This window comes from Castor canadensis, chromosome 7 (assembly GCF_047511655.1).
Source record: "Castor canadensis chromosome 7, mCasCan1.hap1v2, whole genome shotgun sequence".
Lineage (NCBI taxonomy): Eukaryota > Metazoa > Chordata > Mammalia > Rodentia > Castoridae > Castor > Castor canadensis.
This window is the reverse complement of record NC_133392.1, coordinates 27,700,001-27,942,380: the sequence shown is the minus strand read 5'-3', so window position 1 is coordinate 27,942,380 and position 242,380 is coordinate 27,700,001. Positions and strand designations below refer to the sequence as shown.

Genomic DNA, 242,380 nt, shown 5'->3' with positions numbered 1-242,380 from the left:
GTACACCTCTGCCCTTCTACTTCCAGCTCCATGGTTCTGTGACTACCTCTCCATGGGGCCTGTCACGCCTAGGGTGGGTCCTCAGCTTCCCCTTTTCCCTAGTGACCCTCTGCTCCCTGGAGGGATACCCCCTCCCCGGGGCAGCTGGGAGGCCCAAGCTGGAAGGATGAGCTGTACCTAGCGGTAAGTATGTGCAACATTACATATGTATATTGGAGAGTAAATAACCCCAAAAAGCGCCTTGTAAATAGATTCCGAGTTTATCCTTTATTAATGAGGCACCGAGTGCCCCGCTGTTTTAGAGCAGCGAGACTTTCATAATATCAAAACCTAAATTACACTTGCGTCTCTCATCCCAGGGACGAGCATCTTTCGGCTCTGTTTGCAGAGTGAGTAAGCAGGAATCCCGCCTGCCCGCCTGGGATGTGTTGACACCTTTCTTCTGGCTGTGGTGAGAGTAAGAGTGCGTGCCTGGCACACTCACACAGCCCTGTCCCCAGAGGGCTCCAGGTCTAAGGCCTCAGGGTCCAGAGCACTTGGTGAGAGGTGGTGGGCTGTCAGCCTTCATGCCTTGTACAGAGTTTGCAGGATCGAAGGTCACCTCCAGGGCTCAGGGAGTATGGGATGAGGTCGTGTGAGTGACCACATCACTCCCTGTCTCTCAGCTTGAGTTTCCTCATGTGTAAAGTACAAGTGACAGCCTCCTGCAGGCTGCTTGTGAGGACTTGGAAGATGGTAATGGCTAGAGGTTGGTGCATAGTAGGTGCTTGGTAAATGATGATGATAGCGACAATGGCTAATTCCTCTCTCTGGAACAGGACACTAGTGTCTTCTGTTCCCAGAACACCACCTGTGGGGCCACGGTGCCCCATCTCCTCCTGGCATCCAGGTCCAGCCTGAGCAGCGGGCTCCCGCCCTTCTCACCCCAGCACGTGCAGGACATGTTTCCAGCACCCCAGTCCTGAGCACAGCGCAGCAAGGAGCTTGAGTCATCTTAGTCGCTAGGATTCCCCAGGTCCACGGCCGTTTCAGGTCCTTGGGGACTGTGTCTGCCCTGCCCTGGGGATGGCTAGCTAGGCAGGCAGGTGGGCAGGTGGGTGCAGCATAGACAGAATTTACAGCCTGGTCGGCCAGCTACTGGTGCTTCGGTGGGCGTCATCGTGTCGAATCTGTCCCATTATATGGACAGTTGAGTTTAATAGTCATTGTGTGCTTGCTCAGAGCCCAGCAAACATCGCGGGGCGACACCCCCTCCATGTGAGCCGCCCGCTCCCCAGCCACACGGCCCATCCGTACAGTAAATTAAAAATATGAATCACTTCTCCCCATTGCCTCCCCAAACGCTCATCTTGTCAGCCTCTATGTTGCCTTCATTTGTATTACCTTAATTTAATGTTAATTATGGTCTTCATTTACAAGGAACAAGCAAGCCCTGCTCTGCCAGGGGACCTTCCCTCTACCCCTCCTCCTCTGCCCAAGAGGGAGAGGCTAGGGGGAAAAGGGAATTTGGGGGGCTGCAGAAGGAATGAGGAGGAGAGTCAAGGGGAAGGTATGAGATGAGATCTGGGCCATCACTAGCTGGTGGCCATTCTGGTACAGATGAGGAAGACCCTCCCCTGCTCCCATATACACCCTGTGTTCATTTATTCATTTAATAGCTACTTATTGAACACCTAATATGTGCCAAGCAACCAGGGGGTGCAGTTCTGCCTAATAATGATTAATGGAATACCCTATGCCACCTTGAGGTGATTGTGCTACAAAGCAGCATTGTGAAGACATAGCCATGCCCCAGGTGGGTTCACACCTGTCCCACCCAGAGGGCACAGGACATAGACAAGGGGTCGTCTTTCCTTACAAGCTCCTCTCTTAGATACCGGTAGCATCCTTGTCCCAGTCTGCCTTGCAGCCCTTCCAGATAAGAAGTTCTTTCTGGAGTCTTTCCTGAGTCCCTCTTGCTGCAGATCAGCCTAGGCTCAGAGCCTGAGAAGAGTGACTACTGAGTTACACTGCCCCTGGAGGGAGCCAAGGAAGTTTTTTTCTAAGACCCATCATCAACTACCTGGCCATTCTTTCCTGTGAACTCTCCCAAAGTCCTTGCATCTGAGTCCTGAATGTGACCTTTTGGCTTTCTCTGTGCTACCACTAAGACACACAGTCACACACAAGCCTGTAGAGCCTGTGGTGGCTCAATAAATGCTGGTAGCGGATGTCACACGTGTGCACATAAGAAGCTGGCAGAGGGCCACCTACACTCGAGCTGCCATTAACCCCCGCCCCACAGCCTCCTCAGCTGGGGAGCAGGACCTGCAGCTGGGAATATCTGCTTGACCGATGAGTCTGTTCTGAGCACAGCTGTATGTGTGTCCATCTCCAAGGAGCTCTGATTCACGCACAGGGACATGAGCCCTCCAGGACCAGTGTGTCCCCTCAGGTTCCGTGTGCACGTGTGTATGTATGTGCACGAACGCGTGTCCAGCAGGCCCATGTGCATGTGCGCACCCCCCGCCCCGCCGCTGTCAGTGGCGCTGATGACATTGGCGCAGAGGAAAGTGATGACAAATGCCCGTTATCAGCGAACGAGGCCGATGACAAATGGGCGGGCGCCCGAGCAGCCCCATTACGCTGTAATAACAGAAGATGGATGGCCTGGCGCCCCCCCGCCCCCACACACTCACACCCCCCACCCCTACCCACCCCGCGCCGGTAACGGGAGTTGATCCGGCTCCGCCCGCTCGGGAGGGAGCCGAGTTCGCTGCTGCCCGGCCGCCAATCGCAGCGGGGCCAGAGACACCCAGGCCAGGCAGCGTCCAGCCGCCGCCGCGGCGGAGGAACAAAGCGATGCGCCCAACGGCCGCAGGGGGCGCACTAGCTGTCTGGCCTGCCTAAGGCCAGGACACGCAGCTGTGCACACACATGGCCTGCACACACTAGCCTCCTGTGTCCTTGCACCATACACCTGCAGCTCTTGTCCAGGGACAACCCCAGCCTCACAGGACCATGCACACAAACGTCCTTTTGTGCCATGCATAAGTATACTTCTACCACCCAGATCTGGGTGCATGCATAGCCACATATACCCAGGCATCCCATTCCTGCCGCACGCCTACAGAAATCACTTAGAAGCTGGGTGTACTGGTGCACACCTATAATCCTAGCACTTAGGAGGCTGAGGGAGGAGGATTCCAAGTTTGAGGCCAGCTTGGGCTACCTAGTGAGTTTTAGGTCAGCCTGGGCTACATAGCAAGACCCTATCTCATAAAAAATAAGCTGGGCACCAGTGGCTCATCCCTGTAGTCCTGGCTACTTGGAAACTTGAGATTGGGGGATCATGCCTCAAGGCCAGCCCCTGCAAATAGTTCAGGAGATCCCATCTCCAAAATAACCAGAGCAAAATGGACTGAAGGTGTGGCTCAAGCAGTAGAGCGCCTGCTTTGTAAGCACCTGCTTTGCAAGTGGGAAGCCTTGGATTCAAACCCCACTCCTACAATGAATAAATATGTGGAAACCACATACATCCCTGCACATGTGGCTGCACATGCACCAGGATAGAAATAGTATACCCACAAGCAGAGGATGCTTGTGCGTGAACACTGGCCCTGCACACTGCTCTGTGCACAAGACCCATGGTGTCCAAACACACCCCCATGCACAGTGCCCTATCATGCAGGTGTCAGCGAGGTTCTGGAGGAATTCTGATGATGACTTTGACACCATCTCTCTCTTCTAGAATGTCAGGTTTACCAGAGGGGCCAAATGGCTATGTGTAAAGGTGATTTGTACCTTGGCCCAAATACATAGTTTGTGATGTGAAGATCAAGAGTCTTCCTGGAGGAGACGACCAAAGAAGAGTGAAGTTTCTAGAGGAATTGAATTCTAAGCAAAAAATATGGAAAGAGGAAAGTGTAGGGAATGTTTGGGGCCAAACAGTCCAAGTGAACGGCGTGGGGTGAGTGGTAGCAATGAGACCTCCCAGACTGACCAAGAGGCTGGCAGCTGGAGGCCAGCACAGAGATAGTGACAGACCCATGAGAACTGAACTAGCTTAGCAGGAAGTTACTGGATGGGAATGAAGCTTGAAGGAGGTAACTGCCAGGGCTGACTTCAGTGTCATGTGACCTGTGCAGTTCCACCGGGCCTTGCATTTCCAAGAGCCCCATGCTTGGTTTAATATGCTGCTGTCTCTCTCTTGAAACTTTTTTTTTTTTAAAGGAGCTCTGTATTTTTCTTTTGTACAGGAACCTGAAAATAATGCAGCCAGGATCTCTCAGGTTTCTTGGATGAGCTAGCAAGATGGTAGAAGATGGTGAATTTGGTTTGGAACTGGGGAATGTGAGAGGCTGGAGTGAGGCATTATGGTGATGGGTAGAGATTTAAGGTCTCCACCCCCACCCTAAATTGCTGCTTTGCACACACACACATCTCTGCCCATATAGAGGGTGTCAAAAATAGAGAGGGGGGGTGGGGAGGAATTGACAGATCCAAGAGGAGGAGGTTTTGGTCCACTCCCAATAGCAGTTAAGAGACTGGTCCTTCTTTCCACATCCCACATGCAAGCAAAGCCCTGGGGCAAATGAAGGACCAAAGGAAACACTCTGGGGTGTGGGGGACTTGGAATAGGGGGGAACAGAGGACACCAGACAGATAGCCAGGGAGGGAGACAAGTGGAGGGGAGCAAAAAGAAGTGAAGGGCACAGGGCTCCAACCCCAAAGGGGCCCTGCCTTGTGCCCACTTTCCCTTTCCAGTGACTTTCTCGTGTTTACAGAATGGAAGGGTGGCATATTCCCAGTGTCCCCCACCAATCTCCCTCACCCTCAGGTAACCCACCTCTGGGTCTCTCTAATATGTTCTGGCCTCTGCCCCTTTCCCATTTCAGTTGTGTTAACCAACACCTCTCAAACCTGTCAAGAGGCCTTGGGGAGTCCCTGGCAAGGGGACTGCAATGAAAGGCACGGAGATTAGAGGGGAGATACCTGGAGTTATGGTTCCTCCTCCCCTCACCACTTCACTTTTTCTGTAGCGTTATTGACCCGTCATTAGTTATCCGTCCAAGGTCGCCAGGCCTGGCCCAGCCATAAATCATGGCGGCTGGAGAGGGGCCAAGGGGAAAGCAATGGATCCCAGGATATGGTGCAGAGCACAGTCCGGGAGGAGGCGCAGATGAATCCGGTCTCGGGAGGGCTCCCTCCAGGAGGCTGGGCTCCTGTTCCTGCCTACCGTCCTCTGTGCTCTCCGCCCTGGCCTCCCCACGCTGCCTCTTCCTCCATCACTCACTCTTTTCTCCTCACCCATCTCTTTCTTCTCCTCGTCAAGCTCTGCAGACAAGGTGGTAATGAAGGGGGCGAGACACTGGTTCCCACTCACTAGGTCATCTCCGGTCTCCCAGTTTAGGTGCTCCCAGGAGCATGGACACTAGTCCCCCAGGGGGTAACTGAGGCACAGAGTCCTGACTAGAGGTGAGCCTGGGGAAGAGGTCCCACCGGATTCTGCACCAAGGCCACAAGTCTGGGATCCGCAGTCCCTGCTCCCCTGCGGGATGATGGGGAGGGTCTACTCGCCCTCGGAAGGCCCCGCGAGGCCAAGTCCCCACCCAGCCGCCTCCTTCAAAAGAAGCGTGGACCGCTCGGCAGCGGCGAGGTCCCGGCCCTTCTACCCCCGCCCCCAGCTCCTAGGGGAGCAGGTCTCGCCGGCCTCCTCGCGCGCCCACCGCACCCCCGGCTCAGCCGCACCCCCACCTGCCTCCCGGAGCGGCGCGGCCTCTTCGCCGGTCGTCGGGCGCCCTCTGCTGGCTGCTCCTAGGAAACGCGCCCGTCGGCCTCGGTGCCTACTGCACACACCTGGTGGCCGCTGCCCAGCCCTGCCCTGAGGCCCCCGTCCCCGTCCCCGAGGTGCGCCACGGAGCACTGCCCCGTCCAGGCATCCTCCTGCTTCCATCCAGAGCCCAGAAGGTTCATTTGTTCCTCGAGGGTGAAAAAAATAAGGATCAGAAAGCCGGCGGGACTTGAAGCTCACAGTGGAGAAGGCTCACCTCTTGCCAACAGAGCCAGCCTCTGGAGGGGATCCGCACTCCAAATGACTCTTCGCCCGGCAGCAGGGGGACAGCGCCCAGGAGTCCGCCTACCCACCTCCCCCCACTTGCAGAACCTGGGGTTGCCCAGCGCTCCAGAATTGCTGCTTGGCAGGGCACTGCCTCTGGGTTCTCTCCCCTGGGGCGGGACTCTAAGGGTCCTGCATAGCTTGAGAAGGGGAATCAGGAAGGGCTGATTCCTTTCCATTGTAGTATCTGCCTGATAGGCAAAGAAGGGCTTGGTACCTGGTAAAATTAACCCCAAAGTGCTCCCACACAGCGCTGAGTCCAAGGTCAAGAGGATGAGAGAGGACATCACAGAGCCAGGGGAGACTTCCATCAGGCCCTGTGATGAATTCACTTGGGATACTCCCAAAGCAGAGCCAGAAAAAACAACTGGGCTTGCTGAGACACAGAGAGCTCTGATCCTCCTCATGTGCTGTGTGACTTAGGACACGTGACTGGACCTCTCTGGACCTCACATTCCTCATGGGCAAAACAGGAATAGTAGAACCACCTGGAGGTTACATGATCAAATCCATGTGTAGGGCTGGGTTGAGCACTGCCTGGCCAGCTCAGCTTTCAGCCAGCAAATGCTGTTGAAGCTTTGTTGAAGTAAACCAGACAAATGGTGGAACTAACATGGGGCTTCATACTGGAGGCTCCTTCCATAACCTGCAAAATGTTCACGGATCTTCCCCCACCTTCAAACAAAACGATCCCTCCAGTGGGAATCAAAATCTCTTTTACCAGAATCCATTCAGGCCCCATGAATAAGTATTTTTGAAAACTCTGGTTTGAGAGGGGGAGGTGAATTCAGGTTTGAAAGGGTGCCAAAATATCAGCCTTCTCTGCTTGTGGGCCCCCCATGCTAGAAGGCTCTGCCTGAGTCCATAGGGTCTCCTCCTGGCCAGGCCCCATTCCTGGGAAAGGTAAGCTCGCTGCACCTTATATCCTGCTCCACACTCTACCTGGACACAAATTAAGATGCTTGCAAGGACTTGATCCCAGGGAAAGAAATAGGGAGCGCTAAGGATTTTGTATGGGGAAAAGGGGTGGCATCAGGACAGAGCCCTAGACTTTCATACAGCCCCCATGACAGGAGTGCCTGAGACCCCCCCTTCCCTTAGGCTTTGTGTATCTGTTCCCTACTGCTGAATTACACATTTTTCACAAACTTAGCCCCTTCAAACAATGCCCACTCGTGCCGGGCAGAGGCCTAGGCAAGCTCAGCTGAACTCACTGCTTAGGGGCCCAGAGATTGAAGTCAAGGTATTGGCCACCCTGGGCTCTTCTCTGAGGAGGAATTGCTTCCATGCTCATTCCTGGATTTTTTCTTTTTTTAAATAAAACACATTGCATATCTTCCTTCCTTCCTTCCTTCCTCCCTTATTTGGTGATTGAACCCAGGAGCCATGACCCCAGCCCTCTAAGCTTATTCTTGTTGCTGGCAGAATTAAATTCTTTGTGGTTGTAAGATTGAAGTCTCTGCTTTCTGGCTGGCTGTCAGCCAGAGACTGCTCCTTGGTGATCCTCTCTGACTGCCCCTTCTGCTACCAGCTAGCTGAAACTCTTTTTTTAAAGGCGCATGTGGGTAGACTCAGCCTGCACAGATAATGTTCCTTTTGCTACATATGTAACAAAACCATGGGAGTCCCATCTCATCACAGTGGAAGGTTCTACTCACTCAAAAGGGAGGAGAAGAAGATAAGGACAAGGGTCTCTGGGGGCCCTGCTTAGACTCCTACCCACCAAACCCAGCCTCCCACACCTAGTACCTGCCCTCTTGAGGCCTGCTCTCTTGAGGCCTGGGCCAGTCACTTGGCCATCTCTGGCCCTCAGTTTTCCCATTTGTAAATAGGGAAAGGAGCTGGATGAAATTGAAATACCCTCTCAGGACTCACATAATTGTGACACAAGAGTTTGGACTGTGAGGGCCCCACTGCCCAGAGAATCAGGAAGATGGTCTCTCCCAGCACCACTTCCATATTGACCTCTAGAAGGGCCACAGAGGATGAGCAGTAGTTGAGTCAGTCATTCAGCACAGCATAGATGTCTGGCATAAAGGGTCCAGCACCAGCTGGCTGTGCAGGGGAAGAGCAGAGGGGCCATTTCAGTCAGTTGGAGAACATGGATGCCTGTGGGGCCCACTGACTGTGGGGGCCCAACCTGGAATCTACACAGGGCAAGTGGCCTGATCTAGCTGGGGGTGGAGTGGGGCAAAGGGCAGGTCAGTGAGCCATCAATCCTTTGCCTCACTTCTCAATTCCAGCTGGCCTCCAGTCCCTTCTCCCAAACTTATGCTGTCTGCCCTATCGTGGCCTCTTGGCCTTCTTGGCTCTTCTTGGCTCTCCCACCCAGCCCTGGGTGGTCAGGGGTACTTGATCTCAGCTTCCTGGACCCTCTGAGAATTCCTAGCAATCCCTGAGACCCCACATCCCACAAAGGAGCAGAACTCCATCTTTCTCCCAGGCCCCTTCTTGCCCTCCCCAAGGGCCACTTTCACTTCTGCACACACGCTGTATTTGGAGGGTCCCCAACCCCTTGTCCCCGCCAGGCTCCCATCAAGGCCCAGCAGAGGGACTGGAAGGAGACTCTCCCCAACTATCTAAGCGCGGGAGCTGGGTAAGAGGTGGGGAAATGAATATTAATTTATCATGATTAGGCAAATCCGGCAGGGAGAGCCGATTCAGGCGGAGGAGGCTAAAAAGATGAATTTCAGCAATAAAATTAAATAAGGACGGACGAGCAGCCCCTCCTCCCTCCTGCTTTGCTGATCTCTCTCTTTCTTACAATTTATGAGGCCAATTATGAAGATGAGGTTGGAAGTTCCTGGAACTTCACTAAATGCAAACGGCGGTCCCTGCTGTTCCCATCAAATTAATTAACCGCACGCTATTGATGGCCGCTCAAGGCTGACGCAGGCGGCCCGCCCTGCGGCCTCCTCCATGGACAGGACCCAGAGTCGGGGGCCCAGCTAGGGCTCAGCAACCTCCTGCAGTCCCTGTCCAGCACCATCAGGGACCCCATCCAGCCATGGGTCTGCTTGAGCCCTTGATGACACAGGGGCTTGCACCCACAGGCCTAGACCCACAGGGAAACTCACACTCAGATACAGAATCATGAGCATGCAGCACACAAACACAAGGCCCAGGAATCTACATTAGGTGCATAGACAAATGACCACACTGTCAAACACAGGCACTTACCCAGGGGCACCTACACATGCACAGTGCTGGCCAAGCTGAGGGGTCTGGAGAGGGTGCAGTGAGGCTGAGCCAGCTGGCTACAGGAGGTGCACTGTGTCTGGGGCTGAGGGCCTGCTCAGTCAAGGCTAGGCCCAAGTCCCACAGGCAAAGGTGCCACCACGGGTTCCACAGTCACCTAAGCAGCAGAAGTGGTCCTCCTTGGCTAGTTTTGGTTCATCCCCCAGAGGCATTCTCACAGACCTCCTCTAGCCCTTCAACCCTCATCTTTGGGTCCACTAGCTTATGGGTTCTGGAGAACTAGCTGGCTGGTGTTCAGACTGAAGGGCAGTGGGTACAGGAACAAAGGTCTTAAGCCTAGGAGCCCAGCCTGGGCTGGGGCAACTCCCACACACATCTGCAGTCTGGCCAACACAGGTTTGCCCACAGCTGCAGCTTCCATATGAGGTACAGCTCTGCAATGATGGAAACCCCTCCACCCCTGCTAGGGCAGTGATGCAGCCCTTAGCCCTATCCAGAGGACTCCCATTCCATTTAAAGGGGCAGGAATTCCATGAGTTAGGAGAAACAGTACAAAGGGCCTAGGTTTTCCATTTCCAGTCCTTGGAACTGTGGGGCTGGATATGGGTGGGTCTGCCCACCTTCCCATGCACACTCCAGGTACCTAGCCCTGCACCTGTACCTGTTCCCCATGAGTGGCCAGGATCTTTGGCAAGTTTGGTCAAACTTGTTCTCCTTTCATTGCAAGGCCATGGCCAAGATCCATGTCATTCACCCAGGCCCTAGGTAAAAATGAGGCCACCAGTTTGGCAGAGCTGAGGCAGAGCAGCCCAGAGAGTATTTGAGTCTTGGGCACAAAGTATCAATAGCAACTGAAATTAAGGGAAGCATCTGCAGTAGCCCATGCAAGAAGGCTGGGACCCAGGGTTTGTCAGCCACCTGGCCCTCCCCTTCCCTGGCATGAGCTTCCCCAACCCACACCACAGCTGCTCTTCAGAGGATTTCTGCCTCTGACAGGCTGCACGCACCCACCATGCCTTTGCTCACTTCATACCCACACAGGCTATCAAAGCTCCACATTGCAGGAAAAAACTGACCATGAGCATAGTGCCTTAAGACAATGTAAGTAGTTATATCACAGTTCTACCATTAGAAATCTGACACAGGTTTTGCAGATCTGGGAGCCAGTATCAGCACGGCTGCATACCTGGTGGAGGCTCTAGAGTGGAATGTGGAGGGTTTCTGGTGAAACCTTCTTCAGGCCGCCCACATCCTGCATTGGTGGCCCCTGTTTTCCACCACTGAAGTTGGAAACATTGTATCTCTCTGACCCTTCTACTGTATGGCTGTATCTGAGAAAGTGTCCCCTTTTTACAAGGGGTCCGGAGAATAATCTGAGAATTACCCATGTTAAAATCCTAAATTTTTTTTTCAGCACTGGGGTTTGAACTCGGGGCCTTGTGTTTGCTGGCAGGTGCTCTACCACTTGACCCATGCCCCCAGCCCTTTTTTCTTTTAGTTATTTTTAAAATAGAGTCTTGCTTTATTCCTCGGCCAGCCCAGATGGCAATTTTCCTAGTTACGCATCCTATGTAGCTGGGATAACAGGTACATGCTACCATGACCAGCTTTTTATTGACTGAGATGGGGTCTTGGGGACTTTTTGTCCAGGTTGGCCTTGAAGCTCGATCCTTCCAATCTCTGCCTCTTGAGCAGATGGGATTACAGGCATGAACTACTGTACCCCACAAAATGCTTACCCTTAATCACATCTGCTGACTCTTTAGCCAAGTAAGAAAACATCCACAGGCTCCAGGAACATGGATATGGACATCTTCAGGGATGGTTTCTCTGTGGTCTGACCAGGAACAGCCCTGGCTCAGGGACAGACTAAGGGCTGAAGCAGGCTCATAAGCTTCCTCTCATTGGGATCAGTGGTGACTGGGAGGTAGGTTTGTGGGGTGCTGGGCAGGACCCCAGTTCCTTCCAGGACTCTGTAGTTCAATCTCCCTTTCTGGCAGGTTGAAGGCTGTTCTGACAGGAGCCAGGCTCAAGCTCTCAGGTGGCTGGAGAACCCTGAACTCATTTTTTTTTTTTTGGCAGTCTGGGATTTGAACTCAGAGCTTGCTAAGCAGATGCTCTACCACTTAAGCCACTCAACGAGCTCTGTTTTATGATGGGCTTTTTCAAGACAGAGTCTTGTGAACTATTTGCCCTGGCTGGCTTTGAACCACAATCCTCCTGATCTCTGCCTCCTGAGTAGCTAGGATTATAGGCATAAGCACCAGCACCCGGCCTGAACTCACTTCTTACTTAGTTTGAACTCCAAAAACTACCCCTTCTTTCAAACTGAAGCCTTTTCTAAGACACTGAGCTTCCCTGACTCAGTTGTTCTCCTGGTTCCTTCTGTTACACCGAGCAGCTAGGTTATCATGCCATATGGGTTCCTGGAGGATGTGGGCACTCTCCCTCTTCAACCCAGGATTTCCCATTGCCATTGTCAGGAGGTGGGACCAGAAGTCTGTATAGTTTGAAGGCACACCTGAATTCTGAGTCTCATAGGGAAAAGGGTAAAGGCAAATGGGAAGGGTGTCAGAAATGGGAGTGAAACCCCTTATTTCAAACAAGACAGCTCTATCCCTTCTAGTGATTTTTGAGAAATTCCTGTGTGTAGAAAGTTACCCGTGACTCAGTGCCCATCAGCCCGTCTTGCTCCCAGCTATGACAGCCCAAGGATAGCCTTAAAAGCTGTGGGGCCCTGGGAATCACCAGCTCCTCTTCTGTTCTACCCAGGGCACTATGGCCTCCCTGAGAATAGGAGGTCTACAGAGAGGCCCACTGCTCACAAGGGCTTTGGGACCTTGGATATGGCCACCGCTCAGGTTGGTAATGAACTCCAAAGAGACCCTCCAGACACCACAGGCAGGCATCTAGGCTTGAGTTGGAGGCTGTTTCTTAGGTTGCTAGGATCCCAGGAATCTTTGGGATGTTGTTTTCTGAGACAGTCTTGCTATATAGTCCAAGTTGGCCTCAAAATCATGACCTTCCTGTCTTAGCCTCCTGAGTAGCTGGGATTTACAGGCATGTACTACCATACCCAGCTGGGTCTCAGGATTTGACACCAGGGAGGGAAAGGTCAGCTCTGGGACTCTCTGAAGGTTACTGACAGAGATGCAAGGACTCCACACATACATACACCACCTCACACTTAGCACACTAAAGGTTGGAGCCCACCACTGGGCCTAAGCTCCCTCGCCTTCACCTCAAAATCCCCCATGTTACGGAGCCTTTCCAGGTTTCTCTAAGACAGCTTTCTCCTATCTCTGGGCCTATCACTCTTCATATTTCTTTCCAGACACACCCCCTCCTCCCAGTCCCTCCGGTCTTCTGACCTGCAAGGCCCAGCCTCAGAAACCCTGCTAAATGCACCTGCAGACTTGCTCATATTCCTGCCTGCTCTGCCAAACCTAACCCTATAGATTCATTTTCAAGTCTCTGCCTGCTTGGCCTCCTCCTGACTTCCAGCATCCTCTCTAAAGCTGGATCTTAATTGTCCCCAAACAGAGCTGCTGACCCCTTTAAAACAGGCAATTTCCCTTCCCTCTTCCAGGCAGCCTTCCCTGATCACCCCATCCCAGTCAATGGTACACAGACCACCATGTTGTTTGTAATTATTTCCTGTAAGCCTTGTCACCTTTGTTTCTCACAATAGCCTTGTCTTGGGCAGGGTCCATAGGAGATTCTGATGGGTGGATAGAGAGAAACCCCTAGTGCCTGACTCCCTCTTAACATTCACCTAAAACACCATTTTGGGTTCAGGAGCTGCCTCAGCCAGGCCTGGCTAGAGGGCAGTCAGTGCAGCTTTTCTGGGCTCTACCATTCAGCTCCCATCTCTTTCCTGCTTGAGTGGAAAAAGGGGGCTGCAGCAGCTTAAAGACACCAGGCAGGTTGAATGTCAAATGCACTTTACTGGGCCCTTGGGTCTCCAGATGTTGTCATCATGGAGCCTGTGGTACCCTTTCCCAGCAGCTCCAGATGCACAGGAAGTGGGATGGGTGAGGAAATCCATGTGGAATGGCTCTCATTCTCCTACTCGGAAGGGTCTTGGATGATGCTGGGCCTGCAGCTGCTTCCCTCTCCCCATGAAGCCTTTCTTCCACCCCCAGCAGCTAGCTCTTTCTCAGGGTGGGAAGAGGGGATCCTGTGCCAGCCACCTGTTCCTGCTTAAATGGAGCAAGGGGCCATGTGGAAAACTCTACCAGGGGCAGTGGTGAGGTTGAAGGGACAGCAGCTTGATCTTGTCTGGGAGAAGAGTAGGCAGGCCCTGGGAGCCAGGCCCAGAGAGCCCAGGCTCAGGCTAACTGAGGACAGCTGGTGGTTGCAGTAGTAGAGTTCAGCCAGTAGATGCTGGAGGGGTACTGGATGGCCAGGCCAGGTGGCCAGTCCAGTGGGCTTCCCTTTCCTCCAGCCTTGGGTTACCAATCCCGCTCAGCTGGTTCTCGGTAGGGTAGGCCTAAGATCCTAAAGACATCCTTTTCAGTAGGGGTGGGCAGCACTTGGCCATGCCCCACCTTGAAGCCTTGGGTATTCCGTACCACAGCTGCACTGAGGGCATGTTCTGTCAGGCTCATGCCCTTGGTCTTGGCCAGAGCCCGCATGGACCGGTTGAAGTAGGCAGAGCCAGTAAAGTAGAGCAGGGCACAAGCAAACTCACTGTAGGGCACAACAATGATGTCCAGTCGTCGGTGCTGCCGTCCTGGTCCTGGGAGCTGGCACACACCCAAGTACTTCTGTTGTTGGCCATTATCCTCCTGGCTCACCAAATCATCTGTGAGAAACCCTGGCAGAAAACAGGGGATAGCTGGGAGGGCAAGCAGTCAGGCTCTGGACTGCCCGTCCTCTCACATCTCCTAGTCCCCTGCATTCTCTTTTCCCATTTCTATACTGAGAGACCCTGCTCACTCTGGGCGCATCTAATCTGTGAAATCCCATCTCTGCCATGGGATAAGACCTTCAGCCTGTGGGTACTGCTAGGCACCTGTGTAACCTCCTCGAGAAGACCCCTTCTATGGCTGCCCACTGTCAACCTACCCTCTCAGAGATGGAGCATATACCTTGCTGCCGGAGGCTGTTAAGGAGGTGGCTGAAGATGCCCTGGTGAGATCGGCCATCTGGGTGAGTGATGAGCACGTCCACATCACCACAGGTTGTCTTTCCCCGTCGATACGAGCCACAGGCTATACACAGCAGCCCCGGGTTGAAGGTCAGGGCTGACACCCGGACCTAGGAAAGAATAAGGAGATGTGAAAGGCTGTTGGCTTCAAGCCCTCTAGAGAGTTCCTCCCCATGGCAGCAAAGGGCCTTTCCTGACCCAGTGGTCCACATTACATTCCAAGCCAATTCCATGCCTGCTGCCAGACTGAGGAGATCCATCCCAAGGTACTACTGTTTCCCAGCTGCATGGGGCCAGAGGAGAACTCTGGTGCTGCAAGGGCAAGCTTCTAAGGAGAGCCTGAAGATGGAGCTCTGCCTCTGCAGGAGGGTACCCTTCTCTGCCCCAGGACCTCTTTAAAAGCAGAGGACATTTTCTCTCAACCCAGGCTCCAACCCACAGCCACGTGCTCAGGTTTATGAAACTCCACTTAGGACAAGGGGCCAGGTGCAGGAAGCCCACAGCCAGGTACTGGTAGCTCCAGTTGTCTATGGATTTGTAGCTGAAGACAGAGCATGTGAGATGGGGCTTGAGGCCTAAGCATGTGGCTGGCAGCAAGCCCCAGCCCAGGCCTGAGAGGAAATGGAGCACAGAAATTTAACTGCACCTGTGGGAGAAGAAAGAAAGGAAGAGGGGCCACCATCTGAGCCCATGCTCACATCCCTCCTGGAAGGGACTCCAGAGAAGGGGACTGTCAGCTAAAGGATCATCCCTCATTGAGGAGAAATAAGCCCATTAGCCTCCACCCAGACACTGAGGCCTTTTATATTCAGATGCATCCCCGCCTCCACCCCAGGAGAGCAAAGATTTCTGGGGCCCTGCATACTCACACAACCAGGACACCTCAATTCCCCTGACAGGCAACTCTGTTAATCCCTTCAAGCCCTTCTTGGGCCTCTAAGGAGAATGGGAGGAGGAGGCCCAGATGAGTAATCCCATTAAAACCCCTAAATCTGGAGCCCTACATGGGGGAAAGGATGGGGGTGGCAGGTGGGAAGCCTCTTCTGTTTAGATGAGCTGAGGGCCAGGGGCTGGCCAGGCATTCTCTGTGCCTGGACACCATGGCTGAGTGATGGTGTCATCACTAGCACCATGGCCTGGTGATGGGTGGACAAAGAGGTCTATCCATTTATCCAGTGCTGGCCTCATAGTCCCATGGCCTAGAGGGAGCTGGAGGCTGATTCAAGGAAGACAGACCAGTCTTCCTAGAGTCCTTCCATTACACCCTTCCTTGGCCAAAGTGAACAAACCTTGCCCACACCCCAGACCGATTCTGATGCAAGCTGAATAAACAGCACAAGTAGTCCTAAATGTAACCTGCTTATCTCTACTCTAGATTTTATATAAACTTAGTCTCTAACCAAGCTCTAAAGCAAACCTTTATCTTGGTCAAACCTTATTTCTTGGACAACTACAAATCCTTTTTTTTTTTTTTTTGCAGTGTTCGGAATCAAATCCAGGGCCTTGGGCATGCTAGGCAAGTGTTCTACTGTTGAGTTACATCCTCAGTCAGTAACAACTACAAATATTAACTCAATAGCAATCTGTACTAAGGAAGCACAGAACTCCTAACCAAGGCTTAACCTTAACTAAATCTTGATAGCACTTTCTTCGGATCCCACACCTAAACTTACAGGCACTATGCTTCTAGACCAGCCCCAACCTAACCCCGACCAGTCTTGGGTGGGTTTCACAGGGTCCATACATCTGAAGAGAGATATAGAACTTGGCACGTTTGTGCACTGTGGAGAAGAGTCCATAGTTTTTAATCAGGTTCTCAAAGACATCTGTGAATCAATAGCATTAAAAAACTATGCCCTGATTCACCCTAACCTAGACCTATTCAAACTCCCAAATCCCCCAGTACTTAGGACCCTGTCCTGTCTCCACTCTAGGCCAACAATGCTGAGTGCTCACACTGTCTGACACTGGGAATTCCCATCCAGAGGGTTGGTGTTGTAGCTCTCTCCTCAGCTACCCACCCTTCTCTAGGCCTGCAGCTTCTGTCCCAACTTGCTCTTTCACCAACCTCTGGTGCCCCCCAGCTTCCTTTACCTACAGGGCTTCCCAGCTGAGGGATCAGGGGTTCTTGGCTTTAAGCCAGAACCCTGTAGCAGGGCCTGGCTCTCCTCACTGCTCTGGGATACCTGCTTACCATCTGCTCAATCTCTGCAGCCTCTTCCCTGGGCATGCGCTGTAGGAAGTCATCGTAATGCTTCAGGCCAATAGCCTGCTGGGTAGTCAGGGAGGCCAGGCTTCGGATGTCTTCCAGGGTCCGGAAGCCCTAAAAAAAAGTAGCCAGAGGGAAGGCTATGAGGATCTACAACCAATGAAGTGGCATAAACAGGCAGACACAGAAGGTGTCTGTCAACACACTCTACATAAGGCCTGAGGCAGAACCAATCCCAGATCAGGCAGGTCTTTACTCAGTAGGGCTTGGGAACAGCAGGGCATGGAGGCAAGCTGTAATTCTGGAACACTGTTTCTTGACTCCTTAGTTTGGAGTGGGCCTGGCCTTCTTCATTGTCACCAAGCTTCCCAGGTGATTCTGGGCCAGGTTTGGGAGCCACTGCTCTGGATGGACATGAAGCTCCTTGGAAGGCACTTGGTTAGTCTTATGGACAGCAACTTGTTTCTGCCTACATCTCAAGGATACCAAGCCTCAGGGCTGTTCTAGGAGACAGGAGAGGGGCCTATATGGACCCTGGTGCTCTTGAAAAGTGGTCTCCCTGTAGTCTGGGTTCATTCCCATCAGAGCACAGGGTAAAATGGCACCCAGGTCACCCCAGATCCCGGGGTGAGGGGGAGAGCTCTGGGGGTAGAGGCTCTGAGATACAGCAATACTGAAGTGGCAGCTGGGCTATGGTATGACCTGATGGTACCACATCTGAGCAGTCTTGGTCCCAGCTCCCCAGATGTTGGAGAAGAGCTCCAAGACAGGCACACTCTCGCTAATATGATCCAGCTTCCGCAGGTGCCCACTGTCCAGGATCTCCATGATCTTCTCAGCCATCCGCTTGCCAACCCCAGGGATGCTGCAGGCCTCCTAGGGGAGGAGGTGGCAGAGGTGAGGAAGAGAGTGAGAAGGTGGGAGAGCCAGGGGAACTCCTTCAGCAAATGTCTGCCCAAAAACCAGCCTGGCAACTGTGTGCCTGTGTAGAGCTCAACCACAGGTGAAGAGAAGTTTAGATGAAATACGAAAACTTGTCTTATGGTTCATGGAGGGACCAGCAATAAGAAGTAGGGAATACTACTTATTGCCAGCACTGCCATCATTATCATTGCACCTGTGAGAGCCAACACTTACTGACAAGCTTACTGTATGTCAGTTCTGTGCTATAGGGACCATCTCTTTTCATCCTCACTATAGAACTATGAATGGACTACTACGGTTAATTCCTTTTTATTGATAGGAAAACTGATGCACAGAGAGTTTAAGTAACTTGCCAAGAGTCACAGTTAGTGACCCTGGTCTGTTGGGCTCCAGAGTCCAAACTTTTGTTTTAAACTGTTTTGTTTTTTGCAGTGCTGTGGAACAAACCCAGGGCCTTGTAGGTAAGGTACTAAGTGCTCTACCACTGAGCTACATCCCCACCCCTTATTTTTTTGAGACAGGATCTCGTTATGTAGCTTAGGTTGGCCTTGAGATCCCTGTGTAGCCCAGGTTAGCCTGCAATTTGTGATCCTCCTGCATCATCCTCCTGAGTACGAGGATTACAGGTAGCACCATGCCAGGCTTTAAACTTTTCATTTCTCTTTTTTATTAGCACATATTAATTGTTCAAAGGGGTTTCATTGTGGTATTTTCATACATGCACACAATGTATCTGATCAAAATTCACTCCTCTATTACTCATTCTAAACTTTTTTGTAGTGTTGGGACTTGAACTGAGGGCCTACATCTTGAGCCACTCCACCAGCCCTTTTTTGTGTTGAGTTTTTTCGAGATAGGGTCTCGAGAACTATTTGCCCAGTCTGGCTTCAAACTGTGATCCTCCTGATCTCAGTTAGGATTATAGGCGTGAGCCACCAGTGCCTGGCATTCTAAACATTTTATAATGTAAAAAACTCAACTAGAGAGAACAGTATAATGAACCCCCAAGCACCCATCACTCATCATCAATTATCTAGATTTTGCCATTCCGCTTTAATCAATCTCCCATTTTGTTTCTTTTTTTTTTTTTATTTGGGAGGGGGCAGTACTAGGGTTTTGAACTCAGGGCCTCAGCTCTACCATTTGAGTTACATCCCCCAGTCCTTTTTGCTTCCATTATCTTGTAATAGGATCTTGCATTTTTCTTCTGGGCAGCCCTAACCACTATCCTCCTGCATGGCTGGGATGACAGGCATATGCCACCATGCTTAGCTTTTTATTAGTTGAGATGTGAGCTCTCTGACTTCTTCCCTGGGGGGCCTTGAACTGAGATTCTCTGGATCTTTGCCTTCTAAGTAGCTGTGATTACAGTGGTTTGAGCCACTACACCTGCCCCACTTTGCCTCTTTTGTGTAAATCCTAGCTATCACAAAATATTAACCACTAAATCTGATGTCCACTGATGACTGGTGCCTCTAACTCCTAGATGGTACAGACAAGACACCCCCAGCCCCCAAGTACCTGATAGGAGCTGACAGGCTTGTGGAAGCTCTTGAGGGCTTTGATGGCCTTGGTGTAACCCAGGGCCCTCCACTTGTCTCCCTGGACCCTGTAGGCTTTGGCCAGCACTTCCAGCTTCTCTGTGATGTGCAAGTTGTGGTTGGTTGCCTTCTGGCTCGAGGGCTGTGCACAGACCCACTTATCCAGGGCCTCCGGGGCTGGGTCAGGCCCAGCATCTTCCACGGGGGTGGTGGGGTAGTGGCCACTTCTTAGGGCTTCCAGATCAGCAGCAGTAACCTGGGGCCCTTCCCCATCACTTATTTCATCATCTGAACTGGGCTTGAGGTAGAAAGGGAGAAAAGACAATAAATTCTTACTCTCTATCAGGAGGGCTCCTCAGAAGTGGGGAATGTGCTAGGATCTTCAGTAGTATGTGGTAGATATGGCTTAAGTGAATACAGGAGTGATGGGTGTTAGAAAGGGCTAAATAGTTTCATAATCAAGAGAGCCCTCCGATGCAGGGCATGAGACTTTCTCAATGACCAACAGGACCTCCTTGTATTTGTGATCAGGTTCCTAGGTTGGGAGGGTTCTTACCTGGACTTGAGTGCTTGGTGCCTCTTCTGCCTTTCTGGAAGGAGATACATCTCCAGTGGGAGGAGAAACAGCTCCAGTAGGAAGAGAGGCAAGAGAGAGGGCTGTCCTAGGCAAAATGTCGTTGGTCCCAAGAAGGGCAGAAGAGTCTTGTTCTGCTTTGCTGGACTGTGGTTGGTCTAAGAACCTGGGGAAAGGAGGTTAATAAGAGGTTAAGACACCAAAAATTTTACCCTATCTCTGTCCCCATTCTTCTCTACTCTGAAACCTTGGTTTCCTAATGTGTCCAATTTAAAAAGAGAATTTTTTTTAATAACATGAGACTGAAGATGCTACTAGAAAACATTTGAGAAAAAGACTGGGATCAGCCCACCTGTGGGGGATGAAAATGCTGAATCCAGCTGTGTCCACCAGTCTTCTCTCCTGCAGGCACAAACTTAGCCAGGCTGATTTCACCAGTTGAACACCTGGGGGCAGCCGGGACAGTCTGAGGAGGCGGAGGGCCCGCTCACAGTCCATGTCTTCATCCACCACAATGTGAGTAATCCCTGGAGCCTGGGCAGGGCATATCTGGCCACCATGCTGGACAATGTGCTTTTCAAAGAGTTCTGCCCGAGCTCGTCCAATGCCAGTGGGCACTATGTGGGCCTGCAGGGAGCTCAGCCACTCTGTGGAAGGGACATCCAGATGCCTATTATCATAACTTAGATACAGCCAAAATGAACTATTTGTAGTTCCCTTCTGCCCAAATAATAACTTTTCTGCTATCCAGACAGCATGCCTTCTGGGGATTTTACCACAGCATTCAGCAAGTTTCCTCATGGGCCATCACTTGAATGTAAGGGGTGAGGTCTTTTTTAAGTCCTGTACAGACTAAAACAGTATCTGACATATTGTAAGTAACCTATAAATATTTGTTGAATGACTAAATGAATGCCTCTTCCCTCCTTGCTTTGAACTATAGTCCAGAATTACTGTTTTATTATTTATTATTTCAGCAAAGCACATATTTCTTGCCCAAATTGTCTAGCAGCCCTGATCCCCTCTCCTACCCCCCCACAAAGCCTCTGCCATCTATTTATCAATTTGGCTGCAAAACAACTTACAACAAGGCTGGGGACATCTGTCTGCCCTTGGGGCAGCCTCCAGAAGAGCAAAGAATTTTATTGGTCATTTCCTGATCAGGTGTGGGGCCAGGGAGTATTTTCTAATTGAGGAGATCTTGGGGTGGCGAAGAAGATGGACTGTCAAAGACAGGGGACCAAGGCTAGTACACGGCAGATACAAAGAGATCTGCAGGCCTTGGACAGGTAGCACCAGTTCCATTATCTGATTCAGGAACAATGTAGGGCTGACCAACAAGGTCAATAACAGGTATATAGCAATTCTGAGGGTATACCAGCTCACCTCCAGCTTCTTCTCCCTCTTCCCTCTTGGGAATCTTTGCAAGTGCTTTTGACGATGGATGGGCATGAATTTTCTTTCGCTTGGGAAATGCCTTCAAGATGCCTCTGGGGTCCATTGACGTATGGCTGGATCCTGGCTTTTCTATTTGTTGGTTAGGGCAGATACCATGCAGAAATCCAACTGAGGCCCCAGGAACCTTTTTCCTATGGAGATGGGGTCTCTACTGATCAAACCGTGGGGGCAGCAGCCCAGGTCTCAGGAGTCTCTGAAATCCAATTAAACTTTGGTGGTGGGCTGGTGGAGTGGCTCAAGTAGTACGGTGCCTGCCTAGCAAGCGCGAGGCCCTGCGTTCAAACCCCCCCCACCAAAAAAAAAAAAAAAAAAAAAACCCAAAACTTTGGTGGTTTAAACCTAGCTCTACACTGACCAATCTTTCAAAGTTAGAGTATTGGGGGATGTGAGGAAAGGGTAGGACTACTGGAGGTACCTCTAAGGAGTTAAAACAAAATCAATTCCTCAGAGGAGTTATTCTGAAGATTCCGCTAGGCTTCTGCCCTGCTGCATCCCACTTCCAAGGTGCTTTAACAAAAAAAAAAAATGGCAGGCTAGGAAAAGGAACTGCATCTTTAAGATCTTCAACTCTCCAAAGAAGTGGAGACTGGAGGACACCTGCATATAAACCCCACATTGTCTTTCTCTAGCCACAAAGTACAATCGCAGAGGAAACCTGGGGAGGGGGAACTTAAGGGAGGATAGTGAGTACGCTCTGCACCTGCCCTGATCGCGGGCTTCCCAGCATGGGGGTGCTGATCCTGCAGCTGCGGGGGGATGCGGGTGTGGCCGCAGCAGGTGTGAAGTGCCCTGGAGGAATGGGAGAGTCTCAGTCTCCCAGCTGGGAGTGAAGACACGGGCAGGTGTGGTCTTCGCTTGCGCAGATGGCGCAAGCCAGGGACTCCCAGCTGGGGGCCAAAGGAGAGCTGGAGTTCGAACTGGCCCTAAAAGCCCCTTCCCACCACCAGATTTAATAACATTGGGCTCAGTAATCAACGTTGGGCTGGGACCCAGGATGAGCAGTCAACTACTTACCAGGAGAGCCAATGACAACAGAGGAAAGTGGTGGAGGGAAGGGCAAATGCCCAGAACACCTTCCGGGTCATCCGGAAGTGACCTTCGACTGAAGAGTTGCCATGGCAACGGCCAGTGGCGCTGCACGTCAGAGGAAAGATGGCGGTAACTGGTTGGCTGGAGAGTCTGCTGGCGGCCGAGAAGACTGCGCTGCTGCAGGACGGTAACTCGAAGTCCCCGTTAACTCCCTCGTCCTTTCCCTCCAGGATCCGACCCTTTGGCCCCAGGAAGGGCCTCAGAGCCTCGGTTGGCAGAGCTGGAAGGGCCGCGGCTGTCAGCTCCTGTATTTGCATATGAGGAAACTGAGGCCCAAAGAGATGCCAGGATGGAACCCAAGTCTGTGAACACACCCTAGTTTTCCCTACACCATCTCGCTCCGCTCTCGTTTTTTGTTTTTGTTTTTTTTGTCTGGTGGGACTGGGGTTTGAACTCAGGGCTTTGCCCTTACAAAGAAAGCACTCTAGCTGGAGGAGTGGCTTAAGCGGTGAAGCGCCTGCCTACCAAGTGTGAGGCCCTGAGTTCAAACCCCAGTACCACCAAAGAAGGCACTCTACCGCTTGAGCCACACCGCCAGTCCGTTTTTTGCTCTGGTTATTTTGGAGATGGAGTCTCGCGAACTATTTGCCTTGGGCTGGCCTGGATCCTCCCAAAGTAGCTAGGATGGTAGGTGTGAGCCATCGATGCCCCAGCTCGCTCTGAGTTTTGTTGCTAATAAATAATGGTTATTTTCGCATTCATTATCTCATTTTCCCCTCACTGCTGTCCTAAGAGGTGATAACATCCCACCTCATTTTACTGAGTAGGAAAGTGAAACTCAGAAGGCTTCAGACCATCCCCAGCTCTTCCCCAGTCCGTTCTCATTGACTCCCCTCTAAGTAGTTTATTCCTTATCGACAGTCAGTGTTACAATTGGCTTTTGACCTGGGGCCTCATGAACCTCAGTCTAGGGATTCTATGACTGATGGCAGCTAGATATCATGGAGGGGCAGGACACCTGGGTTCTAGTTCCACTTTGCTGCTAATTCACCATGGACTCTCCAGTCTGCCCCATTACTTGTTTGGACCTCACTTTCCTCATCTGTAACATGAGATGTGTGGGCTACCACTGTTATCTCTGAGGTCCTTTCTAGCTGTGTGTTTGTAAAGTGAATCTTTACGTGTTCCCTGGGCTTTTAGGGAGCTAGAACAGGGGCCACAAGCTGGGTCTGGAAGAGTGGGCACAGGGGTATGGAATCCTAGCTTCTTCCCACACTAGACTTGGCAAGTGTAGGCACCCCGGTGCTTCAAGGTTCTTTTCTGGACCCACTTGGCAGCCAGGGTGAATTAAGTCTGAATTCCTGAGGCCTTAAAGCTAACAGCTAGGAACTCACATCCATAGGTAGAAGTCAATCAGGGAAGCCTGGAATTTATGGAAATTAAAATCAGCTGCTCATTTGTTGATAAACATTTACAGAGGCTTTTATTGTGTGCCAAGATCTGCACTAGACCAGTTAGAAAAAGACATGTTCTCCCAGGAGTTTACAAAGTGGTCAGGAAAAAAGCATGTAAAGAAATAACAGCATGTGTTAAATGGAGGTGGACTCTTGTATAAAATCTTTGGAGAGTGTTTGGTTCTGGTGTGTCATACCCATAATCCTAGCTACTTGGGAGGCTGACATTGGGAGGATCACAGTTTGAGGTCAGTCTAGACAAATAGTTCTTGAGACCCCCCCCCCATCTCCAAAATTCACCAGAGCAAAATGGACTGGAGGTATGGCTTAAGCGGTAGAGTACCTGCTTTGCAAGAGCGAAGCCCTGAGTTCAAATCCCAGTCCCACCAAAAAAAAAAAGCTTGTGAGAGCTTGAAGGTAGTAGTCATTATCTCTTTGGAGAAAGACCTAACAGAAGAGGTGATATTAATGTGTTTTCTAAGTTTGAGGAAGAATGACTCACATGTAAAGGCATGGAGGTGTGAAAGTATATGGTTGGTTACTTGAGGAGTAACAAAACATTTAGTAGTGTGGAATCATTCACTCAGTCATAACAAACCACTTACACTGTGTTGGTACACTATACTAGGAGCTAATACAAGTGTGAGTAAGAGTCCCTTTCTCACGGAGCAGTGAGGGGAAATGGTGGGAAATGAAGAGAAATTGTAGATAAAGTTGGGCATATTGTGATCTCTTATGTAGATTTTGGATATTATCTCATAAAACAGTTGTTTTTGTTGTGGTAAAAATACATACCATTGACTAGAGGCATGACTCAAGTGGTAAGAGCACCTGCTTTGCAAGTGTGAAGCCCTGAGTTCAAACCCCAGACCCAAAAATGGCAAAAAAGCATACCATAAAATTTACCATTTTAACCACTTTTAATTGTACATTTCAGTAGGATTAAGTATATTCACATTATTTTGCAACCATCACTACCATTCATCTCCGAAACCTTTCATCTTCCTCAGTTGAAGTTCTAGGCCACTAAACACTGCCACTTCATTTCCTCCTCTCCTTAGCTCCTGGTAACCAGCATTCTGCTGTTCTGTCTCTGAATTTGACTACTCTAGAAACCCATATAAGTGGAATCATTCTATATTTGCCATTTTATGACTGGCTTATTTCACATAGCATAATGTCTAAAAGGTTCATGTGTTGTAGTAGTATTTCCTTCCTTTTTAAAGCTGAATATACCCCACATTTTACCTATTCATCTGCTGAGGGACACAATCAGATGGAGCTGCTTCCACTTGTGACTATTGTGCACACTGATGCTTTGAACATTTGTATATAAGTACTTGAAGTCCCAGCTTTCATTGTCTTTGATCACAGGACAATATTTAAACATATTTTATCAAGATTATGTTAAGCTTTTTTGTTAGCAGCATTAAAAAGATGTTGTTAGGGTTTTTTCCAAACTAACAAATAGTACAATATTAGTCATGTGGCTATGCCTTGTCAAACTCCCTACAGATTTTCCTCCTGGAGGGTATGGAGGCATAAAAAGGTAATTCACTAGAAAAATGCCCTGTAAACCCTTGGAACAATGTTCAACCTCTCAAATATTTAAAGTTATACAAATTGTCCTACTTTAGTTATTAGAGCCTGCACTTTGGCTCCAGAATGGACTTTGGCCTCAAGTGAGTTCAAGCTTGGGCCTGTCATTTCCTAGCTTTACAATCTTGGACAAGTTACATGAACTTTAATCCTAATTTCCTCATCTGTGAAATAAAGGTAATGGAGACACATAGGATTATTCTGATAATTCAATTTGATAAAACACGTAAAGTGCCTGGTCATTAGTAAGTACTGCATTCTGCCTGGACTCAAGGCTAGATGATAAGAGAAGATAGTCAGGGCAGATATCCACAGCTACTCACAAGCAGCACCTTGTACCCCTCTCCTGACAGGAAAACCTTTCCAGCTCATGTGAACCCACCCAAATGATTAAAAGTGGTGTAACCTAGGGCCTGCCGAGAGGCCTTACCAACTTTGGGATGAGTTTCTCTGAAATACAAATTAGGAATGACTAAAGGGAACTGTGTCCCAGAGGAGTGAATTAGACAGGAAAAAGCCATCTTAGACTCTTATCCTTGAAGCTTATGTAGTGTATATGTGTCTACTGGTCATAAGTGCTCATTTATTAGGAGCCTGCCTCTATCTACTTTGTAAAGAGAAAGAAGAAATTACATGACCATCTTTAAGCAAATGCTCATGGTTATGCCTTGTGGGTAGAGGGGTTGCCTAGGAACTAGAACCTTGAGGAACTAGGAACTCCCTTGAGTTCTATTTTTTTCAGTGGTTGGTGTACCATTATTTATTCATTCTTTTAGTCAATATTTGGTTGAGCTCCTATTATATTGCACATACTGTGCTTGGTCTCAGGGAAGCCATAGGCACAGGAATAAAACTCCTATCCAATAGAAGAGACAAGCAGTAGCAGAGAATTGTGCAAGGAAGTATAAAGTCACAACCAAAGCGCATGTCTGGGGACTGCATGGCAGTATCACCCTGGGGCTCTTGATAGGAGCGGCCCAAGATGGGTGGAAGAGGGCAAAGCAGCAGTATGACTAGAGGGAAGTGCCGGGTGGGAAACCCTGCATGCACAGCTGCATATTGACGTAATGACGTATTGACGGACCTTTAGGAACTAGGGAGAGGAGGACGCGTGATGTCATTTGTGTCACATGCTTTCAAGTGTTATGGTGTGTCAGAACTGCTCCGCTGTGGATGTGAACAAAGCACTAGGGAGGCACAGGTGAGGAAGTGATTAATTCTGCCAAGGTGGCTGGATGTGATAGTTAAGAAAGACTTCCCAGTGGAAGTGACATTCTAGCTGGAATTTGGAGGGTGAGGAAGAATTCCACAGTTGAGAAGAAATATGGCACTATTGCTGCTGGAGGAAACAGCAGAACAAAGACATGCTCAGAGAAAGGAAGTGAGCCCCAGGACATGTCTTAAAGTAATGGTGGGCAATAATTAGCAAGGAGTTCAATGGAGGTTGACAGGGTTTCTCAGAGTTCCCAAGGCTGCTCCTATTTTCAGGGGCCTGGAATTTCAAGGGGCAAGCCAAGGGGAGACTTTAAAGTAAGACGCTCTCTGCTTTGTGTGTAGGGAGAAGGAAGGTACACTATTTATTCCTAGACGGGAAGGAAATGGCTGAAGAATACGACGAGAAGACGGGTGAACTACTTGGTAAGTGACAGGCTCCCCTGTTCCCGTGGGCCCTTAGGAACACGTGGGACTGATCAGGTACAGGTGAATGCTCCTATTCTTAGGGTAGAGGGAGGAGCCCAGCACCAATGTGGAAGCAGGAGAGATTGAGGCTCTTGAGTCAAGATTGTTCCTGAGAATAGTCCAGACACTGGCAGTTGAGTAGGAGTCCTTTTGACTAGTAAAGCACATCCCTAACCCCAGATAAGTGATTCTTGTAAACTAGGACTGGGGATGTAGAGAAACAGTCAGAAAAATCTTTCACAGATGAGGTGGTATTGAAGTGGGCCTTATAGCTGAGTGGTAAGGGCAGGCTTTCACTGCACACTTTTTGCTTGTTTCGCTTTCTGAAGCCATACCAGGAGTAAGCAAGTACCAAGGCAGCAGTTTCTGACCTTGCCTCCAAGGCAACACTATTAAATATGACTCTTATCTTGAAGAATGAAGCAAAGAGGTGGAAATGGTGATTTTTGCAGCATTGTCATTTTTTTCCCACAGGTTTTTCCTCTTAAGAATAGGCTCCATGAGTAGGGGTTCCAGCTCAGATTTCTGAGAATTATTTGATTTGTCCATTCTCTGTTCCCAGGTATGCACATCAGCTTTAACTGACTTCCCAGAGCTAGGTGACTGGCTCTGTGACCCAGGGCCTAATGCTGTCAACAGTGGGAGTTGGTCTCTTTATTAAGTTCCACCTGAAATGCTAAGGCCAATGATGGAATTATGGACTGGGTTATTTTCTTGTCATTATTCTTGACTTTAATTTCTTCCTGGACCTGATCGACAGGTAGAATTGGTGAGGGAATTTCTTTTTCCCTTTTCCTGACAGCTCATAAATGTCTAGAACCGACAACATGGATTATACTGGTTTGCATTCTCCTAGTCTCCAGTCTCAAAATGTGTGTCCTGCGCATGTTCAGTTGAAGAGTGAAGTGTTGATCCCTTCTTATTATGAGCTGCTTGGGCTCTAGTCCCAATTGGTTTAGTCTGGTGCTATTAAAAAATCTTGATGTGTTTAGCATATGACACTGATTTGGTGGAAACCAATACAGTAGTAATATCCTCACAATGCATTGTAATTTATAGTGCTCCCAGGGGGTGACAGCCTTAGAATGCCTAACAGGGGAGAACTTATGAAAGCAGAGGTCACATGAGCTAACCACCATCATAACCCGCAGCTCCCTGCCCTAGCCTCTAGTGTCACCTTTTTTCTCTCTGCACAGAACAAATAAAGCAGCTATAGCTGCTGAGTCTGTAAAAACAAACAAATACAACCTAGGCCTCTTTGTTGTGCTTGGACATGAAATTAAAAATAAAAACAAGTCCAGGTTCCTTCATTTGTAGCACTCCATGCCCCAGTATCCCACATTAACCTGTCACTTTTCCCAGTGGCAGGTGGAGATAAACCACAGCCTCTGAATTCCTTTTTCTTAACAGAAGCAGAGGAGGACACTGTGCATGGGAGAGCACCATTTGGCTAAAGTTTACCTAACAATGACATTAACACCCAGCTTTTAATTGGACACCATACCAAGTGCTTGACATGAGTTATTTCATGTAGTTGTCTTCATTAAAGCACTAGGCCATAGGCACTGCTGTCCTGTTATACAGTTGAAAAACAAGCTCAGAAAAGTTAAGCACCTTGTTAGACTCACATAGTTGGTTGGTGCCTGAGCCAGGACTCAAGCTGAGTTCTGTCCTACTAAGAGCCTTGCTTTCATGTACAACAACATAGTGTTGGGAGTTGAGAATACTTAATCCAACTTTCTCATTTTTCTTTCTCCAGAAAGGCCTTAGTGGGGACTAATGGGCAGTGAGGAACACCTGACTCCCGCCACTAAGCCCTAGCCTGAGAATAGCAGATCCCTTTCTTACTCGTTTTCTCCTCCAACCCCCACCTAACTGTCCTTGAAAACTACTGCACATTATTCTTTTTTGAGATGGGGTCTCACTATGTTGTTCAGGCTAGCCTTGTATTCCTGGGCTCAAGCAGCTTTCCTGCCTTAGTTTCTCAAGCAGCTGGGATTACAGGTGCATGCCACTGTGCTGGACTATTAACTTTTTATTATAAATAATCCCAGCATCTGTGCTGAGCTGACTTTTGCTTGTACATCCTATGAAATAAAGAATGAACATGGTTCATGTGGCAGTAAGTAGAAATAGTTTCCATTTTTCCAACTAATTATACAAATTTGATAATTGGTCAAACTGGTTTTCTGTTAGAAAGCTCAGAAAGTAATTTACAGAGAAAGAATTACCAATAGGTATGCATCTGTCTGGGACAAAGTTCCCCCAGCCGGTGTTAATAAGCATGTTAGTGTCATCTTTTTTTCTACCCTCTCAGGGCTATTCATTCTCACCCCCCACAATGAATGTTGTATGTATTCATAGAGGAAAAAACTGAAGGGCCTGTAACAATGATCGGAACATCAAACCGGCCCCAGAAGAACACAGCATGTCCAGGGGGGCAGAGGCTGAAGGGCAGGCCATCCCCCAGCGATTACATTCGGATTACCGCTTAATCTGCTTTGGTATTTGACCGCCAGCCTAACCACCGGCAGACTGCATTTGGAGGATATTGAGCACTTTCATCCCCGGGCACTTCAGCGGCTTTATAAATGACCCACTCGATTCCCTTCAGCCTCCTCAGGGATGGGCCGTGGCAGCTGTTTAATAGCCACATAGCAATGTTGCAGTGTTTTAGGACAGAAAAGAAGAATCCTGCATCCAGTTTAAGCTGCAGGGAGTATTTAGGAAAGGGGAATGTAATTATCCACATTGGAAATGGGCCAGGCCTTGGAGCTTTGGGGAAAGAGGCCTTTAGGACCTCTACTTTCCAGCCCACCTGAAAGATGGGGCCTCTTTCAGCAGCCTGGGACATCAGCCTGCTTCCTGCTGACTTAGGAAAAAGCCCCCAGGCGCTGCTTCCTTCATATATTCCCTGTCAGACCCTTTATAGGATCATTGAAAGTCTCCTTTCCAAGGACTGGCCCTGGCTCAGCCGGGAAGATATGACAGCGTCCTGGGGAGCTGCCTTACACACACCAGTTTGGGTTTAACATATAATCAAATCAGAGTGACAGCAGGTGGAAACAGTCTTCTGTTGCTGCAGGAGCTGTCCTTGAGTACGGAACAAAGACAGGGACAAGAAAGACAAGACAGTGTGTATTTGCACGTGTATATTCATGCCCACAAACATGGGAAAAGTAAGACTTTCCCCAATACTAATGTATTGGATCTTACCTCCTGAAGGATCCGAAAGGGAGCTTTCATTTGCATTATCTTCTAACAAAGAATAGAATTCCCAAGGTGTTTAAAAAAAATTAAAAGTGAGGCAGCTAAGAGGGCCAAGCTCCTTTGACCTGAGTGGCTTTTATCATAAGAAGTAAAGAAGCTAGTAGCGACTTTTCCTTCTTAGGAAGGCTTCTGTGGGAAACCCAGCATTCCTTGTAACAGAAGAGTGGACAGGAAATCCTGGGGTAGTTATTTTGCCTCAGGACCACACTGGTAATGTACCCTGGCACAACCAGTTTAACATACCTCATGGTTACAGTGGCATCTCACTTCTCCAACCCCAGCTAGCTACTCCTCAGTTGCTTTCTCAGATAGCTGAAGCTTAGTCTTCAAAGACCAAAATATAAAAAAGAAGCAGAGCTACTGAATGAATCTTTCTAAACATTATATATGCTTCCTGAACATTTACAGAATATAGGTTAGACTTTTATTGATTCAATTTCTGGACTTGGGGTTAGGACACCTGAGTTGTTTTGTTCTGTTTTTGTTTTTTTGAGATCTTGCCTTTTTGGGGTCTTGCTGTGTAGTCCAGGCTGACCTCGAGCTCATCGATCCTCTTGCCTCTGCCTCCTGAGTGCCAGCCATGTCTCACCCTGCCTGGCAGGAGACCTAAATTTTACATTTTAACTGTGGCTCTTGCAAATTGATCTCTCTGTTCTTCAGTAATTCTTCATACTTTGTTGAGGCTGGGCATGGTGGCTCATGCCTATAATTCCATCTTTTTGGGAGACAGAGATTGGAAGGATCTTGGTTTGAGGCCAGCCTGGGCAAAAAGTTAGTGAAACCCTATCCCAGTCAATAAAAAGCTGGGCATGGTGGTGCATACCTGTCATCCCAACTATGTAGGAGGCTGTGGGTAAGAGAAGTGCAATCCAAGGCCTGCCCCAGGCAAAAACATGAGCCCCTACCTGGAAAAAACTAAAGCAAAAAAAGGGCTAGAGGTGCAGCTCAAATGGTAGAGTGCCAACCTAGCAAAAAATTAAAAAAAAAAAATCTGTGAGAGGATTACATTCTGTCATATAGACCATGGGGACTAGGGATGCTTGTTTGCCCTAACACTAAGTGGTCCCAAGCGCTTGTGTAGTTCTGCCTTCCCATGTGAACTGTCTCCTAATACTGTTCTCAATATTCCTGGAGAACAAAGTACCTTCCAGGGGCTGGTGGAATGGCTAAGTGGTAGAGTGCCTGCCTAGCAATTTTGATACCCTGAGTTCAAACCCCAGTACCTCAAAAAAAAAAAAAAAGTAACTCCCTGCCTTATACACAGCTGCTGATGCTTTTTTGTTTGTTTTTCTTTTGTTGTTTTTTTTCAGTGCCAGGATCATACTCAGGGCCTCACACTTGCTAACATGGGCTCTACCACTGATCTACATCCCCAGTATACATAGCATTTCATACATAGTTTGAGGGCTAGAGAGTGATTTTAGTGATATGGAGCAGTAAGCTGCTGCTTGGCGGTATCTGTCACTTGTCACCTTTTTTTTTGGCAGTATTGGGGTTTGAACTCAGGGCCTGTGCTTGCTAGACAAGCACTTGAGCCACACCTCCAACCAGGTATTTGTCACCTCTCAGTTTGCAACTGTGACAAGGCCCCCAGCAGGCTGGCTTCCAGTTAAGTGAGGTATTATAGTGAATAGATTTGAATATACTTCTAGTCACAGTCCATTCACTTAAGAAAGTATTTGTGAGGAAAAGTTGCCTGTAAAGCATATTTCCAAGTTTTACTCTTCCTTATTAATTTTCATTATAAACTTGGAAATGTGTTTCTCAGGAGAATTTTTGGCTCTAAGATGTAATAAAATCACACTGCAGAATGCAGTAGACCTTATAAAAGCACATATTCAAGGGAGAATTCTAATTTTACAGCACACTTTTACAGCTCATGTGACTTCCTTACAGCGATGAGGGCGTGGGAGGTTGGTACAGCTACTCAGGTCTAAAGGCAAACTGTCCAAGTGGCCTGACGCTGAGGATCAGACTGGAGCTACCACCCCCCATCACACCCCTCTTCTGGGAAAAAGACACCCATGGGAACAGCCTAGCAGCATACCAGGCACTTTTTGAGCCGGTCAGCAGCTTATGGCTGCTGCAGAAAGCTGCTGATCTTTAGCTGGTGCTGCACTGGCTGGAGGACACCCCAAGGTGTCAGCCCCAGGGGAAAAGAGGTGTGCCTTACAAATGTCCTCCACCCTAATGGTCTGGATGGCAGCTGTCACTAGGATAGGGCTGAGTGGGGTTTATGAAAATCCTAGCAGAGGTTTCCTGTCCACTAAACTAATTTTTAGATTTATAATTTCCATATTATATGTGCCTTAGTTATAAAAAAGATATATGCAAACATCTGGATTATAAAACAAGGAGAAATAGAGATGGTTATTTGCATTATAAAGTTAATTGCATTTTACAAAACAAATCATGTTAGATTTTCTATAAACTGCATTTAAAATGCAATGTGTGCCTAAGATTTTGTTTATTTTTTGCAGTGCTGGAGATTGATCCCAGGACTTGGTGTATGGGAGGCAAGAGCTCTACCAGTGAGCTGTAGTCTCCATCCCAAGATTTTGTTTAAATATAGCTTTTGGAATTTTTTGTTTTTTAAAGGCAAGTATACCTAAAATGTTTGCATTTAGACTTTCTGAATCATGAGACAAACCCGCCTAACAACTTTCACTCTCTTATTTCATTTTTTCCTTTGCACATTTTTTAGAGGGGAAAAATGCATCAAAACTTCCTTTTTGTTATCCACATTTTCCCATTACCAGAAATCACCCTTCCAATCCCTTCATCTTTTCCTACTTGATGCCACAGCTGAGGTGTTTTTTTTTTTTTCGTAGTACTGAGGTTTGAACTCAGGGCCTACACCTTGAGCCACTCCTCCAGCCCTTTTTTCTGTGAAAGTTTTTTTTTGAGGTAGGGTCTTACAGACTATTTGCCCAGCTATCTTTGAACTGCAGTCCTCCTGATTTCTGCCTCCTGAGTAGGATTACAGGTGTGAGCCACCAGCACCCAGCTGTGATTTTTTTTTTTTTTTTTTTTTTTGAGATAGGATCCCACTATTTACCCAGGCTGGCTTCAAACCATGATCCTCCTGATCTCTGCCTCCTGAGTGGCTAGGATTACTGGAATGAACCACCAGCTCCCAGCAAGCTAAGGGTTTCTTGACTCAGTTTGGCTCCTCTGAGAGCTTTTTTCCAGGCCCTTTTGTGTTGCAATGGGCTTTGTGGGTTGTCTGCTGCTGAAATACTTTAGTAAGATTTCACAGGTTCCTGTGCAGATGAACATGGCTCAGTGTAAAGACCAAAGCTCCTACTTTTATCTTATTTCAGCGATCTAATGTTGGAGAGTCAGCAGGAAACAGCAGAGATCCTTTCTTCCCTCTAATCTCATTGCTTGCTTCTCTCCCCAGTGAGAAAGTGGCGTGTGAAAAGTGCCCTGGGAGCCTTGGGCCAGTGGCAGCTTGAAGTAGGAGAACCAGTGCTCCCAGGAGCAGGGAACCTGGGGCCTGAGCTCATCAAGGAAAGCAATGCCAATGTATGTCTGTCTGTCCAGGTGTCTTGTGGGGGCTGGGGAGATTTCTGGTCTCTCAAAGCAGCTATAGTGACTTGTTCATCTCCTCTTCTCCAGTACGCCCACCTGGCCACACTATATTTGTTTGTGTGAATGCCGAAGGGTTTGACTTGGTCATCCAGGGCAAGGCCTCCAGGCCTACCTAGAGTGTCACAGCAATAGCAGCCTCAGAGGGGAGCTGTGGAGAAGAGCTGAGGGCCTTTTGTCTGGCTCTGGGTGGAGCTTTGGGAGGGTGGGATCCCCCCCTCCCTTCCCCAGAAATAGTCCTTGAGTTGGAGTTGCCTTCTGCAGCCCATCTTCATGCGCAAGGATACGAAGACAAGTTTCCAATGGCGAATTCGAAACCTCCCTTACCCAAAGGATGTATATAGTGTCTGTGTGGCCCAGAAGGAGCGCTGCATCATTGTCAGAACAACCAACAAAAAGTGAGTAGCACGGTGGCCACCTGTCTGCTTGTATATAAGCAAGGGTGGTGATGGGAGTCAGGTCCCAATCTGTTCCTTATCTGAGAAGGCAGAGCATCCTCCTTCCTCCAGTGTGAGGGAGCAAGGTGGGCTGAACTAAAACCCCAGGCACTATGCAGCAGCAGCAGCGGCAGCTTGAATAATGTAATTAGCTCCATCATGGTAGGGGAGCTTGAGTGAGTGTCAAGTGTGGTACTTGGCACATACTGACTATTGATTGAATGAATAAGGGAATCACGTGGCCTTAACTTGTGATCTCAGGTAATTCTGCTCTAAAGTTGTTATGACCTTGACCTCTTGGCTGTATCCAGTCCATGGTGAACTTGGCCTAGAGACACCACTGTCAAGAGCTTGCAGAGAGCCATAGCCTGGGAGGCAGACCTGTCTAAGGTGGCAGGTATAGGACTTTAAAGCACTGGACTGGGCAGCAGTAGCTCTTGTCTCCCTCTGTACTAAAGGAAAATAGACAGATGCTTTGACCTCTTGGAAATCTCTAGCATTCTGCTTCCCTCTGTGGTCTGCTGGGCGAGGAGGCAGATTAGTGGTTGGGAAGTTTTTAAAGGACAGAGGTGATTGAGGTACACTTCCAAAATAATCATGTTTGGGTTTCTGGCACTCAGGAAAAGAACCTGGCTATGAATCAATTTCAGCCTGGGCCAGAGAGATTACAGTATGGGACCAACTCCATATTTGGGCATTGAGATGGGAGGTTTTTTAAGTTTACCTGTTCTCACGTATGAAGCTACCCAGCCTGCCTCATGAGATGCTAAGCCTAACCCTGAGGTGGCTCTGTCCATACACTACTTTATAGTCAGGAGGACCCAGCTCCTTATCTCTCTCCTTAGGCAGTGTAGTCCAGTCTTCCTTTTCCTCTCCCTCAGGTCCATGAAACCTACAGGAAGCAGGGCAGCTCCCAGCCTCCCCAGGGCAGCGCTGGGTTCTGCCCTCCCCATACCCCATCACTTTGGCAGGGTTAAGGGGACAGGGGAAGGGGTGGAGATGAATGAATGAATTTCAGTATTATTGCTGTACATGCAGCCAGCAGCTCCTGCAGTGGGCCTTGTCTATAAATATAAAGTCACAATAATAAGGGTTTGAGTTTATAAAGCACATTGAAGCTCTCAAATAAAAGGCAGTTTATTCCCGTTATTGTTCTCATCATTAACAGGAGTCAGTGCCTAAAGTAGAATTTAGCAATTTCAGACAAATTGCCTGTAAGAAAACAAACTGTGCTTCAGCAAGCATTCCCTGGTGCAAGAGGCCCTGGGTCCAAACTGGGAACAAAAGTGCTTCTGATAGCACTTGAATCTGCAGCTTAGCACTTTGTGGAGCTGGCTGCTGCCTCCTTTTTGTCCCCCAGAGGTCACTGTTGAATACAGATATCAGACAGAAATGTGATTACCAGGGAGTGAGAAAAGAGAGGCTAGCTAACTCACCAAAAAATTCATCTGTGGGCAAATCCTCTGAGCCCCATCTCCTGCATGTTTCCAGCCATAGGTGGCGCTGTTGGCCAGGGGCTCCAGGGATAGAGGCCCATTCCCGTACCCAAGGGCAGGAGTTGGGGCATTTCTGAAAAGCTGGGGAAGGCAAGGTAGGAGTAGTGCCTACAGAGGGTGGGTTCTCACAAATGAGAGAGAAATATTTTGATGCCCACTTTGGAACCCACACTGAGCCTGTGGTCCAGGTCCCAGACTGGCTCAGCCCTGCCCCCTGTAGGACCCTCTGTTGAGAGGAAGGCTGGAGAGGCCATCAGACCCTTAATCAGCTCTTTCCTGAGCCTGGTGGCATTTTCACTTCTGTGTTCTATACCTGGATGAGCAACGCTTAACTTTTTCAGGATACTTTTAAAATCTGTTTTCTGATCATTGCACAATTCAGACGTGGGCAAGATCAATATTATTATTATTCTCATGTTATATATTAGAGATTATACAAATGCATGTAGAAGTCAACATAATAAACTGGCCTGCCCACAGGAGACAGTGAGCTTCTCCCTCAACACCCAGGCATTAACAGTGTCCACCACAACGTGGCATTTTTCTCTGATTCAGCTTTTCTTTGCCTAGAAATTTCATTCCTGCCCCAATTCTTGTATTCTAGAATGTGGTTCCTAAACAAAGGTATGCTTTTTGCTTACCTGCCTTATGTCTGAAGAAGTGAGTAGGCCACTTTGCTTGAAGAACTGATTCTAGTGTATTGTGTCCTTGGCCTCAGGTGTTAGTTAAAAATGAATCAGGGAAGGAAGAAAGTGTTTTCCAGGATCCCAATGTGGCACCATCTGGTCCTGACAAGAATGTTTATGTAGAAAGAAGGTTCAGCCTAAAGGCTGACATCTGTAAGTAGAGTGAGAAGATCTTGGCTTAAATCTGACCTCTGCCACATATCAATTGTAGTATTTGGGGCAAGATTTTCTCATCTATGATAGAAGCATGCTTATACCTACCTCACAGATTGGGGAATTTGATGACATCATATACATACAAGCACTTCACATAATGGTCAGTCCAAAGCAGGTCCTTAATAGTTCTTTGGAAATTGGAATCTGAAGGCAGCTTGGCTGATTTAATATCAGTGATGCTGTCACTAGGGGAGGTATTAATAGGCATCACGAGAAGGAAGGATTCTGTGGTCAGTTAACTTTAAGACAGTCTGAACTCAACAGGGTTCCCTTTGGTAAGACTCTGAAAGCCCTGAGTGTGTACATGTACATTGTGACTCTCTAACAAGGGCTATTGAGGATAGGGGTGACTGGTTTGCCCAGAGCTTGAGCTTTCAGATTTGCCTACTACTGTCCTCAGGGCTGGACTGGCAGGAGACTTCTGGACACGAGCCAAGCCAATGTACAGGGTAGAGCAGTATAGGGCAGGGCCTGTACAGCTGTTCATGGCAGCTGTACTCCTGCCCTCAGTCCTCTTCCAGGGGCCCTCTCTCTGAGGGCCAGACTCTGTGCCCTTTCCTACTTGCTGCAAAGGGAGAAATGGAGTGAGGAATGGTTAGGAATTGGGCAGGGGATATAGTAGAGATGGGAGGCAACAAGCCATTTCTGAAATAGCCATTGAAAGAATTACCCATTTGGCACAAGGGGAAAGAAACTTTCAGAGCTAGCCTGTTGTGGGCCCTTGGACAATAACTTAAGGTTGATCTAGTGCAGCTTCTTGATTTGAGGAAGAAATCTGGAGGAAGGAACTATCATCTCAGGACTGGGATGTCCACTTGAGCCTTCAGCCTAGATATATCATCTTTCATGTCTGGCTGCAGCTGAGAACAGTAAAGGGAGATGGGGATGGGTAGTCAGGCATCTGCAGAAAGCTGGGGAACTGCCCTACTGCAAGGTTTAGCTTTTAGCAGAAACAAAATGTCTGTGTAGCCAAGGATACTGCCTTGCTTCTTCTTCATCTTTAAATTGCCAGCTCACAGAGCCAGGCATGGTGTCACATGCCTGTAATACCAGCTAAGGCTACAGGATCAAGAGTTCAAGACTAGTCCAGGCTACGTAGCAAGACCCTGTCTCAAAAGACCAAAACAACAACAAAAACAACCAACTCACAGCTCAAGTCCTAGGACACAGCAGATGCCCAATAAATGTTTGCTGCCTACCTATAGTTGCCTTAGGCTTAGCATTCTGACTTTCCCAGAAGCACAGAGGTTCCTCTGTTGTCCAGGTGCTGAGAAAGTGTAGTTAAAGTTGTGGCAAACCCCAAGGCTGGGAGAGTAAAGATGAGAAGGGGGTAGGCTGTCCCATTGAGGGTAGATAGCAGCTGTCCCTTTTTTTTTTTTTTTGCCATACTAGGGTTTGTACTCAGGGCCTCCACCTTGAGCACTGCCAGCCCTTTTTTTGTGATGGATTTTTTTCAAGATAGGGTCTCATGAATTATTTGCCCGGGCTGGGTTCAAACCTCAATCCTCCTGATCTCTACCTTTTGAGTTACAGGCGTGAGCCACCAGCTCCCAGCAAGCTATCCCTTACTTCTTTTAGCACTGATTGTCAGAGCCTCTAAAGAGTTATTTAACCTTACCCAATAAACTAAATCCATCACAATAGACTTAAAACAAAGCTTTAGGCCTGCACTGTTGTGGTCTCTATGTGGTAGCAGTAGTGTGAGGAGGAGGCACAAGCCATGCACCTCAAGTGCCTCTGATCCTGGTGTTGCTATTGAGGCCAAGTCCTGGAATTCTGGGGAGTGGGTGGGGGTGCTTCTCTCTTCGTTCTGTTTTTTGTGTACATTTGCAGAGAAGATATTAACACTTCCTAACAAGCCTTTGTGTTCACCTAATCTCTGCTGTTTAACCTTTGACTTCCCCCTATTATCAGTGTCTGCCACCTTTCTGGCCAGACCGAGGGCCCCAGGAAGAGCCCTCAGCGGCTGGCTAGGAAGAGGATGCGCCAGGCATTCCACCAGGTTGCAGGCAGATGGATCGCCTTTCCCTGGGGCAGAGCTTTGGAAAAGAAAGCAACTTGCGGTGCCATTAGGATACCCCAGCCCCCACTCCTTTTGAACTGTCAGCTTTAAGTAAACATTCTTTTCCTGCCATGGGTCCCAGCACCTTGGTGGGGAGTGGGGAACCTGGGAGGAGAGGGGCCCCAGAGCCTCTGCTGAACTGAGGGATTTGGGCAGGGAGGATGGAGCAGAAGTGCTGCATTGATGTCAACTCTCTGAGTCCCCAGGGCATCGGGGCTTTTGAAGTGGACTTGGGGTAGCTGTCACCACAAGGACTTGGCCCCTCTGAAGTATTAAAAGCCCATCCTCCCCAGACCCCTCACTTGAGTTTGTTTGTACCTGCCTGAGGCATTTCCCTTCGGCCCACACAACTTCTGGAGCAGAAAGTGATGCCTTGCTGGGTGACAGATCTGGCAGCCCCTGGCCAGGGCCCAGGCCACACTTCAACCAAGGAAAATGCCAAATGGGCCTATTGTTAGAGATGAGCAGGCCTTTTCTTTGCCCTGGTGTCCTTTGACCCTGACTCACACTGTACTGACAACTGCTGGGAAAAGCAGGCAGGACAGTTCGTCCCTTTGAGTTGGTCAGATTCCCTGCCAAGTCCAGTTGCACACATTATGGGCTTGGTGTTCTGTTGTTTCTGGCTTTTTAGGTTTTGTTGTGTTTTTTTACTAAAAGGGATCACTAATCTCCAGTTTCAGTACCTCAGATGATCGGAATCACATTCAGTATGTGAAAATGGGTGGGTAGGGGAGATCTTGAGGCCAATGAAGGGATCCAGAGCCTATGGTCCATCCTCTTTGTTGTCATGTGGTTTATCTTCCCAGGGAGATTTGTCCATGTGGGCATACTTTTCTCTGCCTTGAAAGTAGAGTCAGGCTAACAAGCCATGAAATACCCGCAAAGAGGAAAAGTTAGCTAGCTGACGTGTTCAGTGGAGGCCCCATGTAAATGGCAACTGCAGGGCCCCAGCTTTGGGGCATGGCCCTAGATATCTTTATCCCATCCCTTGTTAGAATATGTGTCCTGCTTTCTGGTGTCCTCATGAAGCTTGGGGTTTAGAGGAAGTATGCAGCTCTTTGTGCATTCCAGGAGACTTTGGGAGTTCAGCCCTGCAGCATGAGTCACTCAGACCCCTGATCTAATCACAGATTTATGACTGGCTCTGCTGTCCTTCCACTGGACTGGCTGTAAGGCTGGCATCCTTTTCTTTCTAGGGCCACTGAGCGAGAAAATACTGCCATTCTAACTGGTTTTCCTTCTTCTCTCTGGCTGTGTGGAAGGTGGGGGAGATTTGTGAAGGAGCATTGTAGCAAAGGGCCTGGTGCCCAGCTTTTAGGGTCATCTTGCTGGGTTCCCCAGTGGCCTCTTGGTATCTCCACAGGTACTACAAGAAATTCTCCATTCCTGACCTAGACAGATACCAACTACCTCTGGAGGATTCCTCGCTGAGCTTCACTTATGCCAACTGCACCCTGATTATCTCTGTAAGATTTGCCCAGACTTCTTGGCCTCTGCACTGGAAAGAGATTTCTCTTTCCCTGCCTATTTCCCATCTTCTAGGAGTCCCCAGCCCCTGGTGTGCTTGCTGGAGAACAGCCTCCCAATCAACTAGGGGAGAGTAGGGTAGGGGTCAGGGAGGGGCCAATCACACAATTCACAGCTAGAAGAGGCAGAGGATTGGGGGAGTAGTAGAAATCATAGGACTTGGGTTCTGGTCTGGGGTCTGATCCTACACAGTTAACATCACCTGAGCAAATCATTCAACTCTGTATGTCTCCATGTGTAATTAAAGGGATCAGAAGGAGCCTGCATGCGAAGGGAGGGGGATAGTAATTGAACTGTGTCTTCTTCCTGGTTTCTTTTACAGTATCAGAAGCCGAAGGAGATCATGGTGGCTGAGTCAGAGCTGCAGAAGGAGCTAAAGAAGGTAAAGACTGCTCACAGCAGCGATGGGGACTGTAAGACTCAGTAGCTGGCCCCAAGCCGTGCACCTCTAGTATGGAAGGTGCTATGAGACTTCCACACTTGTGCCTTTCTGACATGAGGCAGTCTTCTCTCTTCTAGGAGTTATGCAGAGTCTACCAGAACTGGTCCATGGAGCAGTGCTAGCCCCTGCTCATAGTCTTGTTTCCTGAGTAAAGTCATTCTGAGTTACTGCAGATAGATTACCCTTTTGTCCACCTCTGTATGCTGTCTGCCTCTGGGCCCACTGGCTTCCCTAGGGTGGGCTGGCATAACAATCCCTTCTCTATCCTGGGTACCTTCAACATAAAGCTTTCTTCCTAAAGGGAGAATAGGGTGGGAGCACCCATGACCCCAGCAGGGGAGGGAATCTCCCCCAAACTGTCTATATAACCTCAGAGGGAGTCTAAGCTGGAGGGGCCACTGTGCTAGCTTGTATTGCAAAAGTAGCTGAGAAGAAATTCCCTAAGGTATGTGTGTGTATGGGGAAAGTTTAAAAAATTCAAATTGAGCACAGCATGTTAAGATGTGAGTAAAAAACCAGAATAAGAGTCACAGTGTTGCAAAGGGTGTGTGTTGAAGAAAGATCACCCAAGTGATAGCAACTTAGCACCCAAGCAGCCTGGAGTCCTTCCACAATCCCCAGTCTGTACCCCAAAGGTGACATACCTCCCCTCTGCTAAAGAGAAAGGTGTGGATAGTCAATGAAGAGGAATTCCTAAAGAAAAAAGACCTTTGTTTTTTGGGACACAAAAGTTGTGAGTCTGGTCTTGTCGTGTCTGCAGCATGCACATCTTCCCAGGGCCTTCTAGAATTGCCTAGACATTGAAGAAACAGATCTGTGAACAATTAAACTTTATTTTTACAAAAGTGAAAATAATAGCACATCTCCACAGCCGGCCTGAGATAGGGCTAGCTTAGAACCACCCAAACTACGAGGTTCCCTTTGTCCTTTCTTGGAGTCAAAGTGAAACCAGGCCAATGCAATGCCCCAGGAATGACCCCCAATCCCAAGAGGATGGTCAAAGGTAGGGTCTGACCAAGGAGGTGGCCAGTGCCAGCAGAGTACTAGCATCCTCAACTTTCCTTCCAGGGAAGGAAAGAAAGTGCCACCTGGGAAGGTGGGAGTGCCCCACCTCACTATAATCTAACATGGCTGTATGAGGGGTGGGAGCAGGGTTAGCCTTTCCAGGCCAAGCCCTTGCTCTGGCCAAATGGGTGCAAGGCCTGGGTTCAGCTATATTCTTCGGTCCCATCTCTTTACAGGTCCTGGGAGGGCCTGCATTGCTGGGTGAGCCCCAATGCCCCAGAAGTAGGGGCCTCTAGCTTTAGGTACCCAAGCACTATGGCCACAGGTCTAGGTATAAAGCAGGGGTGGTGAAGGAGGTGTCACTGTATCCTCCAGGCAAGAGAGGTCCCTGAGTAGCTAGCTTCCCTGGCCCATAGGCAGGGGTAGCTTGTCATGGGTTTTGAAAGTCCAGGACATGGAGATTATAAGACAGCGCAGCATAGAGATGGTTGGTGGTGAACCGCAGGCAGTACACAGGACTGCTGAGTGGTGTTGAAGTCAAAGGGAAGGCCTGGAAGGGAGGACACAAGTGGTGAGAGATTTTCCAAGTGGGAAAACCCAGGGTCCCCAGGCCCAGTAAAACATGGACATGCCATTGTCAGCTTCCTCCAGCCTGCTCCAGGCACATCCTTGGCCATGTCACCCACCCTCAGATACAGTTCATAGGAAAAGTCCTGATATCCCAGAGGTGTGAGGTGGGCAGACACTTACATGCAGGCAGGCCCTCTGGCGCCGGTCCCACAGCCGAACGACACCATAGTAGGAGGAACCTGTGACCAGCAAATGGTTGCCATCGGTCTGCAGGCAATACAGGGTGCTGTCATGGGGCTCCTCCCACTCCATGACACATTTCCTGTCCAGGAAGAGAGAGGCAGGGGGATGTCCAGTGCTTTCTACCTCCAGCTAAGCTTCCTCCACAGGAGCATGGATGAGCTGGGGATGAGAGTTAGGGAGCTGTTCCAGGCTGGGGGAGAGAAGCGTGAATCACCATATTCTTTAACAACCAAACATAATGGGAGAAGGTATATCTGTAAAAGATTCTCCCCAAGCCCTGCACCTTGGGAGATGTGCCCTTATTTGTGCTTTCACATGATAGGCTACTTGTCATAGGACCCATCAGGAAAATAAAAGCCTCAACAAAGGCTGGGACAGAGTGCTGAGGGATAATGGCCCTGATATCTACAGAGGCTTTTATCAGGGCCTGTTGACACAAAGTTGCTAGCCCCTTCCTTGTCAGCCTGACACCAAGTTTCTGTGCCCTAGCTCATAGGCCAACCCAGGACTGAAGGGCGGACCAGGATGCACCAGACTCCCACCATGTGTACTTCCCCACCCAGCACACTTACCGGACACTGGTGCGGAGGTCCCAGTAGCGAACATAGGTATCATAACCACAGGACAACAGTGTAGAAGGGGACTCATACATGACATCCAGGACCCCAGCCCCTGGGGGAAAGTCACTGCCCAAGTGTGTCATCAGCTGCCCACTGGAGAGGAAGGGCAGAGGGTGAAAGGCTGCCCACCTTGGCCATGTACACTTTCACCCTTCAGATGGCATCAGGCCTCCTTCCTTAGCTGGGAGACTCTCTGAGGAAGGGGAGGGTCAAAGGAAGCAATGCCCAGACTCATACCCTTCTCACCAGTGCCTACCCCTCCCCCAACATCCCAGCCCCCAGCTGAAGCTTCAGTGAGGCGAACACAGCAGCCCCTGCTCACACCTGCACTCCAGCCTCCTGTTCCTTCTCTGGGCAATGAATGGGTCTTACTGAAGGGGTTGGCCCCCCTCACATGCACATACTTGGTTACTTTATACTCCTTGATCCTGCAGGTCATGCAGTTCTGAGCTGCCTGAGTCCAATGCCTTAATTCCTGCCTGTAATCTGGGGCTCAAACCTCATTGGGGATAAAGACCACACAAAGGGAGAAGGGGAGTCCCAGGCGATGTTAAAACAAGTAAACACCTTTGTGTCCAGGGACAGAAATTGCTGAGAAAGCAGCTTAGCAGGCTGGTCCCTGGTGTTCTCGGTCTCTGGCCCCCAGCCCAGGGCTAGCACGCCTCTGTGATCACAGCCCCCAACCTGCTGTGCTCCAGCCTGTGCCCCCACCCGCACCCCACCCGGTGGCCAAGAGCAGATTACTGACAAGAACAATTTCTTTGTGACTGTGTAATTCCCTCCGTGACCGCGGCAGTGGACAGACCCTTCGCCCCATGCCAGGCCCCTAGCAACCATGTAGGAGGGCCTCCTGGCCCTAGCAACTGCCCCTCAACATCAAGTGCACCTGCTAATCCCTGTGGCTAGGGGATGGGTAGACATATTAAGTTTCTGCAGAATATTTGGGGAGAATGAAGAGAAGGGGCCCTCTCTGAGCCCAATGCCTCAGTTGCCTTCACTATGAGATGTTGGCCCTTCCCATGGCCTGACAAGAGAAACAAGGCCATAGACACCTCACAGGGGTACTCAGGTAAGAGGCCTTGGCATAGGTTTAGAAGACTCCCTGACCCAAGAGCACAGCTTTGGCCCAAGCAGTGCTCAGCAAAAGGATGAGGCAGCCCTACCTATGTGAATGCAGACTTAGCTCTAGGCCTCCCTTTCACTCAGACTTGTTCTCAACCTCCCTCTCCCCCAAGAAGCTGCCATCTTCCCTAAAGGCATCAAAGGCTGAGGCTTCCTTTCTGCGGACTCAGCCCTTACCTGGGAGCCCTGCCACCCCACGTTGGCCTCCCCCCGGAAGGTTCTCGGTGATGGGCTGGGGAGAAGAGGTCAAGTCGTGGGCAGGGGCTCCTGAGGGAGCAGAGAGGTGGCCTCCCCAGATCAGCATCCCCTAGATGTCACTGACCTCACTCCCAGAGGAGCCACCAGCCATGACTAGAGCTCCACAAGCAGGACAGAGCCCTGGGGTGGGGGGGTGGGGGGTCTCCTGTCTCACAGGTACACCAGTACTTTTGTGAACTCTGGGTGGGAACTAATGAACACAATTCTCCCTCTCTTTCCAGATTTGGGGGCCTCCATTAGTGAGGCCTTAAGGAATGATTGAGGAGTTCTCCTCTTTAATCTATAGAAGTAATTTCATGTTTGTTTGAAATAGAAGATGAAAGGCATGGGGGCGGGGGGAGGTATGGAACCCAGCTTGGCCCTACCTACCCATCCTGGTCCAGTTCTGAGGAAAAAAAGCCAGGCATCCACAGGGCTGGCAGGGTCAGTAGTGTGAAGAGGCACAGCATACCTAGACTGAGCTGCCATCCTGGGCCCTGCCCAGCATCCCAGCCACCACTGATAAGAAAACAGAACAGCCCAAGGATCCCTCTGACTTCTAGGAGACCAAATGGTCCAGTGAGCATTGGCCCCTGGTACTGAGCAAGACCAGTCCTGAGAGCCCCTGTCTGCCAGCCGGGCCTGGCCAGGGGCTGAGAAGTTTCTTTCTGCCATGCCTTCTCTAGTTTTTTCAAGTGGCCACACATGCTTTAAAGGGGCCAATAGAAAGATACAATTTCTTTTTCCTCTGGGCCACAGACCCTCAAGGCTCTGTTGTACAGCTCCAGCGAGGTTAAGTTCAGAGGATAAACTGACACACCAGGCTCTGGGAAATGGCCTGTCTCTTCTAATAGTGGCCCAGCAGTGCCATAGGAGTCCTGCTGGGGCTTTGATTTGGGAAAACAAACAGAAATGGCACCGTAGGCCCTTCAAGGCCCCTACCCCAGGCCCAATTTAACTAGAAAACTCTAGTTCAACTGCTCTGGTGGAGGGAGAGACTGGCCCACAATAGCCCCAAACTTTGGGGGAAAGAGGACAAAAAAAGCTGTCTGTCTCCTCATCCCCTCCTCCTGGGCTGCTTTTCTTATTACAAGTGTGTTCTTGTAAAAACGATTAGATTGCAATTTGTATAACATGGTGACCCCCAAATTCAGATGTTTCACCCCTTTTCTCTAGAAAGAATGTTAAGAATGCTTATCGGCCTCTCACTGTGGGGGGTGCAGAGCCTTGACTGTTGCACAACTTGTGTGGGAACAGGGCTGCCGCTCAGAGCCCCAGCCCAGACAGGAGCAAGTGCTGGGTCTGTCACTATAGAGGCCCAGACAAAAATTCCCTTCCCTTCCAATTCTTGTGGACAAAGCCTGGGCCTCCAGGAGCTGCTGAGGGCTGAGGCCTCCATACCCCAGCCTCCTGAACCTGACTCCAGCAATTCCCTCCACCCAGGGGAAGATAGACAGATGGGGCCACCTGCCCATGTAAGCCTGATGAATGAGACAGGCAGGGGTGTGTGGGGTGGGGGGGAGGTTGGGCTGTGGGGGTGGAGGAACAGCCTGAAGGAGACCAGTTCCTTGGCCCAGGCCATGGGCAGCTTTTCCTAGAAGTCCTAGTACTTCAACAAGAAAAACGTAGGCAGAGTGCAGCTCCATCCCTATGGTGTCCTGATCTCCCTGGCCTAACTCATCCTGCTATCCAGGTGATGCTACTGAAACTAGAGGGAAGAGGGAAGCTGAAATGAAACACAGACACTGCATCACCATCTTTATAGGAACAGGCAACTACAGGTAGTGCTGGCCCATCTGGGAGAGGACCTAAATGCCAATTAGAGTCAGACACACAGGCAACCCACCTTTGCCCCTCCAGTCTGGGCCCTGAAAGCCAGAATGCCAATACCCTGCTTCATTCCTACCCCAGCACCCACCACAGGCCTCCCACACTAGCATGCTCCTGAGGCCCCCCTGGCTCACATCCACAGATGCTTCTGGCTCCCACCCTTTTTTCAGCCACTTTTAACATACTGGGTTCCTGATGCTGCTCCCTGGAGTCCCTATGGATGCCTATTCCTGCTTGTGTTTGGGTATAAGACTGCTTCATCTGGCAAGTGCTACCATGCAACAATGGCTTTTGGAGAGAGAGGCTGAAAGGTTGACAGTTGACTTACAGCTCTTCTCAGGGGACAAGTGTCCTGAAAGTAAAAGCTGAGCCAAACATGATCTCTAAGAAAATAGGAAGCTTTTCTTGACTTCCATCCTCTTCTTCCCTCCCTCCTTCTATCAACAACCATTAACTGAGCACTTTCTGTGAACAAGATAGGAGCTGACTATGAAGGAAACATTGTCCTTGCCCTCAAGGAGTTTTCAGTCCGTTGAGGGAAAGAAGTCTGAGCTATGTATCTAACAATATAAGGTGTGACTTAGTAGATACCACAGAGAGAACATTTCTGGCTAAGAGGAATAATAGCTAGGGACACAACTGTGACAGGCAATGATGGGGATGGCCCAAGTAGAAGGACTAGCAAAGACAAAGGTGCAGTACTAGGGCAACATGGCCGTTTTGGCAGAAGCTGGCAGTTGAGGGGACATGTCACAGGACCTGGCTTTCAGATCACTGGTCTTGGGACACACCTCCACCTGGCAGAGAGGCCGCCATGTGGCTTTTGAGTAGAGTGGTTGTCCCAGTCCAGCCCCCTGACTGCAGATAAGGAAACCAAGGGCCACAGAGGAAATGCCTTCAAATCATCCAGTAAGAAGCAGCAGAACTGAATCTATAATATGAGCTGAGCTGGAAAACCAGACCAGCAAAGGCATGACAGGAATGGGGAAGGCTGAAAACTTGTTCTCATGGCTCTGGTGGGGGCTGCATGGTCCTTAATCAGCCCCATCAGGTATCCTAACCCCATTTTACAGACATACAAACTAAGGATCAGAGACAACACCTAGTAAGCAGTTAATTCAGGCCTGTGTGAGCCAAAATATATGCTCTTGGCAGCAATACTCCCCACCTTCGCAGACAGCACAGCCACTTAGTCACAGTCTCCTTGTTATCATCTGGCCAGTTGCACAATTGGACTTGTTCCCACAGACACCCAGGGTACCTGCTGGCCCTCGCCTGTGCTTTGCAGGTTTCTCCATTTCCCAGATTCCTAGAGGCTGGCCCTCTAGTGGGGTGAGAGGATCACAGAAACAGATCCCAGAGGTAAATGGAGATAAGTCCCTGGAAGCTTCACTGGCCCCAGCTCCATCAGGTGAGAGGAAGCACACAGCCTCTCACATAAACGTGTCCATGCACCCCCAGTGCGTATGTGCGCGCGCGCACACGTGTTCAGACACAATGGCTCAAAGGCCAAGCAGCCGGGAAGCCTACTTTGTACTGCTAACAAGGGGACTGTAATTACAGGAAGGGGCAGCCGGGCAGATAAAAGGATACAAAATTTCAACATCTGTTGCCATAAAGGGATAAGGAGAAGTGAAACGCAAAGTATCAGTTTGGTGTCAGCAGGCAAAGAGCCAATTTCAAAGAGATTGGGGACAGGGGGCAAGAAAGAAAGAAGGGGGAGAAAGAAAGAAATTACAGGGTTCCTTAAAGAGGTAAAGAAAAAAAGAGAATGAAAAAAGCTGTCAGTAATACTTTCAAAGGAGAAGGCAGATACTTTAAAGAGGGGCAATTCCTGTAATCACCCTGACTGAAGGCCAGACCCCTGCACAGGGTGTGGGCGGAGGGCTAGGGGCAGAGACAAAGCCACACCTGGGCAGGACGGGTATGAATGGTGCCCTCAGAGCAGCTTGCCTGTACCCAGGCCAGTTTTCATCTCCAGCCACATGCCCCTTGCCATTTCTAATGCCACTGGATGTCCTATATTCATATCCTGTGCCTAGTGCAAGGAGACCAAGATGGGTTCCCAGCTTAGAGGGAGAGCTAAACCAGGCCACACCTGAATAGGTGGCCCTTACCAGTGCACCAACACTGCTCAGTGGACAAGGCCACCAACTCCAGCCATGGGGTACAATCAAGGAGGGTTTTGTGAGGGCTTTATGCTGACTTAAGATTTCCTTAAACAGAAACGGTTTCCAGGCTTGGGGCTGTCTTAAGAAAAGCCTTAGAGGAGAAATACAGGGCACCGGTCAGAATGGAGGGGAAGCATATCTTGCCCCTGTCCTTGTTGAGGAAGAAGAGATTGAGTATATGGAAATGAAGGCATAATAGGGACCAGGGATGACATGGTCTTAAGTGGAGGGGAGATAAGGAGATGTGTGTAGGGGCATGCACACAGTCTCACACATGCAGGGTGGCATTGCCCAGGCAAAGACTCAATGCCTTAGGAGCAACCATGTCACCAAAGATCCCCTACTCCCATACCCTACGCCACAGTTCCAGGATGGCTTAAGGATATGGCTGGACCCACAATGACCCCTTCGGGTCTGGGATCATGGGCTTCTTTAGCCTGAAAGCCCACCTTGAGCCCAGTTGTGCCCTGCTCTTGAGGCATCAATGCTAGATCCAGTGCAAATGCCCCTTGGCAGAGAAGGCAAAACCCATAGCAAGAACAAGCCCACAGGGTTGAGGGGGTGTGATGTCAGGCCAAGCAGACCTGCCTGGGCCTTCTAGCAGCACAGCGGTATGCCCATGGTCAACACCTGGCATCTCTCTGGGGCTTAGGCAAGGGCCCACTGAAATGTACACAGAGGGCATAAAAACAGGTCTTCCCTGCCACCACCACGTCTCCCCATTCACAATACAGACTAGACACAGGGCCTGGGCTGAGGTATATATGGGGGAGGTTTACTTTGCCTCCTCTCTGAATACAGTCAGTGTAAGAACAGTCTGTGGTAAACACCAAGAGGCCACAGACTTTTTTCCCCTCTTTGGGAGCACTGGGGTTTGAACTCAGGGCCTCACACTTGCTAGACAAGCACTCTTACTGCTTAAGCCACTCTACCACCCCTCTTTTTGTGATGGGTTTTTTCAAGATAAGGTGTCTCAAACTGTTTGTCTGGGGCTGGCTTCAAACTGTGATCCTCCTGATCTCTGCCTCCTGAGTAGCAGTACTGGCACTGAGCTCACAAAACAAAATGGATCTTGATTCCTCCATCCCCCAAGCTCAGGAATAGGATGGCTTTGACACAGTTCCTCATTGCCTGACAGGACAACAGGACCTAGTTAGGGCTACCTCAGTGGTTGGCTGTTACCAGGGACTGTTCAAGATGGAGGTACAGGAGTTCTGGCACTTGAAGATTGAGGACTGTGCCTGAAGACCATCAAGAATCAGAAGCAGGAACCCTCTGGCACCCTGAAGTTGGGTAAGGACTCCGTCTTTCTCATCTCAACAGGTTAGAAATCCCTGATTCTTGGTCCCAACCCCATGGTGTCCAATTCCAATAGAAAGGAAGGCAGAAAGGGAGGTAGAAAGATGGGGACAGTGAAGCTCCTAGCCACCAAGACAATGGCTGAGCTCCCAAGGCTGCTTCTATCCTGTGTGCTCCAGCCAGGGGACCCCCTTCCCAACACGCTTACCTGCCCTGCTTAGTCCCTAGGGAAAGAAGGCTTTGACAGAGTGATGGGAGGTTGGAGCCAAGGGTGCCCTGAATGGGGTCTCTAGGCATTCTGAAAATAGCACTGGCTGAGGGCACCTGAGACACACAGACATGGCCTGTGACTCCAGAGATGGAAGTGCTGGTACCCAGTAGCTGCACCTTGGAGGGTGTCCCAGCCCCCAACCATCACCTGAGGGCAGCCCAGATGCTCAAAGCACAACTGCCCCTTCAATATTCCCCACACCCAAATCATAGCACACACATAAAAGAGAAAATCCAGGTACTGCTCAGGTTTCAGCAGTGACAGGTTAAAAGCAAAGAATCCATCAGGCACTGCACACCAAGTCCTGCCCAGCCCAAGTCCTGCCGGCAATGCTGCTCCACCTTGCAAACTGCCTGTCAGTCAGGCTTTGGTGTTACTCAAAGATCAAACTCGGTCCTGCCTGTTCATTACCTTAATCCTGTTTTCTACATGACTTTATTATCTGCTTGGGCTTCTCTGGGAAAAATTGTCCCAAGGAGTCGTCCATCCATTTCCTCCCACCAAAAGCAGGAGTCTCCACTAAGGCATCTCTCCTCACTCCCTGCCCCACTAAGTCCTCTGAGCTGTGTACAGAACCTCCCAGGAGTGAGGAGAGAGTCTGGGGGCTAGAGAGGAGGCAATGACAAGTGATGCTTGGCACAGGCTGGCCAGCAGATAAAGTGGCTATGTCTCATCTGGTCTTGTGTCCATTCTCATTTGGGTTCATTCTGAGTTCAGTAAAGACTCAGGGTTTGAGGTCAGTGAGGTCTCATATTTCCTAAGAGAACAACATCCAAAGAATTGGTGCCTTAGGATTCCATCTTGACCATATTTCCCCTCAAAGACAACCACAGGCAGCTCAAAGATCACCCAACTTTTGAGATGATACTGTGTTATGGTGGTATACCCAGACCACCCTCCAGCTATATGCCATCCTAAGCCAGGCAGCAGATGTGCCAAGCACAAGACCCAGCTACATGACTAACTGAAACTCTGATTTTCAGCAGAAATGCCCACCTGTGATCCACAGCCTTACTAGCAAGAGCCTTCTCTGTGCTACGAGGCACCAGCTTCCTCTCCCCTCCACTGGTCAGTGACCACAAGCACTTTGAGGGTTGAAAGGCTAGGCCTCCACAAACTCCCAGGGACTAGTGTAGAAACAACTTTGGTATGGACCAGGAAGGAGCAAGAGAAAACAGCTTGCATCAGCTGAATACCCAAGGTGACAGGCAGTGTGCACGGCACTTTTTCACAATAATTCCATTCTTAATGGATCTGTGAGGTAGGAATAATGAATTTCCATTTTCAGTTCCCACTGTAGAAACTGAAGCCCAGAGAGGTCCCAGATCACAGGACTAGTGTGTAGCAGAATAGTTCTGGAAGCAGCTTCCTAGCACACATTTTACATGCTTCTTCCCCACCAGGGAGGGCTTCTCCTGCCTCAGCCCCACTGGTGAAAGGAGTTTGGCAGGATGACCTCATGGGAACAAGTTTCAAAACCTGCGGGATGTCAGTATCCCAGAAGCTTGAGACCGAAGGAGCCTTGGAAGTTTTAAGCTGGCAACAGTGTGAGGTGGCCACTGGTTGTATTAACAAAAATAGGAAAGCCAAAGTGAGGGAGGTGATAATATCTGCCACACATCATACCTCACCTGATCTGTTCAGTACTTGGAGGGATAAAACCAGATAAGTTAGGAAAACTCTCAGGTAAGAATGATTCTGAAACCAGTGTGAGATCAGTACTGTAGGGCACTTACCCAGCCATTGCTCACATTCTTTCTTGGCCTCCTCTCTGCCGCTGCCAGTGTGTCTGGGGAAAGCTGGCTCTTCCCAGGTCAAGGAAGCAAATCTCAACGGGTCCTCCCATTCCTCTTGGCAGGGTTTGGTTTAGAGTGAGCATTGTAACACAGTTTGGGCACTTTTCCTTCCTTCCCTTTGAGTATTGCCCTATGAGTCAATGAACCTACTCTAAACAAGCTTGAAAGTAGGCAAAAGCCATGGCAAAGCAGAAAATAATGAATATTGGCCCTCGTGGTCTTCAGGTACTAAATATTGACTGTGGAATCACTCAGCCACCCAACTTGCGGGCTCCTTATAATTGAAGATCCCAAAAATCCTATTATTGTTTGAATCATTTTGAATTAGGTCTTTCTTCATTACTTATAGCCAAAAGCTATGGCTAACTCATCTGCTCTATTTCTGAAGAACAACTGAACAGGTTAGGGGTGTCACTCAGGTGTCTTCCTAGCAAACACAAGGCCCTGAGTTCAACCCCCAGTACTGAAAGGGGAAAAAAAATCCCTAGAACTTTGGACCTGTAAAAGAAAGCCCAGGAGGAGCAGAAACAAAATTTTCAGATATGTAAGGGCCTGTCCTGCAGGTGAGAGGTTGAACTTGCTTCCTGTCCAGGATCACAGCTCTGGGAAGTAAACTGACCTAGATAACAGGTCCGCATTCTAACATTCAAAGCCTGCAGGGATGCAATGTGTTGTCTGTGGAAGTACTGAATGTCCTGTCTCTGTTCTTAGATGACTATTAGAAGAGAATATTGTAGGAAAAAAAAATGTTTAAAGAACCTGTCTTGTGTTATGAATAAATCCTTTGGAAAGACAACTCTAGAATGAACTTTTCAGAAAGAAGATATTATGAATACTTCCCTGGGGAGAAAGAGAGCAAAGAGATAAAGCTAGAGAACTGAGGAAGGAAGCAGGCAAGAAATATACCTTCACTGCTACTGCAAATGGTAGCATTTATAGCTCAGGGCTTGCTGAAGAGTTCTTAGACTTAGCACCAAAAGCACAACTGATAAGAAAAAAGTTGATAATTTAGATAGTATCAAAATCTAAAACTGATTATGCAGAAGATGTTATTAAGTTAAAAGAACAAAAGACAAAGTTAGGAGAAGATGTTTGCAAACCACGTATCTGCAAAGGACTAATGTCTAGTATATATATAATGATCAAAGCTCGGCATTAAAAAAAGAAAGCAGCCCAATGGACAAAGATATGAATAGATATTTTGCTACACAGGATATATAAATGGCAAATGAGGACATGAAAACACACTCAACATCAGTAGCCATCAGGGAAATTCAAGCTAGAACCATGATGAGGTGTCACACTATTAGAACAGCAAAACAGAAAAAATAGGCCCAGCACTGGTGGCTTATTCCTGTAATCCTAGCTACTTGGGAGGCTAAAATCAGGAGGATCATAGTTCAAGGCCAACCCAGGCAAATAGTCTGTGAAATCCTATCTCCAAAATAACCAGAGCAAAATGGACTGGAGGTCTGGCTCAAGTAATAGAGTACATGCTTTATAAGTGCAAAGCCTTTTTTTTTTTTTCCTTTTTCTTTAAATCTTTCTTCCTTTCTTTTTTTGCAGTACTGGGACTTGAATTCAGGGCCTACATCTTGAGCCATTCCACCAGCTCTTTTTTGTGAAGGATTTTTTTGAGATAGGGTCTCTCAAACTATTTGCATGGGCTGGCTTCGAACTGTGATCCTCCTGATCTCTGCCTCCTAAGTAGCTAGAATTACAGGCATGAGCCACCAGCAGCTGGCTAGTGCAAAGCCTTTACAAGTGCAAAGCCCTGAGTTCAAACCCCAGTTACACTAAAAAAAAAAGAAAAAATAGTGACAGCACCAAATGCTAGTCAGGGTGTAAAGTGTAAAGAAACTAGATCTCTCATGCATTGCAGGTAAGAATTTAAAATGGTAAAGATAATCTAAAAAATAGTTTGGCAGGTAAAAAATTAAACTTATACTTATCAAACAACCTTGGCATTTATCCCAGAGAAATGAAAATGTGTGTCCACATAAAACCTATATACTAATGTTCGCAGAAACTTTTATTTGTAATAGTCGAAGAACTGGAAACAACCCAGCCATTCTTCAGTGGGGAAAGAAACTGGTACATCCATGCCATGGAATACTACTGGGCAATAAAAGGGGACAAGCCATTGATACATACGATGTGTCTATGGGTCTCAAATGTATATGCCGAGTTTTCAAAAACCCAATCTCAAAAGGTGACATACTGGAGCCAAGAGTAGTGACACCTGCCTGTCATCCGGAGACAGGAGGACCTGGGTTTGAGGTCAACCCCAGGCAAAAACACAAGACCCTATCCTAATGCAAAAAGGGCCGGGTGTGTGGCTCAAGTGGCAGAGTGTTGCTTAGCAAGCAGTAGGCACTGAGTTCAAACCCCATTACCACGACCACCACCAAAAATAATAATAATAATAAAAAAGTGCCATACTATATGATTCCACTTCCACTTATATAAAATCTTCAAAGCGACAAAAAGTCAGAGACAAGAGGGAGTGGAGGAGGGAAGAAGAGCGGGTGTGACTATGAAGGCATGTGAGGGATCGTTGTGCTAATGGAACCAGTAATTCTGTTATCTTGGGCTGGGGCGTGGCTCAGGTGGTAGAGCACCTGCCTAGCAAGCACAAGGCCCTGACTTCAAGTCTAGTACCACCACCACCACCAAAAGTTCTGTATCTTGACTGTGGTAGTAGGTATGTGTATCTAAACACGTGATACAATTGCACAGAATTACACACACACTCACAGTGAGCACAATCGGAAGAAAGGTCTGTGGGTTGTACTCATGTCAATTTCCTGGTTTTGACATTATTTTATATAAAATATTACACAAGTACCCCTCTATCCTATTTTGCAATCTCCTATGAATTTTTAATTATTTCAAAATAAAAGGTTTTTTCTAAAAAAAAAAAAAAACCAACAGAATGGCAGGTATCAGATGGGTCAAGCCTGCCAAGTCAGAGAATCATGAATAAAACCTGGATGTATTTTAGTTCTATATAATTACTTTTATAGGTTCTATAGGCCACCTTCACAATTCTTTATTTTATAAAAAATCATCTCTGAGGATGAATGGGATTTTACATAGCCACATAGCTAAGGCACTCCTCAGAGAAAGGGTATCCTCAATCCAAAGCTATCATAAATTCTACATGAAATTATTCAGCTATTATTAATTGTTCCAACAGTCTTCTCAAGCTAACCCCAAATGACTCCAACATGAAAAGGCACCACAACTATCAGTAGCACGTGGGGTAGGTCTCCCCAACCTCTGTACCTCTGGGCCAACTGAGGCAAGAGCTGGTCAACTAGTTCCTTCCTCCCCAGCTGCCCCAGCCCCACCCCACTGCACACCATGGTGGGCTCAGGAATCTCTTACCTGTTGAGGTCCCAGATTCTCAGAGGTGAGAAGTGCCCACAACAAGCTGTCCCTGTCACAAAAGAGCTGCCAAACAAAAGAGAGCAGAGTTAGATCTGGCTTGTCAGAACTTGTGGCGGAAATGGCTACAGGATTAGAAATGCAAGGCTCTTTCGCCTGGGATCATGAGGTTAAGCCAGAATGAGACGCAGCATGAAGGAGAAGAAGCCGAGTGAGTGATCTAGCATGGAGCAGTTGTGGGAAGACAAGTTGGTGTGTGCTGTGTGGGCTGTGGCTTCCCACGGCTGCCTGGCCAGAGACCCACATGGTCAATGATAGCTGAGCTTGCTGCTCAGCCTGGGTTGGAAGGCGTCTGGTCACTGTAAAAACAAACATCTGGATGGGCACCTCTGAGCCCAAAGGAGCAAGCCTGTCAGGCTGCAGCTACAGGAGCCCAGAGAATGGATGCCACAGGCCAGGAGAGGCCTCCTTGGAGCATGCAGTTGGGGCTGACAGGTGAACTCTCATTAGTAGCAGGGGTGGCTGGGGGCATTCCTGAGGGCCTTTAGAGCTGGAGGAGTCTGGCAATGTAGTACAGGTGCAGGGCAGGTATAAATGTACCAAAATGAGAAAGAGACAAACAGGAAGGGTGAGTAAATGCCTCAGAATACAGGGTGGGGGATGAGAGGGGCGAGACAGCCCAGGCTGCTGGGGAGTGGTGTGGGAGTTAGGAATACTCTTCAAAGACACTGCCAAATGCTGACAAGAGGGGTGGCACAGTGGCTTAAGTGGTAGAAGCCTGCCTAGCAAGCGTGAGGCCAAGTTCAAACCCCAGTGTCACACACACACAAAAAAAGAGGTGGGTGAGAAGGCACATGCTGACTGTATTTCCCAGAATCTTTGTAAACCCCCGAAACATTCAACATAGACATTCTGCAGCGTTTCACGTTAAGTGGAGGCATGAGCCTATGGGAAGGAGCAGTGTAAAGGGAGGTTGGCCACAGTACTAGGACTAGAACTTGAACCTACAAGCCAGACCAGTCCTTTGTTAAAAAGTCTGGCAGGGGTGGGAGGGAAGCCCTAATGGCAAGCAGGAAAGTTGAAAGTAGTTGTGTCATTCAGGACACAACTGGGACAGGGATGGGTCATGTCCCTGCATGTCTTGCCTGGGGAAAGGGAGACTGGACATACTAATGATATGTTAGCAATGTGGGTAGCAGCCTGTTTGCCTGTTCTGCCCAGCACCTGTGCTTTGCTCCCAGAGTGTCAGGAAGAGATGGACTCCCACAGGGTAGGCTCTGAAGAAGCCAGTGGCCTGAGAGGGTGAGGAACTAGCTGCCAGGTACAGATGATGTTAAGGCAGGCATGGGTCAAGCTGTTGGTTTACCATCAAAATTGCAAGGCTAGTATCTGCCTGTCACCCCAAGGTCATATGAGATACCCTCAGGCTCCAATGCCTCAAGCCAAGACTTCCTCCAGGGACATGCCCCATCATTCCATCCTCCTCCTTCCTCACAGGATTGCCAGCAGCCATTCTACTATAAAGTGTCAGTGCAAAAACCATCACTCCTGTCATGCCCCCACTCATTCTCAGCCTGGGTAGCAGTCACTGGACATGAAGAACCAAACTACAAAGCCAGGAGGTATTGCCCTCACCTCCCCCCTCCCAACATTTTCTTTTTAGGATAATCCATTAATAACTGGTAAAGCCAATTACCTTATATTGGAAACATACCAGCCACTTGGAAATCATTGGGGTGGGCAGTTGGGCTCTCCAGACTTTTAAGGAGTGGGGACCAGGTTAAGGGTGCCAGTAGGACACAAACATCTCTTAAAGAGGCCTATGGCAGGCCTCTGACTGGCCAACAGGCCTAAATTAGAGTCAAAGTAAGTCAAAAGAGAGAGGTAGGGGAGGAACCTGGAACTTGAATCCCTGACACTCCCAACACTCTGACCTCCCATCACAAAAGGTGATGGGAATGAAGTTGGGGTTGTAAACACCCTTCCCAGGGACTCATTCCTGTTGTCCTCTACTTGGCCCACTCATCCCTGGATCCCTTCACCTTCATACCCTATGAAGGGCTTTTTAATTTCCTGGACAGGACACCCATGAATGTCCTGGGTGTTCTTTTTTAGCTGCCCTTTCCCCTAGCTTAAGCACTGTGAAGCAGGGAGGCAGAGGGAGAGAAAGTAGACTGCCTTTCTGGCACAAGGACCTAGGAGTTTAGTGAAACAAACTCAGTAAGAAACCATCTGAGTAACACTTAAGCAGACTTTGAGCTAGCCAGGGGGACTGTTCAGAGCATGACGGTGGGGGAGGGGGGTTGGCAGCAAACCCAGTCTTGCACACCTTGAACTTGAACTTTTCTCCACTGTTTGTGGCCATGCTTTCCCCCTGCCTCACTCCACAATTCCCATGGTTATTAGGAAGAATGAGGCAAAAGCTACACACCAGCCACATTCAAAGTCAGATGCTAAAAAAGGGAGTGCAGATGTGCAGAGCAGAGGAAGAGAGGGATCCACTACTCTGGCACACCCAAAGGACATTTCATATCACAGTGAGTCTATGACATAGAAATTACTATTGCTATCATGTAGAAAGGAACAAGCAGCATCCTAGCCTCAGGGAACTAAGGTGCTGGGGCTGCACACAGAGCTTGCTATTCACTTTTGGCACCCCCCCTGTGACTGTCAGAGCACATTGAAAGGCCAAAAGGGGTGTGATTTGGGCATCCCAGGAGGCTTCTCTCCCAATTCTCTAAGCTCCATGGCTCTTGCATCCAATTGTAAAATGTACTCTGATGTCCTGCTCCCTTGGCATCAGCCTGACATCTGCTCCACATCTCTCGCTGCTCTGGGGCCGATGCAAAGTCAGTCAGAGTCTCAAGAAATACCCAGAGACCAATGAAATGGAAACACATGTTGTTCCTCATGTGTCTCCTCCTGTGTCTGCTTGCCTCCCAGTGCCCAGCACAGTGCCTGGCCCATAAGGGGCACTCAATACAGATCTGTGAAACTGATCTGAAAGAGCCTTCCAGAGCCCAGAGCCAACACAGCTGGGGAAGACACTCATGTAGGCTATCAAAGTGGTACTTCTGCTTCTTAAAGGAATAATCCCCAAATCAGCAAAGACTCAAACCTGAATGATACAAGTCATACATGGCTGGAGAATATGCAGTCCTCATCAGCACAATAGAAGTAATAATAGTACCTAAAAATTAATTTCAACACAAACCTACACAACTACATGCTCCCCGCATCTCTCTCTAAAAGTCATTCTGAGTCCACAAACTATTCTTTTTGAACCAGACAGCTCTTACCAAAAGCCATCCTTCTATAATTCCTCATCCTTGTGCCAGACCTTGCTCAGATCCTCACCTTACCTTACTTGCCCCCTGGCCCCGGCTCAGGCAAGCCTGGCAGCACAGAGACATCTTTAGGCCTAAGAAGTGAATACAGAAGCCCTCGAATAAGGAAAGACACTAGGAGAGTTAGGGCTTCTGTATGCAAGTCGGGAAGTAGAAGGTAACAAGACACAGAAAAGAGAAAAGGAAAGTGAAAAGGGAAATTAAAATTTGTCAGGCACAGACAGGCTAAAAGGAGGTAGATTCTCACTACATCTGCATTAGTTTAGGTCCTATTAATAACACTAGTAATCTGTGGTTCCACATCCGTGATTCCACTAATCATGGGTTGAAAACTTTTGGAAAAACCTACCGGGTGCCAGTGGCTCATCCCTGTAATCCTAGCTACTCAGGAGGCAGAAATCAGGAGGATCGAAGCCAACCTCAGCAAACAGTTCACAAGATCCCATATCCAAAATAACCAGAGAAAAATGGACAGGAAGTGTAGCTCAAGTGGTAGAGTGCCTGCACAAGAGTGAAGCCTGGAGTTCAAACCCCAGTTCCACCAAAAAAGAAAAAAAAAAAGCTGAATATGACTTTCCTTTCCATAATAATACAGAACAACGATTTACTTACACTACACTGGATTAGGATGTGCTTGTAAGTTATAGGTAAACACTATGCCATTTTTATAAGGTACCTGAGTATCTACAGATTTTGATATTGATTGGGGGGAAAGGTCCTAGAACAAATTCCTAGCTACTGAGGGATAACTTCACTTATTTAGTCTCCCTAAGTAGCTCAGGCTGGCCTCGGACTCTCGATCCTCCTGCCTCGACCTCCCGAGTGTGCCACCACACCCAAGAACAGTCATTTATTGAACACCTGCTATGTGTTAGGTACAAGTGTTTCAACAGCATTACCTCAACTAGTCCTCACAATCCTAAGCAGTAGGTAATGCTCTCCTATTTTACAAGTAAGGAAACAGGCTGAGAGACTACCATAAAGACTCAAGCTCATGCGTAGCAACTAGTAGAACTGGAATTGGACACTAGTTAGTTTTGATTCCAGAGCCCAAGTGATTCCGAAAATTCTTATCTGGGCTACCTTTGGATAGCCCAAAAGTTTGAGTCCCCAGCTTCTAATGTAATACCTGGCCAGAGTGAAAACTCAAATGCTTCCTGAATGAATGAACAAAAGAATGAATGAATGAATGAACGAACAAATGAACGAACATGCGAGCAAGTAACTCCACCTGGAAGAAGGAAGAAGAGCCTGGCTCTGAGGCAGGCAGCAGAAGTGGTGTACGCAGCAGCTGTGCCCCGTGGCTGGCCTGGAGCCGCCCAGCTGGCCTGGGCCCCAGCAGCCTCTGAGCCTGGGCTGACACACTTTGGCAAGGGAGGCCACCAGAGCTGTCACATCATTCACCAACATGCCCATCAAGTGTATTCAGTTCTCTTCAACCCGCATTGGCATTTTAATTACTGTTGGGTAAACTAATTTGTACAAATGAAGGCCAGGCTGCCTAATAGAATATGCAAGCTCTCTGACCTCTGACAGGCACTGACACAAGATACAAAGGCGGCTGAGGAAGGCTTTTTATCTGAGCCTTATTACTCTCTATTACTCCAATTAGTCAGGCTCCAGTGCTCCTAATTGGAGGAAAAATTGCAATTAAATCAATTTTTGATGGGCTGCAAGTGGGCTCCCAAACCGCCCTGCTTGTGAAACACTGATATTATAGCAGCAAAGGTCACAGGCCTCATCGGCACCTGGGGGCCCCCCGATTTCCCTTGTCCCCCTCCTTAAATACCTTAAGGAAACCCCTGCCCCTCCATCAGCTTGGCCTGCAAGGGTGGGAAGGAGGGAGTCATTAGAACATGTCAGGTCTCATTGCTGTTGCTGCCATCTGCTAACCTCTGCCACTGACATCATTACAGCGGGTAAGTCCCAAAGCATGAATACAGTGCGAAGGTCACAAAAACTCACTCGGTGTGGGGAAGCCAGGAGCAGTAGCTGCAGTGACAGCACTGCAAGGGAGGGAGGGATCAGTGGAGTGGGCACAGGAGGTCAACAGAAGTCAAGAAGGGGAAAGACAGGCAGAGGGCAGGTGAAAGTGTGAGGCAGCCAATGTCTCAGATCCAACTAACAGGGCACCCTGGTCAGAGAGAGGTGGGGAAACAGGTATGTTTGGAAAGGGAAAAAAAACAGAGATAAAGAAGTCTTGTTCTCTCTCCAGCAAACCCTGCTGCAGCTGGAGAGACATCCACCCAAATGCTGTACAGAGCTAGAAGTCTGTGTGTCATGTCCATGAAACGGGGACATGATTAGGAAGAAAGAGAAAGTTCAAGAACTAAGATCTAAATACAACTTTGCTTATCAAACGAAAGGATAATAAGACCAAGAGACCTTTCTGAGGCTTGAATGAATAAAGTTTAAGACAAACAGAAGTTCCATTTCACATAGCAACTGGCACACCACTACCTCAAAGAGAGGATGTAGACAGAAAATATAAATTCAGAAGTTCGGTCAACTTCATGGATTGCTGGATCAGAATGGGTTAATTGGGAAGGAGGCTATGACTTGCTTTCAAGAGGTCAAGACCAAAAACATGTGAGACAATCAATGGTTTGTTACTCAATGGAGTATTACATGGTCAGTCAAAACGATGTTCTCAAAGAATGTAGGCAAGATGCTTATGATATACTATCATAAGAGAAAAAAGTAGGGAATAAATAGCATTATTATAACTGTTTTTTGTTATTGTTTTGGTGACACTGAAATTCGAACTCAGAGCCTTGTGCTTACTAGACAAGTGCTCTACCATTTGAGAAACACCTCCAGCCCTTTTTGTTTTAGATTATTTTTCAGATAGGGTCTTGTGTTTTTGAATAGGCCAGTGTTAGACCACAATCCTCTTACCTATGCCTCCAGCATAGCTGGGACTGAAGATGTATTCTACCACATCTAGCTTACTTGTTGAGATGGGGTCTCATTAACTTTTTCCCTGGGCTGGCCTTGAACCTAGCCCCTCCTAATCTCTGCCTCCCGAGTAACTGGGATTCCAGGTGTGTGCCTGGCCACAACTGGTTTTTGTTTGTTTGCTTGCTGTTTGGTAACTCAGAATCTCACGCTTGCTAGGCAAGCAGGTGCTCTACCACTAGAACCAAGCTCCCAGTTCACAATTTTTTTGAAATAGCCTGTGCATAAAAAAGGAAAGAGTGAAGACATACTAAAATGCTAAAAGTGATTGTGTTTGGTCAATAGACTAATAAGCAATTTTTTTCTTTTAAGTTTTCTTTATTTTCAAAATCTCCTTTAATGAGCATGTGCTACTTTTTAAAAAGAAAAACATTATTTATATTTTGTAAGCGAAAACACAACTCTAGACTCATAACTAGTCACTCCTATCCATGACTCATGGCCAAGAGCAGGTGGACCAGATAGCTAGCTGCCTGCTGGGTCCAGAGTCAGCAATGGCAGCCTGGCACCCCTGGGCTGAATCATCAGGAATGAACAGTTCTCAAGGTCAGGACAGGATATCTCAGACTGGAAGGAAGATGCTCCACTGGCCTCTTCTCCCAACTTGGCACTGGCTAGTAGGGGTCAGACTGACTCCTGACTCCCACAGCTACAGAGGTCTGGAACTCCTGTCCCAATTACCCAGCCCCACACCACACCTGGACCTCTCTCGAGCCATGCACATCAAGACAGGATGGTGCAAGTAAGGGCCTAGAAGGTACTGTAGAGTGGCTAGAGGCTGGAGCTCTTGCTGCTTACCCTTCACCCCACTACAGCTCCACCAACCAAGGGCCAACAAGGCAGGCCCAACAAAGAGCCCAACAGAGTACAATCCTAGAGCTTGGAATTGCCTACAACTAAACACAAAACGGTTATTTTCCACTTTAACCAATGATAAAAGGTTAAGCAATAGTAAAAGGATATAAGATCCTGGCCCAGGTTAGACAAGAGGCAGCTTCTGGGTAGAGCCTGCTGTTCCCAAACGTACCCACTCCACTCAAGAATGAGAAACTTCAGCAATGGAAGAGCAGACTTAATGGTAAGGGAAAAACATTAAGGAAACCAAAAACAAATACAGTAATGACATGTGCTCATTCAATCAATTTGTGTGTCTGTGGGATGGGGGGACTAGAGTTTTGAACTCAGAGCTTAAAAAGCAGGAACTCTACTGCTTGAGTCACACCTCCAGTCTATTTTGCTTGGGTTATTTTGGAGATGGGGTCTCACAGACTATTTGCCTGGTCTGGCCTCAAACCACAATCCTTCTAATTTTAGTCTTCCAAGTAGTTAGGATTACAGACATGAGCCACTAGCACCCAATTCAACCTATTAAATTTAACAAAATGTGCTGAAACCTACATGGAGGAGTTTCTACACTGTATTTTCTTTTCTTTTTTTTTCCATTTTTATTAGCTTATATTCATTGTGCAGGGGGATTCTTTGTGCCAATTCCCAATAGCCTTACATCGTACATTGGTTAGGTTCCCCTTCTATCCCCACCTCCCACAATCCTCTCCCCACTCCACTTAAAGCAATTGCAAAAGGTTTCATCATTCTATTTCATATGTGTATGAAATCCATCCATCTTACTCCCTCACCTTCATCTCCTCCATTCACTCTCTCCCTTCTAAAAGCACCCCCCCACACTGTCCCTAATTTACGATCCTATCTTTCATTTTTAATTCCAAAGTCAGTGTTCAAAGAGGTTGATCAAAGTATCCCTGCTGTTGAGTATGCTTTACTTTGGTCAGTTCCACCCCTTCCATTACTCTCCCTGACCCTTCCCACCCACTCCCATTATTCAACAGCTTTCAGTACATATCGTTGTGTCCTTTACTTGCACAAATGTAATGCATTTTGATATCGTTGACCAGCATTCTCTTTTCCTTTCCCTCCTCCCCCAAGTGCCACAGAGTAGTATCACTGTTACAAACATGTTCTACATATGAGTTTGTGTATGATATTTTCGTGTATATGTTTATCTTTGGATCTATCTTCCACATATGAGAGAAAACATGTGGCCTCTGTCTTTCTAAACCTGACTTACTTCACTTAACATGATGTCCTCCAAATGCATCCATTTGCCACATAGTTTCATTCTTCCTTATGGCTGAATAAAGCTTCATTTTGTGTGTGTGTGTGTGTGTGTGTGTGTGTGTGTGTGTGTGTGTTTCACATTTTCTTAATCCATTCATCAGTTGTAGGGTTATCTGGGTTATTTTCATAACTTGGCTGTTGTGAACAGTGCTGCAATAAACATCGGTGTGCAAGTGTCTCTAGTGTATCCTGATTTATATTTCTTTGGTTATGTGTTCAGGAATGGTATCACTGGATCATATCACTGGATAACAGTTCTATTTTTAGGTTGTTTGGGTTTTTGTTTTTTTTTTTTTTTGCAGTACTACAGTTTGAACTCAGGACCTCCACCTTGAGCCACTCCACCAGCCCTTTTTTGTGTTATGATGGGGTTTTTCGAGACAGAGTCTCACGAAATATTTGCCCAGGGTGGCTTTGAACTGTGATTCTCCTGATCTCTGCCTCCTGAATAGCTAGGATTCCAGGCATGAGCCATCAGCACTGGCTTATTTTTAGTTTTTAAGGACTCTATTCTGCTTCCCATAACGGTTATACTAATTCACATTCCCACCAGCAGTGTGTAAGCGTTCCTGTTGCGCATTGTCGTCAGCGTTTGTTGTTGTCTGAACTATATTACCCACTTGCACGGCTCTGACACACAGGCAGATGCTCTGTGTGCTGCTAAAAGAAAGAAATGGCAATCTATTCCAGAGCCAAAGGAAACACTGACCAGCACAGACTCCTGAGAAATGAAAACACAATAGTCACAATGCCAAGTACTCCAAAAGAGGCATGGGAAAAGTCGAGGTATACATGGTCATTAGTTGCAGACACTGTAGCTGTCTACTTAAAAATTCAAAAGACTCAACTTAAACTAGGCATCGGTGCTCACGCCTGTAATCCTAGCTACTCAAGAGGCTGAAATCAAGAGGATCTTGGTTCAAAGTCAACCCAGGCAAATAGTTCTCCAGACCCTATCTTGAAAAAACCCTTCACAAAAAAAAGGGCTGGTAGAGTGGCTCAAGGTGAAGGCCCTGAGTTCAACCCCCAGTACTGCACACACACACGCGCACACACAAAAAGACTCAATTTAAAATAGACAACTTTACTCCTAGGGTTGGAAGAGGCTGGCATGCTGCATGTCGTGGCGGAAAGGACTGCAGGTGCACATTCCTGGCTCTGCCACCTAAGTTCTGAGTGATCTTGGGCAAGTTATTTAACCTCTTGGAAGCCTAGTACTTTGGATATGGTTGGGTATGGTTTGAAAGTCCCACAAAGGTTCATGTGTTGACATTTAAATTCCCACTGTGAAGTATTAAGAAGGTAGAAACTTAATCCAAGTATGGTGTTCAAAGGTGGCCTTTGGGAAGTGACTAGGATTAGAGAGGGTCATTAGTGTGGAACTTCATGATTGAATCCCGGAGGGTTACTAAGGGAAAGCACGAGCAGAGGAGGCGCAAAGACATACCCACATGTTCCTTGTATCTTGCCATGTGACACCTGCACCACCTCGGGATTCTGCCAGCAAGAAGGCCGTCATCAGATGTGGCACTTCAATTTTGGAACTCTAAAGTCTTGAGCCAAAATAAACCTTTTTTGTTTGTGAAGTTACCCAGCCTCAGATATTTCATTATAGTAGTGAAAGATGAACAAATACACTGTTTCTTTGTTTATAAAATAGAAATAATAATAGTACCTATGCATAGGCTTGCAAAAATTCTTTGGTATAAGATGCTTAGAACAGTGTGCAGCACATTGGAAACACCCATGAGTGTTAGTTATAGTTATATACCAATGTAGCCAATTGAAAATTGATTAAATGTACATTTAAGAAAAGAATTTTAAAACTGTAAAAATCTAAGAGTAAGTTTAACAAAATATCAAGAGAAAATGAACAAAAAAATCCTCAGAAGAGAGCCATATGCAAAACACAAAAAGCTTTACTAAAGGACGGGGAAGAATTAAGTGGAGACATGTATTGTGTTCCTGTATAGAAAGTCTCAATATTATAAAGCTGCCAGTTTACCTCTAATTAATCTATAAATTCATTACAGTTCCATCTGACACAGATTTTTTTGTTTAATCAATTGATTCTAAAATTCATCTGGAAGAGAAAATAACCCAGAAATACATGAAAAAAAATGAGAAAGTTTCTCTGCCAGATCAAAACACAGGGAGAAGACTAATTCAAGTCAGAACAAATGCATAATGTGAGCCTAAATAAAGCAAAACCATGTATGTATATGTGCAATAAAATTACATGCTGTCTGCTGTTTGCTCCAAATGGAACAATATGAAGTGACATAACAGACCTTCTACAAAAAAAATGGGGGGAGTGGGAAGGAGGGAGCTTTTATATTTTATAATTTATATATTTTAAATTGTTTGGATTTTCTATAATTAGAAAAACTTTACACATTACTTATGTAAAAATTGAGAATTATGAGGAAAATTATAATAAAATAACATTTTGAAGTTGCCTGAAAGATGGGTTACATTATCTGTAGCATGGTAATTAAATGAAATTCTGAGTATCATGCAAACCATACAACTTTTGGCTCTGGTTGAACCTGACAAGAGATTCTTCCCATGGCTGGCTTTGGAATGACAGGGGTCTGGTCATGGTTGCCTTTGAGAACCCCAGGCTCCTCATCATTTTCACAGTGCTTTCCCCAACCTTCTTCATAACTGCACTCTCCCTCTGTCAGCAAGAAGCTTCATCAAACAAGTGATCTCAGACTCCCTGGTGAGACTGGCTTATCCCATAATAATGTCTCATGCTCAGCAATGCTACTCAAATGGTTAGCTAAGCCTAGAGCACAAAACAGATCTCAACTTCAGAACGAAACAATTTTCCTTTTGGGCAGGTCCACTTTGCGTCATGGTAGTGGTCAGCCCAAACCTGGGCAACAGGCTACTAACATCACCTGGCACGGTTGGCCCAGACAAACTCTGGTCTTTTCTTAGGTTTGCACATGAACCTAAGTGACTGGCATCTGAATGGGGAACATGATACTAAGGATGTCACTTGAGGGCTGGAAGCATAATTTCCAAGGGACAAAGACCTGATCAGAGAGTTGGCCCCTTCCTTGGACCCCTTTTTATAGATTGATAAGTACGAATGTTCTTTTGAAAACCACAAGGCTTTCTGATGAGACAGTTTTGTTCTACCCCCAGGCCCTTCCATTCTCACCATCCGCAGGGCCAGGTATCTAAGAAATAGATACTTTAAAGGTACTTCCCAGGTATTCATCTGAGTTGAATAAAAGTCATGCACAAAAAAGATGGTAACAGAAAGCATGGATGTTAATTTTACTATTTTCTCTTTGCACATTTGAAAAACTTCAGAATTACAAGTTTAAAAATACATGTACACAACTGAAGCCAACTGACTATAATTTTTTTTGTTACCCCAAGCAACTCTCTTGTTATAAATTCTTTTTATCTCTTCTTCCCCTTCCTGACCTAGTACTAAAGATCCCAAACCAAGGGAAAAGTAAATCTGACTAAATCAGCAAACTCAAATACTCAATTTCTGAATCCCTGAGTCTCTGTTTGTTTCTCTGTTTCTCTGTCTCTGTTTCTCTCTGTCTCTGTCTTTCTCTGTCTTTCTCTGTCTCTCTCTCTCTCTCACACACACACACACACACACACACACACACACACACACACACAGCAAGAGGTAGAAAACATACAACACACTTTCAATTTTTGTTAAAAAAACAAAAGTAAGGGGCTGAGGAATGGCTCAATACCACAATACCACCCCCCACCAAGTAAAACACACATACCTAAAGTAGTGCCCCCAAATTCTCTCCTGTTTTTTTGTTTGTTTTTGGTGGTACTGGGGTTGGAACTCAGGGCCTTGTGCTTGCTAGGCAGGCACTCTACCACTTAAGCCAGTCTGTCAATTCTTTTTTTTTTTTTTAAATGAACTTGGTGCCAGATCAGAAAGGCATTTGATTGAAGCAAGCCCAGGCAAATAATTCGTGAGACCCCCATCTCAAAAATACCCATCACAAAAAAAAAGGGCTGGTTGAGTGGCTCAAGGTGTAGGCCCTGAGTTCAAATACCAATACCACAAAAAAAAAAAAAATAGATATGAGGAAACCAAACCTCATTCATAGAAAATCACATTCTGGAATATAAAAATAACAATCTCATATATTATATAAAACTCTATAAATATATCCCTATATAGTATATACAAGTGGTCACACATGTTTTTAGATGTATGTGTCTACATGCATAGATATTCTAAAAAATTAAAAGTCAACCATGACAAGTATTTAGCTTCAAGTTGATCTGAAGATCCATCTCCTCATAGGTGACCACTGTGTGGAAACTATCACAGTGAGCTGCCCCTTCCTGCTCCTCTCCAGGGAAAGCCACCCCTCCAAGACCTCCAAATACCCGTCAGTTCTTGCTCTCCATAAAGTCTTGCCTTCACATTTCTGCTCAGGACTTTGTCAACAGCCCTCCCTTCCCATTGCCAACCTGTAGGCACCAAATCCTACCTCCTACGTCTCTTAGTAGGTAAATAACTTGGCAGATTTAATTTCTGGGAAAGGTCTATCCCTTGATGTTTAATTTGGAACACTGGAATGGGGGCCAAACACATCATGAACTCCAGGGAAGCACTGGGGCCAGCGCAGGGCCTGTCTCGATATCATGCTCACCATCCGTGCCACCAGCCCTCCCTGAAAGTGCCAAGAGGTAGGGCAAGGTAGGGTGCGGGGCCCTTGACACCTGTAATCTGCGGTACACACATACATACATATCAGGAAACTATATTCTGGTGATGCACAAGTCTATCTCCCTCACTGCTATTCTTCCCAGGGGGAGATAAAGATCCCCTCATCTCCCCAATCTTTGCTTCTCCCAGAAATTAAGGAGGGCAAGATTTTTACAAACCAGTCTTCCATATGCCATCTTAGCCAAGCTACATACCAAGAAATCATGCCAGCCCCAGGCCTCTGATTTCTTTTCTACTGAGTCTCCATACCTCACTCCCACCTAGGCAACACAGGGAACAACACTGTGGAGATGAGCAAACCATTCCTAGTCCAGGGTGAGTAGATGGCTGCTGAGTGTCTGAGGCAGAAAGCTATGCTGCAGCTCAACCCCCAGACACTGGTATTTGGTGCCTGGGAGGAGAGAGAACATGGGCCCAGTCGCAGCCTTGGGAAGACCTGCAAGGCCACGCTGGGTTGTCTTGGCTTTGCCATCCTCTGCAGAGAAGGCACTTGTAAATGCATACACACGCACAGAGTTTGGTATGGCAGAGAAGGCACTTGTAAATGCATACACACGCACAGAGTCTGGTGTATACTCCCTCGGTAAAGGGGTACCCACACTGCTGCACATATACACATGTGCTGCTTAGTGTCCACTTGTGGTGAGGAGCAGACAGCACTCTGAAGGCGTGGAATGCCCACAGGACTCTCTTTACCTAACTTCACTCAGCAGTTGTGATCTTGTACCAGCCCAGGTGTTAAGTCCCTGTTCCTTCTTCCCCTTTGGCCTGTCTCTGTACCTCCCTCTGCCCTCCCACAGTAAGTGCTTTCAGGCCACACAATGAGTGGAAGGAGGAGAAACACTTCTATTGAGGAAGGTGTTTTGTTGTTTCATCCCTAAGGGGGCCTCCTTAAGAAGAGGAGGGGGGCCCACAAAATTTCTAATAAGCAGTTTCTGTCCTCAAAGCTAAAATGATTTTCTTTAATTGCTTGGTGGGAACAGTTTATTGTGGGGGACTCTGCTCTGTCGTCCTCCCCCCGCCCAAGCCTAATTGACTTACTGAAGTTTAACAGGGGCTTTCACCTGGAAAGATGGCAATTATTCCCCCCATCCCACATTCGTACCTGGGCTCTCCCCACAGGGGGCCTTTGTTCCCCCTAAATACAGCAGTCACACAAATGTCCTCAGCAGCAGGGGAACGCAGGGAAGTGGTAATTTTCAGCCCAACGCAATTAGCCCAGTGCTTTTCAGCCTTCCCGGTGAATGGTAGGGAGACTGCGGCATGTGGGAACAGTGAGCTGGGGCTGCTCTGTGCAGGCCAAACAAAAGAGGTCTCTGAATTGGGCCCTGGGGTGAGCCAGACCAGGGCTGGTGGGGGCAGCTAGGGCTGGGGCCTAGATGAGGGAGGAAAGGTACTGTAATCCACTACCTCCATGGTCACCCATGCACTGTCTTCAGTCAGGGTTAGAACCCCAAATGGCTTTCTGGCCAGTGGCTTATACTTAGCACCACAGCCCTATATCATAAAACAAATAGGAAAAGGATAACTACTGAGCCTGGACCAAACTGAGAAGAGGGGCTGTATGGTAGGGTGGCCACAGTACTTTATCTGCTAGGCTCTTTCCAGAGGGCCTGGGGCTGGAGTTCATGCCATGATTGGGTCTTCATAAGCACCCAGAATCAGGAAGCTTCAGGAACAGATTCCTAGGAGTACAATGCCAGGGAGCCTTGGGAGACCTATGACACTGAACTTTACTGCTCTCACCCTGCAATGAGGAGAGGAAACTGAGCCCTCTGGAGTTTGTGTGTGTTGGGGGGTGGGTAGCCGAGGAGGGTCAAAGAGTGGAACTGGGGCTTATCTGGGGCAGAGCTATGGAGTACAAAAGCTGGAATGCAGCCTCCAGTGGCAGAAGCTCCCACAAACCACAGCAAACAGACAGCTGAGCCCTCACACCCAGCTCTGGGAAGCACTGGCCCAGACCTAGGGAAAAAAAGCAGTTCTCTTACAAAAGTGCAAAGTTGTAAGACAGAAACAGAAGGGCTGGGTGACAAATAAGCTGAGAGACAGAGAGAGAGAGAGAGAGAGAGAGAGAGAGAGAGAGAGAGAGAACTAGGAGACTCTAATTAATAGCCAAGGCAGCCCAAGGCAAGCAGGATCATGACACACTAGCAAGGCTCAGAGCTGGGCTCAGCGCCGGCCTTTAGTGCCAGCTCAACAGCCCCCAAGCTGTCCAACCTTAAGCAAGCCTAAAACCTCATGGGGCCTCACATTCCTTATCTGTAGAACGGAATCAGTTATACTAAAACAATGTTTTTCAACTTAAAAAAAAAAAAAACAACAAAACATTCTTATGATAGGAGCTGCTGCAGCTTAGCAGTGGTTGGGGGTGACTGGAACAAGCTTTAGCCCAGTGATCCCAGCCCTCCTGCCTCGGACAGTCTGGGAACCCCACAACCAGAAGCTGTTTTTTGTTTGAGACAGGGTCTCACTGCTACCTTTACCTGGACTGGCCTTAAACTCATTATCCTCCTGCCTCTACCTCCCAAGTAGCTGGGATTATAGACATGTACCACCACACCCAGCTAGAACCAGACATTCTCTAAGGCTATTCTAATAATAACATTATGATCCAGTGGCACTCAGGGCTGATGAGAGAACACAGTTGGGCTGCACAGTTGAGCCCTGCCTCCCAAAGTGCCCTCAGTCATACTAATGGATTAGAGTAGCCTCCACTTGCCATCAAAACATCACCACATACTGTGGAGTTTCTGAGCACCTAGATGAGTAGATTCTATTCAGGGGCAGCTATGGCTATATGCAGTTGAAGCAGTTTGGTACATGGTTCATAGGTGGTGGTCAGGCCAAACTTTTTGCCTGGTTGTTGTTTTCTTGGGTTGTTTATTTGTTTGAGAGAGGGTCTCTATTAAGCCTGCAAGTTGTGATCTAGCACAGGTTGGCATCAAAATAATGCTTCTTCTGCCTCAGCCTCCCAAGTGCTAGGATTACAGGGAAGATGGTGTACATTTATCCAACATAAAAAAAACCTAGCCATGAAAACAACTGCACCATGAAGTGTCACTCCTACCCTGCTGGGGAAGCTGGGCTGGCTGCTAGGAAATACAGTTCCCACCCTCACCCCACCTTAAGCCCTGCCAAATGGGCTTCACTATAGAAGAATCTACAAAGTGAAGAGTGGCTAGTCCCAGCACCTACAGTGCAGAGATGTGAAAGCAGAGCTTGTGCTCATATCCCTGCCACTCCTCCCTCCCAGGCAGCCCAGGCCAACAACCTACAGGAGAAGCAGGCCAGCAGGCACGTAATGTTCATGAAGTGGATTGCTCAGAACAACTGGCTGGGCTCAGATCTGCCTGGATTCTGCCTTCCATTCTTCCTGCTGCCTCTGCATCGGCCTTGTATCCTGCCCATACAGGGCCTCCTTTCCTACTCAGTCACATGCAGGCACTGCCGTGGACAATAGAAGATCCTGCTTTGGAACTGCCTACTCCTCTCCTAGAACAAGGCCTGTGTAATTCCTAAGCTGAAGGCAGACAGACAGGGACTTCATTCATTCAGCAAGTACCTAAAAGCTCTCAATACCAGCCCTGTGCAAGTGCTGGGGTGTTTGAGATAAACAAAATTTACATAGGCTTGCTCTTAAAGCAATGTAATGCCCAGCAAGAGAAGCAAGTCTTGAATTCATTTTTTTTCAATTGGAAACAATTCAACACAACAAGTTCTAATTCCAAAGGAGAGTTCAGCATGACACAGCAAAGCAAACTCTGAAGTCAGATGCCAGGACTCAAACTCTGGGTATTCCAGCCTCAAAAGATTTGACTGGGGCACATTAATTAACTTCTCGCATCTGTTTCCTTACTTTGTAAACTGAGGATGATAACCGTACCTATCTGGAAGGATTAAAAGAGATGAGTGTTCAGCATAGTGCTTGGCACTTAGGTGGCACTCCATAAGTATGATCTCTGTCACCATTACCATCATCACTGGCTAGGCAATAGACTGTCTCTTAGGATTCCTGATCAAGAAAGTGGCTTAGTAAAGAGAACCAGCATTGTTCTCCTCTTGAAGCACCAATAACTTGGGTAAGAAGTGAGACCCTGGGTTCCCCGTCCCTACCCCATGAACGACTTCAGAAAACTACTGTCAATACTGATGACAGACAGGACAAATTTAACCTGGCCAGGGCCTCAGGAGATCCTGAGCCAAACAGGGACCTTAAGGAGTAGGCTGGAATTTAAGCCCCCTCAAACTGACCACAGCCCCCTCAGCTGTCTCCCGCCCCACATTCACTACCACCAGACTACTGGCTGGAATGCAGAGACCCTGTGCCAGAATGACCTGGCCAGGCAGGAGGCTGGGAGGCACAGGTGGTTCTCAGAGGAGAACCCTGGGCTCCAGAAAGCATCGCCCCCACAGGCACAACAAAGCTGGGGCTTGTTGCTGGTCAAGGCACCTTTGCTTGCTTAGGCTGCAGCCCAGACTGTGTGGCGGCTGGGGCAAGCTAGGGGACGCAGAGCGGGGAGGGGCCATGGCCAACCCTTTTGGCATCAGCCTTCTTCTTCCCTGGGTTTCTCACTTTGTTCAGCACACAACCCAAGGAGGCTTGGGAAAGCACTTTTCACTACCCAGCAAATAAAGCCACAGGGAAAGGGAGATAGATGAAAGATTCGGGGGTTTTAAATTTTGGTTTTGGGGTATTTAGTTGGTTTGAAAAAATAATAAAAGGAAGTTGTTCCTGTAATCCAATTAATTTCAAACCTGGGATTTAGATCATAAACAGCCAACAGTGATCCCACAGCACCTAATATCTGTTATCCCTCTTTAGAGATTCAGAGTGCCAGTGGTGCCGGAGTTGGTGCTGGAGTTGGTGCCAAGGGGCCTGGAGAGAAGGTCTTTCTCCCGGCAAGGAAAGGAGTAGTGCTTAGGGAGGCTCAAGCATGGCTTCAGTCTACCCCACACAAAACTCTGGGACCTCAAGCTCCCCGAGTCCACCCATAGCCATGCAGTACCACTAGGCATGTGTATGCATTGCTTTCCACATGGAGATTTAGCTCTCTCACCCCTGTGCTGCCAGACTCTTGTTCCCAGAATCTTATTCTCCTGGCCCCCTACCTGGGCAGGGACTCCTACAGTATAAGGAGGAGATTCCAATGGGGACCTTAACTTATCTGTTACCTTCATTACTTCGGCCTTTCTCAGATCCTTTCACCAGGCCCCAAAGTGCTGACAGTACACGCTCCCTGAGTAACTCTCATCTCTGGGAGGATGAGGGAAGGACTACCTTTACTGGGTCTTTGAAGGAAGAGAGGTTCTCACATGGCAGTTTCAGGAGTTCCTGGGCCTAGGAACCAAGCAGCTGCCAGTTCCAGTTTAGTTCAATCTACTCACACCACACCAACACTTGCCTTTGAACAGATTTTTTTTCTAGTGGCATGTTTTCATTCATTTCTGAAATCACAAATAATAAAACTACAGGTTTTTCTTTCTCTTTGGAAAAATGGCAGGACATCAAAAAGGTCATTTGATTGGAAGCTTCCTCTTTCCCACTAAGTCACTTGGGACAGGATACCAAACTTTTAGAAGAATAAAAGAAATGACACAAATTTGCAAACACAATTGGCAGTGGTGAGGGTTCCTGATTTAGTGGTTGGATGACTCACCTCACTTCAGGCTTTCATTTCTACACAGCATATGGACGCTGCTGGCTGCTGTCTTGAGGTGTCCCCAAGTCTACAGTTTCCAAAGAAAGCTAACTTCCCATTCCTGTCCAGTATTCAGCTAGTCTTTTGTGGAAAAGCCTAAGAGTTTAGACCCTGCTTGAATTCTGCAGATCAGCTGCCTCCAACACAGGCCTGGGCCTTCTACCAGCTTCATAGAGCCTGCCCTCTTCTACACTCAGGCTCTGCATTCTCCTCGTCAACCATACTCGCCCAGTGTGACTGACTTCCCGAAAGCCACGATGCCATGTACTCTATCACCAACAGGATGAGAACTCACAAGGAAGGGGCACAAGGAAAGAATGAGTAAAAGATAACCTAGAGGTGAATAAAAGAACTTCTGGCAATGCAGTAATTACCCAAAATTCAGTAGGTAGGTTCCTAGTTTTTCCTGCATTCTCCAGAGAAAAGGAAATCCAAATACAGGCACAACTCACTAACCTCAAGGTATCGCCTAGAGGTGACTAAAAAAGCAGTACCACCAGCACAGTGATGAAGGTGAAAGGAGAGGATGGCATGGGACTCATTTGAGGAGAGGCTGTTCCAGCTTGGTGGGAGGCACCAGAGATAGGGACTATTGGCCACCCTGACACACTTACAAGTGCATGGGCTCGGAGGTGGACAACAGATGCACATACACAGAACCAAGAGGAAAGGAGTATTGGACCTGCACCTACAAATGAAATGGAAGCACTGGCTACCTAGTGCTCGGCTAAGTTTCGTGAGATGCTAACTACTTCCTCTGACTGTCTCCTTCCTTTTGCTGAGAGTAAACAGAAGCTATACAGGGAATATCTTTCCCTCTCCATGGAAGGAAGGAGAAAAAGGGAGACAGAAATGAACTGCTGCCTGCAAGAGCTCAGTGAGCTCTTAAATCCCAGGTTCACCCAGTCACTGGGAGGCTCCTATCCGCTGAAGAAAGGGATTGGGCCTCCCTTAGGGATGAAGTCCACGACCTACCAGCAGACATCCTCCATTTTTAAAACCCTGATATCTCAAGGAAACTGAACCAAGTATAGACTTGTGGTAAAATCAAAGGACAATCTGGGTTGGGAAGAACAAAACTGTGGGCCTTTGAAGAACAACAAATACTGAGGTGAAATGATTGAGATTTTGTCTTCCTACTCATGAGAACAAACTCTTCCTTGACAATATCTTTTCTCAGCTTTCCTGAGAATAATGAACACCAAATAATCTGACTGACTAGTCAGAACCTCTCCCAGTCATTCCTTTGAGCAAGTACCCTGGGTCAGGATTTTCTGGAGGACTGAGTGTACTTAGAACAGGAGTCTGGCATCAGTAGCAGGAAAAGGGGTCAGTACTATAGAGAGCCAAGCTTATTATCTGAGTCAGATAATCTTCCATTGACAGACTAGGCTGCCCCTATCTGGACAGAAGTTAACATGCACCCATGTAGGCCCAGGGAAAAGCCACTCCATCCTAGCCCTTTCCTGGCCCACGAGCAGAAAGTCCTATATATGTTGAGAAAAAACAGCTTTGTCAGACCACTGCACTGCATTGGATGCCACCATTTTGTCCTATTAAATACAGAAGTTAAAATAGTCAAATACATGCTGGAGGTATAGTTCACCAGTGCAAGGCCTTGGGTTCAATGCCTAGCATCACACACACAAATAAATCAAATATAACATCTCCCAAGAAGTCAGGTTTTCTGATTAACATTGCTTCTGTAATTCCAAATTCCTCAATCCTGGTTTCGGAAGGGAGGGTCCCACCCCATCAAAGCCTTTCCCACCTCTTTTTGTTGTCCTAGAGTGAGGCCTCTAAGCATCTTCTTGCCAGTCTACCTCTCCTTCTCCCCTACCTTGCTCCAAACTCTGCTCTAAACTTCTGGCTGCTTTGAAGAGTTACCAAGAGGAATTCCTGCTTCTTCCCACACCCTAAATACAATTATACTTTTAAAAGGAAAAAAACAGTCAAGGGAATCTCCAAAGAGGCCTGCTGCACTCTTCCTCTTGTAATGAAGCATAATAATGAAATGCCTTGCTCTCCAATTAGTAAGAAAGTTCATTTTCTCCAGTTGAACACTCCCCATAGATATATCTAATTTGCTTTCAAGTGTGCATCTTTCTCCTCCACCAAGTTTGCACTTAAAGGTTGGGATATGTTGGTGCCCTCCCAGCCAGGCCCTGGCAGGACAGCCTGGTGGAGGGAGAGGGTGAGTAACAGTGCTGCCTCCAATCTTGGAGTTCTAGGTTGACCATTTCTGCCACCCACTTATCACAACATACATGCACACCAGTTCTGTCCCTCCGAGGCTTTCTGCAAAATGGAAGAGAAGGAAAGGGAGGAATCACACTTGGAAAGATTAAAGAAAAAAAAAACAGTAGGAAGAGAAAGTGAGGAGGTAGTTATTGCTGGAAGACCTATTTGTCGGTGAAAGAAATGTCATCTGAAACAGTGACCCAAAGCAGGAGCTGCCTCTTCCCTTTCAGGACTTGGCCCTCTCAAAGCCCTTGGAGCTCCAGCTTCTTTTGCCTCAACTGGCTGGGCAGTGCAATGGGCACCAATACCTGAGGCAATCTAAAAGCTGCCAACAGCAGCACAGAAGAGCTGCTCTGCTCAGTGAACCCTGGAGGGATGCTTCTCTAGAACCACCTCATCTCTGCCTTCTGGTCCCAAAGAAAACTGAAGAAACAGCCCAGTTCTGAAAATCTGATGCTTCAGAGGAAGGCCCCTAGCCTCAGGGCCACAACAGATGCCAGAAGTATGGCCTCATACCCTAAGGCCAGTCCTTGGAGAGTTCACTCTCCCCAGAGGCAGACCAGGCCTTACTGGGCTGAGGCCTCAAGTCATGCATCATGTGACTTCTATCTGTGCCTGCAGCCACTTCTCCTCAGTGGGGAAAATGTCTCCCACTCCCATATTCCAAGGACAGCCCTCAACTGGGAAAGATAAGCACTTGTGATTTCCTGAAGCTATTCTGCCTCTTTTCTGCCCAGGCTTACTGGCTCGTGCCCTTTACCACTGCTATAGTCCCTGCAGCTGCCTTGTGCTCTCTCAACACCCCTCCTGCCTGCCTCCACCTCCCCAAACCCCTGCAAACAAGGCCCTGCCCTGGTTCTCTGAGGCTCACAATCTCTGCTCCTGCCAGACTCAGTCACGAGGCGGGTTTAACTCAGTTCAAGCTGGCAGCCTACAGGGTAGAACTAACCGCCTCCCTCAAGGGGTGCCAGACAAGCGTGTTCTGGAGCATCCCTAGGTGCTCTTGTTTTCTAGGCACCCTGCAGTGGTCTGTGACAGACGCATAGATGGGGGAATTCTTTGCCAGCCAAAGTTGGCATCTTACCCTACCCCTCAAATCTGCCACTGGCCTCTAGGGCTGAAGACCCTCCAAGAAGAAGAGGCCCTGCAAGACAAAGACCTGAGGGCCCCCCCAGTCTGGCCTCCAAGACCAACACAGACCCGCATTAAAATCAACACTCCGTGAACACACAAAACTGACAGGGCAGGGGGGAGCACACATCAGATACAAAGATTGGGCTCTCGGGAGACGCGGCCTGCTGGTCTCCCATGTTAGCTCCAAGTGACTAAGCGCAGGGTGGGAAATAATGCCACTGTAGTGGCGAGAGCTCCTGCCTGGGCTCTAGGTTCGGCAGCCTTTCACAGAAGATGCCTCTGCCTGGAAAAAAAAATGCAAGCATTGTGTGAGGACCATTAATGCATGCGCCTTTGCACATTCCTTCAAGAAGCACCAGTGTCTGCGCCTTCCTCCCTACTCTGTCCCCCAGCAACTGCACAGGCCTGCAACATGCTGCACATGCCACCTGGTCCTACTCCCCAGGCTCCCAGCTCTATAAGCGGTGGGAAGGAGCCTGCCAAACACCCTGGCTTCATTGTGCCCCAGAAAGAGGGGACTAATTACTTGCCTACACTCTGGAGTGCCCAGGGAAAAAACAGAAGCCAGTGGGTAGAGAGGGTGGGAAATGGTGGGGGGGGGGGTGCAAGAAGGGAGAGAAAGCCACAGGATACATTTCAAAGTTTCTCTAGCAATTTGGAGGTGGGACAAGAAAGCTCGGTCCTGATGTGAAATCATACAGAGGTCAGCACTGGGTCTCCCACCCTTGTGAGAAAGTGGTGAATCGGGACGGTTTATCAAACAATCATTTTTTTTCTTTTGAAACTGGGAGGCAGCAGCTTGGACAATTCTGCAGATGTGCTTGATGAGTTAGGGACAAAAATGGCCCTTCTCTGTCCCCCGCCTCTTCTCTCTCTGTAAGGGCTCCCATCGGGGGTTGCTTCTCCCTCCACTGCCTCCTGGGCCCTCCCCTCCCTTCTTCAGTGGTCAGCTGAGACCCCCACCCACTGCTTGCTTTTGTACTCTTGGCCTTTGGACATACTGACAGGGGCCTTTATGAGACCCCAATCAAGACCCCCATGTCACAGGTACCTAGTAGAGACACCAGACCTTTTCAAACAAGGGACAACAAGGAAAATCGGCTGGTCCATTGTCTCTCCTCAGTGCTAAGTGAGATGAAAGGGGCCCGCGGCCCCCTCCCCACAGCTTGCCTGCCAATCACCTCTAGTTATTAAGGTCACAATGTGTAAATTCTTTTGACCTGCACCTAATCAAAGATTCACCGGCCCTTTCAAATCCGAATGGGGAGGAGGGGAGAGATGCCCTCCCATAAACCCAGCAAACTCCCTCAATAAAATTTCTCTCTCTGATTCCTTCTTTGCTTCCCATCTCCACCCCCTCGCTTCTCCTCACTCCGCCCTCCTCACCACTAGCTTCAAACGCAAATGACAAGCCCTGTGGAATTACTACCCCCAAAGAATCCTAGGAGATTGGAAAAGTTTTTATTCCATTCTCTTTAAAGAAAAGGTTTTCAGACAGGCATAGTTGCCCAAGCAAGCCCAAAATATGGGCAGCCCTGTGGCTCCAATGCCAAATCTCTCCAAATGGCAATGTGGTCAATGGTTCTTTCCTAGCTCCTAAACAAGCCTCTCTTGCTTGCCCTGGATACATGGAAGAAATGAGTGGGACTCATTTCATTCCTTCACTTTGTTACTGAGCATCTCCAGCTCCAGCTCTAACCCCCTGATGAGACTGACTGAGGGACTTTGTGGGTTGAGGTCTCAAGGTGGACAACCCTTGAGGAAATAAATAAATAAATAAATAACCATAGCAGAACAGAACAAGAGCCAGAGGAAAGAAATTGAGAAAAAAGCAAACCTATTAGCTTGGAAACCATAGGCTGAAATCATGTATGGGAAATAAAATTCTTGCAAATGTCTCTGCCTTTCTACATATCTATGGTATTATTACATAACAAGCAAGGTAGTGGTCAATTGATTTATGTAAATTGCCCAGAAAATACGAATTTGCTCACCATCTCCTCCAGCCAGGTACTCTACTCCCTAACTCCTCGTTTTCCTCCTGCTCTCTGGTTATACCTTTTGCCTCTGATTCTCCTTGCTCCACTGTCTGTATTTCTTTGGGCACTAATCCCTCACATTATTTCCACTATTGTCTCCCCACTGAGGCCTTCCACATCCCAACTCCATGTCTGAGCCCTAGGCCACCATTCCTGGCTGTCTCTGGCCATTGCCACCTGAGTGTCCCTTACATCAGAACTGGGTCTGCTCAAGTCAGAGCCCCATCCATCCCCAGACTCAGACAAGTCTTCTCTGTCCCTTCCCTCCCTCTTTCCATGCAATAATTCTCCTGAACTTTATTCTCCTGAACCCAATGCTGTACCCTCCTTGTCCCTAGGGTCAAGCCCCTCACTGGCTAGCAAAGTATATACCTAGAAAAGTATCCAAACAGCTTGATCTCTCCCCTTCAAATAATCCCATACACTGTGCACCACATTAATCATTTAACTGCTTCAATTGTCAGAAACCATTCATGGCTCCCTATTTTTCTCAGGCTAAATTCAATCTCGGCTCTTCAAAACCTTTTAAAACCAGGCCCCAAACTTCCCCTTTAGTCAGCCAAACTTGTCTACTCTGAACCCACAAAACTACCTAGAGTTTCCTCATACCTTTGTATGTCTCTGCTTATGCCAATCCCCTTGCCTGAAGTTCCCTTCTCTAATGTAAACAGGGTATTGTACTACTCCCACTTCAAACTCCACATCACCTATAAAGAGCCCCTAATTCCCTCTGATTTCCTGCCAATTGTCCCAAGAGTTGGTGACACTCACACTGTATATACACTGGAACTCGCTGTTGAGTATAGGCATTACCCCAATTGTGCTATAAGCTCCATGCTTCTTGGGCATCATACTTGCCATGTCACCTAGAGCACAGAAGCATTCAGTGCATCTGTAAGATAAGTTCTCAGACAGACACTACAAAGAAAAATATTTCTGAGTTTATACTGACTTTTTTCTTTCAATTCCAGTTTTTTAACTTATTTCTTTCCCCAAAAAAGGTCCCAAGCACAAAATCATGGTAAAGAATTAAAGTAAGGAAGGGTCTTTTGGGAGTGATGAAAATGTTCTAAATCTGAAATGAGGTGCAATACTATTAATTTGCTAAAAGTTAGGGAACCCTGCACTTAAATTGTACATTTTAAAGGGTAATTTTTATGTTACATAAGTTATACTTCAATAAAGCTGTTTAAATAAAAAAGTAAATGTAGGTCCATGTATCCTTAATTTAAATAATTATATAATAAAAGAAAGTCCTTCCATAGTTGCCTGATATTGAAATAGATATTTAAATGTAATTTGTGTTCTTTCTAGTTATAAAACAGGTTCATTATTAAAAAATTTAAATACAAAAAACTAAAACAGAAAGTAAATGTCAACAGAAATCCATCACAAAATAAATAACCCTGAGGAGATATTTAAATAAACTGTCATACTATTTTGTGACTTTTTTTTCACTCCACAATGTTATAACATCTTTTGGAATCAATAAATACATATCTGTGTCATTCTTTTAGAGGCTACATAGTATTTTATTGAATGAATGTACCATAAAATATTTACCCACACTCTTACTAATGGATACTTACATGTTCCTGACATAAGCCTCTATGCATACAACTTGCACAATTATCTGGTTATTGACTTAGGATAAATTCCTAGATGTAGAATTTACATATCAAAAGATTTTCACCTCACTATTCTTATCCTCACTGCCAACCTCATACAATTTTAAAACTTTGATTTTTCCTCTCATTATTCTTGGACCTACCCTTACTAGCCTGCAGAGAAGAATTTTTCTGGCCATAGATTTCTAACAAGTAGAAGAATCCTTTGAACAATCTATTTTTGAATTAAGGTTTTGAATTCTCAACCACAGCTCACTCTGGGCACTAATACTTCAGACCCATTAACCTGACTGTTTCTCTTTCTTTGCCAAATGTTATAAATCTCACCCTCCTGCACAGATGATCCTCCCCTTGGGACACCACCCACTCAACTCACTAGTCCCCTCTCATTCAGGCAGAAGGAACTAGGCTTGACCAGCATGGGTAATGCTACAACTGCAACAAGGCAGAAAAATAACAGAAGACAGAGAAAAACATCTTAAGAGCAGAATCCTCAGGAGGAGAGACAGGGCCAAGTGCTCTGTGCGGGCCCAGAGGCCACAGTACAGCAAGTCTGGATGAGGAACCTATGCCAGCTATGGCAGATTAAACCTGGACAGCAGGCTATGGAGGGCGGGGGAATTGTGCTCCAGAGACTCCAGAGATTTGACATGGCACCTAGGTCTGACTTGACAAGGAAAGACTTTAAGCTAGTTTCCTCTTTAAAATTCCTTAATCAGGCCTCCTGACTGTACAGAAAGAGGAGGCAAAATAAACCTACCCCGTAAATACCTCAGCCCAGGCCCTGTGCTTGGTCTGTATTGTGAATGGGGAGACATGGCATCAGGGAAAAAATTCCTTAATCAGGCTGAAGATATGGCTTAGTGGTTGGGGATATAGCTCAGTGGTAGAGCACTATCTCAGCATGCTTGAAACTCTCAGTTATATTCTCAGCATTGGGGGCTGGGAGGTGGATCATTAATCTATGAAGAAGGGAGGGAGGGACACTCACAGTGGCCACAAGCAGAAAAGAGCACATCTCAGCCTTTTCTTCACCCAATGCAGGTTGGGTATACAATGAAGCACACCCCCACACACACCCCTACCAGCACACACATTGCCCCCCCCACACAAACCTCCAACCGCCCCCAAATCACTCACTAAGCAGTGGTCCCTATGCTAGTGCACATTTATACTCAAAAAGGTCTCCCTTCACACTGCCTTCTCACCTCTCCTCATGTCTTTCCATCTAGCTGAACAGCTAGAAATAAGCCAGTCTGAAACTTCTCACCTGATCTCTTGCTGTGCCAGCACAAAAAGTGGTTGCCATCCCTGCCCATTCTCACAGCATCACCAAAACTTCCTGAGACTGTACAGACATAAGCAACTCCAGCCTGGAAGCAGAAAGCCACAGAGGGGACAGAGGAAGCATGGAAAGCCAAGGGAGGGGAAAAGGGCCTGGTGGTTTCACATCTGGTTATCAAGCTATTTGCATAATATAAAGAGTACTGGTTTTAAAATCTTCTCAAAGCAGGCAAGCTCCTGTCTTCAAGAAGCATGCTCTCAATCAGGTGTCAGTGGCTCACACTTGTAATCTTAGCTACTCAGGAGGCAGAGATCAGGAGAATTGCGGTTCGAAACTAGCCCAGGCAAACAGTTCACAAGACCCTATCTCGAAAAAACTCATCACGAAAAAGGTCTGGTGGAGTGGCTCAAGGTGTAGGCCCTGAGCTCAAACTCAATACCGAAAAAAAAAACATGCTCTCCAGCTAAAATAGCATACCATGGCAACCACAGCCATGTTCTAAAGGCTAGATTATGGCCTTCCTGCAGGAAGGCAAGGAGGACAAGACAGCAGGGCGAGTGGAGCAGGGCCAGAGACAAATCTGAACACAAGCACATGAAAAACAAGGAGGAAAATCACATATTTTTAAATTATCTTAGTCTCTTAAAAGGTTCTCTCTCTCTCTCTCTCTCTCTCTCTCTCTCTCTCTCTCTCTCTTTTTGGTAGTACTGGGTTTGAACTCAGGGTCTATACCTTGAGCCATTCCATCAATCCCTTTTTGTGACAGGTTTTTTCGAAATAGGGTCTCATAGACTATTTGCCTGGGGCTGGCTTCAAAAAGACATCTTCCTGACAGGCTAAGGTTCTCTCTCTTACTTGAAATTTTCTCCTGTGAATTAAGACACTGCTGTTGATTCTGGATGTTAGCACATCCCAACTGGCACCCCACCTGTCCCTCCTATACTTTTAGGTGCCCATTCATGTTTTTAATTTGCATCGCAAACTATGTAAAAGGAAAGCTTCTGCAGAAACCAATTTCCTGGGCCAGCAGCTCCTGAACTAATTAATATTCCCTTTGCAATTACCATAGCTTTTACTTGCACATACTCACCTCCCTCCTCCCTCTACTCTTCCTGCTCTTGTCAGCATCTCAGATAGGCCTGAGCCAAGTCTCTCTGACAGGTTGCCACAAACCACATTACAAACTACCCCCTATGAAAATGTCCTGGCCAAAGACAGGAACAAGAACAAATTTAGAAAAGATGCAAGGACCATGGGTAATCAGTCTTAATAGGGTATCCTAAAGCATACAGCTGCATCTGCAGCACATAGCATGTAATTCTCACACAGATGGGAAAGAAAACCTGGCTTCCAAAAGCTTAGAATCTGAAACTTCTAGAAAGTCCTGTTCAAGAAATTGCTAGAGAATTACAGTAATTAGCAGATGTCTAATCCATACAGCCAGAGATCCTATAGTATGGGCCTGAAGGGAGAGCCAAATACACTCATTGGTTTTTCTGATGTATAAATGCATCCTTTTTTGTTACCTTGCATACAAATTCTAAACAGCAAGCAAAACTCAGAATCGAAACACAACTTCTGTGAGTTGTGGCATGATTATGGCTGACTCCCATATCAATGGTCCAACATATTTCACTCCTGGTGGTACACATGTATGTCCCTTCTTGATAGTGTAAGGAAAATGTCCCACTCTTGGGTCCTAAGCCCCAAGTATCAAATGGAACTTCATGATTATGAAACTAACTGAGGCACACAGAGGGAAACTGTCATGGGTAGAAGAATTCCTATTCTTGGGTGGGCCTATGACCAGTCATATCTGTCTGATCTGAACTCACAGAAGGGAAGAAATACAACTAGCACCATGGACGACCACATGGAGGTACCAGGGACCAGAACTCTGAGGATGAAAAGGTGGTAGTGGTAGTGGGAGGTCCCTTTTTAAAAAGATAATTGGTTTGAAATGAAAAAGAAAACAGGGAACCTAACACTTGACTCCAAATTGGAATGCTGGAATCTACCCAAAATAGCCCAAGAACCAATGAACTATAGAAGGATGGGATGATCCTTCTGCCTCTAACATGACCCTTTGCAAAACATACATTCTCTTCTGATCTAGTGATAACCCTATTACTGCCTTTTTCACTCATTCCCACTACAAACCCAATCCCAGACTCTAGTCTGTTTCCAAGAGTAAGCTCCATTGGCTCAAAAAACTAAAAGCACAGATCTTTCATGGAGATTCCTCTTTTTACTGGTCCAAGTACTACAGCTAACAGGTGGGAAATCTTCTTAAATATATGAGTATTATCATGGCAAGGCCACTGGTACGGATCAGTGCCATAAGTCAGGCAGGGCTAGAAGCTTCCGCTCCACCATCAGGTTCCTCTTTAGCCTTGACAGATCAAACCCAAAGCCGAAGCAAGCTACAGAGTTCAGTTCAGTCTCCGAGCCAAAGGTCTTCACAGTGAGGGACCAAAGCTGCCCTGGCTGGGCCTCTGCAGACCTATGTCCCAAATTAATCACTACCAGGCGGGGCCTGAACACCAGCCTGCAATCTGAGCCTGAGCAGCACCTGCAGAGGGGTTACCCCAGCACCTCCCTCACTCCCCTTGGGCAGGATCCAGAGCATGAGGGTGTCCAGCTATTGACAAGGTTACCTGGGACAGGAGGGCAAGACACTCAGCCATCTTTAATCCAACAAATAAGTCATGGATGGTTTAAGTGCCTTAGCTGAGAGAAAAAAGAATATGTAGTGACTCAGGCAGTGAAGTCAAGCCCCAAAAGAAAGATAATTGTCAGCATCTCAAGAGAAAAAGAAAAAGGTTCCAATGTCCCTCTCGTTGCTGTTCAGAAAAGCAATCTACCTAAAGACCAGCAATGGGAGACCAAACTCATGAGATACCTCATATGTGTGGTGCACATCCTCATCATCTATAGATCAGCAGAATGCTGATAGAAAGAAGAGAGACCAAAGCAGGAATGTCTTCAGAATAACCCCAAATGCTGACAGGTATTCGTGTGAAAGGAAGTTTGGAAATAAATCCTAGGAGAGCATGCTGTAAATGCCAAGATCTGAGGGAAGTAGTTTCCTCAAATGATCTACATCAGTAAGCTGTTTCCAGCACTAGTGGACTAGTGACTAAGTGTGCTAGGTAGATGTTAATCTGGCTATGGAAAAAGGCACTTTTTAGGACCAAAGGATCCTACTGTATTATAAATTCTTTGTAGATAGTAATCCCTTTTATTTTGCTACCTCTCAAAGAGTAAGTAGAGCAGAAATACTGAGGCAAAAAAAAAAAAAGAAAGAAAGAAGATAAGCATGGAAACCTTTATCTTAGAATGACCATCTCAGGCCCTGACTCTGCTACCAGGAGAAACCACTTTGATGGAGTGCACCCTTCCCCACCTGCCCATGGCCCAAGGGAAGGAAAGGTGGGAGGAGTCAGAATCAGATTGAAGTGTGTCCCTTGAGGAGCAGAGAAAAGTATAAGTCAGAGAAGAGGAGAAAGAGCTCTGGGTGCACCTTCATCTGAGGAGTGACACCCCCATCCTGACTGTCACAGCTTGTACCTCCATCCCCAAGAACTCCCTTTGAACCTCCGGCTCCAACCCAGAGTTAGGACAGAGCACTGGCTACAATTACACACTTGCTTGGGGAAGGGGGTGGGTACTGCATGTGACAGGCCATGAAAGGTCCCTGCCTATAAAACAGACTGGAAAACAAACCCTTAATTTAAATGTTAATGAAAGTGCTGAGGCAACATCAGAGCCTTCCCGGCTGCTCAGAGAACAGCTACACCAGCCCCAGAATTTATTGCTCCCCTCACCCTCCTGCCCCCCTCTCTGCCTCATCACCCACTGATGTTTAAAGAGGAAAAAAAAAGAAAAGAAAAGAAAAAGAAAAAGGAAAAAAACCCTAATTTTAACATTAACTCCATGCTTCCACCTTGAGATGTGACTGCTAAATTATCTGTCGGCAGAACAGTGATCAAAGGTAGGAAAACATAGGCACACTGCACACACGACCTAGTAAAGTCTGCAGCAGCCAGGGCAGGGAAATCCCCTCCCAGTGAGATGAGCAGAGAGCAGAGACATTGGTGCAGGTGGGGACTGCAGCCAGTACTGGGAGGGAGGAGAATGATCCCTCTACAGCTTTTTAGTTTTTAGTTGACATATCACAGTTGTTCATATCTATTGAGTACGGTACAGTAATTTGATGCATGTACTCAATGTGTAGTGATAAGACCTGGGCAATTAGCTTTTCTGCCTCCCCAAACATTTATCATTTCTATGTGTTAGAAACCTTCAGACTCTTCTAGTTATTTTGAAATGTATCATAAATCACTGCAGACTACAGTTCCTCTATTATGCTATAGAACACCAGAACAGATTCCTCCTATCTCTCTGTGTTCCTCTACCTCTCAAGCCCCCATCTGAGAACGTTCCACACTTTACTATGCACTTTACTTATCAGATTCTCCCATCAGGCTATGCCATGTAGTTCATGGTGGTTTACCTAATGACAATAGGGCAACAGCAATGCTTAAGAGGTAGCTGAAGAGAGAATGAGATGGTGGAGGAAAGAGGGAGGAAGGAGTAGAGGAAAAAGAGAAAAAGAGACAAGAGTCAGAGATGGAGAAAGAATCCCAATGCTGAGACTAAAGGATAGAAATGGATCCCTACTAGCAGAGCCAGAATCTCAATACATCAACTCTGCATCCACAGGATCCAGCCCTTTGCAGTAGCGTTTCTATTTGTAGCATTTTATTTAAGTCAGCTCTTAACAAGTGAGCCAACTGTGCTGGCCAGGGAATGAACTGCTCCCACAAGTGGGTTCTGGGCCAGCGAGAGCTGAGAGGGTTCTGGTCTCAGGCCAACAGCTCAGCATATGAGCCTCCCTATGCCCATTCCGCCCTGGGTAATGGCTGATGTTCAGGGTCTTAAAGAACTGAAACCCCTGCTGTGGTAGGTATTTGACCCTTGCTACACATGGATTTGAACACCTGAGAGGCTTATGTTTGCACAGGCAATGAACATTAGGGTGCAGGCCACTGCCCTGAGATTTAGCCAGGCACCCCACACTGATGCTTCCCAGCATTAACACATTTTAGGTTGGATCAGTGGGCCCACCTAGCATTTCTCAGAGCTTCCATCTTTCTCCAGGTATCATGATGCCTATTCCAGCTATGCAAGTCCCTGGCTCCTCTATAGTGCCTTTGTGCCTCTGACTCTTTCAGCAGACATCACATGCAGAATACTCCCTCCCATGCTCAGCTGGCTAACTTTTTTTTTTTTTTTTTTTTTTTTTTTTTTAGGTGGCACTGGAGTTTGAGCTCAGGGCCTCACACTTGCCAGGCAGGTGCTTTACCACTTTAGCTACTCTGCCAGCCATGCTCTGCTGTCCAGCAAGCCACTCCTTGCCCAGCTCTTCAGTCTCCTTTCCCCGGAGAAGCCCCAGAGGAGGTTTCCCCTCTGCCCAACTCTGAAAAGGGAGAACAGAGAGATCCCTAAGACACCCATGGTCCATATGAGACACCAGCAGGACCAGCTACAAGTCACCCATCCAAATCCTTCTTCAGTTTATCAAGGCTGGAGATCCGCTTCACATCCAACTGTCCATTGTCAACAAGGAAAAGAAAAACTCAGAGACAAGCTGTTTACTTTTGATTATTCTTTCACTTAAAGCACTGAGTGAGTTATGAAGCCCAGGCCCAGAAAACTGCAGCATCACTGGGAACCAATAGAACCCATATTGAAAGTTGGCTCCCTCATTTTCCAACCCTTCAAATCTCTCTGTGACAGCACACTCCACATGCAATTACCTTTCAGTAAAAAAAAGATGCATTTCAACAAGCTGGTAGATGGTGTCCACAAACAGCACACAGTAAACCCTGTAGCTGCTGGAACAAACACCCTGCTTTCCCAGCACCCCCTGCCCTGCCAAACAGTACACAGTGGTGGCTTTCCTTCCAGACTCACCCTCACCTCTGGGAGAAATGAAGCAAGAAGGGGCAGCTCCTCCATTGAAACCCCCAAGAGGCCACAACTCACTTTACAAATTTGAATCGGTACATTTCACACAGACTTGGACTAATCCCCCCCAAAACAAACAGGTCACCACAGTGAGCAAAGTTACACAAAATTATATTGCGTATTTAATAACAGAGTTAAGTCAAATTTCTACACCTATACCACTCATATATTTCTCTGATGACAGAAGCAGGGGAGAAGGGATTAAAGCACAAGAGTCTGGGAAGCCTTCCTGACCACACTCACCCACATGACAGCAGTGCTGTTCAGAGATTGGGAAGGGTTCTGTTAAGCACTTTCTTTTTCTTGCAGGGTAAGAGATATGGTGTCTGCAGAAGAAGGAAGAACTCCATGCTCATCTACTTCTCCTTCCCAAGCAAACAGGGCAGGAAGGTCTACAGATTTATTTCACCACCAATACTCACTGTTGGTGGAGGAATCCAGAAAACTGCAGACCATGCTCCAAGAATGGTATAAGATTCACAGCTACCTGAGTTGAGTCCAAACTTCTACATGCTGCCTTTTCATACCCTTCCAAGAAGAGAAAATGTTCCCAGGTTCCTACAGAGTCTTCCAAGGGCCACCGCTATCATGCAAGATGCTGGTGAGTGCTAAATAGTAAAGACCCAGGACATGGCAATTGGCTAGAGACAAGCACAGACTGCAGCCCTTTCTGTCCCAGCCCACATGTAGCCCTGCACTGATCTTTCCTCGGCCTCAATTTCTCCCTTTGCCAAAAGAGAATGACACTCTCCTTTTCCCCCAACCAGAGACAGCCTATTTTAAAGCATTTAATTTAGTCTGGCAAGCACCACAGTTATGTAGCCACCTTATCCCCATGACTGAGTAAACTCCTAAGGAAGCTGCCATACATCAAGTGCTCAGAAAACACATAGAGATGTGAAATGAAAAGGAATGAGAAACGAAGAGATGAGAAGTAGAAGGAAATAAAGTTAAGTTTTCAATCATTCTGCGTTTTCTTGCTCCTTAGTATTTACTAATTTTATTCATCTGGATATAAGTTTTAAATTATACATCTTTAAAAATCTGCTTTTCTGTGTTACTCATGGGAAAGTGCTCAGTATGCCCTCAGGAAGTTGTATCTGAAACATTTAGGCTGGCGATATTCCTGCCCCACAACTGGCACTAGACACGGACCCTTCCACCCCAGGCATGCCCCATGTCTTCTCAACCTGTCCTCTCACTCGTTCAACAGCAATAGGTGGGACCTCTTCTATGGAACAGGGCCTTACTGGCAAGTCATGAATTTTCAAAACAGGATTATTGATGTCAGGATAAAATGGGTAGGCGACATGAAAGAAGCAGAGGAAAAGGTCCTTGCCTGACACTTTCCTATGGAGCCTTCTGTTTTCCTTCAGTATTTTCTGAATATCTAAACACAGTTCTGAAAACATAAGTGTTATTAAATATCATCTTCCACAATTGTTTATAAATCAAGAACTCAAGGACACAGAAGGAAGAAAAGTAGATATTTGGATGTAGGACAGAATCCTTGTTTCTCCTAGACAAAGAGTACCTCAAAGTAAGCCCAGGGCTTGAGCATCTATGTTTCATGCTACGAGTGCCTGAGTACACACACACACACACACACACACACACAAGAAAATAAGGCAGGAAAAATCCAATATCAAAGAAAAAAAGATGCAGGCTGGGCGCCAATGGCTCACATCTGTAATCCTAGCTACTCAGAAGGCAGAGATCAGGAGGTGCACAATTCGAAGCCAGCCTGTGCCAATAGTTCGAAAGACCCTATCTCAAAAAAACCTATCATGACAAAGGGCTGGTGGAGTGGCTCAAGGTGTAGGCCCTGAGTTCAAACCCCAGTACTGTGCCAAAAAAAAAAAAAAAAAAGAAAGAAAGAAGGTGCATAGCTTAATAAATAATTTTAAGCAGAAGAAAGAGATTAATTCAGAAAAGAGCTGTGCTAGGTCTTCTAGTTGTCCAGGTTCCTTTCAACTATACAAGAGAGCAACAAGGGGCTGAAAAATTATCAGGCAAACTGGGAACACCTGTCCTAGAGGACAGCTGCTACTCATATCTCCTCATGCTCTTCATGAGGTGTCCAGGGTAACATCCTATTAGTGATATACTAACTACATTCAATAGGCATGGTAACAGGGAAGGGAACAGAAGGCAGCAGTCAAGGGCAAGGTCACTACAGGGGAAAAAGAAAAGAGAGACTCCTACTGAGTCTCCACCTTAGGACAACTGCAAAAGAGCAGTGTAACTCCTTGGGAATGGGAGAAGCCCAAGGAGGCCCAGGCAAAAGGCTTCAATACCACTCAAGCCACTAAGCAAACACTACACCTGGTAACAGGATTCTGGTCGACATAATATTATAGCCCTTTCAGCTTCTTCATATACATTCTTTTGGGTCATCCTCACTGTAATCTAGTAAGTTCTATAAAGAAAAGAGTAATCGTATGTGACATATGAGGGAGCTGGGGCTAGGAGAAGAGAATGATTCACTTGCTGCCACCCTGGCAACAGAGGGCAAAGCAAAGCTCCTCTCCCAGACTGCTTTGAAGAATAGATCCTAAGGGCGAGAGTTAGTGCCTCCCAGGGTTGAGAAAATGGATGAGTTTGTTTATTTTTTTTTTTCTTGGTGGCACGGGGTTTTGAACTCAGGGCCTCACCCCTGCTAGGCAGGCACTCTTACAACTTCAGTCACTCCGCCTGCCCTTTTTTGTGATGAGTTTTTTTGGGTCTCTCAAACTATTTGCCAGGGGCTGGCTTCAAACCTCAATCCTCCTGATCTCTGCCTCCTGAGTAGCTAAGATTACAGGCGTGAGCCTCTGGTAGCTATCCTGGATGAGTTTACTGAAAGGTTCAAAATCATGGACAGAGTGAAAATAAATAGATCTAATAATAAAGTATTAAGATTCTAGCCCAGTATATTCTTCAGATAAGAGAAAAAGGAACAGTGATAATACTAGCACATACCCTAGTCATCTAGAGTAAAGTCAGAAACCCAGATGCAAACTATTTCAAAAAAGAGTCCAAGACATCATCTGAGGATTTGGGGGAAGAACCATCTTAAACAAATGCAGGACAGAAGCTGAGCAACCAGTCAACTACAAGCAAGAAACTCTGAAGAAGAATATGAAGAAAGAAAAAAAAAGAAAGAATATGAAGAAAATACAAAGCCCAGGTCTTCACCAAAGGTGAGATGTAGAAAGGACTTAGCAGGGAGTCTGCACACAGAGAGCAGCTGGCTAGTAACTGCCAGTTGCTATGAGGGTGGCAGTCATACAGCAGCAGTAGTAACATTAGAAAGCCAGGTCCTTTCCCAAAACCAGTTTCCAAGTTGTGGCCAAAAAACCCAAAGTCAGTTTACTGTGATCTCAAATGCTTCTTAATGAAGAGGGCAGACTCTGTCCTCAACCTCTCTTATTGACACCATCTGCAAGAAGTGCTGTAGTCTCTTCTGTTAAGCCTAATATGTTTTTCAGGTGACTAGAAGACTTTGAAGGTAGAGAGTCAGTGGACAGCCAGTCTGTATAATTTGGTCTCAATCCACATACTTACATGTGGATTGAGACCATCCCCAACTAAGAGTGGTCTCTATCACCAACCCCACCTGAGTTTCCTGAAGCCAGCAGAAGTCCATAGGCAACCACTAAGACAAAGTTACGAGGACACCTGTCACCTCCCACACACTGTTCAGCCTTCCTTCAGTCCTTACACATATCAAGCCTGGCTAATGAGCTTTAAGGAGAACAACATTACCAGGCACTGGTGGCTCATGCCTGTAATCCTGGCTATTCAGGAGGCAGAGATCAGGAAGATCAAGGTTCGAGCAGTTCTCAAGACCCCATCCCGAGAAAACCGTTCACAATAAAAGGGCTGGTGGAGTGGCTCAAGGTGTAGGCCCTGAGTTCAGACCCCAGTACCATACAAAAAAACGAAAAAGAGCAGCAGCATCAGGGAGAAGACAAAACTCGACAGCTCCATTTTCCACCCTCCGCTCCCACACATTTAGTCTCTCTACTCCCCACTGATCTTTCCTTTCCTCTTTCCTAGGATTGCTAGAATGATTTGTTCTGAGCAGCGACAGGTTTATAGGTTAGCCGACACCTCTGCTCTGTGGAATTTTAATTGACTTCTCCCATCGTCAATATGCTAAGGAAAGGGGTCTCCATTTTCTGGGGTCAGCAATGTGTTTCAGGTCCTGCTATATCAGCCGTCAAATTGAAGAATTAATGACGTGGCTAATCGGCTCTAATTCTTAGGAAGAAAAAAATCTGAAAGGGAAGAGAGCAGGAGGAGGTATGCAGGTTCCATGGGGGTGAGGAGGAAGAGGCTAAAGGGGGTTGAGCAAAGGGGACACCAACTCACTCATAAAACAAGTGACTGACTTAACCCAGGAGGTTGGAGGGTGGCAGCCCTATAGCTTTTCTAATTCCATTTAGGTAGGAAGTAAGAAGTAAAGGAAGTGGGGAAAGCCCCTAGTAACTATTGTGATGGTATAGGAAACAGTGGCCATGAACCCTGCTGGGTAGGAGAGAGGCCTGGCTTTGGGTCAAGAGAGCCTAGAAAGCAGAAATTAGGATGCAAAGATCACTTGTTCATACTTCTCTAGTTAAAGATTAAAAAAAAAAAATTAGGCCAAAGGATAAAGCAACCAATCATTAAAAATGTTGTACTTCTAGTTGGGTGCGGTGGCACATGCCTGTAATCCCAGCACTCAGGAGGCTGAGGTAGGAGGATGATGAATTTGAGGCCAATTTGGACTATGTAGCAAGACCCTACCTCAAAAAAAAAAAGTGATTTTGCTATAATTGTCAATGTTTCTCCTGCTCTGCAGACATGTCTTTGGATGAGGGACCAAATGAACATAGGCCTCAAGTCTCTCTTGATAACTGGTACCTGTAAGAGACACTCCAGAGGACAATTTTCAGGGGAACAAAGCAGAGATGTGAGTCCTGCACAACCTGCTAACCTGCTGTCACTTCCCAGGGATATGATGAGGCTTCTGCTTTTGCACAACCCCAGAGGGCATCCACTCCAGAAAGAATACCCCTGTTAACAGCTGGACTCTTAGTTACATTACAGTATGGTATCTTTTTTGAGACTAGATACTTTGGAAATTAGGTTCTAGAAGGTTATCTCAACCCCACGAATATAAGAAAAGACCTAAAGGCCTCAAGTCTCTAGAGAGACTTGAAAAAACTCCAAGGGATTGGCTCAAAGCAACTTAAAATATACACATAGAAGATTCCTAGGTCATCTGACCTAATAAAACAAAAGCATTATTATAAGAGACAAAATAACTGCCAAAAATGTCTCCCTTACCTGAGTAATGGGCTGATAGCAATGGACCAGACCCGGTCTTCAGTCTGGATGGTGTGTAAGCACTGCCCCAGCCGACCTGAGGCCAAAGGCCATACCTGGAAATAGGAGAGGAGATGCTCTCATTGGCATTGCTTCTGATTAGGAAAGAGGAAAGGTGCAAAAGGAGGAATGACTATGACTACAGGTAGGAAAATAGAGAATCTTCTGTCCCACTTAGGATATCAACAGAGAAGCCTCTCCAACTTCTGATTTGCCTGCCACAGAAACAGACTTTTTTGAGGGACTGGGGTTTTGAACTCAGGGATTGGAGCTTGCAAAACAGGTGCTCTACCACTTGAGCTACACCTCCAGTCCCACAAAGATAGCTTCTTGCTTCTGGTCCTAACCACCCTCTTTTACTTCCACCTAAGAGCCTTTACTTACCAGCCAATTTTACTCCAGGGAATCAGAAGTTCCACATTCCCTACCTGAAAGTTGACTAAGAAGGAGTGGATAGATGAGGCTTGTGCCTCTCTCAGCAGCTTCCCCATGTTTGTGGATCTTCCTTTCTCCTATCTCTCGCCAAGAGTTTACTTTGGGTCATTAGAGATGGGTAGGAAGATGAAGGTACAGTATAGGAGGTAGATAAGAGTTATAGAGAAGAGTAAAAAGAAAGCTGTAAGGGAAGGAGAGACTGGAAGAAGAGAGTTCAAAGCAGGGAGGTAGTGTGGTGGTGTTTGTTCATAATGATCAGATCCAAAGCTATTCATGACAGCAGGGAATTTAGCACCTAGTGTCACCAAAAGTAGCAGAAAAGCTTAACTCTTTTAAGCTTCCATATCTCCACAGGTTAAAAATATTGCTTGGAGCACACTATCTGGTCCCTATCAGTCAGGAATGTACATTAGCAGCCACTCTAGGCTTAACTCTAATCAACGCTCCTAGAGCCCTCTCAGCAGTCAGTGCATTTAGGAATCTCCCATTAAGCACAGGGCTCCCCTCACCTCACCCAACCTCAGATGACACACACAGGGACATAAGCCTCTAACCAAACAGAAAGGAAACCTCAAATGTACAAGGCTGTCCCTAGACAGCAGCCACAGAGGGATCCCAAGGCAGCCAGATGGATCAATGACCTCTCAAGGTCCCTGCAGTGCTATAAGAGGAACACATCAGATGCAGGCAGGTCCTTAGATGGAAGAACTTTAAGGAAACATTCCTTCGATGTAAGGGATAGGTGATGGAATGGGGGTGGTCCTGCCTTCTTAGGGTCACATGGTATCTCTTCCCTATAAAAGGAGAAAGTGTTTTTTAGAGTTTGAGTGTATGGTGGGGGTGGGAAATGGGGTGATTGTGTGAGTAACTTTTCCCAACACTGAGAAAAGAAAATAAATTCAACAAGGAGATCCTAAGTGAGGCAAGGCAGAAAACAAAGGTAAATACCTGGAATACCAGGATTACAGCTTATCCTTTGGGCTTGATAGTCAATCCTTTTGGTAGGCACTAGATGCACTTCTGATTTTCTCCTTTAAACTGCCTCAGATTGGAAGAGAGCTTTTTAGTTCCCTAGATCTGAACTCCCTGGGAGGCAGGTTCTTGATTTCAGGGGAGGGAGACACAAGACTCTGATTTACAAAGTCCCTGGAAGACAACATAGGCCTGAATTCACTAGTGGCCTCCATGGAGAAGGCTGGTGGATCCTTAGATTCTGCAAACCACAGAACAAAGTCCCTGGTCTCCAGAACTGGTGCCATACCAATTCTGAGCATGACTGGGAAAGTGTGCCTCCCAATCCCCCTCAGCAGCCCAGCATCCTCCAGCAATATGAGTATCCTGGCACCAGAGGGACAGGAGTTGACACAGTATACTGATCATAGATTTTACTCTCTGTGGCCAAATTCAAAACAGACCTATCCTGGAAAAGACTCAGTGGGAATGGACATTCATATAGCCCTTTTACAAAGCAGATTGTGGGTAGCAAGACCTTTAAAATGATCAAAGTCTTTGACTCATGAACTCTAATGCTGAGAGTCTATCCTAAGAAAATAATCCTAAAATGAAGAAAAACCTAAATGGTAAAATATTCCCTGCAGCTTATGTGTGCGCAAAAAGCATGAACAAGCTTTGGAATCTGATTCAAATCTGGATTTGAATCCTAGTTGTTACTTATTATCTTTGGCCTTAGGGATGTTTCGTAACAACTAAGCCTCAGTTTCTTCATGTGAAATGGGAAATAATGCCTGTATCTCAGGATTGTAGTGTAGAAAAGTGAAGGTAAGTATAAAGCACTTATTAACACAATAGCACAGTATTTGCCAGATACCAGGAATTCAGTAAAGGTGTTTTTTTTTTTTTTTTTTCAGTACTGGGGCTTGAACTCAGGGCCTTCACCTTGAGCCACTCCACCAGCCCTATTTTTGTGAGGGGTTTTTTGAGATAGGGTCTCGCAGACACTTGCCCGGGCTGGCTTCGAATCACAATCCTCCTGGATCTCTCTCTGTCTCCTAAGCAGCTAGGATTACAGGTGTAAACCCGGCAAAGTGATTCTTATTACCAGGAAAGAAAAGGATTCTCTAGGCGATGCCTACCTCAGAAGTCTTGCAAAGAAAATGTTTTAGTCCCCTTTACCCCATATATCACAACTCTTTCCTAAAAGTACATATTTAGGGAACCCCAAAAAAACAGGCTATAGATGTTTATAGGCAAACATCACCTATAAATTCTTAGGTAGGTTTAGGCATATTAAAAACCTCCAGAAGCAGTTGTAGAAGTACAACTTCTACATCAGTGGCATCTGCCACTGAAAAAAAATAGTTATAAAAGAAAAATTGTATGGAAATAACCCAGATGCCCTACAATTGATGAATTGATTAAGAAAATGTGACACACACACACACACACACACACACAGACACACACACACACAAAGGGAGTTTTATTCAATCATAAGAAAGAATGAAACTATGTGGTTTGAAGGTAAATGGAAGCAGCTGGAAGACATCGTGTTAAGTGATGTAAGCTAGGTTCAGAAAAAGACCACATGTTTTCTCTCATATGTGGAAGTCAGATCCAAAAGGTAATCACACACACAAAAACAAACATGATTATATACACATTTATATATAGAACCTGTTTGTAATAGTGGAATTACTATATAGTACTCAGTAGAGGAAAAGAGAATCATAGTCACAATATCGAAATATATAATATTTGTGCAGATAGAGGACATAACAATATGAACTGAAAACTGTTGAATAATAGGAGTAGGAAAGAAGTGGTGAGAGTAACAAAGAGGACTGAACTGACCAAAATAAAGCATATTCACAGCTTTCAGCTGGGATACATTGAGATATCCCTTTGAACATTGACGTTGGAATTAAAAATGAGAAACAGGGACTGGCGGAGTAGCCCAAGTGGTAAAGTCCCTGCCTAGTAAGCATGAGGCCCAGAATTCATAACCCCAGTACAGCCAAAAAATAAAATGAAAATGAAACACAGAACTGTAAAAGAGGTACAGTGTTGGGAGGGTACTTGTGGAAGGGGGAGGGGGAATAGAGGAGATGAAGGTATGGGAATATGGTTGATGGGTTTCATACACATATATGAAATAGCAATTGCTTTAAGTGGGGCAAGAAGCAGGTCAATGGGGGTGGATGGTGGGGGCGATCTAACCAATGTACAGTGTAAGGCTATTCAGAATTGGCACAATGAATCCCCCCTGTACAACGAATATTGTGCTAATAAAAATGAAAAAACAATTTTAAATAAATAATAGTCAAATTGTGAGTAATGTGGAAATGGGTCAGGAAAAGGAAGGTGGCTAGAAGAAAAGACATCAACAGAAAGGAAAGAAAACTAAGAAGCCTCCAGAAAACTAGAAAAGATGAATTGGCTGGTAGGTCATTGGGGAGCCCCAAAACAACTACCTTTAAGAAGGTAAGGAGGAATCAAAGAAGAGAATTCTGCTGGTGGGACTGGGGTTTGAACTCAGGACTTCAGGTTTGCAATGCAAATGCTTGAGCCACTCTGCCAGTCTATTTTGCTCTGGTTATTTTGGAGATGGGATCTCACGAAGTATTTGCCTAGGCTGGCCTTGAATCTCAATCCTCCTGATCTCAGCCTCTCTGGTAGCTAGGATTACAGATGTGAACCACCTGTGCTGAATTTTAATAAATAAATAAATAAATATTTAAATAAATAAATAAATAAAGCTGGTCCCTGGTGGCTTACACCTATAATCCTAGCTACTTGTGAGGTTGAGATTGGGAGAATTGGGGTTCAAGGTCAGCCCAGGCAAAAAGTTTGTGAGACCTCATCTCAATGGAAAAAAGCTGGGCATGGTAGTACAGGCCTATCATCCCAGTGATGATGGGAAGCCTAAAATAGGAGGCTAGCAATCCAGGATGGCCTGGGCAAAAAACAACCCTATCTCCAAAATAACTAGAACAAAAAGGGCTAGAGGTGTGCCTAAGCAGTAGTGTGCCTCCCTAGCAAGCACTAAGCACGAAAATCTGAGTTCAAATTCTAGTACTACAAAACAAAAAAAAAAAGCTAAGCCACTGAATCAGTATTTATGTCTGAGATGAACCTCATATTCCACATAAAGTTGTTGTCATTCTTCAACCGTAAGAAGTTCACACCCTCAGATTGCTGCATGTGATGGCAAAGCCTAGTTTTTTTTACTGCTTTGGGTGTCAGACCATGGAAAATAGGATAGAAGAAAGACATGTCAATAAAAAGGAAGATCCAGGGAAAACCTGAAGCAATGACAGTAAGATGCCAAAATAATATGAGAATACCTAGATTACATATGGTATAAAAGGTTCCTGTACAAATTTATTTTTGAGTAGTATGGCAAGTTAAAACCAGTATCTTTGTCAGGAATGCTACAAAGGCAGTGACCAATCAGAAAACGGAAGTGTGGGATATGAACACGAGAAGAAACAGATAATAAGAAATTCAGGTTCTGCATTGGTTCAAAACATTTGCTGGATTTTTCTCAGGTTTCCTTGTGCTGGTATACATTTTCTCTGACTAAATACAAAATGCAAGGCAGAAAACAGCAAAGGGAAGAGAAACATCTATAAATAGAAGGGACCATATTTAGCCCTTCTCTTTATATAAATCAGCAACATGAAGGAGTAATCACTAGAGGGTACATGGAGTCAAGAAAGTTACTCAGTAAAGAAGGCAACTTCCATCTTCTAAGCCCTCTCCCTATGTGGCTTAAAAGCCCACTTGCTGACACCAACATACATTTTGCTCCTGTTAGCACTACAGAGCCACTAAATGCTGGGAAAGAGACAAGCAAGACACTGCTGGATCTCCCGTACTACTAACTGAATTGTCAGCAATGTTCCCACAGCAGCCCCAAAGGATCAGGTCTGTGTCCTAGGTAGGGCTTCTGGACACAGGCCTGGAGAAAGAATTTCTTCTTTTTCAGGACCCAAATGTGGATGAGCTGGGTCTACAAAGCAAGGATCACACTGTTTATCAGCCTCATTCTTTTATGCCTTGGAAGGTATCTGTGGGTCAGGCAATTTGGCAATGATGCAACAAATAATGCTGTTCTCTCACAGTCTGTACTGCTTACTGACCACACTGTTCTCCAGAGAAGCAGTAAAAACATATTTTAATTATCAGCCTGATTGCTTATAAACAAGGTGGTGAAAAATTAACCTCCCCAAACAGAGAGCAAGTAAAAGGACGGAGATTTTAAAATAAAATATTGGGGTCAGATCTCAGCCCACAAACTTGAGGAAACTCAGCTCAAGGAGGAAAAGCTGGCCAGGTCCTCTGTTTTTGAGTTCACACCACATTTCAAGTGAGTGGCAAGCTTCCCAGCCACTGTCCACTCCTTTCCCAGTCCAGCTGGCAGGGACACAGCCTAGCATGGCAAACTGCATGCCAGAACCACATAAGTGAGTCCTTTATTGTGTTGTTTCTCCCCTGCCCCTACCCAATGCTTTCATCCAATACTGGGACTCAAGGCCCTATCTACCCTCTCCCACCCCAGTCCCTACAGACATAAGGAAATAACAGTATGTAAGGATGAGACCACCTCACCTTGGCTGTCCTGTCCCTGGAGCCGCTCACAATGATGCCCCCTTTGCAGTCCACACAGTTCACTTCCTGTTCATGAGCCGAGTACTTGACAGTGAAGGTGCTATGAATCTCATGAACACCAATCTTCCCATCTCTAGAAGAGAAACAAGGAGGCCACCCACAAGAAACAATTATTCTCTCTGTAGGATGAGAACAAGTCTACTGAAACAGCCCATCTCCACTGACATCCAAATTTGTTAAGTGTTAGGCAGTTCTGCACAAAAGACGCCAAGCTTCTAGATCCCTTTACTTCTTCAGCACTCTTGGGGCTGAACAGAGCTGAGAAAGAAAACAAATTTTCCTTTGGAGAGTATCAAAACCAGCTTCATTTTGCATTAAAAGCTCTTCCTGTATTTCTTCTCCAGCTAACTATATTAACAACTTTTGTAAATCTCTGCATTAAATGGAAAAAAACTACCACCCCTTCTTCTAGTCTCCCTCCTCATCCCTTTGGAGTTGAGACAGGAAAGTCAGAGTCAGGCACAGGTCCCTGAAGAACACTAAGGAAAAAGCAGAAGGAGAAACCTGCAGCACTTACGCTCCTGCACTGACAATATGTGAGTTGGCCAACACAAAGTGACAAACGTCCTCATCATGCCCAGCAAAGACTCCCAGGGGCCGACGGTTCAAGCTGGCACCATCTGGGCGGAACTGGTAGGCTAGGATGAAATTAGCCTGGGATATGTACAGAGAATCATCCTCTAGCTGCATCCAGGGCATCTGACTGCAAAGATGGAAAAGACAATGTAAGGCTCATCAAGATACAGGGCAAGGGACTGGGGATGTGACTCAGTGTTACAACTTGCCTAGCACAGGGCCCTAAGTTTGCTCCCCAGCAATACCAAAAAAAAAAGATATAGCACAAAAGATATACTCTTAAGCCGGGTGCCAGTGGCTCACACCTATAATCCTAGTTACTTGGGAGCTAGAGATCAGGAAGATTGAGGTTCAAAGACAAATAGCTCAAAAAATAACCAACATAGGGCTGGCAGAATAACTCAAATGGTAGAGGACCTATTTAGGTAACTGTGAGGCCCAGAGTTCAAATCCCAATACTGAAAATACACACACACAAAAGTGTTGGCAGAGTGCCTCAAACTGTAGAGTGCCTGCCTAGCAAGTGTGAGGCCTTGGGTTCAAACCCCAGTACTGCCACAAAAAAAAAAAAAAAAAAAAAAAAACTAACTCTAATCTTTGAAGAGGTTGGCCAGTCTCCAACCTAGCCAAGATAACCTGCAAGGCTAACAGGCTGCACCTTAATCTTGGCCTTCAAAATTGCCTACTCCTTAGCTACCCTCAGATACATAAGTGATTAAGCTTTAATCACTTTTAAGAGAGTCCAAATTACAAACTGAGTTAAATCTCTCTCTCTCTCTTTTTCTCTCTCTTTGTCTTTGTGACACAGTCTCACTGTATAGCCCAGGCAGCCCTCAAACTTGCTATCTTCCTTCTGCTTATGCTGGGATCATAAGCATATACCACCATGGCCAGCTAAATATCCCTTTTAATTGAAAAATGCTTATTATTTCAATTACTGGCTGCCTGGAGTTCTAGGGGAATAGGCAGCGCTTACAAAATTAAACGGCTGAAGAGTAGGGAGGGTCAAAAGAAAATCTTCCAGCCATGTGAAGTAATTTTCTTTCATTCTGTACGCTCATTGAGTGTAACTGGTAAGTTTCAAGGTTCTAAGGCTCCCACATATATACCTTGTCCACAGATCTATTAAACTGGCATGGAGAAAGTGAGCCATGGGAAGTCCATTCTCTTGTTATTAATGCAAAGGAGTCGTTTATAAATAAAAAAGAATAAAGCACTTAGGAAAGTCTGCTAATGTAATGATTAGATATCTAGATCCTTCCAGGGATATCTATATTTCTCTACTAGAGGCAATATGGCAATGGAAAAATAGCTTCAAAGCAGTCTGCTGCAATTCAGGGGCTATAGAGAACTCAGCTCTCAAAGCAACTGATAAGAGAAATCCACAAATAGTTAAAGATTCCCTCTCCAATCTGCAGAAGGAAGAAAGGTTAGAAGATACAGGCCAGTCTCATAGCACAGCGTCTTAAGAAAAAAAAGGACTCTCAAAAACTAGCCTCTCTGATGGGAACCAAGGCAGACATCCCACCTGTCCTACCCTATCTAGGACTCCTGGAGCTACAGCTAACTCATCCCCATGTACAGACACCATCTCCCACTGCCAAGTCTGTCTGAGCAAACTGGGCTGTTTCTTCCCCAGGCTCCTTAAAACAAGCGTCATGGGAATGTGGAAAAGTTCAGCAAATTGGCTTGACGGGCCATTAAGTGCAGCTTGGACTTTGTAGTAACTGAGTTTCTGCTCATGAGATTTTTATAAGTGTGTGCATATATTATATGGAATCTGTGTAGAGTATATACAGAAGCTCAAATTCTCACTCATTATGCATAGTCCTTTTCAACATCCTCTGCATGAGTATATGGCACACTCAAACAGGTAGCAAACATAGGGGGTTGGAATTCATGTGTTTAGAGCCATTTGGTAAGCAGCCATTTGCCTAGGACAAGAAACCAGGTTCATGCCAGGTGAACAGTGGAGAATCCTGGGGCAGCCTGGTAACTCTTCTATGTGTTTATTTGCCAAACTGCTTGAATGTGGGTCCAGTGACCAAAAAGACAACATCAAGACAACAACATAAAATCTTGATAGAGAAATAACTCTACCCTCTAGTGTTTAAAAAGCACAAGTGGCTGGGTATGGTGGTTTATACCTGTAATCCCAGCACCCAAGAGGCTGAAGCAGGAGGATGACAAATTCAAAGCCAGCTTGGGTTACACAGCCACATCCTATTTTAAAATAAATAAATAAACAAACAACAATAAAAACCAACAACATAGGCACAAATGGAAAGCAAAAGAAAGTTCTTCATCATAAATATCTCTCTTTCTCTGCCATATATAATCTTGCTTCTTTGCCACCATATAATTTTTTACCACCACCATATAGTTAACTGCAACTGATATCAATCAAACCATGGAAACTGGACATAAGCAAGAAAGAAAGGGTCACCAGAAGCAGAATCCTGCTAGACTATATCTATCAGCATAGAGACAGGTCAGCCTGAATGAGTCATGAAGCTCCTACCCATTGGAACAATCAACAAGAATTACTTTTTTGGTAGGAAGTCAAATAATAACTATGAAATAATTTGGCATTAATGAAGCACTGTGATATTAACAGTGCCACAGCTATCATCTAAATTCTGTAGCATTTTTTCTAAGTTCTACCTCCTGTAACATGTATATCCAAATATTTAGACCCTATTTTACCTTTTAATAAGATAATGAAGGTGGAGGTATAGCTCAATGATAGAATGTTTGCCCAGCACGTGCAAGGCCCCTAATTCGATCCCTAGTACTACAAATAAAAGTAGAGAACAGATCTGAAGAAAGATAAGAGGAAGAAATAACTCTCTAGAATAGAAGAGTTAAAGAAAAATAATTGTAAAACAAATACATTAGAACACTGGCTTCAATTATGCTCCTTGATGAAGTAAGTTAAAAGAGTTACTATCTCTGGGTGGTAGAATTATTGGTAGGTTTTATTTTCTTCTTTATGTTTTTCTAATTCTTTTAAAAATTTGTATAACATCATTTTTTTGTAATCATAAAAATAATGGGATTTCTTAAAACAAAGTACATTTTTTATAATCCTTTTTAAAAATGTGAATACAAGGTGTCCCTCTAATGCACCTTTGTAGTGTTTGAAGGATCACCAATGCCAGCCACCCAAGACAGCCCCTATTACACTAGGACCCAGTTTCTCACTTTCCATTATATTCTTTTGTCCCAGGAAGCTTTAAAAGAGTCAAGACTTACCTGCATCTCCACTTTAGCAGAATCCCCTCTCGACAGCGTCCCAGCCTCCAGTTCTGAGACACTTTCACCCGTTCCTTCACTGGGATGCTGGTCATCCTATGTCCAAACAGAACAGATAATTCAGTCACTGCAACTCATTGCCAACAAGAGAAAATTACATGGGTTGCTGAGTCAGGACTCAGAAATATCCAAAAAAAACAAATAAATATATATATGCTAAAGGGATTAGGAAACCAGGAAGGAATAACTCTCCTCTCATAATACCTGGATAACCAAGAAAGCCAAGGAGAAAAGCATGCCCATTAAACTACTAGAAGTGTCTACAGTGATGCCAAGGCCATCGAATGGAGAACAGACGACAAACAATGCTGGAACCCCTGGATATCACATGGAAAAAAGAAATCAACCCTGACCCCACCTCACATCAAACAGAAAAAGTAATTCAAAATAGATCACAGACCTAAATGTAAAATCTAAAACTACAAAGCTATTACACATCAAAACATCCCTCTGGCTGGTGGAGTGGCTTAAGTAGTAAGTAGAGTGCCTGCCTAGTGAGGCCCTGAGTTCAAACCCCAGTACCACAAAAAAAAAAAAAAAAAAAAAGTTAAAACATCTGTCTAGGGGAGTTAGGCAAAGTTTAGGACACAGAAAGCGATAACATAACAGAAAAATTCAATTAGACTATTGAAGTTAAAAACTTATACTCAACCAAAATGAATGTATAAGCTACACCTGGAGGAAATGTATATCAGACATAGGGCTTGTATCAAAATGAAGAAATCTTCTGTGTGTGTGTGTGTGTGTGTAAACTGTACATATACATACACACACATACTACATACATATATATTTTTTTTAAGACAGGGTCTCATTATATAGCCCAGGCTGACCTTGAATTCAATATCCTCTTGCCTCAGTCTCTCAAATGCTGGGATTACAGATGTGTGCCACCACTCCCAGACTCTGTTGATAGATAGATAGATAGATATAGAAATATATATATTATATGTATATATAGAGAGATCTATATCTATATCTATCTATCTATCTATATATATATATATATATATATATATATTTTTTTTTTTTTTTTGGTGATACTAGGAGTTGAACTCAGGGCCTCCACTTCAGCTGGGTCCCTGGCCCTTTTGTTTTTTTAAGTTTTTGAAATAGGGTCTCACTAACTTTGCTGGGGTAGCCTTGAACTAGATCTTCCTACCTCTGTCTCCTGAGTAGCTGGGATTATAGGCATGTGCCACCACACACAGCTCTGTTAATACATTTTAATTTATTTTTTAGAAGAAGAAAAAAAAGCAATTTTATTACTAAGCATTCAAACCAGAATATTATACATATCACAGGCAACCTGCTAAAGAAACTGCAGGGACAGAAATCTCATCCTTTTATATATCTGTTCATATATTTTTAAAGATCAATAAGGAATTTCCTACATTGGTGGCAGGAAAGCAAAATGGTACAACCACTGTGGGGTGAGATCTGGCAATTTATTATAAATCTAAACATACACCTACCCTATGGCCTAACAAGTACCCAAGACAAGAGCATATGTACACAAAGATACAAGAACGCTCATAGGGAACTTTAGTTATAATGGCTAAAAGCTGTAAAGAGCCCAGACATCCATTAACAGGAGAATGAATAAAAACACTGTGGTATGTTCATATATACCACTCAGCAATTAAAAGAAGTACTGATATACACAGTAATGCGGACAAACCACAAAACATTAAGCTGCAGGAAGGAAACCTTACATTAAATTTCATTTACATGAACTTGAGAAAAGGGTTAACTAACCTCTGATGAAAAAAAAAATCCGAACAGTGACTAATGCCAGGGTGGGGACAGGGACTGACTGAGAGGAACATGTGGAAACTTAGTGGGGTAATTGTCTGTATCTAAATCTTGAAGGACTTCGGTTTCTACAGACTTGCATGCATCTGTCAAAAATGCATCAAACAAGCCAGGCACAGTGATGCAGGTCTGGAATTCCAGCACTTGGAAGGCTGAGGAAGGGGGCCTGTGAGTTTGAGGCCAGTTGAGGCTACATAAAGAGTTACAGGCCATCCTGAACTACACAGCAAGACCCAAGGGCAAATAGTTCAAAAGACTGCATCCTCATCTCCAAAATAATCAGAGCAAACTGGACTATAGGTATGGTTCAAGTGGTACAGCACCTGCTTTGTCAGCATAAAGTCCTGAGTTTAAAACCCAGTTCCACAAAAAAAAAAAAAAAAAGGTTTTTTTATTCAAATATAAATTTTACCTAAATATAAATTTACTGTTTAAATTTTTCTTTTTAAAAAATTCACAAAAACAAAAAAAAATAAAAATAAAAAATTCACAAACTAAAGTGTAGGCATTGCTAAATGGTAGAACACCTGCCTAGCAAGCATGGGGCCCTGAATTCAAACCCCAGTACCACCAAAAGAAACCCCCAAAAATCCACAAAGACACTGTAGACTGGCAAGGGGATCAGGGGAAAGACAATAGAGGCAATGTAAATAATGTACAATATAAGTCTAATTGGAATTGTCACTATGACTCTCTCCCGTATAATGAATATACCCTAATAAAAAATTTATTTAAAAAAAAATGTACTGTAGTCAATGAAATGCATGCACACTCAAGCGTTTAGGGGTAAAGTATACTGGTATCTGTAACTTACTTTGAAATGCACAATTAAGCAAATATAGCCAAATAATTATAGAATCTAGGTGGTAAATATACAAATGTTTATTGTACAATTCATTGAACTTTTCTATATGTTTAAAATTTTTCATCAAAAAAATATTGACTAGGGAGTGTAAATGGTAAGTTTCTTGGAGAAAGGTTACAGCAGCAAGAGTTAAGGATGCACACCAGAAGGAAGAATGGCATAGTTTAGGGTGGGTGGATAGGGAGACCACTCAAAGCTCTTTGACAGTCCAACTTTAGGCAGAATTCTGAAACCATTGGCAAGAATTTGAAAATTCTGTTAGCCACTGTCTCCCCTGTCTCCAAGGCATACTCCATTTGACAATACAAGGTACACTGCTTGGGACACACAGTGATAACTACCATGTCTGCCTAAAGAGACACTGGCCAAGGGAAGAGACACATTTCTCCTTGCCTCTAATTATACCTTCATATCTACCACCCTTTACTAAAAGCCAACAAGCAAGTCTCATTTCCAAGCCTCTAATGGACAACTTACCAAGGATGATTTAGGCAGGCAGAAAGATATCTAATTGCTAGATAAACAATATTTTGCTTTCTGGCCTTACTTATTTGCATGGAATAATTATTTTTGGTTAATAAAGTAATGAATGTACAAGGTTTTTTAAAAACAGATTTATAATATGAAAGATTAACAATGCAAAAGTGAGTTAAGTCGTTCTCCTACACCTGTGTCAACTCTCCCTCCTCCCACACACACTCCACTCAGCTTTCCCCTAATGTTAAGATCTTACATAACCATGGTACATTTGTCAAAACTAAGAGCTTAACACTGATACGTTATTAACAAACTCCAGGTTTTGGTCAGTCTTTTTCTGCCCCAGGATCCAGTCTAAGACTGCATGCTGTATTCAGTCATCACGTTCCTTAGTCTCCTCTGGCCCATAGCAGTTTTCAGTCTTTCTTGTTTTTCATGATCTTAACACTTATTAAATTTTCCTTTTATCTCTGTAATTCTAAGAAGTGAAAAATTCTTCCTCCCTGCTGTTTAAACATGGTTTTGTTAGTTTGGGGTTTTTGGTTTGTTTGTTTGTCTGTTTGTCTTGTTTATTTGTTTGGCAGCACTAGGATTTAAACTCAGAGACTGGCAACAGCTCTACCACTTGAGCCATACTTCCAGTCCTTTTTGCCTTCAAGTTACTTTTCAGATAGGATCTCACTTTTTGCCCAGGGTTGGCCTTGAACCTCTGCCTTTCAAGTAGCTGGGATTACAGGCATGAGTTATAGTGCCTACCTTGGTTGATCTTTTTTTTGAAATAGGATGTTGCTATGTAACCCAGGCTGGCCTCAAACTCATAACCCTCCTGCCTCAGCACGTTAGTGCTAGAATTACAGATGTGTACCACCATACCCAGTTCATGTATTTTTTTGAATTATGAAAAAGATTGTGTTTAGAAGTCATTAGCATTTCTTCTTAGAAATAGATTAACTTGTTTACAACCTTTGTCTAAACTTCCAATTAGATTCATGATATCTATTTTGTTAGTTTAGAAAGATTTTTTATATATTCAGCTGTAAACTTTTTTCCAATTTATCATTTTCTTTTCAACTTATAGTGTTTTACTCATATATACAGTTAAAATTTTTTATATCTATGATTTCATGTCAATCTTTTGAAATACTTCAAATAATGTGAAATGTTTAAGGAAGGTTTTTCTGGCTAAAAGAAGGTTAACTTGAAATATATTTTATTTCAACCTCTACTACTAAAAATTTTTTCAACATAGTAAATAGGGTTTAGCTAATATAGTTGAATACTACATAAAAATAATTTAGAGCCGGACACCAGTGGCACATGATTCCAAATGTAATTTACTTGACCAACAGTTAACATGGTACTTAAAATGTGAAGGCACTGTTACACTTACCAATGCCTCACGCCCATCAACAAGTGTTTGTTGGTAAAGCAATTATACTTCCTGTATTCCTAGTTCTGTTCAACAACAAGATATCTGAAATAGGCAATAAACAACTGTCTCTACTTTTTTTTTTTTTGTTTGATGAGACATGTTCTTACCATGTACCCCAGGATTACCTGGAACTTGCTATCTAGCCCAGGCTGGCCTCAAACTTGAGATGCTCCTGTTTTAGCCCCCTGAGGACTACAATTACAGGCATGCACCACCATGTCCAGTTCATATCAGAAATGACTCGAACTGATACGAATTTAATATATAATTAACAAAATAAAATTTAATTTTAAACTAAGTAAAGAAGTCACTACTTAATTAGTGCTGTTGGGTTTCTATAACATATTCCTAACTTTATTAGAAAGAAGGGAGAAAGGGAAATAGAATAAACATGCTTGAAAAGAACATTGGGAGGGTATACTCTAAATTAGTAATGGTTAACTCTGGAAAGCCAATGTTAGTTGTCTTTATTTTCTTCGTAGTTTATGTACTTCCTACTTATGTATTTCCTAATTTTTTTACAACATAATATTTAGTAAAGAGAGAAATATTCCTTAAAATATTAGGGGTTGACTCAGAAGTAGAGCACAATGCCATCAGTTCAATCCCAGCACCAATAATAATAATAATAATAATAACAATAAATGCTGTTAGCAGGGAGCCAGTGGCTCACGCCTGTAATCCTAGCTATTCAGGAGGATCACAGTTCAAAGCCAGCCTGGACAAATAGTTCTTGAAACCCTACCTCGAAAAAACCCATCTCTCTCACTCACACACACACACACACACACACACACACACACACAAAGGACTGATGTAGTGGCTCAAGGTATAGGCTCTGAGTTCAAACCCCAGTACCATAAAAAAAATAATAGTAATAATAACAAATGCTGTTGATAAAACTGGACATCAATAAAGAAAAAAAACTGATTTAGATTGCCATCTAATACTACAATGATTTTTCTAAAGAAAGTCAATTTAAAATAGTTTAACTAGAAGAAAATTAAATATATATATTCCAATGAAGACTGCAGATCCATTCCTGATTATTATACAAGCAATACAAATATATCAGTTATAAATCACTCAAGTTTAATCTTATTAAATTTGAAATACTGCACAGAGGAAAAAAAGAGATTAAAATGAAAGCAATACCCGGGCACCAGTAGCTCATACCTGCAATCCTAGCTTCTCAGGAGGCAGAGATCAGGAGTGGTTCAAAGCCAGCCAGGGCAAATAGTTTGAGAGACCCTATCTCAAAAAAACCTTTACAAAAAAGGGCTGGTGGAGTGGCTCAAGGTGTAGGCCCTGAGTTCAAACCCCAGAAGCACAATAAATAAAAAAATAAATAAATAAAATACAAATGAAAGCAGAATAACATTATAGACACAAGTTTCATCTCAAAAACTTTTAGGAAGCTGATAAAAATCTTTTAAGATAATACCTTGCCATCTACGTCCAGCAGAGGCTAAGAACAGTTACGGGATATTCACACAATTAAACATGGGGAAAAAAATCCCCCAACACTAGTTTACAGACAGGCACATTAAAACAAATCTTAAAGTGTCACCTCTAGTTTTATAAAGTGTTTGGGTTTGGTTACATATTGCTAGTAACATGTTCAACTGGTATGGTCTTTGAGAAAGAAATTCTAATACAAAATCATTAAATGATAGCTTCTGATCTAGCATTCCTATTTAAGCATTATATCACAAAGAAATACTTCAAAATATATATAAAAAATATATTTTATATTTTATAGCTTCAAGTATATACTAGAGCTAAAATCTGAAAAAAGCCCAATGGTCTGTCTATGGGGAGAACGTTATATTAATGCAATGGAATATATTGCCACTGGAAGCGACAAATGTGAAGACTGCAAACTATTTTGGAAATTACTGTGTAGCAAGAGGCAATAATTTTAAAACTAAGATAAATTATCATAAAGGTAGAGGTAGGGGACACTATATAAAACTGTTTCCATAAATAAATGCTGGTGCTTTAGAAAGTGAACAATTTTTTTAGTATATCACAGAATTGTTGATATTTATGTCTTTTTATTCACCTTCAACTAAACAGATTAAAATTATAGAAAAGAAACTGGAATCTGTAACCCAGTTATACAGTATGCAATTTCAAGTAACTAACTTCTTTAACTGTCCATTTTTCTTCACTTATGAATTAAGGACAATATGCCACACAACTGTAGTGTTTTAAAGATGACACCTAAAATACTGTATAAATTATAAACCACTACAAAAAGGTGAATTATTTTTGCATAAACACAAAATATGTAGTAGTTAATATCCATCAATGATGTTATCACTAAAGCTTAAGCTAATAATCATGCTTCTCTAATTAATTTAGTCTTAACTCTTAGAAATTTTTCCTCTGATATCAAACATTTCATCTTTCAGGCTGAATGGGTAGGAGTGGACACAGGTATGTTAAGGCCAAAACCTTTTACTGAATTCTCCCATTAGGTGAATGTGGCCCCTGGTTTCACATTACTAGAGAGCAACCTACACCACTAGGTGGAGAGAGAACGGAGGACAGAAAAAGACAGTTAACAGGATGGACCAAAAGAATTAACCTTAAACTGAAAAAGCAGGTGCTGCCCTGCCAGCTTTTATCTGCATATCCCTCCCAGATGTAAAAGAAATGGTTTGTAGTTACACACTCCTCTTGATTAACAGGTGGAGGTGAAACTAAAAATGGAATATTCTAGATCACAGCAGGAAGAAACCAAGTAGAAAAGAATTGACCTATTTCCTGAATTAGAATTAAGACATTTCTCTCATCTCTCTGGTCACTTAACTGCCATTTGGCAACACTTTACTAAGGGTCAAGACACTCCCCTGAGGGCTTGATCACAGAAACAAAACTTTCAAAGTTGAACTTTAGAAGCTGCTACCAAACAGCAAGAGCAGGCATCCTCTCCCAAGGTGAACCCATAATCAACTACTTGGCTGTGGTCCCTCAAATCAAATTTTGACTTTAAAAAAAAAAAAATTGTTCCATTTGGCTTTGGCTTGAGAAAGTACCACTTTGTTAAAAGCACCTTAACTTTTTCATCCCTTTTGTCCAATTCTCTTTGATGGTTAGTTTACTTGACTCATATATTTTTTTTTTATTAGCTTCAGCCCCTAAAAAAATCAAGAATTATTTAAATATCTTCTTTCTCTGAAAACAGGTTATCTCCCCTCCTGTAGCCATCTATCTCTGTGCAGTCAAGGGGAGTCAGCAGAACCAGGGGGCAAAAGAAAAGTGCACTAGAGGACAGGAGCAGATGCCCCTTGGAATTCAATAAGGACCTTGCCCCCATCCTTAAAATGGCCTCTGGCTGGCCAGTTCTCTCATATAGTTACTGATGTAAAGTGAGGGTGCTCCCCCAAAAAAATGATTAGTGCCCTGTAATTAAACTTTCCTATGGCTGTTAATGCACAGAGGAATCTCTAATCTGGACCACTGGCTTGGCTGAACTGCCATTTTCCCAGCCCTCCTCCTCTTGCCTCAGGCTCATTTTTCCACTTGGCCCCCTCCCTCTCAGCTTTCCGGCACTTAGTCACCATTAGAGTTTGACTGCATTCCCGGGTGCATGACCTATTTTAAACAAAAACAATACAACACGCACCCGCAGTTAGCTATCTGGCCCCTTAAAATCTTGGCAAGTGAGTCCAGAGGGACAGAAATCAATCCAGGCAGTTATCTAGAATGCCCTTTCATTTCCCCTCTCCTTGCTCACACCCCAAAACCAAAAGCAAATAAATAAACCTAGTCTGAAGAATAATGGCTAGGGGGAAGGGAGGAGAACTGTGAGTATATCAGAGAGATCTTAAATCTACATAATCTCTAAGATCAGAAAACTCGTAGAACATGGGTCAATTTCCCTCCCTGCCTCATCTTGAAGCCCCATTCCCCCTTGATGCCACCGCCACTGCCTAACTGCATGACTGGCATGACTGTTATAAACCGAACTGCCTGCTGACTTGGAACTCAAGGAAGGAGAGTGCAAATGTAGATCAGGAAGGAGGCACGGTGCCAGGGAGGGGGCAAAGACTATGAAAAATGATTATTTGGGGGCTTGAGATTGTAACATCATTTCTTTATTTCTTTAAAACTTCTTCTCATGGAAGCAGATTTTCCCTCTATTACCAGTACCTACCAGTTCTATCAATACTAAGAATTGGGTTATATAAGTATTTAAGCAGTCATTTATATTTCTACTACATTAAATCTGCCAACAGCCTCAGCAGCAGAGGTCTACAATTAAGGTTCTAAAAATATCAACGAAAAAATCATTCAATCAGATACTAACCATTCTTCCAAGGAGCAGCCCCAACCCTAAGGTGAAGTGAAACTGTAGGAAACATGCCAGCATGAGAACAGGACCATGCAGAGTATGGCATGGAGCTGACGGGGTTGACCCACACCTCCCCTCAAAGGGCCCCACTTTATCCATCAAACTCACACGCAATGCCCCACACTATGCAACTGGACTACAGCCAAGCCTCTCTTCCACATTCATTCCTTACCCAAACCCTCCCCTACACTGCCAACACCAACCTACTCAGTCCCTGACAAAGCTTGCGTCCCTTCAGGGACTAGTCAAATTCACCCACTCTTTAAAACCCATCTGAAGCCTCTACTTCTCTGACTCCTGCAAACATTCCTCTCCATGTTGTCTGAACTCAGATTGGGCCCACCATAAACCCAGGCATCACTAACCTTCACAGCTATGTGTCTTATTTTTTTAATTCAGTCATGAGTTCCACCTGATCAAGTCTTAAACCGTTTCTAAAAGGAGCTCTCAACCAGCATTCTGCAGAGCAATGGTACATGAGGAAAACCAGACTCTGTGTGCCATCAGATTTTAAACACTTTATAGAATATATTTTTTCATTCAACAATCCAAACTTTTAGGAGAATTTCTAGAAGACACAGTGTGACCCATGATACAATTTGTTACAAATAAGATGATCACAGGTTTGTAGGAATACTATGAACTTTACCTCAAAAAGATGTAAGGGAACAATGGCAATAAATAGTTCTATTCAAACAATAAATATCCAGAGGAACAACTGAGGAGCGTAAGTTTTTGTGGTTTTGTTTTTTTTTTTTTTTGCAGTACTGGGGCTTGAACTCTGGGCCTACACCTTGAGCCACTCCACCAGCCCCCTTTGTGTGGATAGGGTCTTGTGAACTATTTGCCCAGTTTGGCTTCAAATCATGATCCTCTGGATCTCTGCCTCCTGAGTAGCTAGGACTACATGCGTGGTCCACCAGTACCCAGCTGAGTGTAAATAATGTTGGACAGGGTTTTCAGTTTTCTAAAACTTGCTTTTTTTAAAAAGAAAGGAGAGCCAGGTGTGGTGGTGGTGCTTAGTAACTCCTTAAGCAAGAGTCTATGATTCTCCCTTCAGCAAGTCACGCTTCCAACACCTGTAGCTCCAAAGACTTATCCTAAAAAGGAATACTGTCAACATATCACATCTTCATCACCAGTGGCTCATGTCTGTACTCCTAACTACTCAGGAGGCAGAGATAAGAAGGATCAAGGTTCAAAGTCAGCCTAGGCAAATAGTTCGTGAGAACCTATCTCGAAAATACCTAACACAAAAAGGGCTGGTAGAGTGGCTTAAGGTGTAGGCCCTGAGTTCAAGCCCCCAATACCACAAAAAAAAAAAAAAATTCAATCTAAGCAAGCCACAGTAGCTCATGCCTATAACCCCAACTACTTAAGGTGGCAGAGATTAGGAGATCAAGGTTCAAGGCTAGCTCAGGTAAAAAGTTACTGAGACCCCCCCCCCATCTCAATCAATAAGCTAAAGCATGGTGATGGGAGGCCACAGGTAGGAGGATATTGTCTGAGACCAGCTCTGGGCAAAAAAAACATGAGACCTTACCTGAAAAATAACTAAATCAAAAAAGGGCTGGGGGCTGGGCATTGGTGACTCAAGCCTGTAACCTAGCTACTTGGGAGGCTGAGATCAGCCAGCCCAGACAATTAGTCTACAAGACTCCATCTCTAAAATAACCAGACCAAAATGGATTGGAGTGTGGCTCAAGTGGCAAAGTACTTGCCTAACAAGCACAAGGCCCTGAGTTCAAACCCCAGTTCACCATCCTCCCCCCAAAAAAAGAGAAAAAAAATCAACTTAAGCCTCCAAATTCTTATGCTACAGAGGCTCAAGGGAAGGAATCCAAGCATTTTTAGTAAATTTTTTTTTTTGTGGGACTGGGGTTTGAACTCAGGACTCTGTGCTTGCAAAGCAGGCACTCTATCACTTGAGCCACATCGCCAGTGCCTAACAAGAGTGTTTAGTAAATTTTATTTTTGTAAGCATTTTTTTTTGTTTTCTTTCTTTTTTTTTTTTTCAGTACTGGGGATTGAACCCAGAACCCAGGGCTTCACTCTACCACTTGAGTCATGTACTCAGCCTTTTTTGTTTTTTGTTTTTTCAGATAGTGTGTTTGCCTAGGCTGACCTGAAACTGGCAATCCTCCTGCTTCCCAAGTAACTGGGATTTCAGAAGTGTGCCACCATACCCGGCCAGATAAAATATCTTAATAAGGCAGACAAATATCAAAGCTGTCCAAAGTAGTTTCAGAAGCATAACCTAGGTCCTTAGGTGTGGGAGCTTAGGATTTACAGTTGAGCCATGTTCACCTTCATTTCTTCCTACCATTGGTCAGGTTCTATAATTTGCAAGGTACTGTGTGTTCTGCAAAATATTAAGCAAGAGGAAAAATTTATGGTCAAAACAGTTTGGACAAAGCTGGTTGAAACAAAATTAAATAGGTCCCTGTATTATGGGACTTCTCAGTGCCCTGAATTTGCCAATGGGCACTGTGGTCCCCAAGAGAGGGGATACAGTCACACAGCATTTACTGCTAAGACAGCACTTTCTGAGAATAAACAACAGCAAGAAAGAAGCCACTATTTTGTGAGTGTGTGTGTGTGTGTGTGTGTGTGTGTGTGTGTGAGAACAGGCCTCCCTCCAAGTCATGAATTAGGTACAATTCAACTCAGAGGGAGACTTTCTTCTCTTACCTTCAGAATGACTTTTCCCTGGATTCCACATCTGAAATGTGAGGAATAATTACACTACTCTGCTTCCTAGGGTTTGTTTTTTATTGTTTTTAATCTTAAAGCTGTATTCCATATTAATCACCCAAACAGGGTCTGAACCCAAATGGCAGACTTCAAAATCCCTGGTGTTCTCCCAGCCTAGATGAAGGGATGGAAAGAACATAAGCCAGATGCCACCAACCAGTATTCGCATCTCCAGTTTCTAGGCCACTACAATGAAGTCAAACTGGGTTTTCCCCAGAACACACTTCTGGAGGGGGCCCCCTCCTTGAGCACATACTATCCAAGTCTGAATCTTAATTCACCTTTTCAATATGGACATTCTAAAGGAAATTCAAAGAAATTGGAGGTCAAAGCTGGGACAACAGGGAAGAAAGAAAAAGAAGCACTAAGATTATTTCCCTTTTACTAAAGAGAGGAACTCATTACAGTTAGTAAGTAGGGGAAATGCCATTCCTTTCAGTGAACTAGCTTTCCAGGAAAAGTATCTCAATATATTTACTCTAAAACAATTTAATTTCCCTGTCCCATCACCTGCCACCCCATTCCCATCCCCCTCAAAACCCCACAGATTGTGGATTTCCTCTCATTCTTGGCAGAGTTACCAGAAGAAATATAATACCCCCTTCGCACTGCTCCCAACAGCTGCTGGAACAAGAGGAGGGAGTTTGGGGTATCCCTCCAAAGCTGCCTCTAAAAATGACCATTCCCCCTTCCAAACCACATAGCCAGTGAGCATAAGACTTCTCTTTCTCTACTTTCAGGGGGACCACAAAGACAACAGTGTCCCCAGCCCAAAATACCTGTCTCCAACTCATCTGTTTTCCTCAGTTTAGTCAAAGTTGAAGCCACCACTCTATTTCTTCCCTGGCATGGACTTCTAGAAACAGTTCTCTACTACTTCGTAAGATTAGTTTTTTTTTTTAATTTCTTTGTTTAATCCACCAATTTGAGGCTTCCTATCAAACTCCTACTCAATGTAATTCTGTTGCCTCTGCCCACCTGTTCCCATGCTGCACACACAAACCTCCTTCAAACTGAGACTTGAAAACAAAAGTCTAGAAATAAATTCAGGTGTGGCTCCCCTAAACCCCGAGCCTTTACCCCTTGCCTGGTGTCATCATACACTAATGCTCTTCAACTTTGTCAAAAAAAAGCTCCATCCCCAGGCAACAGAAAGACATCCAGCGAGCCTTTCCAGCCTCTCAGCTGAGACCACCAACAAAGAAGTTCACGAATGTCAACTGGGGCACAGGCAATCTCTCCTTGCTGAGGAGAAACTGGAAGAACGTCCAGCATCATTCCCCAAAGGTGACGGCTGGAGTTGAGTGAAGACCGTGAAAACTGTACAAGAGTCAGGGGAGAAAATATAATGTAAGGAATGGTTTGGAATCAGGGGTAGGAGAAGGCGGAGGGATGAACTGGCTGACCCCAAATGTCTTTTCCATCTCTAACTCCTATGATTCTTTGACCTCCAATTTTGTGCTGCGGACAAGGAATGGAAAGTCAACAGACATGGTGATGTTTTGAAAGAGCCTGGCAGTCTGCTCTTGTCATTTAGTGGCCTTTGTATGTATTTTTTAAGGTGTCTCCAAGCCCTGTCTTCATTTCACAGTTGTCACCTTTCTCAGCAATTTGAGCTCATGTCAAATACCAAAAAAGAAAGAATGTGCTGGCAATTAATTGCGGACTAAAGAGGGGTTTGCACAGGGCCCATTGGGTGGCCCAGACTTCCAGGGAAGGCAATGTGGACAGTCTGGAGAAAATGAAGAACTGACTCAAAGGTTGAGACAAGGCAGCCAACCCACTAACAAGAGGTCAATTCTTTCTCCAGATAGTCTCACACTCAGTTTTAGACAAAGTTTGAGTATTCATGAGTCAGGATTCATACACATATTCTTATTAGGCACAACTATCTTGCTTCCATTGATTACAATTGAGATCCATTCAAATCTGACCAAGACTGCAGAATAGAAAGGACTTTGTCTGATGGTTGATACACCTGAGAAAAATTCTGAAAAATCAGTATCTATAGATATGGAGCAGGTGATGGAGGAATATGTCAATTTTCACTAAAAACTCAAAACCCAATTTTCTCTTTTTTCTTCCTCATCTTAATTTTCAAAATCTACCAGAACCTGGCCTCAAGAAGAGTTTACCTAAGTTTCTCCCAGTTCTATAGTTAAGAGTTAGGATCAAAAATAATCCAATTCCAGGGTTAAACCAGAGTTAAGGTTAAGTTGTTACATAAAGGTAATTCTTTTCTATGTCAAACACTCAAAAATAATTAAAAAAAAAAAAAAAACCTGTATGTTTCCTCAGTAACCTGTCAGTTGAATTTCAGCAGCTCACAAAAACTTTACCATGATGAAGCTTCTAGACACAGAAACCTAAAAGTATGGAGTACTGAAATGCTTTCAGAGATCTCTTTCACCTTGCAGAAAGACTTTGGGTTTCTCCGTGTTTCTGCCTAGAAAGCAAGAAATCCAACCCCTATCATTCAAATGTTAGGAGACTGGAAAGTACACTGGCAGCTTCTTCATTCCTGCAGCCTACAAGGAGAAGGCACTTCCGCTCTTCCAGTCTGCATTTGAAGGTGGTGACTGCACTAGACCATTTCCTGCTTCCACAGATGTATTGTTTTATTTATTGTGAACATAAAAACTGGACCCTACTTTTATTAACTCACAAAGCCATTAAAAATAAGGTCTTTTCAAAAGGGCTGAAGACAATATATCTATCTGAAACCTTTCTGTGAACTAGGAACAAGTGACTTTCCTCCCTAGGTGAAGCAGAAAAGGGAAGGAGAAAGCCTAAGCTACTTTCAGTTGCTACTTGTTTTCTGAAATCACAGTTTAGGACTTAAATATGACCAGTCAGCAATGCCCTCTCCATTCAGAGTTAGGACAGGAAACTGTATGCTTTTTTTTTTTTTTGGGGGGGGGGGTCTTAGGTGCAAACATTTTAAAACAAACAAACACACTCTACTTATCTGTATCTATCTCACCACTCTGAACGTTAATCATCACTGAAATAGATACCCCCATCCCTCAGCCTCAAAGAGCTCCAAGGATCTGCCAAAGGAATGAGCATGCATGCCAGGGCAAACACCTCAGAAGTCCCAATCCCAAAACCCTATTGTTAATCCCAGGCAAATCTACTACAAGCAAATGCAAAAGCACCCAGGTACTACTCTCAGGATATTTAAAATAAAATTCCTGTTTGAAATATGTAGCACTTAAATAGGGAGAAAAAGGATCAAATAAGCTTTCTTTAACATAGAAATGGCAAAGGTATTTTTGCAATTTTTTTGCACTGGGATTGAACTCAGGGCCTCTTGCTTGCTAGGAAGGGCTCTACCACTTGAGCCACACCCCTGTAGGCAAAGATATTTTGGGCACAATATGTTTGGGCCCGGATATGGTTTTTTCTTTCCTTTCTTTTCTCTTGTTAATTTTCATATGAGTACCTCTGTTCTTCCCTTCATACTGCCTACTTCTAACGTCCAGCCTGCATCATACACTGACAAAACTGAATTCCACTGTTTGGTTACTGTACACTGAACTAGGTTAGTTTTTTCCCCCAACTCTTTAGGGAAAAACAAGACTGCTATATGAAACACTGCCTTGATTTTTTATTATAATATTCAAGATATTTCTATTCCCCCAGGCATCATAAAGCCTTCAAACAAAACCAATTTGCAAACTTTGTGCTCCCTTAAAAAAAAAAAAACAACTCAGGATACCTATTACTGTTGACTGTTTGGGCAAGAGGGCTAAAGGGAAGCAAATTATTTGTTTGTAGTTTTTAAGTGACTCAAATGCCTTCAAGCACAAGTATAAGACCATTAACAAATCACAAGGAATCAAAGCAGTTCATCTTATTCAACAAAGCTATGATCAGTTAGGAAGAGACAAAACTGAACAGGGCTTGCCCTGGGCCGGAAGGTCAGTAAACCTTAGCAGTTTGTATTCCTGAGAATCAGGAGGCTCTTAAGCAGCAAGTGCAAGGTTCTGCTGTCATGTTTGTGAAAACATTCAGAACAGGTGAGAGAAACTAAATTGTGTGTGCATGTGTGTATTTTCTCCCTCCTCCTATCTTTAGGCCACACTTCCATGTCAAACCACGCTCAATTTTGCCCCATATAGACTGACTAAAAGTCAAAAAATTAAAAAGTTCTGTTTTACAACAATTTACCTAGTGCCTACTAGTCCTAGGTAGTCACTGTCCTAGCTAGCACTCCACATTTAGACCTCATTTTACTGGGCAATATTATTCTCACTTTTTTTTTTTTTTTTTTTTTGGTGGTACTGGGGTTTGAACTCAGGGCCTGCACCTTAAGCCACTCCATCAGCCCTTTTTTTGTGATGGTTTTTTTCGAAATAGGATCTTGCAAACCATTTGCCCAGGCTGGCTTTGAACCTCGGTCCTTCTGATCTCTGCCTCCTGAGTAGCTAGGATTATAGGCAGGAGCCACCAGCACCCAGCTCTCACTCTTTATAGATACTAATACTCAGAGCCAGTAAGGTTATATGGCTTCTGACAAAATCAAATTCTGTGCCGTGCTTATAAAAACATATCCCAGGGATAGAGGTGCAGCTCAAGAGGTAGAGCACCTGTCTAGCAAGCACGAAATCCTGAGTTCAAACCCCAGTACCACCAAAAAACAAAACTAAATTAAAAACAAACAAAAAGCATCCCACTGACCTAGTCTGCAGTGAATTTGCCCATAGCATGGGCAACAGTCACATGCTATCCAAACTGCACTTTGGCCCAGGTTCCCTGATGCCCTAAGAAAACTGGAGTGCAAGTTTCCTCCCCCCAGGAATGACAACCACCTCTCTTTGTGGCTTATTAAGTCCCTGCAGCTGTCCAGAAGTAGACCACACTGGAAAACACTCTCTGCCAGCTGTAACATACAGAACTTCTTCCCTCAACCCAGAAAACCGAGCAGTGACTCTGCTCTTTATCAAATGCTATGGCAAAACAACTCGCCGGGAAGACGAGTGACACCTCACACTAGGACACACGCAAGGAATCAAAACACACATGTCTATTAATAGTAAAGCCATAATATCATTTGGCAGTCTCAAAACACTTTACACTATAAACTTGTTTTCATTTTGTTGTTATCATTTCCACTATCTCTCTTTCAAGGGATTTGAAAGGGAAAGAAAAATAAACATCAATTCTTTCATTCATTCATTCATTCAATCACTGCAAAGAGTGAGAGATCAAAGCCAGACTCTGCCTTGGTAGGCTGAGATTACAGTCATTTTTGCTAACTTCTCTTATAGGTCAACTGATAATATTCTGTGAAAGAGTTCCTCTGATAAGAGGAGGAAAAAATACTATTTTTACAGTTAACAAGACTGTCTACTCCCCAAAAATCTCAAGGAATCAAAAAAGAAAAATCCCAATGAATCATTATCATCAACAAAATCATACTAGAATAGAGTTAAGCAAAATGAAGAGGTTCAAAAACGTGCAAAAGAATTATAGTAATTTTGTACATCGATCATTCCCTACTGGAAAATACACTGAAAAAGAGGTTGCATTTGCAATAGAAACAAAATACATCAGATGCTTAGCAACACATAAGGATAAGTTTAACAAAAGACATGTAAGAACTTTATAGCAAAAACCACAGTCCTTAAAAAGGCACAGAAGTTTTCTGGTGGAAAATTGAGAAGTAGAAACATGACACACACACATATAAATCAAATAGGTATAATCTAACCCTAACAGACATAAGACTATCAAAAAGCAAAAGCAAGGGGTTGGAGATTTAGCTCAGTGGAAGAGCGCTTGCCTGGCAAGTGTAAGGCCCTGAGTTCGGTCCCCAGCACCGGAAAAAAAAGGAAAAAAAAAAAAAAAAGCAAGCTAGGGGCATGGCTCAAGGGATCAGGCACCTATAAGCATGTGGCCTTAAATTCAAACTCCAGCGCTGCCCCCTCCCAAGCACCAATATTTAAAATAGTATGCAAATGAAAAGATCTATCAGTACAATAAAATTCAGAGTTTAAATATAGATTGAACATACATATATACATATGTGTGTACATATGTCTAACCTTAATACATAGAAAACCAAGCAGTCCAAAACAAAGGGAAAGAGAAGAATTTTTTAACAAAATATGTAATAACTAAGCAACTATTTAGGGGAAAAACAAGTAAATTCATCTCTTTGCATAAAAAAAAAAAGGTTATGTTGATGAAAATGTTAACTATTTAAAAAACAAATTCTAGGTCAGGCACTGGTGGCTCACGCCTGTAATCCTAGCTTCCAGGAAGGTAGGGATCGGGAGGCTCGAAGTTCAAGGCCAGCCCGGGCAAATAGTTCAGGAGACCCTATCTCAAAAAAACTCATCACAAAAAATGGCTGGTGGAGTGGCTTAAGGTGTAGGCCCTAAGTTCAAACCCCAGTACTGCAAAAAAGCAAAAAAAAATGAATAATGTTATAAGAAAATTAGTTGTAATCAAAGAGAGAATTTATCAGGTCTGTGAAAGAATTATAAATTTCTCAGCTTCGAGGGCTGGAGGAGTGGCTCAAGTGGCAAAGCCCTGAGTTCAAAGCACAGTACCATTCTCAGCTTTGGGGGGAAAAAGAGGGAATGCTGGGTGCTGGTGGCTCATGCTTGTATTCCTAGCTACTCAGACGGCACAGATCAGGAGGATGGAGGTGGAAGCCACCCTGGGCAAGTAGTTCACAAGACACTATCTTGAAAATACTCAACACAAAAAAGGGCTGATGGAGTGGCTCAAGCTGTAGAGCACCTGCCTAGCAAGTGTGAGGCCCTGAGTTCAAACCCCATTATTGTCAAAAAAAAATGGGGGAAAAAAATCACAAGACTGGCTTCTAACAGTAAAAACAACTGCCTGAGAAAAAATATTTACATCAAAGATGACAGACTGGAGTATAAAACTTAAGACCCACTAAGATTCCAAATATAAGAAAAACATCAAGACCCCAGTGAAAAATGGATAGAGTAGGAAGAGATAATGTGACAGGTGAAACAAGCATGGGAAAATATTTCTTCTAGTCAGAGGTAAAGGAGATGCAAAATAACACAACTCTGACATACCATTATATACCCACTAAAACACCAAAGATTTTTTAAAATTCTCACATGAAATTGCTTCATTCTTTACTGTTGTACTGCAACTTGGCCCAACACCTTTGCAACCATAACCTTTGATCCAATAATGCCTATCTCGAGGCACTAATTTAAAAAAAAAAAAGTATAGTATGGTTTGTGACGTCGTAAAGCTGTTACCCAAAACGTGTTGCACTGCTCGTTATGCACCTATTCTGTTAGGATCAGTAAGATTGCGACTGGTAGAGGGGACGTACTCGAAGAAAAGTCTTAATGGAAATACTTAAGAAGAGGTGATGGCACAGATATTTATGTTTTAAAAAAAAAAAGTTTCTTTGATGTTATTCCACTGTATTACAATCAGGTAGAATAGGGTGCGATCTGAAAGCTTTTATTTCCCCAATTCATACTTTTCCTTCCTTCCCATTTAACTGCTTAAATGATTGGGGAAAGGTTTTCATTCACAGGTCTCAGCACTACCAAAAACAGACCAAACTACAATACCCTGGGCATGGCCTGGACCTAAAGCAGACTCCTGCCTCAAGCAGGTACCTTTTCTGAGTCCTTTGCCTGTATCAAGTCATAAACTAGAACTAAGGGCTTTCTCTTTTAGGATCTGAGCCCTGAAGCCTAACAGCCTTTAGAAAAGAGTAGGGAGGCCAAAAGTCCACAAAAGCACTGACAGTCCTCTTCGTGGACCTGAGCTGGAGGAGTGGTCCAAAGCACGTCGACCACAGACCGCAGCGTGGCTGCTCTGGGCTCAGGAACAGGGCAAACCTCTGCGAAGGGAGCTAAGATGGTTACAGACTGAGGGGCCGCCCACAGGGAGGGATGCTTTTGGAGGCTTCCTCAAACCCGGGTCTTGGAGAGTCGAGCACTGGGATCCCCGAGGGTGCTCGGGGAGGGGTTTCGGCGGAGGCCGGTGTGGGCCTTGGAATTCGGGGTGTGACAGTGCCCTGGGCCGACCAGGCCGCGGCGCCCCGCCCTTTCCCGGGACGCTGGCCGGCCCGGGGCGGGGGGCGGGCGGCGAGCGGGCGCTTACAGGTCGGTGCCGAGCCGCGTGAAGCCGGAGTTGAGCGAGGCCCGGGCTATCCGGCGCCACAGCAGGTCACAGCTGGTGAAGCGCCGCAGCCAGCGGCACACCTGGGCCAGGCGGCCGAGGGCCCGCACGTCCAGGTAGGAGCAGATGAGCAGCAGCAGCTCCTCCGGCAGGCGCCACAGAGCCGGCCCCGCCGCGGGGCGAGCGGCCGCCTCCCCCTCGGCCGCCGCCGCCGCCATGGCCGCTCCGGTCCCCGCGAGGCCGCCCCACGCTTGAGCCCCTCGTCCCTGCGCTCTCCCCGGCCTGCCATCGTCCCGCCGACCAGTCCGGACCCTCCGTTCCTCCTCCTGGCCATCGTCGCTCCCTTGGGCCGCCCTCCCGGCCCCTACGCTACCCTCATCTCGCTTCACGGTGCTTGTCGCTCCATCTTCCGCGCTCCCTCCTCCGCCTCCTTCCCGCCCCGGGCCTGCCCTAGCTCCTTCCTCAGCTCCCGGCCCCGCCGCCGGCTTCGCCCGCTGCGGCCCTGGCTTCCCTTCCGCCCCGCTTCCTCTTCCGCCTTGCCCTGCGTCCGCTTTCCCCTTCCCCTTCCTTCGCTTCCCCCGCACGACCCTAGCGTCCTGCAGTTTCCTCGCCTCCCCGCCCTCGCCCTCGCCCTCGCCCGGCCCACGGTTCCCGGGGGGACCCGGGCGGCCCTGGCTGCCCATGAGCGGCCGCGGGGCCGGCCCGACGCGTAGCCGAGCCACCGCCCCGGGAGGAGGCGACACCATGTCGGACCGGGTCACATGGGGCGGCGCGGGCCGAGGCCTGGGCCCGCCCCTCACACCTGCGGCTGTGGAGCCACTTCGGGGCGCTGGCACCCCCATCCCTTGGGCCGTCAGGAGCTGCTGGTGGAAGCACATGCCTTCTTCATTCAACAACCTTGATGCAACGCTTGCCCGAAGGCCCCTCCTAAGGCCACAAGAAGAGCCTCCACCTTCAGGAAGCCTCAAGTCACAGTCCCTGCCCTCAAGAAGCATGTCGTTGGGTGGCTTTCTCACCCAGGGAATTTTCCTCTTCCCCAGATGTTGCTCCTGTCCACAGGCCACATACCAGAGTACTAGGAAACTGCAAGCCCTGGAAGTTTGCAGGTCCTTTTGTCTGAGTTCTAACACAGGATATGAACCTGACTACTTAGATACACGTGAGAGGTTGCAATCTACTGGATCGATAACTCCCAATACTTCACGTGTCAGGAAATGGTTGAGCTAGGGCTTCTTATTAGTCACCACCCAATTGCAAGTTGATTCTCTAAGATCACCCTAAATCCATTGGAGTCACAGGACACCATTCTCAATGGAGAGCTACTGAGGTTGATATAACCCATCTTAACACCCGTTTACAGGGAGCAAAAATGAGTGAGAAATCAATCCTGAAAATTACTCAACACCTAGCAGAGCCAAGGAGAGAGAAGGGAAGCCACCATGATGTATTACATACACATTACAATATGCAGAAGCATCCTGTAACAAGGTCAGACCGGAATCTGGCTTTGCCCTAGATTCTTTTTGATCTTAACAAAACAACAACAAAAAAACCCACCTATCTTGGCCTTTTAGTGTTCTCAGTCTATAGTGGAGATAATGCCTCTGCCTTACTTTCGAAGGATAAATGAGATGATCCCTATAAAATGCTTTGAACTTCTCTGAGAAAATTCTCAATAATAGTTACAGGTCAAATCCTGTTAGAAACACAGGCACATACAAACTCCCAAAAATACAACAAAGGCTTTGTGCAGAAAATTTCACGTTGCAAGCCACGGTTTATTAAAAAGAATATTTGGTATATTTCAGTACAGCTAAAGAATTTAAACAATCCCTTGGAGATCATTATAAAGAAATGTATTCCCAGGTATTATACTGTTATTGAAGTAGGAATACTGAAAATTGAGGTAACTATCATCAATTTGACATTTACATATTTTCTTAGGTTTGTGTACTGTGAGCCACTGGAGGAGGACAGATATTAATATAGTATATGATTCCTGCATTCCGTGTTCAAACTTATGTAGACACATTGAACTATTTTTTTTAGCCCTTTGTTTACACAAAGTAATGTTGAGTAGTTCATCCTTGTTGATTGTACATAGTGTTTAGTGAAGGCCTTGAAGGCACAAAAAAATAGTGAACTCAATAAATAATCAGGATTAAAATCTGCAAACAAATACAATTTATCCTTTTTCCATATTGTTTTTATTGATGGAGAAATTAAACCATCATTAGAAATAACAAATTGTAGACCAGTGATGGCACACACCCATAATCCTAGCATTCAGGAGACTGAAGCAGATCAATTGCCAGTTCAAGGCCAACCTGGGCTACATAGGGAGAACATGTCTCAAAAATAAAAATTAAGTTGGGCACCAGTGGCTCACACCTGTAATCCTAGCTACTCAGGAGGCAGAGATAGGAGGATCGCAGATTGAAGCGAACCCAGTCAAATAGTTCATGAGCCCCTATCTCAAAAAGAACCCATCACAAAAATGGGCTTGTGGAGTGGCTCTAGGTATAGGCTTTGACCACACACACAAAAAAAAGTCACCAAGATCTGCTCTATATTTATATGAATCCACCGTCTTTGCCATATTCAAAAATAAAACATTTTTATTTCATATGAAACTATTTCAAGCAAGCGCTGATTAAAAATAGTTACTTTATGCAGAACAGACTGGAAGGAAATAAAAAATGCTAGAAATGGTTGCCTATGAGAGGTGAAATTATGGGTAGTTCTAGTTGCTGCTGCTTTATACTTTTCTGCATTTTCTAAGTTTTCTGCAGTGACTATGTATTACATTGATAATCTTTTTTGGGTTTGTTCTTTTTTTTTTTTTTTTTTTTAATTGGGGTTTGAACTCAGGGCCTACACCTTGAGCCACTCCACCAGCCTCTTTTTTTGTGTGATTGATGTTTTTGAGATAGGGTCTCATAGACTATTTGCCTGGGCTGGCTTCGAACCTCAATCCTCCTGATCTCTGCCTCCTGAGTAGCTAAGATTGCAGGCATGACCAATAATAATTTTTTAAAGGAAAAAAAAAAAGATATTTACAGCCCGAATGTAAAAAAAAAAAAAATTCAATTAAGCTGTTGTGGTTTTTGTTTTGTTTCTATTTATTTGTGGTAATGGGCTTTAAACTCAGGACTTTGCTCTTGCTAGGCAGACACTCTACGACTTGAGCACACCTGCAGCCCAGTTAAGCTGTTTTGTTGTTTTGGTGCTGAGAATGAACTCAGGGTTTTGCACAATGCTAAACACGTGCTCTACCACTGATCTACACCCCCTCATTTTAATATTTTAAAAGTTCATTTTGCAGATCTCCCATGCAGAAGAATTCGAAATAATTTATGTAGATACTTCACTCTCAAGGAGGTGGAGCTTAACTCCCTAGTAGGTAAAGGATGCACTTAGTGACTTCCTTCCAAAGAGTACAATATGGAAGGGAGAGGGGTAATTTTACAGTGGAGAAGTCTGAAAAGCACTACTTCAGTCAGGTGATCAAGGTCAACAATGATAAGTCAAGTTGATAGTAAGTACCCTTGAGGCTGGGGAAGTAGCTCAATGATGGAGCATTTGCTTAACATACTCAAGGCCCTGGATTTGATTCACCCCAGCACTGCAAAAGAATAAGATAAGTACTATTGGTATGGAGTAATGGAAATGATGCTTTAGCTCTATTGTCTTCCTCCCCAGAACCCCTAATGGCAGTTTAGTGATGAGAAAAAACATCACAAAAATCCCAATTGGGAGACATTCTACAAAACAATTGACCAGAAATCCCAAAAAATCTTAAGATTATCAAAAACAAGGAAAGTCTGAAAAACTATCACTGGCAAGAAGAGCCAAAGGAGACATAATGGACTAAATGTAATGTGGTATCTTAGACAGGATTCTGGAGCAGAAAAGAACAGAATATTAAAGTTTTTATAAAGTTAATTTTAGCCTTTTGTTTTCTTCACAGAAAAGTCTTTGCAAAAACTGACTGTCATAGCTGGGTGCTGGTGACTCACACTTGTAATCCTAGCTATTCAGGAAGGAGAGATTAGAAGATCATCATTCTAAGCCAGCCCGGGCAAATAGTTCGAGAGACCCTATTTCAAAAAAATCCATCACAAAAAATGGGGCTGGTGGAGTGGCTCAAGGTGTAGGCCCTGAGTTCAAACCCCAGTACTGAAGAAAAAAAAAATTGTACTAGAAAGACTCATTTTCCAAAAGTTATAAAATCATTCCAAGACACTGTCCTGACTTTGTAACTGAGAAAACAGACATTACTAATTGCTAATTTTTATGTGTATGCATTTAAATACATATTATGTAAATACACATGTATATAGAAGTTAAGGACACTCTATAATGAACAGAAGAGCAAGTAAGGCAGAGGGCAGGAAATATAAAATGTAACTTTGTAAGAAAAAAGTGCAGATTTCCAGCAGAATTGCCAGGTAAGTAATACTCTCCCTAATCAGCCAGTCAGCATAGCCTCCTTTGTGTGAATAGGTGATGTCCAAAGAAGTTTGAAACAAAATACAGAACCTAACAATTGGGCTCTAAGATAAATTACTGGATTGCCATCTGACAACAAATGGTGTGATTTTTCTGATCTCTACCAATCAGAAGACTGAGTCATTGGGCAGCAATGATGGAAAATATAAAACCTGAAGAAAACAAGGCTCTGATTCTTTTTTAAAGGATCAATAAATAAAACCAGCCAATCACTACTAAGATAGAATATGTACAAATATGATCTCACTAGTTCTTTTCCAAGAAATGAGTAAAAATTGAGTTCCAGGAAAAGCTTGCTCCCAAGGCATCGTTAGTTCTTCCAGAAGAAAGTGCCAGGTTAAATATAAAATTCTTATTTCTAGTTTCATTATTATTATTAATGTTATTTAATTATGTCTAACTTCATGTAATTTTTTTTTCATTTAAGACATTTATTAACACTGAATGAAACCAAAGGTTATCATTTACTTACCTTGTCTTAGGTTTCAGATCCCATTAAAAATGTGAAAAAACACAAAAGACAACTTTCCTGAAGTATCATTCAGTTACATTATCTTCAATAGATGATGTAGACAGTGTTCAGTTATTAAATATGAACACAAGATTGGATATTGAAGGAATAAGATAGTTCTTTTTTTTTTGCTTATGACTAGCAAAAAAATGTATGTACATACACATATATACACATAAAGCCAGGTGGCCTGTAATCCCAGCACTCGAGAGGCTGAGGCAGGAGGATCTCAGGTTTGAGCTAGCATAACAAGACCCTGTCTCAAAAACTTAAAATAGGCTGGTGGAATGGCTCAAGTGGTAGAGCACCTGCCTAGCAAGTGCAAGGCCCTGAGTTCAAACCCAAGTACCAGATGCAAAAAAAAAAATTACCCATTTTAGCCGGGCATTGGCAGCTCACACCTGTAATCCTAGCTATTCAAGAGGCAGAGATCAGGGTTGTTGTCAGAAGCCAGCCTGGGCAAATAGTTTGGGAGACCCGATTTTGAAAAAAAAAATCACAATAAAGGGCTGGTGGAGTGGCTCAAGGTGTAGGCCCTGAATTCAAGCCCCAGTAGCACTAAATAAATAAATAAATAATAAAACATATACACAAATGAACATACTAAGTAAAGAGCAGTTGTGCTCATCAGACCAAAGTTTCATGTTATACTTTGAGAAACTGCAACTGCTTCTAGAGTATATATATTCTCTGTAATGTGCATTTCCCCCTTTCCTATAGCAGCTGTTTCAAACAGAGGGATGAATGAAAAAAATCTCCACAATAGAGAGAAAAACAGGAAAAAGTCCAAGTTAGCCCCCAGGGATTTTCACAGCTTCAGTGGATTGGCCTAGAAAGAAGTGCAGCTTGAGCTTCTTCCTTTAGAGTGCAAGTGCTGGTTAGAGAAGTTCCCAAACACATGAAGCTTAGCAAGACCACCTACTCCTCACACAAGACAATGGCCACTGGATCACCAAACTCTGTTGCTTACAGGCAACTCCAGCTCTCCTTCCAACAGATGACAGGCTTTCTACTAGAAGAGCCTTCCAGCAAGAGTGAGAAAACAAATGTTGAACTTCACATCTGCATTAGGAGCTCATAAATTAGGAGCAAAATGGGCAAAATAAAAAGCTGAAATGGAAGTCCATCTGATAATAAAATCAAGCAATGGTCACCTTGAGACCCGCCCTCATGAAATAGTTAAGGGTTCAAACCCTCATTTGGCAATGGCATGGCCTCCACCTGTGAAAGAGCCACCAAAAGTAGAGGGACTTTGGCCCAGACGCTGGATTCCTTACACATAACCAAGCATGGTGGATGTGTGGCATCACTCAGGAGATTTCCTCTGTAATATGTCAAGATTTTCATTGCTTATGCTACCCAGCAATGGGAAAGGACCCAAAGAGTCAGGCTCCATAACTCACCTAACTCTTCCAGAATAATTAAGGTCAACCAGATGTTCCAATTTCCCTGATTTGAGTCTTTAACTCATGTATGAGATAGCATGTTGAATCAGAATTTAAGTAAAGTAGTGTAAAGCAGTAATATTTAAGAGTATCTTGTAGGCTAAGAAAATTAAAGCTTATGTCAACTATTAAAAGGATCTTCTCAATACGGTGTCTTACGTTAGTCCGAATAGGAGATCAATGAACAACAGAATTTAAATGTGTAAGCCATGTACATCATGGAATCTGTACAGAGACTGAGAGGAAGTCATTGAAAGTCTTGGCATCATACAACTTGCACAATTCTGATTAAAAAAAAGAACTGCCAATTTTGATAAGTTTTTAAAGTTTTAAAACTTCTAGAAAATAAAATTTCAAATTTTTCAAGAGCTTTCCGTGTTATATTTAAAATCATTTGTTGAAAGTGCCCATGACAAGCTGGGTACTGTTGATTCACACCTGTAATCCTGGCTACTTGGGAGGCTGAGATCAAGAAGATCATGGCTGGAGGCCAGCCCAGGCAAATAGTTCATGAGACCCTATCTCCAAAATAACCAGGACAGAATGGACTGGAGATGTCACTTGAGCTGTACAATACCTGCTTTGCAAGTACAAAGCCCTGAGTTCAAACCCCAGTCTCATTTCACCCCCACCCTGCAAAAAAAGAAAGTACTCATAAAGGAGTCACAGAAACAACCCAAGAAGAAACAAAACACTGACAAAGTATAAAAGTGTTGGGAACAGGCCAGGCACAGTGGCACACATCTGCTATTCCATAGGCCGAAGATTCTGGTTCAAGGAAAACCAGTTCAAAAACTTGACAAGCCAGCGCCGGTGGCTCACTCCTGTAATCTCAGGAGGCAGAAATCAGGAGGATAGAGGTTTGAAGCCAGCCCTGCAAGCGTGAGGCCCTGAGTATAAAACCCAGCATCAAAAAAAAAAAAAAAAGTTGGTAAGATCCCACTAGGTTTACCCCTAGTAAAAGGTAGGTGGCACATGGCTGTCATCCCAGCTCTTCAGGAAGCAAACCAGGATGGTCATCCAGGCTGGCCTAGGCAAAAATGAAAAATATCTAAAGAAAAAAAGGGCTGGAGATGTGGCTCAAGTGGGCCTTGAGTCCAAACCCTAACTGCAATATATATATATATATATATTTTTTTTTCTTCAGTACTGGGGCTTGAACTCAGGGCCTTCACCTTGAGCCACTCCACCAGCCCTATTTTTGTGAAGGGCTTTTGGAGAGAGGGTCTTTCAGACTATTTGCCTGGGATGGCTTCAAACTGTGATCCTCCTGATCTCTGCCTCCCAAGTAGCTAGGATTACGGTCATGAGCCACCTGTGTCTAGCTAACAGTGTGTATATTTGTGAGGGGATAAAAAGTACATTTGTGGGCTTTAGCTGTATATACCAAATATCTCTGTTAGCCTTTATAGAGGGGAATTGGGTGGATGGGGGGTCAGTTTCTTCCATGCCATTATATACCTTTTGAATTTTTAGTTATTAACTATTATTTATCAAAAAACTAAGTTTTATCTTTGTGTGTGTGTGTGTGTGTGTGTGTGTGTTTTACTGAGGATTGAACTAGGGCCTCACAAATTCTAGGGAAGGGCTCTACCACTTGACCTATGTCCCACCCCAATAAGTTTTATTTCTAAGAGGTGACTCTAAATCATGAAAGGTGACCCAAGTAGCATGTTTTAGTGAATAGAAGAAGCTATAATGAAAGAAATTGCTGCCAGGCACCTGTGGCTCACGCCTGTAATCTTAGCTACTTGGGAGGCTGAGTTGTGGATCAAGTGGTAGAGCTCCTGCTTTGCAAGCACAGAGCCCTGAGTTTTTAAAAAAAGAGAAAGAAATTGTTATTACTTTGCAGTTGGTGAGCTCCAGTGGAGGGAGGGATTGCAGTGTGTTAACTGACATGTCCAAAGGTAATTCAAAATTAATACTCAGATTCTGAAAATACAGTGATTACTGACAGAAAGAAAAAGAATAAAGTCCATTCCACTACATTTAAGTAAGTAATCATATGTAAGGAAAAGCAACTAAACTGGGAGAAAATACAAGAACTCACCTAAAAACTATAAAAAATAAAAAGAGAAAGAAAATTGTTTGTGGAATAAAAAGACTTCAGAATGTTTAATATCACAGTAAAACATACAAATTTCCAAATGAAGTGCACCATATCTAGAAATCAGTTAAACAATTTCCATTTTTAAGCCTTGACTCATACACACCCCCTCAAGACATTCCCCCATAAGAAGCCTAGGAGACAATAAAGATAATTCTGAACTTTTATGACTATTTCTTTGTTTTTAGGGGTCACTCTTTGCATTTTTACTGCCCTAAATTTACCTTTTCAAGTCACAGCAATGCTGATTGGGCTTCTTTTTCTTTTTTAGTTTGGTTTCCAACCAAATCTTTTGTACATTTCTGGAATTTAAGCCACCTCAGTTTCTGCTACTTATCTATAACACCATTGCTTTGAAGGATTTAAGTGGGTTTTTTTTTTGTAATACACTTAGATTAAGAGTTATCTGAGTTGAGAATAACCTGTTTGAGTTGAAGATGGACAATTTTTTAAATTTTTTTATATTTTTAATTTAATTTTTTTTAAATCTTGAGTTGTTTTGATTTCCCCTAAGAGCAGTAATCTTCAGCAAGTGATATTTTTAAAATGCTCCAAACACACCACAAAACATTCCAAGTGATTTTAACTCCTGAATGAGGTTGGGCTACCTGAGTGATTCTCTCTCTTCTCTTCTTTGGCAGAAAGGATTAGAAACGTCCACAGAACTTGCTCTCTATTAAAGTGGAGTGCTGTGCATTCATTGGCAAGAGGTGAATTGTTTTCAGATTACATGCGAAAGAGTGTGTGTGTGTTTCTTTCCCACATCAAAGACTTGGATGGAAGCAGTTCTGAGTATTGCCAGGGATGCAAGAATTGGTGCTAAAGTGATTAACAAAATTGCTTTTCTGTAAAAGAAGCACAAAACATTACCTAGGGATTAGAGGAGGAGAGGGCAAGATTAAAGGTGATGTTGAATTTTGGGTAGAATATCTTATCCATCTTTTTCAAATCATGCTTCAAGGATTCTGTGGCCCCTCCTTAAGGAAACCTGAACAAATCAAAGCCCTGCTTTTGCAAGTTTTGTACACAAGGCACTGACAAGGTAAAATTAACACTATTAACATAAGCCACTCTCACTCAGTCAGTGACTTTCATATCTTTATCTTACACTACAGATACATTCTGAATGCATTTTATTCCCCCCACGCACCCACACTACTAATCAAAGTCTCTTTCGTTTGCCTCATTGTTTTGTTTGGTTTGTGTGCCCATCTGTTGGGCTTAAATGATAGTTTTATAGAATTTCTGGGGTGGTTGTTCTGTTTTGGTAATTTTTGACTCCATTAGCTAGCATCTTTTTTTTTTAAAATAATATTCCTTTTTAAATGTATCTTTCACAGTCAAAACCTTGGAATAGCTCAAATGTTGAAAAAGTCTTAGAGGGCTAGGGATAGAACACAGTGGGAGAGCGCTTGCCTACCAAGTATGAGGCCCTAGGTTCAACTCCAGCACTGCCAAAACCACACATTCTAAATAGTGAAGGAAAGATCATACAGCAAACCTCACAATTCCTAGGTTAAGAAATTATTTTAAGGGGTATCTCTTAAATGCCCTAACATTCTCTGTCACTTTCAGTCAATTTCAAGAACCAAACTTGGTTTCTTGTTTCTTCCATGCAGTCCTAACCTCATTCTGTCAATCAGACAGGCAGAAACATTTAAGAACATATAGCTGTTCTCTTTGGAGAAACTTCTTTCTCCTTGGTTTCTTCTTTTAAAACACTGTCCAAAAAAGAAATAAAACATGTATTGGTAGATGTCAAAAACAAAGTTAAGTGAAATAAGCAAAATAGAGTGATTACATATATGATATCATTTATGAAAAAAGTTAACACAAAACAATATCATAATTCCTTAAGGGTCATATATGCATATAAAAATAAGAAAATCGAACAGAATTACACGTCAGACTCATGGTAGTGGCTGCCTTTGGGATGTGTTTGGTGGCAGCAGTGAAAGGGAATTTTAGTTCCATGTCTAATGTTTCTTTCTTTTAAAGGGGGGAAGAAAAGCCATTAAGCTAAGATGATGTACTTAGGCATAGTTGAAGGACATGAAGTATCATTGAAATTCTCGCCTAAAATACAACAAAGTTTGAGATCTCATCTTTATTCTCCTTAATAATTCTTTATTGTTCTTCCACTTAACATACAGACACAAATTTGGACAGACACAAAATTCATTTTCGTTAAAGAACAGTAAAATCTGTTTCAAATTGATTAAATAATTCAAAGTAGTCAGTACCTCCTTTTCCCACACTACACTTTTCCTTCAGAATTAATGGACTGTGGGGAACTTTCTCTGTGTTCTTGTTTTTTTTCTCTATGAGTTCTATTAAAGAATGAGATGCAGTATCCCAGTTTACCGTGTTGAGTTAGCGCTGTACAGAAATTAATAGCCATATTGGTCTAGAAACACTAAACTTAATTTTTTTTCCATTTGTACAAGGGTAACATACTATAGTAAATATATAAGGTCTTTACATGGGTTTGAATACAGAAACTAATAAAGTATTCTCTAAATAAAAAAAAAAGAGAGAGAGAAAATTAAAAGAATGAGATGCCCTGTGAGTCCTCTGTAAAAAGAATAAATAGATCAATAAATAAATAAGCACTGTTTGCCCGACGCCCGGCGCGCACCTCCCGCAACAGTGCGTGGAGTTTGCATTTTGCAACGTTGTTTCTCCAGGTTTGCCTATTTGACTTCTTTGCTTTCGGGAACTTGTTGAGAACAATCATTTTTTATCTGCCTTTCCCTTGGGGTCCCGTAAGGTCATTGGACATAAGATAGCTGTGAAATTTGACATTGTTCCAATTTAAATGCTTTCCTCCAGCAAGTGCAAGACGGTGGCCGCTTGGGTGTGGGGCTCGCGCGGCCGGGCGGGCTCTGAGACTCGCCAGCCCTCCAGGCTTCAAAGCCTGCATCCTTGATCTCACTAAAGAATGTTTTTGAATTCTATGTCCATCTAGTGGTTGCCTGCAAAGATCTCTACTTGGCTTTTCCTTTCTTCCTTTTCTTTCACACTTGATCAGTGAGATTCTGTTTGTGATGGGGGTTTTGCCCCCCTCGGTCTTTAATTCGTTCACAGGTGGTTTCAAAGTGTCTGTCCTCAGCCACGGCTTTCTACAAACAAGCAGGAATTCGCGGGCTGCAGGCACCGATGGCGATGGCGCGCCTTCCTCTCCTCTCCTGGCTTTCTGCTCTCACTTTGAAAATAGGCCGTTTTGTGGACAGTAAAGTACAGTTCCTTTTCACAGATGAGATTAGTGGGTTGAGGGGAAGGCTGAAGGGAGGGGAGTGTTTTCTTTTTCTTTCTTTCTTCCTTTTTTTTTTTTTTCTTTTCCTAACTGGAGAGCCTTTGTGTTGTGAACTCATTTTAGCAAAGGCAATAACTTTACTTATTTTACACTCAGTTGCACCTTTGTAAGGAGGACATGGCACCCAGCAGAAGGTGCTGGGAATTTGCAGATTTGCTCCTTAAATCCGTCCCGAGCATCCCAAGGACATTCAGGGGTAAGAGTGGAAGATCAGGTGGAGACAGGGGCTCATGTGGCCCCATATCCGAGGGATGGAGTTCCATAAATTCCGGGAAGGGGTTCCGATGTGCCTCGGGTCGATTTATCTATCTATCTTACCTCCTCCTACCTCTCTGTGGGTTGAAAAACTTCTCTTCAAGTCTTAGTTCCTTTATTTGAGGCTGTACAGGAAGCGAGATTCAATCCCATGTCTATAGTAGCCGTTGACCTTTTTTTGTTTGTCTGTTTGTGGTGCTGGGGTTTGAACTCAGGGCCTACACATTGAGCCACTTCACCAATCCTTTTTTGTGAAAAGTTTTTTGAGATAGGGTCTCAAGAACTATTTGCCTGGGCTGGCTTCAAACCACAATCCTCCTGATCTCTGCCTCCTGAGTGGCTCGGATTACAGGCAAGAGCCACCATGCTTGGCTACAAATATTTTTAATATATAGAAAAATACTTTTTCTCAACTGGGGATGTAGCTCAGTGGTAGGTGCAGGGCCCTGAGTTTGATCCCCAGCACCATGAAAAAACATGTATAATTACCTTTTTATAAATGTAACATACTTTATCATAATCATTGTAAGAAACATAAAGATTGATGTTAATGCAGCAATATACCATTATTTATAATAGCCAAAACCTGCAAACAATGTAAATGTCCATAAGTGGAGAACTGGCTAAATAAATGATAATGAATTCATCTATGGAATATGTAATAATTTAAAAGAATGCAGGACTGGAAGCATGGCTCAAGTGGTAGAGCACCTGCCTAGCAAGTGAAAGCTCCTGAGTTCAAACCCCAGCTCCACCAAAAAAAAAATAGCTGGGGACTGGTATGTATCACTTCACATACTTATTTTTGTGTGTGTTGAGAGCTCTTCAAATCTACTCTCTTAGAAATGTTCAGTACATAATATGTGAGCAAATTGTCTAACCGAAATTTTGTGTCCTTTGGCCAATATTGCCCCAATCTCCAGACACCTCTCATAGCCGCCATTTTACTCTTGATTTCCTAGTTCAGCTCATTTAGATTCCACATGTAGTATTTGTCTCTTTTTGCCTGGCTTATTTCACGTAATATAATGTCTTCCAGGTTCATCCATGTCGTCACAAATGATGGGATTTCCTTCTTTTATGGCCGAATAATATTCCACTGTGTACATATACCACATTTTCTTTATCCATTCATCCATTGATGGACACTTCCATTTGGCTATTGTAATGTTGCAATGAATGTAGGGATGCAGGTGTCTCTTAAACATGCTGATTTCAAATCTTGGCTATATACCCCAGTAGTTAGATTTCTGGGTCATGTGACAGTTCTATTTTTAATTTCTTTTTCAGTACTGGGGCTTGAAAAATAGAGGCCCCTCCTCTTTTTTAATTTTTTGAGGAGCCTCCACAGTGTTTTCCATAGCAGATTTACTAATTTATATTCCTACCAACAGTGTACAAGGGTTCCCTTATCCAAATCCTCACCAAGGTTTATCTTTCATCTTTTTGATAATGGCCTTTCTGACAAGTATGAGGTGACATTCTCATTGTGGCTTTAATATTCACTTCTCTGATGATTAATGAAGTTAAGCTTTTTTTCTTTTTTTTTTTCATATGCCTATTAGCCAATTTGAGAAATGTCTGTTCAGGTTCTTTTTCCCATTTTTTAATCAGGTTATTTGTTTTCTCACTACTGAGTTATTTGAGTTCCTTATATGTTTTGGATATTAGCCCTTTTGTGACTTACAAATATGTTCTCCCAGTCTGTAGTTGTCTTGTCACTCCATTGATTGTTTCCTTTGCAGTGCAGAAGCTTTTTTACTTTGATGTGACCCTATTTTCTATTTGTCTCTTCTTGCCTGTGTTTTTTGAATCATATCCAAAAAAATATTGCCCAAACCAATGTAATGTAGATTTTGCCCTGTATTTTTTTTCTAGTAGTTTTATAGTTCCTGGTCTTACATTTATTACTTTAATCCATTTTGAGTTGATTTTTTTACATTGTGTGAAATGAGAGTATAATTTCATTCTTCTGTATACGGATATCTACTTTTCTCAGCACTATTTACTGAAGAAACTATCCCTCCCCATTGTGTGCTCTTAGCATCTTTGTCAAAAATCAATTGACTGTAAATGTGATGATTTGTTTCTGGGCCCTCTGTTCCCTTGGTCTGTGTGTCTGCACTTACACTGATACCATACTGTTTTGACTGCCAGAACTGTGTAGTAGATTTTGAAATCATGGGGCATGATGCCTCCATCTTTATTCTTTTTGCTCAAGATTGCTTTGACTGTTCAGGGTCTTTTGCAGTTCCATATGAATTTTGGGATTTATTTTCTATTCCTGTGAAAAATTTCACTGGAATTTTGGGCTGGCGGAGTAGCTCAAGTGGTAGAGCATCTGCCTCACAAGTCACAAGTGTGAGGCCCTGGGTTTAATCCCAGGGCCACACACACACACACACACACACACAAAAAAAAACCTGAAAATTTAAACCCATTAAACAATAACACCCTATTCTTCCTGTCCCCCTCCCCAGCTCCTGGTAACCTCTACTCACCTTTCTGTATCTATGTATATGATTATTCCAGGTACTACATTTGAGTAGAATCATAAAATATTTGTCCTTTATGTATGGCTTATTTTACTTAGCAAAATGTCTTCAAGTTTTATCCATGTTGTAGTATGCATTTGAATTTCATCCTTTTAAATGCTGATCAATACTCCATTATGTATACACACATACATATGTATTACATATATGATATATACCACATTTTGTTCATCTATTCCTCTCTCGATGGACATTTGAGTTGCTTTCTTCTTTTGGCTTGTGAATAAATGCTAATGAACATTGGTGTACAAATAGCTATTCAAGTTCTTGCTTTCAGTTATTTGGGGTATATACCCAGAATCTGCTGGATCTGCTGGGTCACATATCAATAATCTTTAACTTTCCAAAACCACCATTTTGTTTCTATAGCATTTTATACTCCTGCCAGCAATAGACAAGGGTCACAGTTTCTCCATATCCAGGCTAATACTTGCTTTCTGTTGGTCATATTACACACATATATACGCACGTACATAAATATGTACGTGCGTATATATACAGAAAACATCATAATGGTTTTGAAGTGTTTATATACTTTTTAAAATTAAAAGAATTGTCACTCAGGAGCAAGTGTGAGGCCCTGAGCTGGCTTTGAACCATGATCTTCCTGATCTCTTCTTCCTGAGTAGCTAGTATTACTGGAATGAGCCACTGGTTCCCAGCTCCATCTTGAATTCTTAACCCTTTGCTTAAAACTTGGACTGTGTAGTGTTGTCAAGCTGGCTCTTCATACCTTTATTTAAAAGATATCCACAGGGCTGGCTGAGCAGCTCAGGTGGCAGAATGCCTGCCTAGCAAGTGTGAGGCCCTGAGTTCAAGCCCCAGTATTGCCAAAAAAAAAAAAGTATCCAAGAATAACATAATTACTGAGAAACTGAAAAAGAAATTTGGGGGGTGAGGGGCTTGGGGTATAGCTCAAGTGATAGAGCGCCTGCCTAGCAGGCATGAGGCACTGAGTTTAAACCCCAGTACCATAAAAAATAAAAGAAATTAAAAATTCAAGAGGAGGAAACATCCAAGATTAAATGGCATGCTGCTACTTTCTCTCTCCTGAGCTGCCTAGTTCTCTGTTGGCATGCTTAGTTATCAGCTGCTATAGTCTGTGCTCTCACAGAACTTTAGACTTGGGAATTCTGGACAAATTAGCTGTATCTCTCTGTTACTCACAGATGTTTAGCCCACACACACACACAAGGCTTCCTGGTCAGCCCCCACCATGGGCTCTGCCTACCTTCCAACATTCTGATTTCCCCTCACCTCTCTCCATTCTTACTGCCCTAATAAATTTTTCATTCCATCCAACTGGCTTATTTTCCTCTATCCCAAACAAACAGCATATGTTGTGGAAAGGTCTTGCAACTTGGAGTCAGACAATCTGGATTTGAACCCTGGGTCTGCCATTGCTTTATTAGGTGCTCTTAGGCAAAGTATTTAATCTTGTTGAGCCTCAGTTTCCTCATCTGCAAAATAGGGATAGCAAAGCTTAGTTCACTCTTCTATGCATATATCAAAACAGACAACAGGATGTAAAAGAAGTTAGCACAAAGCAGAGCCTACAGTGAGTGTTTGACAGGTAACGGGAAGTTTTTGTTTGTCCCAGGCTCAGAGACTTTGCTCCCACCTGTTCTCTTTCTGGAAAAGTCTTCATCTGAATCCTGCCCATCCATCAAAGCAAACTCATGTTTTACCCTGCCTAAAAGCCTTCCCACACAAATCCTAAGCACTCCCACTAGACTGTTAGCTTGGTATTTGTCTACACTACCTGGTATTGTTTGTGCTTCTTACTGTGTACTTTGCTTCTCCAAGTAGCCTGTCAAAGGGCAGATGCCGCTTCTATTGCTTCTTCCTCCCACTTCACATTTCCCCCACAGCATCAAGAATGTTTTACTCACAGAAGATGCTAAATAAAGATTTGTGATTAACGCTTTTCACTCCCCCACACCTCAGGTCCCTGACAGTCCTTCCAGATGGACTCTCTTGGGACAGTCCTCAGGGAGCCCCAAAATCAGTTTTGTACAAACAACAATTATAACTAGAATTTCCTAGATTACAGTAGCCTATAAGGTAAACAGAATTTTATTTTATTTTACTTTTTGCAGTACTGGGCTTTGAACTCAGAGCCTACACCTTAAGCCACTCCACCAGGCCTTTTTTGTGATAGGTTTTTTTTTCAAGGTAGGGTCTCATGCACTATTTGCCTAGGCTGGCTTTGAACCTCGATTTTCCTGATCTCTGCTTCCTGAGTAGTTAGGACTACAGGCGCCCAACTGATATGTCAATTCTTGAGGAAATGTTCCAGGTGAGACTTTGTGTAAATTATTTCCTTGGGACCAGGAATGAAACCAGGGCCTTTAGCAGGATGATGTCATTTCCTTCTTCCTTAATTATTGTCACCCAGAGCAACCCTCTTAGAAATGGTTCCCCATTGCACAATTACCTGTTTTTGGTAACCTACTGCCCTTGTGCTTCAAGGCTTAGGGGCTTTTGCTCCATGGCCTTGGTTTTGGCTTCCCAGGAAGTGTTTTGCAGTCACCTTCAGGTACCAGAGTCCCTCCAGCAAAGGGCACAATGCTTACCATAGCTCAAGGGCACCTTGGAGTGATCAGTACAAAAGAATTGTGTGTGATTCTGATTAGAAGAGACTTCAGGGCATCCTACCCTTCTCTAGCACACCCACTTGTCTCCTGACTATGGATTTCATCTATGGCTCAGTAGCCATCCCTCAGACTTAGGGTCTGTGTGCCCCACAGAGTTCACCTGCAACAAGAATGGAGCCATGTCTCTCAGCTTCCCTGGTCACTGAGTAAGCAACAGCTTTCTTTCCAGAGTGTGGGTCCGTCCTTTGTCCCAGGAAAACTTCTAGAGGTCAAGTGAATCTTGACTTAACTGTGACCCTGCATTCTTCTTTCTTTTTGGTGGACTGGGGTTTGAACTCAGGGCTTCCTGCTTGCAAAGCAGATGCTCTACCACTTGAGCCACACCTCCAGTCCATTTTGCTCTGGTTATTTTGGAAGTGGAATCTCTTGAAATAGTTGCCAGGGCTGACCTCAAACTATGATCCTCTTAATCTCAGCCTCCCAATCCCAAATAGTTAGGCTTACAGACATGAACCACTGTGCCCAGCTGACCCTAGATTCTATTAACAACATTGATTATACTCACCTCTGTCTAGCACCCTCATTCCTGGCTTGGGCGCCACAGGTCAACCTTGTTGAGTTGCTTCAGATTCACTCAATATACTGTATGAAGGTTGAGAACTACTTCCCGTGCAGTTTCCCAGGCTCTGACACTGGGTAGTAAAGGGTTGTATACAGAATCTTCTTTTTTTTTTTTCCTGAACCAGTTTCCACAGAAAGCTCTGCTTTCTCACAACCAACAGCCTCATGTCAGCAACAAACCCCAACTTGCACAGCTGACCACATTTGCAATCGTGTTGTTTGTCTGACACAAACATTAACATAAACATGGAGATAGCAATGATTTAATTTTACTTGCATTATTCTGGGCCAAAAATGGGAGTTTAATCTCGATCATACACTAGTTTGGTAGATTGTGACCTGTAACCCCAGGCACAATATGCATTTATCTTCACAGGTTTCTAATTTACCCGCCTCATCTGGAGAAGCCCTCTCTTCCCTTCTGCTAATTTTCCCACGCCAGCCATTCTGTCTCAAATACCAAGAGTTCAAACATCTCTCCTGCAAAGATCTTAACCTTGGGTCTTGGACATTTTTCCTCACTCCACGGTACCCCCTTCTCCCTGGCTTTTCTTTAGCATAACATCAACTCAGTCAAATGAAATAAACAAATATTTACAGAGTGAGGAAGGAGGGAAAGATGGGGTGGGGGACAGCTGTGATTACTGACCCATTCTGCCCCAGCTTTTCCTCACCAAGGGTGGATGGGGACCAGCTTGTAATGGCAGTCTTATTTCTTATGCTTTCCTAAAGAAGCAATGAACAATTGGAATTTAATTTTTTTTAATATATAATTTATAACAATACCAAGCAAGAAAAAGAAGAAGGAAAAAGGAAAGAAGGAAGGAAGAAAGAAAGAAATTTTGGGTTAAATCTAACAAAATATATAAATGATCCCTATGCAAAAAGACATAAGCCATATAAAGAAAAGAAGTCTCAATAATGCAGGCTTGGTGATGCACACCTGTAATCCCAGCTCTCAAGAGGCTGAGACAGGAGGATTGGGAGTTTGAGGCTAGCCTAGGCTACATTGTAAGACCCTGTCTCAAACAAAGAAAGTCTAAATAAATGGCGAGGGAGTCCACGTTATAAGGTCAGCACACAAAAGAGAATTGCTTTCCTATACAAACGCTTGGAATTTAGAATTTCAAAAAAGATACCATTTCTAAATCTTGTTCTTAGAAGTCATGTGGTTTGAATGAACACATTAGTCTGCTGATAAGCATTTTCAATTTGACTATGTTCTTTAGCCAGAAATCCAGGGTGTGAGAGTTTTTTTCCATGTAGTAGGCCAAATCCCATCCACAATTATGAGTCAGGGTGATGCTTTGAGTATCTCTCATTGTCTCTGGATTCCTCTTAGGTATTGTTTGTCAAGTCTTTTTTTTTTTCTGTAAGACTCTTTCATCCTGGCAACCAAAATTTCCATTTCTTCTTTTTAACCTTCCTGCCTCCCTTGCTTCTGGTTAGTTACTAAAGTTTCTACAGCATCTCCAGCCCTATACCAAGTCCTCCTGCCTCTGCAGCCTGGGTGACCTGTTTCCTGGTCATTATTTGGCTCCTCTGTTCTTCCTTTCCCTTGCCCTCCACTCCTTGCTCCTCCCAGCACACAGGTCAGGCCCACAAGAGTTACTTACCATGAACAATTCCTGTTTAAATTGTTTTCTCTGAAACAAATATTTGCATATGTGAACCTCACATTGGCCATATGGCTTTCCCTACATCACAGTCAGAGGAACTCTCAAATTCATATATATTTTGTGAAATGAACTTTTCCCCAGATGGTCTCTCCAAAGCACCACAGCAAGGTCAGGGCTGTGTGCTCCTTCAAAGGTTGTGGGCAGAGGTTAGAGCTGCTCGTGTTTTCTTGCTCCCATCCGCGGTCATTTCATCAGTGCACCTGATAATAGGACATAACCTGACTCTTAGCTAAAAACGCACCAGAGTTTGGGGGAGATGTTGAGTCGTAAGCTGGTATCCCCAGGGATAGGAGAGAAGCCCGCCCAGTTGCTTAAATAATGCGAATCAAAGCCCCTGCAAGCACTTCCACAGGGAGAAAGAGCAGTATGGATATTGGATCATGAGCCTGGTGTGCCTAAAAGTTTTCTTAAACATTCTCAGCTCTAGAAGGGGAAGGGGCAACGCCATATCTCTACTGGGAAACATATTTCCCCTTTTAAATCAAGAAAGAAAGAAAAAAAAAAACCCAACAACATAGCCCCAAATAGAGAATGTTTTCTTTTGTAACTGGAAGCAAACATCACTGATGGCTTTAACAGCTGCCTGCCAACATGGCCTGAGGAGCAGGCAAGCTCAAACATTTTTCGAAATCAACACATGTACAGACGTACAGTATATTAGGTCAAATTATAAATCCAGGAATAAAAGAACAAATAAACAAGGTTCAGCTTTTTCTAGGCTTCTGTGTCCAACATCAGCTAAATTAAACTCTGAAGCAGAGAAATCTGGATTCCAAGAAGGCAGGTCTCCTAGGAGTTCAAGTCAAAACCTCCCTCTGGTAGGAAAAGAAGGTGTCGTTGTAGATTAACTGGCTGATGGCTGACCAGGTCCAGGCTGCTGAGCCTGGCCTAGCCAAGGCTTCTGGCGTGGTAACAGCAGACTTGGAGGATGTGTGGCAGGTTCATGTTAGGCCTGCCATTGACTTGATCTTTGACCCCAGTAAATCATTTAATATGCCATGTGCCTTTGTCCATATGTTAAGGTTTGGTGTCATTCGGATGAGAATTCCAGCAAGTCTGGGTGTGTCACCCATGAGGGGTAAATCTTTCCCTTTGGAGCTTCTAGGAGGAACCTTCTGGATTGCTGCGTTGCACAGAGCTGAGGGGTCTGGGCAAACCAAACGGAAATGCCTGCAAATGGTGGGAGCAGCTGTGACTTGACTGGGACTGGGAAGGAGAAGAATGTATTTGTTTTCAGTTATGAAGATAGGTGGTGATAGTTTTGCTTGTGGGCAAGGAATCCCCCCATTCCCCAGAGAACAGTAGGCGGGAGAATGCTGGGCTCCACCACTATACTGGCTATGTGACCAGGAGTAAGTCACACAGGCTACGCTCGTTCAGATATGAAAAGAAAGAAATGGATTGGAACTAAAACAATTTTAGTAAAGAAAGTTGAACAGAATAGAAAATGTCAGTGCTTAGTCCATAATAAGTATTATGTACGTACGTGAATATGTAGGTTTCCCAAGGTCACAATGAACTATAGTTTTGTTTTTGTTTTTTTTTTTTATGATAGTGTGGGGTTTGAACTCAGGGTCTTGCACTTGCTAGGCAGGTTCTATACTACTTGAGCCACACCCCCAGTCCTACAATAGTGTTCTTACTGTGGGTAAAAAATAAATACGCTTTCAAGTCAGAAACTCAGAGCATAAGGTTCGATTTTCTCAGCTATTGAGTGGAAATAATTCACTGTCTACATATATGTAGACAGAGGGTGTGTGACATGGTTCCTAGCCTAGAAGACAAGGTCAGTGCCAGCCTTCCTAAGGAAGGGACATAAAAGGGGGCATAGAGTGAGGTTGGCAAAGAACTTGGGGGCTCCCTCTAGATAGAAGGACAGCAAAAAGTGTTTGAGCTTGCCTGTTCCTCAGACCTAGAACTACCTCAAAAATTTCTGTGAGGCTCTTGGGGATATACCCAAAAGACTGTTACTCCAGAGGCACCTGCACATCCATGTTTATTGCGGCACTATTCACAATAGCCAAGTTATGGAAACAGCCAAGATGTCCCAGCACTGACGAATGGATTAAGAAAATGTGGTATCTATACACAATGGAATTTTATGCAGCCATGAAGAAGAACGAAATGTTATCATTCGCTGGTAAATGGATGGAATTGGAGAACATCATTCTGAGTGAGGTTAGCCTGGCTCAAAAGACCAAAAATCGTATGTTCTCCCTCATATGTGGACATTAGATCAAGGGCAAACACAACAAGGGGATTGGACTATGAGCACATGATAAAAGCGAGAGCACACAAGGGAGGGGTGAGGATAGGTAAGACACCTAAAAAACTAGCTAGCATTTGTTGCCCTTAACGCAGAGAAACTAAAGCAGATACCTTAAAGCAACTGAGGCCAATAGGAAAAGGGGACCAGGAACTAGAGAAAAGGTTAGATCAAAAAGAATTAACCTAGAAGGTAACACCCACGCACAGGAAATCAATGTGAGTCAATGCCCTGTATAGCTATCCTTATCTCAACCAGCAAAACCCCTTGTTCCTTCCTATTATTGCTTATACTCTCTCTACAACAAAATTAGAGATAAGGGCAAAATAGTTTCTGCTGGGTATTGAGGGGGGGAGCGGGAGGGGGTGGAGTGGGTGGTAAGGGAGGGGGTGGGGGGCAGGGGGGAGAAATGAACCAAGCCTTGTATGCACATATGAATAATAAAAGAAAAATGAAAAAAAAAAAAAAAAATTTCTGTGAGGACCACATGAAAGGACAGTGAAACACTTTGTTAAAAAGTTACTCAAATGTGATCTATATCTATATCTATCTATCTATATATATATGTTAGGTTTTTTTTAAATAATGAATATAAACATACTTCTGCCAGGCATGGTGTCACATGGTGTGAGCCCAGCACTCAGGAGTCTGAGGCAGGAGGATGGAGTTCTAGGCCAACCTAGGCTACATTGTAAGACCCTGTCGCAAACAAAACAAAAACAAACAAACAACATGCCTCGAAGATGAGTTGAGTTTCCTTTGAGCATCCATTTAATGACTACTCGCCAGACATTTTTCTAGGTCATGGGGACATAGCAGTCAATATAACAGGACTGCTGCTTTCAAATCATTCCCTTTCAGAAAGGGAGATGTCAAAGACAAATACAACTAACTTCACAGAGCAATAAATGCTGTGAGAAAAAAATAAAACAGGGCAGAGGAAGTGAGTACAATGGAGATGTTCTAGACAGGAGAGCAGGGCTGTGAGAGGGGGCAGCAACCAGATCTAAATAAAATATCTACCACTCTCTAATGAGGTGACCCTAGATACATCACCTGCATTTCAAGATTCTGTTCCTCTTGTTAAATAAGGCTGCCTATACCCATCCCACAGGAATGTGAGGGATATGAGGCTTATAGTACAGTGCTAGCCTGAATTGTGTTAGAGAGTGAATATTGAACAATTACTAAATAACTGAGTGTCCACTGCTGTTATTCAAGAGAATAAGAACTGATGTAAAAAGACATAGAATCACAAGGAGAAAGTAGGCCTTTTATTTTCAGACAGGCTGGCCAACCCTTCCATAGAGTCTTTATTTTATTTTATCTAATTTATTTATTTATGTATTTTGTGGTAGTGGGGTTTTAACTCAGGGTTTGCACCTTGAGCCACCCCAGCAGCCCTTCTTTGGTGATAGGTTTTTTTGAGAAAGCATCTCTCGAACTTTGTCCATGCTGATTTTGAACCATGATCCTCCTGATCTCTGCTGCCTGAGTAGCTAGGATTACAGGCGTGAGCCACTGGCACTGCACAATATACCACTTTTATTTATCCACTCATTCTTTGATGGACATCTGGGTAAATTTCTCCTATTGGCTACTGTGAATAATGCTGTTGTGAACAAATAGTTGTTTGAAACCCTCCTTTCAACTCACTTAGATATATACTCAGGGGTAGAATTGCTGGGTTATATGGTAGTTCTATTTTTAATATAGATATATGTATATAAATAAATAAATAAATATATATATATATATATATATATATATATATATATATACATTTTTTTTTTTTGGCAGCACTGGGGTTTGAACTCAGGGCCTCATGCTTGCCAGGCAGGCACTCTTGCCACTTAAGCCACTGTGCCTGTCCTATTTTTAATTTTTTGAGGAACTGTTTTTCATAGTAGCTGTGCCATTTTACCCTCTTATCAACAATGACAAGGGTTCCAAGTTTTCCACATTCTCACTAACACTTGTTATTTTCTGGGTTTGTTGTTTTGGGGGCAGAGGACCTTTTATAGTATCTTAGTGGGTGTAAAAGCACTATCCCATCATGACTTTCATTTGCAGTTCCCTAATGATTGTCAGCCTTGAGCATTTTTTCATGTGTTAATTGGCCATTGTCTCCTTAGGAGAAATGTTCAAGTCCTTTGCTCAGTTTTTAATTTTTTTTTTTTTTTTAGTTATAAGAGTTCCTTGTACATTCTGGATATTAACTCCTTATCAAACATATGATTTGCAAGTATTGTGACTTTTTTTTAAGACAGGGTCTCAATATATGTAGCCCAGGCTGCCCTTGAATTTGAAATTCTCCTGTCTCAGCCTGCTTAGTGCTGGGATTACAGGAATATATCATCACATCCAGCCCATATGTGAATTTTTTTTTTTTGTAATGTTGGTGTTTGAACTCAGGGCCTATATATATACATTGAGCCACTCCACCAGCCCTATTTTTGTGATGGTTTTTTTGAGACAGGGTCTTGCCTGGGCTGGCTTCAAACCTCAATCATTCTGAGCTCTGCCTCCTGAATAGCTAGGATTATAGGTATAAGCCACTAGTGCCTGGCTAATACGTAACTTTTTTTAAAAGGTTGATGTGCCATGGGGCACATGGAGCGTACTGTTTGGCTTCGATCCCAGCTCTGCCACTTGCTAGTCTGGAGGAAAAGAAGGCCAATCACACAAAATCCAGGATCTGCCAACCAGGAAGAGGGGCCATGGCAGTGAAGCAGACACTGGTACATCTGTGATACAGTGCTAGATGTCAGAGGCAGGTGGGTAGAGGAGTGCAGTCGGGGCTTATTGCAGTTATCTAGTCAGGAAGCACCACTGTCAGGTCACAGGAAGAGATGACATTTCAATGAGTGCCGACTGAGCCCCAGCCACACCAAGAACTCTATGTGCATTATCTCATTTCATTAATTTATTTGACAAGAGTTTCATGAAAGCTTAGCATGACCAGTCACTAGTGAGCTACAACAAAGCAAACAAAAAATCAGACATCACGCTCATGCTTCAGGAGTTTCAGACTTCAGTCAAACAAATGACAATGATGCCAGTCGCTGGAATGAGCCAGGAGGTGGTGGCTCACGCCTGTAATCTTAGCTACTCAGGAGACAGAGATCAGGAGGATTGTGTTTTGAAGCCAGCCCTGGCAAATAGTTCACAAGACCTTATCTTGAAAACACTCATTACAAAAAAAGAGCTGACAGAGTAGTTCAAAAAAAAAAGGATGAATCTGTGGTCCTATGCAAACTGACAGATTATTGGAGACTTCCCTGAGGGAACTGAATGTCAGCTGAAGTGTGAGAAAAGGTAGGAGGGAAGAATTGGAGGAGAACGTTCCAGACATATCAGCCCCATGACATAAGTACAATTATTCTCCCCACTGGGACTGTGTCTGTGTTGGTTACCAATTGATCTCTGCTGCCTAGAACAGTGCCTGGCACAAAATAGCTCTCAGTAAATGTTTGTTGGATGAATGATGTATCCTCATTTTGTAAATGAGGAACTTGAATCTCAGAGAGAGTAAAAACTTGACCATCATTATAGAGCTACCAAGTGGCAAGCTTTGATGTCATACCATAACCTCCAGTTTGAGTTTTAACCTTTTAAAAAGTCACATATTTTTCTTTCATTCTTTTCAAGACTGGGGTTTGAACTTGGGGCCGTTTACTTGCTAGGCAAGGGCTCTACCATTTAGGCCATACTTTCTCCTCAACTCCACTCAAAAGTCACATATTTTGCAAAAGTAACAGACTTGCTGGGTGCCATGGCTCAGAGCTGTAATCCCAGTTACTCAGGAGGTGGAGATTGGGAGGTCTGAGGTTCAAGACCAGCCCAGGGAAAACTAGCAAGATCCAACGAGCCAGACATTGTGGTGAGTGCCTGTCATCTCAGCTATTAAGGAGGCATGGGTAGGAAGATGGAAGCCCAAGACCAGCCTGGAGAAAAATGGGAAACACAATCTGAAATATAACTAAAGCAAGAAAGGGCTGGGGCGTGGTTCAAGTAGTAGAGCGCCTGCCTAGCAAGCACAAGCCCTGAATTCAAACCCCAGCACCACCAAAAAAAAAGAAAAAGACCTCCTTACTCCACCATTCCAGGCCTCTAGAAACAATATCATTCTCTTCTTAGGTCTTTATTTCAAGTATTTTATTTTTGCCCATACTGCCTTTGAACTCTTGGGCTCTATTGCTTCTCCTGAGCTAGCAGAATGGCTCGAGTGGTAGAGCATGGGTGCTTGCAAGTGCAAAGCCCTGAGTTCAAACTCCATTACTGCCCTCCTCCCCCCAAAAAGAGAGAGATCCTCCTGTCTCATCCTCCCAAGTATCTGGGAAGACAAGTCATGCACCACTGTACCTGCACCTGGATCTTCAAGCATCTATTTTAACTTGCCAGTGTGGCCATAGATGCTGCACTGTGGTCACTTCCTTACATGGCTGTCATTTTTGGGGGGAGGCTATACTGGGGTTTGAACTCGGGGCCTCCCGCTTGTGAGGCAGGTGAGTTACTGCTTGAGCCACTCCATCAGCCCTTACACAGTTGTCCATCTCCCTTCTCCCCAGAGCCAACCCTCCTACCCCCAAGTAACAGTATCTTCTAAGCTATTTAAGAGACTGTATTTCAGTATGTGCAAAGTAAAGCACGTAGAAGCACCTGTTCCATCAGCAGACAGCGGGGGACAAAGCCTATACTACAAGGTATAGGACCTTGAGTTCTTAATGTTTTTTTGTTGTTCATTTGTTTTTGAGACAGGGTCTTACCATGTAGCCCAGACTGATCTTGAACTCAAGATCCTCCTTCCTCAGCCCTGAGACCACAGGCCTTCATCATCACGCCCCTGACTATCTTACATAACCTTCCTAAGTCTCTGTTCTTTATCTATAAAATGGGAATAAAAATAGAATGAACCCACCACAAGCTCAGTATAAGGATTAACTGAGGTAGCACGTGTAAAGCACTTAGGACAGTGCTTGACACAAAGTAGAAAAAAAATAAATAAATAAAACTCAAGGAACGTTGGCTGGTGGAGTGGCACCAGTGGTAGAATGCCTGTCTAGAAAGCATGAGGTCCTGAATTCAAAGCCCAGTATCACTGGAAAAGAAAAAGTTGGTAAATACTCTGTGCTGGAAAAATTAAAACTAGTATCAACTCCCGATCACCCTACTGTAAGAAAAATTATGTGGTGCTTTTTTTTCCTAGGGTAGGCTGGACAGATTTTTATCAATTGGTTTTTCTTCCTTCAAAATGTTCTCCTGAGCACCACTGGCTCAAGCCTACAGTCCTAGCTACTTGGGAGGTACAGATCAGGAGGACTGAGATTCAAAGGCAGCCCCAGACCCTATCTGGAAAATACCCAACACAAAAAAGGGATAGCAGAGTGCTCAAGTGCTAAAGTTCCTGTCTGGCATGTGTGAGGCCCTGAGTTCAAACCCCAAGAAAGGTTTTTTGTGGGTTTTTTTGCAATACTGGGGCTTGAACTCAAGGCCTTCACCTTGAGCCACTCTACCAGCGCTATTTTTTATGAAGAGTTTTTCGAAATAGAGTCTCAGGAACTATTTGCCAGGGTTGCCTTTGAACCGCAATCCTCCTCATCTCTGCCTCCTGAGTAGCTAGGATTACAGATGTGAGCCCCTGGCACCTGGCTCCCAGTACTATTAAAAAAAAAATTGTATTGCCAGGCAGAGTGGCATGAACCTGTCATCCCATCTGCTTGGGAGGCTGAGGCAGGAGAATGGCTTGAGCCCAGGAGTTCGGGGCCAGCCTAGGCATCACAATGAGACCTATCTCTTCCATAATCTCTTTAATTAATTATTAATTAATTGATAACCTATCTCTTTAATTAATTAATTAATTAAGCACTATTGGCAGCAGTCTCTTGTAGAAGGAAGGGGTTGGCCAGTAAAGGGATGACCCAAGGCAAGTCCCAGAATCATCAAGTGACTTCCCCTTCCCTAACTCCAAAGGTTCCGTGCTGCTTCTACTCTAGCTGTGCCAAACCTCCTCCTCTTCCTTTCTTCTTCTTTTTTTTTTTTCCCATCCCTCCCTCCCCACTTCAAACCCTGGGAAAAAAATGAAGAGAAGCACACCAACCAAGAAGCCTTTTCACTGCATTGTGTTTTCCAGCTAGACCTGAACAGACGGCGATCAATTCAAGCCTCCCTCACCCTCCCTCCTCTCTTCTTCTCTCATGTCCTCTTTGTATTTTTTTTTTTTTCTCTCAGGCTGTGTCTTCAGGCTGAGGAAAAAGCAGTTACTGCCTAGCAGCATGAGGACACAAGACGTTTGCCAGTAGCAAAGACAACATGATTGTAGCAGATCCCCTTGGCACCTGGAAATTCTGAAAAGCAGGGGATCATGTTGGGATTCTCTGAGAAACTTCTCAGCTTGACCAGGACCATCCCAATGAGTCACACTCTTGACTTCCTCTGGCCAGAGACCTGGAATCCTCCACATCCCCAGGCCAGGGGTTTTCATTCCAATTTTGAGTATAAACAGGCCAGCTGGACTAGAAATCATCAAGGATGAAGGAGGAATACACCTTTTCCATCTTCAAAGAAGCCTAGTGGGACTTTGTTTTTTTTTCAACAGAGTAACTCCAAATTGGCAGGGCTTGCAAAGCTACAAGTTTCCACATCCCTCACTGAAGAAAAATTTCCTGGCTAGGCTGGCATGTATAGAGACTTAAGGTGCACAAGTGAGAAATGTGGAATGAACAGTTAAACACGATCTATGAATCAAATTAGTGTAAACACAAGTCTCCCCTATCCACATAACATGTTAATTGTCCTCCTCCATTCCTACCCTAAACATAAATTCAAAAATAACTTCTGTTTATCAAGTGCCCGGTAAGTACCAGGAACTGAGTTATGCATTTTATTTACTTACATTGACTCATTTTTATCTTCACAACTCTGCAAGGTAGGCATTATTTATTGTTTTCTCTCTGAGGCATGGATAAGTAAAGCGATTTTCCCAAAGATTCCCAGTTCATGGATGGCAGAACTGGGGTTCCAATCTTTCTCTCAACATAGTAAAATGCATGAATCTCAGTATCGCCGTGCAGAGTGAAAGAAACTAGGCCAGAAAAGGGTACTTACTGTGTTCCACATGTATAAAATTACAGGAAGTACAAACTAGTCTATAGTGATGGAAAGCAGTCAGTGATGCATGGGATGGAATGAAGGGAAGGATAAATTACAAAAGGCAGCAAAGAAAGTTTCAACTGATTAAATTGTACATTTGAAATATGTGCAAGTTAGTGCACCTCAAAAAGATATCAATATCCAGGCACCAGTGTGGCTCACACCTGCAGTCCTAGCTACGTGGGAGGCAGAGACCAAGAGAATCTCGGTCCAAAGTCAGCAAATGGTTCATGAGACCCTATCTTGAAAATACCCATCACAAAAAAGGGGCTGGCAGAGAGGCTCAAGTGGTAGAGCTCCTGCCTAGCAAGTGTGAGCCCCTGCATTCAAACCCCAGTACACCCAAAAGAAAAAAAAGCATCAATAAAATTGAGGTAAAAGAAAGTAGAAAAAAAATCTATCCTTAATTTTTTCCACAAATGCATGTGCTCTGTTACATTGATGCAGTAAGGCCTATCAGGTCTCTGGTTCACACTTTTGAATGTTGCCTGGTTCTGTGGTCCTGCTGGGTAAGAGGAGCTAGTGTTACAGGCTCTTCTCCCTGGAAACTCCATTAGTCAGGACTGTGGTTCTAGAGATTCTTTTGTACCACTCACAGTTAGGCCTGATTCAATGTCAATGATCTAAAGCAGGAATTCTTTTTTTTTTTTTTTCAGTGCTGGGGTTTGAACCCAGGACCTTGTGAATGCTAAACATCTGCTCTATGTACTGAAAACTGAGAACTTTTTTTGAGAGGGGTGGTACTGGGGTTTGAACTCAGGGCTTCACACTTGCAAGGCAGGTACTCTACCACTTGAGCCATTCTGCCAGCCCTGTTTTGTGTTGGGTATTTTCTTTTTAATTTATTTATTTATTTTGTGGTGCTGGGCTTTGAACTCAGGGCCTCACACTTGCTAGGTGGGTGCTCTACCACTTGAACCACTCCATCAGCCCTGTATTGGGTATTTTCAAAATAGGGTCTCCTGAACAATTTGCCCAAGTTGGTCTTGAACCTCCATCCTTCTGATCTCTGACTCCTGAGTAGCTAGGATTACAGGTGTGAGCCACCTATGCACTGCAAACTGAGAACTTTTAACAATTATTAATTTGAGCTGGAGGCATGGCTCAAGTAATAGAGTGTCTATCTAGCAAGCACTGAAGCCCTGAGTTCAAACCTTTGTACCACAAAAAGAAAAAATTAAAGATAGTTAATTCATTTTCAAAATAACAAATCCATTACATATGACATAAATAAATTTTCATCAAACATAAAATATCCCCCCCAAAAAGAGAGAAGCGTTGGTTTGCATTTCTGGAAATCTATTTAATTTCTGACTTCATAGAAGATACGATTCTCATATTTGCTACTTCAGTGTGTTACAATCTCACATATTCTGTAGTTTCTGGGAAAATCTACCATATACTTATGAGAGTATAATTAACATCTTAATATTATTGTGAAGATGGTTTGACCTTGTAGACCCCTGAAAGAATCTTGGCTACTCACAGGGGTTCCCAGACCACATGTTGAGAACTGCTGATCTAAAGTGATCAGAACCATAAGCTGTTTATTCCACACCCCGAGCCCTTTTTAGCATTGGTTTATGCCCAGACCAGCCAAAACTGATCCTCCTAATCTCTGCCTCCTGAGTAGCTAGGATTACAGGTGTGAGGGGTGACTGGCTCCCCTCTGCTTCTTATAGGCTATGTAGTCTTGGTTAGTTACTGAACTGTTCTGAGCCTCAGCTTCTTCATCTGTAAAAGGGAACTCATAATATCCTTCAGAAAGGATGACTGCCCAGACAGAAGGAGATAAAAGTACATGCAATAATCCCAGCAACACACCTGGCATATAACAAGATGGAAATGCCACAGCTTCCAGCATTAGACAGACTGAGTTTGAACTTAACAGCTCTGGCTTTGGGCAAATCACATCACCCACCTTGTAGAGTTATTGTGAATAATGTCTATATAAATTACCCTGCATCTGGCCCTTGCCCTCAGAAAGTCACTGTCATTAATATTGAGCATTGGTGACTGGGGCTGGAGGATCACTAATTCCAGGAGGATCCCCTTTGCCCCAGGGACAGCCTCTTGGTGGTCTAGCTGTTGAATATCCCTGGAGACAGGGTACGATGACTCAGTCAAGCCTGTTAGAGCCTTTCCACAGGCGTTAACCCAGTCCCCACCTGGAATTTCCTGTCTCCTAACTGTCCACAAGCAGAGGCGTGTGTGTAAAGGCCACAAATGAAAGGAGAGTCCATGTCTAAGGAAGCCATTCCTAGGGCAGAGGGAACCTGTGTGTAAAAACCACTCCAGGCAGGGAAGAGGCTGCTTGGGGGGGGTCTATAGTCAGAGTCAAATTCTGGCTCATTTACTAACTGCAAGACCTAAGGCAAATTATTTCGTTTTTGTAAACTTGTTTTCTTTTTCTTTTTTTGGATATAATACCACATAAATATTTTATTTTCACACATTAAGTCTTTATTTGTGTCCATTTCTTTAAATATATATATATATTGCTTGCTTATTGAATTATAAAAGTTTTCATACATACTAATACATTACATATATATATAATATATATACATTAGGAACATTTTCTTCTACAATGTATCATATATCTTATTTTTTAGGATGCATCTTAAAGACAATTCTGTTTTATACTATTTATCACTTTTTTTCCCTTTATTGTTGTTCTGGGTGGGGGTGCATTGTGGCATTTACAGAGGTTCCTACAATATGTCAAATATATCATACATGAATTCACCTCTTCCACCGTCTCCTTTATCTCCCACTCCCCTGATTCATGGAATAGTTACAATAGGTATCATTATTTCATTTACATGCACATGTACACATTTTTGCACTGTATTCACCCTAACTATAGTGCTGCAATAAACATGGGTGTGCAGGTGTCTTTGTTGTAAGCTGACTCACTTCTTCAGGTAGATCCCTAGGAGTGGTACTGCTGGGTTGTATGAAAAATCCATTTTTAAGGAGCCTCCATACTGTTTTCCACAGTGGTTGTACTAGCCGTAAACTTGTTTTCTGATTTGTAACTAAGAATGATGAAAGCACCAGTGCTAACTGTGCCTGGCACAAAGAAAATATTAATAAATTTTACCTGTTATTATCATTATTTTTGTTATTGTTACATTGGAACCCCTGCAGTTTATGTTTCGGGTGGAATGGGGTTTGAACTCAGGACTTTGTGCTTGCTAAGTAGGCACTCTGCAGCTTGGGCCACACCTCCATTTCATTTTGCTCTGGTTATTTTGGAGATGTGTCTCCCAGACTATTTGCCTAGGCTGGCTTTAAACTGCGGTTCTCCTGATCTCAGCCTCCCAAGTAGCTAGCATTTCAGGCGAGAGCCACTAGCGCCCAGCGTTTTGACAATACTTACAGAGCTCACATTCCCACCTGGATATTAGGTTCAGGGAAGGGCAGCGGCTTTAGAAGAGATGGTCACTTTCCATTTTTATGTACTTTCAAAGGTTTTTCCAGGGCTGGTGCAGTGCCTCAAGTGGTAGAACACCCGCTTAGCAAGTGCATAAGCCTTGAGTTCAAGCCCCAGTACCGCAAAAAAAAAAAAGTTTCTCCAGCACTAGGATAATATAGAAAACTTAAAAAACAGGAGGAGGTGCAGGGGAAGGAAGAGGAGGAGGAGGAAAAACAGAAGAAGGAAAAGACCAAGGAGGAAAATTTTAAACTCAAGCTGAACTCGGCCCCTTCAGAAAGCACTGGTCCTGAACTTCTGCGCCCTGCTGTTAGAGCGCATGTGCAGTAGGAGGCTGCGGTGCTAAGAAACCCCAGCTGAGAGAACCAACCAATCAAAAGGCACTCAGGTGAGCCAGGTCTCTGTTGCTAGGGCAACCGTGGATCATGAGATACCATTTGACTTAAGACTTTTGGAGTGCAGGTGACTCACACTTGTAATCTTAGCTACTCAGGAGGCACAGATCAGGAGAAGCCCGGTTTGAAGTCAGCCCTGGGCAAATAGTTCGCGAGACCCTATCTCGAAAAAAACCCATCACAAAAAAGGGCAGGGGGAGTGGCTCAAAGTGTAGGCCCTGGGTTCAAATCCCAGTACGGGGCAGAGGGGAGACTTTTGGACTGAGTACCACTGGTTGCAGTTTAGTTGGCTCTTGGTTGGGGAGGGGCCCCCCAAAAGAGTTGGGAAAGTGGAAGAAGGGGAGAATAGCAGAGCTGTGGGAAAGAAGCAAAGCTGGGGAGCCAATGTACGGTGGCCTCCAGAAGCTGACAGAAGTTATGCGTGTGGGGTGGCGAGAGACTGAGACAGGACAGAGTGCGCGGGAAAGACTGGCAGTTCGAGCCCGGGCAAGGGGCTCCAGGTCTCTTCTTGCAGAAGTTGAGGCTCAGTGTGTGCTCACTGTGTGCTGCTCTGCATCACTGAATCCTACCAGAGATGTTGGGTAATTTGCTCATATTTCTGCAGCTGTCAAGTTGATGTGAAGCTGTCGATTTTCAGCCTCGGTCTGACTCCTATATCCGTGTCTGTCCACTGTGAGCCTAAAAACCTCCCCGATTCCACGGAGCACATGGAACATTCTGAGAAAAAAGAGAAGGATGGAGAAAGAGTGATGGTAATAGAGAAAAGAAGGAAGAAACCAAGATACAGAATAGAAGGGCAGAGTTTGACAATGAGGAGGAAGATAGGAAAAGAAGAGACCAGTCACAGTAGCTCATGCCTGTACTCCCAGTTACTCAGTAGGCGATGGAAAGAATTGTGGTTCAAGGCCAGCCCAGGCAAAAAAAATTATTGCGATTCCACCCCCTCCTCCTCCAATCTCAACCAATAAACCACACCTGGTGGTATGTGCGTGTCATCCTAGCTATGCAGGGAGGCATAAACAGAAAGATCAAAGTCCAGGCCAGCCTGAGCAAAAATTAGAGATGCTATCCAAAAGATAACTAAAGCGAAAAAGGACTAGGGGTGTGGCTTAAGTGGTAGAATGTCTATGTAGAGAGTATAAAGCCGAGTTCAAACCCCAGTACTGAAAAAGAAAGGAAGGAAGGGAGGGAGGGAGAGATGAAAGAGTGTGGGGACTTATCTATGGAGGTGTGAACTCAGCAAGAGTGTCTGATGGAGGATAGTTGGAACTGAGCTCAGACTCCTCACATCCTCACAGGCCTGCCATGAGTGTCTCCACTTCTTGCTAGGCTAAGCTGCCATGTTCAGGTTATGGACACACAATGAGATCTGCCAAGACACAATTGCAGTCATCAATGATTTGATCTGAAGTTCCTTTCCCTTCGGATCATGTGATAGTTTTTAGGATTTTGGATTTTTTTTTTTCAATGTATTTTGTTACTAATGTAGTAATTTCAAAAAGGTTTTATCTTCTTTTTCCTCTAAAAATCTGAAAAGGTCCCATTTTGATCTTAGATATTTTGGACTAGGAAGAACAGATTTTTCTTTTCCTTCTTGGGTTTTGGAAGAGAACATACCAGAAAGGAAAGACCAATGGAATATTACTCAACAATGAAAAGGACTGAAGACCTGATACATACTACAACACTAATGAATCTTGAAAACATTATTCCAAGTAAAAGAAGGCATCACAAAAGACCATATATTGTTCTCTTCCATGTATTTGAATGAATATGAATGTCCACAATAAGCAGAATCATAGAAAAAGAAACAGATTAGTGGTTGCTTAGGGCTTGGGGAAATTGGAGGGAATGAAAAAGACTGTCAAAAGGTCTAGGTTTTTGGGGGGAATAATAAAAATATTCCAAAATTAATTGTATGATTCTACAACTCTGCATATACTGAGAAATTTAAATGGATGAATTGTATAGAAGGTGAATTATATCTGAGTAAAGCTTTTACTTGAAGGAGAGCAGTGGAGGGGTGAATTCAAATCTGATATAGTTGACACATTGTAAGAACCTCTGTAAATGCCACAATGTACCCCCACCCAGTACAACAATAAAGGGAAAAAAAAGAAAGGAAGGGAGGGAGGGAGGGAGAGAGGGAGAAACGGAGAGAAAGAGAGAGAGAAAAAGAAACGGAGCAAAGAAGTAGAAGCGGAGATTGTATCCTTTTTTCTTTTGGCAGTACTGGGGCCTCTACCACTTGAGCCACACCTCTAGCTCTTTTTCTTTAGTTATCTTTTAAAAATAGAGTTTCACATTTTTGCCCCCACCAGGTGGCTCACGATCCTGCTATTTACACCTCCTGCATAGCTAAGATGACAAATATGTACAACCATGCCCAGCTTATCGGTTGAGATGGGTCCTCCATAACTTTTTCTTCTTGGCTGTCCTCAAACCAAGATCCTCCCATATAGCTGGAATTACAGACGTGAGCCACATGCCTGTCCAGAAAGGATTATATCTAATTTAGGATACATAGAATGGATCAGTCTGACTGGTTGGCATTTAAGCAAGCAGTTAGGAATGAAACAAAGGGCCTGCAATTTCACATCAAAGAGGTTTTGTTTCATTTTGGTTTGGTGACACTGGGGTTTGAACTCAGGGCCTTATGCTTTCCAGGTAGGCATTCTACCATTTGAGCCACAAACCCAGCCCTAATGGCAAAGAGTTTGGACTTGATCTTAGAGCTCTGAGCTGTCAGATACAGTAGCCGCTAGCCACGTATGACTACTGAGTACTTAAAATGTAGCTAGCCCAAGCTGGGCGCCAGTAGCTGATGCCTGTAATCCTAGCTACTCAGGAGGCAGAGCTCAGGAAGATTGAGGTTCGAAGGGAGCCTAGGCAAATAGTTCCAAGACCCTATCTCAAAAAATCCCTTCACAAAAGAGGGCTGTTGGAGTGGATCAAGGTGTGTAAGCCCTCAGTTCAAATCCCAAATACTGAAAAAAAAAAAAAATGTGGCTAGCACAAATTGTGGTGTGTGATAGGTATAAAATAGACACCAGATTTCCAAGACTTAGTTAAAAAAAAAGAAAAATGCTCATTAATTTTTGTATCAATGATCTGTGGACATGATAGTATTTTGAATATGTTAGGTTAAGTAAACTATATTATTAGTCATACTTTTAAAACTTGCAAGCCTAGGCTCAAGAGGTAGAGCACTCGCCTAGAACACAAGCTGGCCATGTGCGACACAACTGTAATCCCAGCATTCGGGAGGCTGAGACAGAAGGAGCAAGAGTTTGAGGCCATACTTGACTATATACTGATATCCTGTCTCCAAAAGTAAAAATAAAAATAAAAAATAGGAGCCAGGCTCCAGTGGTTCATGCCTGTTATCCTAGCTACTTGATAGGCTGATCTTAGGACAATCATGGTTCAAGGACACCTCAGGCAAATAGTTCTCGAGACCCCATCTCCAAAATAATCAGAGCAAGCTGGCGGAGTGGCTCAAGTGGTAGAGCACCTGCCTAGCAAGTGTGAGGCCCTGAGTTCAACCACAGTACCACATTAAGAAAAGAAAAAAGATACAAAATAACCAGAGCAAAATGGACTGGAAGTGTGGCTCAAGCAGTAGAATTCTTGCTTTGTAAGTGTGAAGTACTAAGTTCAAACCCAGTCCCACCAAAAATAAAATTTTAAATTTTAAAAATAAAAGTAAGTAAAATAGAGCCAGACATAAGTGGGGCCCAGCTCTAATCTCAGCTACACAGGAGGTAAAGGTAGGAGGACTGTGGTCAGATGCCAGTCAGGGCAAAAGCAGGAGACGCTAACTGAAAAACAAGCAGAAAGTGAAAAGACTGGGGGTGCAGCTCAAATGGTAGAGTGTTTGCCTAGAACCCCAGAGTTTAATCCCTAGTACTGCCAAAAGAAAAGAAAAAAACGGAAAAGGAAAAGGAAAGGAAAGAAAAGTGGAAAAATAAGTGGTCCTGGGCGTGAACTCAGGGCCTACACCTTGAGTCACTCCATCAGCCCTTTTTGATGGGTTTTTTTCAAGATAGGATCTCTCAAACTATTTGCCAAGGCTGGCTTCAAACCTCGATCCTCTGATCTCTGCCTCCTGAGTTCCCTTTTTAACATGACGACTAGAAAATTTTAAATTACATATGTGGTCCACATTAATTCTATTCGATTAGTGCTGTTATAGACAGTGGGAAGCCATTGAGGGTTTGTGAGTCAGAACAGGGTTTGGCCAGTGTTTTCTACTAAGGGCCCAATGGTACGCACGTTAGAGTTGAGGAGCACAGGGTCTCTATTGCGGCTACACTACTCCACTGTTGTTGTGCACAAGCCGCTATAGACAGCACACACACAGCACAGCTGTGTGCAATACACTTCACATATGGACGATGAAGTTTGAACCTCCTGTAACTTTCACATGTCATGAAACATTCTTTTTTTGATTTTTCTCCTAACCATTTAAACTGTAAATGCCATTCCTAGCTTGTTGGCTATCCAAAAACAGGCAGCAGGTGGAATTGAGCCCTTAGGCCACAGTTTCCCAACCTCAAAGTTAGAGAGTTAAATTGCAGTGTCTGAGATCTTCCAACACCAACACCATTGTGTGCTCCCCACATAGCACACAGGGCTTGGAAAATTCCTTCGCCTTCACAGACAGCGTGCATCCCCTAACATTTGATCCGGAAGGGATCATGTACTCCTACCTTCTCAGATGACATGTGAGGAAACTGAGTCTCAGAGTGGTAACTGCACAAAAGAAGGTCACATTGCAGTGAAGAGGTTCCAAAAAAAATGACAAAAAAGGAAGGGCCTGAGACTGAACTGAGTACGAAGAGCCTCATCCAGGGGCTCTGACTTCTAGCTCATCCATCCAGTCATTAATTCTTTCATCACGTATTTGTTGATACTGCCAGGGTGCCAGGCCCTATGGGAGGCTCTGGAGACCAGACATTAATTACATTTGGTCACTGACAAAAGGAACTCGAAGTATAGGGAAAAAAATTTTTTTTTTCTGAGTACCAGTGGCATGTCTGTAATCCTAGCTATGTGGGAGGATCAAGGTTTGAGGCCAGCCTAGGCAAACAGTTGCGAGATGTCATTTCCAAAATAACCAGAGCAAAATGGACTGGAGGCTCAACAACAAAAGATACGTAAAAACAGATATGGGGGCCAGGAGAGCAGATACCTTAGAAGGGTGAGGAAAAGTATCTCTGAGGAGCTATGGCCCCTGCTCTAATCACAAGGACAGGCAGGAATTGGTCAAGTGGAGTTGGGAAGAAGGTTCTAGGCAAAGGACTGGAACTGAGACTGCCCCAAATGTGTAGGAAACTAGAAGTAGCTCAGGGGTGTGGAGGACTACATAGGAGGCAAAGGTGGGAGAGGTGAGCTACAAAGTCTGCAGAACCTGGAGCACGGAAACCTTCAGTTTGAAGTTAAGAAACATAGTCCTCCAGGCACTGGTGGCTCACGCCCATAATCCTAGATACTCTGGAGGCAGAGATCAGGAGGATCGTGGTTCAAAGCCAGCCTGGGCAAATAGTTCTGCGAGACCTTATCTCTAAAAACCTTTCATAAAAATAGGTCTGGTGGAGTGGCTCAAGATGTAGGTCCTGAGTTCAAGCACCAGTACTGCAAAAAAAAAAAAAAAAAAAAAAAAAGGAGAGAAAAGAAACAAAAGAAACTTGGTCCTAGTAGTCAGTACTATGAATAATGGAATATTGGAATAATCCCAGTATTCAGGAGCTGAGGTAGGAGGATCCCAAGTTCAAGGCCAACCTGGGCTACATAGAAAGACCCTGTCTCAAAACAAAAGTAAAAAGAAAGTTGGTCTTTCTCACATTAGGTGGGGAGGAAACACAGAGAGATTTCAACAGAGAAGTAACACAGTCAGACTGAGTTTGGGGAAAAATCACATTGGCAACTTGCCAGACAGAGGGGAGCAAGATTCCTTGGGGAGGGAACAGCCCCTGCAAAGACCTGAAGAATGCAAGGACCAGTGACAGCAAGAGCTCTGGTGAGCCTCAAGCATGCACTGCATGGCAAGCAGCAAGCAGGGTGAAACCTGGGAAGAAAATGTGTGCAGATGGCTGAAGGCCTTAAACTCCAGGCTGAGCAGGACAGATCTGATCTGACTCTTCAGGTACCAAACGGAGGGACTCGGAAAGTAAGTGTGAAGGAAGAACCCCGAGCCAGGGTCAAGAGCTCCTCGCTCTGCCATTTATTACTTAAGCCTCTATCTCCATAGAGCTACAATGAGTAACAGTGACAGGAGTAAGGGAAATGCTATATGAAAAGTGTCTATCACATTTTTGAGAGCCTAATACACAAGCCCTCAAAATGTTAGCTCTGAAACTTACATGGGACAAATATCATCCAAGGGCTCTTCGGCAGGCCCCACATGAAGGTGACAGGACATTATGATCTTACCAAGGGACAAGATTCTGCTCTGGGATATCCCAACCTCTTTTATGAACTCTGATTCCATTTTTCCCCTTTTTTCTTTTTGTTTCTCTTTCTCCCTCCCTCCATTTTTTTTTTTTTTTTTTGCCATCCACCTGCCTCAGCATCCAGAGTGTTGAGATTACAAGCATATGCCATCACATCTAGACTCCTAGTTATTTATTTTGGTAGTACTGGGGTTTGAACTCCATGCTTCATGCTTGCTAGGAAGGTGATCTACTGCTTGAGCCATGCTTCTAGGCCCAGCCTTCAATATTTTTATGCAGAAAAGTAACCATGAGCCTATGACCACACTCTCATTTAGAGATCATTCTCTGCACCATGTCCCTGGCATTATGCATTGCTTTGTTCAAAGCAGAGCATAGAAAGTCAGCGGCTCAGCGGGGCACTGGTGGCTCACGCCTGTAATCCTAGCTACTCAAGAGGCAGAGATCAGGAGGATCACCGTTCAAAGGCAGCCCAGCCAAACAGTTCTCTTGACCCTATCTCGAAAAATCCCTTCACAAAAGAGGGCTGTTGGAGTAATTCAAAGTGTAGGCCCTGAGTTCAAACCCCAGTACCACAAAAAAAAGTCAGCAGCTCAGTTAGAGGGACCTACAGCCGATCTTTAACTTCTTATACCTCTCCCACCTCTGAGTTTCTGTTCATCTCATATCCATCTTTAAAAATGCTCTGCATCAGGCTGGCAGAGTGGCTCAAGCAGTAAGAGCACATGCTTAAGCAAGCGAAGCCCCAGTGCCACCAAAAAAACAAAACAAAATAGAACAAAACCTCTGTATGAGCAGGGAAACTATTTTATGTTTGTGTTTATAAATACAAAAATAGTACTGATGACCAGTTTTCCCCAAGGCAGGGAATGATAGCGAGACAGAAGTCGGGAAGAGACTTTCTCTCTATCGTTTTGTACTTTTTTTTTTCGTACTGGGGTTTGAACTCGGGGCCTACACCTTGAGCCACTCCACTAGCCCTATTGTTTTTGTGATGGTTTTTTTCAAGATAGGGTCTCACGAACTATTTGTCTGGGTTGGCTTCGAACCATGATCCTCCTAATCTTTGCCTCCTGAGTAGCTAGGATTACAGGCATGAGCCACTGGTGCCTGACTTCTTTTATACTTTTTTAAAAATACCCTATATGAGCTGAAGATGTAGCTCAGCAGTACAGTGCTTGTCCAGCATGCATGAGGCTCTGAGTTCCATCCCCAGAATCAGAATTTAAAAAAATAATAATAATAAGATACCCCATATATATTATCTATTTAATCAAATAAAAATTAAAACTATAAGAGCACTGACAGCAGTAAACCACACCCATGGTGGGTCTAACCTCCAGTGAGCCAGCTCAGTGAGTGAGATGGGAGCAGTGTTGGTTTCTGCCACCCAGGCCTCCCAGCTGGAGGATGGGAAGAGTGGCATTTGCCACATCCCCCAGAGGTAGCATTGAGAACTGCCTATCTATTGGTAAAGGATTTCGGAATCTGGGGATGAAAGAGAACACATTAACACAAAATACTCCTGCTTTTTAACCCCACATAGCTCCGAGGAAATGTAATACAAAGCTGTCAGATCATTTACAGTTGCTGCACTGGAGGCGAATGTCAATTAGTGACGAACAATTGTCATTTTCTTTGTCAACCTGCTTGATGGCTGGGAGCTGTGGGAATCTTGCTATATGAGCCTTCTGTCTTTAAACAACAAAGTCTCAGTCTGACCTGCATGAAACAGACAAGTAACCTGCCCATCTCAGGTAAGAATCAGGGCCTGGTGTCCACACAGTCTAGCTGCACAGTGTGTGCCTGCCTGGGTCTAAGTGAAGTTGGTCTTTCCCCTCTCACACGTGCACTCATCCAGGGTGGGATACACAGAAGGTGTTTCATCACTGCTAGCTGAACTGCTGGCTGGCTGGTTCACTTTAGAGATGGGGAAACAGAGGCATGTTAGAAGAGCAGTGCCCTGTATGAGTTCTATTATAGAATGAATCCCTGGGTCTGGCAGGAGTCCAGTTCAACCTCAAAAGTTTGACTTTTCTACTCTCTGAACAGAGAATGCTTGAGAAGTGCCTGCAGTTCATCATCAGAGTCAGAAAAATGATCGGAAAATAAGACCTAAATCTAGACAATCCCAGCAGATGACCGAGCCACTATCCCACCCCAAGCCCCAGCATCCCCATCCATTAAGCAGTGGGCTGGGTAGGTCGATCTCTCAGGTCCCTTAGTGTTCCCTCTGGTCTGTGGACAGCTGGATATCCATCAGCCAACTCACGCTATCTCTTCCTCGAATTTGCCTGTTTAATCCCAGGGCTTCAAGGGGGCGCTGTGAAACTGGTTACCAGCGGCCAGCAGGCTCTTCCTTCCCCAGAGCTGCCTGGCTGTTTGGTCTCCCTTGTCCGCCTTTGCAGCCACCCAGCCCTCTTCTCATTGTTGCTGTCTGTTTCCATTTGCTCCTTTTATTCTCCAGGTTTTCCTTGACTCTGATGTTTCTCCCCCTGCTGCACAACAAGCCCTTCTGATCTCTGTGAAAGGCAAACCCGTGTCATTCTTCCAAATCATCATTGTATGACATGTTTTTATATCAGCCAGACAAAGGAGCTATTTGATCAGGGGGTATGGTGTGTGATTGTAAGAAATTCAGCTAGTCGGTGGCAACCATTGTTCCCCAAGCGGCTCTCTGACCCCATTCTGTTCCTGGAAAAACTCCCTGAGAGTGGCCTCTATTCATGGAGTAACCCCAGTCCCCAGCCGCTCCAGGAGCATGCTCAGTCCCTAGCAGTGTCACCGATAGCTGCCCACAGCCACCCTTTAACTCTTTCATCAGCATTAGGTTTCCAACGCCACAGCTGTTATCACGGCCCGGAGCTCAGGGGGTTAGAGATATAGGCATGCTCTCTGCTCTCCCTCTTATCTTGGAGAAATTCAACCTTCCTTTGAAATGGTCATTTGGAAATTACCGTCTGCTGCTTTCAGCACAGCAGGCTTGGCTAGTGCTCCCTGCCCTCCTCGCTTTTCCCCTGAGGACAGTCTCCCCAGTTCTGCCATCCCACACACCCTGCTGCTAGTATGGAGCCTCGTGGTACCTCAAAACTACTTCTGATTGCCTGAGGCAGAGGACTGGGGCCCCTGGCACTGGCCCAGAAGTCTCAGGCAGATTGCTCTAGTGGTCCCCAGAAAATGAGAAATACTGCCACGCTGTAACCACTCTTACTCGCTCAGCCTCCCCGCCCCTTCTTGAGCTACTCACTGGGCTCCTTTATGTGTAAGGCCTGTGGTGGGGATTGTAGGAGAGACAGAACTGTTGACCCTGGGAACTCAAGCCACTGGGGGAAATGAGACAAGTGTAGAAACATCTGTGACATTTTCCCATCCTTGACCCCATGCCATAAAACAGTGTGAAGGATATTCAAACTGTTCCCGCCTAGCTGCTTAGCATGCTAACTAGCCAACTGACTGGAAGGCTCAAACCACACACAATGGTCAGCCATATATCTTTTAAAAGGTCCAACCTATCTTAAGTGTATGAATCTTATCATTATACTTCTATAGAACAATCCAGAGAATACTAGAAGTTTCCTTGATGTGTCATTAAAAATCTTTAGGATTTTCCTCATTATTATTATGCTTGTTTTAAAGAAACTGAAAAAAAATGGAGGGATCCATTCAAGATCATTCAAAGTCAGAGGCTGGGCAAAGAGCCTGTTGCTCACACTTTCCTGGTTCTTTTTTTTTATTCTTTTTGGTGGGACTGGGGTTTGAACAGAGGGCTTCACACTTGCAAAGCAAGCACTCTACTGCTTGAGTCATACCTTTTTTTTGTTTTGTTTTTTTAGGGATCTGAGGGCTTCTACTCTGGTTACTTTGGAGATGGGGGTGCCTACACAACTATTTGCCCAGGTGGTCTCAAACCATAATCTTCTTGATTCCAGCCTTCAAGTAGTTAGGATTGTAGGTGTGAACCATCAGCACAAGGCTCCCTGGTTTATTTTCTGATTCACTAAGTACTGCTTTTCCCCCAAGAAGCTGGCTTTCTATTAGATTCTTTTCATTTGTCTGTAACTACTATCCAGAAGTCAGGACCTCAAAACCAACAAAAGTGTCAGCCTTAGAATCCAGAATCGCAAATGCAGCTCCCTCTTTGCCTTACTCCACACCAGGGATTCTATGCCTTGAAGAACAGAATGGCCTCCGTACTGGGCTGGTGGAGGGGCTCTAGTGGTAGAAAGCCTGCCTAGCAAGTGTGAGGCCCTGAGTTCAAACCCTAGTCCCATAAAAAAAAAAAAAAAAAAAGAGATAACGAGAATGACCTCTCCAGTCAGAGGTCTCAGAGAGGCTTGTGGCTCCTCCCTCATGCTTCATTATTGGCCCTGGGGAAATAACAATGCAATAGCTGAAATATTAAGAGTGACCAAAAAGCATATTGTCCAAAGTGCTGATTCTACCACCACATGGGTGAACCTTGAAAACATGCTGAGTGTAAGCAGCCTGACACTAAAGGCCACATGTGGTGTGGTTCCATTTATATATGGAGAACAGATAAATCCATACAGATAGCAGACTTGTAGCTGTCAGGGTCTAGGGAGAGGGAGAGAGTGGGGAGTGACTGCTAATGGGTACAAGGATTCTTTTGAGGGTGATGAAAATGTTCTTTAGTTAGGGAATGGTGATGGTTGTACAACTTTGTCAATATACTAAAAAGGCTGAATTGTACACTTTAAAGCGGTAAATTTTGTGATATGTGAATTCTGTATAAACAACAAAAATAGAAAAGATGGGGGAAAATATCACCTAAAGAGTTTTTCTCCCAAACCAGGACTGAGACACTTTTGTGGTATTAATAACTACCCTGGGAAAAGATGTGGTCATAAAACCAGGGAGTGTGATCACTCTAACTACAGACAATGAGCCTGAGCTGTGTGTCACCTGTCTTTAAACCTCCTAGGAGTCCAGGAACAGCCTAGAGTCTACCAGTTAAGGATTTGGTGGCCACTGGTAGCCCTAGGGACCATGTGTATAGATAGTCTCAGCTCTTCCTTGCTCTTCTGCTCCTAAATTTCTTCTTATTGTATGTAACTCTTCTTTTGTAAAGAGCTTCCAAGATTTACTCTAGCCTGACATTGGACCTCTGCCTAATCACCTGAGTTTTATTCACTCATCCATTCCTTTATTAGACAATGATATGGTTCCTTCTGGTGCCAGGCAGCCAGGGTAGCAGCTGAGGAATGCAGATGAAGAGGTCAAGTTTTCTTCCTTCAAGTTTACTTTCTACTAAGAAGGCTGGCATTTAAATATAAGGCAGTGAAATCACTTCTGATATAGAAGTATGCATTGGGTATAAGGAGGTCCAAAGAAGGGGGAGGTCAGCTCTACAAGAAGTGAGAGTTTCTAAAATGCCCAAAGCTTGATGTTCAAAAAGGACTATAATGGGGCTTATCTACTTTTGGCCTTCCACATGAGGAAAAGAGAATGCATTGTTTGTCTTTGGACTCCTCTCCCATTCCCATGGTGCCCACTTTTAAGTGGTCCCTTCCTGACATGGGACGCCACCACTGGCAGCTGTAGGGCCTCTTTTCTGGGATGAATGGTGCTCCAGTTCAGACTTCTGTTGTCTGGATGCTGTCTGGACCATACCTTGTATGTGCTGTGTTCTTGCCCATGTTTCTGCCCACAAAGAAAGGATTAGAAGATTAAGCCCCTTCCCAAGGAAACAGCTGGTTGGTAATAAAAGACATGCTAGAACTCAGATTCAGTCCTTAAAGTGAAGTCCTTCTGAACTTCCAATGAAGGGTTTTATTTCCCCCAACAAACTGCCTATGACCTGAAGAGGGAAAGCCCAGCCAATCTCAAGTCAGTCTTGTTTTGTTTTTGCTTTTGCTTTAATTCTCAGCCTAGTCCATTCCAGGGGTTGGCAAAAGTAGCCATAAGTAAATGGTTATTGATACCTCACCACCCACAAGGATGCATGACAAGGCACCAATGTCAGGCTAGAACTTCTGATCTCTTCCAGTCTGCCTAAACCCAAACTTGTAACCCGAGTCCCTGTGCCATAAAGTCACTGGTGCTTTTTTTGGTGGGGGGGTTTGGGGCTTTGAACTCAGGGCCTACACCTCAAGCCACTCCAGCAGCCCTTTTTTGTGATGGATTTTTCGAGATAGGGTCTCCCAAACTACTTGCCCGGGCTGGCATTCCTCCTGATCTCTGCCTCCTGAGTAGCTTGGATTATAGCATGAGCCACCGGTACCCAGCTCAATGGTGCTTCTAAGACTGGACAGTGGATTTGATTCCTCCATGATGCAGAAGAAAAAATCCACACTTCAAGGAATCAGAGGCTAAGAGCTTAGGTTTGAAAGACCCACAGATTTGGATTTAAATCTTAGGGGTATAGCTTTGGAAGGAAGAGATCACTTTACTTTTCTGAACCCCAGTTTCCCCAGTTGTAAACTGGGGTTAACAATTTATTTCAGGGTTAAAAATCTCATGATGATGGTAACAGCTCAGAGTACTGCTGCACTGTAAATGAAAGGAGAGATATCAAAGACTTATAGTCTCTAGTAGACAGAAAGCACTTAATAGTACATCTCATTGTTGTTGCTTTGTCTATAACTACCTCTGGTTTTTTTTGTTTTGTTTTTTATTTTTGTTTTTGTTTTTTTGTGGTTGCAGGGATCAAATCCATGGCTTTGCACATGTTAGGCAAATATTCTAATGCCACTCCCCAGCCCTACCTCTAACTTTATTTATTTTGGTTTTTGTTGATTTTACTATCTCTAATTTTTCTTTTTTTAGGGGGGGGGTGGGACTGGGCTTTGAACTCATGGCTTCACACTTGCAAAGCAGGCACTGTAACACTTGACCCACATCTCCAGTCCATTTTGCTCTGGTTATTTTGGGGATGGGGGGTCTCATGAACTATTTGCCTGAGCTGGCCTCAAACCATGATCCTCCCAATCTCAGTCTCCCAAATAGCTAGGATTACAGGTGTGAGCCACTGGCACAAGGCTACTACCTCTAATTTTTGAAGGACCCAAAACTGTAGGGATTTCTGGCAAAGTCTCTCCCGATCATGTTTGCAGTCCTTTTATTTGCAGTCCTTTGGTGAGCCAAGCACTAAAGCACCCAGATTGGACTTATTCATTCACCAAAATTTATGAAGTACCTACTAAACTTCAAGACTGCTAGAAGAATTATGCTTACAGGTGAGGAGTTATAGGAGGTACAGGTGAAGATGTTATACAGGAGCCCGCAGAAGATTGCCTGGGAACCAGAATGTAGAGGAGATGATTTTAGGTCTTGAAAGGTGCACAGGAGTTCTGCGAAGCAGAGGGACCAGCTCATGAGAAGAAAAAGGCATGGAAGAGTGTGGAGTATTTGGGAGATGGTTAAAAGATCTGTTTCTTCCACAAAAGTGGAAGGAGGTAAGTCTAGGAAGTTGTGACCAGATTGTGGAGGGCCCCATATGCCTGGCTGAGGAATTTGAATTTTATCCTGTAGACAAAGAGAACAATGGAGTTTTTTGAACCTGCAGGCAACTTGATATGCCCTTTGACTTTGTTTGGAAATTTTGGTTCTGGCTGCTTCGTAGTGGAATGATTGTAGTATGAGCCCAAACTTTTGGGGCAGGAAAAGGAGTCATGGCCCATCAGAAATGTGGGAAAGCATGACTGCTGCTCTGAAGAGGGAAACACTAGCCTGAGAGAGAAGTTTTCTTCTCCCCTTTTTGCAAGTGCTGTTAGTTCATCCAGATTTCCCAAAGGAGCCTGTGGCTCATGCCTGTAATCCTAGCTACTCAAGAGGCAGAGATCAGGAGGATCCCGATTCCAAGCCAGACTGGGCAAATTGTTCAAGAGACCTTATCTCAAAAATACCCACCACCAAAAAGGGCTGGTAGTAGCTCAAGTGGTAGAGCACCTGCCTAGAAAATGTGAGACCCCAAATGCAAACCCCAGTACCACCAAAATAATAAATAAATAAAATTTCCCAAAGTTTCCAAGGGACTCTCAAACACTTCAGAACTTCTGCTTTAAAAAAAACAGAGCTGAGGTGAAGTTGTCTCAAAGTTTTCATTGCTTATACTACTAAAAACTGGTATTGCTCTTGGAGTCAGGAATGCTGAATTTACCTTTAATTCCTGATTAATCTGCATGACCTTGGGCAAGTAAGTTTCTATTCCTCAGTGCGTCTTCCCTTCAGCCAGATGAAGCTCTCCCCTCCAGAACCCCAGCACCTCAGTGGCACCTGTTGTAGGTCACTTTCTCCATTACATTTTTCCTTTTTTTTTCTTTTCCATTATATTTTTCTTGGCATTATTAGTTATTGGTGTGTCTTGCAGAGTAGAAAGATTTGACTTCAAATCCTCACTTACCAGCTGTCTGACTTGAAGAAATTAGTTGATCCTGCTGAATGCTAATTTCCTCCTCTGTAAATTTGGAATAGTGATATCTAATACATTAAGTCATTACAGTCAGTAACATGAATAATTGTTATGAAGTTTTAGTGTCCTGAAACCTAAGGCACTTGCTAAAGAACATCAGTGTCACACACAGACACACACACACACACACACACACACACACTTGGTACCTAAGCACTTAACATAAAACATTAATGTACTGTGGATTCAGTATCGATGTTGATACTGCATTTATACTTTGGTTTTCCTGTAAAGAGTAATGACTCACCTACTGTGCTGAATAGTTGGAATAAAGTTGAAAAGTACACCCATTTGTAATTTCGTATTGGATGTTCAAACATCTTTTCTACACAATAGCTCCCCTTATCCTCAAGACCTCCAGTAGATGCCTGAAACTGCAGAAAGTACCAACCCCTTTACATACAATAAGCCTGCCTTACTCTCAGATTTATTACATGTGATTTTGACCAAGCACTGTAAATAAATAAAATCAAAAGAAATTTCAAAAACAAAAATTTTACTTTACTTTTTTTGGCAGTACTGGGGTTTGAACTTAGGGCCTTACACTTGCTAGGCAGGCGCTCTACCCCTTGAGTCACTCCACCAGTCCTTTTTGTTTTGGTTATTTTTGAAATGGGATTTCAATTTATGCCCTGGCTAGCCTCGACCACATATTGCTTCCTTGCATATCTGGGAGTGACAGACACTGTGCTATCACTCCCAGCCATGGTTGAGGTGGGGGATCTCTAGACCTTTTCGCCCAGACTGAACTGGCGAAAAGGATTTTTTTTAGGATGAACTGTGATCATCCCAATCTCTGCTTCCCAAGTAGCTAGTATTTCAGGTGTGAGGCACCATTCAAAACCAGAAAATTTTAAATTCCTGTTCATTCGTTGTTTAACCCAGTTGATGGAAGAAGCTCTTAGTCAGTCCCACATTATCAGCAGTTATGTTTAAATTGTGTGATCTGCTGAGTGTTTCCCTGCCCTTAATTTTGTGAAAACGAGCCTCCCAAAAAATAAATGGTGCCCAAAAGCAAGGTAGAAGTTAATGTGCTTAATTTAAGTGATAAAGTGAAAATTTAGGTTTCTTGAAAGGCAGCATGTCTTTAGCAGAAGTCGGGTTGCATTGTGGGAAACAAGCTTTCACTGTACAACATCAAACTCCAAGCATCCTGAGCATCCACGGAACAGCCTCTCCTTGGAACCATATGCCTGTGGATACCAAGGGTCTGCTGTACTGCAGTGTTTTTCCTACACACACACACACACACACACACACACACACACACACACGAGAGAAAGAGAAAAAAAGAAACAGAAGGGCTACTTGAACAGAAGTACTGTTATATCATAGCTGTAGGTCTGATAACTAAGACAGCTACAGAGAAACTAATGGGCAGGTAGTAAATACAGTGTGGATACTCTGGTCAAAGGGATGATTAATGACCCAGGCAGAACTGACTTAGGGTAACATGAGATTTAACCATGCTACTCAGAACAGAGTTTAAAGTAAAACTTTCTAGAATTTTTCCATTTGATTTTTTTGGACTGCAGTTTAGCACAGGTATCTGAACAAAACAGAATGTGAAACCATGGAAAAGAAGGGACAATTATATATAGTTTCTCTTACTGGAAACACTATAGTGTCTCTTAGTAGACAGCAAGCACCTGGGAAACGAGAACAAATCATTGGTTTCCTTGTGGTGTGAAATACAGTGAAGGCTAGGGCTTGGTGCCTATTGGTGGAGAGAATCCTTTTACAAAAGATTATAAATTATACATGAAGCCTGTCCCCAAGCTGGAAGCTGTCCCCTGACCAGCCTTCTACTCCTCTCAGTTGACACCTTTCAACTAATTGTACCACTTCAAGCCTAGTCATGGCAAGTTGTTTGTCTTGAAGATAGTGTTCTAAGCTTCTTAACCCGAGCCCCCATCCCTAATGGCAACCACAAACCTGTCCTCGAGCTGCTCAGACTTAACACAGATAGGGAGAGAACTCCCAGCAGAGTTCTCTCTGCCTGCAAAGCAGAACCAGTCCTTGGTCGTTCTGGGAAGCTTGAGCTTGGAAGGCTGTGAGTGAGAGGCTAGTAGGAGAGATCACAGCATCTGAATAAACTCCCTGCTTTTAGCATCAGTGCTTACCAGAGAAATGACTCCTTGCCAGAGCAAGCTGCCCATTCAGCAGTCCAGAAGGAGCTCCAGCTGGTGGAGTGGCTCAAGTGGTAGAGTTCCTGCCTAACAAGCAAGAGACCCTGCGTTCAAACCCCAGTACTGCATGAAAAAAAAAAAAAGAAAAAAAAAAAAGTTTGGGCTAGTGGAGTGGTTCAGGAAAAGACTCACAAGGAGCTCCACGACGAGGAGCTGAGTCTCTAGGACCCATCCCCAGCCACCTCTCTTTGCCCCATCCTCAGTCTGCTGAGTTCCAAGGATCCTCCAAGAGCAATGGCGATTTGGAATTTCGCCTTCAGAGCCATGCCTGGGCAATTCAATAGCCCAGCTATGCACATTACTTACATGGCAGAATTTGGTGGCTTGGCCAAAAGGGCCTGGAGCCACTCTGGAGATAGGAAGAGAAGGGTCCCTACTGGCTTCCAGAATACCTCAAGGTCTTTGGTCCCTCTGAGGCACCTTCCAACCCATCTCTGCACCCTTAGAGGCATCAGGGAAGGGTTCAGATTAATTTGTTCAGCCTGCTTCTTCCTTAGGGATCTGGGCTGCCTGGGAAAAGAGAAGAGAAATTCTTTTTCTTTTTTTGATGGGACTGGGGTTTGAACTCAGGGCTTTTGGTTGCAAAGCATGTGCTCTACATCTCGAGCCACACCTTCAGTCTATTTTTGCTCTGGTTATTTTGGGGATGGAGTCTCATGAACTATTTTTGTCTAGGTTGGCCTCAAAGCGTGATCCTCCAGATCTCAGTCTCCCAAGTACCTAGGATTATAGGCATGAACCACCTCCACCAGGTTAGAAGAGAAATTCTTAAAACAACAGCAGCATTTATTGAGTGCTGACTGTGCCTGGCACTGTTCTCCTGCCTATGGAGGGCACCATGATAAATACAGAGTATCTACGATGTATATACTGCCTGCTCATTAGTCACTTTTACACAGGAGGAGACTGAGACCCAGAGGGATGAAAGAACTTTCTCAAGGTCATATAATCTTGTCTTCCACCATGGCTTGAAGGAGAAGAATGATTTTATTTTGTAATAAACCAGGGCTCCTGGGGTCTGGTACAGGATTTGAACCTGGCAGAAGATGTATTAGTCCTCTATAGTCAGAAGCTCTGGGTTCAGATCTCAGAGTAACTACTACCTAGCTCTAGCTCTCTAGAGAAATTTCTTAATTCCTCTGAACCATAGACTCCCCATCAGCCAAATGGGTTGGTAGTACTGACCTTGCTTTCGTGAGGATCAGAAATAGCATATGGCACCGCTGGGTGCTCAGTAAACGATGGCTATAGCTATCATTCTTCTCTCCTCTTCCTGGGATGTGCCATGAAGCCCCCCCAAGCTGCTGGCAGGCCCTGCTTCTGCCGGCTCTAGCAGCCCACTGGAATAAGTAGAAGCAGCTGGGAGGGGGTGGGGAGAAGAGGGGAAGCAAGGGGACAGCTTGAGTGACTGCAGACCAGCCCTGAGGGCCTCCTGGGGGAGATTGGCCATAGCCACAGGTGCACCAATTATTCTCCCCTAGAAGAAAAACCTCGCTCCCAGCTCCACTCAGCCCTGACCTTGGTTCTGCAGGAGGCAGGGGCAGCTCTGTAGCACCAGTCCACTGGCTGGTCGTTTGTCTTCAGGTTTCATAGCCTCCCTGAGGCTCCCAGTGCTTTGTGAGTTTTCTCTCCCTTTCCAGCCACTTCCCAGTTAGCAGAGGAGCCTCTTCGTAGCAGCTCAGGTTTCATTCCTGGGAGCTTTGTTCCAAATGGAAGTTTCTGGTTGGGATAATCCCTGGGTGTAAGTGGTCAGTGCAGGAAGAGACAGGAGCTGCTTTGGGAAACTGTGGGAACAGCCCCCTACCCCAGGTGCTCTGTGAAGGAGAGCAGAGCTTTGCTTTTCATCCTAGAGGCACCTTCCCCCCAGGCCCCAGGAGCTGGCCCTGGACAGCAAGTCCCCAGCACACCCATCTCGGAGGGTCCTTGCCATCATCTCCTGCATCCCCAAGAGAACCATTGAAGAGCTCAGACTCTCCATCCTCTTTACCACCTGATATAGCTGGGGTGTCGAGCATGACGGAAGAAACAGGGAACTCCATCCCTGAGCCACAAAGGCTAATGTTGTTTATGTCTATTTTATGAGATACATTTCCATATCAGGACAAAAGTTTCTGTTGCTGGAAAAAAAAATTCTAAATAAAATAATCTAGTCAAACTCTTCACCTGCTAGATGACAAAATTAAGGTTTAGAAAGATACACATCCCTGAGGATCTTAAAGCTCCACATTCTCACCAGCACTGGTGGCTCACACCTATAATCCTAGCTACTCAGGAAGCAGAGATCAGGAGGATTGCAGTTCAAAGCCAGCCCTGGGCAAATGGTGCACGAGACCCTAATCTTGAAAAACCCATCATATAAATGGGCTGGTGGAGTGGCTCAAGCAATGTAGAGGGCCTGGCAAGCGTGAGGCCCTGAGCTCCTGTCTTCTCTGTGTCCCTTTTTGGTAATTCAAGCAGAGTGCCTGGTGCTGACCCACCATGTGTGGCAACAACAGGTTCAGTCTGGGAACCCAGTACATAAGGCAGCCTAAAGGTAGGGACCCTGCCTCGTCTACCCCTTTCTCTCCTGCAGTTCAGTACTCAGAGGATATTGAATGGAGTTGGGACTGAACTCAGCTGAGCTGACTTCCAGCAGACCCAGGCTCAGCCTGAATACCCTTCTCCCAACCCCACTTTCCTCACACACCACCTGATCTTCCTGTCTCAGCCTCTACCACCCATCATTTGTCCTCATCATTGGGCTGCCTGCCTAACTGCGGCCATCTGTTAGCTGGGAAGTTTCAGGAGTCGGGATCTAGCCAATCTATTCACCATGGCTTCCCAACACTTCCCAATATATAGGAAGTGCTTCGTGAATTTGTTCTGAATCAACACAAGGTATCGGGGAAAGGAAAAGGTTGGCTTTTGGCTCAGAGGGAAGATGAGAAGCCCTGGATGTTGAGTGTCTCTTCTCCATGCATGTCTCCCCTCTTCCAATTCCAGGGAACTCACACTTGACCTCCCTGACTTGCCTGGGCTTCTTTGAGGATTAGAGGGAGGGGATACAAGGCCAGACTTAAGGAACAGGTGTAAGAACTTGCACACTGGTCTCCAAAAGCAAGCAGGGAGATCCTGTCCCTTGCAGGCCCTGTCCCATCTGCCCCTCTCAGTTCTTCCAGGTCTTCAGGGACCTAGGTCCATGTGTCCACACCTATTTACTGACCTCAGACCCTTGACCTGCCAGAACCATTTCCCAGAAAAGCAGCTTCCCCGGAGACTCTGCCTTCCTCACAGCTCCTCATTGTGCCACTGGAAAACACTGTCCAGAGTCCCTCCCCATAGTAGCCATTGTTGCCAGGACCCATTGTTAAGGTACTTGTTGGACACCTTACCTGCTCATGCAAACTCTAGTTCTGACAACACTGCAAGGTGGAGTATGGTTCCTGTTTTTCAGGGGATACTGGAGCTTAGAGATGTGACATGACTTACCCAGGTTCCACAGGTAGGAAGTGACACAGGTCTGACCCTAAAGCCCTTGCTCCTAACCATCACACCGAGCCACTTCCGACTTTGGGCTGCTCCTGTTTCCTCCATATTCCTTCTCTCATATTGCAGACTCTGAGGATGGCAACATCAGTGCCAGGGCATATTCTAAGAGTGTGAGAGACAATGAGAACAAGCAAAAGCCTCTTTCTTTTACTTCCCTCTCTGCTCACCCTTCGAGTTGATAAAAGTGTCCCAGATGGGGGCCTGCCTCTTGGGTGAAGATCCCACAGAAGTCCTGCCACCAACCTCAGAGACTTCCAGCTCTCATTCCCTGTACTTATTCCCACATCATTGGGTTCCTTAGTCAAAACTAATTTCAGACATGGCCTGCTTGACTCTGCCCCCTCCATGCCCAGCACAAACCTTGGGTCCTTTAACCTTTGTGTCACTCTGTTAATCTTGCCTTTCATCTTTTATTCAGAACCCTAACTACACTTATGCACCCTTAGGAGGGCATAAGGGAACACTTAGGAGCCACTCTCCCGACCTGGGCTGCCTGCATCCTTCTCAGGAATCTCCTCTGCTACATGGCTATCCTGCCCCCAGCTCCCCCAGGGAGAAGCAGCTGGAATCTGAGCCTGAAGCAGAGCTGTCAGCCCAGGTCCCAGCCTGCTGCTGACTGGCCTGCTCTATCAGGACTGGGATCGGGCAGATCCTACATGGCATATTACCCGCCATGAATGTTTCATGAACTTGCTCTTCATGACTGAAGGCCAGTGCAGAAGGTGGGAGGGGGAGGTGTAGAGGAAGCCCAGGGAGAGGCTGGGCAGAAGGTGATGGAAGGGCGATGGACGGGCCAGGTGTTTGTTATGATGAGATGATGGGACACAGGGATTCCCTGGGAAGAAGGCTTTTGCAGGACTTATGTTCATTAAATTGAGATGACTGAAGCTGGGGGTGGCGATGATTGGGAGAATACTTGCCTAGCATGCAAGAGTTCCATCCTTAGCACTAGGAAAAGAAAGAATTAAATCAGGGACTGGAAACAAACAGGGTGGAGGTTTGGGGTTATGATTACTTAGGAGCTGTATGCATGTGGCAGACAGAGGAACAGCAGGAATTTGGTGGGGATTCTGGGTACTCCCACCTTGAAAGTCACACTGAACAGTTCTATAGGCAGTTACCCTGGCTCAGAGACCAAGGTGCTATGGCTTTTTTTTTTTTTTTTTTTTTTTTGTGGTACTGGGGCTTGAACTCAGGGCCTACACCTTGAGCCACTCCACCAGCCCTTTTTATTTATTTATTTATTTTGTGATAGGTTTTTTTCAAGATAGGGTCTCATGCACTATTTGCCCAGGCTGGCTTTGAACAGTGATCCTTCTGATTACAGGTGTGAGCCACTGGTGTCCGGCTGGTGCCACGGCTCTTGGAAGATACTACAGCTACTCAAAGTTTCCTTGAAGGCTGACTGCTCTACCACTCCCAGGCATGGGGCCCATGTGTTTTCTGGCCCTCTGGGAAGCTGTAAGACAGCAAGCTATCTGTCCAGGCTTCCTTCTCCTTGTTCCCTCAAAGTAGTGTGCAGTTTTGGCTCCTTGTTCTGAGAACCTCCAGCCGGGACCTAAGCTTGGCCCATCTGATCCTTCATGGCTAGGGCCTGACTGTGATGCCCAAAAGTCAATGCTAGGGATAGTGGCCTGCTTCTCTTTCCTACCCCCAACCATGTTCCTCTCTCCCCATAAGACACAGCCAAGGAAGGAAAGAAAAAGGAGTGCTCCCCAAACCAACCAAGGGGCTCCAGCTTGCTTCACTCATGCTGAGGGAAGGAGCCAGGCTACAGGTCAGAGCTCTAACTTTGCTCAGCATCTGCCAGCCAGTGGGAGGGGGCCTGCATGAGAAGTCAGTTCTGGGGCTGCCCAAATGGACAGTTCCTTCTTGGGGTTCAGCAAGAGATCCAGATGGGAAAAGGATGCAGCTATAAAGACCTTCTTGGCACAACCCTCCAGAGTAACCCAGTTCTTGGGGATCCCCCTAGAATTCCTTCCAGCTCTCCATCTGTCTTCCTTATCACTTATTCCTCCTCTCTCCTCTGCTACCTCTGGCTCTTTATTCCCCTTTACTCCTTTGAATTCCCCTGGTTGCTATGGGAACTCAGGGACAGCAAAGGAAGCAGAATTTGGGAAGGTTCTGGTATGTCTAGCCCAACCAACCCTGCTTAGCTGTCCATTTGTCCAGGTTTTGGGAGATTTTTACTGCAGCTTGAAAAAATGGACAGTGAGGGCTGGATGTGCTAACAGAGGTCACCCATCCCAGGGCATTCTACATCCCCATGGATACCAGGTACTCCCAACCTACCCTCTCTACTCAACAGCTCAGGGTCTGCTCTTATTTTATCCATTGATTGCTTTAGAGAACTTTCATTGAATGTCCATGATGGGCTGGCTAGGCACTGTTCTAGACAGTGACTGGCCCTGTATGAGCAAGTCACACAAAATTCCTACTGTCTTGGGAGATGGGGTAGACAGACCAGAAGTCAGTAATTAAATAAAACCTAAGATACATAAGGCATAAATGATAAGTGTAACATAGAAAACAAAGCAGAGAGTGACAGCAGAAAGATCTCTATCAAGCTATCGGCCATCCAATGATGCTGAGAAAAAAAACATTTCAAGCAGGTAGAACAGCAAGTGCAAAGGCTCTGAGGCACAGATCAGATTCCAGCTTGGCTTGTCTGAGAAACTAGGAGGGGGCAGGTGAGGATGGTGGGTAGGCAGTGAAGTTAGATAGGTCAACTGGGTCCAAGCACACTTAGGAGACTGCCCAGGCTGTGGAATATAGCTTGAATTTCAGTCTAGATATGGTGGGAGTTAACACCATCAGATCTGTGGTTTGAAAATTCCCACTCTGGACTGCAGAGTGAATTGTAGGGGGTAAGAGGAAAACAGCTGGATTTGGGGGATATTGCCATAAGCCAGACAAGAACCCACAATGGGTATGGCTCAAGGGGTAAACTGTTTGCTTAGCAAGCAAAAGGCCTTGAACTCAAACCCCAGTACAGCCAAAAAAGAAAAGAAAAGAAAAAAGGACCCACAGTGGCTTGGGGTAGGGGAGTAGCAGCAGACAAGTAGGGCCATGGATGGACTGAAATGGAGAGATGTTCTGGAAGTAAAAGCCAGCAGGACCAGCTGATGAGAAAAAAATCTGGGAGGTTCCAAGTTAAGTCAGCTCTGGTGTCTGTCCTCTTCTTCTTGACCCTGGGGTTGGTGAGGGTGAAGAGAAGGGGACAGACGGAGTATGACGATGAAACTTCCCCCCAACCTTACTTATAGCTCTAGGCTTCAGAAACTGTTCTGTCTTCTGCTTTATTGGGTCATGGCACTGTCCGGGGTTTCTTCCCACCCTTGGGCCACATTTCCTCCATCTTCTTTGCCAATACTCCCACATCTAAATGGTTGAAGCCCACCAAGGCTCAGGCATGGATCTCATCTATTTCCACCCACTTCAAGAATCCATTCTGTCTCCTTGGCGTTAAAATCACCTGTGTGCTGAATGCTCCCCAATTTCTATAGTTTCATGAGAACTTGCCCCTGAATTCCAGACTCACACAACTGCCCACTCACCATCTCCTCCAGAATATTGAATCAGCTCAAACTTCAGATGTCCAAAACTAAACTCCCACTCCTCCCCTCTAAACCTGCCTGCCTAGAATCTTCTCCACCTCAGCAAATGGCGCCTCCATCCTTTTAATTGCTCAACCCAGAAACCTTGGCAACCCCTATACTCCTTTCCTCCCCACACAGGCCACATCAGCAAATCCTGTCATCTCTACTTGCAAAAAGAATTTAAAATTCCAATCTCTGCTCGCCACTCCCAATCCATTATTATCTCTCACCTAGATTATTGCAGTAATTTCATAACTCATTCCCCTTTCCCCTCACTGTCTATTCTCAACACAGCAGCCAAAGCAATCCTATCCACTTTATGTCACTCTGCTGCTACTTGAATCCCACAATGGGGTACCGCCTCATCGAGGCAAAGCTGGAGTCTTTTCAACAGTCCCACAGATCTGCCATTCGCCACCATCCCTGCCATCTCTGGGGCCTCACCTCGGCTCTGTCCTCTTACCCCAACTACAGCTGCTCAATCCTTCCTTCAGTTTGCTCCAGCCACGCTGGCCTCCTTCCTGTTCCCCCAAAACAGCAAACCTTTTACTTGCTGTTCCTCTACCTGGGTGCCCCATCCCAACATCTGAATGACGCACCACCATTGGTGTCTGGTGTCTGCTCAAACACTAAGTTATCAGTGAGGCCTTCTTTGATCACCCTGTTTACACCAGCTCCTGCCCTTCACACTCGTTCTCATTCCCTTCTCTGCATTTGTCTCTGTAGCGGCTTTCAGTGTTTGATACTCTCCTGTTAGCTCTGAATCCTTTCCCTCTCACTAGAAGATGAGTTCCACAATAATAGTGATTTTTGTCTACTTTGTTGGCTCTGTCCAGTATAGAGCCTGACTCAGAATGGGCATTCATAATGGGACCTGTTGAAAAAATTAGTGGAATTACTGTAAAACCTACAGTCCTCAAGAGGCAGCCTAGACCTGGGGATGAAGGCCTGACACTAGTTTTGGCACTAATGTAACTTCTGGGTCATCTGTAGTGGGGGGAGAAGTCCTGAACACTTTTGCTGCAGCATTCTAGAATGATGCTTGACCAATAATAACCTCACCTGCTTCCATTTGGCCGGTAGCCGGAGGAATGGACAGGAGTTGGTGCTATGGGAAGAGAAAAACTCTCTTTCCTTCTAGGTAAAATGTGGGCTGGCTTCAAAATGACAGGCAAGTTTCTGGCTTAGACTTGGCAAGGCTCTGAGAGCCTTAGGTGAGACAGAAATGGCTGAGGGGGTCCAGGACCCCCACCCTGCTGGGTGGAGACAAGTAGAGAGGCCTGGCCAGTAGGCCAGGCTTCTCCCCATGGGGGTTGTTCCTGTGAGAGCATCATGGGGAGTGTGCTATAAGAGGAGGACAGATAAGAAAAGTGGAGGTAGTAATTGTGGAGAAGGGCAGAACCACGCATAGCCCTTGGGAAGTGCTGGGTGGTCAAGCAGACCTCAGCCAGCTCCCGGGCCCTCGCAGCCAGCACCAACTCAGGGACAGAGTGGTCAGCCTTTTGGCTGTGGGTAGCCGGGTCCTCCTCCTTCCTCTGGGCTTTACCACAGCTCTCTGCTTGTCTCCCCCCACCGAAATAAATGGGCTGAGCATACTGGGCCGGCAATAACCCCTTGAAATCAGTTGTTATCACAGTTAACAACCAGTTTGGCTTCAGTTCAGGCTGTTAACTATCAAACCACTAAGTGCCGGTAATGATTGATTCTTGGCCAGTTGCAGCTTGAGTGGGTTGTAAAACCCCATTAGCGAGGGCTCTGTAGAGGCAGCAACTCAAAGATAAACAAATTGGTGGGTGCTCCAGCATAGCCTCCTACCACTGCTCTGGGCTCAGCTCCCATGGCTCCCTGAATGGGGGCCTGCTGGAGTCATCCCCTTCCCAAAGGCTCAGTAGCCTCAAGGACCATATCCCCACCCTCCTATCCACCTCCTCTAGCCCCTCCCCTATCAGGCAACCCCACTCCTCTCTGGAAGGCAGGTCTGGTTCTCTGTACAACTCACATCTTGTCCCTATACACAAACACCAGCCCAATTTCACCCCAGCAACCTCCAGGACTTAGGCATCCCCAGTCTGGAGGCTTGAGGTTTAGCTTTGGCCTAGCCAGTGACCAGCCTTGGCCCGGCCTGGCCCCACTTTGTGGCCAGGATCACAGGCAGAGAGCCTGACATTCTGCCCCCCCACCCCCCCGCCGCCCTCCAGACTCCCTCCTACCCTGTGGCTTCCCCCAGGAATTGCTCTCAAACAAATGAAATGTGGGTAATTACTGGGCTGGGGGCTGGACAGGCGACCGTGCAGATGAAAGCGTTTCCTGGACGGTCTCTTCATTTGCATGGCATCAGAAGCTGCTCAGAAGGTGTGACTTTTCCCACAGTGAGACCCCAGCTCCTTGCACAATAAAGCCAGGCTGCTCACCCAGAATTAATTAAAGGGGGAGGGGAGCAGAGGAGCAGGCACCAAGAGCTGGGGAAGCTGGGAGAGAGATGTCTACAGCCCCGTCCCCACATCCCTAGTGTCTCTGCACTAGGACAACCCACTCTATCCAGAGCCCTTCATCCCTCCTGCAGGTCACAGGAATGGGTAGACAGAGTCCATGGTATATCCTCACCCTCTCTACTCCAAGGTTTTCCACTGAGCCCTGGAATTCCTGATCCAGCTGGATGGGCCGAAAGTCTAGGAAGCCCCATGGTTAGAAAACCTTTGACTGTTCCCACCCATGCTAAGTGAGGCGCCAAAGAACAGAGGCCTTACAGGGAAGAGGTTTCTGGACTGGCCCCACAGTTGAGCTATGGGAACAACCAGGGACACCCTCAAAGAAGACAGAGAAAGCCGCTAGAATGGAAGGCCTCATTGTGAGGACTGGGCTGGCTCTAGGCTCAGGAGACCTGTTTCTGGGCCTGGTCTCTCCCTTGACATAGTGTGATACCAATCTCACTGCTCCACATTCAAACACACCACATGCCCCCACCCACCAGTCAGTCTTTCTGCCCACACTGTGACCTCCACTACCACCAACACATGGCCTAGTCTTCCTTCTTCCCTGGCAGGCTCATACTTTTGACAATGACCTGCTGCTTCCCTGCCAGGCCTAGCTGGAGTTCTGCTCTAGTCCATGAGCCCTTCTGGTCCCATACACGTTCAGCTCTTCTTCCTCTAGGCCCCACCTCTTCAAGGTCAGCCTCTTCTTGGATAACTTAGCTGTACCTGAGCCTGCACTTTCTGTTCACAGCTCTCAGCCTAGCGCTCACAAAACGTTTAACACTCGTTCCCAGGTCACAATTGTCAACACCAGCCCTGGTGGTCCCCCTCTCCAATACACCCCCACCTTGGACCATGGCAGCTGCTCTTTTCTTTCATTTTTTGAAGCCTGATTCTCAAAAAGAAACAGTTCTGGAATCTTCAAACTGTACCACATAGACTGGGCACACAGAGGCACTTCATTGATTTCAGGGCAGGCCCTAACCTGATCAGCCTTCTGGCCCTGGGGTGGCCTGGGAAATGTTGGCAGTGACTCATATTAAAAGTAAGGCGGTTCCTGTCTGAGAGCTCCAGGGCCAGCTCATAGAGCCTCTTCTGGTCTCTTTCCCTGCTCTGTCCTCCTAGGAAACCCCTCCAGAGACAGTGATGGGGACTGCCGACAGGCAGGGGTAGGTGGGTAGTCAGGCTGGAGGGAGGCTCTAGTCAGAACTGATGCCTGACTTGCAGCTGGGGAAAAGCACTAATTACTGAGGCCTCACTCTCCAACACACAGTTCTAATATTCGAGTTAAATAAATATTTCAGTCATTTAATAGAAACTAGTACACAACCACCCCCACTGACAACCATCCCTAAAGGAACTGACCTAGGTTGCACTTTTTGCTCCCTGCTCCCACTTGGGGAGGAGGGGGATCCCCAGCTGCCTTACCAGTTGCCCTGGTAAGTGCTGGGGCCTCAGGAGCACCTCTGTCAGACTAGAGCCTCCCCGGACCCAATCCAGGAAGCACCCCCCCCAAAACCAGTCTTGGCCACTGATGGGCCTTCCTGGGAGCTAAGAAGACAGACGCCACAACCACTGGAATACAAAAATAGAGCCTCTCTTTTGTTTAAAAAACAAAACAAAACAAACAAACAAACCCAACAGCAAACAATATCAACAACTAGACCAGCAGCTCCCCAGCTCCTCCCCGGCCTTAGCAGTGCAGCCCTCATCTTGCTGGAGTTTCTCGTGCTCCTGCAGACAAGAGTCGGCTGCGGGCGGTGGGGAGGGGCCGGGCAGGCGCCTATCGGGGCTCGGGGGCCCAAGTCCTCTGGCTGCCCCGCAGGCTGCGCGTGAAGGGCGGGTAGTTGAGGAACTCGAAGCGCAGGCTCTGCTCGGTGGTGTGGTGGCCCCGCGGGAGGCGCTTCATGAAATGGACCTCGCGCTGGTGCTGGCGCGTCTTGGAGCCCTTGCGGGGCCGGCCCTTGCGGGTGAAGGCCATGTACCAGCCCTCGTACTTGGCGTTCTGCAGCGCTGTGTAATTGTTCTCCAACACGATCTCCGTGAACACGCAGTCCTTGCCTTTGCCGTTGCTCTGCAGGTAGGGGGGCCAGACGCCGCGTTACGGAGCCCCCCACCCCCACCCCCATGCAAGGCAGAGGGCCAGCGGTTCGAGACAGCAGGTGGGCACCTCAGCAGATGGCGAGGGGGGCAGGAGCCCGGTCCCACCCACTACCCGGGTACCGCTCTCTAATCCCTCACAACCCGCAGCCCACCCGGCAACTTCCTGTCCTCCTGGGCAGCAGTGACACATGGCTGTCTACAGAGGGGCTGGGCCCAAGGCAGAGAGGCAGGGAGAGGGGCCCAGAGTCTGCCTGCTCTGGCCTCCTGCCCACCGGTCTGGCTCTGTTTCCCCACCTGCCCCACTCAGCCCCTTAGGACTAAGGTCGGCCCTAGGGCTGCCACCTTATGGGGGAGGGGAGGCCTGGGAGGAGTCTCTGAGCCCCAAGCCCCCAAGCCCTGGAAGCAGGGAGCTCAAGACTGGAGAGGAGCCGTGACTAATGGGGCCATTTCAGAGCTCGGCTGAGGGGCTGGGCCTGCGGCTTACTGAACATTCCAAATGCTGGTACCATGTAATTGGACATAATAGCAAAGCAATTTGACGATTTGTTAAAAAGATATATGGAATTTACCAACCCCCCAGCCCAGCCCCTTCCCTTGCCTGCCTCCTTGTCTTGATAGCTTTTTGTCTCTCAAGCAGCTTTCTTCTCCCTTACCTTCCACCCAATTCATTAGGTAACCTGGAGGTGGCCATGTCTCTCTGTCCATCTTACTAAGATCAGAGCACGAGAGTGTCCTGGAGGAGTCCAGACAGCTCCCCTTTCCCCCCAAGCCAGGACCCACCTCCCTTCTGGGATCTCACCTTGGCAATCAGTTTCCCCTTCTTGTTCATGCAGATGTAGAGACCTGTTTCGGCTCCTCGCACTCGAACTCGGCTCCCAAAGGTATCTGTCTCCACGATGAGCTTTGCTGTCATGGAAGGTGTAGGATGGTCACCAGAAGGCCCCTGATCCCTGCTATTCCACAGTCTTACCTAAGCTGGCCCAAAGACTTGTCACATCTCAGTGGCAATGCTCCAAGGCCTAGGAACCCAAAACATGGGCTCCAGCCCCAGCATAGCTGATTTGTTGTGCAATCCTGAGAAAGGTGAAGTCACTTTTCTGGGTGTCAGGGCCCACCTCTGGGTTTACAAAATGGTTTGAATTGATCACAGCTTTATAAGCTGGGTTCTGCAGGAGTTCTGGGGTGTCAAGTTGAAAAAGCTAAGGACTGGAGGGGAAATGGCTCAAGTGGTAGAGCGTCTGCCTGGCAAGCTCAAGCCCTGAGTTCAGTCCCTAGTAACACACACATCACATAAAAGGTTTACTCTCCATTCCTTCCCCCACTCTCAAACTAGACTTCGATAACTTTTATGTTGTGGCTTCAAGTAAAATTTCATCTAATCAGAGTTCCATGGCTAATCAAAAGCTCTCTGAGGATCCTTCTAACTCAGAATATTATGTGCACATGCCAGACAAGTTATTATGAACATCCAGGTGTAGTGGTGACCTCCAGTCCTGAGGCCAAAGGTAAAAGCATTCTGTCCTGTTCCTGCCACTTCAGTTCTAACTCACAGCCTTGGTCACCCCAACCCCATCTCCACCCTTTGGGCAGCCCTGCTCTGAGAAGTGATAGAGATGGGGCTGGCTCTCCCTGCCACAGTCCATAGCAGTCTGCTTTCTAGAAACTCAGATACCAGCTGGGAGGATCTGACTCTCTTGGCTTCCCTGTCACAGGCCCTAGTCCCAAAGTTCAGACATCAACAACTCAATGTCTTTTGTCTTTCAATCTCCATCACAGCTGGGCTTCTCACCCAGTGATCAAATACTTTCTGTGGGTGAGGAGGAGAGACTCAAGCAGGCTAGCCTCCAGTCTGGAGGGTCAGGAGGCAGGGGCTGAATTCCGTGCCTTCTTCCCCTTCTTCCCTCCATAGGTAGCCAACTTGCCCCAGAAGCTGGTTCTGGCCACCTCTGCAAGCAGCTGTTCTCCTAGAGGCTGATCTAGCTGATAAGAAGGGACTGAGTCTCCCGCCCTCCCTATGACAGAGTTTGTCTTTTCCCTCCTTGAGAAAGCAAGGTAGGACTCAGCCTACCTTGATACCTGACTCTGTCTCTAAAACCAGTACCAAGACTGGAGGGCACTGAGCTTGGCAGGGCAGTCCTCAGTGCCCAGCCCCCTCTTCATATAGGCACAGAATTGGAAGCAAAGTCTCATCCTGGTCTCAAGTCCACAGGGAAATGCAACTGCCACCTCCTCTGCCACCTCCTCGTGGACCCAGCCAGTTTATTCCTCTTGGGTTTGCCTTCCAAGCCTTCCAGAGCAAGGAGGGGCTGCTTCTCAGGGCCAGGAAGGACCCTGTCTAGAGAAGCCATGAGAGGACCCCACTCTGAAGATCTGAGCCAAACAACACAGACAGGGCTGGAGTAGGAGCCTCTGTCCCTTCCTGTAACCTAGCAAAGCAACTGGGACCTTTCTGTTGTTCTTCCCAGACTCTTCCTGTCCTAGTCACATACCTTACACCTCTGTTCTTGGGGCCTTGGGCCCCAAGGAACCCCCAAAGCCTCTTCTGGGTCTAAGGAGAGAAGTAAGTGGATATCAGACCTCCTCTGATGTCTAAGACCATTTCCCCACTGCCAGCTCGGCCTCTTCTTCCCTTCACAAAATCCAAGGATTCTGGGCCATTTGCTCAAGTAGAGTAAAACTCTGGAGGAGCCAGACATTCGTTCTCTGTCCTTGGAAGCTGAGAAGGGCCGCATGTAGCCAATTTGGAGGGACAAAGGGCCCGTAGGCCAGCTCTGCCAGCCCAGCAGGGGAGCTCGGCCACCGGGCAGGCCACCCCTCCCCACCCCCACTCAGAGAGCCCCGACTCTCCTTCCTGGATGGATCTGGGGAGCTGGGGCCACAGTTTACAGCAGCTTTCCTAACCGGGCTTTTGGAAAGCTTAACATTTTCAAACCTATTCTTCCACCCCAGTGACAGATTTATCCCAGGAAAATTATGTCTCCTCCTCCAGCTTTGAAGGGAAGTCAGCTACGTCGATGCAGAAAAAATGCAGCGAGACATACTCGATCCCCCAAACTGGCTCGAGAAGAGGAGAAAGTATTCAGGAAATGTTAAAAAAGGTGAAAGTAAGAAGAGTTTTAATCGCTCTGCCAGACGTGGGGGTCTCTCCAGAGATTCATAGAGAACAATCTTGAACCTCTTTTTTTAACATTTACAGACTTGCAACTCCTTTCAAACTCCACATCTGAAAAAAGGCTTGTTCTTTTTCTGTTTTATATCATTCTTCATTTTTCTTCTTAGCTCTTAAAATGCCTCACCTTTTTATTACATTTTAATAGAGTCTTCCTCTCTCCTTTCATGATTGTTTAACTTGGTCATTATTTAAAGGTTTTTAAACTCACAATAATCGCTCTCTAAAAACAACACCAGCCGCCCAGAGGGCTTGCTTTTCTCTTGGTACATCCAGGTCTCTGAAAATTGGCCCTGTTTCAAGGCAGGAATATTGAATGTTTTAGAAATCAATCAGTCCTCGGTCTCTGCCAGCAGTAGCTCCCTGTACTCACCACCCCACAGGGAGCCGGGAGCTGCTGGCAGCCACCTGGGGTCTCAGGCAAGTGGAGCAGGGAAGGTCCCTTTCCAGGCCTAGTCCCCTATGCAACTGACCCCTCTGATCAAAGTACTTAAAGATTCACAGTATCCCCCAGTGCCAAGCTGGGACAGCTGGGGGCATTTCTCTCCCTTCTCTTTCCCACTCTCTTTTTGTGGGCCCTGGTCACAGTATCCTCTTTCAACAGCTCCCCTCAAACCTGGGCCCCCTCCCCTGAACCCACTGCCTCCACCTGCAGCTGGAAAGAGGTGTATAAAGGGGGAGGTGTAAGGGAGATTCCTCGATTCATCTACTGGGCAGGGAAGGGGGCACCTGTGGGCCAAGTCCTCCCCAACGTCCCTTCCCAGCCCTGTCTATCCAGCTGACCCTCAAGACACCTGTTTTAACTCCTTCGCTTCTAAGCTGGGGAGCCAATAGGCCTCTGGCCGGTGCAGCTGGAGCCCAGGATTTAGCCTCGGTGAGGTCAAGAGTGGTGTGTTTCACAGGCTACCTTTACTCTGAGGTGGTGTCCTGCAGCGCGCCTTACCGAAGGGATCCCCGTCTTCTGCCATGGCGTTGATGCGCTTGTTGGCCAGGACCTGCACGTGCTTCCCGCTGGTGCGGCTGTAGAGCTGGTAGGTCCGGATGAGGCGGCGGCTGAGCTGATCTGTCACCAGGCTCTGCTCCCTCACATGCTGTGTAAAATTAGGTGAGGACTGAACAGTTACCTTTAGGAAATTGAAAAATACACAACACGCCATTATAATGCTACTCCGCCCAGGGGCCCAAGTGGCCCCATCACCCTGTATCCCCTCCCGCTGCGTCAAGCAGTCAGCAGGGACTGAGGGGATCCCCCCAACATGCCGGCTCAGGCCACCAACCCCCTCCCCGGGGAAGTCCCGCAGACCCAGCCCAGGATGGATGAGCCCGGGATAAAGGAGAATCTGGACCCACCTGTTGGGAAACACCCTGGGGCTCCCGGCCAGCTCGGAGCAGGGAAGCGGGCTCCCTGCCCAGCGCAGGCCCCCCGCCCGGGCCTTCCTAGAGGAGCAGGGCGCTTTTAAGTAGGGAGGCAGCGCTACCCCACCCTTGACATTTATAAAGACAAATTTATGGAGCAAACGCTGAAGCCGCAGAGGACCCGGGCACCCTACCATTGGGCCAAACCAACCACAAGTTTCCCCAGAAGACAGCGGAGAGGGTCTTTGCTACTGTTACCCGACTTCCCCTGACAACACCAGTCCCCTGGCTCCAGTTGCCCCCTTCCTTAGAGGCCAGGTGTGGCTGCCCGTAGAGTTCCCATCCACCCGACCTGGCTAGCGTGCGTGCGAGACAGCACTGAACTCAAATCTTTGGGCTCTATTCTCGCCACTCACTTGCTGTGTGACCCTAGGCAGCCAAGGTGCTACCTCTCTGTTCCTTAGCTCTGTCCTCGGGGTAGTTCGGGGCTGGATTTCTAAGGTTCCTTCCAGCCCTGCTGCGCTGGACGCAGCGTCGGTCCTCATGTCCCTGCCCGACATTGCCAGTCGGGTCCCCTCACCGGCCCGCCCGGCCCCCGCCTCTGCGTAGCGCTCCTTACCTGGGCTTGGAGGCAGAGAACCAGCAAGTGCAACAGCCTGTGGGAGACAAAAGCAGGCGGGAGAGAGGCGTGGGGTGAGCGGAGAGGGCGCTGCGGGCCCGGGCCGGCGGGGACGCGGGGACAGCGGCGGTACTCACAGGCAGCTCAGCGCCGAGCGAGGGCTGCCCATGGCGTGCGGCCCCGGGAGCACCGAGAGCCTCGGCGGGATCTCCCCGTCCCGCGGGCTGCCGCGGGGGGACAAGCCAAGGGGGCGGAGGCCGAGGAAGGCTTTGGTGCCGGAGCCCAGCGGTGATCCCGACGCGGCTCCGCGGGTCCCGTGAAATGTCGTGCTCGCCGCGCGCGCTGATTCGCTCTGCGCCGCTGTCGGAGCCGGTGGCCGCTGGCTGCTCAGGAGCCGGAGCAGGCGGGAGGGTAACGGGCCGGCGGGGTGGGTGGGTAGGTGGGAAGGGAGGGGGAGGGATGGGGGCGGGGGGCGCCGCACCGGGCTCAAGGGGGGGGAGCGTGGAGCGGACGGCCGGAGCCCGCAGCCCCCGGCTGGGAGCTGGGGCAGGGTCGCTGCCCGGGGCGGGGGCGGGGCGGACCGGGGCGGGGCGGCCGACGGGTCTAGGATTGGGGGTCTGGACTAGGGGAGGGGTCTGGGGACCCGCGGGAGAGGCGGGGGCGGCTAGTGTGGGCGCCTCCCCCTAACCCCCGCCTGTCCCCTGGCGCGCAGAAGTGGGGGCACCTGGGACAGCCTGCTCCGTGGGGTCTGCAGACCCCGGGCCCAGGCTTTCAGGATCGCTTGGTGCGCTGAGCCTGGGGGTGCTATTTCTCTACGTGCGGCCGAGTCTGTTCATAGCTCTCTGGCTTCACCGCCTGTCTTTGAGCCACCTACTGTGTGCTTGGGCAGGGCTTGGTCCTTGCAAGCGGCCTCTATAGAGTGGAATGAATGGTTGTGCGCCCGTCTCTCGTGCAGAGCATGCCTGTGCGACGTGGGACCTGGCTCCCCGTATCTTTCTACTGAGTACCCAGCTCTGCTGGTCTCTCCTGGATCGCTCAGTTTCCAAGGAGGCCCTGGGAGGGAGAAATGCCACCTCCCTCCCCCATTATCACCATCAACTCTGCCCCTGTCGACCCTCACCCCCACCCCCACTAGCCTGAAGCTTGAGAGGAGCCATGAGCCACCTATGATAGAATGAGGAGCTCAGAAGTCTCTGGCAGGACCACAGCCACTGCCCCCACCTAAATCTCAGCAGGCAGAAGGAGCAAAAATAACTACTCTCAACAGCTTTTTCGAGAAAGGAACCTAGATCCAGGCCACCCAGTCCTTTCCTCCTCCAAAACCAATCATTTTTCCGTTTAACTGGCATTTACACTTGTGTAGTAGGCAAGAGCTGGTGTCTTGTGTCAGCTGGGGAGGGGGTGTAGGCAAGTAGGTAGGGACTTATCTAAGCCTTTCCCAAGCACATTGCTTTCCTGAGCCACCACCTTGCTTCTATGGAAACAACCCGGGTGGGCAGGAGTGGCTGGGGACAGGTACTTCTGAGGAACAGGTAAAGCCATTCATGACCCTACCTAGCTGCTGCCTTCATTCCCACTGGCCCTCTTTGTTCCTGGGTAGGACTGGAGGATTTGGAGTGGTCCCAGGAAACCATTAGGTCAGAGGGAGACAAGCCCTTGTCAAGCAACACAATCAGGTTCTTCCTATTTCCCCTTTATCTGCGTCCCACCTTTCCCTATGCCCAGCCGTGAGTACAAACACTGAGCAATATGAACTGAATCCACCTGTTACACCTCTTCAGGAGTTTGTTCACTCAGCTCTGGCCCACACAGACCCAGAGGTTTAGTTAAGGAATTGTAGCTCACTGCACAGAGTTGGGCAGGTTTGCTCTGCGGTTTGTTGTAGGAATGAGTGAGTGAATGAACGAATGAATGAATGAGGAGACTGCCTAGATTTAGACTTCAGCCCAGGGAGATTTGCCTTCACCCCTCTCCCAAAAGATAATGGTAAGCACCACTTACTGAGCACTTGTATCTGCTAAAGGGCTGGCAAGCACTGCCTCCTTTTAACCCCACTGGGAAGTGGGCCCATTAAGGGGAGACTGGTCAGATGGGCTCCAGTGCCCACAGTCCTTCACTGTGCTCTGTCTAGAGGTCTGCATCATGGCTTGTCTGCCTCTCTCCTGCATTGCTCCAAGTCCTCCAGAGTGATGTCTCTTTGCTCACAGTCTTCACCTCATGTCCTATGTATGAAGCAGGCCTTCAGAAATGTTTACTTTTGTATCTATGAATGAATGAATGGTGAGACTGCAAGCAGGGGATGGGTACTTCTTGAAAGGGAAGAGCATCCTGCCCACCATGGACACAGCCCTCTGAAAGTAAGTCTGAGGAGCAGAGTGGGGACCCAGGTAGGGGTCAGGGTAGCTAGCTCATCTAGTCACAATTTAGAGCCACTCTTGAATCCTCGAGGGTCCCTGGAGTGGAGGTGGGGGACAAAGCATCTGACTTAGACCAGAGTTCCACCTGGGTTCTGGAGCTCCTAGAAAGTTCTCCTCCCTCCCCCTTCCAGAAGAGATGGGCATTCTGTGGCCTAAGGGGTCTGAGGTCAGGGTTTTAGTTCTACTCCTAATCTTTGCTAGGGGCCTCTATAGAACCAAATTCCTTTACATTTGGAAATTCCCACGAACTGACCCTTCACCCAGATCGTCGAGACGCTTCTCTCCCCAAAAGTCCGTGTCTCTGGGAGACCTGTACAGATGAGTCACCCCTGCAGCAGGCACCGGTTCGGCCCGGTGTGCCCGGTGACTGACAGATGCAAATGTTCCGCCGGAGCCCCCGCAGGACGCTCTCTCCCTCTCTTCCTCACTGACTCGCTCACCTCCCAGCCAGCTCCCTCCTTTCTTTATCTTATCAAAGCCCCCTAATTACAATTGCTATTTTGTTTCCTCGAATCTGCAATCAGAGCTCCCGGGCCCAGATGAGGGAGCGCCTGTCAAGCTGATCGCTGAGTGGCAGCCTGGCCACCTTTCCCGGCCGCCCCCACACTGGGCAAACACACACACTCAAACTCCCTCGCCTGCAAACATAAACACACTCTTCGCCAACACAAACGGCCCCTCTCCGCAAACACGCCCTCGCCGAGTCCCAAACTCATCCCGCCGCACGACCCAGGCCCCTCAAATCCGCACCCGTGGCGCTGGCCGCCAGGACTGCCCCTCGCTGCGACGCGCGCCTCCCGCACCCGGCGTTCAAAGCGCCGCGGACTCTTGCAGACAGTTCAAATGCAAATCGCCGAGACAGCGTTCTGCGCTTCGCACCCGGTCTGAGAGCTGTCCCTCCTCGCCTCCCAAATACCGGCCTGCCCCTCCTCCAGCGGTGTCCCACCGCCGGCGTGCACCTTCATCCCCCAAGCGCTCAGCCTGAGGCCAAAGTGAATCGGCAGCCCTCCTACTGTGCGCTGAAGATGCAGAAAACGGGGATCTAGGAGGCGCGATCAAGGCAGGAGAAAAAACAATTCCCAGTTCTGTCGGTGGGGTGCCCCAGGGGTCCGGGAAACTCCGGGACTGAGAGGCTGATGTGGATTGGGCCCCCACTGCGGGCAGGAACGTGCTCTGAGCCCGCCCGCCCGCGCCCGCGCCCGCTGGGAGACCGACCAGGAAAACAGGCGAGAAATACAAAGGGCGTTCAGCGGCGCCACGGGGGGCAGATATTGGGGCAGGGCCACGTATAGGGCCGGTAGATTGGTCAGTTTGGGAGGCTGCCCCACAGGGGAGTTGGCGCCGTACTCAGCTCGTCTCCTGCGTCTCCAACCGAGCACGTGCCGAGAACTTTGAGGCTGGAGTCGAGATGAAGGGGAAGGAGAGTGCGGTCGCCCAATTCCTCACTCCAGCACGAGTCCTTCCAATGAATAAACCAACCGGTGCCTGCATGCGTGCAAGCCTTTGTGAGCTTACTCCCTCGCCTTCCTAAAGACCACTCGCCCGCCCAAGCTTTTAGGGAGGTGGTGTGGGGAGCCGCACCGCCACAAGCGGTTTCAACCTCGCCCACCAGAGGGCACCAGCTCCCCACTCTCTTCTTCGACCTCGTGGGAATGGCTCCAAGCGGGGTAGAGGGCTGCTCCTTTTATCCTGGCTGGTAGTGGAAGCACTTAGGGGAAAGTCCTCCTGAGGAGAAAGGCACCTGCGACCCTGATCACTGCAATAGGGAAAAGCCATCTTTTGTTCTCAACTTGAGAAAAGGAATTCGGTTGAAAACTTGGATCCCCTAACACCACGGGAGTGGAGGAAACCTCCTTATTTAATAATGTATTGAAGAGGAACTGCTTTTCCAGGTGAAGTTGCCCTCACCTACCCTAATATCAGACCCTTTGCATTATCTAGGGGGCCCCTCCCCCATGCCCACTCACTTGCTGGTTCAAGAATTGGCCTGACTCCCTCAGGCCCTGCTCTCTGTCCATCCTCAGGCTGTCTGGGAAGGTAACCTTTTGTTTATTTGTTTGTTTGTGGGGCATTGACAACCCCCCCAACAGACACAGCTGCTGAACTACTGACCCCAGAGCTGGTCACTACACGCTCCTCCTAAGTCACAGTAGTACAAGACCCTGGAACCACCCGATTCTAGGCAGCAGAGACCCCCCAGCAGGCAGTGTGTTGGGGGTCAGGAATCCCTTAGCCAAGGGGGCTAACTCCCAGGGGTTCCTTTCTACCCCCATATGCCAGGCCACCCAGATTCTGGTTTCCCTGTCACCCAATCTGGCCAGTTCCCTCCATCTGGCCCTAGGAATCAGGTTTCTAAGGGTTCAGCTCTGCTCAACCTGCCTGAAAGACTGAAGGAGAAAAGACTGGTCCCCACCCCACCCCTCACAGGCCCCCTCTCTGGGCTTTAGCCCCCTCATGGGGCTAGGGATGCACATTCCTTAGGCTTTCTAAGCCTGCTTATCTGCCCCCTGCCCATCAGCCTGAGTGCTGACAGAGGCCCAGACCCCTTGTTTGGAAGCTGATAACCTCCTGCGATGACCCCCCTCTCCCTGCAGGGACTGGAAACAGACTGGAATGGGAGGTCCCCCTCCAGCAAGGTAGTTGGGGCTTAGGCCTGGTCCTGAGGATGGTAGAATCCCCACATTTCCCCAGGTTTCCCTAGGCCCAGGGCCACTCTTTGTGCTGCCACAGTGCCACCTGGTGGTCCCTGGGGAAATGTCACCCTAGCATGGGAAAAAAAAAAAAAAACTCACACGAATGAGTTGCAGAAAACCCCACAGCAATTTATTTAAACCTTTATCTAAAAATGTAAAAAGTGTTAAAAATATGTAGCTTTCAGCTTCAGATACTGACCTAATCCTCATAGGCAGGAGGGGAGAGAAGATCAGGATAGAAATTCAGAGGTCCTCCCACCTCTATAGAAAAAGGAAATCCAGGCAAGGCTGTAGGGCCAGAACATTAGGACCCTATGGAGAATGGCCCCTTCTTTCCAAGCACTAGCCCAAGTCCCTCCCACCCAATCCCTGACCCAGACTCTCCTCTTCAACGGAGAAGAAACATTTAAACTTCTTGAAACTTGTCCAGGAACATTGTGTGTGGCGCACGTAGGAGGCAGCTACCTGACCTAAGAAGAGCAAATAAGAGGTCACCATCTAGGCCTGCCCTCCCCTCCTGCCTGCTCCCAGACCCTGCTGGGCATCCCTCCCTCCTACTTACCAAAGGGTACAGAGGGTCAGGGCCTGCTCCCTTGCTTTTTGGCAGGAAGGATGGGGCACAAATCAGCTTCCTCCTCTTCATTGTCATCTTCACTCTCTCCTTCAGAGACATCATTGCTGATAGTAACTGGTGGACACACAAGCAATAGAGGGAGGGGGAGGCTAAAACCAAACGCCCTTCACACCACGTGAGTAATGCTGCATGGTGCTAGGCTGGCAGGGACCCTGACCTCCCAGGGCTCATGGTCTAGGTGGGAAGAACCCCAGATGTTAAACTGGGTGAGAAAGAGCCAAAGCAGTCTTATCACTGGAGTTGGAGAAACTAGGACAGGAAGGTAGGTAGGCAGGCTTGAGAGGGACAGAGTGAAGGGTACAATCATGCCCCAGAGAAAGCCTGGGAGGACATGTTGGCCTGGACGGAGGCCTACATTGGGAGATAAGACTGGGATGGGGCGGGAGTGCAGAATGTGAAGAGTTGTGATGGAGAATCCACTGGAGGAAAAGGACAGGAACCACCCCTACTCTCACCAATCTGGTGGCGACCAGTAATCCTCACAGGGCCAGAGCCGGACTTCAGGCGGAAGGTTACAGGTGGTTGGAGCTGAAAGTCATCCAAACTGAGCTGGTAGGAAGGCAAGGAATGAGGTCTGGCTCACACCATCTTGTGATGAGTACTTAAATCCTTAATCCCCACCCTACCCAAGGCATGGCTAGGGAACTCACCATGGGCTGGCAAGACAACTTGAGGTTGGCCACAGGAACTGCAATCTCCTGGTGGTCATGGTTCCGGGCCACAACTTCTATCACATTACACTCGTCCTTGGCCCCCTCGGTAAGGCAGAGCTGGGAAAGGTATATAGGGCCTCAGGGTCTTCTCAAGTGAGGGCTGACGCCACAAAGGCACCTACCCTAGAACTCGCCCAGCATCAAAGGTCGGTCCCTGGATTGGGGGTTGGACAGAGGTGACTCCCAATAAAGGCAAGGGGAAGATTAGGTAAAGGCCCACTAATTGCCTGGAAGTCCATGCATCGTCAAACCTCTCTCCTGCCCCTCACCATGGTCAATGCCAACATGTGCTCTGCATCATCCTCTTCCTCTACCTTGAAGGTGAAGGAGCGGGTGTGGCCGGAGAGCTCACAACCTGGAAGACAGTGTAAACGTGAGTGTTTCACCATCACTCCCGTCCCCTCCCACTTGGACATGGATTTCCTGCCCATTCACACGCCCACCAAACGTCCCTTCTCTCAGAACACCTGGAGCGCTCGGTTCTGAGCCCCGCCCAGCACACCTTGGGTAGGGGACTCGCTAGATCCTCGGGCTTTAGCGGCCGCATGGGAACATCCCCCTCCGCCCATGCACACGTTGTGCAACCAGCCATTCCTGTTCTTCGTCTCTACCTCTTACCGCCCAGCACCACTTTCCACCCCTCCTTTCCCTAATACCGAAGAAGAAACTGTCCATAGTGACCGGGCCCGGCACTCGCAGACCCCCGACACCCCCGACCCGGACTCGGCTTTCTTGACTCAAGAAGGCTAAGGCGGCAGCAGCGCCGGCAGCCATGCTGTAAGGGCCGTCTGCAAGCCCCGCCCCAGACACGTACGGGGCTCGGCACCTCGTCAAGTTCCGGCCCAGCCTATTAAAGGAGACGCTCAGCTCGGGGTTGGCGGCGAGGAGAAAGAGACTCCGGGACTAGGACCTAAGGCAAAGACGTGGCCTTCACGGTTAACGGACTTTTTATTTCCACGACCATGAGGGCGTCAATTTTTTGCAGCTCATCGCAGCCTCTAGAGAGGCTCCCTTCCTCCAATCCAGGGTAAGCTTTCCTTAAAGGGAGTATAAATTTAAGTGTAAACCCATTCTCTTCCCACCAAAAGGGTAGTTCAGAGCACTTAAGAAAAAACAAAATGCTCTTGGATTTGTGTTGTCGATGGACCTGAAGACAGAGTGAGCTCCAGAGATTTCCACCCGTATCCTTGTCCTCTCAGCTTGAGTCTGTCCTAGAGGTTTCTTGCCCTGGTGGCCCCGGAGACTTTCTACCCAAATGGCAGAATGCTGTGCTTGCTAGCAGAGGACTAGTCAGCTAGGTTGTGGGATTCAATAGCCATTCCTGGCCAACCCGCTTTATCTGAGCTTCAACTCCCAAATCAACCCAGAACATCCTTCAGCTTTGGATTTGTTGTTGCATTACTGGGGTTTGAACTAAGGTTTTTTATTTATTTTGCTAGGCAGACGCTCTACCACTGGGCCCCACTCCAACCCCTGGATTTTCTCTCACAATTTAGGCCCACCCCCTTTTTTCTTTTGACTGTAGAATCAGGCAAATTGTTCATTCCCTATCCTATAGATGGCAGAAATTCAGTGACTGCCCTATTTCATAACCTTATTGTACCTGTAGCAAGATGGTGGCTTAGCTAAAACTAGTTTATTTTTTTCAGCCTTGCCTAAAATCTGGAAGTTCTTTACTGAGGATAGGAAGAGGAAGGGCTGCCTTCAAGATCCAGTCTCTTAATTTGGAGCAGCTGTGGAAAAGAAATACCTGTTTGTAGGTGAGGCATTAAGAGAAAAGACAACAAGTAGATGCACACAGTACACCACCACACATGTTCACTTCAGGTTTTATTTTGCCTCTTGCATGGCCTTCAAATAGTTTTACAGTTCATTTTCTACAGGAACTGAGCTGTGATCTAAACAATCAATGAAATGTCATTCCAACCTTAATATAAATATTCATAACCATGGAAGATAGCATAGCACTTTACAATCCTAGAGCGATGAAGGTACAGACCTTGGTATGTTTCACAGTTAAGATGTGTAACCAGAAGACTACCCAATGTTATTAAAAGCGAAGATAAAACCAAAAGCAACTTGTTTAAAAATCCTGATTCCAAAAGGCTGAAACTGAAATCCTCCAGATAAAATGCTGTAATTATCCACTAGTGCTTGAGATATATTCAGAGAAAACTGAGTAAACACTCAATGGTGTTAAATAATATCTGACAGGGGTCTTCCCTTCACCTCAAACCTCAAAATTGCAAACATGTTTTCAACTTTCCAACATACAACATCCTTTTATCAGTTAAAGATTTTTACCCTAAGAACTAAGAGGCCTCCTTCCTCTGCACCCATTCAGCACACACTCTTAAGCCTCAGTTGTAAGTCACTAGGTACTGTACTTCTGGTACAGTGCTTTCAGACTCTCTCAAAGCCCACACTGATGGAGTTGTATGAAGGAAAATGTTTCAAGTTCCCTTTGTCCTTCTCCTCTCAGCTCAAAGTCAAAAAGCTGATGCAAAATGCAAAACTGCAGGGAAGATAATGAAATAGCTTATCAGTCTATGGAGAAGTCAGCCAATCATGATGAAAAACTGAATCCTGAAGAGATTATCTGCCAGCCTCATGCTCAGAACCGTTAAAAACACCAAATCTAAATTAAAAATACACGATGCTTTCAGAATCTGTGATTAAGGAAAAAGGGTAACCAACCATAAATCACTGATTGGTTAAAGTGTGCTCATTCTTTCATTTAAAAATTAGATACAAACATGCAAGAATTAAAGACTCTGATGTAATTAAACAGAATAACAGATTTTCAGATTAAATGACAACTGACTTAAGGGGAAATGAAACCAGCTGGTCCCCTAACCCCACCTGACAGAGATGTCAAAACTAACGATTTACATGCTGATTTCCTATTGAGGTTAATTTCCAGATGTGACTTGCACTTAGCAACAGGTCTGAGTCCTATGAAGTTAGGCTCTCATACTAAAAATGATCATGGCCTGAACCTATATGGGAGGTGCATTAAAAATAAAACTTACTAGAAAAGAAAAGACAAAAAGTAAAGAAAATCTACCCTCCACTGATTTACAGTATTCAAAGTGCCATTCTAAACCATTACCTTTCATTTTCAGAAGGGAAAATATATTTCAAAAACAGTAAACAAAAAGGATAGTCAAATTACAGCTAGTTTATATACAAGAAAATTTACAAGTTTACCAATTTTGGGCTTTTGCCACAAACAACTGCACATTTGTCCCTACAAAGTACAACATGCCTGAACCAATGGTCACTACAGGAGATAACTGGCCATGGCCTTATGAAAGCAGAAAAAAATGCCCCAAACTTATTCAGCTTAAACTAATGCCACCACCATTCCACTTGGAAAATCCACCCCAAAGCCTCTAAAATCCACAACATCTTTCTCACTGCTGACATGTCTCCAAAGAATGAGACATTTTATTCAATAAACCAAGGACAATGACAGAAAGTGATCTTGATTACTCTCATGTGAAGAATGCAACCACACTGGATGCAGAAAATAGTGCTGACTACATTTATTGAAGGCCCTTTCCTTATAGAAGCCCATATAAGAGGTCTTGGCACCTAACATAAGATACAAGACCCAAAAGAGGAGCCCACATCTGTTTCATACAGGATTTGCAGCAATACTATCTTCTTCCAACCAGTGAGTAGTCTGAAAATGTGATGTTTCTAGTTCCGCTGGCGATCTGCTGCTGCTCCAGACAATGAGCTGCTATGAAGACCCCAACCACCAACCACACGGTGGAATTAAGAGACTTTGGATAGTTCCAGTGTGGACAAGTGTCACAGGCTCCGGCCAAGAATAACCACATCCTTTGGAAAGCCTTCCATTTTTGCAATTTCAAAACAGCCTAACTTGCTGTAAAATTCCAGAATTCTTTTATCATCTGGTCTCACTTCACAGAAAGCCCCCCGGGAGCCTAGAAATGAAGCAAATGTTCAAAATATGTCAGTCATACAATTACAAGAATTATGAATATGAATTATAAATGTGAATGTATTAAAAATAGATAATAGGGCTTCTCTATACAAGTCCTTAAATTTTATATCAGTTTTAAAAGTTTTTACGAATATTCATCAGTGAGTGAAATTCTTCCTCTAAAAGAAAATCTTTTGTTGCACAAGACAGAAAACAAAGGACACCTTTGTTCAAAACATACAAAGCAGGGGTTGCCACAGTGGCTCAAGTGGTAGAGTACCTGCCTAGCCCTGAATCCCTGAAGCCCTGACTTCAGACACACACGCACACACACACACAACCAAAAAAAACCATACAACGTAAAAGTATCTTTTAGGGGCCCACAAGGCAGAGCCACTTCCTGCCTATGTCTTCCAGCCTATGTCAAAAGCCAATATAATTCTAAGACATATCTCACACATGTATGTGATTTCAAGTACAACACTGAATTATCCTTTCTTCAGATAAAATGAGAATTATTCCAGAGAGACCACCAGCTCAAATGACATATAAATGCAACAATAAACAAGGTGCATTCTTGTGTATCAACAACTGGCTAATAAGGACTTGACAAACCACTCATTTTTGTATGGTCCAACAACAGCTAAACGAGTTTTTGTTTTTGTTGTAAGATAGGATCTAGCTATGTACAGTTCAGGTTGGGCTCAAACTTAATCCTCTTGTCTCAGAGTGCTGAGATTACAGGTATTCACCACCATGCCCAGCCCATTTACATTTGTAAATGGTTGTTTAAAAAAAGAATATACAATAGACCGTATGTGGCCCTTAAAGCCTAAAACATTTACTTCTGGATCTTTACAGAAAAAAATTTTATAGTACTAAATAAAGTAAAGCAAGACATTTTTGAAAGTTGAGTTTAGATAAGAAACTCTTACACAAAAATTACATTCCTAAATGAAGTTTTTTTTTATTAGGTTCACTTAATTTTTCAACCATTATTTATGGGCCTCCTGACAAAACATAACCTCATGAATTCATTTCTCATTTAAATGGGGTTCAAAGTAAGTATTCATGGTGTAAAATAAAGAGCAGCATGTCTCAATGATTAACAGACACTATTATTTTTGGCAGTACTGGGGCTTGAACTTAGGACCTCACCATTTCGAGGCAAATGCTACCACTGAGCCACTCTGCCACCCCAATAAACATTAATTCCTTTTTTTTTTTTTTTTGTGGTACTGGGGCTTGAACTTGGGGCCTTCACCTTGAGCCACTCTGACAGCTCTTTTTGTGATGGGTATTTTCAAGACAAAGCCTGGACTGGCTTTGAACCGCAATCCTGATCTCTGCCTCCTGAGTAGTTAGGATTACAGGCATGAGCACCTGGCTAGATATTAAATTCTTAAACCACTGATAATTCAAAAACTAAGCCATCAATCAGGCACATGTCTGTAATCCCAACTACTTGGGTGGATGAGGCAGGAGGATCACTTGAGGCAAGGAGTTTTGAGGCCAACTTCAGCAACATGGGGAGATCCTGTCTGTCTCTCTCTTGATCTTTCACATCCACACACACAAAATTGGGGGAGTGTAAATTCACAATTCACTTCTTTTCTTTTTTATCTTAAAATATAGTCCTGACCAAATAATGCCAACTCCAGAAATACATACTCACCGTTAGCCTTCAGTGAAGACAGCAGGCAAGCCATCATGCTTTTGGCCACACTTGGGTCAGTTACTTTTTTGTGAATATCCATCTTTATCAGAGAAGGGAAGTTGGCAAGGAAAGTTTCTGGCAACACTTCCTGTTCTTCATGGAAACTCAACATTATTTTCTGCAAAAATTAGTATCGTTCTGACTCTTGGTATTTATTCATTTTATCTGTATCTTAGAACTCACGAACAGAAAAAAGTAAGCAATATTTAGTATCTTCCAGTTATTAGCTTGTGATTCTAGCTGAAGCAGTTTCACTTTTTAAAGGTTTATCTAGGCAGCTGTGGGGATATAGCTCATTGGCAAGGTGCTTGCCTAAAGTGTGGGAGGACCTGGGTTCAATTCCCAGCACTGTACGAAAAAAAAAACACAACAGCACTATAAAGACAATGTAACTGCTTTGGTGCAGGAAGAGTAGAGAATTTTAGCAAAGGGGAACAACAACATGGAAAAGAAAAAAAACAACATTCCAAATAAGAGTTCAAATGGATACCTAAAAGCATTAAAACTATCCTCAAGAAGAACTAATTTAAAAATACACATGTTGATGCATAAATGAAAATCATCATAAACTAACCAACACTGAGCACAACACTGAGCATACCACTTATTTTTTGTGGTACTGGGGGCTTGAACTTAGGGCCTTCACCTTGAGCCATTCCACTAGCCCTATTTTTGTGAAGGGTGTTTCTCGATAGGGTCTCACAGAACTGTTTGCCTGGGCTGGCTTTGAACCTTGATCCTCCTGCTCTCTGCCTCCTGAGTAGCTAGGATTACAGGTGTGAGCCACCAGCACCCAGCTGTATATTGCTTTTGCATCATAAAGTAAAAAAGAAAAAAATGTAATGTGAACCATCCTGCACTACAGCAGTGATCCCAAACAAAAAAGTACCCCAGTCACTGAAAAATGTCATAGTGAAAATGTCACACTAAACTCATGGGCTAGGGATGTAGTTCAGCGGTACACATGTCTAGGCATGTGTGAGGTCCTGTGTTCAATCCCCAATATAGCAACACAAACACACACACAAAAAAGAAACTGACATATACACTATTTAGTCAAATCAATGAAAGCCTACTGTGAACAACTGAGTTTACCAACAAAGCAGATCAGATTCTGATTTAACAGGCAGCCAATCAATGAAATGAAATACATACTGCATAGTTGGAAATGGAGGACTAAGCTACAATTACGTGTCGCAGCAGCAAAAATGTCTTGCTACTTCAGAAATTGTCTTTATCCAACAAGAATACATTCTCAGCACTCCATTCTCAGCACTCCAACTCCAACTTGGTCCTGCTACATTCTGACTATTTCCCTTTTTCTTTCTTTTTTTCTGATGGGGGTGGGGGGTATGATGGGGACTGAATCCAGGAACTGAACAACACTGTCACAACATGGTCAGCTTCTCATTTGTTTTTTCTACATAAAGTAACTGGTATTATGTACACAAGCAAGTTTTTTTTTTTTTTTTTAAACTAAATTGCCAATGCTGTTATGGAGATGGAATGGGATGGTTTTCTGAAAATATTTCTCCATCAGTATAATTAATACTCATTCAGCTCTTTATCTTTATATTCCAGTAAATTAATCTGCTTGAACTATTTTAACAACTGAAACATAGAAAGTCCTTTCAAGCTGGGTATGGTGGTGTGTGTCTATCATCCCAGCTACATACAGTCTAGACCAGTCAGGGCATAAAGCAAGGCCCTGTCTCAAAAGTAACCAAAGCAGTAAGGGCTGGGGGTTTGGCTCAAATGGTAGAGCACCTGCCTAGCAAGCTAGAGACCTCAAATTCAACTCCCCAGTACTGCCCTTTCATACCTTGTTTGATGGGAGAATTTTTAATGTTTTTCATTTATCATTGCAACATCAGTGACAATTTTTTTAAACTGTTTTGTACATACCTGTTACTTGTAGGGTAATCTATAAATACAGATAAATTAATCCTTAAGAAAAAAAATGAAGCAGAGCACCAGTGGCTCACACCTATAATCCTAGCTACTCAGGAGGCAGAGATCAGGAGGATGGAGGTTCAAGACCAACTTGGGCAAACAGTTCGAGAGACCCTATCTCAAAAAAACCTATCAAAAAAAGGGCTAGTGGAGTGGCTTGAGGTGTAGGCCCTGAGTTCAAAACCCCAGTACACACACACACACAAAAAGAATCCTAGCCAGGCCTGCTAGTACATGCCTGTAATCCTAGTACCTAAGACAGAAGAATCATGAGCTTGACACCAGTCTGGACTCCATAAAGAGTTCCAGTACAGCCTGAACTATGTAGTGAGACCCTGTCTCAAAAAAAAAAAAAAAAAAAAAAAATCCTCAACAGTTTTCCCTTCAGAGCAAGCGTCTTGTTAATTAAATAAATTTGTTTAAAATCAAAGTGTGGGGAAGACCTAGGAATGCAGATGTAGATGTACTCAGTGGTAGACTGTTTGTCTAGCATGCTCAAGGTCCTGACTGGGAATGTAGCTTAGTGGTAGAGCACCTGCTTAGCAGGGGCTAGGGTTCAATTCACAGCAGCACAAAAAAATAAAAAAAATAAAGCCAGTTAAGAAAGTACTGAAATTTTATGATGTTTAGTTTTATAAAAACTTATTTTATGAAAAAAAAAAAATATTACCATAGTGTAATTCTAAACCAGCGTTATTACCTCAGCTTCTGAGAGTTCTTTGTCACCGTTTGGCTTGGTGTACTTCTCCTGCATGAAGGGAATCCAGGAAATTTTACATTTTTTAATGAAGGGGGTCACATCAACAGTGCCCAAGGCATAACCACATATGCCGTCTTCATCTTCTAGGACAAAACAGTAATCCAGGCTTAAGGAAAGTAGCCCGCCTACTAACCTGCTCAGAAGGAAAAGAGTCCAAGTAAGTTTTTAAGTGTCTAACACAAAATGCAAAATTCAGTGATGCAAGGCCCAATGTATTTCAATAACTTATGGAAACAATATTTGGTATAAAAGAAATTGAAAATGGTATTAATTTTCAGATTTTACTAAAACTAAATAGGAACTGAAAAAATGACATTTCTTTCCAGTTATCACCACCCCACCCCCTGCCTCAACCTGATCAACCTGGCTATGAAATACCTACTCCCAAGTCCAAATAGTCATCACATACTTGTCTCCAATAAGGTCAGGCTGACTTTGAAAAGGTAAACCCACTCCATCATCATACATTTCTCTGCAAATCTTGTACACGGAAGCCTGAAAATATAATCTAGTTAGGCAACACATAAATAAAAATGACACAGAACCCAACAATGACTTTTTAAGAAGTCATGGTGGTACATGCCTGTAATCCCAGCACTCAGCAGACCAAGAAAGGAGCATTTAAGAGTTAATAGGCCAGCCTGGCTACACAGAGAGACCATTTTTCAAAAAATGTCTGGCATGTCAGAAATACCACCTGTTTGCTGGGGTGTTCTCTCTCTGCTTCTTCGGCCACCATGAGGTATACAAGCAATTTTGCTCAGCTATATATTCTTATCCCACTGCAATGAAGCAGGTGAACCATAGATTGAAACCTCTGAAATTACTGAGTTAAATCATTTTCTTCTTAAAAAAAAAAAAAATATATATATATATATATATATAGTGCTGGGGGTATAGCTCAGTGGTAGAGTGCTTACCTAGCATGTTCAAGGCCTAGGTTTGTTCCCAGTACCACATGTATTCGCTGAGTCGCATGTGTAAAACCAGCAGAAAACAGCATGGAAAACTGTTTTGTAGGGGATGATTTTGGTTAAGTTCAAAAGCTAGCAAACTTAAAAGAGGTTCAGAGTCTCTCAACTTTTTTCTTTCTAGAGATAGGATCTTGCTATTTAAATTTTTTTCTTATTTTATTTTATGCAGCACTGGGCTTTGAACTTAGGGCCTCATGCTTGCTGGGCAGATGCTCTACCATTTGAGCCACTATGCCAGGAGGAGGATCTTGCTATTAAACCAGGCTGTCCTCAGCCTTCTGAGTGCTGGGGCTACAGGAGTATACCACTACACTTGTCTCTCAGTGCTTTAAACCTATTCAACAGACTTGCTTTTTTTCTATAGCTGTCAACCATCTGCAGCCACTTTGCAACAGAAAATTATAGAAGATAATTTGATTGAGGGTAACACATTATTTAGACATGTTTGTAATACCAACTCTTCATTAGACACTGTTTTATTAGCATGTACAAAAGGCTTTTATTGTGTTATTTCCATACATGCATAATAGTGTGCTTTGATCAAACTCACTCTGTTACTCTTTATTTCCCCACCCCTATTATTATTTTTTTTGGTACTGGGGCTTGAACTCAGGGCTTTCACCTTGAGTCACTCCACCAGCACTATTTTTGTGAAGGGTTTTTTGAGATAGGGTCTCACGAAACTATTTGCTCAGGCTTGCTTCAAACTGCAATCCTCCTGATCTCTGCTTCCTGAGTAGCTAGGATTACAGAAGCCAGCCACTGGTGCCAGGCCCCTATTTTCTGGACAGTACTGGGGCTTGAATTCAGGGCCTTACACTTGCCAGGCAAACAAGTACTCTACCACTTCAGCCACTTCACCAGCCCTTTGTGTTGGCTATTTTTTCGAGATAGGGTCTCTTGAATTATTTACCCTGGCTAGCTTCAAACTTTGATCCTCCTGATCTCTGCCCCGAGTAGTTAGGATTACAGACGTGAGTCACCAGTGCCCAGCTCCCTTCCTCTCTTTTTAAAACAATTTTAACGGGCTTCATTATTCTTTTTTCATACAAGCATAAAAGTACTTCAATCATATTCACCCTCATCTGACTTGTGTGTGTGTTGTATGACTGGTGTATGAATTCAGGGCTTCACGAATGCAAAGCAGGTGCTATACTGATTTGAATCAAACCTCCAGTCCATTTTGATCTAGTTATTTTGGAGATGGGAGTCTCACAATGTATTTGCCTGGGTTGGCCTCCAGCTGAGCTCCTCCCAATCTCAGTCTTCCAGGTAGCTAGGATTACAGACATGAGCCATCAGTACCAGCTCATTTGGTTTTTTGGGTTTTTTTTTTTTTTGGTGGTACTGGGATTTGAACTCAGGGATTCATGCTTATTAGACAGGTGATTCCACCATTGAGCTATTCCATCAGTCCTTTTTTCTGTTGGTTATCTTTGAGATAAGGTCTCTCAAGCTATTTGCCCAGGTTGGTTTTGAATCTTGATTCTCCTGATCTCTGCCTCCTGAAGTAGTTACAATTACAGGCACAAGCCACCAGCACCTGGCCTTATTTGACCAGGAATTTAAGAACTTAGCACAAGATGTTAGATGTTCACAACTTTAAGAAGCTAAACTAATTAGGCTCTTCCTCAAGTTGTATGTTTCCCCCAAGAGTTGAGAGGTGTAATAATTTGGATCTGGAATGTCCCCAAAAGCATATGTGTTGAAAATTTGGCCACAGCTACTGGCACTAGTGGGCAGGAGTGCAAGCTCTAGGAGGTAGGGCTTAGTTACAAGAAGTACATCACTTGAAGACATATCTTTGGGGATATAGTTTGTCCAGGAACCCTAGCTCTCCCCCACCCACTCTGCTTCCCAGTAGCATGAGGTGAGCAGCTTTGTTCTACTAGACCATTCTACCACAATGTACTGCCCCACCACAGGCCCTAAAGCAATGGAACCAGTCAACCATGGACTGAAACCTCTGAAACCATGAGCCAACATAAATCCATCTTACCTAGTTGTTTTTCTTGGATATTTTTTGGCTCAGCAATGGAAAACTAACACAGGGTTATAGCTCAGTGGTAATAGTAATGCATTTGTTTAGAATGTGCACGAACTTGTGTTTCCTCCCAGGAAAACACACACACACATTTGCATTTTAAGACAATGAAAAGATTCTCTTAACTAGTGAGTTCAAAAGAAAGTTGTAAGGTGCATATAACCATATACCAAGTTAATAGATAAGACAATTACCTCATCTTTAGGAAAATATGGTCTAATAGTATAAACTTTGGAGGTAGGAGTCAGTGGGGGTGGTTGAAAAAATAAATCATTTGCCCCATCAATTGGCAGCAAACGCTGTGGGAAGAAAAAAAGGGAGATGAATTAGTACTGGGAAGATAGCCATTTCTTTAAATGAGTGTGCACTGCAGATTACCAACTTAACATTAACTGGCTACTGCAGGCAGACCTAAAGAAGAGGGGTATACTATGCTTTACTAAAATAAACACCTCTTTGCTGGGGGAGGGGAGTGCTTCTGAATAGAAATTACCCAAACTGAATTACACAGCTTTAGTGGCACATTAATAGGAATCTAAATTTATTAAAAAAAACAAAAACAAAAACAACAAAAAAAAACCTATTCCAATTATGACATTTTTTTTTTTTTAAACCAATCTTAAAAAGACCATCTTTCTACTACAAGATGGCAGAACAGACTGTCAGGAGGAGAGGTTTGGTCTGAAGAGGGTTATCTGTCCAGGAGACGCTTTATCCCCAAAGCAATGCGCTTCAGTTTGCTGTGCGCAGCAGAGCACCTGTTAGGGGGAGAAAAGTAGAGCACCAGAAAAGTCCATGAACAAATTCAATAGCAAAAAACACTTCAAATTTTGTTCAGATTTTCATTAACAGGTGATTCTTACATTATATTTCTAATTGGGAAAGAAATACCAAAGCCCTTCACCATTCACTGCATAATTAGTTATCTTTTCTGCTCATGGAGTTTCTACTGGCAGACAAGCATGCGCGCATTGTGCATTGCGGGCGCAGATTTAAATGCTGTGCGACCTGCAAAGAAACAATGTGAAGTGTATACCTAGAGCCGCTGCGCTTCGCAGGCGCGGGGGGGATTGGCAGCATCTCCTTCAGAAATTACTGTGAAAGAGGAGGAAAATTTGATTTAAAATCCAGCTATGTAACTAAATTGAATTTGGGACTAGAAAGCCTTCGGCAGACCAATCCTTCCAGCCATCTGATGCGCAACATAAGGTTTCTCATAAAACAAAGAAAATGTCAATTCAGTTGTGAATTCATATTGATACCTGGAACTCTCCTGCTAGACCACCTCTAAAGGCCCAGGGTTCTTGGTCTCCAATTAAGAACTGTGCTGAAGAATGACTACGACACCCTGTTGAGATCAGATCCAAGCGGAGAATGTTACGAGAAAGGGGATTTCCTGGGGTCTCAAATGTCCAACAAACTAACAAACACTTTGTGGAAATAGCTGTCTAACAATAATAATCCAGGGTTTCAGGGCAAGGCTGTGATAATAATTATTTTTAAAAATTTATAATGGTATTTCAAAACTGATGTTTCTTCCTTTGGTTAATGGAAACCACTGTAATGAGTTCTTTAATTACTGGAAGAAAAGCAAATCCCAAGTTTGTATGGGTCAAGTTTATACATTCCCTAGATATAGCTATATTAATCAAGTCAGTTGTTTGTTCTATCATGAAATTATAGTTACTATAAATTAAGGTGAATGAGACAGATGTGACATTTTATTATCACAGCCCATGAAGGAATTAAACCTGTCTGAAGTCACATTGTACATTTTGAGGAAGGGTACAGGAAAGGGAAAAGGGGAGAGAGTAATCTTGTCAGAAAACTAGGGTTAGCAGAATAAATAAAAGAAACTGCTATTTCATTGACAAAACGAAATGCAGTGAGAAATTTTTGTCTTTTCATTTTTTGGTGCTGGGATCAAACCCAAGCACTTCACAACTGAGCTACATTCTGGCCCAGAAATCTGGTTTTTTGTGGACAAGGACAACCCAAATTCAGGTGTGGCTAATTATACCAGTTTTTGAGAACTAAGGAGAGCCAATTAATGCTTCTAATTTGTCCAGAGTGAAAACATACTTAAGTATGACTGTATCTGGTTCCTCTGATCAGCCATTACCTTTGCAATCCACTGAACACACGTATAGAATAGCAGGCTTTGAGGTCCAGAAGTCAGTATTTAAGGCCACCACTTAACCAACTTTATAAGCAATAAAGCTACCTAACAATTATAATTAAAGGCAGATGTTTGGAAACCAAATCAAAAACACCTGCCTAGTCTTCTGACAAGATATAGCAGCGCATATAGTTCTTTTCCATTGGAAGACAGCATTCTACCTCCTGTTCAAGTTAACAGTCTCATCAATACAAAACACAGTGTGCTAGTCAGACAGTCCCAAAGCAAACCAAAATTTTTCTTGACAATTCAGGCCCATTAAGAGATAATATCTGGATTTGTCATGTTTTGGGGGTAGAGGTATTTTTTTTAAAAACAAAGCATGTAGTATTTGTAAAATAAACATGAAATAGGGTCAAAATTTACAGATATGAAGAGAACTTGCCCCATTCCATAACTCAGTGTGATTTCCACTGCAGGAAAAAAACTGTACTTCTCAAACTTTAAGATCAGCCAATTTCCCCTACCCCCCACTTTGAGACTACAACGTAACTAGCACTTCCAACTATTACAATAAAAAAGCTGCATGTACGAAGAGCTGTATAAATGAAAACATGGTTAATGCCTCAGTCGCTGCGCAAACGTGACTTCAGTTCATGCCTACTACCCTTAAATCTACCTGAGCTACCTCACAGATAGAACCTTTCAATTTAAACTAATTAATCATGACGCGCTGTGAACATCTGCCGCTGTCCATCCAATAGTAGTAGACACTTGTGCTGAGGACTCTCCCATCTGTACACAATGGGGAAGAAGATAATAGAGGTCGTTAGTAATCAAAAGTACTGCATAGCCACATTCTTTAAAGGACTGAATGCCAGCTGGACTGGAGAGAGGAGGAAAACAAAGGGTTTTAATCATTAACCCCTGAAATTACTAGAGAACCGTGAAGATACTCTCCCTATTGTGAGCATTTGTAGAGCTATGTGAATGCCTAAATCATTACACAAAACTTCTAAGATACTCTGACCCTGAGAGTTGCACAACTAGCTGTACAAATTGGGAAATAACTTCCATAACTGCCTAATACACAGATAAAGCCTGAGAAACAATACTGTACTGTATGTAATCAAGAATTTAATTTTTAGAAATTATTGAATTTGATTACCAAATATTTTAAGTGATATATTCTCAAATTCAACAATCCAGATTTCAAAGGCTGGAGGCATGGCTTAAGTGGTAAAGCTCATGACCTGGAATTCAACCCTGTCCTGCCAACAATGAAACCCAGATTTCAGGTTGGAAAATTCTCAGGGGCCTTAAAGATGTATATTCCCGTAAAGATTATTTGTAACTCCCTAGCCAGAAGCCTGAAAGACAAATGCTATTATCCAACCACCAATACAAAGGTTTTTCCTGAGTCTAAGAACAGATATCTTCCATCTAAAGTAAGTATCCCAACAGCCTTTTAAAAAGAATTAAAATTCTCTATTCTTTTTACAATTAGACAACTCTACTTTTAGCAGTTAATTTAGGTCTATCACAGGAAAACTGTTATTTTTTTCATATTTAAGGGCCCCAAGGTATATGGGCAGAAAATGAAAAAAATCTCTACTATTCCTTATTAATCTAAACTCACGGTGCTTCAGATCATCTACTTCACAACTAAAACCATGAAACCCATTATAGATTTGTGACTACTATGAAAGCTATGACATGTCAGTTAGCTTTGCTGCCTGCTATGTGCTATATGTAAGTCCATTACATATTCCTTATAGCTGGATTGAAAACCTGGAAATGAAATGAGGTCCCTGGAGAAACATGGCCATGCTGGTGCTTTTTACCAAGTTTGAGAATTTCCAGAAAAATAAAAAAATACACCATTTTCAAAGCCATATAAAAGTCCACTGAATGAAGCAGTTTTACGGGTCTGTAATTTCCATCCCCTGCTAAAATCAATACTTGGTAGATGGATAAGGAGAAAGTCATATGAAATAATACTGAGTAGCACCAGAATAGCCTTCCACTAAAGCTCGCATGCGCACAGGGCTGGGAGGATGGCATCCTCTTGCCAGGCCCCTTGGGTCATTTCAGCAGTTGTTCACAGCATTAATGTTATCAAGACACAGCAAGCAGCAGAAAGCTTATAGAGTCACATTTCATAGAGTCTCATCTCCAAATCAGGTAATAATATACAGGGTTCCATCCAGGAAGCATTCAGTCAGAGCAAATTAAAGTCAGTACTTTCTAATACATCTTCAAGATATGCTGAATTAGCCCAAGGGAGAAAAATTAATGTATTCAATGTAATTATCAAGACTTGGTCAACAATGTCTACACCAAGGAAAAGAACTAAAAAAGATTTGAAAATTTGCCAATTCCCTAAATGTTTTTCTCCCTGTGGGATAATTTTTTCTTTTTAAAGACAATATATATGAGGAGAAGAGATTGTCCCTGGTGCACCTACCTAACCACTGTACAAATGACTTCACCATAGACATTATACTCTTGATATCCCAAACATAGGAGTACATGTCATAAAGGATCGTCCTGTTGGCACAATTGGAGAGTCGAGTGAACATTCCCATCACTAGTCCACACATCTCTTCAAACTTAGCTGCTCGTGACCGCCATTCTTCAATCTATTGAGGATCAATAGAAAGAGACAAAAAAACTGTAAGCTTAGCCGGGCCAGGAGATAAAGATCAGAAGGATCAAGATGGTTCAAAGTCAGCCCAGGGGAAATAGTTCTCAAGACTCTATCTCAAAAAAACCCATCACAAAAAATGACGGAGTGGCTCAAGTACTAAGAGCCCCTGCAGCCCTGAGTTCAAACCCCAGTACCATTAAAAAAAAAAAAAAAAAAAAAAGTTTAACAAAATAATCTAAGATGGGTGAAAACTACGCTGTTTGTTATCAGGTACCTGCAGTACCTGCAGTTTATCTTAAATATTAATCAATCAATGGCTTTAACTCTGAATAAGCAATAAGACAGTTTGTGTTTCCCCAAACTGATAAATATGCCTAAAAAATAATAAACACTGACTTTTTTCATCCCTAACAACAAAGTCAAACTTTAATATTCTATTAGTTCAAACCCCAATAGCATCAAAAAAGTAGAAAAAAAATTCCAAAATGTGGTTGGCTTTCTGCCTGTTAGCAGTGTCCTTGTTAAGAACCTGCTCTAGGCTGGACCTGATGGCTCATGCCCAAAATTCCAGCTACTTTGGAGGCAGAGATTGTTGGGAATATCCAAGTTCGAGGTCAGCCTAAGCAAACAGTAGCAAGAGCCCCCCCAAAGCAACTAACAAAGACCTGTGTGGTGGCACATGCCTGTGATCTCAGCTAAACTGGAAGCGATAGGTGGGAGGATTTCAGTCTGAGGTTAATCCCAAGCAAAAGTGAGATCTTACCAGAAAAAAAATAACTAAAACAATAAAAAGGCCATGGGCATGACTCAAGTGGTAGATTACTTGTAAGACCTTGAATTCAAACCCCACTACTGCCAAAATGACCCAAAAAAAACAAAAAACAAACAAAAAAAAGTCAGCAGCCGGTAAATTAAGCACACTTACTTTTTCAGAGTCTTTTCCTTTGCAATTGACACTGACAACACTGCTATTTGCTCGAAGCCACTGGAATTCCCGTAACATTTGTGCTCCTTTGGGTCCATGCTCATAAGGAAGGTAGAACAGATCAGCAAGTAACTGCAAATCCTCGAGAGTCACTGGTTCTGCAGTATACAAAGGCTTTTCATTTGGCCCTGGCACAAACTGCTCCTTACTTGTCTGTTCATCAGTCTGCATAGGAGCAATATCACTAATGCAATCTTCCTGCATAGACATCTCTGGGGATTTTGATTCAGCTATGGTCTCCTTATCAGTGTCCATTGGTTTCAATTCCTCTGCCATTTTAGCTTCAACAATTTCAGTTAATATTTGATTGTCATTCTTGTGGTCTGCTTCTTCTTGTTTTTCTACTACCATGTCCATGGGTTCCTCATCTGGCTGTTTCTTTTCTTCTTCCTTAGTCAAAGCTGAAGGTTCACCACTCAAAGCTGCTCCCTGGCTCATAATAGGTTCCTGGTAAACTGTTGTAACTACAGTTGTGGCATTTAAAGAGGGTGCTGCAACTAAGGGAGTCCCGTCAACTACACTTGCTTTAGCGCCACTGTGTGCAACTTGCCTACCTACCAAAAAAAAAAAAGTCATGGATAATCAGAATTAGAAACAGAACAAATCAGATTTATAGAAATGATTTCTCTGTCACATCTATAAGCAGGACCTCAATTTGAGATTCCAAATACTTTGAGTCCCTAAATAAGATTTCTCTAAACTGCACAGGCAGTGATGAAAGAGGGGTGGTAGTAAGGAAACAGGTAAGCAACATCATTAAATGTCAACATCTATTATTATCTTCTCTTGAAGATTTGTATTTAAAAACAAGTCATTATTTCAATTAGAATTTCATCAAGAAAAAAGCTATTTAAGACCAAAAGTAAGATTTAAAAAACCCTACTCTCTAGATTCCTTATTTCATTTTGCTGAAATATAAGGGCCTAAAGTAAGAGACATGACAATATTCTTTATGATCAACCATGCAATTCAGCCCCTTACAGAGAATGGCCAAACTTACTGCTGTACTGATGAGGCACACCAAACTCCTGCAACCATTCTGTTAAAGCTAGTTTTAGAGCCATCTGCGGACTATACAGTACATCAGTTTCAATATCTTCGTCACTCCCTTCATTTTCTAACTTTATCTGGATTGATACAGTACTGTCTTCACTGTCAGCTGGGAAAAAAAAAAATCACAAAAATAATTTTGCTTACAAATAATTTTGATTACTGAAGTCTCCTAAGTGAGAGGGATAAAGTGCAGTGAGTTGTTGCAAAGACGCAAATAACTAAAACAAAACAAATATAAAAATGCAAACAGAAGAAAGACCCTTCACTGACCATTTTCATCTAGAGTAAGTCATCTAACTGTGCTGCTAAATTTAAGATCCCAATTGAAATAAATAGTATTTTAGAATCGTCAGAAAAGTTGACCATAAATGTCTACTGAGTAACAATTATTGGTAGTGCAAAGTTAAAGTCACTATACTTTCCAAAAAGAAAATATTCCCTAGACTCTAAGAGCTTATAACTTCATTATTAATAAAAGCATTGAGGGGGAAAGAAAAGAAAATTAACACAGCTCTGATATGAACACAGATAAAGCAATGAAACTCTGAACCAGGATAGCTAGAACCAGGTAGAAAAAAGTAAGTCTGAACTCTTTGGCTTGGTATTCAAAAACTCTGGGTGAAGGCATGGCTCAAGTGGTAGCTTATCTGCCTAGCAAGCGCAAGGCCTGCAGCTCAAACCGTAGTACCACAACAAAACAAAACAAATCCCTGTATTCTTAGCTTTCCTTATCCCTGCACACAGCCCAGTTTGGCAAGTGCCTGCTACTCCATAGCGTGCTCCATACTGACTTAAAAAACACAAAAGTTAAATGTCATGTATAGAGAGTGTGAATTGAGATTATATTCCTAGTTTTGTGTCTTTTATTGGGGAGAGAGGAACAACGACTGGGCCACCAATGCAAGCATGAGTTCAATCAGTAAGTGGAAGCAATAGTACAGACGGCAACTACATACCACAAAGTGATATAATGTGATACCTCAATATCCTAAGTGGGTTAAAATTCAGATGAACTCCAAAATTTCTATGTGCAGTGTTTTCACCTCAAGTTCATGAACCTTTAATAACCCCAAATTCTGGGCAAATTTTGAGCCAGCTTAAATATCTGTGATATTGTTTACAGTCACTCTTTGGCAGTACTGGAATTTGAACTCAGGTCCTCACACTTGCTAGGTAGGTGCTCTACCACTTAAGACACAGTACCAGCTCTTTTTTGTGTTGCTTATTTTTGAAATAGGGTCTCACTTTTTGTCCAGGCTGGCCTCAAATAGCAATCCTCCTGATCTGTCTCCCAAATCTACTGTTACAGATATGAACTACCAGCACTTGGCACAGTCATCCTTGCTTAGCAGAAGTGATCATTCTGCTGTTGTTCCCACACCACTTTTTAGATAACTATTACAACATTTAACACCCTATGATTGCCTGTATGCATCATCCAACCTAAACTGTTTTACTTTATTCTTTGCATCTTCAGGACTCACCCATGAAGATGCACCTGCCACATAATAGGTAATTTAAATGTAAATGAATAAACAGCCAGCACTCTTACTTAGAACTACATTAACTATGGATTTTACATAAATAATTAGTAAGCCAATGTCTAAAATGAGAATATGTTCCACAAAAGTAATGTGCAACTAAACAATAAAGTAACTCAAGAATATCTAGTCATCTAAATGATACCATTTAATAAAATTAACTGAAAACACAAACTGAGTAAGAATGATTCTAGGAATAATGGGACCATAAGACTGTTTGGAGTGTATGCTGGTGGCTGTAATCCTAATTGCTTGGGAGGCAGAAATCAGGAGGATCATCTGTGAGCCCTGCCCAGGCGAATAGTTCATAAGACCCTTGAAAATTCACAGCAGAAAAAAGGACTGGTAGAGTACAAGTGATAGAGCACCTGCCAAACAAACATTGAGGCTCTGAGTTCAAACTGCAGTACCACCAAAAAAAAAAAAAAAAAAGTTTGGTTTGGTACTCAGATTTCAAGGACTGGGCCATATTTTAAAAACAAAGAATTAAGGTCAAGGGGTTAAGTCCAAACCACTCAGCCTTTCTTTTATCATAGGCTCAACATAGAAATGAGCAATAAACCTTAACAAAACCTCAAACTGTGATGACTTACCAATGACTCCAGTTAACCTCACCTCTTCTCTCAATTTCAAGAATCAAATACAGGGGGGATGAAGGGATAAGGGAGAAGGATAAAGGGAGTGAATCTAATAAAGATGTATTATGAGCCAGACACCAGTGGCTCACACCAGTAATCCTAGCTATTCAAGAGGCAGAGAGCAAGAGGATCACGGTTCGAAGCCAGCCCAGGGAAATACTTCACGAGAACCTATCTTGAAAAAACCCATCACAAAAAAGGGCTGGTAGAGTCACTCAAAGTGTAGGCCCTGAGTTCAAACCCCAGTACCACAAAAAAAAAAAAAGTATTATGAGCAGGTATGTAAATGTCACCATGTACCCTGTACAACTATTAAATGTTAATTTTAAAAAAAGGATTAAACAGGGGCTACTTACTCATCACTACATCTTTTCTCACTCCATTCATGTTTGATTTGTACCAGGTGGCAAGGGTATGGATAGCAACATAGTTGGCTTCAAATTCACAATTTGGATTTGTCAGGACTCCTTTTAAACGTGGGATAAGTTCTGTGGATCTTCCTTTGTAGGGTCCCAGAAACAGCCTCTTCTGATCATAATCATTAGCATGAATGTTATCCCAGATTACTGGTGCTCTCTTAATAATCTTAGAAACCTCTTCAATAGACTCCACCGGAATTTCTTTAGAAACAACTTTGGGACCTAGAAATAGTGACCACCATTTATTAAAAGAACCTCTTATATGGTTAAAATACACTACACATACAACTTTTTACTGTGTTTTCCCAATATGTCCACTTTCTGTATTTTTTTATTTCATGCAAGCTAGGCAAATGCTGTTCCATAGTATGCCCTAAGCCGTCACAATTTTCCTTTCAAAAATTATTGTTGCTGTTAAAGACAGGGTCTCACTGAGTGGCCCAGGTTGGCCTAAAATTCCCAATCTTCCTGCCACAGCTGGGATATAGTCATGTATTACTCCACCTAGCTTATGAGAACAGAAGTTTTGGCCAGGTGCTAGTGGCTCATGACTATAATCTTTGCTACTCAGGAGGCAGAGATCAGGAGGATCGTGGTTTGAGGCCAGCCCAGGCAAAAAGGGAGACCCCATTCCAAAAATACCCAACACACACACACACAGAAAAAGGGCTGGTGAAGTAAAGTGGTAGAGTACCAGCCTAGCAAGTATGAGGCTCTGAGTTCAAACCCCAGTACCAAACTGGAGGTGTGGCTCAAGCAGTGGAGTGCCTGCTTTGCAAGTATAAAGCCCCCACCCCTGTTCAAACCCTCGTACTATGGAAAATTAAAAATAAAAATAGAAGTTTCCTAGGAATGAGATCAATATCCTTTACCCTAGCTCCATTTGGATTTTTATTAATGTATTTATAACTGATACTCAGTAACTCCAAAATCCTTGGAACTCGTTTTGTTTTGTTTTTGTAGTGCAAGAAATGGAACCCAGGGCCTTGCTCACACTAGACAGGTGTTCTACCACTGTGCTACATCCCCAGTTCAAGATGTCTTTTATACTAAGTGAAGAACATATGGTTTATAATAGAAAGTACTTGTAACATTTTTCTGATTAAAGCTCAGTTTTTAAAAAGCATTCAGGGCTAGTAGAATGCCTCAAATGGTAAGAAGCAACTAGCAAGCGTGAGGCATTGAATTCAAACCCCAGTACCTCTTAAAAAAACAAACAAACAAACAAACAAAAAAAACACCTCAACTAACAAGAGCAACTGATTTCTTTAGATTGCAGCTAATTAAAGCTTTACTGTATAAATCTTAAAAACTTACCTGTCCAAAGAACCTCAATTCCAGGTAGAAGCTTTTCACCCACAGTCCTCAAATAAGGAGACTGTGACACATTTGGATAACAGAAAGTGCCACAATATTCTGAATACAGAGGGAAAAAAATTAACAAGTCAGTACTGAAACAGTCATGAATTCTGGAATGTGTTAAAGTTTCTACGCATTCTAAATTCTTTTGTCCAAATGGTAAACTCAAGTTGATGGTTCATTTGAGACAATCAATCCACGAGCTGGCAGAATGACTCAAGTGCCTGCCTAGCAAGTATAACCCCAGTACTGCTTTACAAAAAAAAAAAAGCCAGGCACTGGTGGCTCACACCTGTCATCCTAGCTACTCAGCAGCAGAGATCAAGAGGCCCCCCCCCAAAAAAAATCAGTTCATGCTGGGCACCTGGCTCAAGTGGTAGAACACCTGCCTACCAAATGCAATGCCAGAAGTCTAAACCACAGTACCAGCCAGGCACTGATGGTTCACACCCACGATTCTGACTACTTGGGAGGCTGATATCTGAAGGATCGAGGTCAAAGACCAACCTGGGCAAAAAGTCTGTGAGAGAGACACCATCTTCAAAATAACCAAAGCCAAATGGACTGAAGGTGTGGCTCAAGCAGTAGAGTATCTGCTTTTGGAGTGCCTACTTTTTCAAGTGCAAAGTCCTGAGTTCAAACCTCAATCCCACCACAATATCCTCCCCCCCAAAAAACCAAAACCACGGTACTGCCAAATAATTTATTTAAATTTGTTTTAAAAAGTATCACCAGGGGCTGGTGGTTCACACCTGTAATCCTAGCTTACTAGTGAGGCAAAGATCAGGAGGATCGCAGTTCAAAGCCAACCCAGGCAAACAGTTCAGCGAGACTCTATCTCGAATAAACCCTTTACAAAAAAGTGCTGGTGGAGTGGCTCAAGGTGAAGGCCCTGAGTTCAAGCCCCAGTATCACAAAAAGAAAAAGAAAAAAAAAAAAAAAAATCACAAAATCTGTTATTCTAGCGAGGCATGGTGGTATATGCCTGTAATTTCAGTATTCGGGAGGCTGAGGAAGGAGGATCACAAGTTTGAGGCCAGTCTGGGCCATTAGGAAGTGCTAGGACAGTCTGGGCTACATAGACCCTATCTCAAAAAACAACAAAAACAAAGTATAGATCAATCCTTCTAATCACTAGAAATACAAGTTTATTAAAGAAACAACTAGGAGTTCACATTTTCTATATAATTCTGAATTACCTACATTTCTCATTTATAATCAGAGGCCATACATAATTAATTAATAACATAACAACACATGCACAATTATGACAATCGGTACTCAACTACAACTTAAAATTATGACCTTGCAGTGAATTAATTCCCAGTATCTTACTGAATAATATTTGAGTATTCATGTAGCATCAGACCACTGAAATAAGGTTCATGGCTCATAATAATCAAAGACAGACATACACACAAAGTTAAAGAATTCAGTCTTAACTTTCTTAGAACTAATTACCTCTTCCTGAACAAGAAATAAGAGTCTGGGGAAAAAAATCTTGGAGGCTAAATTTTAAGAAGCAGAGACTAGAACATTTTTAATGGAAGAAAACTAGGGGGAGGGGCAGGAAAAAGCAGGAAGATTATTAAGCTTTCTATGCTGACTACTGGAAGTAGAAGCCCAGATGGGAGTGGGAGGGGTAAAAAAGGAACAGATATGCATGGGCAGAAAAAGGGAACAAGTAGGTGGAAATAAGAAATGACTAAGTTAAAACAATGTAAATTTGTTTTTTTCCAGTTTTCATTTCAACAATACTATCTTTCCTTTAATCCTGACAATGTAATGTTTATGTACTTCCTGTACGAAAAAATCTTTTGCTCATCTGTTGTCACTTATATGTTCCTAAATTTCTCCAATATACAATCTTGAGAAATGTCATCTGTAAAAGAATTCCTGGCCAGGCACTGGTGGCTCTCACCTGTAATCCTAGCTACTCAGGAGGTAGAGATCAGGAGAACCATGGTTCGAAGGCAGCCAGAGCAAATAGTTGGCAAGACCCTATCTTGAAAAAACCCATCACTAAAAAACGGCTGGTGAAGTGGCTCAAGATGTAGGTTCTGAGTTCAAACCCCAGTACTGGGGGCAGGGAAGGGGCGGGAAATTCCAACTTTTAAACACCAAGGAGGGGTATTAATAGGGCTCATCTATAGGGTCTTTTCGAAATTACAGTCTGTGTCAAGAAAACTAATTAACAGCTATTATATACAATACCTGTAGGACAGAAGAGGAAAGTTTCTGGCTCTCCTAGGTACTGATAAATCTCATTTGTGATGGAGACCTGTGCATGAGCAAAAGAACTGAATACCTCTTTGTCAGCTGCACACATATTATGGTCAATATCATCAAAAAGCAAGGCAAATGACCTGCATCCAAACTGAGATACCTAGGAAAAAACAAAAAATCAAAATACTTATTAACTCATCTCATAATAAAAAGAAATTACCCCCCCCCCACTTTTTTTCTTATAGTACTGGAGTTTGAACCCAGGGCTTCAAGCTTGCAAAAAAGGTACTTTACTACTTGAGCTACACCTCCCAGTCCATTTTGCTCTTGTTATTTTGGCGATGGGGGTCTCATAAACTATTGGGATGGTTTAGAACCACAATCCTCTATATCTCAGCCTCCCAAGTAGCTATGATTTAGCCATGAGCCACGAATGCCCAGCTGCAGTACTGGGGTTTGGAAGACAGCTATGCTCACCACTATCCTACCGACACACTCAGTACTGGGGTTTGGACAGAGGGTCACACATTTGCTAGGCAGGAGCTCTACCACTTGAGTCACACCCCCCAGCCCAAAAACAATGGATTTCAAGTAAATATATACCTAATTGTTATACTTAAATGCAAATGTTTTTAAAACGTTCAAAGCAGACCTATTCTTTTTACAGTTTCATTGAAGAAAACTCTAATAAAATAGTTGGACAGAGTTTTGGGACTCACTTTTTAAATACATAAACAAACACACAAACAAAAATCCCTCAGGAATGTTAGTGCTGAGGATGTAGCTAACTAGTAGAGCACTTGCCGCATGATCAACGTTCTAGATTCAATCTCTAACACTGCAAAAAAAGAAAGTTTGTTCTGATATGTTCTGTGAAGCTTGAGTGTTACCTATCCTCCCTACCTCCTTGGCTGTAGATTACAGAATACCTAATAGAGTCAGAAAAATTACAGAAACACAATAACTATACTTAAGACAGGAAAATCTCAGCGTTTGATGTAGCCTCCAAAGGCACACTGATCCTAAACAATACCTTTGCAGACATGCCTAATTAGGCACAAATCAGAAAGAACAAAACAGAATTGGACCAACTAGAAAAACAATCTCTTAAAAGCTCATTCATGAAAATTTCAACTATCTTAATCTTTTTTTATTTTTGGAGGGGGACAGGGATTGAACCAAGGGCCTAGCACATGCTAAGTATGCCCTATCCTACTGAGTTATACCCTCAACCCTACCTTAAATTTTTACTAGCCATTTTGATGCCACCAATATAAATCTTTGTCTAAAGAAATAAAATATGTGCTTGACATCCTGTCATCCAGCCACTGTGAGAAGAAAACCAGGCCAGCCAGGCAAAAGTGGGGCTCTATCTCAAAAATAACCAGGTAAAAAAGGGCTAGAGGTGTGGTCCAAGTGCAAGACCCCAAGGTCAAATCCCAATACCACCCCCCACAAAAAGTATACAGAAAAATCAATATTTTTTTTAAAATTGGGAGTTCTACATTTTACCAAAAAGATGTCCAGTTTTTATGTTAAATAGAATTTAAATCTAAATCAGGTTCATCAACAACTTACAAATTTACTTAGTTTGGCCAGGTGCCAGTGGTTCACACTTGTAATTCTAACTACTTGGGAGGCTGAGATTAGGAGGATCATAGCTCAACAACAGCCCAGAGAAATAGTTCACAAAACCCTAGCTCAAAAACCCTTCACAAAAAGGACTGGTGCAGTGGCTCAATGTATAGGCCTTGAGTTCAAACCCCTGCACCACAAAAAAAAAAGAAAGAAAAAAGTTTACCTAGTCTGTTAATCTCATCTTGGAGAACTAGCCATTTCCAGACTAAAAACATCTAATATCTATATAACTTACAGAACAGTCTAACAGGTAAACCCCATTTCTATAATTTTAATCACAAATTCAACTAAGCACCCAATGGTATATAAATAGTTTCTTAAAAAATGTTCAGGATTACCCATCTCAGAATCATCTGGATTGCTGATCCAGTACATGTCGGCATAGGGTTCTGTGAGAATGCAGCCTAGCAGTCAACATTCCTTTAACATCACTTCTAAGCATTCTTTGTTTCTTAGGTGTTTTTTGGGGCGGTTTGGTACTGAGGTTGGAACCCAGGGCCTTGGGCATGTTACATAAAGCTCTACCACAAAGCCACACCCCTAGCCCCAGCATTCTTTTAAGGCAGCTCTTATGCAAACTTTGAAAGGCACTGGTCCTTCTAGTAAAGTTCTTTTAACCTATTTTGATAAATATTCTCCTTCCCAGAAGGATTAAAGTAAATAATTCCTAAAGAAACCAAGTATAGATTTTGACTTCCTTTTAACATCATAAAAGCAACTAAGAAAATTTTTCATTTCAAGTACTGAGTCAGGAAAAGTAATTAAAAAGTAAGGGGTTACCTGGTCCAATTTGCGTTTCAATGTTGATACTTCCTTGGGATTAGAAAAAGTGATATCCAATCCAGGTGAGATAGCATAGATGAATTCTATCTCATATTCCCGTGCAGCAGAGATGAGAGTCATAAGTTGCTCTAAAGAATGAAATCCATATTTTTAGAGAACAGCACAGAAAAGTAAAAGAAACTTCACTTTCCAACTGAAGAGATCAATTCTTCCAACTTACAAGAAAGGAAAAGCACCTTAAATTATACAAAAATTGTCATATCCAATGTGATAACAGGTCATACAAAATTTTTGGCGTAAGCCTGAAGTAATACAAAGAAAGATCAAGTTTCACACCCGATTTGAACCAACAGAAAATAAGAGACCCTTCTTTCTTTTTTTTTTTTTTTTTGAGATACTGGGCTTGAACTCAGGGCCTTCACCTTGAGCCACTCCACCAGCCCTATTTTTGTGAAGGGTTTTTTGAGACAGGGTCTTACGGAACTATTTGCCCAGGCTGGCTTCCAACCTTGATCCTCCTGATTTCTGCCTCCTGAGCAGCTAGGATTACAGGTGTGAGCCATTGGCACCCAGCAAGAGATCCTTCCTTCTAACTTCTATAGTTTCTTACTCATTTGGGGAAACAAGTTGAACTCAATAAAGTATTCTCTTCATTGCCAAAAATACTGAATTGTGAGATTCTCTAACATAAGCCATTCCTATTTCTGACAGTATTTGAAAGGTATAAATGCGATTTCTTATTTTGGTTTGGTTTTGGATTATTTGGCTGTATCTGAACAACTGAAATTTCTAACTAAATAAATCTATTTATAAATACTTTGTAAATTTTGGGGGTGGGCAGTATTGGGGCTTGAACTCAGGGCCTTGAGCTTGTGAGGAAGGCACTCTACCAGGTGAGGAACCACCCTCCACCCTTTTTGCTTTATTTTTCCAATAGGGTCTCATGTTTATGCCCTGGCTGGCCTGCACTGGGATACTATTTATGCTTCTCGCATAGCTGGATGCCAAGCACGAGTCGCCAGAGTTCAGCTTTTATTGGTTGAGATGGGGGTCTTCAGAACTTTTTGCCAGAGCTGATCTGGAACCACAATCCTCCTGATCTCTGCTTCCTGGGTAGCTAAGATTACAGGGCTGAGCTACCATGCCTACAATTTTTTTTTTAAAAACCACTGTCACTGTGTAAGTCAGGCTGGCCTAGAACCTGAAATCTTCCTTTTCAGCCTCCTAAGTACTGAGATTACAGATTTGTGCTACCATACCTGGCTCAGATTTGTAATTTGAGAGAAAATGCTTTCATAAGAAGCAGGGTCAAAGCCAGACACTGGTGGCTCACAACTGTAATCCTAGCTACTTGGGAGGCAGCGATCAGGAGGACTGTGGTTCAAAGCCAGCCCGAGGCAAATACTGAAAAAAAAGATATCAGGGTTAAGGGATGGACTTACCAATCTAACCCTACATCCCTGTACCTGTAGGAAAAATTCATTACAGATTTTAAGCCTTTAAAGTATGACAGACAATTTTTTAAAATAAATTTAAACACTACTATCACAAGCTGTATCTTTGAATACAATTCAGTAGTATCTCAAAATAGTCAAAATAGTCATTTGACTGTATTTTGATTACCACATTAAATTTCATTACCAGCACCATCAGAAACTAATTAAGTTAAAGGCTCTCTTAAGTTATATAGAGTAGTAAACAACACTAGAGAGAGATGGGGATAAGTTTCAATTGCTTCTATGTCATTTAAGAAACCTTCCTGCTGAGTACTAGTGGCTCATGACTATAATCCTAGTTACTTGGGAGAACCACAGTTCAAGGACAGTCTAAGCAAATAGTTCAAGAGACCCCCCCCTCCCTCAAATCTCAAAATAACAAGAGCAAAATGGACTAGAATGTGGCTCAAGCAGTAGAGCACCTGCTTTGCAAGCATGAAGCCCTGAAATCAAACCCCAGACCCACCAAATAGCTTTCTGCCTTCAGTCCCTTGGCCAGGCTCTGTAACCATTTATATCTTATTAATTACATAGATATATTAACATATACACATATATGTAAATATTTACCCATTCAGTAAGTACCCAAAGAAAAGTTCAAAGTGATGTACTACTAGTTTATGAGGTCTATGTAACAAATTCAACATAATATTCATAGCAAGGATAGTCTGTAGTGCCTTTTACTTGTCTAGGGTGAGGTCTTATTTTAAATAAAGACACGATAGCAGTGGTCAAAACTAAGCTGCACTAGAGCGTGAAGGAAAAAGATCAGTAATACTAATCTTGTCTTTAAAATTTTGACTGTAATGGAGTTTTTGCATTAACTTTGGCTTAAAGAAAATAATGCATCAAATACTGCTTCTCTTGATTATTGTTTTTAAGTCCCTTAAAATTTGTACTCAAGGCAGGTGCCTCAATTGCTTTGCCATAGACATAGCCCTTGCTTCAGACTCTTTTTCCAGAAGCCCAGTATTTAAACCACTGGCAGAAATAAAGGGTACAATTTCTGACCAAAGAACAGGTGGAGTCAACTGGCAAAACCATGAATCACATTAATGGTCATGACCTTGCTAATGCCACTCTTTAACTCTACACTAGCTTGCACATAACTAAATAGTTACCAGATAAAAGGAAACTACTATAAAGTGAAAATAAAATGTTTAATAAAGTTTTAGTATAACTACTTTAAAGCATAGCTATTTTTTCCACATATTTCTGAATTTATGGATTAAAAATAAAAAGATTACCAGCTTCCTCCACTGAATACATCTCTCGCCAAAACATCCTATGTTTGTAGTCATCTTTGGGGGCGTACAAGTATGTATTTAATTCCCATTTCTGGAGCCTTAAAGGGAAAGAAAATTATATATGTATAAATAGGCCATATTAACAGGCTATAAATATCAGTTTTTCCTCTTCTTGAATATTGACCTCTCATACAAAACTAGTTGTATTCTATGATGGTATCTTTTAAACTTCAGTAATCAGTGAGAGCTTAAAAAATTAAGTATTACAAGGTTTATCAACATAACTAATACACAACTCTGGGTGAGGGAGGCAAAACCCCAGAACTAGTCAGCTTCCCCAGGGAAGGTCTGAAAACCTAGCTAGGTGAAGATATAAAGGATCAAGGGAAAATAACCAGGGCTACTCAGTGCATTTCTTAAAACAAAAGGAAATAAGGGTTTAAGATTCTCTTTTCTGCTTGATATAATAAAGATTTACCTTCTAAACAGTTCTTTTCTCTGTTCCATAACCCAAGGTCTTCCATAAAATCCTAGATTTAAAGTAAGAATGATATTATTTTTAAGTTTCAAAATGTGATAAGGTTTGCTAAGAAAAATAGGTTACAAAACATACAATCCCATTTTCTAAGAAATGTATACAAAAATCTGAAGAAAGCTTAGAAAAACATTAAGGTTTCTTTATCTTTGGATGGTGATATAAATAATTTTTATTTCCTTTTTTGCTCAGGTAAATGTTCTTTTTCTACCATGATATATATTACCTATTTGGTAGTTATTTAAAAACAGCTAAAAACCCAGCACTCTTTTTTTGTCAACAAAAACCAAATACAGAGGGAGTGAATTCAACTATTATATATTGTAAGAACTTTGTTAAATGTCACAATGTGCCCCAGTATGACAATAATAATAAAAACTGTATTATAATATAAATAAATACCAAGTACACAAACTTTTTTTCCCCCCAGTGCTGGGAACAAACTCAGGACCTAGAAAAAGCTAGGCAAGCCCATACCATGGAACCACATCCCAAGGACCAATCTAACTTTTTTTTTTTTTTTTTGGCAGTACTGGGGTTTGAACTCTAGGCCTCACACTTGCTAGGAAAGTCCTCTACCACCTGACCCACTCTGTGCACTAAATCTGCTGGGATTCTTTTTTTCGTTTTTTACCATCACAAACTGTTGTCTAAAAGAGTATATTGATCTTATAATAGGGAGGGAGAAGCAAAGTAATCCAAACTGCTAGTAAGAACAAATAATGGCCAGGCACCAGTGGCTCACGCCTGTAATCCTAGCTACTTAGGAGGCAGAGATCAGGAGTATCATGGTTTGAAACCAGCTGGGCAAGCAGTCCACCCCAGGCAAGTAGTTCAAGAGACCTCATCACAAAAAAAAGGCTGGTGGAATGCCTCAAGGTGTAGGCCCTGAGGTCAAACCCCAGTACCAAACAAACAAACAAACAAACAAACAGCCTAGGAGGGGAGTTATACTGCTTCTAGAGGAGTGAGGTGAGAAAACAAGATAGTAAAACCAGGAAGAGACTTAAAAATTTATCTGACTGACCTAATTTTATGATCACCTTTTTAAAAGGTTCCTGAGATTACAAAGGGACCACAAAAGCGTGCAACCACTTTCACAATAAACAAAAAATGGTACTAGCTTAAATAGCAAACTTTCCAGTCATCATAATTCCAAAACAAAGGTCTGAACTGAAAATTTAAGAGTGACTGTCTAGTTCAGGAAAGAAACTTACAGAATATTTTTTTAACCAGCTATTTTGCATTTAAAGTGAAAATTCTATATATTTTAAATAATTTCTAAAAAGAAAAACAAAAACAAAACTTCTAGACTGATAACAAGGTATAGTGTAAGTACCCATCTGGGATTTGGAGTTCCCCAGCCCTTCATCAGCAAGAGATGAGGACAACCTCTCCGAACTATGAGAAGGTCGAAAATAAGCATTCTCTTCTTCCCCCACCCAACAGGAGTTCCAACTCCAGGCAAAATGACTACTCCCCAGAAAGAATATTGCCAGGTGAAGAAAATTTCACTACTGTATCACAATGTAGCACTTTTCAATCTTGACAATCCAATATTACCCTCTTTAATGATTTTTAAATATTTCTGGTGGTACTCATATTTGAACTCAGGGCTTCCTGCTTGCTAAGGTAGGGTTCTACAGTTTGAATACCACTCCTCTAGCCCTTTAAAATATTCTTGAACATCACTTTTTTTGGTGGTGGTGGTGTTGAGGTGTGAATTCAGGGCCTCGTGCTTACTAGGCAGGCCTACCACTTGAGCCACTCCACCACCAGACCTAAAATATTCTTAAGATAAAATTACACAGATCTTTAACTTTCCTACATTATTATTTTTCTCTTAAAAGAGCAGGCATTATTAAACATCCATTTAGAATCCACACTAGTGGCTCATGCCTATAATCTTAGCTACTTGAGAGGCTGAAACTGGGAGGATCAAGATTGGAGGCCAGCATGGGCAAGTTTGCATTACCCTATCTCCAAAATAACCAGAGCAAGATGGACTGGAGATGTGGCTTGGTTAGTAAAGTGCCTGCTTTGTAAGCATAAAACCGTGAACTCAAACCCCAGTCTTGCCCCTCACCCACAAAAAATCTGTTCAGCCCAGAACCAATGGTTCTTACCTGTAATACTAGCTACTCAGGAGGCAGAGATCAAGAGGGTGGCATTCAGAAGCCAGTCCAGGCAAAAAGGTCCCAATACCCTATCTCGAAAAAACCCATCACACAAAAAAAGAGGGCTGGTGGAGTGGCTCAAGGTGTAGGCCCTGAGTTCAAACCCCAGTACCACAAAAAAAAAAAAAAAAAAAATCCATTTAGAGGAGCTCCAATATAAAAAAGATTATTTTCAGATGTCTAACTTGAACATTTTAATCTTCAGAAACCCTAACTTTGCTCTTTGGGTCAGGTTTACGGTTTTGGTTGACTGGGTACCACAAAGAGGAAGCAGTGCTATTAATGCATGAGTTAAAACCAACAAAGGTTTGTGATGGCAAGAAACAAAAAAGGAATCCTGGCAGTAACTGCAGTATTTCCTCTCCTCCTCCATTTTAGGAATGATGCCAACCAAGAAGTACTAAATAAACACATCTGTGCTGGCTCAGGTGGCTCAGTTACCAAGCAAACATACAAGAGAATAGGAGGGAGAACAGACAAGGGAACTGAAGACAACTCTACTTTAACACAAGTACTCAAAGAAATCAATTTAAACCACCTTGAGCTTTTTGCTTTAATTACTGAAGCTATAACAGACTGCAAAGTTTCCTGAGAATCACTCCAGTGTAGTTCTTTTTTTTTGAGGGGGGATGTATGAGACAAGGTCTTTAGGTATATAAGACTGGTCTCAAACTCTCCTCCTCCCTCAGCCTCTGAATGCTAGGATTACAGATATGAGTCACTATAGTCCAAAAGCTCTGCAATTTCTATATCACCCCCAGCATTCTTTCCCCACCCTCCACCCTGAGATCTTTGGCAATACAAGTTTTTTTCTAAATTCTCTCTGAATTCTAACAAGCCGAATAAAAACATCAACACGAAGGTCACACAAAGCAATCATGTTTTCATAAATACTGATTCCAGAAAAGCAGAGGCAGGAGGACTGAGTCTCAGGCAAGGCTACAATGCAAAACCCTGTCTCAAACAATAAAGAACTGACTCCAGTAGAATACAGTCTTTCCCCAAATTCGGCAAGAGAGTTAATTTCACTGAACTGTTTCATGCCTTACTGTAGCCGCAAAGCAGTTATGTTTTATCCTACAATTAAACTTTATCTAAAATACTGTTAAGTACTACTCATCTTTCTGAAGAGTATGTGATCACACTCAAAAATCTGATGCTCTCAACCAAAAGTTAGGTACCTTTTCTCTTTCCATGCCTTTTAGTTTTTTAAAAACTAATTCTTACAGTCTCCACTAGTAAGAGAGAACTAAGACAACTAGGAAACCCTAGGTGGGCCAAATACTTCAGAAAACTCAAATATATGTTGTATTCAAGAAAAGAGCACTAATGTAACTGGTGTTTCTACTGAATTCAGAGCAGAATCTGTCTTCTTGCTCAGAAATCATGATACACCGAAATGTCTTATCATTCCTTTCAACTGTAAATGAGAAGGAAAAAGACGGGAGAAAAAAATTTAAATCTCTTTTGCAGTCACTGCGTCCCAATGCCGTATCACAGATGCTCTGAGAATATTATAACCCAAACTTCATACCCTGAAATCAAATAAAAAACCATCTAAGCTGGAAGAAATTCCTAATACCACAGGCCGACTACAAGCACGTCCGTGTGCGTTCTCCCCCCGCCCCCCCCCCAAGGAAGGGGACAGTATGAACATCCTTCCGACGCTAGGGAACAAGATTCCAAGCTGCATGCACAGAGAAATTCAGAGACTAAGCAGGCCCCAGGCCACCGCCTTCTCGGGAGCTAGCCTGGCTCCAAGCCCAAGGCGGGTGGGGTCGGGCTCCTTTGGCAGCCAGAGTGGAATCCCATGCCGTTTAAGGACTTGGGGAGCGGAAATGCGCCCACTGAGTCTCCTCCCCCTCATTTCAGCAGGGCCAAATTTCAGAACCAAGGGGGAACAGCCTTTTGGCGCCCCCGGAAGAACCTCCACCATCCTACCCCCCCCCCGCCCCTCCCAAGAGGTGTTACGACTGGAGCGGGGGTGGGGGGACGGCGACAACAGGAGGGCTCACCTTCCACCACGCCACACAGGAACCTTCGGGCCCCTCCTTCCGCCCCCGCCACGGCCGCTCCCCCAGCTCCGCTTGGGTTGTCTTCTCCTGGGGCCGCGGCAGCCGGCGGCTCCAACGATGCCCCCGAGGCGGCGGCAGGGTTGGAGCTCAGCTCGCTCTCCCGCTCCTCCAGCGCTGCCTGGCTCTCCTTCTGCACCATCCTCCTGCCACCGGCCGCCGCCACCTCTGCGGGTCCTCTTCGGCCTCCGTCGGTTGGGCCACAGGCCCGGAGCCCTGGAGAGGGCCTCGGCTCCAAGCGCGCGCCCCTCGGGCTTCTTCCCCTCCCCCTCAGCCCTTCCCCCTCCCCCTCCGCAGGGGCCCGAATGCCCGGATGAGAAGGGCGGCGGCACCGGCTCAAGCCCTTTGTCAGCCGCCGCTTCAGCCTAAACTGGGGAAAAGGAAGCCTCAGCGGAAAACGAAGCCGCAATCACTCGCAGGAAGCTAAGGCCAAGGCTCCTTTTCTCGGTCTCAGTTGGCGTCTGTTACCATCCAAATAATCTTAGTTCTTCCGCTTTATCCTCTCCGAAGCCCCTAAGGCTCTCTAGCCGCTGCCGCTACCGCCCGCTTCCTGTTTATCCGCACTGCGCCTGCGCCGCAGACTGGCTCAGACCGGTCCTTAGCCCGGTTCCCCCTCCTTCTTCGGGACCAGGCTATTACGCTTCATTCGATAGGGGGAAATAAAACAAAGAAGCCATGAAAAGACGGAGCTAACGAAGGCAGTGGAATGTACCATTTGTACTTTCTACCCTCCAGAGTGAGCCTGGCACCCTGGGACGAACCATTACCCTACCCGAAAAAGGGGAGTATGGGAGGAGGCTGAGGTGGGTTGGGGCAATTGGGGGTTGAAGGGGGGGAAAGGGTGAAAAGGAGAGGTGTTTACTCTCTTGACGCGCAGGCGCAGAAATGAAGCCTTTAGTTCTTAAAGGGATAGGAAGAAATTGACCTATTTTATTTGGACATTGTTGCAATAGTTTGGCTCATTACATCTGCTTGATGCAGGCTCCGTTCTGTAAACACACCATTCCAAAGAGCTCAGCTCAATCCTCTGCCTGGAATCAGTTTCCCCTACTCTCCCATGGAGCTACCCCCATTTAAAAATGCAATAATTCATTATTATTTCATTCCTCAAACACCTATTGAACTTGCCTCGTCCTGGGCTCTGGGGCCACTCATAATATAGTGGGAGAGATAAGCAAGCACATACAAAAGTCCTGAATGGTGTTTTGGGAGGTCAGAGGAGGTAATAACTTCTCCTTTGGGGAGAAGCCCCATGGCATGGCTTCATGAGCTGGATTATAAAGGATGAGAGATTAGCCAGACTACATAGGGAAGAAGGACGGCAGCAGCACCCCAAGCAAGGAAACAACAGTCCAAAGGTAGAGAGGGGTGAAAGGCCTGGCTTGTTTGGGAATGGCAAGTGTGCAGTGTAAGGGGCGTGAGATCCTTGAGCCTCACTATAAACATTTCCTGGGGAGGCCTTCCTTGTTCCCTAGATGGGCTCAGATTTCCTTGCTGTGTGTGTTCTCAGAGCTCCCCGTAGTCCTTTCATAATGCATTCTACATTTATGTTGGTTAAGAGATGTCTCAATTTATGAGGAATAAACATCTCAATATTAAGACTTAGTACTATTGTTTATACTCTCTCTTCAACAAAATTAGAGATAAGGGCAGAACAGATTCTACATGAAAGCGGGGGGTGGGGGGGAGAGATAACCCCCCCCCAAAGACAGTACTATTTTATGATTCAGTGTTACATTGAATCTATTCCACTCTGCTAGTGGTAGCCCAATTTGTAGCTCCAGGGACTTTTTAGTACTGGATTGTTGAGGTGGGAGTTAGAATTAAGAATTTCCTTCCTTCCGTTTTAATATGGAACACTTCACAAATTTACATGCCATTCTTGCACAGAGGCCATGCTAGTCTGTAATCCTTCCAATTTTAATAGAGTGTGTGTGCTACTGAAGCAAGCACATAGCAAGCGTTCTCTAAGGGGTCTTCCTGTGATGACAGGGGCCACAAACAGTTTCTCTGGATATTGTGGTCACTTGGGTTTTTTTTTTTTTTTTTTCTCAGTGCTGGGGTTTGAACTCAGGGCCATGCCACCAGCCCTTTTTTGGAATGTGTTTTTTCAAGATAGGGTCTCAGAACTATTTTCTGTGGCTGGCTTCAAATCACGATCATCCTGATCTCTGCCTCCTGGCCACCAGCGCCCAGCCACTTGAGGGATTTGAGGGCTGTCATCCCAGCTAATGGCAGTCTCATGATATTTTTCTTTTTGCCTCCATCTCACACTGTGGCAACTGGTAGCAAGTCAACAGCCACAATTTCATCTACTCCCACAGTCCTGACTCTTGAGACCTGTAGACCAAGCAAGATCAACCTTCTGTACCTGTACTTCTCAAACTTGAAGGTGGTTCTTGCCACACAATTGCTACACACTTTCTTCCCATACCATACGTTCTCTGCCCCTGCCCCTGCCCTCCACCTACAACAGGAAGCAGTGCTTAGTAGGCCCATGATAAATATTTGTGAAATGAATGGCATAGGGTCCTTCCCCTAGAGAGTTTACATTTTCATTGGAGAAACAAACAATAACAAATTCAGTACAAACACAGGAACTCAGTTTGTGACAGGTGCTATGAAGGAGGAAACCTAGTAATAGTAACTGCAGCAAGGAGGGGCTACTTCAGGGCTGAGAGTGAGGTTGAAGTGGTAGAGCATTTGCCTAGCAAGCATAAGGCTAAGTTCAGACCCCAGTATGCAAAAAAAAAGGACTACTTCAGATAGACAAATAATCTAGGTAAGGGATAAATGTAGCTTGACTAGGGAAGAGCATTGGTGGTGGAACTGGTGACTAATTAAATGTGGGTTGGAAACCGGATGTGACGGTTCACATTCCCTGATCCCAGTCCAGCACTCAGGAGGCTTAGTAGGATAGTGAGCCCCAGGCTGACCTGGGACATAGCAACACTGTTTAAAAAAGGAAAAAACAAAAAACAAAAAAACCCAAAAACTATGGAACACAGGGCAGAGAAAGTGAAGAAGAGAAAAAAAAGAAATGAAGACTTTTTTGTAGTACTGTATGGACCTAGGGCCTCAAGTGTGTTAGGCAAATCCTGTACTGCTGAATTAGAATCCCTCTGGAAATGAAGACTCATAAATTTTATTATAAATTAATTATTTATTTTTGGCAGTACTGGGGTTTGAACTCAGGGCCTCATGCTTGCTAGGTAGGCGCTCTACCCCTTGAGCCACTCCACCAGCCCAAGACACCTAAATTTTAAAGGGCTGGGAATGTAGCTAAGTGGGAGAATGCTGTTTTGCATGCTCTGGGCCATGAGTTTTAGCCCCAGATCTGAAAAGTTCTGTCTTAATCTCAGCAAGGAGGTAGGTGCTGGCGTTATGTACTGAGATGGGGAAGACTGGGAAAGCATGAATCTAACCTCCATTTGAACATGTTAAGTTTGACCACTATAGGTCTCCATGAAGATGTCAAATAGGCAATTGTTTATTTGTTAATTTGTTAACACACAATTTTTTATTGTGTTTATTTTGTTAACAAATTATTGTGTTTAAAATCTGTTAATTTGTTAACAACACAATTGTTAATTGTGTTGGAGCTCAAAGGAAAGTTCTAGGGATACAAACTTAGGAGCCTCTGTACATAGATGGTGTTTAAAGCCATGGGATTGCATATGATTTGGAGAAAAGACTCCACAGTGAGCTGTGGTGCTCAAGATTGAGAATCTAAGTTAAGAAGGATGAGTCTGCAAGGGAGGACTGAGAAGGTGTGGCTAGAAAGGTAGAAAGAAAACCAGGAGAGTAGGAAATACTGGAAGGCTAGAAAGGAGAGTGTTTTGTTGCTACTGACAACATTGGTTAGAATCAGAGCTATGGCCAGGGCAAAATGATCTGAATGGCAACCTGCTCGTTTTTTCTGGATCCCATCTATGTACCCCATCTCTAGGGCGTTTCTCACCTCACTAGCATTTGGGTGGGGGTGTTATTTGTTTTTGACATTACTGGAGTTTGAACTTAGGGCTTTGCACTTGCTAAGCAGGTATTCTACCGCTTTAGCCACAACTTCAGCCCAACTAGCAATTCTGTTTCAGACTTCAGTTTCCCCTATACTTGGATCTATCCTAGGAATGGAATCTGTTTCCAACCTGAGCTGGTTACATCCATTCCCTCACCATGGTCATCCATTCAATAATACAATCATTTACTGAATGCCTAATGCCTGTTATGTGCCAGACCCCTGGAGATAGAATGGTGAGGAAAAAAAACTTAGTCCAGGTACTGGAGGAGCCCTAAAGAACTTACACTGTAATGGAGAAGATAAACAAATAATTCTCCAAATAAATACATATTTATAAACCGAGAAATGCCATGAAGAGATTAGCACAGAGTTCCATGACAGCCTGTCCAGGGTCACCTTGTTTACTTGTATTTATTTATTTTGCAGTATTGGGACTTGAACTCAGGGCCTTCTGCTTGCTAGGCAAGTATTCTAACACTTGAACCGTGTTCCTTGTTTAGATGGTGCATGACATGCACAGCATCCATCCTTTATGTTTTTTGGCAGAACTGGGGCATGAACTCGGGGCTCATGATTGACAGGTAGGCGTGCTCTACTGCTTGAGCCACTCTGCCAACACTTTTTTGTGATGGGTGTTTTACAAGATAGGGTCTTACAAATTATTTTCCCAGGGCTGGCTTCAAACTGCAATTCTCCTAATTTCTGCCTCCTGAGTAGCTAGGCTTACAGGCGTTAGCCATTACACCCAGCTCATACACAAATATTAAATGAATTTTCTTTTTGGCAGTGCTGGGGTTTGAACTCAGGGCCTCACACTTGCTGGGCAGGCGCTCTGCCACTCGAGCCACTGTGCCACCCCTTCACACACAAATCCTTACTGTGACCCAAGGCCGCCTTTGAGAGTTGGGGGACTGGGTCTAGTCTCCACCCTGCTATAAATTCACTGGGTGACCTTAAGCAAGTCCTTTCCCTCTCTAAACCTGTATCCTCTCCTGTAAAAGGGAAAGCTGAGGGGTAGACTACAGAACAGGTTCTTAGGTTATGACCCACACGTGGACTTCAAGGACACAAACATACATGGGAGCTAGCTGAGGGTGTAGCTCAGCGGTAGAGCACTTGAGTAGCATGCACTAACATGCACAAGGGCCTGGGTTCCATCCAGAGCACCCAAAACCAACATGAGCATGTTGCTTCCCGGGCCATCCTTGGATAGTCAGTTAACTCTTTCATTTGATGACCCAAAGAAACTCAAGGACCTGAGGAACAAAGAGTTCCAAGGTGATATTAGCCAGAAACACAGTTGACAAAACAAGGAACACTGAAATGTAGGTGGGTTTTTTGTTGTTGTTTTGTTTTTAGGGGGTTGTGTATGTTAGGGATTGAACCCAGGGCTGTGCACATAAGAAGCACCACTCGTGTTTGCCTTTTGGAAACCATAAGCCTCCCTTGATCTTGTGGATGTATCCAGAGAGGGAGGAGAAGGTCTGACCTTCCTTTGGATGATGAAGTTTAGTCAGCACATAATGGTATACCAGAGAAAGGTTGGGAGGAACCTCTCCAGGAACATACGAAAGAAAGAGTGGGAACACTAGCAAATTTCTGTCATCCTTGTGTCACTTCCCTGGTGGTGACCTACCGTAGGTTCACTCCATTTGATCCCACTATTCCTGACTGGGGTATGGACACGAATGTATATATGTACACTGAGGCAACATTGGGATGTTTACACAGAGGCACTTTAGCTAGAAACTGAATGGAATGCCCCTCAAAAGAAAGCACTTTGAGATTAACAGTCTGTAAATTAGAAATTCTTGATTCAACCACATGTGGTGGTACATACCTGTGATCCCAGCTATATCAGAGGCATAAGTAGGAGGATCTCTGTTCAAGACCATCCCCAGGCAAAATAAGACCCTACCAGAAAAATGACTAAGGCAGGTGGAAGGGAGTGGAAACAATGGAGGGGGTGAGCATGTTCAAGGTACACTACACACATGGATGAAATTATCACAATGAAATCTCCTTATATTAATAATGTATGCTAATTCAAAAATAAAATAAGTGGGCTGGTGGAATAGCTCAAGTGGTAAACCTCCTGCCTAGTAAGTGTGAGGCCCTGAGTTCAAACCCCAGTACCACAAAAAATATATATATTATTTATTTATTTAATAAAATAAAATAAGTAGCTGGGTGCCAGTGGCTCACACCTTTAATCCTAGCTACTTGGGAGGCTGAGGTGAGAAGGTTCACAGTTTGAGGCCAGCCCAAGCAAATAGTTTGTGAGACCCTATCTCCAAAAATAATCAGAGTAAAATGGATTGTAGGTGTGGCTCAAGTGGTAAAGCATCTGCTTTACAAGTACAAAGCCCTGAGTTCAAATCCCAGTCCCTCCAAAAATAAATAAATAGAATAAAATAACTAAAGCAAAAGGGTTGGGAGTGTGGCTTAAGTGGAAGAACACCTGCCTGGCAATCATAAGGCCCTGAGTTAAAACCCCAGTAACAAACCCCTCCCCCAAAAAAAGAGAAACTCTAGATTTAACATGTAAGAATGTCTGCCAAAAGACAGCTTGTCTGCATATGAAAACTTGGGCCCAGAGGGTTGCAGATATGGTGGCCATTAGGATGGGAAAGCTGATAACCATGCCTGCAGGTCTGATACATGCTTCTATCTATAAGTGTCCATGTAGCTGAAGAAGGGGAATCCAAAAGCAGCTCTATGACAGCAGGTCCTCATATACACTATACCACCTCTCCAGGCTAAATATGTTGAAGAACAGCCTGGTCATTTACAAACTGGCTTTGTGTTCCCCCACACTACAACTGTTCATTATACTGGCCTGATACAAAGGTGTTTTTGTCTTTTGGAAAGATGAGATAAGGAAGCCAGCCATGGGGGTGCACTCCCAGCACTTGGGGAAGCAGATGCAGAAGGAATATGAGTTTGAGGCCAGTCTAGACTACATGGTAAGACCCTATCTGAATAAAAGCAAAAGACTAGGGGTGCAGCATATGCAAAGCTCTGGGTTCCATCCCCAGTACAAAAAATTTATACAAAGAAAAAAAAGGGCTGGAGGAGTAAGTGGCAAAGTATCTGCCTAACAAGTGTAAGGCCCTGAGTTCAAACCACAGTACTGCCAAAAAAAAAGAAGGCAAAAAAAATAAATAAAAGGATAATGGATACAGTACAATTTGGGAAAAGACACATATGTCTGTCTGAAGAATCCTCCTCAAGATTTTCTTCCCAGGACTAAAGGGGTGGCTCAGGTGCTTGCCTCACAAGGGCAAGGCTCTGAGTTCATTCCCAGTCCTGAAAAAAAATTTTTTTCTTCCCCAAATGGGAGTGATTACAGTTTCAGAAATGATGAGTTTGGTTTCAGTAAGAAAAGGTTCTGTGTTTAAGAAAATTGCTTATTCACTAGGACTGACCATGTTAGGGCAACTGTTTGCTACCCACTTTAGTCAGAAAACTGTAAAAGGAACTGGGAAAAAGGCATGTGCTAATAGCAAATTTATGAAGTCATTAAATTATTATGGACAAAAATGAAAAAAATCATTCCCAGTACAAAAAAAAAATCTAGGAAGCTCTGATGAAATAGAAATACCTGTAAAAACAACTCATGTCCTAAAACATTCAGTGCCTTTGCCAACAGAACTCACCTCTGAAACAAACACCAAATCAGAATCCACCCCAGGCCCAGACTCTACCTAAGAATCATCTTCAGAGGTGCTACCCAGTTTATGCCTGTTCCCAAGTTTATGGATCATAGACAGTCTCATCCCCAAGATATAGATATGTACAACACTAGAAGCTGAAATAAACTATATAGAGAGACCACATAGAGAACTGCAAGATGTGTGAAGTTGAAAATAATGATGAAAAAAAAAAAAAAAACCCATGTAATGGGTAACTGAGGTGTAGAGTATAACTTGAAGGTTTTCCCCTGACATCTTCAAATATACCAATCACATAAGTGATTAAAACACAAAATTGTGAATGCAGTCCAAACAATATTAAATGATTGAAGGCAACACAAGTGGAAATATTAGGATCCATTTGATGATTTATAAGGACATTTATTAAAAAATAGTGAAGATATTAACACCAATAGAGTAAAATCTGAAAGTTGGTGTATGTATGTATATATATATATACATATTGTACATATTTATACATATGCATCTCCAGTTTTCCAAATTAATGTTATTTATAATAGAATGGTGCATGGAAGGATGTGTTCTGTTTTTGTTTTTGTTTTGAGGTACTGAGACTTGAACTCAGGGCCTTCACCTTGAGCCCCTTCACCAGCCCTATTTTTGTGAAGGGTTTTTTGAGATAGGGTCTCACGAAATATTTTCCCGGGCTGGCTTCCAACTGCGATCCTCCTGATCTCTGCCTTCTGAGTAGTTATGATTATAGGCATGAGAAACTGGTGCCTGGCTGGGTTTTGTTTTTGGTTTTTCATTTCCCAGCACTGTAATAAAACATCCATATTTTTTTCTATTTATTTTATTGCTTTCCTTCATATGTATGTGTGTGTATATATATATATATATAAAATTTTATCATTTTTACATTTACTTACATGTGTATACATTATTTGGGCCACTCTCCCCCCCCCAAAAAAACCCCATATTTTATGGCAAAAAAAAAAAAAAAAACCCAGCTTGTTTGGCATACATAGTCTTTGGGATATCCACAATCTATCCTTCCTTGTCTTCTCTCAGGATGTGGGAAGTAGACTTACGTGTGTGGAGGGGTCTGATGAGGTCAGATGGGTTTTCTTTTTTTTGGGGGGGGTCTTTTTTTTATTCATATGTGCATACAATATTTGGGTCATTTCTCCCCCCTTCCCCCCCCGCCCCCTTCCTTACCAGATGGGTTTTCAATAATTCTAAAACCTTGGTCTCCTGCCAAGGCATGGCCAGATTTGAAAAGACAGGCAGTTGTTTTTTTTTTTCTTTTCTATTTTTTTAAGTGGTACTGGGATTTGAACTCAGGGCCTTGAGTTTACTAGGCAAGCACTCTACCACTTGAATCATGCCCCCCAACCCAATACAGGCACTACTTGGAGGTCTAAAATGCTGAAGGCATGTGAGTTCAGGGATGTATAGCTATTTGTGGGTGGGAAGGACAAAAATGCAAAACAGCAGCCTATGCATAGCCATTGTGTTTTATTGGATCTGGTATATTTCTTATTTTACAAAATATACAGAAAAATCCAAAATGCAAAGCAGTCAACAGTATCTGATGGGGCAGAAGTCTCCCTGGGGATCCTTCCCCTCAGATTCTAGCTGACTGGGAGGTGAGCTGAACAGGACAAGCAAGTATATTAAGGAGTAGCAGCATGGCAGGGGTGCTGACAATGAGGTGGGTCCAATGGTCCCTGCACTCTTGGTGTGCTCAGGGGGCATCTCTGGGTATACTGAATGGAGGAAGAAGAGGCTATGTGGAGAGCTGGGTAGAGCCTGGGTTGATCAAAGATTATAATGAGTGCCCCACATTGGGTTCAGAGGTGCTATGCCTTCCTTCCTCCTTACCTCTCTCCCTGAGGCATCCACTAGGAGGCGTGCTAAGGACCCAAGTTCAGGAAAATCCCTGACTCACTCCATGCCTCCAAATCTAAAGGAAATGGCAAATGAAAACTCTAGTCATAGCCATCAAAATAAGTGATGAGCAGGGGGCAGGCTGAAACTTTGTGGGCATCAGCCAGGACATTTCCTACCCATCATCCTCTGCCACCACAGGAAGGAGGGAGAGGAAGGAATTCCAGGAATGAGCTAGATATCTGGATCCCAGGCTCCCCTAGGACACTGAGAAGGATATAGTAAATTTCCAGGATGTTCCTAAGGATGTAAGTCCTTCTGAAAAGTTTGGAAACATATTCTGATGACCTGGGGTAACAGACCTGGTCTCATACTCTGCCCAGAATTCTGTTCTTTACTCTTAACCAACTGCTAGAATCTAATTGGCCCAGGCCCAATATTTTATTTCCTTTCTCAGGGGGCTCTCAAAAGGCTGGTTAGTCTGAAAAGTCAACCAGTGCCAAGGACAGAGCATCCTCTCTGAGAAGGGAGTCTTAGGGAAAATGTTTATGAGCTGAGGGATGGGGAAGCACCATAGCAGGAGACATTCTGTCTAGTGTCGTGGTTTCTAAAGTAGGGATAGGAGTTGGGAAACCACTCAATCCCTACAGCAGGGGCACCCTCAGCACTGGGTGTCAGGCAGGAAGTGGGTAAAAGCTGTTGAGAATTGGGAACACCCACCAGATGCACTTTGCTCACTCTCTGGCCCCTTCAGCTCCAAGGGTCTGAACTACTGAAGCCCCAGTCTCTTGCATCCCTATCGCTCCCAGGGTACAGCTAGGATGAGGACAGACCTGGGAAGAGAAGGGTGAGGTCTGCCTGGACTAGGACTAGAGCATGGTCCCCCCCCAGGACACACTGATCCCCCTCTCCTGGGGAGCTAGATGACATTGTCAAAGAGTTGCATGGACCTCATGATGTTCTCGTCCTGTGGCCATGGTGTGAGGGAGGCAGATTGGAGAGAAAGAGAAAAGGAAAAAAAAAAAAAAAAAAGGTTGTCAGATATGGGAAGGAGGACATTTAATTGGAGATGGAGAAAAAGGAGACCTTCAGCGGCAAGGAGAAAGGAGACACCCAGATGGGGAAGGGGTAAGCCTCCCCTGGTCACAAAGGAACAACTTTGGGGGATGGGGGTGAGGTAGAGAGGAGACTTTTCCTACATCACTGATTCAGGCCTGGAGTCCAGACCAGGGAAATGTAGAGAGGAGGGCCTGTACCTTTTGACAAGACTCAATGAATTCTTCAATGGTCACCACGCCATCCTTATTTCTGTCCATCTTCTGCAAGAAGGTAGTCAGGCAGGGAAAACAAGAGGGACAGGGGGAGAGTGATAGATAGAACTCATGTAAGTTCCTTATTGGTTTCTGGTCTCCTTCCTTTCATTCCAGGGCCCTCCAGCCTACCAAGTCCCAGGTACCTGAAAGAAGGTCTCCACATGTTCCCTTGGGGCCTCCTCACGGAGGGCAGGGTATGTGTACTTGCCCATCATGTCATAGATGGACTTCATGATGTCAAGCATTTCCTGTTAGGCCAAAAGAGAAGATGCCTCCTCAGAGTCTCCAGCCTCCAAATCAAGAAACCTAAGGCCTAGGGTAGACCTCACTCCTTGCTGGTGATACATATT

At 44.8% G+C, this 242,380-nt stretch overlaps 7 protein-coding genes and 3 non-coding genes across 27 annotated transcripts in view; 2 read left to right on the top strand and 8 right to left on the bottom strand.

Annotated features, from left to right (window-relative positions):
- Window positions 1–13,222: 13,222 nt before the first annotated feature.
- On the bottom strand, window positions 13,223–22,232 carry Poll (DNA polymerase lambda). 3 transcript variants are annotated; one of them, XM_020171243.2, is made up of 9 exons: window positions 22,168–22,232; window positions 21,082–21,346; window positions 20,048–20,342; window positions 19,678–19,861; window positions 19,102–19,419; window positions 17,359–17,532; window positions 16,642–16,770; window positions 14,389–14,557; window positions 13,223–14,114 (listed from the first exon to the last, which is right to left on the bottom strand). In XM_020171243.2, the coding sequence occupies exons 2-9, from the start codon at window positions 21,194–21,196 to the stop codon at window positions 13,750–13,752; spliced, it is 1,749 nt and encodes a 582-aa protein (XP_020026832.1). In that variant the 5' UTR covers window positions 21,197–21,346; window positions 22,168–22,232; the 3' UTR covers window positions 13,223–13,749. The 3 variants fall into 3 exon arrangements, with proteins under 3 accessions (XP_020026832.1, XP_020026833.1, XP_073934565.1); XM_020171244.2 differs by having other exon boundaries at window positions 21,082–21,284; window positions 22,168–22,227; XM_074078464.1 differs by lacking the exon at window positions 22,168–22,232 and adding an exon at window positions 21,569–21,660 and having other exon boundaries at window positions 21,082–21,284.
- A 36-nt stretch (window positions 22,233–22,268) lies between these two features.
- On the top strand, window positions 22,269–53,561 carry Dpcd (deleted in primary ciliary dyskinesia homolog (mouse)). Of its 3 annotated transcripts, none has more exons than XM_074078471.1 (7): window positions 22,269–22,369; window positions 26,793–26,873; window positions 33,589–33,713; window positions 34,041–34,174; window positions 40,037–40,139; window positions 40,523–40,582; window positions 49,579–53,561. In XM_074078471.1, the coding sequence occupies exons 1-7, from the start codon at window positions 22,306–22,308 to the stop codon at window positions 49,591–49,593; spliced, it is 582 nt and encodes a 193-aa protein (XP_073934572.1). In that variant the 5' UTR covers window positions 22,269–22,305; the 3' UTR covers window positions 49,594–53,561. The 3 variants fall into 3 exon arrangements, with proteins under 3 accessions (XP_073934572.1, XP_073934571.1, XP_020026831.1); XM_074078470.1 differs by lacking the exon at window positions 49,579–53,561 and adding an exon at window positions 40,720–40,823; XM_020171242.2 differs by lacking the exon at window positions 49,579–53,561 and having other exon boundaries at window positions 40,523–40,823.
- Fbxw4 (F-box and WD repeat domain containing 4) lies at window positions 41,458–124,344 on the bottom strand. Of its 5 annotated transcripts, none has more exons than XM_020171240.2 (9): window positions 123,562–124,339; window positions 103,681–103,776; window positions 100,367–100,552; window positions 99,790–99,922; window positions 93,745–93,839; window positions 55,197–55,262; window positions 43,033–43,173; window positions 42,398–42,539; window positions 41,458–42,197 (listed from the first exon to the last, which is right to left on the bottom strand). In XM_020171240.2, the coding sequence occupies exons 1-9, from the start codon at window positions 124,323–124,325 to the stop codon at window positions 42,078–42,080; spliced, it is 1,743 nt and encodes a 580-aa protein (XP_020026829.2). In that variant the 5' UTR covers window positions 124,326–124,339; the 3' UTR covers window positions 41,458–42,077. The 5 variants fall into 5 exon arrangements, with proteins under 5 accessions (XP_020026829.2, XP_073934570.1, XP_073934567.1 ...); XM_074078469.1 differs by having other exon boundaries at window positions 123,953–124,091; XM_074078466.1 differs by lacking the exon at window positions 100,367–100,552 and having other exon boundaries at window positions 123,562–124,344.
- Window positions 49,150–49,279, bottom strand: LOC141425344 (small nucleolar RNA SNORA51). The gene has a single exon (XR_012450404.1). It is a non-coding gene; the product is annotated as a small nucleolar RNA SNORA51 (small nucleolar RNA).
- LOC141425360 (small nucleolar RNA SNORA51) lies at window positions 81,805–81,933 on the top strand. The gene has a single exon (XR_012450417.1). It is a non-coding gene; the product is annotated as a small nucleolar RNA SNORA51 (small nucleolar RNA).
- A 60,362-nt stretch (window positions 124,345–184,706) lies between the features above and the next one.
- Window positions 184,707–190,521, bottom strand: Fgf8 (fibroblast growth factor 8). The gene is made up of 6 exons (XM_020171265.2): window positions 190,490–190,521; window positions 190,353–190,389; window positions 189,728–189,814; window positions 189,321–189,501; window positions 186,008–186,114; window positions 184,707–185,179 (listed from the first exon to the last, which is right to left on the bottom strand). The coding sequence occupies exons 1-6, from the start codon at window positions 190,519–190,521 to the stop codon at window positions 184,889–184,891; spliced, it is 735 nt and encodes a 244-aa protein (XP_020026854.1). The 3' UTR covers window positions 184,707–184,888.
- A 5,049-nt stretch (window positions 190,522–195,570) lies between these two features.
- On the bottom strand, window positions 195,571–197,623 carry Npm3 (nucleophosmin/nucleoplasmin 3). The gene is made up of 6 exons (XM_020171239.2): window positions 197,466–197,623; window positions 197,079–197,164; window positions 196,747–196,866; window positions 196,552–196,645; window positions 196,025–196,150; window positions 195,571–195,932 (listed from the first exon to the last, which is right to left on the bottom strand). Exons 1-5 carry the CDS (start codon window positions 197,581–197,583, stop codon window positions 196,041–196,043), a joined length of 528 nt encoding a protein of 175 aa, XP_020026828.1. The 5' UTR covers window positions 197,584–197,623; the 3' UTR covers window positions 195,571–195,932; window positions 196,025–196,040.
- A 999-nt stretch (window positions 197,624–198,622) lies between these two features.
- Window positions 198,623–231,736, bottom strand: Oga (O-GlcNAcase). 2 transcript variants are annotated; one of them, XM_020171238.2, is made up of 16 exons: window positions 231,094–231,736; window positions 226,845–226,896; window positions 226,367–226,464; window positions 223,621–223,751; window positions 221,191–221,362; window positions 218,935–219,033; window positions 217,555–217,839; window positions 214,967–215,125; window positions 213,907–214,520; window positions 212,799–212,973; window positions 209,475–209,560; window positions 208,407–208,511; window positions 205,604–205,689; window positions 205,135–205,327; window positions 202,440–202,599; window positions 198,623–200,765 (listed from the first exon to the last, which is right to left on the bottom strand). In XM_020171238.2, the coding sequence occupies exons 1-16, from the start codon at window positions 231,290–231,292 to the stop codon at window positions 200,629–200,631; spliced, it is 2,751 nt and encodes a 916-aa protein (XP_020026827.1). In that variant the 5' UTR covers window positions 231,293–231,736; the 3' UTR covers window positions 198,623–200,628. The 2 variants fall into 2 exon arrangements, with proteins under 2 accessions (XP_020026827.1, XP_073934564.1); XM_074078463.1 differs by lacking the exon at window positions 214,967–215,125.
- Window positions 231,737–232,995: 1,259 nt separating this feature from the next.
- On the bottom strand, window positions 232,996–233,104 carry LOC141425267 (U6 spliceosomal RNA). The gene has a single exon (XR_012450341.1). It is a non-coding gene; the product is annotated as a U6 spliceosomal RNA (small nuclear RNA).
- A 7,224-nt stretch (window positions 233,105–240,328) lies between these two features.
- Kcnip2 (potassium voltage-gated channel interacting protein 2) overlaps window positions 240,329–242,380 on the bottom strand; it is an 18,355-nt gene continuing 16,303 nt past the window's right edge. For 6 of the 9 annotated variants that reach the window (XM_074078461.1, XM_074078458.1, XM_074078462.1 and 3 more), the window contains 3 exons: window positions 242,174–242,278; window positions 241,974–242,036; window positions 240,329–241,684 (listed from right to left, as the gene is read on the bottom strand). In XM_074078461.1, coding sequence (XP_073934562.1) covers window positions 241,637–241,684; window positions 241,974–242,036; window positions 242,174–242,278 — 216 coding nt within the window. In that variant the 3' untranslated portion in view covers window positions 240,329–241,636. The remainder of the gene's footprint in view (window positions 241,685–241,973; window positions 242,037–242,173; window positions 242,279–242,380) is intronic. The other 3 variants (XR_012449647.1, XM_074078460.1, XM_074078459.1) reach the window with 3 other exon arrangements.

Excerpts from the sequence above, each read along its gene's own strand:
- Poll (XM_020171243.2), bottom strand. The coding sequence starts at position 21,196 with ATGGACCCCAGAGGCATCTTGAAGGCATTTCCCAAGCGAAAGAAAATT. Across the intron at positions 20,343-21,081 it reads AGAGGGAGAAGAAGCTGGAG|AGTGGCTGAGCTCCCTGCAG; the intron begins GTGAGCTGGTAT and ends TCCCTTCCACAG. Across the intron at positions 14,558-16,641 it reads CTGCAGAGATTGAGCAGATG|GTCCGGGTGTCAGCCCTGAC; the intron begins GTAAGCAGGTAT and ends ATTCTTTCCTAG.
- Dpcd (XM_074078470.1), top strand. The coding sequence starts at position 22,306 with ATGGCGGTAACTGGTTGGCTGGAGAGTCTGCTGGCGGCCGAGAAGACT. Across the intron at positions 33,714-34,040 it reads TCAAGGAAAGCAATGCCAAT|CCCATCTTCATGCGCAAGGA; the intron begins GTATGTCTGTCT and ends TGCCTTCTGCAG. Across the intron at positions 40,140-40,522 it reads ACTGCACCCTGATTATCTCT|TATCAGAAGCCGAAGGAGAT; the intron begins GTAAGATTTGCC and ends TTTCTTTTACAG.
- Fbxw4 (XM_020171240.2), bottom strand. The coding sequence starts at position 124,325 with ATGGTGTCGCCTCCTCCCGGGGCGGTGGCTCGGCTACGCGTCGGGCCG. Across the intron at positions 55,263-93,744 it reads GCTATCAGCCCATTACTCAG|CTCTTTTGTGACAGGGACAG; the intron begins GTAAGGGAGACA and ends TTTGTTTGGCAG. Across the intron at positions 43,174-55,196 it reads AGAATCTGGGACCTCAACAG|TGGGCAGCTGATGACACACT; the intron begins GTAAGAGATTCC and ends CTTCCTCTCCAG.
- Fgf8 (XM_020171265.2), bottom strand. The coding sequence starts at position 190,521 with ATGGGCAGCCCTCGCTCGGCGCTGAGCTGCCT. Across the intron at positions 190,390-190,489 it reads CGCTCGGCGCTGAGCTGCCT|GCTGTTGCACTTGCTGGTTC; the intron begins GTGAGTACCGCC and ends TGTCTCCCACAG. Across the intron at positions 189,815-190,352 it reads TTCTCTGCCTCCAAGCCCAG|GAAGGCCCGGGCGGGGGGCC; the intron begins GTAAGGAGCGCT and ends CTGCTCCTCTAG.
- Npm3 (XM_020171239.2), bottom strand. The coding sequence starts at position 197,583 with ATGGCTGCCGGCGCTGCTGCCGCCTTAGCCTTCTTGAGTCAAGAAAGC. Across the intron at positions 196,867-197,078 it reads ACATGTTGGCATTGACCATG|CTCTGCCTTACCGAGGGGGC; the intron begins GTGAGGGGCAGG and ends TACCTTTCCCAG. Across the intron at positions 196,151-196,551 it reads TACTGGTCGCCACCAGATTG|TTACTATCAGCAATGATGTC; the intron begins GTGAGAGTAGGG and ends TGTGTCCACCAG.
- Oga (XM_020171238.2), bottom strand. The coding sequence starts at position 231,292 with ATGGTGCAGAAGGAGAGCCAGGCAGCGCTGGAGGAGCGGGAGAGCGAG. Across the intron at positions 226,465-226,844 it reads AGAAAAGAACTGTTTAGAAG|GCTCCAGAAATGGGAATTAA; the intron begins GTAAATCTTTAT and ends TTTCCCTTTAAG. Across the intron at positions 209,561-212,798 it reads GTCATTTGTACAGTGGTTAG|GGTGTCGTAGTCATTCTTCA; the intron begins GTAGGTGCACCA and ends TGATCTCAACAG.